Source organism: Molothrus aeneus, unplaced genomic scaffold, assembly GCF_037042795.1.
Source record: "Molothrus aeneus isolate 106 unplaced genomic scaffold, BPBGC_Maene_1.0 scaffold_60, whole genome shotgun sequence".
NCBI lineage: Eukaryota > Metazoa > Chordata > Aves > Passeriformes > Icteridae > Molothrus > Molothrus aeneus.
The window spans coordinates 210,527-471,669 of NW_027099212.1; the positions used below are offsets into that span (position 1 = coordinate 210,527).

The 261,143-nt window shown below is 57.0% G+C and overlaps 8 protein-coding genes, 1 long non-coding RNA gene and 2 pseudogenes across 9 annotated transcripts; 7 read left to right on the top strand and 4 right to left on the bottom strand.

The window, feature by feature from the left end:
- Nucleotides 1-40,433: 40,433 nt before the first annotated feature.
- On the bottom strand, nucleotides 40,434-43,807 carry LOC136571083 (Fc receptor-like protein 4). Its single transcript, XM_066571454.1, has 9 exons — nucleotides 43,681-43,807; nucleotides 43,094-43,114; nucleotides 42,775-43,005; nucleotides 42,308-42,513; nucleotides 41,913-42,147; nucleotides 41,358-41,669; nucleotides 41,194-41,273; nucleotides 40,629-40,707; nucleotides 40,434-40,543 (listed from the first exon to the last, which is right to left on the bottom strand). Exons 1-9 carry the CDS (start codon nucleotides 43,805-43,807, stop codon nucleotides 40,434-40,436), a joined length of 1,401 nt encoding a protein of 466 aa, XP_066427551.1.
- Nucleotides 43,808-66,971: 23,164 nt separating this feature from the next.
- LOC136571084 (low affinity immunoglobulin gamma Fc region receptor II-like) lies at nucleotides 66,972-69,544 on the top strand. Its single transcript, XM_066571455.1, is given in 6 exon segments — nucleotides 66,972-67,002; nucleotides 67,276-67,296; nucleotides 67,385-67,615; nucleotides 67,824-68,078; nucleotides 68,830-69,099; nucleotides 69,189-69,544. Coding segments are annotated over 6 exon segments (1,164 nt in total).
- Nucleotides 69,545-91,820: 22,276 nt separating this feature from the next.
- On the bottom strand, nucleotides 91,821-139,955 carry LOC136571085 (Fc receptor-like protein 4). The gene is given in 10 exon segments (XM_066571456.1): nucleotides 91,821-91,930; nucleotides 92,016-92,095; nucleotides 92,186-92,207; nucleotides 92,571-92,654; nucleotides 92,739-93,050; nucleotides 93,328-93,435; nucleotides 93,438-93,556; nucleotides 93,627-93,894; nucleotides 138,745-138,975; nucleotides 139,883-139,955. Coding segments are annotated over 10 exon segments (1,407 nt in total).
- On the top strand, nucleotides 97,851-101,602 carry LOC136571100 (low affinity immunoglobulin gamma Fc region receptor II-like; annotated as a pseudogene).
- LOC136571066 (Fc receptor-like protein 4) lies at nucleotides 109,545-120,893 on the top strand. Its single transcript, XM_066571446.1, is given in 11 exon segments — nucleotides 109,545-109,575; nucleotides 110,048-110,068; nucleotides 110,157-110,387; nucleotides 118,402-118,656; nucleotides 119,160-119,453; nucleotides 119,519-119,659; nucleotides 119,662-119,804; nucleotides 119,844-119,853; nucleotides 119,894-119,977; nucleotides 120,632-120,683; nucleotides 120,797-120,893. Coding segments are annotated over 11 exon segments (1,359 nt in total).
- Nucleotides 139,956-143,091: 3,136 nt separating the features above from the next.
- Nucleotides 143,092-146,360, top strand: LOC136571086 (Fc receptor-like protein 4). Its single transcript, XM_066571457.1, has 9 exons — nucleotides 143,092-143,122; nucleotides 143,396-143,416; nucleotides 143,505-143,735; nucleotides 143,944-144,198; nucleotides 144,945-145,214; nucleotides 145,304-145,606; nucleotides 145,691-145,774; nucleotides 146,134-146,155; nucleotides 146,243-146,360. The coding sequence occupies exons 1-9, from the start codon at nucleotides 143,092-143,094 to the stop codon at nucleotides 146,358-146,360; spliced, it is 1,335 nt and encodes a 444-aa protein (XP_066427554.1).
- Nucleotides 146,361-162,082: 15,722 nt separating this feature from the next.
- LOC136571101 (uncharacterized) lies at nucleotides 162,083-163,948 on the bottom strand. Its single transcript, XR_010785637.1, has 2 exons — nucleotides 163,871-163,948; nucleotides 162,083-162,752 (listed from the first exon to the last, which is right to left on the bottom strand). It is a non-coding gene; the product is annotated as an uncharacterized lncRNA (long non-coding RNA).
- A 3,997-nt stretch (nucleotides 163,949-167,945) lies between these two features.
- LOC136571087 (Fc receptor-like protein 5) lies at nucleotides 167,946-198,746 on the bottom strand. Its single transcript, XM_066571458.1, is given in 31 exon segments — nucleotides 167,946-168,055; nucleotides 168,141-168,220; nucleotides 168,311-168,332; nucleotides 168,696-168,779; nucleotides 168,863-169,174; nucleotides 182,898-183,167; nucleotides 183,669-183,923; nucleotides 184,162-184,392; nucleotides 184,481-184,501; nucleotides 184,937-184,990; nucleotides 188,144-188,238; nucleotides 188,284-188,305; nucleotides 188,863-188,949; nucleotides 189,047-189,331; nucleotides 189,421-189,534; nucleotides 189,537-189,689; nucleotides 190,262-190,358; nucleotides 190,360-190,541; nucleotides 190,642-190,896; nucleotides 191,119-191,349; nucleotides 191,438-191,458; nucleotides 191,955-192,036; nucleotides 195,654-195,754; nucleotides 195,840-195,919; nucleotides 196,009-196,030; nucleotides 196,417-196,500; nucleotides 196,584-196,661; nucleotides 197,268-197,525; nucleotides 197,785-198,015; nucleotides 198,104-198,124; nucleotides 198,716-198,746. Coding segments are annotated over 31 exon segments (3,969 nt in total).
- On the top strand, nucleotides 173,978-177,442 carry LOC136571067 (low affinity immunoglobulin gamma Fc region receptor II-like). The gene is made up of 8 exons (XM_066571447.1): nucleotides 173,978-174,008; nucleotides 174,282-174,302; nucleotides 174,391-174,621; nucleotides 174,830-175,084; nucleotides 175,836-176,105; nucleotides 176,195-176,497; nucleotides 176,577-176,663; nucleotides 177,303-177,442. The coding sequence occupies exons 1-8, from the start codon at nucleotides 173,978-173,980 to the stop codon at nucleotides 177,440-177,442; spliced, it is 1,338 nt and encodes a 445-aa protein (XP_066427544.1).
- A 3,832-nt stretch (nucleotides 198,747-202,578) lies between the features above and the next one.
- Nucleotides 202,579-212,955, top strand: LOC136571088 (Fc receptor-like protein 2; annotated as a pseudogene).
- A 22,228-nt stretch (nucleotides 212,956-235,183) lies between these two features.
- Nucleotides 235,184-238,452, top strand: LOC136571089 (Fc receptor-like protein 4). The gene is made up of 9 exons (XM_066571459.1): nucleotides 235,184-235,214; nucleotides 235,488-235,508; nucleotides 235,597-235,827; nucleotides 236,036-236,290; nucleotides 237,037-237,306; nucleotides 237,396-237,698; nucleotides 237,783-237,866; nucleotides 238,226-238,247; nucleotides 238,335-238,452. Exons 1-9 carry the CDS (start codon nucleotides 235,184-235,186, stop codon nucleotides 238,450-238,452), a joined length of 1,335 nt encoding a protein of 444 aa, XP_066427556.1.
- The last annotated feature ends 22,691 nt before the right edge of the window (nucleotides 238,453-261,143 follow it).

A 261,143-nucleotide genomic window follows, 5' to 3' on the forward strand; every position in this document is an offset into this window, starting at 1 on the left:
TTCCACAGCGCAGCTTCAGCCGCAGCCCCCTTCTCACCATCCAGGGCTCCCTGCTGAGCACCACCAGGCCTCTGAGCGCCAGGCGCCGCCGCTCCCTGCACTCCATTTGCAGGCAACTTGACATCATCTTCACAACAGTGCCAGCACATTTCCTCAAGTGCAGGCACTCGAGGACCTGAAAGGCACGGGGCAGTGACAGGGAAACCATCCAGCAGGAGCCCAGAACCGCACAGGGCCGGGCCCAGGCAGCAGCACAGGGCGTGGGCACTGGCCCAGGCAGCTGTGGCTCTGAGAGGCCAGAGAGCTGCGAGGCAGCTCAGCCAGGCACTGCTGGCCACCAGGCTCACCTCCACAAGGAATGCCAGCAAGGGCAGATCCCAGCTTGGCTTTTCACTGCTAAGCAGCAGGAGAAGGTGATATGCCACATGGGAACACAGAGGGCTCAAGTCATAACGCATCTCCCTGGCAGGGGGAAAAAAGGCACCGAGACCCTGAAGTGGGGGACAAACCTCTCCCAGAACTGACTCACAGAGGCCTGGTCTTTCCCCAGCATCCCTGCAGGGGATGTGGCTGCTCTGGGAGGCGGCCCCTTCTGGGCACTCTCCTCTCCCAGGCTTTTTCAGCCTCCTTGGCCGTCCCTCAGTGACGAGCCTCTGTGGCCCATGAGCACAGGGACTGCCTGGAGCACAGGGCACAAATGCCGGGGACAGCGGGGACAAGGGGGTCTCACCTGGCCAGCAGAGCCATGGCATAGTGCTGGGTGTCAGCACACAGCAGCGTCTCCCAGGCACACTTGCGCTCCATAGACATCACCACGTGCTCACACCGCAGTCGGCAGAGCAGAACCTTCATGGCCTGCACTGCAAACCTGTGTGCAGAGCAAAGCCCAGGTCACACTAGGAGTGCTGGCGCTGGCCACGAGGGCATGGCAAGGACAGGAGGACTGGCACCTGTTAAGCGTGATGGGAAGGCGCTGCTCCTCCTGGCACGCTCTCCAGAAGCTATCAACTTCCTCTGCTGGCGGCTGCTGCGTAGTGATGACAATATGGAAGAGCAGTGCCAGAAACAGTTGCTCAGAATAAGGGATCATGGCCTTGAGCAACCCGGGCACCTGCACAGTCACCAGAGCTGTCTGCAAAAGAAGCAGCCAGAGACAGCGCTCAGTGCCAAGGTGTCCATGGGGCAGGGCCCAAGGGCAGATGCAGGAGGAGCAGCGGGCCTGGTGCCCCCTGAGCCTGCCCCTAGCCCAGCTTTCAGCCCAGTGACTCCGGCACTGAGGGCACTGAGAGCTACTGGAGAGGCCACCTGGCGGCGAGCATGGGCCCAGAAACTCACAGCCAGGGCAAAAACGTCCCTGTCGTCCCCATCAGAGGCGCATGCGCTGTGCAGTGGCCAATCCTCCATTACACGGACCACGGAGTGTTGGCAGCACTTTCTCCATTGTTACTCCTGACGAGCCAATGCTCCTCCATATCCTCGCAGCAGCTCTGTAGGATCAGATCTCTGTGTCAGGGGCATCTCAGTCACAGTACCGTGCCCTGTGCAGCTGTGCGAGTGCAGGTGAAAGAGCCCCGGTGCCCTGGGGGGCAGGGGGAGCATTGGCAGCAGGCTCAGGAAACAGAGGGGCCCGAGGCTCCTGGACCTCTCTGCCTGTCCGGCAGACCCCATAGCACAGGCTGCGCAGGGCCATGGGCCCTAAAGGCTGCTGAGCCCTGAGCTCTCCAGGCACGTGGGCCCCGTACCTGTCACATGTTGGGGCACAGCGCAGGAGGGTCAGCACCACGTCGGCAGGGTGCTCTTCAGCCAGCCTCACAATGTGGCTTTGCAGCCTGGCATCCACAGTGCCATGGGACAGTAGAGTCTGGTGGATGTTTCTTACCATGGCCGGCACCTGGAGGAGGCATGGGGGAGATTTGGAGTGCTGTCCAAGGGAGCAACTTGCCCAGCTTCCCCCAAGAAGTGCTTCCCTTCCAGCCACACTCTGCTGGCCTCAATAGCTGAGGGGCCCAGGGACCATGGCTTGAGGGGACACACCATCCTGGCAGGCCTCCAGGCCCGGCCCCAGGCTGCTTACCTGCTCCTGAGAAGGAGCAGCACTGTCCTCCAAAAGATCCTTAGTGGGAGCATGAATCCCAGTGAGAGTGGGCCTGCTGCCAGTATTTGAGATGTCCTCAGTCTCGGCAGTGTTGGTGTTTGTCACGGCCACATCCTCACTTGCTGCCTTGTCTGCCTTTGCCCTGTCCTCGTTCATTGCAGCCTCAGAGTCTTCTGAGCGCTCAGGCCAATCTGGGTTGACATCAGGCTCTGCCTGGAGCTCGGTCAGCCCCGAGGCAGGCTGGGCTGTGTCCTCAGCTGCTGTGGGGCCCACCTTTCTATGTCGTCAAATGCGCAGCAATTTCCCAAACATCTGGAGGAGAATAAAGGGCAGGGAAGCCAGGCATGCTCCGTGGCATGCTCCAAGCGTGCTGCTGGGCTCAGCAGGGACAGCAGGCCCAGCCCAGCTGGGGGTAACTGCAGGTACCTTCAGGGTTTTGCGCAAGCGGCCACAGCTGGCTTCCTGCTCTTGTGTCTTCTCCAGGGCTGCACCTGGCAAAGAGCGAGCGCAGCCAGAGCTGAGGGGCTGCGGGAGAGGCCGGAGAACACAGCCCAGCCCTGCGCTCCCCAGGCAGGGAGAGCCCCGGCATGACCCAGGCGATGGAGCGCGGCCACTGTGGGCTGTCTGCTCTGCCCCTCGTCCATCCTGTCCATGGGCATGTCCCCAGGGCATGGGATGGGATGGCATGGGGCCAAGCTGGCTGTAGCCATCAGCCCTGTGGCCCAGCTCTGCTACTCACCATCCTGCAGCGTCTGGATCTGCTCCAGGTCTTCAGGCTGTTGTGCTGGGACGGCTCCAGGGCTTCTCTTTTTTTCCCCCCTGAACACTTTCAACAAGCTGGGGAATCTGGCTGCCATGCCAGAGTCTGTTCTTGAGGGCGCCTTCAAGAGAGATGCCTCAGGATATTGCCAAGTCAACAACTGCACTGGTGCCTTCAAGGCACCTGTGACAGACAAGCCTCAGGAAGGCTGCAGGACAGCAAGTCCTGCACTCTGGTCTTGAGGGCTCCTGCCACAATGACAGGAGACTCCTCCTAAGCCATTCGGGGGACCAAATCCCACCGTCTGGACTTGATGGCGCTGGCCGCAGGAATGGCAGATGCCTCAGAAAAGCTCCGAGTCACAGAGTCCCGCAGGCTGGCCTCGAGCTCAGCTGCGGGAATGACGCTGCGGAAAAGCTCCGGATGAGACGGGAACGAGCGAGCTGTGCGGGGGCTCCTCACGGCACCGCTCTGTCCCCTTCTGTCCCGTCGCCTGTTCCGAGCACCCGGGCAGGCTTCTGATTCCCATGTGTCACAAAGGGCCCTTGGTCACCGGCTTCCATTCCATGCAACGCTGACCCTGCTGCAGCGTGCCAGCCAGGGCCCTTGCACACACTGCCGCCTGCCCTGGGGCCGCCCCCAGCCCGGCCAAAGTGGCCCAGGCTGGAAGCAATCCCTGCACCCAGGTGTCTAAGGCAACCCCACAGGATCTCTTGCAACTGCTCCAAACATCAGCAAATGCTGCCCTGCTCTGGGGGCTCGGGCCATTTAAGAATCCTCACTTCAGGAAAGCTTTACTTCCCATTGCTCAACTCAAGTACTTCCAAAAGTTGCAAACTTCTCCAATGAATAGCCACAAGAATGGGAATGCTTTGGAAGTTTCTTCCCTTCTCAAAGCAGCAACTCCTTTGCCTTAACATCATCCACTGGAAGTCACTTGACCAAACATAACACTACACAGAGCCAAAAAGAAGGCCATTCTATGATTGGCAAGTGCTTTTCCAAGAAGGGATTATCATCTCCTCATTCTCTTAAAGGAATAAAAGCTCTCAAGAAATGAAAGACCACTCAGCGTTACAAGAGTAACCCAAACAAATGAGTAGATGGCAAAAGGGCTAATCCTCCCCCAGTACAGATATCTAAGTGGCCAAGAAAGTACAGCTCTCCCCTCTTGTTCCCTGCAGGAGAAACAGGACCAGGAAAAGAAATAGTCACGGATATTTTTTCTGCCCTCCAGAACCAAAGCTGTGCCAAAGCACAGATGCTGCCTTCAAAGGGACTCAAATTCAAGCCCAGACCTCTCACCTTCCAGAAAACTCCTTCCCCAAAACCCACCCCCCAAACACCCCCACAGAAGCCCTCAACACCCCGCCAGGACCCCCAGCTCTGCCCGTCCCTCCGCAGAGCTTTCCCAGCCTCCAGCAGGGCCCCTGCTTCCCTGCACCTGCCGTGGGATGGCACTCAGGAGGATCTGCTCCAAGGCCTTCCCTGGCTTGGAGCAAAGCCAGCCTGCCAGGCCTATGGTTCCTGGGTCATCCTTCCCAGCCAGCCTTCCTGTGCACGGCTCTTCCATGGGCACATCTGCGCTCAGCTCACACTCCTCCACTCTGGCAGGCCTGCTGGGAAAGGATCCAGAGCAGCCTGGCAAGCTCTTTCTCCAGCTCCTTCTTCACTCTTGGGGGAGCTAAAACATCCCACAGGAAAGACACTGCTGCCACAAGAAGTGGGTGGCATCAGGCAGCTCTGGGGAGACCCCTCAGCACTGCCGTATCCTGAGGGAACGCTGCTGGCCATCCCCTGTGCGTATCCGCAAAAGCTTCAAATCAGCTGCCTCAGCTTCCAGGGCCTCTCTTGGCCAGCATCCTGATGTGGATGCAGGGCTGCTGCCAGGCACCGCTGGCACCCAGCGGGACAGGACCGGCTGTCTCGTGTCCACGCAGCAGCCCTGACACACAGCCAGGGCCATGCCGAAAGCAGACAAACGCTCCCGGCTCAGCAGAGAGGAGCAAGGAGCACTGGGCTGCTCTCAGCCTATCTCAGCTGGGCTCACTCCACCACACACCCCCATTTTAAGGCTGGCTGATGCCCAGCTGCCAGAAATCCCTGCCTTGTTCTCTCCAAGATGCACAGGGTGAGCCAATGAGCAGGACACCTTGGGAGGCCTTTTCCTAGGCCAGGGACACACCAAGATCAGCCAAGACTCTCCGCGCTCCCTGGCCCACACATCCGAGCTCTGTGCTTGCCCTGGGTCACAGCAGCTCCCACCAAGCAGGAGGCAAATGCATATTGCCAAGAGTTGAAACACAGCAGACAGGAAAGATGTGAAAAGTGTGTGTGTAAAGGCCTTTGAATTCACAGCTCTCACAGAGGGCTTTGGGGCTCATGGCTGGACAGAGATGCTCCTGCTCACACCTTTGTCCAAAGGGGGTAACACACCCTGCTGCAGGTGCTTGGGTTGGTTTCCACAGGTCCAGGCAGATGCCAAACCTACACTTCACTGCCTTTTCCTTGCCCCTCTGCCAAGTTCAACAGGCCTCAAGGACTGAAAGGAGCACAGAAGAGAGCCAGAGGGGGACACTCACACTTGCCTCACTGGGAGCTCCCTGGGAAGCTCTTTCCTTGAGAAGCAAGCCCCTTTCCTCCAAAGGCATTTCCCCAAATGTGCAGCTTTCCTAGGGAACACCCTTAAGAAAAGCTGGCAAGGCTGAATGACTTCAGGTCCTTTCAGGACAAGCACTCCAGCTCTAGCTCCTATTCCTCCAAGTGAGTTTCCAGGTGCAGGTTCAGACGTGCAGCCCCAGGTCCTCTACAAACACAAGCTGCCCGCTGCCTCTTCACCTGCCTCAGCTCCTGCCTGCACTCACAGCACCAAAACCAGGCTGTTCCTGGCCAGGGACCAGAGCCCTGTTCCTGCAGGATGCTCTTGCCAGCACCTTCCAGGACTCTGTGCTGTGCACACAGCGCTTTTCATGCCCGCTCCCAACAGGCTTTGGAACACAGAGCACAACCTGGCTGGCTCTGCCACCTGCACAGCCCAAACACAGATGGAGGAAGAAGCAGCAGGGGCTGTTTTGCGGCCATGCCCAAGAGAGACTGGAAGGGTGCCCTCCCTCTGCTCTCCCTTGGTTGGCTTTCTGCCTGGGTCTGAGCCTGGGGCTGCCATTCCTCACTTGTGGGGACCAGAACCACAGCTGGGATCCCGGCACTGCCTGACAGCGCTCCGGGCACTGCCTGTCGCAGTGAGGGTGGCTGTGACAAACCTTTGGGTCCCCTGACTTCAGGGTGAACGTGGTGCAAAATAGGAGAGAAGGAGAGGGAACAATGGAGTGCCCAACAAGGAAATTACTTTTAATGAGAAATAAAAATGGGAACTAAGCTTAGGAACAGAACACAACATAGGGAGAAGCTCCAAGGGCCAGAAACAAGGAAGAGGTAAGAATATATAGTCTTGGGGGTGGAACATTCTAGAAACCATACTATATATGGAACACATGTAACCAATAGGGGAGTGGAACTTGGACTAATGAGCATAACTACTCCAAAGGCTCTTGGGAGGAGATCTGAGGCTTGCCCTGATTTAGATGAATGTTTCCCAGACCTTGAAGATCAGGCTTGGTTTGTTTGGTGTGAAGTCCAGCTGACCCTATGCCTTAGTTTGGTTGACTCCAACATCTTACTCTTTTCTTGTAAAGCTAGAAATAAAAGTAAGGGAACATTGTAGAATTCCGTAGACACTGCATTTCTTGCAGTGTTAGGAGAAAAAATGCAACTTTATGGTCTCATTTTTCAATGGAACACTTCTGAGAAAGATCCTTTGCTAATCACACAGTGGGTTTTTCTTCCTTATAGGTCTCCAAAAACAATTTTTACAACCATGGAGATGACAGCTGAAATCATAATTAGAGCCAGAACGAGATTGCTAACGATGGCAAGCCAAGATTTTTTATTTATTTATTTACCTGTGAAAAGGGTTGATTGGGCTTTGCAAAATTCAGACTTGCAAATTGCATTGCTAAATTATTCAGGTGTTTGTTCTATTCATTACCCAGGCCACAAATTGTTGCAAGCTAAATTAAGTTTTAGAGAAAAACCCATGCTAAGTGTTCGTGAACAGCGGAAGAATTGCCTCACACAATATGCGTGAACAGCAAATCCCCAAAGTTTATTGATAGCTCACACATATTTATATTGGTGTTAATGAAGCTTATACATATTGCAAAAGCTGAGCTCATTATTGGTTTAAGCACACTTAGATCAACCACACCTACTTCTATGCTCTAATGATTATTTTGCTTCTATGTTTACAATCTTATAGCTACTCTACCTAGGCTATCTTCATTTTCTGGCAAGCGATTTTCTCCCCCATCTTCCTGTTTCAGCGAAGGTCACCATGACCTTTGTCAGTGATTGGACACTGGTTGCATAATCCCCAGCTTGTTTCCCCTATCCTTATCCAACGGTATCACATCGAATTGGCCTTTCTCAGCTAGCCAATTATCCACAAAGCTCTCCACACCACAGCCTTAGGCCAAACATTCCATGAGGTTTCAGAAGGCCACAGGTTTTGTTCAAGAATGAAGGCCTATTACAGCTTGTTGAGCTGAGTGTTGTTGTCTTTGCATTAGTTCTGGGGCTCCCTCAGTCCCTTGCCAAGAGGGACAAAATGATCAATTGCTGCATTTCCAGACTGGTTCCCCCAAAGCTGCCCCTGTAGGGGGGGTTCCAGCCAGCCCTGCTCTGAAAACCATCAAAGGCCCACACAGAGCCACTGCTTGGGCTCCCTTTGGGTTTGTGCTTCTTGCAGGGCTGAGCAAACCACAGGCAGGGCCTTTTTCACCCACAGAATTCTCACCTCTGCAGCAGCTCTAAAGCTGCCAGAATCAAAGCCAAGGGGGCAGGGGGGACCCTCAGGTGCTGGCTGCCACCTGGGGCTGGGCAGAGCAGGGCTGGGCAATGGCCATCCCTGTGCAGTGGGGCTGGGCCATGGCTGGGCCCCAGCCTTGCATTGACAGGGGTCCCCAGGATGTGCCACCCCTGGGACAGGCACCCGGCCAGGAATGTGCAGGGACATTTCTGGAACTGCCATACGCAGGACAGGACCCCCCATGCCAGGATGTGTGTGCCAGGATCCCTGGAACAGGATCCTCTCATGAGAGGACCCCCCCTGGATTTGCTGCTCAGGACAGAACCCTCCCCCCCCATGATACTCAGCACAAACAGCCTCTTCCTTCTTCTGCAGGAGAGAGAAAGTGTTGGGGGGCACAGCTCGACACTCCCATCCCCCACAGCCTCCCCACCCTTCCCTGCACCCCCCACTTCCCCGTTGCCCCCCTCCTCTGGGTCATCCCAACTCATTCCCTGCTCAGGTGCTCTCCAGGATTGCTCAGCTGGGAACCGGGCGTGATGGGACGTGGCAGAAAAGTGAGGAAAATAAGAGAAAAGATAAATCAAAAAAGTCAAGGGCACAGAAGCAGAGCTACCCAGGACCCCTATGCCTAGGAAACCAGCACCCCAGGGGAGCAGCACTAGGCCCTGAGTCACCCCAAAATCTGAGGCATCCAGGGAAGGAGCTGTGACCCACCAGCCCACCCAAGCAACTGTCCATCCCTGGCACCCCCTTCCCCTGGCACCACAACCATATCATCCCCACTCCTTCCATCCCAACTTCCCTGGGCCACCATCCCAGGGCTGGCAGTCTCCAGGATCTTAATTCCCAAGGAACCCCAACTTGGTAATTCTGGCCTCTGGGATCCCCCTTCCCCTGGGGGCCTTGGTTCCACCAGGAATCTCATTCCCATGGCATGCCAATCCCTCGGCCCCATCCCATGATCACAAATCCCTGGAGGCCACGTTGTTCTGGGACCCTCACCCCAAGCCTGAGTCACCAAATCCTTGGGTCCCCCATTCCCCTGAGATGCCATCCCCGGGCCTCCCATTACCCTGAACACCCATGCCTGGCCCCCTATACCGCCTCAGGCTCAAAATTCTGGCAACACCATGTCCCCACCATGTCCCACCATCACAAACATGTGCCACCATCACCCCCATGTCCCATCAGGTCCCCACCCTACCCTCATCCTGTCCCCACCCTCCTCCCACCAAGGCCCAACTACACGTGGGGGCAGACGTGACCTCGCTCCTTTCCCTTCATCCAAAGAGCCACCAGCCAGGGGAGTGATGGCCACAGCAGCGAGTGACAGCCAGTGCACATGGCTGGCTGGGGTGTAACGATCCGTCCTTACGAACGAGTTTCGAGATGGTTCGTGGATTGATCTCAGAGTGGAAAAAAAAACCGGCACAGCACATGGGCTTTGCAGCAATAATCAAAAAAAATGCACCTTTATTGTATGACCATAGCAAAACGCGATAGATTAAGGGAGAGAAAAAGATAAAAAGAGAGAAAAAAAGAGAGAGAGAGAGAGAAAGAGGAGGATATATCCACCAAATGTAGGGACAAAGTCCTTTGGTGCAGTCCAGCTGAGGATCTGCCTGTAACATCAGGGAGATCTCAGAGGTGCAATTCATCTGGACTCCAATTCTACTCTCTTTCGATGGGGGAAGGGGGAATGGTATTTGCAAAGGGTACACACAGTCCATGTTCTCAGCAGTAGGTGAGAGCCATTGTGTTCATGGTCCAATGCTCACACCTGCAACATCCATCTTGCTTTGGTCAGCTTGCCTCCCCCCGCACATCTCCGCCGGGTTGGGGGTTTCAGTCCCAGGCCTTGGAAGGAGGAGAGGGGGCCTTCTCACATAGGGGTTTCATGTCTCTGTCTTTGAGGGAAAGGCTTCTTACATCTCAGTCTGTCTGTCACAGTGGTTGCAAATGAGTGAGAAGGGTCTTCTGCAGGGGACCACCCAGAACTCAGGAAAAGTGCAGCCAGGCCGAGAGGTGGGACAGCTTCCAAGGCTATTGTTGCAAAAAGGGCACGGTGCCCCCTTCTACTTCTCATTGGGCTCAGTGTAGCATACAGCAAACAACACCTGTGAAAACAAAAACTTAGCCATGCTCTCAGGTCTCAGGGGCTTGTTGGCATGTGACTTTCTCCTTCAGAGCCAGAGATTTTAGACAGGGGGGGTCTTCTCTTCAGTGCTTCCCCAATGACGATCGTGAGGCAGATGAGGGAAAATTCGGACTGACTCTCACAGGACTCCCAAAACTCCTCACCATTTAAGACTGTCCCAGGGGGGCTGAGCCCAGGTCTGGGTCTGTCACACATGAAGGTGTCACTCTCAGTGACCTTGAAGGGGTCGCATCACTCCTGCCTCCAGTGCCGCCCATCCTTGTACCAGGTGGTGGCACCGGCAGTCCCCAAGCCCTGGCAGGTCAGTGTCACCCGGTCCCACAGCACCGCCGGCCTCCAGGGGGGCTCCACCAGGAGCTGGGTGGTCTGGGCACCTGTGGGTGACAGGGGACACCAGCCTGCCAGGGCCAGTGTGGGGCTGGGGACAGCAGGGTGGGGCCATGGCATCCCCCGAGGACTCACAAGCGAGGCCAAGGGTCTGGGCTGGAAGGGAGAAGGGACAGGGCTGGGTGGGGGTGGCACCATGGGGACAGAGGCACGATGGCACCGGGTGTGGGGGCTGTCCCCAGAAGGTCTCAGTGGGGGCATTGGTGTGGCACAGAGGTCTCGAGGACAGGGACACAGCAGCCAACCCCTGCTCAGGCATGGGGACCCTGTGCTGGCACAGGTCACCCCTGCCAGCCCCACAGACACATCCCCACGGCCCTGTGCCCATGGTCCCATTCCAGTGGCACTTGTCCCCATGGCCCAAACACATGGTGCTTGTCCCCTTGTCCCTGTCCCTGCAGCCCTGTGTCCCTGTCCCCACAGCTGCCCAAGCCCCAAGGTTCCTTTTGCCACATCCTTGTCCCAACATCTCCATCCCATGCTCCTGTGCACTCATCACAGTTCCCCTGTTCCTGTCCCCCTGTTCCTGTCCCCACGGCCATCCCTCAACTCTGGTCACACTAGGCTCCATGCCCTGGTGGCCCTGGGGATCTCAAGGAACTGTGCAGCCCCCCTGTGCTCCCTACCCACTCATCTCTCCCTCACCAGGGCCCATCACCAGGGCGTCAGACGCCTGCCCAGGGCACTCACCCCACAGGAGCAGCGCCACCTTCCCGGCCATCCCGATGTCCCCAGCCATGTGCACTGGCTGTCACTCGCTGCCGGGGGTGGCTGTCCCCTGGGTGGTGGCTCTTTGGCCAAAGGGGAAGGAAGCGAGGTCAGGTCTCGTCCCCATGTGTAGGTGGCCCTTGGTGGGGGCAGGGTGGCCACAAGCTGGGCACAGGCTGTGGGCAGGGTGGGGACAGGGTGGGACAAGGCTTGGTGGGACCCAGTGGGACATGGGGTTCCCAGGAGTGGGGGGCTCAGGGGGTTTGGGAATAGGGAATGGGTGTCAAGGGGAATGGGAGGCCCCAGGGATGGGGTCCCTGGGAATGGGGGTGCTGAGGATGGGGGGTCACTGGCAATGGGGGTGCCATGGGAATGGGGGTGCCCAGGGCTGGGGGGACTCAGGGATGGGAGTCCCAGGGGAACGTGGGCCCCAGAGATTTGGGGTCATGGGATGGGGATGCTGGGGGAAAGGGGGGTCCCATGGGAGTGGGGGTCCTGGTAGAATCAAGGTCCTGGGGGAAGGAGGATTGCAGGGGATGGAATGAACAGGAGAGGGTTCTTTGGGAATGGGGTCCTGGGCCATGGGAATCTTGGGGAATGTCAGTATTAGGATGGAGGTCCCAGGGAGGGTGGGACACAAGGAAAGGGGGTCCCATGGGAATGGAGGTCCCAGGGATGGGCAATTGCTGGGTGGGTCTGTGGGTCAAAGCGCCTTCCCTGGGTGCCTTAGATTTTGGGGTGACCCAAGCCCAGCACAGGCCCCACAAGGTGCCGGTGGCCTGGGCGTCACCCCAGAGAGATTCTGAGGGGCTCTGAGTCTGTGGAGGTGCTGCAGAGGTGAGAATTCTGTGGGGGAAAAAGGTCCGCCTGTGGTTTGCTCAGCCCTGCAGGCGGCACAAAACCCAATGGGAGCCCAAGCAGTGGCTCTGCGAGGGCCTTTGGTGGTTTTCAGAGCAGGGCTGGCTGGAAACCACCACTGCAGGGGCAGCTCTGGAGGAAGCAGTCCGGAAATGCAGCAATTGATCACTTTGTCCCTAGCAGCAAGGGTCTGAAATAGCTCCCTAACTTTGGCAAACACAATAACGTTTGGCACAACAACCTGACTAGGTCCCTCCTCCTTCCTGTCTCAAACCTGAAGCCCTTTGGAATGTCCTGGGTAGAATATTTGTGTTCTTGCTTGGCTGCCAGACAAGAGGGAAAAGTGAGGGAATAGAGAGGAGTGTCTCTGCCTGCGGCCGTGGTGGGGCTGTGGGGAGTGACCCTGTCTGGATTCCAGGTGTCCCCAGAGCTGCTCCATCCCTGCCCTCCTCACCTGCACAGGGCACAGGGAATAGACAGGGCTCTGCCCCGCCCCTGCCCTGCCCCTTCCAGGGTACCCCTCCACTTCCCGGAGCTGTGGGGGCCTTACCCTGGCAACGCTCGGTCCCGACACATCGCAACAGTGGCTTCGGACACGCTGCCACAGTCGGTTCGGACACCCCGGGACCGTCCCGGCACTCGCAGCGCGATGGCAGCTGGGCCCCTTCCCGGTGCTCCGGGACCACCATTGCGGTCCCTCCTTTCCGCAGACCCCACCGCAGGGTCTCTGCTCCCCCCTGTCCTGGGGTCTCCCCTCCGCCGTTTCGCTCCCTCCACGCTCGGGGCTCCCCAGTGGGGTCCCGGTCCCTCCATCCCGGCCCCTCCCACCCGCTGCCCCCCGGCCCCTCCGGCCGCGCCCCCCGACAGCCCCGGGGCCGGCACCGGCAGAGGCTGCCGAGATCCTGCAGGATGAGACGTTCCTGGGGCAGCGCCGGCTGAGCGGGGCCCGGCTCCCTCATGCCGTCCTTGCCCACAGCACTCGGTCTCCAGCAGCCCCGTGCTGCTCCTTCGGGATGTGCCGACCGCTCCCAGAGTGCTGCCCTTTGTCGGGAACGAGCCCGAGAGTGCCCAAATCATCCCCAAAACCTGGACAGGACCTCCTGTTGAGGCTGTGCCCTAGCCCTGAGGTGTTTGGTAGCTCGATGGGTGTCACTGCTCCGTCCCAAAATCTGGGGGGAGCAGGAATGGCAAGCGGTGCCCTGTGGCCCTCGTCTGAGCACCCTGCAGAATTCCCGGCACTCCTGCTCCTCTCCATGGCCAGGTCCTGTTCCAGTGGCCCACTTGCTCCAGCTGCTGCTGCCTCAGCAACAGGATCCCAAAATCCCCAGGAGAGGCAACAGAACCCTGTGTTTGTGCACAGAGATGTTTTAGGAGCATGGCTGAACTTTAGGAACTCCAGAACTAATTATAACACCTCCTTAAGTGTCTGCTGGTCCCTGAGCAGAACAGGGGCATTAGCCCAACCAGATCCAATTTCTCCTCATTTTTCCCTCCCAAGGCACTGCTCCCGGCCAGGGCTGTCCCTGTGCTCCAGCGGCAGCTGCAGAGCCCTTGGAATTGTGGCTCTGCTCTCCATCTGCTCTTCCTTTCCCTGCAGATGCTGTGTTGGGACCAGCAGTGGCCCAGGAAGAGCAGGAACTCCAAATGTGCTCTGGAGCCCCCAGAGGATTCCAGGCAGAGCCAGGACTGAACATCAGCTTTCCTCAACATTTGGGAGCAATTCAACATTTCCAGATTGGCTGTGACAGGGCTGAAAGAGAAAAAGGGAGAGAAAGGCTGAGGATTTGCAGGAATTGTGGTGTAAAACCACCAGAGGTGCTGCTGTGGACCCAAGACCTGTCAAGGGTCAGGTGCCGCTTTCCTTCCATTCGGGATCATACAGAGTGGTTGCAGGTGTTGCACAGGGCGTGTGCCTGGCCCCAGGACACTGCTACGCTGCCAGGGGGCACTGGGATCCAACCTGCTGCCTTGGCGGCTTCTGCCCGCTGCCGGTGGTGGTGCCGGGACCGATTGGTGGCCGTGAGTTTGCAAAAGGAGCGATTTGCCCTCCTCCCTCCAGCCCGAGGCTGCCATGGCCCATGAGGGGATGGAGCTGGAGCGGGGCGCCCCCTGCTGGCCGGGAGTGCTCCCTGCAGCGCCCCCTGCTGGCCGCGGTTATAACTGCCACAAAAACAACAGCGCTGAGCGGGAGGGAAAGTTCTGCGTTTGTGTTGTTTGTTCTGTTCTGGTTTATAAATTTCCTAGAAAAGACCTGTTATTCCTTTTCCTACCTTTTGGTCTGAAAGCCAAATCAGTTTGAAATGAAAAAAGAGTTTTATATGTGGGTCTTCTTTCCATTCCAGGAATGTTCCCACTTTCCTTGGCAGATTTTTCTCATTTAAATGAGTTGCCGAATCCTGAGTTCCAGCCTGGATGGGACAGACACTCTAAAGAGAAGACACAGTCAGGGACATGGCCACCTCATGCTCTGCCTTTTAAGGCAGTTGGGCCACCAAGGACCCTCTTCCCAGCTGGCATTTCTGGTCACCCAGCCACTCAGGAGCTGGATTTGCAGAGCATCACACTGTCCCCAATGTGCCATGGCTGACAGACTGATGGACAGACGGGGCCCTGTCTCACCAAAGCAAGGCCTGACCCACCCCTGCCACACACAGCTGTTCCAAAATGTCTCCAGACATCAAACTTTTCCTGTCTCTGACACCCCACCCTGTGCCATGGTCTGATCCTGACTGCCCTGGAAAAGAGGGAGGCTCCGGAACCCCCACAGGGCCTTTGTGACATCCTGGTGTAGGGAACATGGCAGAGGAGGGCTTTGGGACAGGGAACAAGAGAATCCAGAGCCTCCTGAAAGTCTCTTTGGCCACCAGAGCAAGGAAGGTCCAGGGCCCTGCAAGATTCCTGTGGTGGGAAACGTGCTGAGGGAAACATCTGGGGTTTTTTCCTTGTTGTGACTTTTCCTGGAAATCGGTCCTTGAGTGACCATTTGGACTTTCAACCTTGTTGCGGTTGCTGTTGGTTTCATTCTCTGTGGTTGCTGTTTCAGGAAATTGTTCTTCTCTCAGCCCTTTGGAATCTTTGTGCCTTGATGGGGTGCAGGAGGGGCAGTTTTTAGTGGCAGCACAGACACGAGTGGGTGCCCATGGGTGGGGACCCCCACTGCCTCCCAGTTCCCCCCAGTGTCACAGCACATTCCCGTAGATGTCACCGGGTTCCCGCGGTCGCCCCTGGGGTCCCCGCAGCTCCGCGCTGGTCACCTGGGGATCCTGGAGGGTGGTGGCACGGGGGGACGCTGCGAGAGACACGGGCTGTGGGATCTGGGTGGGGTGACACTCGTGGGTGACGTGTCCCTCTGCGTGTGTCCCCCCTGTACTCACCCCCTGCCCTCTTGGTGACCACGACGTGGGTGTACAGCACCTCCCCCTCCTCTGGGTGGCCAGGGGATCTGGGGGGGCCCTGAGGGAATAAAGGGAATGTGGGGGAGGGGGGCGGCGGAATGGGAGGTCTTGGGGTTAGGGAAAAAGGAGAGCGGTTGGTTTGAGCCTCCCACTCACCTTTCCTGCTGCTTCCTGGCAGCTTCAAAGGAAGGAGGGGATGGGTGACTATGGGGTCCCAGGGCCCTGAACCTTATCAGGATTCCTAAAATCCCATGGTACCCCCAAGCATCCCCGAAGCCCCCCAGAATTCATTAACCTCTCCAAACTCCCTGACCAAGTCAGCCTCAAGAACCCAAAGCCTGCCAGGGACAGAAAAACCCATCACCCCCAGGGCCCCTGAAAGAACCCCCAACATCCATGCAGGACCTTCCAGAACCTCACCATACTCCACAGGACCCCCAGACAAGGTCACAATTTTGGGGCTGTGGGTGCTTCCCTATTGCTCCCCAACTCTGGGGGCCTCAGGAACTCCCTGGGACCCCCACCCACCCACACGGTGCCACCAGTGCTAGGCCACAATGACACCCATGAGCAGGAGCAGGAACAAAAGGGCCCCACTGACCCCTGCGGCCACTGCAAGAAACAGAGGGGGACACATCAGAGTCACCCATGACCCCAGGGGTCCTACACCCTACAGTGACCCTGTGTAAACCCACCTATGTCCCTGTGTGTCCCTTTGTCCCACAGTGTCACGTCCAGGGCCAGCTCAGGGCTGAGTGCCCAGAACACGCGATGCCCATCCTGTCCCAGCTGGTTAGTGGCCATGCACTGGTAGGTGCCCGAATGTCCCATATCGATGTCCCTGAGTAATAGCCTGTCTGATTTGGCCTTATCATAAAGCAGAGCAATAGGGCTCAGGAGCTCAGTCCCTGGGTAGGGACCGGGTGCCCAAGGCTAGCTCGCTCATGCTAATGCCGCGGGGCTACCATCTAGCAAGCATGGTGATTATCAGCTCTATAGTGATTGCAAGCTCTTAGGATTTCAGCTTTGCTTGCTAGGTAGTGGTGCCCTGGGCTTGATGGTGCAGCAGACGGAGAGAGAGGAGGAGAAGGAGAAGGCACAGGCTGTTCCACGGAGATGGCTTTATTTGGGGAGGTCTGTGAAGGGTCTCTGCTCTTCTTCTTTCCCCCCTAATGGGGTACAGTATGCTTCTTTTATAGGGTTGGAAAGGATCCAAGATTGACCAATGGGTGAGGGGTTAACATGACATTGCCTTATAGGGTTACAGAGATAGGTTAAGTGTGGAGGACAGGGAAACAGGAATTTTCTTTTGCTGTTTCAGCATTCCTATTGTTCAGATTCTCCATGGTGCTTTTCCTAAATCTATGGGGTTTACTACAACTCCACTTTCTGTTTTTACAAAAAAGGCATTCGCTATAGCTCTTTTGACAGTGAACAAGGCACAAGAACATAGCTAACTCAATAACAACTACAAGGAGAATCAACAACATTCCCTTAACCAAGGATGCAGCCCATCCTATTAATCCCCATTGCCCTAAAAATTAATTGACCCAGTCTGGGATTCTTTCTACTTTCAAGTCCTTCACGAGATCTTTCAGTTTCTGGATGTTCGCATGGATGGATTCTGAGCGTGAAGAGAGGTTGAAGCAGCACATCCCTTTCAAGTCTTCACAGCCGTGTCCAAGAGCAAGCAGCAGGAAGTCGATTGCTGCTCGATTTTGGAGCGAAGCATGTCTTGTGGTTTCTTCTTCCTTTAAGAGATCACTCAAGGCTGCAGATGTAGTGTTAGCTTGTTTACTGAGCCAGCACCCAAGGTGATTGATTTCACCGAGGGCTTTAGCTGCAGCTACCCAGGGTAAAAACAGGGAGACAGCAATCTTTTTTGGTTTGTTCCAATCGTATAATTTAGGATCACAATTTTCATCAAATTCAGTGTAGGACCTTTTTTGTCGTTTTGATTCGCTTTCTTTTTTCCAATTATTTAACAGGGTGATGTTTGGAGTAAGGGTGGAAAGTTTTCCAAGGGTACAGGGACCTCCCTGGAGTTGGGAGGGGATCCCAGCCCATACTCTGTCACCACAGATGAGAAACATTCCCTTGGGTAATACTTTGAGATGGAGAGAGGACACAGAAATCACACGAGCCGTGTAATTGCACCAATTGTGAGAGTTATAGGCTTTGTTAATTGGTGATATCTCTTTTTGATATGTGTTTTTGTTCTGGTCAATTTCTGGCCAATTGTTTTTTGGACCTTAAAAGTAAAATTTGACACAGTATGTGGCCTTGGAGGATCCCAACAGATCCAATTCTTGGGGTTCCTCTTGAGCATCTGGCAGAATTTTTGTCCACTCGTCCCAAGTATCAGCCACATTGGGTCTCTTACCTGTGGTGAGGAGGATCTCTGAGTTATAGACAGGCCAGTCATCTGCTACAAAGGGAATTCCTACTAGACGTGTGGAAAGTGGGTTATCAGTGCTTCCCATAGACAAGCACATGTTGTCCTGTTTTAATGTTTTTGCTAAGGTTACCCAAACATTATGGCTGGGCTGTGGGCTAATCCAGCCGAAGGCACGTGGTACGGAGAAGAACATCCAGGCAGCAGTGAGGATAGCAGCAACAGAGATATTTTTCATCTTTGGGCAGGAATAGGGCTTCTGATAGGGAATATAAGCAGAATTTGTTATCTTTATGATGAGAGGGTTTTCTGCCTTGTTCTTTTCTGTGTTCCCCTCCTCCCTCCCTTTTTCTTTTAATTTATAAGCTACACTAAGGGAGGAGGAGTGGGTAGAAGGTTAAGGGGTTTTAAAAGATTAGGGAGGGGGAATAACAGGGTTTTTTTTTTTTCTTTTTTCTTTCTTTAAATACCAAAAAAAACCAGTGTAACAACATATAGTTCAGAGAACACTTTTGTGTTAAGGCTATCTACGGTCTGATGCAGCAGACTGTTATTTAGCTTTTCAGTTTTGTCTGCTGTCTTGTAATGGGGTGGTCTGTTCTTGTGTTTGTGGGTATTTGGCAACGTCTTCGTCTCCAGGCAGAGCTGGTTTGGTTTTGACGTGGTCTTGTGCTTGCCTCAGGAGTGTTCTTGTCCCCGTTTGCAGGAGTAGTGTTCGCAGTGCCTAAGTATGGCTTTATGTTTTTTCCTGGGTACCACCTCGGACTGGATGGTAGTAGCACGCATGCATATCCTCTACCCCAGGTAATCAACTGATGAGGCCCAGAAATTTGGTGTGTTTCAGGGTTCTTTATGAGCACAGGTGGTTTCTCGGTGAGCTTTGCTTGGGTGGTATTTACAAAGTGGCGAAGTATTGGTGGGTCAGGCTCTGATGCTGTACAGTTCAGGAAGTTGATGACGTAGAGAGCCTTGAAAAGTCTTTCCACTGGAGATGTGATTCTCGTGTCTCTGTTCTGGTGATTGAGGACTCTTTTGAGGGTTTGATGTGTCCTTTCCACGATGGATTGTCCTGTGGGGTTTACAGGTATGCCGGTCTTGTGTGCTATTCCCCATTAATTGAAGAACTCCTTTAACTTGTGGGAAGTGTAGGCTGGTCCATTATCTGTTTTAATCTGTTTGGTACACCCAGGGTGGCAAAAGCGAGGAGAAAGTGTTTTATTGTGTGCATGGTATTTTCTCCTGCATGCGATGATGCAAATACTGCTCCTGAAAACGTGTCGACCGATACATGCACGTATTTTGATCTTCCAAAAGGTGCGAAGTGAGTTACATCTGTCTGCCACAGCTGGCAGCTATTCAGACCTCGGGGATTGACTCCCATCCCCATGGATGGTATCTGATAGTTCTGACAGTTCGGACACGTAGCCACAATAGCCTTTGCTTGATCCTTTGAGAGCTTAAACATTCTCATAAGGGCAGGTATATTTTGATGAAAAAACACGTGTGACAACTTTGCCTGGGCAAAGATGTTAGGAACATTAGCAGTTTCTGCTGCCATTGCTAATGCATCTGCTTTTCTGTTGCCTTCTGCAACAAAGCCTGGGAGGTCAGTGTGTGACCTCACATGCATTATATGGTAAGGTTGCTTTCTGTGGGAGATTAGGTATATTAATTTAGAGAGCAGTTGGTACAACTTTGGATTAGAGACCTCTTTGAGAAGAGCATGTTCTGCTCTCATCGCTATCCCAGCGACATAAGCTGAATCTGTAACCAGATTGAAAGGTTTGTTTTTAAACTTTTCAAAGGCTCTGACAACAGCTGCTAATTCTGCGTTCTGTGGAGATCCCTCCACTATTTGTATGTCAGAGTGCCAATCTTGTGTTTGGGGGTCTCTCCATGTAACCACCGACTTGTGGGAAGACCCTGAGCCATCTGTAAAGAGGGTTAGAGCCTTGAGAGGTTTTCTACTTTGGATTTGTTTTGGGATCAAATGGAAGGTTACATCAGGGTTAAAATTTTGTGGTTTGGGATCCTAACTGAAATTTGGCCCATGTAGCTATCCAGGGCAAACTGGAGGCTTTCATTGGTCTGGATCAAATCCTCGAAGTCTGTAAGAGTTATTGGTAAGTATATGCATTCGAACTCACAACCTGAAAGAGAGCGAAGGCAAGTCCTAGCCTTTTTTATTAAATGTGCTATGACCTCCTGGTAGGTTGTGAGTGTCTTTGTGGGCTGGCTATTTGTAAAGACCCATTCCAGTATCAACAAAGGGTCTCGAAGCTGTGAGTCCCATTGGAAAATCAGTCCATGGAATCGAGGTGCTTTTCCCAGGATGATGAACTGGAAAGGGAGGCTGGGCTCGAAGCTTTGCATGAAGACAGGGCTTCCTGGACTTTGGTGATGGCACCTCTGGCTTCTTCTGTGAGAGTGCAGGGAGAGTCCAGGTCCTTAGGTCCACGAAGAAGGTTGAACAAGGGAGCAAGGTCCTCTGTTGTAATTCCTAGCAGTGGACGTACCCAGTTGATGGATCCGCAAAGGCTGTGTAAGTCCCTCAGGGTTTTTGGGTCGTCATTTATGGTGAGCTGCTGAGGTACAATGGTTCTTTCCTGGATCTGGACTCCAAGGTAAGTCCATGGCTTGGTGTACTGGATTTTGTCCTCTCGAATCTCCATTCCTGCCTTTTCTATGGTTTCAATAGTCTTTTTAACTGTTTTGTCCAAGTAAGTTTTGTCTGAAGCACACACCAGGATGTCATCCATATAGTGATGGATGATAGCTTTGGGGAATGATTTCCTAATGGGAGACAGGATGTGAGCCACGTACCACTGGCAAATAGTGGGGCTGTTTTTCAGGCCTTGAGGAAGATAACGCCAATGATATCTTTTGAGCGGGGCCTCCTTGTTAAGAGAGGGAATGGAAAAAGCAAACCGTGGAGCATCCTCAGGGTGCAGAGGAATGCTGAAGAAATAGTCCTTAATGTCTATGATAGCAAGTGTCCAGTCTCTAGGCAGCATCGATGGGGAGGGCAGGCATGGCTGGAGGGGGCCCATGTCCTCGATGACCTCGTTGATTTTGTGAAGGTCGTGGAGGAGCCTCCACCTGTTTGTCCCAGGTTTTGGTAGAACAAAGACTGGAGAGTTCCAAGGGCTGTTGGATTCCACTATGTGGCCTTTTGCGAGCTGTTCTTCCACAAGGGTGTTTAGGGCGCGCAGTTTGGCTTTATTGAGGGGCTACTGTTCAATCCAGAGTGGCTTGTGACTTTTCCAGGTGAGACGAGCTGTTTCTGGCAGCGCGCTTAGCTCAGTGGCCCCAGTTAGAAATCCTGAGTGGGAATACGTAGGGAAGCTCCCCACTGGGATAGAACGTCCCTGCCCCAAAGGGTGATAGGGGCCCTTACCACAAATGGACGAATGGTTGCCAGCTTGCCTTCAGGCCCTTCCACGAGGATGTTGTTCTTGCTTCTCATGGACACTGTGGCTCCACCAACCCCTGAAATCATGCCTTCAACAGGTTGTAGATCCCAGTGTGCTGGCCATTCTTAGTGGGCGATGATGGTCACATCAGCACCGGTGTCCAGCATCCCTGGTAGGTGGGTCTTCTTGCCTTTGCAGGTGAGGCCGCACTCGATGGTAGGCTTGGATGGTCCCATAACTTGTGCCCACATACCTGTAGGGTTGAGAGGAATCTGTTCCCTGTGATCCTTTGGGAGTAAAAAGGCTTGTGCTATTGGAGTTCCCTTTGAAAGAAAAAATGGTGAGTCTATGCAGTATACCTGGACGAGAATCTCTTGTCCTGGCTGCACTGTCAGCACTTCTGGAACAACAAAGATCTCCTTTGGGCTATTAAGAGAGTCACCTATAATTAAAATGTGCAAAGGACCACCTTTTGGCGCATATTTGCCTGTGGGAACACGGTGAACATTCTCGTTATTACGGTCAATGGACAAAGCAGTTACCAGTTGATGGCGGGTTCCCATCTGGGTTGCCCCGTGGGTTGGATCCTCTTCTTGTGGTCCGGAACGTCCTGGGATGGTGCGGGGTTGGGTCTGGGTGGCCTTTGATTTGTTGTCAGCGCCCGGGGCTCGACCGGGCTGCGCAAGAAGTTTCCCAAATGCTGCTGGTAGCGCTGCTGATTCTGGGGTCTTTGGTAATTGGTACGGTGGTATCGGGGAGGTGACCTTTCTGGGCAGTCCTTTATATAATGTCCAAGATCCCCACAGTGATAGCATTTAGCTTGGTCTTTAGAAGCTATTACTGCATATGCACCAGAAACTCCTTCAGCAATACCTTTGGCAACTGCTTGGGCCACTGTATTTTCAGTGGACATGTGACGTGTACAGCATTCCAGCATTTGCTCTATGGTGGGGTCTGTATCCATGGGTAGAGACCTCAAAATGGCTTTGCATTTTTCATTTGAGTTACACAAGGCAAGTTTACATAAGAGTTCCTTTCTTGCCTCTGTGCTCTCTATCTGTTTCTCCAGAGCATCTCTAAGTCTGTCCACAAATTTGATAAAACTTTCATCTATCCCTTGTTTAATAGTAGAAAAATGCATTGTTGGCATTGACTCATCATGCACGAGAAGTAAAGAGATTTTTGCTGCAAGAGCGATGTCCTGCAGTGCCTCTTTATTCAAGGTTTCCAATTGGTCAGCTGGTTTCTGTAAGTCAACTTCACCAGCTAGTTGGACTACCGTAAAATTCGTCTTATTAGCATCCGCAGAATATGAATCTGATAATGTTTTTAAATGTCTTTTCCAATGCCTGTCCCATAACAAATATTCTGCTGGGGATAGGAGGCAGTGTGAAATATTTTTTATATTGTGGGGAAGTAAGACATGTGCTGAGAACATGGCTTCTAAGAAATTTCTAAAAATATGTGAGCTTCGCCCATTTTCTTTGGCTATATTTCTTAATTGCACTAGTTCCTTATTCGAGTTAGCCTTCCATGTCTTTATAGTGGATTCGCCACCATTCCGTCCTTGCTTATATTCTACTGGGAAAGCATTAATTTTCTGTGCCAGCTCCCAGTCTCCAGCCTTTGTCGCTTCTATTTTAATAAGAGCCCATGAATCCGTGTGGATCGTATCAGAATCAGATTCACTGCAAGAGCTCTGGTCCTCTGAGGAGGACTGAGGGGGGGTTGCTATCCGTGACTTACGCTTTTTTCGTTTAGAAGCGTTTTTCAAAGGTTTCAGTGGCTGGGGGGGGAGACATGGCATGACCCGGCTAGGGGGAGGTGCCACTGGAGCTGGGATGGCAGCACAGCACGCACAGGACCGGGTGGGGGGGGGAGCACCGTGGGGGGTGTTTGGGATTGGGCTTGTGTGAGGTCCCCCTGCTGTGGCAGGCAGGGAGCAGGGGGAGGGGGCGGGGATGGACACGGGCTCGGGAGCGGCGGGGGTGAGGCTCGGGGAGCCCTCGGGAGGGGCTGGGCCGGTCGGAGCCGGGGCGAGGGGAGCGGGGGGAGGGATGGTGGGGGACACCAGCACGGGGGTGGGGGGGTACGCAGTGGCGGGGTGCAGAGCCAACACAGGGGTGGAGGGGGCGGCAGAGGCAGGAAAAGAGACCCCCGGGACCGGAAGCAAGGAGGAAGCCGAGACGGGGGTAGGGGGGATGTGTGGAATTATAGATAAAACAGGATCCGCGGAGTTGGGCAGCGCAGGTCCCGCAGGGGTAGAGGATGTTGGGGGGGGAACCGTGGTGGGCAGCGTAACCTCTGCTTTAGGAGTAATGGAGGCAAGAGGGACTTTAGGACCTAAGAGGTGGTGTGACATATGCATGTGACATTCCTCTGAGTCCTTATCAATCTCATTAGTATTTGAAGAGGAAGTGTCTGTTAAGCCCTGCAAGATTTTTTCTCTGTTAAATCTTTCAAAGGTTTTAGTTATTATATGGAATAAAAGCAAATAGTTAGTTACAGAGAAATCCTGGTTTGTTTGGGAGATATATATTGTGTTCCCGATCATATCCCAAAATGAATTTTCATTGACTGCTTTCTTATCAGTATCAGGGTATTGCGAAATAATCCAAGTTACAAATATTTAAGGTTAGTTTTTGAGAGCTTGCCTTTAGAAAAGGAGAAGTTGTTAGCAGATAAGATTTCTAAAATAGTTAAATATATCTCTCTCTCGGTTTTACTTAGTTTTAATGTACTAAAAATTGTACCCATGTTAATGGTTAGCCCTTCCAGCAGAAAAAACGCAAAAAAAAAAAAGAAAAAAAACGAAAAAAAAAGTTTTAGAGCCCCAAAGTTATGCGCGCAATATTAGCTAATACTTACAGTTCCTGGGGTCCAAGATCTGTGGAAGGGGTCTGCTGTCGTCAGTTCTTCTTGGAACTTTCTCTCGTTCAGATGTAAGTTTTGAGTGTCGAACTGACCCTCCTGGGGAAAGGATTTTCTAAAACGAAAAGTCCCTTCACAGAAGGAGCGGCTTCCCAAACAGGCAATCACAGAAAACCCTGCGGGGACTTCGTTGCTCAACCAACAGATATTGCCTCTGGGGAAGTCCGAAGTAGTTGGGTGCCACTTTAATAAAGCCTCTTATTTGGCCTTATCATAATGCAGAGCACTAGGGCTCAGGAGCTCAGTCCCTGGGTAGGGACCGGGTGCCCGAAGCTCGCTCGCTCATGCCAAGGCCGCAGGGCTACCATCTAGCAAGCACGGTGATTATCAGCTCTATAGTGATTGCAAGCTCTCAGGATTTCAGCTCTGCTTGCAAGGTAGTGGTTCCCTGGGCTGGAGGCTGCAGCAGACGGAGAGAGAGGAGAAGGAGAAGGCACAGGCTGTTCCACGAAGATGGCTTTATTTGGGGAGGTCCGTGAAGGGTCTCTGCTCTTCTTCTTTCTCCCCTAATGGGGTACAGTATGCTTCTTTTATAGGGTTGGAAAGGATCCAAGCTTGACCAATGGGTAAGGGGTTAACATGACATTGCCTTATAGGGTTACATAGATAGGTTAAGGGGTGGAGGACAGGAAAACAGGAATTTTCTTTTGCTGTTTCAGCATTCCTATTGTTCATATCCTCCATGGTGCTTTTCCTAACTCTATGGGGTTTACTACAAATTCCCACATGGTTTCCCCAACACTAGGATAATCTGGAATGTCCCCATAGCAGGAGACAGGCTCTGGTTACAGCAGGAGGTGAACCATGGAGTGGAGCCCACTGAGAGCCCTCGGGGTCCCCTGGGTGCCACGCTGGGGACACCTAAACGCCTCTCAATGTCTGAGACAGTCAAAGGGGGACAGAGACAAATGCCAGGTCTGTCACACATGTAGGTGCCACTCTTGGTAACAGTGAGCTGTTCAGGTCCCTCCTGCCCCCAGTGCTGCCCATCCTTGTACCAGGTGGTGGCACCGGCGGTCCCTGAGCCCTGGCAGGTCAGTGTCACCCGGTCCCACAGCACCGCCGGCCTCCAGGGGGGCACCACGAGGAGCTGGGTGGTCTGAGCACCTGTGGGTGACAGGGGACACCAGCCTGCCAGGGCCAGTGAGGGGCTGGGGACAGCGGGGTGGGGCCATGGCATCCCCTGAGGACTCACCAGCGAGGCCGAGGGTCTGGGCTGGAAGGGAGAAGGGACAGGGCTGGGTGGGGGTCATGGGGACACTGTGGACACCCCATGTTTGCACACGTCACCTCCACCAGCCCTACAGCACCTGTCCCCACAGCCATAAATCCTGGCTGGTGGCTCTTCGGATGAAGGGGAAGGAAGCGAGTTCACGTCCGTCCCCATGTGTAGGTGGCCCTTGGTGGGGGCAGGGTGGGGACGCTGTGGGACATGGGAGGCAGGGTGGGACATGGTGGGGACATGGTGGGGACATGGTGTTGCCATAATCTGGGGTCTAAGGCTATGTAGGGAGCCAGGGATGGGGTCCCAGGGAAATGGGGTGCCCAGGGATGGGGTCCCAGGGAAATGGGGTGCCCAGGGATGGGGTCCCAGGGAAATGGGGGTCCCAAGGGTTGGGTGGACTCAGACTTGGGAATGAGGGTCCCAGAACAACGTGGTCTCCAGGGATTTGTGATCATGGGATGGGAGCCATGGCAAGGGGGTACCAGGGGCAAGGGGGTCCCTGTGAGAATGGGGGCCCTGGGGAAATCAAGGTCCCCAAGAGATGGGGGTCCCAGGGACTGGAATTACTGGGATGGGGTTCCTTGGAGTTGGAGATCCTGGGGAATTGCAGTCCAGGGATGGGGGTCTCAGGGAAGGGGGGACAGAAGGAAATTGGGTCCCAAGGTTGGGGTCGCAGGGAAATGGGGGTGCCAGGGATGGGCGGTGGCTGGGGGGGCCTGGGGGTCACAGCTCCTTCCCTGGATGCCTCAGAGTTTGGAGTGACCCAGGACCCTGCAAAATCAGCCCTGGGGTGCTCATTTCCTGGCCAGGCATTGCATGGGGGTCCTGGGTAGCTCAGCCTCTGGGTCCTCCCCTGCCCCTGACTTTTTCCTCTCTTTATTTCTCTTTCTTCCTTTTTCTCCTTACTTTTTGCCAAGTCCCCTCAGCCCCGGTTCCTGCCTGAGCAATCCTTGGAAAAAACCTGAGCAGTGAATGGGTTGGGGGGACCCAGGGGAGGGGGTAAATGGGGAGCACGGGGTGCAGGGAATGGTGGGGAGGCTGTGGGGGATGGAGGTGTTGGGCTGTGCCCCCTCAACACTTTCACTTTCCTTTTCCTGGACAAGAAGGAAGAGGCCGTTTGTCCTGAGAGTCAGATGGGAAAGGGGGGGGTTCTGTCCTGGGGTGGCACATCCAGAGGCTCCTGTCCTGGGGGGATCCTATCCCAGGGGGTGACACATCCTGGCATGGGGGGTCCTGTCCCAGGTGTGGTAGTTCCAGAAATGTCCCTGCACATTCCTGGCCGGGTGCCTGTCCCAGGGGTGGCACATCCTGGGGACCCCTGTCAATGCAAGGCTGGGGCCCAGCCATGGCCCAGCCCCACTGCACAGGGATGGCCATTGCCCAGCCCTGCTCTGCCCAGCCCCAGGCGGCAGCCAGCACCTGAGGGTCCCCCTGCCCCCTTGGCTTTGATTCTGGCAGCTTTAGAGCTGCTGCAGAGGTGAGAATTCTGTAGGGGGAAAAAGGCCCTGCCTGTGGTTTGCTCAGCCCTGCAAGAAGCACAAAACCCAAAGGGAGCCCAAGCAGTGGCTCTGGGAGGGCCTTTGATGGTTTTCAGAGCAGGGCTGGCTGGAAACCCCCACTGCAGGGGCAGCTGTGGGGGAACCAGTCCGGAAATGCAGCAACTGATCATTTTGTCCCTCTTGGCAAGGGACTGAGAGAGCCCCAGAACTGCTGCAAATCCCACACCGATTTTCTCAACAACCTGACCTGCACCATCCTTCTTGAACAAAACCTGCAGACCTTTGGAACCTCATGGAAAGAATGTTTGTGTTCTGGATGTGCACACCAGAAGAGAGGGAAAAGTGTCAAAATATTGAGCAGGGGCTGCACACGAGGGGCTGGGGAACAGGGGTGTCCCAGCAGGAGCAGGGAGTGCCCAGGCAGGGGAATTCAGGGCAGGCTGGAGTGGATTTACCAGGGAATCAGACCCTGAGGCACACAGGGGCATTTCCACAGATTCCTGTGCACTGTCCCAAGCATGGACAGAGCTTCTCCCCTTCCTCCAAAAGAAGTCAATCAAGTTTCAGGGTGGGAACGAGAAAAGTGGGGAGAGTTCCTAAATATGGCCCAAGAAAAGGCTTCCTTAGGGGCTGGGTTGCTGCCCAGCAGGCAGAGAACAATCCCACGGAGCTGTTGGACACTCAGGGAGATTCCACACTCCGTGTTATCCACAAGCAAATGTTGCTATGGGATGCAGCAGGGGGCTGCTAAAAGGAACCAAAAAGTCTCATTTCACTGTGATTTGTTTGTGGTTTTATTATGGTTTTTATATCCACTTATTTGTGTTTTAATTGTGTTTTGATTTCCTCTTGTTGGAAAGCAATGATTAAAAGGATTCTATAAACCAGAGCATTTTATACCTTGTCACTTTGATTTTTGAGGAGTTTGTTTTTTGTTGGAAAAAAATTGGTATAGGAAAAGATTTATGCCTTTTTTCTATGGATGTACAATTTTGTCACAGTCAATTGGGCATCAAGTGTTTCCTGAGATTGCTAAGACAGGAAATTTGGGTGACAGGAAAAAGCCCAGGGATTTGTGGGGCAGAGACCCAGAGCCTCCCAGGACAAGCCTGGGGTGCCCCAGGGTGGGGTCTGTGCCGGGCTCTGAGTCATCTCAAAATCTGAGACCAAAATATGTCCCCAAAATTGTCCAAAGCAATTGGGCATCAGGGAATTCAACCAGCTTGATCCTGGGATTTCCCATCATCAGGGCAAGGTCATAAAAGATGCCTCCTTAATTTGGGCACCCCAGAGGTCACAGGGCCCCACTGGGGACAGCGGGAATGCTCAAGGCCCACCCAGGACAGAGGACCCCAGGATGTGCCACCTCTGGGAAAGGAATCCCCAAGGATGTGGCACCGCCAGAACGAGGAGGAGCTCCCAGGGACAAGAGGCTGGGACAAGACCCGGGTGTCAGCACAGCAGAGCTGCCCTTTTCCCTAAAGGCTGGACCCCTCTGGATGTGCCCCTTGGACAGAATTCATGTCCTTGCCTCAGCACAAACCACTGCAGGAAAGAGAAAGAGTTGGGGGGTCACAGAGAGGGAGCCCCATCCCCCACAGCCCTGAAACCACTGCCTGCGCCCCCCAACCCCTTTTTTCCCTTCCTGGGATCCTCCCAGCTGTTCCCTGGGATGGTTCAGCCAGGAAATGTGGGGAGACAGGAAAATGCCCAGGAGTGTGTGGGGCAGAGACACAGAACCTCCCAGGAGAGCCATGGGGTGCCCCAGGGTGGGGACTGTGCTGGGCTCTGAGTCACCCCAAAATCTGAGGCACCCCAGGAAGGAGCTGTGACCCCCGTGCCCACCCAGCCACTGCCCATCCCTGGCACCCCCATTCCCCTGGGAACCCAACCATGGGACCCCCATTGCCTTGGTCTCTCCTCCCTGGGGACCCCCATCCCAGGGCTGACATTGCCCAGCACCACCATTGCCTTGATCCCATCCCATGGGCTGCTTCTTCCCCAGAACCCCTATTCCCGAGGGTCCCCTTTTTCCCCCTGCAGCCCCAGCCCTGGCACCCACACACCATGACCCCAAATCCCTGGGGACCATGTTCCCACAGCACCCCCATCCCTGAATCCCCCCAGGCATGGAAACCCCAATTCCAGTGGACTCACATTCTGCTGGACACCCATCCTTGGTTCCCCACATCCCCTGATCCCCCCACTCCTGGCAATAGCATCCCCCACCATGTCCCCAGGCTGTCCCCACCCTACCCACAGCCTCTCCCCAGCTTGTGGCCACCCTGCCCCCACCAAAGGCCACCTACGCATGGGGACAGACGTGACCTCGCTTCCTTCCCCTTCATCCGAAGAGCCGCCAGCCAAGGGAGCGGTGGCCACAGCAGGGAGTGACAGCCAGTGCACATGGCTGGGGACACCGGGATGGCCGGGAAGGTGGCGCTGCTCCTGTGGGGTGAGTGCCCCGTGCACGGGCCTGACACCCTGGGGATGGGGAGGGGAGGGGGCACAGGGGGGCTGTGGGGTCCCTCTCCTCGAGACATCTGTGCCTCACCAATGCAACCACTGAGACATTTTTCAGGGACAGCCCCCACTCCCCCTGCCCCCGTGCCACTGACCGCACTGTGCCCCCCCCATCCAGCCCTGTCCCTTCCTTCTTCTTTACAGCCCAGACCCTCGGCCTCGCTGGTGAGTCCTCAGGGGATGCCATGGCCCCAGCCCGCTCTCCCCAGCCCCACGCTGGCCCTGCCAGGCTGGTGTCCCCTGTCACCCGCAGGTGTCCAGACCACCGAGATCCTGGTGGAGCCCCCCTGGAGGCCAGCGGTGCTGTGGGACTGGGTGACACTGACCTGCCAGGGCTCGGGGACTGCTGGTGCCACCACCTGGTACAAGGACGGGCAGCACTGGGAGCAGCAGGGACCTGAACACCTCACTGTCACCATGAAAGGCACCTACACATGTGACAGACCTGGCATTGGGATCAGCCCCCCTGTGATTGTCTCAGAAGGTGAGGGGGGTTTGGCTGTCCCCAGCCTGGCACCCACGGGGACCCCAAGGGTTCTGCATGGGCTCCGGTCCATGGGTTACCTCCTGTGTGACCAGAGCCCATCCCCTGCTCTGGGGTCATCCCAGAGCATCCCCGAGCGAGAGGACCCTGTTTGTGGAATTGATGAGTTCTGGTGCACTGGGTGTGACTCAGTGAGGGTCCGATGTCAGCGGGACCCTAGAGATCCCTGTGATGTGATGAATCCCCTCTGTCCCCCAGATGATCTTGTGCTGCAGGTGCCGGCGCGGGTGCTGCTGGAGGGGGACATGGTGACACTGCGCTGCCGGGGCTATTGGAAGAGCACGGTCACCTCAGTATCCTTCTACCACGAGGGGAAGGAACTGGGGGTGTTCCCCGATGTCACTGAGCTGTCCCTGTCCCCTCTGCAGCTGAGCCACAGTGGCCACTACAGCTGCAGGGGCAAGGTGGGATCCCTGGGGTGGAGGGAGTCACCACCAGTGACAGTGACAGTGCATGGTGAGCACCACAAAGTCCCCACCCCGACACCCCCACAGCCCCTCCTCAGGGACTTGAAGCCAAAATTCCCTCTCCCCTCTCCTTCCCAGAGCTCTTCTTGGTGCTGGTGCTGGAGGGTCCCCCCGAGCCCACCCTGGGGTCCCCCCTGATTCTCAGCTGCCTCAGCACCCCCAGCCCCCTGCAGCCCCGAGCCCCCCTCCTGCACATGTCCTACCGGGACGGGGAGATGGTGGGAGACCCGCAGGGGTCCCCACAGCTGCTGCTGCCGCCCTGGGGGTCTCCCACTCGGGGAATTACAGCTGCCAGCTGCGCCCTGAGGTGGGGGTTGTGGGGAAAAGCAGCACCTGGCTCCATGTCATGGTGCACAGGGAGTGCGGGATGGGCACAGGGAGCCCCCACAGACACCTTGGGTCACCTGATTGGGCATCTCCAAGTCCCCAACAAAAATTCCCTTGGTCCTTCTATTATTCCCCTTGTGCCCACACCCTTCTGTGTTATGACCCCATTCCTGACATCCCCCATCACACCCATGCCCCATCCCTGTCCCCCCACACCGGCTGCCAGCCCCTCCCTGTGCCCTCAGTCTTGTCTCTGTCCCCGCAGTGCCCATGGCCAATGCCACCATCACCCCCTGTGCCCTGGACGTGACACCGCAGGACACAGGGACACACAGGGACACAGGTGGGGTCCCACAGGGTCACCAGGGAGTGCAGGACCCCTGGGGTGATGGGTGACCCTGACGTGTCCCCCTCTGTTTCTTGCAGTGGCCGCAGGGGTCGGTGGGGCCCTTTTGTTCCTGCTCCTGCTCGTGGGTGTCATTGTGGCCTGGAACTGGTGGCACCGTGTGGGTGGGTGACAATGGGGGGACAGGGGTCCAAGGGGACTGTAGAGGCCCCCATAAATGGGAACGAGAGTGTGGCATTCACAATCCCTGAGTTGTGACATTGGCTGGGGGTGCTGTAGAGCTTGGGGAGGTGCTGGAGGGTCCTGCAGGGATGTTGAGGGTTCTTTCAGGGGCCCTAGGGTGTCTGGGGGGGCCTCTGTCCCTCCTGGGCTTTTGGTACTTAAGGCTGAGTTGATTCGAGGCACTGAGGATGTTCATGAATTCTGGGGGGCTCCAGGGATGCATGAGGGTCCTGTAGAAGACTGAGGGTCCCATGGGAGTTCAGCAATCCTGAGAGTAATCAGGGCCCTGGGGACCCCACAGTCACCCCTCCCCTCTTTCCTCTGCAGCTGCCAGGAAGAACCAGGAAAGGTGAGTGGGAGGCTCAAACCACGCGCTCCCTATTTTCCCCAACCCTAAAGACCTCCCATTCCCTCCCCCACATCCCCTTTATTCCCTCAGGGCCCCCCCGGATCCCCCGCCCCCCCCAGAGGAGGGGGAGGTGCTGTACACCCACGTCGTGCTCACCAAGAGGGCAGGGGGTGAGTACGGGGGGGACATACGCAGAGGGACACATCACCCACCAGTGTCACCCCACCCAGATCCCACAGCCTGTGTCTCTCGCAGCGTCCCCCCGTGCCACCACCCTCCAGGATCCCCAGGTGACCTACGCGGAGCTGCGGGGACCCCAGGGGCGACCACGGGAACCCGGTGACATCCACGGGAATGTGCTGTGACACTGGGGGGAACTGGGGGCACTGGGGGTCCCCACACATGGGCACCCACTCATGTCTGTGCTGATACTAAAAACTGCCCTAATCCCTCTCTGTGGGGGCGCAAAGATGCCAAAGGGCTGAGAGAAGAACAATTTCCTGAAACAGCAATGAGAGAGAATAAAACCAACAGCAACACAACAAGGTTCAGTGTCCGAATTGTCACACAAGGAACAATTTCCAGGGAAAGCCCCCAAAAGGGAACAAACCCCAGACATTTCCCCCCAGCAGGTTTCCTCCACCAGAGGAACATGGCAGAGCCCTGGACCTTCCTTGCTCTGATGGCCACAGTGGCCTTCAGGAGGCTCTGGATTCTCTTGTGCCCTGTCCCAAACACCTCCTCTGCCCTGGTCCCCACACCAGGATGTCACCAAGGCCCTGTGGGGGTTCCGGAGCCGCCTCCTTTCCCAGGGCAGTCGGGATCAGGCCATGGCACAGGGTGGGGTGTCAGAGACAGGAAAAGTTTGATGTCTGGAGACATTTTGGAACAGCTGTGTGTGGCAGGGGTGGGTCAGGCCTTGCTTTTGGTGAGACAGGGCCCCATCTGTCCATCAGTCTGTCAGCCGTGGCACACTGGCTGTGGGACAGTGCGATGATCTGCCAAAGCCAGCTCCTGAGTGGCCGGGTGACCAGGAGTGCCAGCTGGGGAGAGGGCCCTTGGTGGCCCAACTGGCTCAAAGGAAAAAGCATGAGATGGCCATGTCCCTGACCGTGTCTTCTCTTGGGGTGTCTGTCCAATCCACGCTGGAACCCAGCAGCTGGCAACTCATTTAAATGAGAAATATCTACCAAGGAAAGTGAGAATTTTCCTGGAATGGAAGGAAGACCCATGTCTAAAAATCTTTTTAATTTCAAAAATGATAGGGCTTCCAGGCAAAAGTGTAGGAAAAGGAATACCAGCTCTTTACTGGGAAATTTATAAAGCAGAAGGGAACAAACAACACAAACCCAGAACTTTCCCTCCCGCTCAGCGCTGTTGGTTTTTGTGGCAGTTATAACCGCGGCCAGCAGGGGGCGCTGCAGGGAGCACTCCCGGCCAGCAGGGGCGCCCCGCTCCAGCTCCATCCCCTCAGGGGCCGTGGCGGCCTCGGCCGGGAGGGAGGAGGGCAAATCGCTCCTTTTGCAAACTCACGGCCACCAATTGGTCCCGGCACCACCACCGGCAGCGGGCAGAAGCCGCCAAGGCAGCAGGTTGGATCCCAGTATCCAGTGCCAGCGTAGCAGTGTCCCGGGGCCAGGCACACACCCTGCACAACACCCCTGACCGCTCTCCATGATCCCGAATGGAAGGAAGGCAGCGCCCGACCCCAGGCAGGTCTCAGGTCCACAACAGCACCTCTGGTGGCTTTACACCACAATTCCTGCAACCCCTCAGCCTTTCACTCAGGTGAGGAGGGCAGGGATGGAGCAGCTTTGGAGACACCTGGAATCCAGACAGGGTCACTCCCCACAGCCCCACCATGACTGTGGGTTAGAGCCCCTGCTCAGTATTCCCACACATTTCCCTGTTGTCTAGCAGCCGAAGCAGAACCCAATTATTCTTCCCCGGGCCATTCGAAAGGGCTGCAGGTTTGAGACAGGAAGGATGTGGGTCCAGGTCAGGTTTTTGAGCAGATTGTTGTCTTTGCAGGTTTCAGGGGCTCTCAGATCCTTGCTGCAAGGGACCTAATGATCAGTTGGTGCATTTCCAGACTGCTTGCCCCTTAGCTGCCCCTGCACAGGGCAGTTTCCAGCCAGCCCTGCTCTGAAAACCATCAAAGGCCCTCCCAGAGCCACTGCTTGGGCTCCCATTGGGTTCTGTGCTCCTTGCAGGGTTGAGCAAACCACAGGCAGGGCCTTTTTCCACCCACAGAATTCTCACCCCTGCAGCAGCTCGAAAGCTGCCAGAATCAAAGCCAAGGGGGCAGGGGGGACCCTCAGGGCCTGGCTGCCACCTGGGGCTGGGCAGAGCAGGGCTGGGCAATGGCCATCCCTGTGCAGTGGGGCTGGGCCATGGCTGGGCCCCACCCTTGCATTGACAGGGGTCCCCAGGATGTGCCACCCCTGGGACAGGCACCCGGCCAGGAATGTGCAGGGACATTTCTGGAACTGCCATACCCAAGACAGGCTAGGCTGTGTCACCCCCTGGGACAGGATCCTCTCATGAGAGGACCCCCCCTGGATTTGCTGCTCAGGACAGAACCCTCCCCCCCCATGATACTCAGCACAAACAGCCTCTTCCTTCTTCTGCAGGAGAGAGAAAGTGTTGGGGGGCACAGCTCGACACTCCCATCCCCCACAGCCTCCCCACCCTTCCCTGCACCCCCCACTTCCCCGTTGCCCCCCTCCTCTGGGTCATCCCAACTCATTCCCTGCTCAGGTGCTCTCCAGGATTGCTCAGCTGGGAACGGGGCATGATGGCACCTGGCAAAAAAATGAGGAAAATAAGAGAAAAGATAAATAAAGACTCAAAAAAGTCAAGGGCACAGAAGCAGAGCTACCCAGGACCCCTATGCCTAGGAAACCAGCACCCCAGGGGAGCAGCACTAGGCCCTGAGTCACCCCCAAATCTGAGGCACCCAGGGAAGGAGCTGTGACCCATTAGCCCACCCAAGCAACTGTCCATCCCTGGCACCCCCTTCCCCTGGCACCAGAACCATATCATCCCCACTCCTTCCATCCCAACTCCCCTGGGCCACCAACCCAGGACTGGCGGTCGCCAGGATCTGAATTCCCAAGGAACCCCAACTTGGTAATTCTGGCCTCTGGGATCCCCCTTCCCCTGGGGGCCTTGGTTCCACCAGGAATCTCATTCCCATGGCATGCCAATCCCTCGGCCCCATCCCATGATCACAAATCCCTGGAGGCCACGTTGTTCTGGGACCCTCACCCCAAGCCTGAGTCACCAAATCCTTGGGTCCCCCATTCCCCTGAGATGCCATCCCCGGGCCTCCCATTACCCTGAACACCCATCCCTGGCTCCCTATACCGCCTCAGCCTCAAAATTCTGGCAACACCATGTCCCCACCATGTCCCACCATCACAAACATGTGCCACCATCACCCCCATGTCCCATCAGGTCCCCACCCTACCCTCATCCTGTCCCCACCCTCCTCCCACCAAGGCCCAACTACACGTGGGGACAGACATGACCTCGCTTCTTTCACTTCATCCGAAGAGCCACCAGCCAGGGGAGTGATGGCCACAGCAGCGAGTGACAGCCAGTGCACATGGCTGGCTGGGGTGTCATGATCCGTCCTTATGAACGAGTTTCAAAATGGTTCATGGATTGATCTCAGAGTGGAAAAAAAACTGACACGGCACAGGGGATTTGCAGTAATAATCAAAAGAAATGCACCTTTATTGAATGACCATAGCAAAATGCGATAGAGAGATTAAGGGAGAGAAAAAGAGAAAGAGAGAGAAAAAAGAGAGAGAAAGAGGGGGAATATAGCTACCAAACGTAGAGACGAAGTCCTTTGGTGCAGTCCAGCTGAGGATCTGCCTGTAACATCGGGGAGATCTCAGAGGTGCAATTCATCAGGACAATGGTTCCCTAATGATGATAGTGAGGCAGATGAGGGAAAATTCGGACTGACTCTCACAGGACTCCCAAAACTCCTCACCATTTAAGACTGTCCCAGGGGGGCTGAGCCCAGGTCTGGGTCTGTCACACATGTAGGTGTCACTCTCAGTGACTTTGAAGGGGTTGCATCCCCCATGCCTCTAGTGCCGCCCGTCCTTGTACCAGGTGGTGGCACCGGCGGTCCCCGAGCCCTGGCAGGTCAGTGTCACCCGGTCCCACAGCACCGCTGGCCTCCAGGGGGCTCCACCAGGAGCTGGGTGGTCTGGGCACCTGTGGGTGACAGGGGACACCAGCCTGCCAGGGCCAGTGCGGGGCTGGGGACAGCGGGGTGGGGCCATGGCATCCCCCGAGGACTCACCAGCGAGGCCGAGGGTCTGGGCTGGAAGGGAGAAGGGACAGGGCTGGGTGGGGGTGGCATCATGGGGACAGAGGCACAATGGCACTGGGTGTGGGGGCTGTCCCCAGAAGGTCTCTGTGGGGGCACTGGTGTGGTACAGAGGTCTCGAGGACAGGGACACAGCAGCCAACCCCTGCTCAGGCATGGGGACCCTGTGCTGGCACAGGTCACCCCTGCCAGCCCCACAGACACATCCCCATGGCCCTGTGCCCATGATCCCATTTTGGTGGCACCTGTCCCCATGGCCCAAACACAGGGTGCTTGTCCCCTTGTCCCTGTCCTTGCATCTCTGTGTCCCTGTCCCCACAGCTGCCCTGGCCCCAAGGTTCCTTCTGCCACATCCTTGTCCCAACATCTCCATCCCATGCTCCTGTGCACTCATCCCAGTTCCCCTGTTCCTGTCCCCCTGTTCCTGTCCCCACGGCCATCCCTCAACTCTGGTCACACTAGGCTCCATGCCCTGGTGGCCCTGGGGATCTCAAGGAACTGTGCAGCCCCCCTGTGCCCCCTACCCACTCATCTCTCCCTCACCAGGGCCCATCACCAGGGCACTCACCCCACAGGAGCAGCGCCACCTTCCCGGCCATCCCGGTGTCCCCAGCCATGTGCACTGGCTGTCACTCGCTGCCGGGGGTGGCTGTCCCCTGGGTGGTGGCTCTTTGGCCAAAGGGGAAGGAAGCGAGGTCAGGTCTCGTCCCCATGTGTAGGTGGCACCTGGTGGGGGCAGGGTGGCCACAAGCTGGGGACAGGCTGTGGGCAGGGTGGGGACAGGATGGGGACAAGGCTTGGTGGGACCCAGTGGGACATGGGGCTCCCAGGAGTGGGGGGCTCAGGGGATTTGGGAATGGGGAATGGGTGTCAAGGGGAATGGGAGGCCCCAGGGATGGGGTCCCTGGGAATGGGGGTGCTGAGGAGGGAGAGTCACTGGCAATGGGGGTGCCATGGGAATGGGGGTGCCCAGGGCTGGGGGGACTCAGGGATGGGAGTCCCAGGGGAACGTGGGCTCCAGGGATTTGGGGTCATGGGATGGGGATGCTGGGGGAATGGGGCGTCCCATGGGAGTGGGGGTCCTGGTAGAATCAAGTTCCTGGAGGAAGGAGGATTGCAGGAGATGAAATGAACAGGAGAACGTTCCTTGGGAATGGGGTCCTGGGCCATGGGAATCTTGGGGAATGTCAGTATTAGGATGGAGGTCCCAGGGAGGGGGGGACACAAGAAAAGGGGGTCCCATGGTTGGTTCCCATGGGAATGGAGGTCCCAGGGATGGGCAATTGCTGGGTGGGCCTGTGGGTCAAAGCGCCTTCCCTGGGAGCCTTAGATTTTGGGGTGACCCAAGCCCAGCACAGGCCCCACAAGGTGCCGGTGGCCTGGGCGTCACCCCAGAGAGATTCTGAGGGGCTCTGAGTCTATGGAGGTGCTGCAGAGGTGAGAATTCTGTGGGGGAAAAAAGGCCTGCCTGTGGTTTGCTAAGCCCTGCAAGAAGCAAAAACCCAATGGGAGCCCAAGCAGTGGCTCTGGGAGGGCCTTTGGTGGTTTTCAGAGCAGGGCTGGCTGGAAACCACCCCTGCAAGGGCAGCTCTGGAGGAAGCAGTCCGGAAATGCAGCAATTGATCACTTTGTCCCTAGCAGCAAGGGTCTGAGATAGCTCCCTAACTTCGGCAAACACAATAATGTTTTGCACAACAACCTGACTAGGTCCCTCCTCCTTCCTGTCTCAAACCTGCAGCCCTTTGGAATGTCCTGAGAAGAATATTTGAGTTCTTGCTTGGCTGCCAGACAAGAGAGAAAAGTGAGGGAATAGAGAGGAGTGTCTCTGCCTGCGGCCGTGGTGGGGCTGTGGGGAGTGACCCTGTCTGGATTCCAGGTGTTCCCAGAGCTGCTCCATCCCTGCCCTCCTCACCTGCACAGGGCACAGGGAATAGACAGGGCTCTGCCCCGCCCCTGCCCCGCCCCTTCCAGGGTACCCCTCCACTTCCTGGAGCTGGGGGGGCCTTACCCTGGCAACGCTCGGTCCCGACACATCGCAACAGTGGCTTCGGACACGCTGCCACAGTCGGTTCGGACACCCCGGGACCGTCCCGGCACTCGCAGCGCGATGGCAGCTGGGCCCCTTCCCGGTGCTCCGGGACCACCATTGCGGTCCCTCCTTTCCACAGACCCCACCGCAGGGTCTCTGCTCCCCCCTGTCCTGGGGTCTCCCCTCCGCCGTTTCGCTCCCTCCACGCACGGGGCTCCCCAGTGGCGGCCATACTGGCCCCTCCGGCCGCGCCCCCCGACAGCCCCGGGGCCGGCACCGGCAGAGGCTGCCGAGATCCTGCAGGATGAGACGTTCCTGGGGCAGTGCTGGCTGAGTGGGGCCCGGCTCCCTCACTCCGTCCTTGCCCACAGCACTCGGTCTCCAGCAGCCCCGGGCTGCTCCTTCGGGATGTGCCGACCGCTCCCGGAGTGCTGCCCTTTGTTGGGAACGAGCCCGAGATTGCCCAAATCATCCCCAAGGCCTGGGCTGGGACCTCCTGTGAGGCTGTGCCCGAGCCCTGAGGGGTTTTGGAGCTCGATGTGTTTCACTGCTCCGTCCCAAAATCTGGGGGGAGCAGGAATGGCAAGCGGTGCCCTGTGGCCCTCGTCTGAGCACCCTGCAGAATTCCCGGCACTCCTGCTCCTCTCCGTGGCCAGGTGCTGTTCCAGTGGCCCACTTGCTCCAGCTGCTGCTGCCTCAGCAACAGGATCCCAAAATCCCCAGGAGAGGCAACAGAACCCTGTGTTTGTGCACAGGGATGTTTTAGGAGCATGGCTGAACTTTAGGAATTCCAGAACTAATTATAACACCTCCTTAAGTGTCTGCTGGTCCCTGAGCAGAACAGGGGCATTAGCCCAACCAGATCCAATTTCTCCCCATTTTTCCCTCCCAAGGCACTGCTCCCGGCCAGGGCTGTCCCTGTGCTCCAGCGGCAGCTGCAGAGCCCTTGGAATTGTGGCTCTGCTCTCCATCTGCTCTTCCTTTCCCTGCAGATGCTGTGTTGGGACCAGCAGTGGCCCAGGAAGAGCAGGAACTCCAAATGTGCTCTGGAGCCCCCAGAGGATTCCAGGCAGAGCCAGGACTGAACATCAGCTTTCCTCAACATTTGGGAGCAATTCAACATTTCCAGATTGGCTGTGACAGGGCTGAAAGAGAAAAAGGGAGAGAAAGGCTGAGGATTTGCAGGAATTGTGGTGTAAAACCACCAGAGGTGCTGCTGTGGACCCAAGACCTGTCAAGGGTCAGGTGCCGCTTTCCTTCCATTCGGGATCATACAGAGTGGTTGCAGGTGTTGCACAGGGCGTGTGCCTGGCCCCAGGACACTGCTACGCTGCCAGGGGGCACTGGGATCCAACCTGCTGCCTTGGCGGCTTCTGCCCGCTGCCGGTGGTGGTGCCGGGACCAATTGGTGGCCGTGAGTTTGCAAAAGGAGCGATTTGCCCTCCTCCCTCCCGGCCGAGGCCGCCACGGCCCCTGAGGGGATGGAGCTGGAGCGGGGCGCCCCCTGCTGGCCGGGAGTGCTCCCTGCAGCGCCCCCTGCTGGCCGCGGTTATAACTGCCACAAAAACCAACAGCGCTGAGCAGGAGGGAAAGTTCTGGGTTTGTGTTGTTGGTTCTGTTCTGCTTTATAAATTTCCCAGTAAAGAGCTGGTATTCCTTTTCCTACACTTTTGCCTGGAAGCCCTATCATTTTTGAAATTAAAAAGATTTTTAGACATGGGTCTTCCTTCCATTCCAGGAAAATTCTCACTTTCCTTGGTAGATATTTCTCATTTAAATGAGTTGCCAGCTGCTGGGTTCCAGCGTGGATTGGACAGACACCCCAAGAGAAGACACGGTCAGGGACATGGCCATCTCATGCTTTTTCCTTTGAGCCAGTTGGGCCACCAAGTGCCCGCTCCCCAGCTGGCACTCCTGGTCACCCGGCCACTCAGGAGCTGGCTTTGGCAGAGCATCGCACTGTCCCACAGCCAGTGTGCCACGGCTGACAGACTGATGGACAGATGGGGCCCTGTCTCACCAAAAGCAAGGCCTGACTCACCCCTGCCACACACAGCTGTTCCAAAATGTCTCCAGACATCAAACTTTTCCTGTCTCTGACACCCCGCCCTGTGCCATGGCCTGATCCCGACTGCCCTGGAAAAGGGGGAGGCTCCAGAACCCCCACAGGGCCTTTGTGACATCCTGGTGTAGGGAACATGGCAGAGGAATGGTTTGGGACAGGGGACAAGAGAATCCAGAGCCTCTTGAAGGCTGCTTTGGCCACCAAAGCAAAGAAGGTCCAGGGCCCTTCAAGATTCCTCTGGTGGAGGAAACGTGCTGGGGGGAAATGTCTGGGGTTTGTTCCCTTTTGGGGGCTTTCCCTGGAAATTGTTCCTTGTGTGACAATTCGGACACTGAACCTTGTTGCTGTTGCTGTTGGTTTTATTCTCTCTCGTTGCTGTTTCAGCAAATTGTTCTTCTCTCAGCCCTTTGGCATCTTTGTGCCTTGATGGGGTGCAGGAGGGGCAGTTTTTAGTATCAGCACAGACACGAGTGGGTACCCATGGGTGGGGACCCCCAGTGCCCCCAGTTCCCCCCAGTGTCACAGCACATTCCCGTAGATGTCACCGGGTTCCCGCGGTCGCCCGTGGGGTCCCCGCAGCTCCGCGTTGGTCACCTGGGGATCCTGGAGGGTGGTGGCACGGGGGGACGCTGCGAGAGACACGGGCTGTGGGATCTGGGTGGGGTGACACTGGTGGGTGACGTGTCCCTCTGCGTGTGTCCCCCCTGTACTCACCCCCTACCCTCTTGGTGACCACGACGTGGGTGTACAGCACCTCCCCCTCCTCTGGGGGGGCCGGGGGATCTGGGGGCCCCTGAGGGAATAAAGGGGATGTGGGGGGAGGGGGGGTAATGGGAGGTCTTGTGGGTTGGGGAAAAAGGAGAGCGGTTGGTTTGAGCCTCCCACTCACCTTTCCTGCTGCTTCCTGGCAGCTTCAAAGGAAGGAGGGGATGGGTGACTGTGGGGTCCCCGGGCCCTGAATATTATCAGGATTCCTAAACTCCCAAGGTACCCCCAAGAATCCCCGAAGCCCCCCAGAAATCATTAACCTCTCCCAACCCCCTGACCAAGTCAGCCTCAAGAACCCAAAGCCTGCCAGGGACAGAAAAACCCATCACCCCCAGGGCCCCTGAAAGAAACCCCAACATCCATGCAGGACCTTCCAGCACCTCACCATACTCCACAGGACCCCCAGACAAGGTCACAATTTTGGGGCTGTTGGTGCTTCCCTATTGCTCCCCAACTCTGGGGGCCTCAGGAGCTCCCTGGGACCCCCATCCACCCACTGTCACCCACCCACACGGTGCCACCAGTGCCAGGCCACAATGACACCCACGAGCAGGAGCAGGAACAAAAGGGCCCCACTGACCCCTGAGGCCACTGCAAGAAACAGAGGGGGACACATCAGGGTCACCCATCACCCCAGGGGTCCTGCACTCTACAGTGACCCCGTGTAAACCCCACCTATGTCTCTGTGTGTCCCTTTGTCCTGAGGTGTCACCTCCAGGGCCAGCTCAGGGCTGAATGCCCGGAACACGCGGTGCCTGTCCTGTCCCAGCTGGTTGGTGGCCACGCACTGGTAGGTGCCCGAATGTCCCACATCGATGTCCCTGAGCTCCAGGAGGGGACCCTGGGCCACCTCCTGCCCATTGTGCAGCCAGGTGAAGGTGACAGGGGCTGAGCCCACCTGCACTGAGCAGTGCAGGGTCACGTTGTCACCTGCATGCACCTGGTGTGACAGGGGACTGGGGGTGATGGTGGCATTGGCCACAGGCACTGTGGAGACAGAGACAGGGCTGAGGCCACAGGGAGGGGCTGGCAGCTGGTGTGGGGGGATAGGGACAGGGGGGATGGGTGTGGTGGGGGATTTTGGGATGGGGTCACACCACAGAGGGGCGAGGGGACAAGGGGAGTGATGGAAGAACCCAAGAAAGGTTTCAGGGGGACATGGAGGTACCCAACCAGAAGACATAAGGAGGCCATGGGGGCTCCCCATGCCCATCCCCACACTCACTGCACATCGTGACGTGGAGCCAGGTGCTGCTATTCCACATGGCCCCTCCTCAGAGTGCACCTGGCAGCTGTAATTCCCCGAGTGGGAGACCCCCACGGCGGGCACCAGCAGCTGTGGGGACCCCTGCGCATCCCCCACCACCTGCCTGTCCCGGTAGAACACGTGCAGGAGGGGGGCTCGGGGCCGCAGGGGACTGGGGGTGCTGAGGCAGCTGAGAGTCAGGGGGGACTCCAGGGTAGGCTTGGGGGGGACCCTCCAGCACAGGCACCAGAGGGGAGGGGGATTTATGAGCCTGAGTCCCTGGGGAGGGGCTGTGGAGTTGTCAGGGTGGCAGCAGTGGGTGCTCACCGTGCCCTGTCACTGTCACTGGCGCTGACTCCTTCCACCCCCAGGGTTTCACCCAGGCTTTGCAGCAATAGCTGCCACTGTGGTTCAGCTGCAGAGGGGACAGGGACAGCTCGGTCCAATTGGGGACCACCTGCAGCTCTTTCTCCTCATGGTAGAAGGACACCGACTTGACCGTTCTGTTCCGCCAGCCCCAGCAGCGCAGTGTCACCGTGTCCCCCTCCTGCAGTGCCCATGCTGGCACCTGCAGCACCAGCCAGTCTGGGGGACACAGGGGTCCTGCCACATCTCAGGCATCTGGAGGGTCCCCATGTCACAAGGATCCCCCCACTGGGTGACACCCAGCGCACCAGGTGTCCCCAGCACCCACATGGTTTTCCTCACACTGGATGCTCTGGGATGTCCTCAGAGGAGGGGACGGGCTCTGTTAACACAGGAGGTGACCCATGGTGCGGAGCCCACCCAGCGGCCTTGGGGTCTAGAGGGTGCCAGCCAGGCTGGAGACACCCAAACCCCCCTCACCATCTGAGATGTTCACAGGCAGGTTGAACCCACTGTCAGGTCTGCCACAGGTGCAGGTGCCTCTCAGGGTTACAGTGAGGAGGTCGAGTCCCTCTGGCCACCAGTGCTTCCCGTTCTTGTACCAGGTGGTGGCACCGGTGGTCCCCGAGCCCTGGCAGGTCAGTGTCACCCGGTCCCACAGCACCGCCGGCCTCCAGGGGGGCTCCACCAGGAGCAGGGTGGTCGGGGCACCTGTGGGTGACAGGGTACACCAGCCTGCCAGGGCCAGTGAGGGGCTGGGGACAACGGGGTGGGGCCATGGCATCCCCCGAGGACTCACCAGCGAGGCCGAGGGACTGGGCTGGAAGGGAGAAGGGACAGGGCTGGGTGGGGGTGGCACTGTGGGGACAGCAGCATGAGGGCACAGGGTGTGGTGTCTGTCCCCAAAAGGTCTCTGGGGGAGCATTGGGGTGGCAAATATGTCTCGAGGACAGGGACACAGCAGCCAAGCTGTGTCCCCGTGCTGGTACAGGTCACCCCTGCCAGCTCCACAGTGACATTCCCATGGCCCTGTGGCCATGGTTCCATTCCATTGGCACCAGTCCCCATGGCGCATCAACATGGTGCTTGCCCCCTTGTTCCTGTCCCTGCATCCCTGTGTCCCTGTTTCCACAGCTGCCCCAGCCCCAAGGTTCCTTCTGCCATATCCTTGTCCCCACATCTCCATCCTCCTATCCCTGTCTCCATATCCCAGTTCCCCTGTTCCTGTCCCCAAAGCCACCCCACAACTCTGGTCAGACTGGGCTCTTTGCCCTGTTGGCATTGGGGAGATCAGGGGACCCCGCAGCCCCCTGTGCCCCCTCCCCTCCCCATCCCCAGGGTTTCAGGCCCGTGCCCGGGGCACTCACCCCACAGGAGCAGCGCCACCTTCCCGGCCATCCCGGTGTCCCCAGCCATGTGCACTGGCTGTCACTTGCTGCTCTGGCCACCGCTCCCCTGCCTGGCAGCTCTTCAGATGAAGGGCAAGAAGTGAGGTCACATCTTGTCCCAACATGGAGGTGGCCCTTGGTGGGGGCAGGGTGGCCACAAGATGGGCACAGGCTGTGGGCAGGATGGGACAGCCTGGGGACATGGTGGGGGATGGTCTTGCCGGGACTGGGGGACTCAATGGATGTGGGGAACCAAGGATGTGTGTCCAGCAGAATGGGGGTCGAGTGGAGTTGGGGTCTCCATGCCTGGGGGGCATTCAGGGATGGGGGTGCTGTGGGAACATGGTCCCCAGGGATTTGGGGTCATGGTGTGTGGGTGCCAGAGCTGGGGATGCAGGGGGAAAAAGGGAACCCTCGGGAATAGGGGTTCTGGGGGAAGATGCAGCCCATGGGATGGGATCAAGGCACTGGTGGTGCTGGGCAATGTCAGTCCTGGGATGGGGGTCCCCAGGGAGGAGAGACCAAGGCAATGGGGGTCCCATGGTTGGGTTCCCAGGGGAATGGGGGTGCCAGGGATGGGCAGTGGCTGGGTGGGCACGGGGGTCACAGCTCCTTCATGGGGTGCCTCAGATTTTGGGGTGACTCAGAGCCCAGCACAGTCCCCACCCTGGGGCACACCAGGGCTGTCCTGGGAGTCTCTGTCTCCCTGCCCCACTCACCCCTGGGTCAGGTCCCCCCATTTCCTGGCTCAGCCATCCCAGGCAACACTTGATACCCAATTGGTTCAGACAAAATTACACATCCATAGAATAAAAGCAAAAATCTTTCCCACACCATTATTTTCCCAATAAAGAGCAAACTCAGCAAAAATCAATCTGGCAAGGTATAAAATAATCTGGTTTGTAGAATCCATTGCTTTCTCAACAAGACCCTCACAATAAAACACAAATCACAATGAAATGAGACTTTTTGGTCCCCTTTAGGAGCCCATTGGTGCATCCCACAGCAGCGTTTGCTTGTGGATAACACAGAGGGTGGAATGTCCCTGAGTGTCCAACAGCTCCATGGGATTGTTCCCTGCCTGCTGGGCAGCAACCCAGCCTCTAAGGAAGCCTTTTCTTGGGCCATATTTAGGAACTCTCCCCATTTTTCTCATTCCCACCCTGAAACTTGATTGACTTTCCTTGGAGGAAGGGGAGAAGCTCTGTCCATGCTTGGGACAGTGCACAGGAATCTGTGGAAATGCCCCTGTGTGCCTCAGGGTCTGATTCCCTGGTAAATCCACTCCAGCCTGCCCTGAATTCCCCTGCCTGGGCACTCCCTGCTCCTGCTGTGACACCCCTGTTCCCCAGCCCCTCGTGTGCAGCCCCTGCTCAATATTTCCACACTTTTCCCTCTTCTTTGGTGGCCAGAGCCCAAACCCAAATATTCATTCCATGATGTTCCAGAAGTCTGCAGGTTTTCTTCAAGAAGGAGCTTTCCAGTCAAGTTGTCGAGCAGATTGTTATTGTCTTTACAGTAGTTTTGTGGTTTTCTCAGTCCCTTGGGGACAGGGACAAAATGATCAATTGCTGCATTTCCGGACTCGTTCCCTCACAGCTGCCCCTGCAGGGGGGGTTTCCAGCCAGCCCTGCTCTGAAAACCATCAAAGGCCCACACAGAGCCACTGCTTGGGCTCCCTTTGGGCTTTGTGCTTCTTGCAGGGCTGAGCAAACCACAGGCAGGGCCTTTTTCCATGCACAGAATTCTCCCCTCTGCAGCAGCTCTAAAGCTGCCAGAATCAAAGCCAAGGGGGCAGGGGGGACCCTCATGTCCTGGCTGCCACCTGGGGCTGGGCAGAGCAGGGCTGGGCAATGGCCATCCCTGTGCAGTGGGGCTGGGCCATGGCTGGGCCCCACCCTTGGATGGCCTCTGGCTTCAAGGAGCAGGAGTTTGGGAGCTCCTTCCTGCCTGGGGCTCCATTCCCCAGCTGCTCTTGCCAGCTCAGATCCTGCAGGGGACGAGCAAGAATGGAGAAGTCTGGACCCCTCCAGAGCTGCCATGCCCCAGGACAGGAGCCCCTTGTCCAGCATGTGTCCCCCCTGGGACAGGATGCCCCCAGGACAGGAGCCCCCTGGATGTGCCCCCCAGGAGTGAACCTGCCCCCCCCCCATGTGTGACACTCAGCACAAACGGCCTCTTCCTTTTTCTGCAGCAGAGAGAAAGTGAAAGTGTTGGGGAGGGCACAGTTGGACACCCCCATCCCCCACAGCCTCCCCAGCCCTCCCTGCAGACCCCTCACCCCTGCTTCCCCCACCCTGGGCTTCCCCCAACCCCTTCCCTGCTCAGGTGCCCACCAGGATCATCAGGGCACAAACTGGGGACTTGTGAAATTGAGGGGTAAAATAATGGAAATGGAAAAAAAGAGAGGGAAAAGTCCCTGGGGGCTGGGGGGACACAGACCCAGAGCACCTCAGAGTCTGTCTGGAGTGACCCCCGGGCTGCCAGCACCTTGTGGGGGCAGGACTGGGCCCTGGGTCACCCCAAAATCTGAGGCACCCAGGGAAGGAGCTGTGAACCACAGGCTCACCAAGCCACTTCCCATCCCCATGACCTCCATTCACCTGGAAATCAAATCATGGGACCCCCATTTCTTGTGTCTCTCCCCTCTGCAACCCCCATCCCAGCACTGACATTCCCCAGGATCTCCATGGCCCAGCACCCTACTCCCAAGGAACCCTCTCCAGTTCATTCCATCCCCTGAAATCCTCCTTTCCCCAGGACCTTGATTCTTCCAGAACCTCCATTCCCACGGGATCCCCTATTCCCCCAGCAACCCCATCCCATGACCCAAAATCCCTGGACCCCACGTTCCCCTGTGACTCCCATCTCTGAGTCCCCCCAGCTCTGGGAACCCCCATTCCCATGGCACCCCCATTCCCAGGGACTCCTCCAGTTCAGGACCCCCATTCCCTGGCACCCCATCCCTGGCTCCCCAAACCCCTGAGCTCCCCACTCCTGGGAAACCCATGTCCCACTTTGTCCACCCAGCCTTGTCCTCAGACTGTTTGCACCCTTCCCACAGCTGTCCCCATGGCCACATCTCCATGATCCTGTGCTTGTGGCCACCCTGCCCCCACCAGAGGCCACCAACACGTGAGGACAAGACCTGACCTCACTTGCTTCCCCTTTGGCCAAAGAGCCACCACCCAGGGGACAGCCACCCCCGGCAGCGAGTGACAGCCAGTGCACATGGCTGGGGACACCGGGATGGCCGGGAAGGTGGCGCGGCTCCTGTGGGGTGAGTGCCCTGGGCACGGGCCTGACACCCCAGGGATGGGGAGGGGAGGGGGCACAGCGGGGCTGTGGTGTCCTCTGAGGTCCCCAAGGCCATCAGAGCCAGAGCATGAGGTGCCTGGGGTCGTGGGGTGGCTTTGGGGACAGGGGAAGGGGGACAGGAATGTGGGGACAATAACAGGGGGTCAGGGATTTGGGGAGGCAACATGGGGCAGGTGGGGGTGACCTGTGCCAGCACGGGCTGACTGTGGCATCCCCAGTTCAGGGGTGCCCACAGTGTCCCCATGTCCTGCCTGAGCAAGGGGTGGCCGCAGTGTCCCTGTCCCCGAGGGGTCCATGTCACACAAGGACACTTTGGGCACATCCCCCACACCCCCTATCCCTGTGCCTCTGTCCCCATGGTGCCACCCCCACCCAGCCCTGTCCCTTCTCCCTTCCAGCCCAGACCCTCGGCCTCGCTGGTGAGTCCTCAGGGGATGCCATGGCCCCACCCCGCTGTCCCCAGCCCCACACTGGCCCTGGCAGGCTGGTGTCCCCTGTCACCCACAGGTGCCCAGACCACCCAGCTCCTGGTGGAGCCCCCCTGGAGGCCGGAAGGGCTGTGGGAACGGGTGACATTGATCTGCCAGGGCTCGGGGACCGCCGATGCCACCACCTGGTACAAGGATGGGCAGCGCTGGGGGCAGCAGGGACGTGACCACCTCAGCGTCACCAAAGGTGGCACCTACAGGTGTGACAGACCTGGCACCGGGCACAGCCCTACGGTGACAGTCTTACATGGTGAGGGGGGTTTGGTTGTCCCCAGCCTGGCACCTGCAGGGACCCCAAGGGCTCTGGGTGGGCTCTGCTCCATGGGTCACCTCCTGGTGTGACCAGAGCCCATCCCCTCCTCTGGGGACATCCCAGAGCATCCCTGTGCAAGGAGACTTCTCTCTCACATTGGGTGGCTCCTGGTGCCTCCTGGTGCCATCATGACCCTCCTGATGGCCCTGGTGTGACAGGACCCCTCTGTCCCCCAGACTGGCTGGTGCTGCAGGTGCCAGCACGGGCACTGCTGGAGGGGGACACGGTGACACTGCGCTGCTGGAGCTGGCAGAACAAACCACTCACAGATGTGTACTTCTACCACGATGGGAAGAAACTGGAGGGGCTCCATGATGGGACTCTCTCCCTGTCCCCTCTGCAGCTGCACCACAGTGGCCGCTACCACTGCACGGGCCGGGTGGTGTCACAGTGGAGAGAGTCAGAGTGGGTGACAGTGACAGTGCACAGTGAGTGCAGGGATGGGGACAGGGAAGCCCGACATCCTCCAAGGGCTTCCCTAGCACTGCCTGAATCGTTCATCCCTCCCTTTCTCCTCCCTGGGTCACCCTAAATTTCCCAAGTCCCTCTTGGTTTCTCCCAGTACTGCCCAGTTCTCCCTGCACATCCCTCATCCCTCTCTTTGTCCTCCCCAGCCCTCCCTGGATTCCCCACCCCTTCCAAGGTCCCTGCTCCACCCTCTGGTCTCCCTCCCTTCCCTGGGTCCTCCTGCCCATCTCTAAACCCCAAATCATTCCCTGAGGCTCCTCAGTCTCTCATCTGGTTCCCCATCCCTGCCTGGGTCTCTCCCCCTTTCCACAGGGTCTTGCCATTGTCCCCAGGTCCCAACGTGCCTCCCAGGGTCCCCTTCTGCTCACTGAGATCCTCTCTGCTCTCCTCCAATCCCCTTCTTTCCCCTCCATGTCCTCCACCCCTCCGGGGTCCCCAATCCCTCCTGTGGCCCCCCGGAGGGGTCCCGCTCTCGGGCGTGTCCATGTCAGCACAGCCCCCTGGGGGACAGGTGGCACTCGGGGACAGCCTGGTGCTGAGCTGCATGGTGTACATGGGGACAGGTCCCCTGTCCTTCTCCTGGCACCGGGAGGGCTCGGGGGCACCGCTGGGCATTTCACCCCGCCTGGAGCTGTGCCACATTGGGGACAATGACAGCAGCCAGTACCGGTGCCGGCTCAGTGACGGGGACAGCGTGGCGAGAGTGACCCCATGAATGACACCATCCTGGGTGAGCGGGACCCTCGGGCTGGGGATGACCTCACCCACGACACCCTCCTCCCACCTTTCTTTGTGCCAGCCCTGTCTGTGTCCCCACAGTGCCCGTGGCAAATGCCACCATCACCCCTGGTCCCCTGTCACACCAGGTGCGTGCAGGTGACAACGTGACCCTGCGCTGCTCAGTGCAGGTGGGCTCAGTCCCTGTCACCTTCACCTGGCTGCACAACAGGCAGGAGGTGGCCCAAACCAGCTGGGACAGGATGGGCACCGTGTGTTCCGGGCACTCAGCCCTGAGCTGGCCCTGGAGGTGACACCTGGCTCACCCTGGGTCACAGGTGGGGTCCCACAGGGTCACCAGGGAGTGCAGGACCCCTGGGGTGATGGGTGACCCTGATGTGTCCCCCTCTGTTTATTGCAGTGGATGCAGGGGTCTGTGGGGCCCTTTTGTTCCTGCTCTTGCTCGTGGGTGTCATTGTGGCCTGGCACCACTGGCACCATGTGGGTGGGTGACAATGGGGGGACGGGGGTCATGGAGAGAGGTGGGAAGAGCCCCACAGAAGGGGGGCCATAGGGTGGCACCCACAGCCCCTGACTTGGGAGGGGCTGAGCCCCCAGTGTCCATGGCTCAGAGCCCTGGGGAGCTGTTGGAGGGTCCTGCAGGGATGTTGGGGGTTCTATCAGGGGTTCCCCTCCCTGCCAGGCTCGGGGTTCTGGGGTCTCAGTCCGTTGATGCAAGTGGGGTGGGTCAGGGATACTGGGGGGGGCCTGGGGAGGATTGTGTGTCTGGTGGTGGTTCAGCATTCCCAAGGGTGGATGGGGGCCCCTGGGCCTCCAAAGTCACCCCTCCAGTTTTCATTTGCAGATGCCAGGAAGCACCAGGAAAGGTGGGTGCCCCCTCCAGCCATGATACACCTTTTACCCAAACCCCCAGCACCTCCCATCCTCTTCCACACTCCCCCTTATTCCCACAGGGCCCCCCAAGACCCCCTGGCACCCCTGCTGGAGGATCCTCAGGTGACGTACATGGAGCTGCACAGGCAACCGTGGGAGCCCAGTGACATCTATGACAATCTACACCAAAAGTTGTGATGCTCTGGGAAGCAGGAGGCACTGGGTGACACTGGGGGTGCTCCCTCCATGGCTCCTGTGGTTGCCCATCCTTCCAAGGGAGGTGGTCATGGGTCAGGGGGAGGCTACGCAGGGCACCCTCTGCTCCCCATTTCCTCTCCCACTACCCACAAAGGGCTCCCCCATCCCTTTGCTCATACCTGCAGGGGCTCCCCAGCCCCATCCAAGTGCCCAAGTACCCTCAGGGACTGCCCCATTCTCTCCCCACAGTGCTTGCAGTACACCCAGGGCTTCCCCATTCCCCCTCCCACTACCCCTGTCCCATCCCACTGGAAAAGGGGGAGTCAGGGAGGATTCTTACTGAAAGGTTTCTCGGATGAAAATGAAGCACAAACACGGCAATATTACATCTGAGAACTGTTTATTGAAAAAGGAGGTTAAGGGTTCTTACCGAAGAGGGAGAGAAGGGAGTAGAAAGGGAAAAGGACAGAGAGAGAAACAGAAGACAGGGACAGCGTTACCGCAAGAAGCCCGGGCGCTCTGTGGGCATCAGCTCGGCAGATGGAGTGTGTGTGCTTCAAGCCAGGGCGAGCCCTCATGGCTTTTGTGAGTGGCTGGGCGTGATTTCCAAGGACGGCACCTGCGTGTCTCTGGCATTGCGAGCGATGGCTGCAGGGGCTGCTGCGGGCTGGCTGCGGGCTGGTGCTGGGCACTGGTGGCTCTGGGCTGGCTGCCGCGGGCTGGGGCTGCCGTGGGCAGGTGCAGCAGGCTCGGGGCTGGGGGCAGCGTGGGAAACGCGGCAGAGGCGGCGGGTGGGTGCAGGCAGCATCCGCTCCATCGGGGAAGCAATGAAGGAACGTCCAGGAGGGGCAGGAATGAGCTGCCTTGGGGAAGCAGAGGAGCACGGAAGAACAGGTGCGGACAGGGAAGAAGGTCCACCGGGAGGAAAAGGTGAGGAGGGGGAGTATCGGTGATAATTTTGCCTGACAACTGGGAGGAATGATGCATCTGACTCCATCTTTTCAGAAGGCTAATTATTTACTTTATTATACTATATTATTCTATATCATATTACATTACATCTAAACTGAATCTGCCAAGCATTCAACTGCACTCCACTGCACACAATCTCATGACTGTCAGCAAACAATCCCACCAAACACACAGCTGGATTCAATTGGTCAGTGAATCAAAACACTCACACCAGAATCCAATTACCAATTCCCTTCAGGTAAACAATCTTCCACAATGCATTCCACTTGTGAAAAACACAGGAGCAGTAAATGAGATAAGAATTGTTTGGATCATTCTTTGCTTCTCTCCCTGCTTCTCCCAGGTTCAGAGAATGTCAGTCCCACAGGGGAGGAGGGCCAAGCTGACCCTCTGAGCAAGCCTCTGATCCCTCCAAGAAACCCAAATCAAAACGCTTCTGTTGTGTCACAGTTTGCTGCTTTGATTTGCGAAGGCTCCTCCCACAGCCCGATTTCCTGGGCATTTTTTCCCAGACATTTTCCCGGGCATCTGTCCCACCAGCCTCTGGGGGTCCCTCACAGCCAGATCACTGAAGCTTTCTCTCCCCTGATTCTCTGTTGTGTGAAGATTTGCCAGGGACAGGGTTCCCAGCATGTGTTCATTTTTCGCCTCATGTGTAGCAAATCTTGAGACATAAATAAAATTCAGATTTGTTCCTCTTAACCCCAGTGTGCTTAGTGGCTCTGCAATCCCCCTCCCAGTGCTCCCACTAAGGTGGCTTACTGGTGCCCAGTTCCAAGGGGGTACAGGACCTGGTTCCCTGCTCCTGGGACAAAAATGCAGCTCTTTTGTTAAACGGGCAGAAATGGTGTTTCTTTGTTCTGCTCTGTCAAGAAAGCTGAATAAGGTGGGAACCTCCCCTGAATGGAAAATACAACCCCCATCTTTCTGACCTATTTTAACTGTGAAATTATGGGGCTTTTAGGTAAAAATGTGGGAACAGGAATAAGAGTTCTTTACTGGTATGTATTGTGAGAAACAAGTTAATGGAAGTTGACTTTTGCTGGATATTTGTTGTGTTCTGTCTGGCTTATTCCAGTTTTCCCCCCCATTTGTTTGTTGGTGGTTCGGTCGGGAAATCCCCTACTCCGGTCTGTTATATGTCAGTCTCCTAGCCCTTCCCCCGTTTCTATGGTTATGCGAATGTATCTAAGTTTTCTCCACCCCAAGCTCCCTGCCTATCACCCGACGACCCATCCCCTATCTCCAGAAACTTCTCTCCAGGGCGTTAGGTGGTTGGTCAGGGGACAGGCCCCCCCCCCCCCCCCCCCCCAAGCTCGTTTCATTTGTCAGATCTACTTGTCATCCAAAGCTGTACCCACCCCTGCTGCATCTCAGTTGGTTGTTGTATGTTGCCACCCCTACCCACCCCCTGTGTTTATAAGCTCATGTCTTCCACATTTTCCCTTGACTTCCGAGTGTCACCCCGCCCTTGCTCTTCCCCCCGGTTGAGTCCAATAAACTCAACTTTGTTTTTCCCTGGCCTCGGAGTCCTCCCTTCTCTTCGTGTGCTTCGTGATTGTGCTCGTGAGGCGTCCGTGGACCCACCAAAGCGCGGACCAGACCTCGAGTCTGGCAAGCGCTCCTCCACTGCGGGCTGGGCTGGTGAGCTCGCCAGGCACCCTTTCCATCTACAAGCCAGCGCAACCGCAGATATTATATGAATTGATGTTACATTATTGATGGTATTGTTGATTAAATATTGTGCTGTTGTTGGGACAGTGATGTGTATTGTGGAGAGGCTGATGTTGTTGGGGTGCCCATCCAAGGGTGGGGCCCAGCCATGGCCCAGCCCCACTGCACAGGGATGGCCATTGCCCAGCCCTGCTCTGCTCAGCCCCAGGTGGCAGCCAGCACCTGAGGGTCCCCCCTGCCCCCTTGGCTTTGATTCTGGCAGCTTTAGAGCTGCTGCAGAGGTGAGAATTCTGTGGGGGAGAAAGGACTGGCTGTGGTTTGCTCAGCTCTGCAAGAAGCACAAAACCCAAAGGGAGTCCAAGCATGGCTCTGAGAGGGCCTTTGATGGTTTTCAGAGCAGGGCTGGCTGGAAACTGCCCCTGCAGGGGCAGCTGTGGGGGAACCAGTCTGCAAATGCAGCAAGAGATAATTTTGTTCCTTGCAGAGAGGTTCTGAGAGAGCCTCAAAAAACTTGCAAATCCCACAGCACTCTCCTCAACAACCTACCTGGACCCTCCTTGTTGAACAAAACTTGCAGCCTTCTGGAAAACCTCAAGGAAAAAAATGTTTGGGTTCGACCTGTGTCCACCAGAAAAGAGGGAAAAGTGTGGAAATACCGAGCAGGGGCTCTGCCCGCAGCCGTGGTGGGGCTGTGGCGAGTGACCCTCTGTGGATTCCCGGTGGCCCCAAAGCTGCTCCATCCCTGCCCTCCTCACCTAAGTGAAAGGCTGAGGGTTTGCAGGAATTGTGGTGTAAAGCCACCAGAGGTGCTGATGTGGACCCGAGACCTACCTGGGGTCAGGCCCTGCCTTCCTTCCATTCGGGATCATGGAGAGCGGTCGCGGGTGTTGTGCAGGGCGTGTGCCTGGCCCCGGGACACTGCTACGCTGCCACTGGGCACTGGGATCCAACCTGCTGCCTTGGCGGCTTCTGCCCGCTGCCGGCGGTGGTGCCGGGACCGATTGGTGGCCGTGAGTTTGCAAAAGGAGCGATTTCCCCTCCTCCCTCCCGGCCGAGGCCGCCATGGCCCCTGAGGGGATGGAGCTGGAGCGGGGCGCCCCCTGCTGGCCGGGAGTGCTCCCTGCAGCGCCCCCTGCTGGCCGCGGTTATAACTGCCACAAAAACCAACAGTGCTGAGCGGGAGGGAAAGTTCTGCGTTTGTGTTGTTGGTTCTCTTCTGCTTTATAAATTTCCCAGTAAAGAGCTGTTATTCATTCTCCAACACTTTGGCCTGGTGTCCTCATAATCTTGGAAATTAAAAAACATTTTTGACAGGGGTCTTCTTTCCATTCCAGGAATGTTCCCATTTTCCTTGACAGATATTTCTCATTTAAACGAGTTGCCATCTCCTGGTTTCCAGCCTGGATGTGAAAGACAACCCAAGAGGAGACACGGTCATGGACTTGGCCACCTCATGCTCTTCTCCCTTTTAAGCCAATTGGGCCCCCAAGGGCCCTCTCCCCAGATGGCACTTCTGGTCACCCGGCCACTCCGGAGCTGGCTTTGCCTGAGCGTCACACTGTCTCCAGTGTGCCATGGCTGACAGACTGATGGACAGCCAGGGCCTTGTCTCACCAAAAGCAAGGCCTGACCCACCCCTGCCACACACAGATGTTCCAAAATGTCTCCAGACATCAAACTTTTCCTGTGTCTGACATCCCACCATATGCCATGGCCTGATCCCAACTGCCCTAGAAAAAAGGAAGCTCTGGAACCCCCACAGGGCATTTATGACATCCTCGTGTGGGGAACATGGCGGAGGAGGTGTTTAGGACAGGGGACACGAGAATCCAGAGCCTCCTGAAGGCCACTTTGGCCATCAGAGAAAGGAAGATCCAGGACTCTGCCAGTTTGGGGGAAATATCTGAGGTCTGTTCCTTTTTGGGGTGTTTCTCTAGAAATCTCTGTGTCACAGCCACCCATGCACCTCATCCCTGTGGCACATACACCTTGGGGACAGGGACACCGAGGCCACCCTGGGCTGAGGCAGAACATGGGGACACTGTGGACACCCTGGGCACGAGGACACCAAGGACACAGCCCATGCTGGCCCAGGTCACCCCCACCAGCTCATGATCCCATCCCCATGATCCCATCCTCATGGCCACATCCTCACGTTTCTTGTCCCCTTCTGTCCCTGCATCCCAGTTCCCTTGTCCTTATCCCCAGTGCTACCCAAGCCCAAAGGTGCCAGTCCCCACATTCCTGTGCCCACATCCCCATCCCCAAATTCCTGCCCCCTGTTCCTGTCCCCAAAGCCACCCTACATGCCAAGTCCCATCAAGGTCCACTGTGGGTACCATGGACTGCCACTGCTGGCCTTGGGGACCCCAGGGGACCCCGCAGCCCCCTGTGCCCCCTCCCCTCCCCATCTCCGGGGTGTCAGGCCCGTGCCCAGGGCACTCACCCCACAGGAGCAGCGCCACCTTCCCGGCCATCCCAGTGTCCCCAGCCATGTGCACTGGCTGTCACTCGCTGCTGTGGCCACCGCTCCCCTGGCTGGCGGCTCTTTGGATGAAGGGCAAGGAAGCAAGGTCACGTCTGTCCCCATGTGTAGGTGGCCCTTGGTGGGAGCAGGGTGGCCACAAGCTGGGCAGAGGCTGTGGGCAGGGTGGGGACAGGCTGGGGACAAGGCCGTCCCTGGGTCGGTGGGACATGGGCTTCCCAGGATCAGGGGGGCTCAGGGGTTTTGGGGAGCCAAGGATGGGTGTCGAGGGGAATGGGGGGTCCCAGGAATGGGGTCCCTGGAGAATGGGGGTCCTGAGGAGGGGGAGTCACAGGGTATGGAGGTGCCATGTGAATGGGGGTCCCCAGGGCTGGGGGGACTCAGGGATGGGAGTCCCTGAACAATGTGGGCTCCAGGGATTTGGTGTCATGGTTTTGGTTTGCTAATTTGAGATATGTCAGTTAATGTATTAAATAGTGTAGTGGGTTCAGTGTTGGTTAATTATTAGTGCATTTATGAGAATGTATTTATTTCTTTTTTGTTTTGAGATGAGACTAGGAGAAAGGTTAAGTAGATTTAAAACTTTAAAAGGGTATATAGAAAAAACTATTAATTGTAATAAATTTTAATAGTAATAAATCCCTCTTTAGGGGATTGGTGTGCCAGGGATGGGGTGTAGGGGAATGGGGGGTCTGGGAGAATTAAAGTCCTGGGGGAAAGGGGGATTTCAGGTGTTGGAATGAATGGCAGAGGGTTCCTTGGGAATGGGGTCCTGGGCCATGGAGATCCTGGGCAGTGGCGGCCCCGGGATGGGGGTCCCAGGGAAGGGGAGACAGAAGGAATGGGGGTCCCATGGTCAGCTACCCAGGGGAATGAGTTTGCCAGGGATGGACAATGATGGGATGTGCATGTGGGTCACAGCTCCTTCCCTGAGTGCCTCAGATTTTGGGATGACCCGGGGGCTAGCCCTGCCTGCTGGATTGCCCATGATCTGGGGGGGCAACAAGAGGGGATTCAGAGGTGCTCTGAGTCTGTGCCCCTCCAACCCCTAGGGGCATTTTCTGTTCTTCATTTCCATTTCCTTCCTTTTATCCCTCAAATTCCCAACCTCCCAGTTCATGCCTTGATGATCCTGGGGAGCTCCTGAGCAGGGAAGGGGTTGGGGGAAGCCCAGGGTGGGGGAAGCAGGGGTGAGGGGTCTGCAGGGGGGCTGGGGAGGCTGTGGGGGATGGGGGTGTCTGACAGTCTGAAACCCCCCTGCAGAGGCAGTTGAGAGGGAACCAGTCCGGAAATGCAGCAATTGATCACTTTGTCCCTCTCACCAAGTGTTATAGATACATATTATATTACTGGATTTTCAGAAATATTAAAATGGAATTTACATATGTAATGTTAAAGTAACTTTGTTACAAAGATATAGTTTTTATTTCTGTTGTTAATTAAGCTTTGTGAAATAGCTGATTAAAGTATCCTTGTGTTAAAATGCCTGCTTGGATGGTGTAACATCTGATGAACACAGGATGAGGACACCTGCTACAGATATGCCAACTATCAGCACCCTTCCTCTGAAGACAGTGTGGACCCAGGCACAGAAATGAAGGTGATGATAAGAAAGGACTAAAAGCACAACCAAGGAATAATGCTCTAAAAAGGCGGATCCAAGGAGGAGCCATGCTAAACAATTCTTGGAACGTAGTTTGGGGAAAAAGTTTTCTATGCATAAGAGTCTATGAATATGCAACAGGCTGATGTAAGGGAAAAGGTATCTATCTCTTAGGAGCTATCTCCTAAGAGAAGTGTGCTCTTGGTTGAGTGCCAAGATGCTCCCAGCCATAACAACCTTTGCTCTATGGTCCTTGTCTCCTATTGTCCTTTGTTAAACTTCTAAAATTTTCACAGGAGAGAGAATGTCCTTTTACATGCTGCCAAGATGAGAATTCTGTGGGGAAAAAGGCCTGCCTGTGGTTTGCTCAGCTCTGCAAGAAGCACAAAACCCAAAGGGAGCCCAAGCAGAGGCACTGAGAGGGCCTTTGATGGTTTTCAGAGCAGGGCTGACTGAAAACTCCCCCTACAAAGGCAGCTCTAGGGGAACGAGTCCAGAAATGCAGCAATTGATCATTTTGTCCTTCTAGGCAAGGGGCTGGGAGAGACCCAAAAATACTGCAAAGACAACAACAATCTGCTCAACAATCTGACCAGGACACTCCTCCATTTTCCTGTCTCAAACCTGAAGCCCTTTAGAACATCCTGGAAAGTATTTTTGGGTTCTGGCTTAGTTGTGAGACAAAAGAGAAAAGGATGGAAATGTCGAGCAGGGGCTCTACACCACGGCCGTGGTGGGGCTGTGGGGAGTGACCCTGTCTGGATTCCAGGTGTTCCCAGAGCTGCTCCATCCCTGCCCTCCTCACCTGCACAGGGCACAGGGAATAGACAGGGCTCTGCCCCGCCCCTGCCCCGCCCCTTCCAGGGTACCCCTCCACTTCCCGGAGCTGGGGGGTCCTTACCCTGGCAACGCTCGGTCCCGACACATCGCGACAGTGGCTTCGGACACGCTGCCACAGTCGGTTCGGACACCCCGGGACCGTCCCGGCACTTGCAGCGCGATGGCAGCTGGGCCCCTTCCCGGTGCTCCGGGACCACCATTGCGGTCCCTCCTTTCCACAGACTCCACCGCAGGGTCTCTGCTCCCCCCTGTCCTGGGGTCTCCCCTCCACCATATCGCTCCCTCCACGCTCGGGGCTCCCCAGTGGGGTCCCGGTCCCTCCATCCCGGCCCCTCCGGCCGCGCCCCCCGACAGCCCCGGGGCCGGCACCGGCAGAGGCTGCCGAGATCCTGCAGGATGAGACGTTCCTGGGGCAGCGCCGGCTGAGCGGGGCCCGGCTCCCTCACGCCGTCCTTGCCCGCAGCACTCGGGCTCCAGCAGCCCCGGGCTGCTCCTTCGGGATGTGCCGACCGCTCCCGGAGTGCTGCCTGTTGTCAGGAACGAGCCTGGGAGCACCCAAATCATCCCTGGGACCTCCTGTGAGGCTGTGCCTGAGCCCTGAGGGGTTTGGGAGCCCCATGGGTGTCACTGTTCTGCCCCAAAATCTGGGGGAAGCAGGAATGGCAAGTGGTGCCCCAACATGGCCCAGCCCCATGGGCCTCACCTGAGCACCCTGCAGAATTCCTGGCGCTCCTGCTCCACCTGCATGGCCAGGTGCTGTTCCCATGGGCCCCCTGCTCCAGCCTCTCCCACCTCAGCCACTGCTCCAGCTTGGCCTTCCTGGCCAGGAAGCAGCAGCCACATGGCACAGGCACTGAATCATCCCCAGCACCAGCAAAAACCTTCCCGGCAGTAAAGAAAGCTCCTTGTGGGCAGAGCTGGGTACATCTGATCCCCAAATGATATCAAATACTGCCTTGTGTAGCCCAAAAGCCCTGTGAGAGGCAGCGGAGCCCTGTGTTTGTGCACAGGAATGCTTTAGGAGCTCGGCTGAACTTCAGTAACTCCAGGTATAATTACAACACCTCCTTAAGAGTCTGAGCTCCCAGAGCGGAACAGGGGCATTGGCCCAACCAGCTGCAGTTTTGCCCCATTTCACCCTCCCAAGGCACTGCTTCCAGCCCAGGCTCTCCCTGTGCTCCAGGTGCAGCTGCAGAGCCCTTGGGGCTGTGGCTCTGCCCTCCTCCTCCTCCTCCTCCTCCTCCTCCCCCACCCCCGTGAATACTGTGTGGGGATCAGCAGTGGCCCAGGAAGAGCAGGAACTCCAAACGTGCTCTGGAGCCCCCGGACGAGCTCTGGCAGAGTCAGCACCGAGCACCAGCTTTCCTCAACATCGCAGGGCAATTCAACATTCCCAGAGCTGCTGTACGAGGGCTGGAAAAGGAAAAAGGAGTGAAAGGCTGAGGGTTTGCAGGAATTGTGGCACAAAGCTACCAGAGATGCTGCTGTGGACCTGAGACTTGCCTGGGGTCGGGCGCCGCCTTCCTCCCATTCGGGATCATGGAGAGCAGTCGCGGGTGTTGTGCAGGGCGTGTGCCTGGCCCCAGGACACTGCTACGCTGCCACTGGGCACTGGGATCCAACCTGCTGCCTTGGCGGCTCCTGCCCGCTGCCGGTGGTGGTGCCGGGACCGATTGGTGGCCGTGAGTTTGCAAAAGGAGCGATTTGCCCTCCTCCCTCCCGGCCGAGGCCGCCATGGCCCCTGAGGGGATGGAGCTGGAGCGGGGCGCCCCCTGCTGGCCGGGAGTGCTCCCTGCAGCGCCCCCTGCTGGCCGCGGTTATAACTGCCACAAAAACCAACAGCGCTGAGCGGGAGGGAAAGTTCTGCGTTTGTGTTGTTTGTTCTGTTCTGCTTTATAAATTTCCTAGGAAACAGCTGTTATTCCTTTTCCTACACTTTTGCCTTGAAGCCCCATCATTTTTGAAATTAAAATATTTTAGACATGGGTCTTCTTTCCCTTCTGGGAACATTCCCACTTTCCTTGGCAGAGATTTCTTATTTAAATGAGTTGCCAGCTCCTGAGTTCCAGTGTGGATGGGACAGACACCCCAAGAGCAGACATGATCAAGGACTTGGTCACCTCATGGTCTGCCTTTTAAGCCAATTGGGCCACCAAGGGCCCTGTCCCCAGCAGGCACTTCTGGTCACGTGGCCACTCAGGAGCTGGCATTGGCAGAGCGTCACACTGTCGCCAGTGTGCCAAGCCTGACAAACTGATGGACAGGCGGGGCCCTGTCTCACCAAAAGCAAGGCCTGACCCACCCCTGCTACACACAGGTGTTCCAAAATGTCTCCAGACATCAAATTGTCCTGTCTCTGACACCCCACCCTGTGCCATGGCCTGATCCCGACTGCCCTGGCAAAAGGGGAGACTCCAGAACCCCCACAGGGCCTTTGTGAGATCCTCGTGAGGGAAACAGGGCAGAGGAGGATTTGGGACAGGGAACAAGAGAATCCAGAGCCTCCTGAAGCCCTCTTTGGCCATCAGAGCAAGGAAGATCCAGGGCGCTGCCAGGTTCCTCTGATGTAGGAAACCTGCTGTGGGAAATGTCTGGCGTTTCTTCCCTTTTGGGGGCTTTCTCTGGAAATCGTTCCTTGTGTGACAATTTGGACTCTGAACCTTGCTGCTGTTTCTGTTGGTTTTATTCTCTCTCGTTGCTGTTTCAGCAAACTGTTCTTCTCTCAGCCCTTTGGCATCTTTGTGCCCCCTCGGGGAGCAAGAGGGGCAGTTTTTAGTGGCAGCACAGACACGAGTTGGTGCCCATGTGTGGGGACACCCAGTGCCCCCAGTTCCCCCCAGTGTCACAGCACATTCCCGTAGATGTCACCGGGTCCCCGCAGCTCCGTGTAGGTCACCTGGGGATGCTGGAGGGTGGTGGCACAGGGGGACGCTGCGAGAGACACGGGCTGTGGGATCTGGGTGGGGTGACACTGGTGGGTGACGTGTCCCTCTGCGTGTGTCCCCCCCGTACTCACCCCCTGCCCTCTCGGTGACCACGACGTGGGTGTACAGCACCTCCCCCTCCTCTGGGGGGCCGGGGGATCCGGGGGGGCCCTGGGGGAATAAAGGGGATGTGGGGGAGGGAATGGGAGGTCTTGGGGGTTGTGGTAAAAGGGGAGAGTGTGGTTTGAGCTCCCCACTCACCTTTCTTGCTGCTTCCTGGCTGCTTCAAAGGAAAGAGGGGAGGGATGACTGTGGGGCTTCCCCAGGGCGCTGACCGCTCTCAGGATTGCTGAACCCCCACAGGACCCTCAATTTCCTTCAGGACCCCCAAACATCTCTGGAGCTCCCAGAATCCATGAACCTCCCCAGTGCCCCCTACCAACTCAGCCTCAATATGCAAAGCCCAGCAGGGCGAGAGACTCCCCCAGATACCGCCAGGGCCCCTGAAAGAACCCCCAACATCCCCGCAGGACCATCCAGTACCTCCCCAAACCCCATCAGCACCCCCAGCCAAGGTCACAATTCTGGGGCTATGGGTGCTGCCCTATCGCTCCCCAACTCTGGGGGTCTCTACAGCTCCCTGGGACCCCTGTCCCCCCATTGTCACCCACCCAGGTGGTGCCACGGGTGCCAGGCTGGAATGACACCCACGAGCAGGAGCAGGAACAAAAGGGCCCCACCAACCCTTGTGGCCACTGCAAGTAACAGAAGGGGACACATCAGGGTTACCCTGAACCCTGGGTGTCCTGCACTCCCTGATGACCCCGTGTGGCCCCACCTTTGTTGCAGTGTCACAGCCACGACCAGCTCAGTGCTGGGTGCCTGGAACACGCAGTGCAGGTCCAGCTGGTTGGTGGCCACACACAGGTAGGTGCCCGAATGTCCCACATCGATGTCTCCAAGCTCCAGGAGGGGACCCCGGGCCACCTCCTGCCCATTGTGCAACCAGGTGAAGGTGAGAGGGGCTGAGCCCACCTGCACCGAGCAGCGCAGGGTCACCGTGTCCCCCTCCAGCAGCGCCTGTGCAGGCACCTGCAGCACCAGCCCGTCTGGGGGACAGAGGGATCCTGTCAAATCCCATGGCACCAAGACCTCCCCACTGGGTCACACCCAGTGCACCAGGGGTTCCTGATGCCAACACTGGGATCCCCCCGGTCTGGGATGATCTGGGATGTCCCCAGAGCAGGGGATGGGCTCTGGTCACACAGGAGGTGACCCATGGAGCAGAGCACACCCAGAGCCCTTGGGGTCCCCGTGGGTGCCAGGCTGGGGACACCCAAACCTCCCTCATAATTTAAGACAGTCACAGGTGGGCTGAACCTGGTGCCGGGTCTGTCACACTCACAGGTGCCACTCTCGGTGAAAGTGAAATGGTCAGGTCCCTGCTGCCCCCAGAGCTCCCCGTCCTTGTACCAGGTTGTGGCACCGGCGGTCCCTGAGCCCTGGCAGGTCAGTGTCACCCGGTCCCACAGCATCACAGGACTCTAAGGGGGCTCCACCAGGAGCTGGGTGGTCTGGGCACCTGTGGGTGACAGGGGACACCAGCCTGCCAGGGCCAGCGAGGGACTGGGGACAGTGGGGTGGGGCCATGGCATCCCCCGAGGACTCACCAGCGAGGCCGAGGGTCTGGGCTGGAAGGGAGAAGGGACAGGGCTGGGTGAGGGTGGCACCACAGAGACAGTGGCACATTAGGCCCAGTGTATGGGGGCTGTCCCCAAAGTGTCCCCATGGGGACAGCAGTTCTTGTTAGAAAGTGCGTGGGGGTGGCCTCCAAAAGATTTGGCAAAGCAGGGGGACATGTCTGTGTCACAGCCACCTGTGCACCACATCTGTGTGGCACAGATACCTTGGGAACAGGAACGTGTCCCCTTGTGTCCCTGCATCCCAGTTCCCTTGTCCCCCACCCTATCCCCACAGCTACCAGAGCCCAAAGGTGCCAGTCCCCACATTCCTGTCCCCACATCCCCATCCCCAAATTCCTGCCCCTGTTCCTGTTCCCAAAGTCACCCTACATCCCCAGTCACACCAATATCCACTGTGGGTAACACGGACTGGCACTGCTGACACTCGGGACCTCAGGGGACTCTGCAGCCCCCCTTTCCTCCCTCCCCTCCTCATCCCCAGGTTTTCAGGCCCATGCCCAGGGCACTCACCCCACAGGAGCAGCACCACCTTCCCGGCCATCCCGGTGTTGCCAGCCATGTGGACTGGTGTGAGAGTCTGTCTGAAATATCCCTGATCCGCCTCACGATCATCATTGGGGGACCACTGAAGAAAAGACCCCCCTGTCTAGCCCTGTAGGAGAAAGTCATATGCCAGCCTGGCCCCGAGACCTGAGAGCATTGCTAAATCTTTGTTTTCACAGGTGTATTTACTATATGCTACACTGAGCTCAACAAGAAGAAAGAAGGACATTCTGACCTTTTGCAACAATAGCTGTGGGATTTTTCTCTTGGCCTGGCTGAACTTCTCCTGAGTTCTGGCTGGTCCTCCTAAGAAGACCCCTCTGGCTCAATTGTAGTCACCGTGACAGACAAACTGAAATGTAAGAAGCCTCTTCACCAGAGAAAAACCCAGACATGAAACCCCTATGTGAGAAGGCCCCCTCTCATACTTTCCAAGGCCTGGGACTGAAACCCCCAACCCCGGGGAGGTGTGCGGGGGGAGGCAAGCTGACCAAAGCAAGATGGATGTTGCAGGTGGGAGCATTGGACCATGAAGACAATGGCTCTCGCCCACTGCAGAGAATATGGACTGTGTGTACCCTTTCCAAATACCATTCTTTTCCCCGAGGATACAATAGACTACCTTTGATTCGGTTTCAAGATCTATTCCCCTTCCCCCATCAAAAAAGGCTATTATTAGAGTGCAGATGGACTGCACCCCTGAGATCTCCCTGGACGTGACCTGGTGAACTCCATCGGCTGGACACCGAAGGACTCCGCAGTACTACGTTTGGTAGCTACATACCTTTTTCTTTTTCCTCCCTCTTTTCCCTTTTATTTTTCCCTTTCCCCCAATTCCTCCCCAAGGCATTTTCACTGTGGTTGTTTCAATAAAGGTGATTTGTTTTGATTATCACTGCAAACCCTGTTCGACCGTGTTGGTTCTTCTTGCACTCTGAGATCACGAACCATCACGAAACCCATCCGTGAGGACGGCTTGTGACAACGGGCTGTCACTCACTGCTGTGGCCACCGCTCCCCTGGCTGGCGGCTCTTCGGATGAAGGGCAAGGAAGCGAGGTCACATCTTGTCCCAACATGGAGGTGGCCCTTGGTAGGGGCAGGGTGGCCACAAGATGGGCACAGGCTGGGGACAAGGTGGGGACAGCCTGGGGACATGGTGGGGGATGGTCTTGCCAGGAGTGGGGGGCTCAGGGGATGTGGGGAACCAAGGATGGGTGTCCAGCAGAAGGGGGGTCCAGGGGAACTGGGGTCTCCATGCCTGGGGGCATTCAGGGATGGGGGTGCTGTGGGAACATGGTCCCCAGGGATTTGGGGTCATGGTGTGTGGGTGCCAGGGCTGGGGGTGCAGGGGGAAAAAGGGAATCCTCAGGAATAGGGGCTCTGGGGAAGATGCAGCCCATGGGATGGGATCAAGGCAATGGTGGTGCTGGGCAATGTCAGTCCTGGGATGGGGGTCCCCAGGGAGGAGAGACCAAGGCAATGGGGGTCCCATGGTTGGGTTCCCAGGGGAATGGGGGTGTCAGGGATGGGCAGTGGCTGGGTGGCCATGGGGGTCACAGCTCCTTCCTGGGGTGCCTCAGATTTTGGGGTGACTCAGAGCCCAGCACAGTCCCCACCCTGGGGCACCCCAGGGCTGTCCTGGGAGTCTCTGTCTCCCTGCCCCACACATCCCTGGGTCAGGTCCCCCCATTTCCTGGCTCAGACATCCCAGGCAACACTTGATGCACAATTGGTTCAGAAAAAATTACACATCCATAGAATAAAAGCAAAAATCTTTCCCACATTATTTTCCCAATAAAGAACAAACTCAGCAAAAATCAAACTGGCAAGGTATAAAATGCTCTGGTTTATAGAATCCTTATAACGCTTTCTCTCCCAACAAGTCCCTCACAATAAAAACACAAACAAATCACAAAGAAATGAGACTTTTTGGGTCCCATTAGGAGCCCCCTGCTGCATCCCACAGCAGCGTTTGCTTGTGGATAACACAGAGGGTGGAATGTCCCTGAGTGTCCAACAGCTCCATGGGATTGTTCCCTGCCTGCTGGGCAGCAACCCAGCCCCTAAGGAAGCCCTTTCTTGGCCCATATTTAGGAACTCTTCCCATTTTTCACATTCCCACCTTGAAAATTGATTGACTTCCCTTGGAGGAAGGGGAGAAGCTCTGTCCATGCTTGGGACAGTGCACAGGAATCTGTGGAAATGCCCCTGTGTGCCTCAGGGTCTGATTCCCTGGTAAATCCACTCCAGCCTGCCCTGAATTCCCCTGCCTGGGCACTCCCTGCTCCTGCTGGGACACCCCTGTTCCCCAGCCCCTCGTGTGCAGCCCCTGCTCAATATTTCCACACTTTTCCCTCTCTTCAGGTGTGCACATCCAGAACACAAACATTCTTTCCATGAGGTTCCAAAGGGCTGCAGGTTTTGTTCTAGAAGGAGGGTCAAGGTCAGCTTGTTGAGCAGATTGGTGTGGGATTTGCAGTTGTTTTGTGGTTTTCTCAGTCCCTTGGGAACAGGAACAAATAATCAGTTGCTTCATTTCTGGACTGGTTCCCTCTCAGCTGAACCTGCAGGGGCAGTTTCCAGCCAGCCCTGCTCTGAAAACCATCAAAGGCCCTCACAGAGCCACTGCTTGGGCTCCCTTTGGGTTTTGTGCTTCTTGCAGGGCTGAGCAAACCACAGGCAGGGCCTTTTTCCACCCACAGAATTCTCACCTCTGCAGCAGCTCTAAAGCTGCCAGAATCAAAGCCAAGGGGGCAGGGGGGACCCTCAGGGCCTGGCTGCCACCTGGGGCTGGGCAGAGCAGGGCTGGGCAATGGCCATCCCTGTGCAGTGGGGCTGGGCCATGGCTGGGCCCCAGCCTTGCATTGACAGGGGTCCCCAGGATGTGCCACCCCTGGGACAGGCACCCGGCCAGGAATGTGCAGGGACATTTCTGGAACTGCCACCCCTGGGACAGGACCCCCCATGCCAGGATGTGTCACCCCCTGGGACAGGATCCCCCCAGGACAGGAGCCTCTGGATGTGCCCCCCCAGGACAGAACCCCCCCTTTCCCATCTGACTCTCAGCACAAACGGCCTCTTCCTTCTTGTCCAGGAAAAGGAAAGTGAAAGTGTTGAGGGGGCACAGCCCAACACCTCCACCCCCCACAGCCTCCCCACCCTTCCCTGCACCCCCTGCTCCCCATTTTCCTCCTCCCCTGCCTCCCCCCAACCCATTCCCTGCTCAGGTGCTCCCCAGGATTGTTGAGCTAGGAACAGAGGGCAGGGGGGACCTGGCAGAAAAGTGAGGAAAATAAGCAAAAAAGAGAAATAAAGAGAGGAAAAAGTCAAGGGCAGGGCAGGGCACAGAGGCAGAGCTACCCAGGACCCCCATGTGATGCCTGCACAGGAAATGAGCACCCCAGGGGTGGCAGTGCTGGACCCTGGGTCACACCAGAATCTGAGGTACCCAGGGAAGGAGCTGAGATTCCTGTGTCCATCAAGCAACTGCCCATCCCTGGCACCTCTGTTCCCCTGGGACCCAACCATGGCACCCCCATTCCGTATGTCCCACCTTGCCTGGGAGCCCCATCCTTGTACTGACATTCCCCAGGATCTCCATGGCCCAGGAGCCCATTCCCAAGGAACCCTCTCCTGTTCATTCCAAGCCCTGAAATCCCATCCCCCAGGACCTTCATCCTCTCAGCTCCCCCATTCTCCCATCATCCACATCCAAAGAACCCCCATCCCACGACTCCAACTCCCTGGAGCCCACGTTCCATTAGGATTCCCATCCCTGAGTCTCCCCAGCCCTGGGATCCCCATTTCCATGCCTCCCACCCCAATCCTAGGTGACTCCCCCTCTTCAGGATCCCCATTGCTCAGGGACCCCATCCCTGACACCCCCCATTCTCCTGGACACCCATCCCTGGCTCCCCAAAACCATTGATCCCCCCCCTTCCTGGGAACTCCATGTCCCACCTTGTCCCACCCAGCCTTGTCCCCAGCCTGTCCCCAGTTTGTGGCCACCCTGCCCCCACCAAGGGCCACCTACACATGGGGACGGACGTGACCTCGCTTCCTTCCCCTTCATCCGAAGAGCTGACAGGCAGGGGAGCGGTGCCACAGCAGTGAGTGACAGCCAGTGCACATGGCTGGGGACACCGGGATGGCCGGGAAGGTGGCGCTGCTCCTGTGGGGTGAGTGCCCCGGGCACGGGCCTGAAACCCCGGGGATGGGGAGGGGAGGGGGCACAGGGGGGCTGTGGGCTCCCCTGAGGTCTCCAATGCCAGCAGAGTCAGAGCATGAGGTCACCAGAGACATGGGGTGGATGTGGGGATAGAGGAAGGGGGACAGGAATGTACTGCTGTCCCCTATGGGACAGTTTGGGGACATCTCCCACACCCTGTGCCCCCGGTGCCTCTGTCCCCATGGTGCCACCCCCACCCAGCCCTGTCCCTTCTCCCTTCCAGCCCAGACCCTCGGCCTCGCTGGTGAGTCCTCAGGGGATGCCATGGCCCCACCCCGCTGTCCCCAGCCCCGCACTGGCCCTGGCAGGCTGGTGTCCCCTGTCACCCACAGGTGCCCAGACCACCCAGCTCCTGGTGGAGCCCCCCTGGAGGCCGGCGGCGCTGTGGGACCGGGTGACCCTGACCTGCCAGGGCTCGGGGACCGCCAGTGCCACAACTTGGTACAAGGATGGGCAGCTCTGGGGGCAGCAGGGACTCGACCACCTGAGTGTCACTGAGAGTGGCACCTACACGTGTGACAGACCTGGCAGTGGGCACAGCCCCCCCGTTAGGGTCTTAGATGGTGAGTGGGGATCTTAAATCATCTGGGTGGCCGCTGATAGATCTGGGTGGGCTCCACTCTGTGGGTGGCCTCACACCCCTTGTGTGGTGCCCTGCACACAGGAACATCCCAGTTCATCCCAGTGCACCCACATGTCCCCAGTGCCATGGGGACCCTCCTTGCACCTGTCTCAAGCCCCTCACTGAGATGGGACCCTCCTGTCCCACAGATGAGCTGGTGCTGCAGGTGCCAGCACGGGCACTGCTGGAGGGGGACACAGTGACCCTGCGCTGCCGGGGCCGGCAGGACAACCCGGTCACCAGGGTGTGATTTTACCAGGAGGAGAAGAATCTGTGGGGGTCCCTCAGGGGAACCGAGCTGTCCCTGTCCCCTCTGCAGCTGCACCACAGCGGTCACTACAGCTGCAGTGGCTTGGTGAAGCCCTTTCTTTCACGGTCAGCAGCAGTGCCAGTGACAGTGCACGGTGAGCACGCCCACAGTTGGAATTCTGATCTCCTGACACCTCCAAAGCCCCTTCCCAGCAGACTCAGAGTCACAGTCCTCATCTCCCCTCTCCTTCCCTGAGCTCTTCTCGGTGCTGGTGCTGGAGGGTCCCCCCAAGCCCACCGAGGGATCCCCCCTGACTCTCAGCTGCCTCAGCACCCCCAGCGCCCTGCGGCCCTGAGCCCCCCTCCTGCACGTGTTCTACCGGGACGGGCAGGTGGTGGGGGGCCCGCAGGGGTCCCTGCAGCTGCTGGTGCCCACCCTGGGGGTCTCCCACTTGGGGAATTACAGCTGCCAGGTGCACTCCGAGGGGGGTCGTGCGGAAGAGCAGAGCCCGGCTCCATGTCACGGTGCACAGTGAGTGCGGGGATGGGCACGGGGAGCCCTCACAGTCTGCTTGGGTCCCCCATCACTGTCTGGGGACCTCCATCAGTGCCAGGAGACCCCATCCCTCACTGGGTCCCTTCACCCCTCCCTAGGTCCCCTCACCCCTCTCTCAAGTCCCATCACATTCCCCAGGTCTCACCATCCCCTCCCTTGGGTCCCTGTACCCTCCCTGGTTTCAGCCCCCTCCCTCACCAGGTGTCCCTTCCCTGAGCCCCCTCATCCTTCCTCGGAGTCCCTTTCAAGACCCCCCAGTCTCTTCGCCCCCTCTCCCTCACTGGGATCCCTCTTCCCCTCCCTTTTGCCCCAGGTCCCTCACTGTCCCCTTCTGTCACCCCCTCCCATAGGGGTCCCGCTCTCGGGGGTGTCCCTGTCAGCACAGCCCCCCAGGGGACAGGTGGCACTCGGGGACCGCCTGGTGCTGAGCTGCGTGGTGGCCACAGGGACATGTCCCCTGTCCTTCTCCTGGCACCGGGAGGGCTCGGGGGCACTGCTCGGCACCAGCCCCCACCTGGAGCTTCAACACGTTGGGGACAATGACAGCGGCCAGTACCGGTGCCGGGTCAGCAATGGGGACAGCGTGGCCGAGAGTGACCCCCTGAATGTCACCGTCCTGGGTGAGCAGGACCCTCGGGCTGGGATTGACCCCAGCCACAGCACCCCCATCCCACCTCACCCAGTGCCAGCCTTCTTTATGTCCCCACAGTGCCTGTGGCCAATGCCACCATCATCCCCAGTCCCCCATCACCCCAGGTGCATGCAGGTGACAACGTGACCCTGCGCTGCTCAGTGCAGGTGGGCTCAGCCCCTGTCACCTTCACCTGGCTGCACAACGGGAAGGAGGTGGCCCAGGGTCCCCTCCTGGAGCTCAGGGACATCGATGTGGGACATTCGGGCACCTCCCAGTGCATGGCCACCAACCAGCTGGGACAGGACGGGCACCGCGTGTTCCAGGCACTCAGCCCTGAGCTGGCCCTGGAGGTGACACCTGGCTCACCTGGGTCACAGGTGGGGTCACACGGGGTCACCAGGGAGTGCAGGACCCCTGGAGATGATGGGTGACCCTGATGTGTCCCCCTCTGTTTCTTGCAGTGGCCGCAGGTGTCAGTGAGACCCTTTTGTTCCTGCTCCTGCTCGTGGGTGTCATTGTTGCCTGGCACCGGTGGCACCGTGTGTGTGAGTGACAATGGGTGCACAGGGGTCATGGAGAGGGGTGGGAAGGCCCCAAGAGAAGTGGGGCCCTAGGGCAGCACCCACAGCCCCTGACTTGGGAGGGGCTGAGCCCCCAGTGTCCATGGCTGAGAGCCCTGGGAGCTGTTGGAGGGTCCTGCAGGGATGTTGGGGGTTCTATCAGGGGTTCCCCTCCCTGCCAGGCTCAGGGTTCTGGGGACTCAGGCTGCTGGTGCAAGTGGGGGGACCATCAGGGATACTGGGGGGCCTGGGGAGGATTGTGTGTCTGGTGGTGGTTCAGCATTCCCAGGGGTGGATGGGGGCCCCTGGGTCTCCAAAGTCACCCCTCCAGTTTTCCTTTGCAGATGCCAGGAAGCACCAGGAAAGGTGGGTGCAGGCTCCAGCCATGATACACCTTTTACCCAAACCCCCAGCACCTCCCATCCCCTTCCACACACCCCCTTATTCCCACAGGGCCCCCCAAGACCCCCTGGCACCCCCGCTGGAGGATCCTCAGGTGACGTACATGGAGCTGCAAAGGCAACCATGGGAGCCCAGTGACATCTATGACAATCTACACCAAAAGTTGTGATGCTCTGGGAAGCGAGAGGCACTGGGTGACACTGGGGGTGCCCCCTCCATGGCTCCTGTGGTTGCCCGTCCTTCCGAGGGAGGTGGTCATGGGTCAGGGGGAGGCTACACAGGGCACCCTCTGCTCCCCATTTCCTCTCCCAGTACCCCCAAGGGCTCCCCCATCCCTTTGCTCGTACCTGCAGGGGCTCCCCAGCCCCATCCAAGTGTCCATGTACCCTCAGGGACTGCCCCATTCTCTCCCCACAGTGCTTGCAGTACACCCAGGGCTTCCCCATTCCCCCTCCCACTACCCCTGTCCCATCCCACTGTAAAAGGGGGAGTCGGGGAGGATTCTTGCTGAAAGGTTTCTCAGATGAAAATGAAGCACAAACATGGCAATATTATATCTGAGAACTGTTTATTGATAAAGGAGGGTAAGGGTTCTTCCCAAAGGGGAAGAGAAGGGAGTAGAAAGGGAAAAGGACAGAGAGAGAAACAGAAGACAGGGACAGCGTTACCACAAGAAGCCCGGGCGCTCTGTGGGCAGCAGCTCTGCAGATGGAGTGTGTGTGCTGCAAGCCAGGGCGAGCCCACACGGCTTTTGTGAGTGGCTGGGCGTGATTTCCAAGGACGGCACCTGCGTGTCTCTGGCATTGCCAGCGATGGCTGCAGGGGCTGCTGTGGGTTGGCTGCGGGCTGGTGCTGGGCACTGGTGGCTCTGGGCTGGCTGCCGCGGGCTGGGGCTGCCGTGGGCAGGTGCAGCAGGCTCGGGGCTGGGGGCAGCGTGGGAAACGCGGCAGAGGCGGCGGGTGGGTGCAGGCAGCATCCGCTCCATCGGGGAAGCAATGAAGGAACGTCCAGGAGGAGCAGGAATGAGCTGCCTCGGGGAAGCAGCAAAGCAGGGAAGAACGGGTGCGGACAGGGAAGAAGGACCACCGGGAGGAAAAGGTGAGGAGGGGGAGTATCGGTGATATTTTTGCCTGACGACTGGGAGGAATGATGCATCTGAGTCCGTCTTTTCAGAAGGCTAATTATTTACTTTATTATACTATATTATTCTATGCCATATTACATTACATCTAAACTGAATCTGCCAAGCACTCAACTGCACTCCACTGCACACAATCTCATGACTGTCAGCAGTCCTGACATGCACACATCTGTATCCAATTGGTCAGTGAATCAAAACACTCACACCAGAATCCAATTACCAATTCCTTTCAGGTACACAATCTTACACAATGCATTCCACTTGTGAAAAACAGAGGAACAGTATCTGAGGTAAGAATTGTTTGGATCATTCTTTGCTTCTCTCACTGCTCCTCCCAGGTTCAGAGAATGTCAATCCCACAGGGGAGGAGGGCCAAGCTGACCCTCCCAGCAAGCCCCTGATCCCTCCAAGAAACCCAAAGCAAAACGCTCCTGTTCTGTCAGAATGTGTTGCTGTTATTTGCAAAGGCTCCTCCCACAGCCGGATTTCCTGGGCATTTTTTCCCAGACATTTTTCCCAGGCATCTGTCCCACCAGCCTGTGGGTCACTCACAGCCAGATCACTGAAGCTTTCTCTCCCCTGATTCTCTGTTGTGTGAAGCCTCACCAGGGACAGGGTTCCCAGCACATGGACAACCACAGAGTAATTATTCAGTCATGTGTAGCATAAGTTAAGACATAAATAAAATTCAGATTTGTTCCTCTTAACCCCAGTGTGCTTTGTGGCTCTGCAATCCCCCTCCCAGTGCTCCCACTAAGGTGGCTTACTGGTGCCCATCCCAGTTCCAAAGGGGTACAGGACCTGGTTCCCTGCTCCTGGGACAAAAATGCAGCTCTTTGGTTAAACGAGCAGAAATGGTGTTTCTTTGTTTAGCTCTGTCAAGGAAGCTGAACAAGGTGGGAACCTCCCTTGGAATGGAAAATACAACCCCCATCACTCTGAATTATTGTAACATTGAAATTACATGGCTTTTAGTCAAAGATGTGGGAACAGGAATAAGAGTTCTTTACTGGTATGTACTGTGAGAAACAAGTAAATGGAAGTTGACTTTTGCTGGATATTATATGAATTGATATTATTGATGATATTGTTGATTAAATATTGTGATGTTGTTAGTGTTGGGACAGTGATGTGTATTGTGGAGGGGCTGATGTTGTTGGGGTGTCCATTTAAGCCTGGGGCCCAGCCTGGGCCCAGCCATGGCCCAGCCCCACTGCACAGGGATGGCCATTGCCCAGCCCTGCTCTGCCCAGCCCCAGGTGGCAGCCAGGACATGAGGATCTCCCCTGCCCCCTTGGCTTTGATTCTGGCAGCTTTAGAGTTGCTGCAGAGGTGAGAATTCTATGGGGGAGAAGGCCTGGCTGTGGTTTGCTCAGCCCTGCAAGAAGCACAAAGCCCAAAGGGAGCCCAAGCAGTGGCTCTGTGAGGGCCTTTGATGGTTTTCAGAGCAGGGCTGGCTGGAAACTGCACCTGCAGGGGTAGCTAAGAGGGAACCAGTCCATAAATACAGCAATTGATCATTTTGTCCCTCTTGGCAAGGGACTGAGAGAGCCCCAGAACTACTGCAAAGACAACAACTCTCTGCTTAACAAGCTGAAGTGGGCCTTCATTCTTAAACAAAACCTGCGGCCTTCTGAAACCTCATGGAAGGAATGTTTGGCCTCTGGCTGTGGTCATTAGATAAGAGAGAAAAGTGTGGAAATATCGAGCAGGAGCTCTGGCCATTGTGGGGAGTGACCCTCTCTGGATTCCAGGTGGCCCCAAAGCTGCTCCATCCCTGCCCTCCTCACCTGAGTGAAAGGCTGAGGGTTTGCAGGAATTGTGGTGTAAAGCCACCAGAGGTGCTGTTGTGGACCTGAAAACTGCCTGGGGTCAAGCGCTGCCTTCCTTCCATTCGGGATCATGGAGAGCGGTCGCGGGTGTTGTGCAGGGCGTGTGCCTGGCTCCGGGACACTGCTACGCTGCCACTGGGCACTGGGATCCAACCTGCTGCCTTGGCGGCTTCTGCCCGCTGCCGGCGGTGGTGCCGGGACCGATTGGTGGCCGTGAGTTTGCAAAAGGAGCGATTTGCCCTCCTCCCTCCCGGCCGAGGCCGCCATGGCCCCTGAGGGGATGGAGCTGGAGCGGGGCGGCCCCTGCTGGCCGGGAGTGCTCCCTGCAGCGCCCCCTGCTGGCCGCGGTTATAACTGCCACAAAAACCAACAGCGCTGAGCGGGAGGGAAAGTTCTGCGTTTGTGTTGTTGGTTCTCTTCTGCTTTATAAATTTCCTGGTAAAGAGCTGTTATTCCTTTTCCCACATTTTGGCCTGCAAGCCTCATCATTTTTCAAATTTAAAAAATTTTTGACATGGGTCTTCTTTCCATTCCGAGAAAATTCCCACTTTCCTTTACTGAGATTTCTCATTTAAATGAAAGTCTTGACCCACCCCTGCCACACACAGGTGTTCCAAAATGTCTCCAGACATCAAATTTTCCTGCCTCTGACAACCTGCCCTGTACCATGGCTTGATCCCAACTGCCCTGGCAAAAGGGGAGACCCCAGAATGCCCACAGAGCCTTTGTGAGATCATCGTGAGGAGAACATGACAGAGGAGGGGTTTGGGACAGAGACACGAGAATCCAGAGCCTCCTGAAGGCTGCTTTGGCCACCAGAGGAACGAAGATCCACAGCTCTGCCAGGTTCCTCTGATGGAGGAAACATGCTGGGGGAAATGTCTGAGGTTTGTTCCCTTTTGGGGGCTTTCCCTGGAAATCGTTCCTTCTGTGATCCTTTGGACGCTGAACCTTGTTGCTGTTGCTCTTGGTTTTATTCACTCTCATTGCTGTTTCAGGAAATTTTTCTTCTCTCAGCCCTTTGGGATCTTTGTGCCCCCAAAGGAAGTAGGAGGAGCAGTTTTTAGTGTCAGCACACACACGAGTGGGTGCCCATGTGTGGGGACCCCCAGTGCCCCCAGTTCCCCCCAGTGTCACAGCACATTCGCGTAGATGTCACCGGGTTCCCGTGATCGCCCCTGGGGTCCCCGCAGCTCCGCGTTGGTCACCTGGGGATCCTGGAGGGTGGTGGCACGGAGGGACGCTGCGAGAGACACGGGCTGTGGGATCTGGGTGGGGTGACACTGGTGGGTGACGTGTCCCTCTGCGTGTGTCCCCCCCGTACTCACCCCCTGCCCTCTTGGTGACCATGACGTGGGTGTACAGCACCTCCCCCTCCTCTGGGGGGCCGAGGGATCTGGGGGCGCCCTGAGGGAATAAAGGGGATGTGAGGGAGGGAATGGGAGATCTTGGGGGTGGGGTAAAAGGGGAGAGTGTGGTTTGAGCCCCCCACTCACCTTTCTTGCTGCTTCCTGGCAGCTTCAAAGCAAAGAGGGGAGGGGTGACTGTGGGAGTTCCCCGGGGCCCTGACCCCTCTCAGGATTGCTCACCCCCCAGAGGACCCTCAATTTTCCTCAGGACCCCCAAACATCTCTGGAGCTCCCAGAATCCATGAACCTCCCCAGTGCCCCCTACCAACTCAGCCTCTATATCCAAAGCCCAGCAGGGAGAGAGACCCCCCCAGATACCCCCAGGGCCCCTGAAAGAACCCCCAACATCCCCACAGGACCCTCCAGTACCTCCCCAAACCCCATCAGCACCCCCAGCCAAGGTCACAATTCTGGGGCTATGGGTGCTGCCCTATTGCTCCCCAACTCTGGGGGTCTCTACAGCTCCCTGGAACCCCTGTCCCCCCATTGTCACCCACCCAGGTGGTGCCACGGGCACCAGGCTACAATGACACCCACGAGCAGGAGCAGGAACAAAAGGGCCCCACTGACCCTTGTGGCCACTGCAAGTAACAGAAGGGGACACATCAGGGTTACCCTGAACCCTGGGTGTCCTGCACTCCCTGGTGACCCGGTGGGGCCCCACCTTTGTTGCAGTGTCACAGCCACGACCAGCTCAGTGCTGGGTGCCTGGAACACGCAGTGCAGGTCCAGCTGGTTGGTGGCCACACACCGGTAGGTGCCCGAATGTCCCACTTCGATGTCTCCAAGATCCAGGAGGGGACCCCGGGCCACCTCCTGCCCATTGTGCAACCAGGTGAAGGTGACAGGGGCTGAGCCAACTGCACCTAGCAGCACAGGGTCACCGTGTCCCCCTCCAGAAGCGCCTGCGCAGGCACCTGCAGCACCAGCCCGTCTGGGGGACAGAGGGATCCTGTCACATCCCATGGAACCAAGACCTCCCCACTGGGTCACACACAGTGCATCGGGGGTTCCCGATGCCAACACTGGGATCCCCCCGGTCTGGGATGCTCTGGGATGTCCCCAGAGCAGGGGATGGGCTCTGGTCACACCAGGAGGTGACCCATGGAGCAGAGCACACCCAGAGCCCTTGGGGTCCCCGTGGGTGCCAGGCTGGGGACACCCAAACCTCCCTCACCATTTAAGACAGTCACAGGTGGGCTGAACCTGGTACCGGGTCTGTCACACTCACAGGTGCCACTCTTGGTGAAAGTGAAATGGTCAGGTCCCTGCTGCCCCCAGCGCTGCCTGTCCTTGTACCAGGTCGTGGCACCAGCGGTCCCCAAGTGTAGTAAACCCCATAGATTTAGGAAAAGCACCATGGAGGATATCAACAATAGGAATGCTGAAACAGCAAAAGAAAATCCCTATTTTCCTGTCCTCCGCCCTTAACCTACCTCTGTAACCCTATAAGGCAATGTCATGTTAACCCCTTACCCATTGGTCAAGCTTGGATCCATTACAACCCTATAAAAGAAGCATACTGTACCCCATTAGGGGAGAAAGAAGAAGAGCAGAGACCCAAATAAAGCCATCTTCGTGGAACAGCCTGTGCCTTCTCCTTCTCCTCTCTCTCTGTCTGCTGCAGCCTCCAGCCCAGGGCACCACTACCTAGCAAGCAGAGCTGAAATCCTAAGAGCTTGCAATCACTATAGAGCTGATAATCACCATGCTTGCTAGATGGTAGCCCCACGGCCTTGGCATGAGCGAGCTAGCTTCGGGCACCCGGTCCCTACTCAGGGACTGAGCTCCTGAGCCCTATTGCTCTGCTTTATAATAACGCCAATGAGTCTTTATTAAAGTGGCATCCCAACGACAACGGACTCCCCCAGAGGTGATATCCGTCGGTTGAGCAACGAAGCCCCCCGGGGGTTTTCTGTGATTGCCTGTTTGGGAAGCCGCTCCTTCTGTGAAGGGACTTTTTGTTTTAGAAAATCCTTTCCCCAGGAGGGTCAGTTCGACACTCAAAACTTACATCTGAACGAGAGAAAGTTCCGAGGAGAACTGACGACAGCAGACCCCTTCCACAGATCTTGGACCCCAGGAACTGTAAGTATTAGCTAATATTGCGCACATAACTTTGGGGCTCCAAAACTTTTTTTTCATTTTTTTTCCTTTTTTTTTTTTTTGCGTTTTTTCTGCTGGAAGGGCTAACCATTAACATGGGTACAATTTTTAGTACATTAAAACTAAGTAAAACCGAGAGAGAGATATATTTAACTATTTTAGAAATCTTATCTGCTAACAACTTCTCCTTTTCTAAAGGCAAGCTCTCAAAAACTAACCTTAAATATTTGTAACTTGGATTATTTCGCAACACCCTGATACTGATAAGAAAGCAGTCATTGAAAATTCGTTTTGGGATATGACCAGGAACACAATATATATCTCCCAAACAAACCAGGATTTCTCTGTAACTAACTGTCGTGATACGGCGGGAGAAATGCGACACACCATATGCGATGAATAGCAAATCCCGAAGTTTATTGAAACCCCACACATATTTATATTGGTGTTAATGAAGCTTATACATATTGCAAAAGCTGAGATCATTATTGGTTAAAGCACACTTAGATCAACCACACCTACTTCTATCTTCTAACAATTATTTTGCTTCTATGTTTGCATTCTTCTAACTTTTCTACCTAAGATAACTACATTTTCTGGCAAGCGATTTTCTCCCCCGTCTTCCCGTTTCAGGGAAGGTCACTGTGACCTTTGTCAGTGATTGGACACTGGTTGCTCAGTTCCCAGCTTGTTTCCCCTATCCTTATCCATTGGTATCACATCGAAATGTCCTTTCTCAGCTAACCAATTATCCAAAAAGCTCTCTACAACTAACTATTTGCCTTTATTCCATATAATAACTAAAACCGTTGAAAGATTTAACAGAGAAAAAATCTTGCAGGGCTTAACAGACATTCCTCTTCAAATACTAATGAGAATGATAAGAACTCAGAGGAATGTCACATGCATATGTCACACCACCTCTTAGGTCCTAAAGTCCCTCTTGCCTCCGTTACTCCTAAAGCAGAGGTTACGCTGCCCACCCCAGTTCCCCCTCCCACATCCTCCACCCCTGCGGGACCTGCGCTGCCCAACTCCGCGGATCCTGTTTTATCTATAATTCCACACATCCCCCCTACCCCCGGCTTGGCTTCCTCCTTGCTTCCGGTCCCGGGGGTCCCTTTTCCTGCCTCTGCTGCCCCCTCCACCCCTGCGTCGGCTCTGCCCCCCGCCGCTGCGAACCCCCCCACCCCCGCGCTGGTGTCCCCCACCATCCCTCCCGCCGCTGCGCCCGCCGCCCCCGCTCCCCCCGCCCCGGCTCCGACCGGCCCGGCCCCTCCCGAGGGCTCCCCGAGCCTCACCCCCGCCGCTCCCGAGCCCGTGTCCATCTCCACCGCCTCCCCCTGCTCCCTGCCCGCCACAGCAGGGGGACCTCGCACAAGCGCAGTGCCACCAACCCACCCCGTAACTGCAGCAGCCCAGACCGGTACCACCGCCTGCCTCCCCTCACTCCCCCCATGCCCACACCCCCACCCCGCCCAGCCCCCCTGCCCCCACCACGCGTGCCCCCAACCCCCCACCCAACCTTCAATGCCACCCGAACGGATCCCAGACACCCCCCACGGTGCTCCCCCCCCCACCCGGTCCTGTACGTGCTGTGCTGCCATCCCAGCTCCATTGGCGCCTCCCCCTAGCCGGGTCATGCCATGTCTCCCCCGCCAGCCACTGAAACCTTTGAAAAACGCTTCTAAACGAAAAAAGCGCAAGTCACGGATAGAAACCCCCCCCAGTCCTCCTCAGAGGACCAGAGCTCTTGCAGTGAATCTGGTTCTGATACGATCCACACGGATCCATGGGCTCTTATTAAAATAAAAGCGACAAAGGCTGGAGACTGGGAGCTGGCACAGAAAATTAATGCTTTCCCAGTAGAATATAAGCAAGGACGGAATGGTGGCGAGTCCATATAAAGACATGGAAGGCTAACTCGAATAAAGAACTAGTGCAATTAAGAAATATAGCCAAAGAAAATGGGCGAAGCTCACATATTTTTAGAAATTTCTTAGAAGCCATGTTCTCAGCACATGTCTTACTTCCCCATGATGTAAAAAATATTTCACACTGCCTCCTGTCCCCAGCAGAATATTTGTTATGGGACAGGCATTGGAAAAGACATTTAAAAACATTATCAGATTCATATTCTGCGGATGCTAATAAGAAGAATTTTACGGTAGTCCAACTAGCTGGTGAAGGTGACTTACAGAAACCAGCAGACCAATTGGAAACCTTGAATAAAGAGGCACTGCAGGACATCGCTCTCGCAGCAAAAACCTCTTTACTTCTCATGCATGATGAGTCAATGCCAACAATGCATTTTTCTACTATTAAACAAGGAATAGATGAAAGTTTTATCAAATTTGTGGACAGACTTAGAGATGCTCTGGAGAAACAGATAGAGAGCACAGAGGCAAAGAAGGAACTCTTATGTAAACTTGCCTTGTGTAACTCAAATGAAAAATGCAAAGCCATTTTGAGGTCTCTACCCATGGATACAGACCCCACCATAGAGCAAATGCTGGAATGCTGTACACGTCACATGTCCACTGAAAATACAGTGGCGCAAGCAGTTGCTAAGGGTATTGCTGAAGGAGTTTCTGGTGCATATGCAGTAATAGCTTCTAAAGACCAAGCTAAATGCTATCACTGTGGGGATCTTGGACATTACATAAAGGACTGCCCAGAAAGGTCACCTCCCCGATACCACCGTACCAATTACCAAAGACCCCAGAATCAGCAGCGCTACCAGCAGCGCCCGTTAAACTCCTTGCGCCGCCTGGTCGAGCCCCGGGTGCTGACAACAAATCAAAGGCCACCCAGACCCAACCACGCACCATCCCAGGACGTTCTGGACCACAAGAAGAGGATCCAACCCACGGGGCAACCCAGATGTGAACCCACCGTCAACTGGTAACTGCTTTGTCCATTGACTGTAATAACGAGAATGTTCACCGTGTTCCCACAGGCAAATGTGGGCCAAAAGGTGGTCCTTCGCACATTTTAATTATAGGCGACTCTCTTAATAGCCCAAAGGAGATCTTTGTTGTTCCAGAAGTGCTGACAGTGCAGCCAGGACAAGAGATTCTCGTCCAGGTATACTGCATAGACTCGCCATTTTTTCTTTCAAAGGGAACTCCAATAGCACAAGCCTTTTTACTCCCAAAGGATCACAGGGAACAGATTCCTCTCAACCCTACAGCTATGTGGGCACAAGTTGTGGGACCATCCAAGCCTACCATCGAGTGTGGCCTCACCTGCAAAGGCAAGAAGACCCACCTACCAGGGATGCTGGACACTGGTGCTGATGTGACCATCATCACCCGCTCAGAATGGCCAGCACACTGGGATCTACAACCTGTTGCAGGCATGATTTCAGGGATTGGTGGAGCCACAGTGTCCATGAGAAGCAAGAGCAACATCCTCATGGAAGGGCCTGAAGGCAAGCTGGCAACCATTCGTCCATTTGTGGTAAGGGCCCCTATCACCCTTTAGGTCAGAGACATTCTATCCCATTGGGGAGCTTCCCTACGTATTCCCACTCAGGATTTGTAATCGGGGCCACTGAACTAAGCGCGCTGCCAGAAACACCTCGTCTCACCTGGAAAAGTCACAAGCCATTCTGGATTGAACAGTAGCCCCTCAATAAAGCCAAACTGCGCGCCCTAAACACCCTTGTGGAAGATCAGCTCACAAAAGGCCACATAGTGGAATCCAACAGCCCTTGGAACTCTCCAGTCTTCGTTCTACCAAAGCCTGGGACAGACAGGTGGAGGCTTCTCCACAACCTTCACAGAATCAACGAGGTCATCGAGGACATGGTCCCCCCTCCAGCCATGCCTGCCCTCCCCATCGATGCTGCCTAGAGACTGGACACTTGCTATCATAGACATTAAGGACTGTTTCTTCAGCATTCCTCTGCACCCTGAGGATGCTCCACGGTTTGCTTTTTCCATTCCCTCTCTTAACAAGGAGGCCCCGCTCAAAAGATATCATTGGTGTTATCTTCCTCAAGGCCTGAAAAACAGCCCCACTATTTGCCAGTGGTACGTGGCTCACATCCTGTCTCCCATTCGGAAATCATTCCCCAAAGCTATCATCCATCACTATATGGATGACATCCTGGTGTGTGCTTCAGACAAAGCTTAATTGGACAAAACAGTTAAAAAGACTATTGAAACCATAGAAAAGGCAGGAATGGAGATTCGAGAGGACAAAATCCAGTACACCAAGCCATGAACTTACCTTGGAGTCCAGATCCAGGAAAGAACCATTGTACCTCAGCAGCTCACCATAAATGACGACCCAAAAACCCTCAGGGACTTACACGGCCTTTGCGGATCCATCAACTGGGTACATCCACTGCTAGGAATTACAACAGAGGACCTTGCTCCCTTGTTCGACCTTCTTTGCGGACCTAAGGACCTGGACTCTCCCTGCACTCTCACAGAAGAAGCCAGAGGTGCCATCACCAAAGTCCAGGAAGCCCTGTCTTCACGCAAAGCCCATTGCTTCGAGCCCAGCCTCCCTTTCCAGTTCATCATCCTGGGAAAAGCACCTCAATTCCATGGACTGATTTTCCAGAATGGGTCTTTACAAGTAGCCAGCCCACAAAGACACTCACCACCTACCAGGAGGTCATAGCACATTTAATAAAAAAGGCAAGGACTCACCTTCGATCTCTTTCAGGTTGTGAGTTCAAATGCATATACTTACCAATAACTCTTACAGACTTCGAGGATTTGATCCAGACCAATGAAAGCCTCCAGTTTGCCCTGGATAGCTACACGGACCAAACTTCAGTTAAGATCCCAAAACACAAACTTTTTAATCCTGATGTAACCTTCCATTTGATTCCAAAACGAATCCAAAGTAGAAAACCTCTCAAGGCTCTAACCCTCTTTACAGATGGCTCAGGGTCTTCCCACAAGTCGGTGGTTACATGGAGAGAGCCCCAAATACAAGATTGGCACTCTGACATACAAATAGTGGAGGGATCTTCACAGATCGCAGAATTAGCAGCTGTTGTCAGAGCCTTTGAAAAATTTAAAAACGAGCCTTTTAATCTGGTTACAGATTCAGCTTATGTTGCTGGAATAGCGATGAGGGCAGAACATGCTCTTCTCAAAGACGTCTCTAATCCAAAGTTGTACCAACTGCTCTCTAAATTAATATACCTAATCTCCCACAGAAAGCAACCTTACCATATAATGCATGTGAGGTCACACACAGACCTCCCAGGTTTTGTTGCAGAAGGCAACAGAAAAGCGGATGCATTCGCAATGGCAGCAGAAACTGCTAATGTTCCTAACATCTTTGCCCAGGCAAAGTTGTCACACGCGTTTTTTCATCAAAATATACCTGCCCTTATGAGAATGTTTAAGCTCTCAAAGGATCAGGCAAAGGCTATTGTGGCTACGTGTCCGAACTGTCAGAATTATCAGATACCATCTATGGGGATGGGAGTCAATCTCCGAGGTTTGAATAGCTGCCAGCTGTGGCAGACAGATGTAACTCACTTCGCACCTTTTGGAAGGTAAGAATACGTGCATGTATCGGTCGACACGTTTTCAGGAGCAGTATTTGCATCATCACATGCAGGAGAAAATACCATGCACACAATAAAACACTTTCTCCTCGCTTTTGCCATCCTGGGTGTACCAAAAGAGATTAAAACAGATAATGGACCAGCCTACACTTCCCACAAGTTAAAGGAGTTCTTCAATGAATGGGGAATAGCACACAAGACCGGCATACCTGTAAACCCCACAGGACAATCCATCGTGGAAAGGACACATCAAACCCTCAAAAGAGTCCTCGATCAACAGAACAGAGACACGAGAATCACATCTCCAGTGGAAAGACTTTGCAAGGCTCTCTACGTCATCAACTTCCTGAACTGTACAGCATCAGAGCCTGAGCCACCAATACCTCGCCACTTTGCAAATACCACCCAAGCAAAGCTCACTGAGAAACCACCTGTGCTCGTGAAGGACCCTGAAACACACCAAATTTCTGGGCCTCACCAGTTGATTACCTGGGGTAGAGGATATGTGTGCGTGCTACTACCATCCAGTCCGAGATGGTACCCAGGCAAAAACATAAAGCCATACTTAGGCACTGCGAACATGACCCCTGCAAACGGGGACAAGAACTCTCCAGAGGCAAACACAAGACCACCTCAAAACCAAACCAGCTCTGCCTGGAGATGAAGACGTCGCCGCATACCCACAAACACAAAAACAGACCACCCCATTACAAGACAGCAGACAAAACTGAAAAGCTAAACAACAGTCTGCTGCATCAGGCTATAGATGGCCTTAACACAAAAGTGTTCTCTGAACTATATGTTGTTACACTGTTTTTTTTGTATTTAAAGAAAGAAACAAAAAAACCAAAAAAACCAAAAAAACCCTGATATTCCCTCTCCCTCACCTTTTAAAACCCCTTAACCCTCTACCCACTCCTCCTCCCATAGTGTAGCTTAGAAATTAAAAGAAAAAGGGGGGGAGGAGGGGAACAAGAAAAGAACAAGGCAGAAAACCCTCTCATCATAAAGATAACAAATTCTGCTTATATTCCCTATCAGAAGCCCTATTTCTGCCCAAAGATGAATAATATCTCCGTTGCTGCTGTCCTCACTGCTGCCTGGAAGTTCTTCACCGTACCACGTGCCTTCGGCTGGATTAGCCCACAGCCCAGCCATAATGTTTGGGTAACCTTAGCAAAAACATTAAAACAGGACAACATGTGCTTGTCCATGCAAAGCATTGATAATCCACCTTCCACGTGTCTAGTAGGAATTCCCTTTGTAGCAGATGACTGGCCTGTCTATAACTCAGAGATCCTCAGCACCACAGGTAAGAGACCCAATGTGGCTGATACTTGGGATGAGTGGACAAAAATTCTGCCAGGTGCTCGAGAGGAACCCCAAGAATTAGATCTGTTGGGGTCCTCCAAGGCCACATACTGTGTCAAATTTTACTTTAGACGTCCAAAAAACAATTGGCCAGAAATTGACCAGAACAAAAACACATATCTGTGACTGTGGTCACAAGGGTTTTCAGGATGAAGAAGAGACGAGAATGTTGACTCCATGATCAGAAGGCTTGATTTATTATTTTATGATATATTACATTAAGACTATACTAAAAGGCAATAGAAAGGAAAAGGTTTCTTCAGCAGCTAGCTAAGCTAAGAATAGACAAGAATAAATAACAAAGATCTGTGTCTCAGACAGAGCAAGAGCCAGCTCTGCCATGAGTGGTCAGGAAATCCAAACACCCAAGGAGACCAATCACAGGTCTACCTGTTGCATTCCACAGCAGCAGATAACCATTGTTTATTTTAGTTGCTGAAACTGCAGCTTCTCACAAGGAAAAATCCTAAGAAAGGATTTTTCATGAAAGATGTCTGCGACACATATCGAAAAGAGATATCACCAATTAACAAAGCCTATAATTCTCACGATTGGTGCAATTACACGGCTCGTGTGATTTCTGTGTCCTCTCTCCATCCTAAAGTATTACCCAAGGGAATGTTTCTCATCTGTGGTGACAGAGTATGGGATGGGATCCCCTCCCAACTCCAGGGAGGTCCCTGTACCCTTGGAAAACTTTCTACCCTTACACCAAACATCACCCTGTTACATAATTGGAAAAAAGAAAGCGAATCAAAACTACAAAAAAGGTCCTACACTGAATTTGATGAAAATTGTGATCCTAAATTGTATGATTGGAACAAACCAAAAAAGATTGCTGTCTCCCTGTTCTTACCCTGGGTAGCTGCAGCTAAAGCCCTTGGTGAAATCAATCACCTTGGGTGCTGGCTCAGTAAACAAGCTAACACTACATCTGCAGCCTTGAGTGATCTCTTAAAGGAAGAAGAAACCACAAGACATGCTTCGCTCCAAAATCGAGCAGCAATTGACTTCCTGCTGCTTGCCCATGGACACGGCTGTGAAGACTTTGAAGGGATGTGCTGCTTCAACCTCTCTTCACGCTCAGAATCCATCCATGTGAACATCCAGAAACTGAAAGATCTCGTGAAGGACTTGAAAGTAGAAAGAATCCCAGACTGGGTCAATGAACTTTTCGGGCAATGGGGATTAACAGGATGGGCTGCATCCTTGGATAAGGGAATGTTGTTGATTCTCCTTGTAGTTGTTGTGTTAGCTATGTTCTCGTGCCTTGTTCACTCTTTCAAAAGAACTATAGTGAACGCCTTTTTTGTAAAAACAGAAAGTGGAGTTGTAGCAAACCCGATAAATTTAGGAAAAGCACCATAGAGGATATGAACAATAGGAATGCTGAAACAGCAAAAGAAAATTCCTGTTTTCCTGTCCTCCACCCTTAACCTATCTCTGTAACCCTATAAGGCAATGTCATGTTAACCCCTTACCCATTGGTCAAGCTTGGATCCTTTCCAACCCTATAAAAGAAGCATACTGTACCCCATTAGGGGGGAAAGAAGAAGAGCAGAGACCCTTCACGGACCTCCCCAAATAAAGCCATCTTTGTGGAACAGCCTGTGCCTTCTCCTTCTCCTCTCTCTCCGTCTGCTGCAGCCTCCAGCCCAGGGCACCACTACCTAGCAAGCAGAGCTGAAATCCTGAGAGCTTGCAATCACTATAGAGCTGATAATCACCGTGCTTGCTAGATGGTAGCCCCGCGGCCTTGGCATGAGCGAGCTAGCTTCGGGAACCCAGTCCCTACCCAGGGACTGAGCTCCTGAGCCCTATTGCTCTGCTTTATAATAACGCCGAATGAGGCTTTATTATCCCAGGGCTGGCAGTCCCCAGGATCTTAATTCCCAAGGAACCCCAACTTGGTAATTCTGGCCTCTGGGATCCCCCTTCCCCTGGGGGCCTTGGTTCCACCAGGAATCTCATTCCCATGGCATGCCAATCCCTCGGCCCCATCCCATGATCACAAATCCCTGGAGGCCACGTTGTTCTGGGACCCTCACCCCAAGCCTGAGTCCACCAAATCCTTGGGTCCCCCATTCCCCTGAGACACCATCCCCGGGCCTCCCATTACCCTGAACACCCATGCCTGGCCCCCTATACTGCCTCAGCCTCAAAATTCTGGCAACACCATGTCCCCACCATGTCCCACCATCACAAACATGTGCCACCATCACCCCCATGTCCCATCAGGTCCCCACCCTGCCCCCATCCTGTCCCCACCCTCCTCCCACCAAGGCCCAACTACACGTGGGGACAGACGTGACCTCGCTCCTTTCCCTTCATCCGAAGAGCCATCAGCCAGGGGAGTGATGCCCACAGCAGCAAGTGACAGCCAGTGCACATGGCTGGGGTGTCACGATCCGTCCTTACAAACAACTTTCGAAATGGTTCGTGGATTGATCTCAGAGTGGAAAAAAAAAACTGACAGGGCACAGGGGATTTGCAGTAATAATCAAAACAAATGCACTTTTATTGAATGACCATAGCAAAATGCGATAGAGAGATTAAGGGAGAGAAATGGAGAAAGAGAGAGAAAAAAGAGAGAGAAAGAGGGGGAATATAGCTACCAAACGTAGAGACGAAGTCCTTTGGTGCAGTCCAGCTGAGGATCTGCCTGTAACATCGGGGAGATCTCAGAAGTGCAGTTCATCTGGACTCCAATTCTACTCTCTTTCGATGGGGGAAGGGGGAATGGTATTTGCAAAGGGTACACACAGTCCATGTTCTCAGCAGTAGGTGAGAGCCATTGTGTTCATGGTCCAATGCTCACACCTGCAACATCCATCTTGCTTTGGTCAGCTTGCCTCCCCCCGCACATCTCCGCCGGATTGGGGGTTTCAGTCCCAGGCCTTGGAAGGAGGAGAGGGGGCCTTCTCACATAGGGGTTTCATGTCTCTGTCTTTGATGGAAAGGCTTCTTACATCTCAGTCTGTCTGTCACAGTGGTTGCAAATGAGTGAGAAGGGTCTTCTGCAGGGGACCACCCAGAAGTCAGGAAAAGTCCAGCCAAGCCGAGAGGTGGGACAGCTTCCAAGGCTATTGTTGCAAAAAGGGCACGGTGCCCCCTTCTTCTTCTCATTGGGCTCAGTGTAGCATGCAGCAAACAACACCTGTGAAAACAAAAACTTAGCAATGCTCTCAGGTCTCAGGGGCTTGTTGGCATGTGACTTTCTCCTTCAGAGCCAGATATTTTAGACAGGGGGGGTCTTCTCTTCAGTGGTTCCCCAATGACGATCGTGAGGCAGATGAGGGAAAATTCGGACTGACTCTCACAGGACTCCCAGAACTCCTCACTATTTAAGACTGTCCCAGGGGGGCTGAGCCCACGTCTGGGTCTGTCACACATGTAGGTGTCACTCTCAGTGACCTTGAAGGGGTCGCATCCCTCCTGCCTCTAGTGCCGCCCATCCTGGTACCAGGTGGTGGCACCGGCAGTCCCCGAGCCATGGCAGGTCAGGGTCACCCGGTCCCACAGCACCGCCGGCCTCCAGGGGGCTCCACCAGGAGCTGGGTGGTCTGGGCACCTGTGGGTGACAGGGGACACCAGCCTGCCAGGGCCAGTGTGGGGCTGGGGACAGCAGGGTGGGGCCATGGCATCCCCCGAGGACTCACCAGCGAGGCCGAGGGTCTGGGCTGGAAGGGAGAAGGGACAGGGCTGGGTGGGGGTGGCACCATGGGGACAGAGGCACGATGGCACTGGGTGTGGGGGCTGTCCCCAGAAGGTCTCTGTGGGGGCACTGGTGTGGTAAAGAGGTCTCGAGGACAGGGACACAGCAGCCAACCCCTTCTCAGGCATGGGGACCCTGTGCTGGCACAGGTCACCCCTGCCAGCCCCACAGCAACATCCCCATGGCCCTGTGCCCATGATCCCATTTTGGTGACACCTGTCCCCATGGCCCAAACACAGGGTGCTTGTCCCCTTGTCCCTGTCCCCGCATCTCTGTGTCCCTGTCCCCACAGCTGCCCTGGCCCCAAGGTTCCTTCTGCCACATCATTGTCCCAACATCTCCATCCCATGCTCCTGTGCACTCATCACAGTTCCCCTGTTCCTCTCCCCCTTTTCCTGTCCCCACGGCCATCCCACAGCTCTGGTCACACTAGGCTCTATGTCCTGGTGGCCCTGGGGATCTCAAGGAACTGCGCAGCCCCCATGTGCCCCCTACCCACTCATTTCTCCCTCACCAGAGCCCATCCCCAGGGCGTCAGACACCTGCCCAGGGCACTCACCCCACAGGAGCAGCGCCACCTTCCCGGCCATCCCGGTGTCCCCAGCCATGTGCACTGGCTGTCACTCGCTGCCAGGGGTGGCTGTCCCCTGCGTGGTGGCTCTTTGGCCAAAGGGGAAGGAAATGAGGTCAGGTCTCGTCCTCATGCATAGGTGGCAGCTGGTGGGGGCAGGGTGGCCACAAGCTGGGCACAGGCTGTGGGCAGGGTGGGGACAGGATGGGGACAAGGCTGGGTGGGACACAGTGGGACATGGGGCTCCCAGAAGTGTGGGGGGGTCAGGGGGTTTGGGGATGGGGAGTGGGTGTCCAGGGGAATGGGAGGTCCCAGGGATGGGGTCCCTGGGAATGGGGGTGCTGAGGAAGGAGAGTCACTGGGAATGGGGGTGCCATGGGAATGGCAGTGCCCAGGGCTGGGGGGACTCAGGGATAGGAGTCCCAGGGGAATGTGGGCTCCAGGGATTTGGGGTCATGGGATGGGGATGCTGGGGGAATGGGGGGTCCCATGGGAGTGGGGGTCCTGGTAGAATCAAGTTCCTGGAGGAAGGAGGATTGCAGGAGATGAAATGAACAGGAGAACGTTCCTTGGGAATGGGGTCCTGGGCCATGGAGATCTTGGGGAATGTCAGTATTAGGATGGGGGTCCCAGGGAGGGGGGGACACAAGGAAAGGGGGTCCCATGGTTGGTTCCCATGCGAATGGAGGTCCCAGGGATGGGCAATTGCTGGGTGGGCCTGTGGGTCAAAGCGCCTTCCCTGGGTGCCTTAGATTTTGGGGTGACCCAAGCCCAGCACAGGCCCCACAAGGTGCCGGCGGCCTGGGCGTCACCCCAGAGAGATTGTGAGGGGCTCTGAGTCTGTGGAGCTGCTGCAGAGGTGAGAATTCTGTGGGTGGAAAAAGGCCTGGCTGTGGTTTGCTCAGCCCTGCAAGAAGCACAAAACCCAAAGGGAGCCCAAGCAGTGGCTCTGCGAGGGCCTTTGATGGTTTTCAGAGCAGGGCTGGCTGGAAACCACCCTTGCAAGGGCAGCTCTGGAGGAAGCAGTCCGGAAATGCAGCAATTGATCGCTTTGTCCCTAGCAGCAAGGGTCTGAGATAGCTCCCTAACTTCTGCAAACACAATAATGTTTTGCGCAACAACCTGACTGGGTCCCTCCTCCTTCCTGTCTAAAACCTGCAGCCCTTTGGAATGTCCTGAGAAGAATATTTGAGTTCTTGCTTGGCTGCCAGACAAGAGAGAAAAGTGAGGGAATAGAGAGGAGTGTCTCTGCCTGCGGCTGTGGTGGGGCTGTGGGGAGTGACCCTGTCTGGATTCCAGGTGTTCCCAGAGCTGCTCCATCCCTGCCCTCCTCACCTGCACAGGGCACAGGGAATAGACAGGGCTCTGCCCCGCCCCTGCCCCGCCCCTTCCAGGGTACCCCTCCACTTCCCGGAGCTGTGGGGGCCTTACCCTGGCAATGCTTGGTCCCGACACATCGCGACAGTGGCTTTGGACACGCTGCCACAGTCGGTTCGGACACCCCGGGACCGTCCCGGCACTCGCAGCGCAATGGCAGCTGGGCCCCTTCCCGGTGCTCCAGGACCACCATTGCGGTCCCTCCTTTCCGCAGACCCCACCGCAGGGTCTCTGCTCCCCCCTGTCCCGGGGTCTCCCCTCCGCCGTTTCGCTCCCTCCACGCTCGGGGCTCCCCAGGGGTGTCCCGGTCCCTCCATCCCGGCCCCTCCCACCCGCTGCCCCCCGGCCTCTCCGGCGGCGCCCCCCGACAGCCCCGGGGCCGGCACCGGCAGAGGCTGCCGAGCTCCTGCAGGATGAGACGTTCCTGGGGCAGCACCGGCTGAGCGGGGCCCGGCTCCCTCACGCCGTCCTTGCCCGCAGCACTCGGGCTCCAGCAGCCCCGGGCTGCTCCTTCGGGATGTGCCGACTGCTTCTGGAGTGCTGCCCTTTGTCGGGAACGAGCCCGAGAGTGCCCAAATCATCCCCAAGGCCTGGGCCGGCACCTCCTGTGAGGCTGTGCCCGAGCCGTGAGGGGTTTGGGAACCCGATGGGTTTCACTGCTCCATCTCAAAATCTGGGGGGAGCAGGAATGGCAAGTGGTGCCCTGTGGCCCTCGTCTGAGCACCCTGCATAATTCCCGGCACTCCTGCTTATCTCCATGGCCAGGTGCTGTTCCAGTGGCCCACTTGCTCCAGCTGCTGCTGCCTCAGCTGCAGGATCCCAAAATCCCCAGGAGAGGCACCAGAACCCTGTGTTTGTGCACAGGGATGTGTTAGGAGCATGGCTGAACTTTAGGAGCTCCAGAACTAATTATAACACCTCCTTAAGGGTCTGCTGGTCCCTCAGCAGAACAGGGACATTAGCCCAACTAGATCCAATTTCTCCCCATTTTTCCGTCCCAAGGCACTGCTCCCGGCCAGGGCTGTCCCTGTGCTCCAGCGGCAGCTCCAGAGCCCTTGGAATTGTGGCTCTCCTCTCCATCTGCTCTTCCTTTCCCTGCAAATGCTGTGTTGGGACCAGCAGTGGCCCAGGAAGAGCAGGAACTCCAAATGTGCTCTGGAGCCCCCTGAGGAGCCCGGGCAGAGCCAGGACTGAACATCAGCTTTCCTCAACATTCCAGAGCAATTCAACATTTGCAGATTGGCTGTGACAGGGCTGAAAGAGGAAAAGGGAGAGAAAGGCTGAGGATTTGCAAGAATTGTGGTGTAAAACCACCAGAGGTGCTGCTGTGGACCGAAAACCTGTCAAGGTTCAGGTGCTGCCTTCCTTCCATTCAGGATCATGGAGAGCGGTCGCGGTGTTGTGCAGGGCGTGTGCCTGGCCCCGGGACACTGCTACACTGCCAGTGGGCACTGGGATCCAACCTGCTGCCTTGGCGGCTCCTGCCCGCTGCCGCTGGTGGTGCCGGGACCGATTGGTGGCCGTGAGTTTGCAAAAGGAGCGATTTGCCCTCCTCCCTCCCGGCCGAGGCCGCCATGGCCCCTGAGGGGATGGAGCTGGAGCGGGGCGCCCCTGCTGGCCGGGAGTGCTCCCTGCAGCGCCCCCTGCTGGCCGCGGTTATAACTGCCACAAAAACCAACAGCGCTGAGCGGGAGGGAAAGTTCTGCGTTTGTGTTGTTTGTTCTCTTCTGGTTTATAAATTTTCTAGGAAACAACTGTTATTCCTTGTCCTACCTTTTGGACTGAAAGCCATATAATTTTGAAATGAAATAAGAGTTTTAGATGTGGGTCTTCTTTCCATTCCAGGAATGTTCCCACATTCCATGCCAGACATATCTCATTTAAACGAGTTGCCGAATCCTGAGTTCCAGCCTGGATGGGACAGACACTCTCAAGAGGAGACACGGTCAGGGACTTGGTCACCTCATGCTCTGCCTTTTAAGCCCGTTGGGCCACCAAGGACCCTCTCCCCAGCTGGCACTTCTGGTCACCCAGCCACTCAGGAGCTGGCTTTGCCAGAGCATCACACTGTCCCCAGTGTGCCATGGCTGACAGACTGAGGGACAGACGGGGCCCTGTCTCACCAAAAGCAAGGCCTGACCCACCCCTGCCACATGGAGGTGTTCCAAAATGTCTCCAGACATCAAACTTTTCCTGTCTCTGACACCCGCCCTGTGCCATGGCCTGATCCCGACTGCTCTGGAAAAGGCGGAGGCTCCAGAAACCCCCCATGGCTTTTGTGACATCCTTGTGTGGGGAAAAGGGCAGAGGAATGGTTTGGGACAGGGGACACGAGAATCCAGAGCCTCCTGAAAGCTGCTTTGGCCATCAGAGCAAGGAAGGTCGAGGCCCTTCCAGGTTCCTCTGGTGGAGGAAATGTGCTGGGGGAAACGTCTGAGGTTTGTTCCCTTTTGGTGGCTTTCCAAGGAAATCGTTCATTTTTTGACCATTTACACACTGAACCTTGTTGCTGATGCTGTTGGTTTTATTCTCTCTCATTGCTGTTTCAGGAAATTGTTCTTCTTTCAGCCCTTTGGCATCTTTGTGCCTCGATGGGGTGCAAGAGGGACAGTTTTTAGTGGCAGCACAGAAACGAGTGGGTGCCCATGTGTGGGGACCCCCAGTGCCCCCAGTTCCCCCCAGTGTCACAGCACATCCCCGTAGATGTCACCAGGTTCCCGTGGTCGCCCCTGGGGTCCTGGCAGCTCCGCGTTAGTCACCTGGGGATGCTGGAGGGTGGTGGCACGGGGGGACACTGCGAGAGACACGGGCTGTGGGATCTGGGTGGGGTGACACTGGTGGGTGACGTGTCCCTCTGCGTGTGTCCCCCCCGTACTCACCCCCTGCCCTCTTGGTGACCACGACGTGGGTGTACAGCACCTCGCCCTCCTCTGGGGGGGCCGGGGGATCTGGGGGGGTCCTGAGGGAATAAAGGGGATGTGGGGGAGGGAATGGGAGGTCTTGGGGGTTGGGGAAAAAGGAGAGCGGTTGGTTTGAGCCTCCCACTCACCTTTCCTGCTGCTTCCTGGCAGCTTCAAAGGAAGGAGGGGATGGCTGACTGTGGGGTCCCAGGGCCCTGAATATTATCAGGATTCCTAAACTCCCTAGGTACTCCCAAGAATCCCCGAAGCCCCCAAGAAATCATTAACCTCTCCCAACCCCCTGACCAAGTCAGCCTCAAGAACCCAAAGCCTGCCAAGGACAGAAAACCCATCACCCTCAGGGCCCCTGAAAGAAACCCCTACATCCATGCAGGACCTTCCAGCACCTCACCATACTCCACAGGACCCCCAGACAAGGTCACAATTTTGGGGCTGTTGGTGCTTCCCTATTGCTCCCCAACTCTGGGGGCCTCAGGAGCTCCCTGGGACCCCCATCCACCCACTGTCACCCACCCACATAGTGCCACCAGTGCCAGGCCACAATGACACCCACGAGCAGGAGCAGGAACAAAAGGGCCCCACTGACCCCTGCGGGCACTGCAAGAAACAGAGGGGGACACATCAGGGTCACCCATCATCTCCAGGGGTCCTGCACCCTACAGTGACCCCGTGTAAACCCACCTATGTCCCTGTGTGTCTCTTTGTCCTGCGGTGTCACCTCCAGGGCCAGCTCAGGGCTGAGTGCCCGGAACACGCGGTGCCCGTCCTGTCCCAGCTGGTTGGTGGCCACGCACTGGTAGGTGCCCGAATGTCCCACATCGATGTCCCTGAGCTCCAGGAGGGGACGCCGGGCCACCTCCTGCCCATTGTGCAGCCAGGTGAAGGTGACAGGGGCTGAGGCCACCTGCACTGAGCAGTGCAGGGTCACGTTTTTACCTGCATGCACCTGGCGTGACAGGGGACTGGGGGTGATGGTGGCATTGGCCATGGGCACTGCGGGGACAGAGACAGGGCTGAGGACACAGGGAGGGGCTGGCAGCTGGTGTGGGGGGATAGGGACAGGGGGGATGGGTGTGGTGGGGGATTTTGGGTACGGGGTCACACCACAGAGGGGCGAGGGGACAAGGGGAGTGATGGAAGGACCCAAGAAAGGTGTCAGGGGGACATGGAGGTACCCAACCAGGAGACACAAGCAGGCCGTGGGGGCTCCCCATGCCCATCCCCACACTCACTGCGCACCGTGACCTGGAGCCAGGCGCTGCTATTCCACATGGCCCCTCCTCAGAGTGCACCTGGCAGCTGTAATTCCCCGAGTGGGAGACCCCCAGGGCGGGTACCAGCAGCTGCGGGGACCCCTGCGGGCCCCCCACCACCGCCTGTCCCAGTAGAACACGTGCAGGAGGGGGGCTCGGGGCCGCAGGGGGCTGGGGACGCTGAGGCAGCTGAGAGTCAGGGGGGACCCCAGGGTGGGCTCGGGGGGACCCTCCAGCACAGGCACCAGAGGGGAGGGGGATTTGTGAGCCTGAGTCCCTGGGGAGGGGCTGTGGAGATGTCAGGGTGGCAGCAGTGGGGTCCTCACCATGCACTGTCACTGTCACTGGCACTGACTCCTTCCACCCCCAGGGTTTCACCCAGGCTTTGCACCAATATCTGCCACTGTGGTTCAGCTGCAGAGGGGACAGGGACAGCTCGGTCCAATTGGGGACCACTTGCAGCTCTTTCTCCTCATGGTAGAAGGACACCGAGTTGACCGTTCTGTTCTGCCAGGCCCAGCAGCGCAGTGTCACCGTGTCCCCCTCCTGCAGTGCCCATGCTGGCACCTGCAGCACCAGCCAGTCTGGGGGACAGAGGGGTCCTGTCACATCTCAGGCATCTGGAGGGTCCCCATGTCACAAGGATCCCCCCACTGGGTGACACCCAGCGCACCAGGTGTCCCCAGCACCCACATGGTTTTCTGCACACTGGATGCTCTGGGATGTCCTCAGAGCAGGGGACGGGCTCTGGTAACACAGGAGGTGACCCATGGTGCAGAGCCCACCCAGAGCCCTCGGGGTCTAGAGGATGCCAGGCTGGGGACACCCAAACCCCCCTCACCATCTGAGATGTTCAAAGGCAGGTTCACCAAAAGGTCTCTGTGGGGGCACTGGGGTGGCCAATATGTCTCGAGGACAGGGACACAGCAGCCAAGCTGTATCCCCGTGCTGGTACAGGTCACCCCTGCCGACCCCACAGCGACATTCCCATGGCCCTGTGCCCATGGTCCCATTCCAGTGGCACCTGTTCCCATGGCGCATCAACATGGTGCTTGCCCCCTTGTTCCTGTCCCTGCATCCATGTGTCCCTGTCTCCACAGCTGCCCCAGCCCCAAGGTTCCTTCTACCACATCCTTGTCCCCACATCTCCATCCTCCTGTCCCTGTCTCCATATCCCAGTTCCCCTGTTCCTGTCGCCAAAGCCACCCCACAACTCTGGTCACACTGGGCTCTTTGCCCTGTTGGCCTTGAGGACCTCAGGGGACCCCGCAGCCCCCCTGTGCCCCCTCCCCTCCCCATCCCCGGGGTGTCAGGCCCGTGCCCGGGGCACTCACCCCACAGGAGCAGCGCCACCTTCCCGGCCATCCCGGTGTCCCCAGCCATGTGCACTGGCTGTCACTCGCTGCTGTGGCCACCACTCCCCTGGCTGGCGGCTCTTCGGATGAAGGGGAAGGAAGCGAGGTCACGTCCGTCCCCATGTGTAGGTGGCCCTTGGTGGGGGCAGGGTGGCCACAAGCTGGGCACAGGCTGTGGGCAGGGTGGGGACAGCCTGGGGACATGGTGGGGGATGCTGTTGCCAGGAGTGGGGGGCTCAGGGGATGTGGGGAACCAAGGATGGGTGTCCAGCAGAATGGGGGTCCAGTGGAGTTGGGGTCTCCATGCCTGGGGGCATTCAGGGATGGGGGTGCTGTGGGAACATGGTCCCCAGGGATTTGGGGTCATAGCATGTGGGTGCCAGGGCTGGGGATGCAGGGGGAAAAAGGGGACCCTCGGGAATAGGGGCTCTGGGGAAGATGCAGCCCATGGGATGGGATCAAGGCAATGGTGGTGCTGGGCAATGTCAGTCCTGGGATGGGGGTCCCCAGGGAGGAGAGACCGAGGCAATGGGGGTCCCATGGTTGGGTTCCCAGGGGAATGGGGGTGCCAGGGATGGGCAGTGACTGGGTGGGCACGGGGGTCACAGCTCCTTCATGGGGTGCCTCAGATTTTGGGGTGACTCAGAGCCCAGCACAGCCCCCACCCTGGGGCATCCCAGGGCTGTCCTGGGAGTCTCTGTGTCCCTGCCCCACTCACCCCTGGGTCAGGTCCCCCCATTTCCTGGCTCAGCCATCCCAGGCAACACTTGATACCCAATTGGTTCAGACAAAATTACACATCCATAGAATAAAACCAAAAATCTTCCCCACACCTTTTTTTTTTTTCCCAATAAAGAACAAACTCAGGAAAAATCAATCTGGCAAGGTATAAAATACTCTGGTTTATAGAATCCATTGCTTTCTCAACAAGACCCTCACAATAAAACACAAATCACAAAGAAATGAGACTTTTTGATTCCCTTTAGGAGCCCATTGGTGCATCCCACAGCAGCGTTTGCTTGTGGATAACACAGAGGGTGGAATCTCCCTGAGTGTCCAACAGTTCCATGGGATTGTTCCCTGCCTGCTGGGCAGCAACCCAGCCCCTAAGGAAGCCTTTTCTTGGCCCATATTTAGGAACTCTTCCCATTTTTCTCATTCCTAACCTGAAACTTGTTTGACTTCCCTTGGAGGAAGGGGAGAAGCTCTGTCCATGCTTGGGACAGTGCACAGGAATCTGTGGAAATGCCCCTGTGTGCCTCAGGGTCTGATTCCCTGGTAAATCCACTCCAGCCTGCCCTGAATTCCCCTGCCTGGGCACTCCCTGCTCCTGCTGTGACACCCCTGTTCCCCAGCCCCTCGTGTGCAGCCCCTGCTCAATATTTCCACACTTTTCCCTCTTCTTTGGTGGCCAGAGCCCAAATCCAAATATTCATTCCATGATGTTCCAGAAGTCTGCAGATTTTCTTCAAGAAGGAGCGTTCCAGTCAGGTTGTTGAGCAGATTGTTATTGTCTTTACAGTAGTTTTGTGGTTTTCTCAGTCCCTTGGGGCAAGGGACAAAATGATCAATTGCTGCATTTCCGGACTCGTTCCCTCACAGTAGCCTCTGCAGTGGGGGTTTCCAGCCAGCCCTGCTCTGAAAACCATCAAAGGCCCTCACAGAGCCACTGCTTGGGCTCCCTTTGGGCTTTGTGCTTCTTGCAGGGCTGAGCAAACCACAGGCAGGGCCTTTTTCCACCCACAGAATTCTCACCTCTGCAGCAGCTCGAAAGCTGCCAGAATCAAAGCCAAGGGGGCAGGGGGGACCCTCAGGGCCTGGCTGCCACCTGGGGCTGGGCAGAGCAGGGCTGGGCAATGGCCATCCCTGTGCAGTGGGGCTGGGCCATGGCTGGGCCCCACCCTTGCATTGACAGGGGTCCCCAGGATGTGCCACCCCTGGGACAGGCACCCGGCCAGGAATGTGCAGGGACATTTCTGGAACTGCCACACCTGGGACAGGACCCCCCATGCCAGGGTGTGTCACCCCTGGGACAGGATCCCCCCAGGACAGGAGCCTCTGGATGTGCCCCCCCAGGACAGAACCCCCCCTTTCCCATCTGACTCTCAGTACAAACGGCCTCTTCCTTCTTGTCCAGGAAAAGGAAAGTGAAAGTGTTGAGGGGGCACCGCCCAACACCTCCATTCCCCAACAGCCTCCCCACCCTTCCCTGCACCCCCTGCTCCCCATTTTCCTCCTCCCCTGGCTCCCCCCAATCCATTCCTTGCTCAGGTGCTCCCCGGGATTGCTGAGCCAGGAACGGGGGCAGAGGGGACCTGGCACAAAAGTGAGGAAAATAAGGAAAAAAGAGAAATAAAGAGAGGAAAAAGTCAAGCGCAGGGCAGGGCACAGAGGCAGAGCTACCCAGGACCCCCATGTGATGCCTGCACAGGAAATGAGCACCCCAGGGGGGGCAGTGCTGGGCCCTGGGTCACACCAAAATCTGAGGCACCCAGGGAAGGAGCTGAGATTCCTGTGTCCATCAAGCCACTGCCCATCCCTGGCACCTCCGTTCCCCTGGACCCCAACCATGGCACCCCCATTCCTTCTGTCCCACCTTGCCTGGGAGCCCCATCCCTGTACTGACATTCCCCAGGATCTCCATGGCCCAGGAACGCATTCCCAAGGAACCCTCTCCTGTTCATTCCAAGCCCTGAAATCTCCCATCCCCCAGGACCTTCATCCTCTCAGCTCCCCCATTCTCCCATCATCCACATCCAAAGAACCCCCATCCCACGACTCCAAATCCCTGGAGCCCACGTTCCATCACGAATCCTATTCCTGAGTCTCCCCAGACCTGGGATCCCCATTTCCATGCCCCCGACCCCAATCCTTGCTGACTCCACCTCTTCAGGACCCCCATTGTTCAGGGACCCCATCCCTGGGACCCCCCATTCTCCTGCACACCCATCCCTGGCTCCCCAAACCCATTGAGCCCCCCCTCCTGGGAACTCCCACCTTGTCCCACCCAGCCTTGTCCCCAGCCTGTCCCCAGTTTGTGGCCACCCTGCCCCCACCAAGGGCCACCTACACCTGGGGACGGACGTGACCTCGCTTCCTTCCCCTTCATCCGAAGAGCCGCCAGCCAGGGGAGCGGTGGCCACAGCAGCGAGTGACAGCCAGTGCACATGGCTGGGGACACCGGGATGGCCGGGAAGGTGGCGCTGCTCCTGTGGGGTGAGTGCCCTGGGCACGGGCCTGACACCCCAGGGATGGGGAGGGGAGGGGGCACAGGGGGGCTGCGGGGTCCCCTGAGGACTCCAATGCCAGCAGAGCCAGAGCATGAGGTCACCAGAGCCATGGGGTGGCTGTGGGGATAGAGGAAGGGGGACAGGAATGTACTGCTGTCCCCTATGGGACAGTTTGGGGACATCTCCCACACCCTGTGCCCCCGGTGCCTCTGTCCCCACAGTGCCACCCCCACCCAGCCCTGTCCCTTCTCCCTTCCAGCCCAGACCCTCGGCCTCACTGGTGAGTCCTCAGGGGATGCCATGGCCCCACCCCACTGTCCCCAGCCCCACACTGGCCCTGGCAGGCTGGTGTCCCCTGTCACCCACAGGTGCCCAGACCACCCAGCTCCTGGTGGAGCCCCCCTGGAGGCCGGCAGTGCTGTGGGACTGGGTGACACTGACCTGCCAGGGCTTGGGGACCACCGGTGCCACAACTTGGTACAAGGACGGGCAGCGCTGGGGGCAGCAGGGACTCGACCACCTGAGTGTCACTGAGAGTGGCACCTACACGTGTGACAGACCTGGCAGTGGGCACAGCCCCCCCATTAGAGTCTTAGATGGTGAGTGGGGATCTTAAATCATCTGGGTGGCCGCTGATAGATCTGGGTGGGCTCCACTCTGTGGGTGGCCTCACACCCCTTGTGTGGTGCCCTGCACACAGGAACATCCCAGTTCATCCCAGTGCACCCACATGTCCCCAGTGCCATGGGGACCCTCCTTGCACCTGTCTCAAGCCTCTCACTGAGATGGGACCCTCCTGTCCCACAGATGAGCTGGTGCTGCAGGTGCCAGCACGGGCACTGCTGGAGGGGGACACAGTGACCCTGCGCTGCCGGGGCCGGCAGGACAACCCGGTCACCAGGGTGCGATTTTACCGGGAGGAGAAGAATCTGTGGGAGTCCCTCAGGGGAACCGAGCTGTCCCTGTCCCCTCTGCAGCTGCACCACAGCGGTCACTACAGCTGCAGTGGCTTGGTGAAGCCCTTTCTTTCACGGTCAGCAGCAGTGCCAGTGACAGTGCACGGTGAGCACTCCCACAGTTGGAATTCTGATCTCCTGACACCTCCAAAGCCCCTTCCCAGCAGACTCAGAGTCACAGTCCTCACCTCCCCTCTCCTTCCCTGAGCTCTTCTCGGTGCTGGTGCTGGAGCGTCGCCCCAAGCCCACCGAGGGGTCCCCCCTGACTCTCAGCTGCCTCAGCACCCCCAGCCCCCTGCGGCCCAGAGCCCCCCTCCTGCACGTCTACCAGGACAGGCAGGTGGTGGGGGGCCCGCAGGGGTCCCTGCAGTTGCTGGTGCCCGCCCTGGGGGTCTCCCACTTGGGGAATTACAGCTGCCAGGTGCACTCCAAGGGGGGGTCGTGCGGAAGAGCAGAGCCCGGCTCCATGTCACGGTGCACAGTGAGTGCGGGGATGGGCACGGGGAGCCCTCACAGTCTGCTTGGGTCCCCCATCACTTTCTGGGGACCTCCATCAGTGCCAGGAGACCCCATCCCTCACTGGGTCCCTTCACCCCTCCCGAGGTCCCCTCACCCCTTTCTGAAGTCCCATCACATTTCCCAGGTCTCACCATCCCCTCCCTTGGGTCCCTGTACCCTCCCTGGATTCTGCCCCCTCCCTCACCAGGTGTCCCCTCCCTGACCCCCCAATTCTTCCTTGGAGTCCCTTTCAAGACCCCCCAGTCTCTTCGCCCCCTCTCCCTCACTGGGATCCCTCTTCCCCTCCCTTTTGCCCCAGGTCCCTCACTGTCCCCTTCTGTCACGCCCTCCCACAGGGGTCCCGCTCTCGGGGGTGTCCCTGTCAGCACAGCCCCCCAGGGGACAGGTGGCAGTCGGGGACCGCCTGGTACTGAGCTGCTCAGTGGCCGTGGGGACAGGTCCCCTGTCCTTCTCCTGGCACCGAGAGGGCTCAGGGGCACTGCTGGGCACCGGCCCCCACCTGGAGCTGCACCACGCTGGGGACAAAGACAACGGCCAGTATCGGTGCCGGGTCAGCAATGGGGACAGCGTGGCCGAGAGTGACCCCATGAATGTCACCGTCCTTGGTGAGCAGGAACTTCGGGCTGGAGGTGACCCCAACCGCAGCATCCCCATCCCACCTCACCCAGTGCCAGCCTTCTTTATGTCCCCGCAGTGCCCGTGGCCAATGCCACCATCACCCCCAGTCCCCTGTCACACCAGGTGCGTGCAGGTGACAACGTGACCCTGCGCTGCTCAGTGCAGGTGGGCTCAGCCCCTGTCACCTTCATCTGGCTGCACAACAGGAAGGAGGTGGTCCAGGGTCCCCTCCTGGAGCTCAGGGATGTTGAATTGGGACATTCGGGCACCTACCAGTGCGTGGCCACCAACCAGCTGGGACAGGACAGGCACCGCGTGTTCCGGGCACTCAGCCCAGAGCTGGCCCTGGAGGTGGCACCTGGCTCACCCTGGGTCACAGGTGGGGTCACATAGGGTCACCAGGATGTTCATGACCCCCTGGGTTCAGGGTGACCCCAATGTGTCCCCTCTGTCCCCAGCAGTGGCTGTGAATGTCAGCAGGACCCTCCTGTTCCTGCTCCTGCTCCTGGCTGTCATCGGGGGCTGTCACTGGTGGCACCACCGGGGTGGGTGACAATGGGGGGGATGGGGGTCCTGGAGTGAGGGGGAAACCCCAGAGTGGGGGCAGAGATTGGCAGCACCCAGGGCCCCTGAGCTGGGGCACACTGAGCCTGCAGTGACCTCGGCTGGGGGTCCTGGGGGATTTTGGGGGAATTTGGAGAGTCTTGGTTGGGCTCCAGGGTTATTCCTTGGCAGGCTTTGAGGAACATTGGGGTGGCACTGGAGCTCCTGGAGGGTTTGGGAAGCACCTGGCAGGCTGTACAGGAATGTTGGGGGATCTTTTGGGGTTCCTGTGGGAGTTTGGGGGTTCCCCTCCCTGCCAGGCTTGGGATTCTGGGGACTCAGAAGGTTAGGGGCACTGGGGGCGGGGGCGGGGGGGGGGTTGTGGCTCTGCATTGATGCAGAAGTTCTGGGGGGTTAAGGGATGTTCAGAGTGTCCGGGGGGAAATCAGGGGTCCATTGGGAATCAGGCCTGCAGTGGGGATTTGGGGGTCCCGTGGGTGGTTGAAACTGTTGAGGTTCCAGGAAGGTTCAGGGGTCCCAGTGTCCCCACGGTCACCCCCTCCCCTTTCCTTTGCAGCGGCGAGGAAGCTCCAGGACAGGTGAGGGGGGGGCTCGGGCCTGGACTCCCATTTCTGCCTCCCCAGACACCACCCAGACCACCTTTATCCCCACAAGACCCCCCGGAGGAGGGGGATGTGATGGACCCCAACATCAGGGGCACTGAGTGGGCAGTGGGAGAATTCCAGGGTAGGACAGGGACACATCACCCACAGGTGTCACCCCCCAACCAGGTCCCCACAACCGGTGTCACTCTCAGGGCCCCCACGGGTGTCCCCCAGCCCTGACCCACCTCAGGATCCACAAGTGACCAACACGGAGCTGTCGGGACCCCACGAGGGACAGTGGGACCCCTGTGACTACGATGATGTGCTGTGACACTGGGGGCACTGGGGGCATCGATTCCCCTCAGGGGTCTCTTCTTCCTCTTCACAGCACCCACAGGGCTCCTCATTCCCCCTCCCAGAGCCAGGGGGCACACAATGTTTTTCACTCTTACTGTACACAAAATGACACGTTTGATTAAACTGTGTGAGAAACAAGGCTCACTCTTTAAAATTGTAAATGTTTAATAAGGGATAAAAGAGACAGTAAACAGCATGCTGGGTGCTTGGCAACTGCCAGAGGCCTACAGTTAACTACAACAATGCTCCTTACATACCTTTTCATTGTATTGGTAAATACATACTCAGGAGGGTTATACATATTCAAACATTCTTTCCAGTTCACATGTTCCGGGAATTCTTTTGCTTGGTTTAACCCTTGATTCATTTTCATAAAGTACATGCCATACTGCAGATTAAGTTTATATATTTTATGTCCTTACAAGGTCCCCCTGTTCTGTGGTTTGACAGTTCTTGATAACTGAAGGGTGAGTGGTAAATTCCTCTTTGCATTCTCTTTTGTGATGTTTATTTACTCACTACTTTTCATTGTGTTCTTCTCATACAGATAAGATAATCCACTAGTACATTAAATTAACATTAGCTATATCACAAAATTATCTGACTTATTCTCACCATTGTCACTTAGTTACACAAATAAAGGCATTAGCTACTTCTGCAACTGTTAATGTTGTAATACACTGCACATTGTCTCTATCTTGGTCTTTTAGGAGAGCCTAAACTATATTTTTCACACTAAATATATATTCTACACAGGGATTAGGGTACAAGGCTGACAAATAGTAGTGTATCAAAAGCAGTTAAAAAATGATTACAAACTGTATTGTATCAAAATAATTTGCAAAAACCAATACAATAGTGAAAGCCAATGACTACATAGTTATTCATAACAGGGTGAAGGGGTATTGAAGGGTTTATTTGACTTCTCCTGATCCTACTCTGATTTTGTCAGCAATATATTCAATTCGTATCTCTAAATCCCAGGCAGCTTGGCCCGTTGTCACGATCCGGAGATCTCAGAGGCACCGTTCATCTGGACCCCAATTATCCTCTTTTTCATTGGGGCAAGGGGTAATAAATTTTGCAACTGAAACAAGGGTCTTCAGGGGGGAAAAATAGAAAGGGGGGTACACAGAGTCCAAGCTAGGCAGCAGGCGAGAACCGTTGTTTTGTTGGTCCTGTGGTCACAAGCTGCAGGCAAGCATCTCGCTTTGGTCAGCTTGCCTCCCCCCACACAGCTCCTCCGGGTTGGGGGTTTCAGTCCCAGGCCTTGGAAGGAGGAGAGGAGGACTTTTCACGTGGGGGTTTCATGTCTCAGTCCTTGATGGAAAGGCTTCTTGCATCTCAGTCTGTCTGTCACGGTGGTTGTAAAACAGGTGAGGGTCTTCTGCAGGGGACCACCCAGAACTCAGGAAAAGTCCAGCCAGGCCGAGAGGTGGGACAGCTCCCAAGGCTATTGTAGCAAAAAGGGCACAGTGTCCCTTTCTTAGCATACAGCAAACAGCACCCGTGAAAACAATAACTTAGCAATGCTCTCAGATCTCAGGGCCTTGTTGGCATGTGACTTTCTCCTTCAGAGCCAGAGATTCTAGACAGGGGGTGTCTTCTCTACAGTGGTCCCCAAATGATGATCGTGAGGCAGATGAGGGAAAATTCTGACTGACTCTCACACCCGTGACAGGATATGATGAGTGATCTCTCCCAGTCCTTGTCTCAACCCAGGAACCATTCATTAAATTCTCTCCCCCCATCCAGGTGTGGAGGGCAGTGAGAGAGCAGCTGTGGTGGGTGAGGGGCATCCGGGCACTGTCCATCCACGGCAAGGCAGGAAGGAGGAGGAGGGTCCAGGCCAGGTTGTTGAGCAGATTGGTGTGGGATTGGCAGCAGGGCAGGGGCTCTCTCAGTCCCTTGGGGACAGGGACAATGCGTTCAATTGCTGCATTTCCGGACTGGTTGCCCCAGAGCTGCCCCTGCAGGGGCAGTTTCCAGCCAGCCCTGCTCTGAAAACCATCAAAGGCCCTCCCAGAGCCACTGCTTGGGCTCTCTTTGGGTTTGTGCTTCTTGCAGGGCTGAGCAAACCACAGGCAGGGCCTTTTTCCACCCACAGAATTCTCACCTCTGCAGCAGCTCTAAAGCTGCCAGAATCAAAGCCAAGGGGGCAGGGGGGACCCTCAGGGCCTGGCTGCCACCTGGGGCTGGGCAGAGCAGGGCTGGGCAATGGCCATCCCTGTGCAGTGGGGCTGGGCCATGGCTGGGCCCCACCCTTGCATTGACAGGGGTCCCCAGGATGTGCCACCCCTGGGACAGGCACCCGGCCAGGAATGTGCAGGGACATTTCTGGAACTGCCACCCCTGGGACAGGACCCCCCATGCCAGGATGTGTCACCCCCTGGGACAGGATCCCCCCAGGACAGGAGCCCCTGGATGTGCCCCCCAGGACAGAACCCCCCCTTTCCCATCTGACTCAGCACAAACGGCCTCTTCCTTCTTGTCCAGGAAAAGAAAAGTGAAAGTGTTGAGGGGGCACAGCCCAACACCTCCATCCCCCACAGCCGCTCCACCCTTCCCTGCACACCCCACACCCCATTTTCCCCCTCCCCTGTCTCCCCCCAACCCATTCACTGCTCAGGTGCTCCCTGGGATTGCTGAGTCAGGAACAGGGACTGAGGGGACCTGGCACAAAAGTGAGGAAAATAAGGATAAATAGAAATAAAGAGAGGAAAAAATCAAGGGCAGGGGAGGGCACAGGAGCAGAGCTACCGAAGACAGCCATGTGATGCCTGCAGAGCAAACGAGCACCCTAGGATGGCTTTTCTGGGCCCTGGGTCACCCCAAAATCTGAGGAACCCCATGAAGGAGCTGAGAGCCCCGTGCCCACCCAGCCACTGTCCATCCCTGGAAGACACATTCCCCTGGCACCCCCATTCCCCTGGGACCCCCATTGATCTCTCCTCCCTGGGGACCCCCATCCCAGGACTGCTGTGGCCCAGCACGACCACTGCCTTGATCCCATCCCATGGGCTGCCTCTTCCCCCAGAACCCCTATTCCCGATGGGTCTCCTTTTCCTCCTGCATCCCCAACCCTGGCACCCACATGCTATGACCCCAAATCCCTGGGGACCATGTTCCCACAGCACCCCCATCCCTTAATCCCCCCAGGCATAGAGACCGCAATTCCCCTGGACCCCCATTCTCCTGGACACCCATTCTTGGTTCCCCACATCCCATGAGCCCCCCACACCTGGAAATACCATCCCCAACCATGTCCCCAGACTATCCCATAACGTCCCCAGCCTGTCCCCAGCTTGTGGTCACCCTGCCCCTCCCTAGGGCCACCTACACATGGGGACGGACGTGACCTCGCTTCCTTCCCCTTCATCCAACGAGCCGCCAGCCAGGGGAGCGGTGGCCACAGCAGCGAGTGACAGCCAGTGCACATGGCTGGGGACACCGGGATGGCCGGGAAGGTGGCGCTGCTCCTGTGGGGTGAGTGCCCTGGGCACGGGCCTGACACCCCAGGGATGGGGAGGGGAGGGGGCACAGAGGGGCTGTGGGGTCCCCTGAGGTCCCCAATGCCAGCAGTGCCAGTCCATGTTACCCACAGTGGACCTTGGTGTGACTGGGGATGTAGGGTGGCTTTGGCGACAGGAACAGGGGCAGGAATTTGGGGATGGGGATGTGGGCACAGGAATGTGGGGACTGGCACCTTTGGGCTCAGGTAGCTCTGGGCAAAGGGACAAGGGAACTGGGGTGCAGGGACAGAAGGGGACAAGAATGGTGAGGATGTGGCCATGGGGATGGGATCATGAGCTGGTGGGGGTGACCTGGGCCAGCATGGGCTGTGTCCGTGGTGTCCTTGTGCCTGGGGCATCCACAATGTTCTGGGTCCCCATGTTCTGCCTCAGCCCAGGGTGGCCTCGGTGTCCCTGTTCCCAAGGTATCCGTGCTGCAGGGATGTGGTGCATGGGTGGTTGTGACACAGACATGTCCCCCTGACTCTCCAAATCTTTTGGGGACCACCCAGACACACTTTCTCACAAGAACTGCTTCCGAGCATGCGGCCCAGAGCTGGACCTGGAGGTGACACCTCGCTCACCCTGGGTCACAGGTAGGGTCACATAGGTGGGGTCACCAGGGAGTACAGGACCCCTGGGGTTCAGGGTAACCCTGATGTGTCCCCCTCTGTTTCTTGCAGTGGCTGCAGGGGTCAGTGGGACCCTTTAGTTCCTGCTCCTGCTCGTGGGTGTCATTGTGGCCTGGCACCGGTGGCACTGTGTGGGTGGGTGACAACGGGGGCACAGGAATCCCAGGGAGCTGTAGAGGCCCCCAGAGTTGGGGAGCGATAGGACAGCACCCACAGCCCCAGAATTGTGACCTTGTCTGGGGATCCTGCAGGGTTTGGGGAGTGCTGGAGAGTCCTGCAGGGACGTTGAGGGTTTTTTCAGGGGCCCTTGTGTGTTTGCAGGGGTCTCTGACCCTGCCGGGCTTTGGGCTTTGGGTTGAGTTCGTAAGGGGCACTGGGGAGGTTCATGAATTCTGGGGGGCTCCAGAGAGTCTTGGGGGTCCTAAGGGGAATTGAGGGTCCCGTGGGAGCTCAGGATTCCTAAGAGGTTTCAGGGTCCTGGGACCCCATAGTCACCCCTCCCTTCTTTCCTTTGCAACTGCCAGGAAGCAGCAAGAAAGGTGAGTGGGGGGCTCAAACCACACTCTCCCCTTTTTACCCGAACCCCCCAAGATCTCCCATTTCCTCCCCCACATCCCCTTTATTCCCTCAGGGGCCCCCCGGATCCCTCGGCCCCCCCAGAGGAGGGGGAGGTGCTGTACACCCACGTCGTGCTCACCAAGAGGGCAGGGGGTGAGTACGGAGGGGACACAGGCAGAGGGACACGTCACTCACCAGTGTCACCCCACCCAGATCCCACAGCCCGTGTCTCTCGCAGTGTCCCCCCGTGCCACCACCCTCCAGGATCCCCAGGTGACCAACGCGGAGCTGCGGGGACCCCAGGGGCGACCGCGGGAACCCGGTGACATCTATGGGAATGTGCTGTGACACTGGGGGGAACTGGGGGCACTGGGGGTCCCCACCCATGGGCACCCAATCGTGTCTGTGCTGCCACTAAAAACTGCCCCTCCTGCTCCCCGTGGGGGCACAAAGATGCCAAAGAGCTGAGAGAAGAACAATTTCCTGAAACAGCAACGAGAGAGAATGAAACCAACAGCAACCGCAACAAGTTTGAGAGTCCAAATGGTCACGCAAGGACCAATTTCCAGGGAAAGCCACAATGAGGAACAAACCTCAGATGTTTCCCTCAGCACGTTTCTCCACCAGAGGAACTGGTAGGGCCCTGGACCTTGCTTGCTCTGGTGGCCAAAGCAGCCTTCAGGAGGCTCTGGATTCTCTTGTTCCCTGTCCCAAACTTCTCCTCTGCCGTGTTCCCCTCACGATGATCTCACAAAGGCCCAGTGTGCGTTCTGGAGTCTCCCCTATTGCCAGGGTAGTCAGGATCAAGCCATGGTACAGGGCGGGTTGTCAGAGACAGGAAAATTTGATGAATGGAGACACTTTGGAACAGCTGTGTTTGGCAGGGGTGGGTCAAGACTTTCATTTAAATGAGAAATCTCTGTCAAGGAAAGAGGGAATTTTCTCGGAATGGAAAGAAGACCCATGTCTAAAATTTTTTAAATTTGAAAAATGATGAGGCTTGCAGGCCAAAATGTAGGAAAAGGAATAGCAGCTCTTTACCGGGAAATTTATAAAGCAGAAGAGAACAAACAACACAAACCCAGAACTTTCCCTCCCGCTCAGCGCTGTTGGTTTTTGTGGCAGTTATAACCGCGGCCAGCAGGGGGCGCTGCAGGGAGCACTCCCGGCCAGCAGGGGGCGCCCCGCTCCAGCTCCATCCCCTCAGGGGCCATGGCGGCCTCGGCCGGGAGGGAGGGAGGAGGGGAAATCGCTCCTTTTGCAAACTCACGGCCACCAATCGGTCCCGGCACCACCACCGGCAGCGGGCAGAATCCGCCAAGGCAGCAGGTTGGATCCCAGTGCCCACTGGCAGCGTAGCAGTGTCCCGGGGCCAGGCACACACCCTGCACAACACCCGCGACCGCTCTCCATGATCCCGAATGGAAGGAAGGCAGCGCCTGACCCCAGGCAGGTCTCGGGTCCACAGCAGCCCCTCGGGTGGCTTTGTGCCACAATTCCTGCAAACCCTCAGCCTTTCACTCACGTGAGGAGGGCAGGGATGGAGCAGCTTTGGGGACACCTGGAATCCAGACAGGGTCACTCCCCACAATGGCCAGAGTTCCTGCTCGATATTTCCACACTTTTCTCTCTTATCTGATGACCACCGCCTGCGGCCAAACATTCGTTCCATCAGGTTTCAGAAGGGCGCAGATTTTGTTCAAGAATGAAGGCCCACTTCAGCTTGTTAAGCAGAGAGTTGTTGTCTTTGCAGTAGTTCTGGGGCTCCCTCAGTCCCTTGCCAAGAGGGACAAAATGATCAATTGCTGCATTTCTGGACTGGTTCCCTCTCAGCTGCCCCTGCAGGGGCAGTTTCCAGCCAGCCCTGCTCTGAAAACCATCAAAGGCCCTCTCAGAGCCACTGCTTGGGTTCCCTTTGGGCTTTGTGCTTCTTGCAGGGCTGAGCAAACCACAGCCAGGCCTTCTCCCCCACAGAATTCTCCCCTCTGCAGCAGCTCTAAAGCTGCCAGAATCAAAGCCAAGGGGGCAGGGGGGACCCTCATGTCCTGGCTGCCACCTGGGGCTGGGCAGAGCAGGGCTGGGCAATGGCCATCCCTGTGCAGTGGGGCTGGGCCATGGCTGGGCCCCAGCCTTGCATTGACAGGGGTCCCCAGGATGTGCCACCCCTGGGACAGGCACCCGGCCAGGAATGTGCAGGGACATTTCTGGAACTGCCACCCCTGGGACAGGACCCCCCATGCCAGGATGTGTCACCCCCTGGGACAGGATCCCCCCAGGACAGGAGCCTCTGGATGTGCCCCCCCAGGACAGAACCCCCCCTTTCCCATCTGACTCTCAGCACAAACGGCCTCTTCCTTCTTGTCCAGGAAAAAGAAAGTGAAAGTGTTGAGGAAGCACAGCCCAACACCTCCATCCCCCACAGCCTCCCCACCATTCCCTGCACCCCCTGTTCCCCATTTACCCCCTCCCCTGGGTCCCCCCAACCCCTTCCCATCTCAGGTGCTTCCCAGGATTGCTGAGCCAGGAACTAGGGGTGAGGGGACATGTCAAAAAGTAAGGACAATAAGGAAAAAAGAGAAATAAAGAGAGGAAAAAGTCAGGGGCAGGGGAGGACACAGAGGCTGAGCTACCCAGGACCCCCATGCAATGCCTGGCCAGGAAATGAGCACCCCAGGGGTGATTTTGCAGGGCCCTGCGTCACTCCAAAATCTGAGGCACCCAGGAAGGAGCTGTTACCCCCAGGCCCCCCCAGCCACCGCCCATCCCTGGCACCCCCATTCTCCTGGGACCCCAACCTTGGGACCCAATTTGCTTCCTTCCTCTCCTTCCCTGACACCCCCATCCCTGGACTGCAATTCCCCAGGATCTCCAACCCCAAGGAACCCCATCCCAGTAATTCCAGTCCCTGGGACACCCCTTCCCTTGGGGACCTTGATTTCCCCAGGGCCCCCATTCTCACAGGGACCCCCTTTCCCCTGGCACCCCCATGCCATGGCCCGCATCCCATGATCACAAATCCCAGGAGGCCACGTTGTTCTGGGACCCTCATTCCCAAGTCTGAGTCCTCCCAACCCTTGGGACCCCCATTTCTCTGGGACCCCATCCCTGGGCACCCCATTCCCCTGGACACCCATCCCTGGTTCCCTACACAGCCTTAGACTGAGATTCTGGCAACACCATGTCCCCACCATGTCCCACAGCATCCCCACCCTGCCCCCACCAAGGGCCACCTACACCTGGGGACAGACGTGACCTCGCTTCCTTCCCCTTCATCCCAAGAGCCGCCAGCCAGGGGAGCGGTGGCCACAGCAGCGAGTGACAGCCAGTGCACATGGCTGGGGACACCGGGATGGCCGGGAAGGTGGCGCTGCTCCTGTGGGGTTTGTGCCCCGGGCACGGGCCTGACACCCCAGGGATGGGGAGGGGGCACAGGGGGGCTGTGGGGTCCCCTGAGGTCCCCAATGCCAGCAGAGCCAGAGCAGGGCATGGAGCCCAGTGTGACCAGAGTTGGGGAGTGGCTTTGGGGACAGGAACAGGGGAACTGGGATGTGGGGACAGGAACAGGGGGATGGAATTGTGGGAACAAGGATGTGGCAGAAGGAGCCTTGGGGCTTGGGTAGGTGTGGGGACAGGGACAGGGGAACAGGGATGCAGGGACAGGGACAAGGGCCATGTTGCATGGGGATGGCCCGGGAGAAGAGGTGCCATTGGAATGGGATGATGGGCACAGGGCCATGGATTTATGGCTGTGGGGACAGGTGCTGTAGGGCTGGTGGAGCTGACGTGTGCAAACATGGGGTGTCCACAGTGTCCACATGACCCCCACCCAGACCTGTCCCTTCTCCCTTCCAGCCCAGACCCTCGGCCTCGCTGGTGAGTCCTCAGGGGATGCCATGGCCCCACCCCACTGTCCCCAGCCCCACACTGGCCCTGGCAGGCTGGTGTCCCCTGTCACCCACAGGTGCCCAGAACACCCAGCTCCTGGTGGAGCCCCCTTGGAGGCCGGCGGTGCTGTGGGACCGGGTGACACTGACCTGCCAGGGCTTGGGGACCCCCGGTGCCACCACCTGGTACAAGGACGGGCATCACTGGGGGCAGGAGGGACCTGAACACCTCATTGTCACCAAGAGTGGCACCAGCACGTGTGACAGACCTGGCATCGGTCTCAGTCCCCCTGTGAATGTCTCAGACAGTGAGGGGGTTTGAGTGTCCCCAGCCTGGCACCCAGGGGACCCCAAGGGCTCTCAGTGGGCTCCACTCCATGGGTCACCTCCTGGTGTAACCAGAGCCTGTCCCCTGCTATGGGGACATCCCAGAGCACCCTAGTGTTGGGGAAACCATGTGGGAATTGGGGACCCCTGGTGCACTGGGTGCAACTCAGATGGGGTCCCGGTGCCATCGGGTGTAACAGGACCCCTCTGTCCCCCAGGCCCGCTGGTGCTGCAGGTGCCGGCACAGGCGCTGCTGGAGGGGACACGGTGACACTGCGCTGTCAGGGCTGGTGGAACTGCACGGTCACCTCGGTGTCCTTCTACCGTGAGGAGAAGGGTCCGGGGGGGCTCCATGATGGCACCGAGCTGTCCCTGTCCCCTCTGCAGCTGAACCACAGCGGTCGCTACAGCTGCAGGGTCTGGTGAAATCCTGGTGGTCAGGGAGGTCATGAAATTCAGCACAAGTGACAGTGACAGGGCACGGTGAGCACCCCACAGCTGCCACCCTGACACCCCCACAGCCCTCCCCAGGGATTCAGGCTCACAAATACCCCTCCCCTCTCCTTCCCAGAGCCTGGGCGGGCTCCGTGATGGCACGGGGAAGGGCATGGGGAGCCCCCACAGCCTCCTCAGCTCTCCCGGGCCTTCAGGGGATGCCCAGTCCTTCCAGACACCTGCCCTGTGGCCCCAACCTTTCCCGGATCCTACCCTTGCTCCCCTGCTCCCTTCTCATGTCCCTCTCAGGGTCCCCCACCCCTAGAGGGCTACCCCATCCTACCCCTACACATTTTCCCTGTCCTGCCATCCCTGCCCCGGGTCCCTTCCCAGGTCCCCCCATTCCTGGCTTGCGTCTCCCCATCCCTCTCTGAGTCCCCTCACCCCTCCCAGCATCCCCCCCCTCCTCTCTGAGGTCCCCACACATTCCCCTGGTCCCCACACATTCCCCCCCACCCCTCTCTGAGGTCACATCATCCCTTCCCTCAGTCCCCATACCCACCCTGGTGTCATCGCCCCCTCCCTCTCCAGGTGTCCCTTGTGGTTCCTTTCCAAGCCCCACCAATCGCTTTGCCCCCTTCCCCTTCATTGGGGTCTCCCTGCCCCTCCCCTACCACCCCCCCGGGTCCCTCTCTGTCCCTTGCTATCCTCCCCTCCCGCAGGGGTCCTGCCCTCCGGGGTGTCCCTCTCAGCGCAGCCCCCCAGGGGACAGGTGGCACTCAGGGACAGCCTGGTGCTGAGCTGCACGGTGGCTGCGGGGACAGGTGCCCTGTCATTCTCCTGGCACCGGGAGGGCTCGGGGGCACCACTGGGCACCGGCCGCTGCCTGTAGTTGTGCCACGTTGGGGACAGTGACAGCGGCCAGTACCGGTGCCGGACCAGCGACGGGGACAGCGTGGCCAAGAGTGACCCCATGAATGTCACCGTCCTGGGTGTCATTGTGACCTGGCGCCGGTGGCACCATGTGGGTGGGTGACAATGGGGGCACAGGCGTCCAAGGGAGCTGTAGAGGCACCCAGTGTTGGACAATGATTGGGCAGCACCCACAGCCCCAAAATTGGAGCATTGTCTGGGGGTCCTTTAGGGTTTGGGGAGGTGCTAGAGGGTCCTGCAGGGATGCTGGGGGTTCTCTCAGAGGCCCTTGGGGCAGTTAGGAGGTCTCTGTCCCTGCCGGGCTTTGGGTTCTTGAGGCTGAGTTGGCTGGGGACACTGGGGAGGTTTCTGAATTCTGGGAGGCTTCAGGGATGCTTGAGGGTTCTGTTGTAATATGAGGGTCCCGTGAGGGGTCAGGAATCCTGGGAGGGTTCAGGGCCCTGCGATCCCACAGTCACATCTCCCCTCTTTCCTCTGCAGCTGCCAGGAAGCACCAGGAAAGGTTGGTGAAGGGCTCCCAACATGAGTCCCCTTTAACCCCTACCCCACAGGTCTCCATTCTCTGCCCCACATCCCCTTTATTCCCTCAGGGGCCCCCCAGATCCCCCGGCCCCCCAGAGGAGGGGGAGGTGCTGTACACCCACGTCGTGGTCACCAAGAGGGCAGGGGGTGAGTACGGGGGGGACACACGCAGAGGGACACGTCACCCACCAGTGTCACCCCACCCAGATCCCACAGCCCGTGTCTCTCGCAGCGTCCCCTCGTGCCACCACCCTCCAGCATCCCCAGGTGACCAACGCGGAGCTGCGGGGACCCCAGGGGCGACCGCGGGAACCCGGTGACATCTACGGGAATGTGCTGTGACACTGGGGGGAACTGGGGGCACTGGGGGTCCCCACCCATGGGCACCCACTCGTGTCTGTGCTGCCACTAAAAAACTGCCCCCATCCCTCCCTGCAGGGGCACAAAGATCCCAAAAGAGCTAAAAGATGAACAATTTCCGAAACAGCAATGAGAGAGAATAAAACCAACAGCAACAGCAACAAGGTTCAGAGTCCAAAGGATCACAGAAGGAACAATTTCCAGGGAAAGCCCCCAATAAGAAAGAGACCCAAGACATTTCCCCCAGCAGGTTTCCTTCACCAGAGGAATCTTGCAGGGGCCTGGACCTTCCTTGATCTGATGGCCAAAGTGGCCTTCAGGAGGCTCTGGATTCTCTTGTTCCCTGTCCCAAACACCTCCTCTGCCCTGTTCCCCAAACGAGGATGTCAGAAAGGCCCTGTGGGAGTTCTGGAGCCTCCCCCTTTTCCAGGGCAGTCGGGATCAGGCCATGGCACAGGGTGGGATGTCAGAGGCAGGAAAAGTTTGATGTCTGGAGACATTTTGGAACAGCTGTGTGTGGCAGGGGTGAGTCAGGCCTTGCTTTTGGTAAGACAGAGCCCCGTCTTTCCATCAGTCTGTCAGCCATGGCACACTGGGGACAATGTGATGCTTTGCCAAATCCAACTCTTGAGTGGCCGGGTGACCAGGAGTGCCAGCTGGGGAGATGGCCCTTGTTTGCCCAACTGGCTTTTAAAAGGCAGAGCATGAGGTGGCCAAGTTCCTGACCGTGTCTCCTCTTGGGGTGTCTTTCCCATCCAGGCTGGAACCCAGGAGTTGGCAACTTGTTTAAATGAGAAATATCCACCAAGGTAAATGGGAGCGTTCCTGGAATTGAAAGACACATGTCTAAAACTTTTTTTGATTTCAAAAATGATGGGGCTTCAAGGCAAAAGTGTAGGAAAAGGAATAACAGCTGTTTCCGAGGAAATTTATAAAGCAGAAGGGAACCAACAACACAAACGCAGAACTTTCCCTCCCGCTCAGCGCTGTTGGTTTTTGTGGCAGTTATAACCGCGGCCAGCAGGGGGCGCTGCAGGGAGCACTCCCGGCCAGCAGGGGGCGCCCCGCTCCAGCTCCATCCCCTCAGGGGCCATGGCGGCCTCGGCCAGGAGGGAGGAGGGGAAATCGCTCCTTTTGCAAACTCACGGCCACCAATCGGTCCCGGCACCACCACCGGCAGCGGGCAGAAGCCGCCAAGGCAGCAGGTTGGATCCCAGTGCCCACTGGCAGCGTAGCAGTGTCCCGGGGCCAGGCACACACCCTGTGCAATGCCCGCGACTGCTCTCCATAATTCCAAATGGAAGGAAGGCAGGGCCTGACCCCAGGCAGGTCTCAGGTCCACAGCAGCACCTCTGGTGGCTTTACACCACAATTCCTGCAAACCCTCAGCCTTTCACTCAGGTGAGGAGGGCAGGGATGGAGCAGCTTTGTGGACACCTGGAATCCAGACTGGGTCACTCCCCACTGCCCCACCAGGGCCGCGGGCAGAGCCCCTGCTCAGTATTTCCACACTTTTCCCTTTTACCTGGTGGCCCCAGCCTGAACCCAAACATTCAATCCATAAGGGTCTAGAAGGCCGCAGGTTTTGTTCAAGAAGGAGCGTCCCAGGTAGGTTGTTGAGCAGGGCATTGTGGGATTTGCAGTAGTTCCGGTGCTCTCTCATTCCCTTACCAAGAGGAACAAATGATAAATTGCTGCATTTCTGGACTGGTTCCCCCACAGCTGCCCCTGCAGGGGTGGTTTCCAGCCAGCCCTGCCCTGAAATACATCAAAGGCTCTTACAGAGCCACTGCTTGGGCTCATTTTGGGTTTGTGCTTCTTGCAGAGCTGAGCAAACCACCAAAAGCCAGGCTGTTTTCCCCCACAGAATTCTCACCTTTGCAGCAGCTCTAAAGCTGCCAAAATCAAAGCCAAGGGGTCGGGGTGGGGGGGGAGCCGTCAGGTCCTGGCTGCCACCTGGGGCTGGCCAGTGTCATGGTTTGATGCTGGCACAATGCCAGCGCCCCCATGAAAATACATTCTCCCTGGTGTCTGCTGTGAGATGTGACTAGGAATAGAGCAAAGCAGGCTCCAACTTAAGAATAAAGAAGAGAAAACTTTATTAACCTAAAATTATTTGCAAAAAGAAACACACAGAAAGAATGAAAACCTTCCAAAAACATTCCTCCTCCCCCCACCAAATTTCCAATACATCCATCCCTCAGATCACCAACTCTCAGTCCATCACCGCCCTTTAAATAATCAATTCTCAGTTCATCAAGGAGTGAGGAGTCCCTCTTGTGCCATAGGCTTCCCCTGCAAACACAGTGGAGACCTCTTGTGTTTCCGTGTCACACGTGGCACTGCCCATAGGTCATTTGCCATCGTGACATCTTCCTTCCAAGCCCTCCCCACTGCGCATGGACCAGAGCTGCTTCTAGGGTTTTCCTTTTAAGGGTGCTTTGTCCCGTTCCAAGAAGAGCACAGTCTCTCACTTTCAGGGCACCACTCCCCCCCAAATTTCACCCCCTGGGGCCGAGGGGTCTCAAGAACAGAGATCTTCTCCTCCACTGAAGATCGAAGGCACCAACCACCCTCCTCACCCATCGTCTCTGTTCACGCACTCCTTCACATAACATCACTGCACTCCCTTGGCTCTGAGCCATTGCCTCCCCCTAAATGCTGTCTCTGTGTCACAGGAAAAACGGTTCTGTCCATGGCTATACAAGAAAAGTCCAGCCAAAGGCCACTCCATCACCTCCTCCCTCCTAAGATTCTTCTCCGCTTCTCTTGTGGCCCATTTCCTCTTATCTCATCTCTATCGCTCTTCTCATTCACTTCCAGGAGGATCAGCATTTGTAAGGTTTCCATCATCCAAGAAAAGGGTTAAAAATCTCAGGCTCTGCCTGTCCAGAACTCCCACGGCTGCCTTGCCAGGCACCTTCTCTCCCCATGCCCCCCTTCTCCTTCCCAGCCGGCCGCTATCAAATTTCAAGGCGGCACAGGCACAGACACCGGCTCGCTCGCTCTCTCTCTCTCTCCTGGTGGGGTGTGGCTGCCCGATGCCTCTCCAATGTTCCTCCACCCTTCCATCCTGCAAGGGCCTCTTCACCTCCCCTCTCTGTCCAAGGCCCCGGCCTACCTCACCCGGCCGCATGGCTTCCCCTCCCGCACCCAGCCCGCAGCCGGGCAGGGGAGCTCTGAACCTTTCACTGACCGGAACCAAGAGAAAGTTTTCCTGGGCGTTCTCTGCTTTTAACCCCCTGTGTTCTCAAAGGCATATCCATGTCCTCAGTGGCCACACCAGGTGCCAGTATTCAAATCTGAGCACCTATTGGTCTGACCACAGCATCCCAAAAATTCACTTCCTCTCAAACCACGACACCAGAGCAGGGCTGGCCAATGGCCATCCCTGTGCAGTGGGGCTGGGCCATGGCTGGTCACAACCTTGGATGGCCACTGGCTTCAAGGAGCAGGAGTCTGGGAGCTCCTTCCTGCCTGGGGCTCCACTCCCCAGCTGCTCTTGCTGGCTCAGATCCTGCAGTCTGGACCCCTCTGGAGCTGCCATGCTCCAGGACAGGAGCCCCTTGTCCAGGATGTGTCCCCCCTGGGACAGGATCCCCCCAGGACAGGAGCCCCCTGGATGGGTCCCCCCAGGACAGAACCTGCCCCTCTTCCCCCCGCTCTCCCCTGTGACAAACGTGTCAAACGGCCTCTTCCTTCTTCTGCAGGAGGGAGAAACTGAAAATGTTGGGGGGTAAAAGCTGGACACCCCCATCCCCCACAGCCTCCCCAGCCCTCCCTGCAGACCCCTCACCCCTGCTTCCCCCACCCTGGGCTTCCCCCTGCCCATTCCCTGCTCAGGGCCTCCACAGGATCATCAAGGCACGAAATTGAGGGTTGTGAAATTGAGGGGGAAAATTATGGAAATGGAAATAAAGAGGGGAAGACTCCCTGAGGTCTATGGGGACACAGACCCGACCTTCTTTGAATCTACCTGGGGTGATGCTCCCAAACCACAAGCACCTTGAGGGGACTTTGCTGGAGCCAGCCAGGGAAGGAGCTTTGACCCAGAGGCTCACAAGGCCACTGCCCATCCCTGGCACCCTCATTCCCCTTGAAATCAAATCATGGGAGCACCATTCCTTATGTCCCACCTTGCCTGGGACCCCCATCCCAGTAATGCCATTCCCCAGGATCTCCATGGCCCAGGACCCCATTCCCAAGGAACCCTCTCCTGTTCATTCCTTCCCCTGAAACCCTCCTTCCCCCAGGACCTTGATTCTCCCAGGAGCCCCATTCCCACAGGGACCCCCATTCCCCCAGCATCCCCATCCCATGACCCCAAATCCCTGGAGCCCACGTTCCCCTGGGACTCCCATCCCTGATTCCCCCCCCATCCCTGGGACCCTCCCATTCCCTTGGACACCCATACCTGGGTCCCCAAACCCACCAAATCCCCCACTCGTGGGAATTCCATGTCCCATCATGTCCACCCAGCCTTGTCCCCATCCTGTTCCCAACCTGCCCACAGACTGTCCCCACAGCCACATCCCCATGATCCTGTGCTTGTGGCCACCCTGCCCCCACCAGGGGCCACCAACACGTGAGGACAAGACCTGACCTCGCTTCCTTCCCGTTCATCCAAAGAGCCACCACCCAGGGAACAGCCACCCCCGGCAGCGAGTGACAGCCAGTGCACATGGCTGGGGACACCGGGATGGCCGGGAAGGTGGCGCGGCTCCTGTGGGGTGAGTGCCCCGGGCACGGGCCTGACACCCCAGGGATAGGGAGGGGAGGGGGCACAGGGGGGCTGTGGGGTCCCCAGAGGTCCCCAAGGCCATCAGAACCAGTGCATGAGGTGACTGGGGTCAGGGGGTGGCTTTGGGGACAGGGGAAGGGGGACAGGAATGTGAGGACAATAACAGGGGGTCAGGGATTTGGGGAGGCAACATGGGGCTGGTGGGGGTGACCTGTGCCAGCACGGGGTGGCTGTGACATCCTCAGTTCAGGGGTGTCCACAGTGTCCCCATGTCCTGCCTGAGCAAGGGGTGGCCGCAGTGTCCCTGTCCCCAAGGGGTCCATGTCACACAAGGACACTTTGGGCACATCCCCCACACTCCATGCCCCATGTGCCTCTGTCCCCATGGTGCCATCCCCACCCAGCCCTGTCCCTCTCCCTTCCAGCCCAGACCCTCGGCCTCGCTGGTGAGTCCTCAGGGGATGCCATGGCCCCACCCCGCTGTCCCCAGCCCCTCACTGGCCCTGGCAGGCTGGTGTCCCCTGTCACCCACAGGTGCCCAGACCACCCAGCTCCTGGTGGAGCCCCCCTGGAGGCTGGCAGCGCTGTGGGACTGGGTGACACTGACCTGCCAGGGCTCGGGGACCGCTGGTGCCACCACCTGGTACAAAGACGGGCAGCGCTGGGGGCAGCAGGGACGTGACCACCTCATTGCCACCGAAGGTGGCACCTACACGTGTGACAGACCTGGCACCGGGCACAGCCCTACGGTGACAGTCTTACATGGTGAGGGGGGTTTGGATGTCCCCAGCCTGGCACCCACAGGGACCCCAAGGGCTCTGGGTGGCCTCCACTCCATGGGTCACCTCCTGGTGTGACCAGAGCCCGTCCCCTCCTCTGGGGACATCCCAGAGCATCCCTGTGCAAGGAGACTTCTCTCTCACAATGGGTGTCTCCTGGTGCCTCCTGGTGCCATCATGACCCTCCTGATGGCCCTGGTGTGACAGGTCCCCTCTGTCCCCCAGACTGGCTGGTGCTGCAGGTGCCAGCACGGGCGCTGCTGGAGGGGGACACGGTGACACTGCGCTGCCGGAGCTGGCAGAACAAACCACTCACAGATGTGTACTTCTACCACGATGGGAAGAAACTGCAGGGGCTCCATGGTGGGACTGAGCTCTCCCTGTCCCCTCTGCGGCTGCACCACAGCGGCCGCTACCTCTGCGGGGTCCGGGTGGTGTCACAGTGGAGAGAGTCAGAGCAGGTGATAGTGACAGTGCACAGTGAGTGCAGGGATGGGGACAGGGAAGCCCGACATCCTCAGAGGGTTTCCCCAGCACTGCCTGAATCCTTCATCCCTCCCTTTACTCCTCTCTGGGTCACCCCAAATTCCCAAGTCCCTCTTGGTTTCTCCCAGTACTGCCCAGTTCCCCCTGCACATCCCTCATCCCTCTCTTTGTCCTCCCCAGCCCTCCCTGGATTCCCCACCCCTTCCAAGGGCCCTGCTCCACCCTCTGGTCTCTGGGTCCTTCCCTGGGTCCTCCCGCCCATCTCTAAACCCCAAATCATTCCCTGAGGCTCCTCAGTCTCTCGTCTGGTTCCCCATCCCTGCCGGGGTCTCTCCACCTTTCCACGGGGTCTCGCCATTGTCCCCAGGTCCCAGCATTCCTCCTAGGGTCCCCTTCTGCTCACTGGGATCCTCTCTGCTCCCCTCCAATCCCCTTCTTTCCCCTCCCATGTTCCCCACCCACCCTGGGTCCCCAAACCCTCCTGTGTCCCCCCACAGGGGTCCCGCCCTCGGGGGTGTCCCTGTCAGCACAGCCCCCCGGGGGACAGGTGACACTTGGGGATAGCCTGGTGCTGAGCTGCACGGTGGCTGTGGGGACAGGTCCCCTGTCGTTCTCCTGGCACGAGCAGGACTCATGGGCACCTCTGGACTCCCGCCCCCTGCCTGGAGCTGCACCATGTTGGGACAATGACAGTGGCCAGTACCGGTGCCGGGTCGGTGATGGGGACAGAGAGGCCGAGAGTGACCCCATGAATGTCACTGTCCTGGCTGAGCAGGACCCTTGGGCTGGAGGTGACCCCACCCACGGCACCCCCATCCCACCTTTCTTTGTGCCAGCCCTGTCTGTGTCCCCACAGTGCCCGTGGCCAATGCCACCATCACCCCTGGTCCCCTGTCACACCAGGTGCGTGCAGGTGACCCCGTGACCCTGCGCTGCTCTCTGCAGGTGGGCTCAGCCCTTGTCACCTTCACCTGGCTGCACAACAGGCAGGAGGTGGCTGGGGTCCCTTCCTGGAGATCGGGGATGTCAATGTGGGACATTCGGGCACCTCCCAGTGCATGGCCACCAACCAGCTGGGACAGGACGGGCACCGCATGTTCCGTGCACTCAGCCCTGAGCTGGCCCTGGAGGTGACACCCTGGGTCTGAGGGCGGGTCACACGGGGTCACCAGGGAGAGCAGGACCCCCGGGGTTCCAGGTGACCCCAATGTGTCCCCTCTGTCCCCAGCAGTGGCTGTGAATGTCGGCAGGACCCTCCTGTTCCTGCTCCTGCTCCTGGCTGTCATCGGGGGCTGTCACTGGTGGCATAACCAGGGTGGGTGACAATGGGGGGGATGGGGGTCCTGGAGTGAGGGGAAGCCCCAGAGTGGTGGCAGAGTTTGGCAGCACCCAGGGCCCCTGAGCTGGGGGACACTGAGCCCACAGTGACCTCGGCTGGGGGTCCTGGAGGATGTGGGGGCAATTTGGAGGGTCTTGGTTGGGCCCCAGGGTCATTGCTGGGTGGGCTTTGTGGCACATTGGGGTGGCACTGGGAACTCCTGAAGGATTTGGGGAGCTCCTGGATGTCTGTGCAGGGATGTTGGGGGATCTTTCTGGCGTCCTGGGGGAATTTGGGGGTGCCCCTCCCTGCCAGGCTTTGGGTTCTTGGGGCTCAGAGCGTTGCGGACACTGGGGGGATTCGGGGCACTGCAGTGGTGCAGAAGTTCCAGAGGATTCAGGGGTGCTCAGAGTGTCTGGGGAGAATCAGGGATCTGGTGGGAATCAGGGCTGCAGTGGGGATTTGGGGGTCCCCTGGGTGGTTGGAGCTACAAGGTCCCAGGAAGGTTCAGGGGTCCCGGTGTCCCCTCAGTCACCCCCTCCCCTTTCCCTTGCAGAACCCAGGAAGCTCCAGGACAGGTGAGTCGGGGCTTGGGCTGGGACTCCCCTTTCCCCCTCCCCAGACTACTGAGACCCCCCCTTATCCCCACAGGACCCCCCGTGGAGGAGGGGGCTGTGCTCAACACCCACATCATGGGCACCGAGTGGGCAGTGGGAGAATTTTGGGGGGGACAGGGACACGTCACACATGGGTGTCACCCTCACCCAGGTCCCCACAACCAGAGTCACTCTCACAGCCCCCACGGGTGTCCCCCAGCCCTGCCTCACCTCGGGATCCACAAGTGACCAACACGGAGCTGTTGGGACCCCACGAGGGACAGTGGGACCCCTGTGACTACGAGAGCGTGCTGTGACACTGGGGGCACTGGGGGTCCCTGCCCCAGGGCACTCCCCGTGTGTTCCCCCCCTGGATCCTGTGCTCCCATACTCAGGGGTTGCCCACAAGTGGGGGGCTCCCATGTGGGGCTGCCCAGAGCTCCTCGTTCCAGTGCTCCCAGTGCTCCCAGTACCCCCAGGGGCTCCCCATTCCCTCCCCCAGTGCCAGGGGGCACAGGATCCTTGTCCCTCTTATTGGACCCAAAATGCAGCTTTGTGATTAAACTGGGAGAAATGGTTTTTGTTTGTTCAGCTCTGCCTGACGAGCTCGGGATTGAGGAGGGTCCCGGTCAGGTTGTTGAGCAGATCCTTGTGGGATTTGCAGGATTTTTGGGGCTCCCTCAGTCCATTGGGGACAGGAACAAAATGATCAATTGGGGCATTTCCGAACTGGTTCCCTCACCCCTGCCCCACAGCGGGGAAGGAGCTGCCGCTCCCTGTTTGTCCCCTCTTGGTGACACCGACCAAGGGCTCGGGCACCTGTGGCGGTGCTGCCCCGTTACCTCGGGCACCGATCCGGCATCTGCCGAGCCCCTCGGGCCCACCCCAGCTCAGCCCATCCCCGCCCGGTGCCCAAAGCCCGCACCCAGCGCTCCCCGAGCGGCGTCTGAGCCCCGGAGCTGCTGCGGAGCCCCGGCCGGGGGCAGCGGGAGAGCGGAGGGGACCGGGGACCCCGGGGAGGAGCCCCCGGCGCTGCGGGAGCGGAGTCCCGGCCTCGGGTCACTGTCGCCGGTCGCGGCTGCCATCGCACTGCGGGAGCCGGGACTGTCCCGGGCTGCGGGGACCGACGGTGTCGCTGTGTCCCGAGGGGGGATTTTGGGGTCTCACCCCGTCCTTTCCAGGACCCCCCAATCCCCCATCCCCCCGCGCCTCCGGGGCTGTTGGTGATGTTGGGGACAGCGCCGCTCACGCCGGGGGCCGTTGGGGACATCTCGCGACAGCCGCTGCTGCTGCCCACGGCCCGGCCTGGCGACAATCGCGACATCCGCATCCGCCAATGGCGACACGCGACAGCCGCCCCTGCCCGGGATCCGCCTCCCTCCATGCCGGGGACACCCCGGGGTCCCGGGTCCCCCAAAACCCTCCTGGGGACACCTCGGCCCCCCCTGACCCCCCCCGTCCCTCCCAGGCTCGGCGGAGGCTCCGCAGAAGCTCCGGGGCTCGGAGCCCGCCCGGGGAGCGCCGGGTGCGGGGTCGGGCACCGAGGGGGCACCGGGAGGGGAACCGGGCAGGGCTGGGGAGGGGGATCTGGGCACCGGAGGGATTTTGGGAGGATCTGGGGAGATTTTAGGGTGATTTGGGGGATATGGAGGGCATTTTGAGGTGATTTGGGATTATTTTGGGGGCCATTTGGGGGATTTTTGGAGGGTGGGGAAATTAGGAGGGGTTTTGGGGTGATTTTAAGGGATTTTGAGTGTGATTCAGAGCTGATTTTGGGGAAGTCTGGTGAGATTTGGGGTGATTTTGGGCAGATTTTGGAGAGTTTGGGGTGATTTGGGGGATTTAGAGGATATTTGGATATTTTGTGCAGAATTTGGAGGATGGGGTGATTTGGAGGAATTTGGAGGCTTTAGGGATGATTTGGGGGAATTTTGGGGCAATTTGGGTTGTAGGGATTTTGAGGAGTTTGGAGTTGATTTTGGGTTGATTTTGGTGGATTTTCAGGGGATTTTAATGGTATTTTGGGGGTGATTTTTATGGGAGTTTTTCATGAGAATTTGGGGGCGATTTTGGGGTCTCATTCCATCCTTTCCCACAGCCCGAGGGCCGCTCCAGCCCCATCGTGCTGCTCCACGATGTCACCAATGTCACCGCCACCCCTGGAGCACTGCCCTCGCTGTGGGACAAACCCAAAACCATCCAAGTCGTCATCATCAGGGACCTGATCTGGCAGCTCATGTGAGGTTCCCAAAATCCAACATTTTTCCCCCAACATCTACTATTTCCCCCCCGCCGCCCCCACCTCAAAATCTGGGATTTTTTGCCCCAAAATTCGTGATTCTTTCACTGAAAATTCAGGATTTTTTCACTGAAAATTCAGGATATTTTGCCCCAAAATTTAGGAATTTTTTACCCAAAATTCAGGATTTTTTCATTGAAAAGTCAGGGGTTTTTTCCTCCAAAATTCAGGATATTAAAAAAAAAAAAAACTGGATTTTTTGGCTGAAAATCTGGTGGTTTTTCCCCCCAAATTCTGGGGTATTTTTCCCCTGTCACTGATCCCGGTCCGTGTCCCCCAGAACTCCCAGGGATCGACCCCTGGTCTCGCTCATCATTGGCACCGATGAATTCCAGCGGATCCAGGAGGAGGCTCAGCCTCCGCGGCAGCTCACGGATCGGCTGCGGATCCTCAAATCCCACCAGGACGCGGCTTTTGAGGGCATCTCCTGATTCCCTGAGCCCCAATTTCCCAATCCCAAATTTTCTGATCCCCCTTTTCCTGATCCCAAATTTCCCAATCCCAAATTTCCCAATCCCACTTTTTCTGATCTTGATTTTCCCGATCCCGCTATTCCTCGTCCCAAATTTCCTGAGCCCAATTTTCCCTATCCCAAATTTCCCAATCTCGATCTTCCCAATCCCAAATTTTCTGATTCCGCTTTTCCTGATCCTGCTTTTCCTGACCCCACTCTCCCTGATCCCACCTTTCTGATCCCAATTTTCTCAATCCCGATTTTCCCAATCCCACTTTTCCTGATCCTGATTTTCTGGATCCCGTTGCTCCTGATCCTGATTTTAATGATCCAGGGAATGCCCCGGGATGTCCCTGGGAATGTCGCCAGGAATGGCTCTGGGAATGTCCCCAGGAATGCCTCGGGATGTTCCAGGGATGTCCCCAAAATGTCCAGGGGCTGTCCCGGGGACATCCCTGGGAATGACCCCCAGGAAGACACCGGGAATGCCCTGGGCTGTCCCTGCGATGTCCCCGGGCTGTATTAACATTGTTTGTGATTCTCTTTATGGTACAGGAATCATTGAGAGAATTCAGCACTCATTCCTGAAGGAAGTTTCTAGCAAAGTTCTTTTTCTGTTATTAACCTCTTCTGTACAACTTTTCACTTCCCAGGTCTCAGCAATACAACCTTCTGCACTTTGGATCACACACCCCTCTGCCTGGACCTGCACTGGAAGGTGATGTGAAGGCGGATGGCCTCGCCATGACAGTCACTATACCACAAAAGTTAGGGCAGGCCAAACTTTCTCATGATTTCTACCATCAAAATGCCCGAGCACTGGGAAAACAATTCCATCTGACTTTGCCACAAGCACGGGATGTAGGGAATCCTTGCTCACAGTGTCAGCAGACTCTTTCTTTGCCACAAATGTCAGGTACAAACTCACAAGGGTTGAAACCTAATGACATCTGGCAAACAGATGTAACACACTTTTCGAGCTTTGGGACTTTTAAATATGTCCATGCTCCTCCTGAGACCTTTTCTGGATTCATAGTAGCGACAGTACACAAGGGTGAGAAATCCATGGGAATTTGATGGGAATTTCCCATGCCATGGGAATTTGATAGGAATTGGGGAGGGGAACTGAAGGATTCTAAATGCCTGGAATGCTTTCATTCCTTGGGAATATTGGAGGGGAACTGCAGGATTCAAAATTCCCAATGTCCGGAATGCCAGTATTCCATGGGAGTTCCATGGGGAATTTGGGAAGGGAGCTGAAGCCTTCAAAATTCCTGATGCCCAGAATGCAATTATTCCATAGTTCTGGTGGGAATTTGGGAGGAGAACTGGAGCATTCTAAATTCCCGACACCCAGAATACCCTTATTCCTTGGGAATTTGGGAGGGGAACTGAAGGATTCCAAATTCCCTGTGCCCTGAATGCCATTATTTCATGGGAATTTGGGAAGGGAGCTGCAGGATTCAAAATTCCCAATGCCCAGAAGGCAATTTTTCCATAGTCTGGGGGGAATTTTGGATGGGAACTGGAGGATTTGAAATTCCCAATGCCTGGAATGTAGTTATTTCATGGGAATTTGGGAAGGGAACTGGACGATTCTCAATTTCTGATGCTCGGAATGCAATTATTCCATGGGAATTTGGGAAGGGAACTGAAGGATTCAAACTTCCTGATGCCCAGAATGCTGTTTTTCTATGGGAATTTGGGAGGGGAGCTGGAGGATTTGGGATCCCTGGTGCCCGGAATGCAGTCATTCCATTCTCCAGTTTTGGTAGGAATATGACATTGGAGCTGGAGGATTCAAACTTCCTGACACCCAGAATGCTGTTATTCCATGGGAATTTGGTGGGAATTTGGGAGAGGAGCTGGAGGATTTGAAATTCCCAACACTTTGAATGCCATTATTCCGTGAGCATTTGGGAGAGGAGCTGGAGCATTCAAAATTTCCAATGCCTGGAATGCCATTAGTCCATAGTTTTGGGGGGAATTTTGGAGGCGAACTGGAGGATTTGATGCCTGGAATGCCATTATTCCATGGGAATTTGGAGGGAGAGCTGGAGGATTCAAATTCCTCATGGCCGGAAAGCCATTATCTAATGGGGATTGGGGAGAGCAGCTGGAGCATTCAAAATTCCCGATGCCTGGAATGCCATTATTGCATGAGAAATTGGAAGGTAAATGGGGGGATTGAAAATTCCTGACATCTGTGCCTCTCATGTGCCTTTGCAGCTGCCAAAAGTGCAGTTTTGATCTGTGCTGATCATGCTTGTGCCAAACATTGGCACCAGTGCTTGTGCATTTTGATGGAAAAAAGCATGACTCAGTTTTGCTTGTTCAAAATGTTTGGCAAAGTGTTTGCAAAAACCATTGTCAGTTTGTCGGCTCTCGCATTTCCTTCTGCCATGAATCCTGGAAGTGAGGAATGAACCCTGATATGAGAGACAAAATATTGGTTAGTTCTGAGTGTCAAAATTGTAGAAAGACATGAAAGCCAACAATATCATTTGTAACATCCTTTAAAACTGATGCTTCTATTCTTTTAACAATACTAGCAATATAAGATAAATCTGTAATTAAATTCAAAAGTTCTGAAAAGAGCTGAAATGCTCTAAACTACTGCAGCCAGTTCAGCAATCTGAGAAGAGCCCTCTATTGTTTGAACATCTGACTCCCATGTTTTGGTTGTTTGATTTTGCCATACTATTACTGATTTGTGTGTTTTCCCTGCTCCATCAGTGAGGAGAGTTATAGCACTTAAAGGCTCCTCACTTAGCATGGGTTTTTCTCTAAAACTTAATTTAGCTTGCAACAATTTGTGGCCTGGGTAATGAATAGAACAAACACCTGAATAATTTAGCAATGCAATTTGCAAGTCTGAATTTTGCAAAGCCCAATCAACCCTTTTCACAGGTAAATAAATACAAAATCTTGGCTTGCCATCGTTAGCAATCTCGTTCTGGCTCTAATTATGATTTCAGCTGTCATCTCCATGGTTGTAAAAATTGTTTTTGGAGACCTATAAGGAAGAAAAACCCACTGTGTGATTAACAAAGGATCTTTCTCAGAGGTGTTCCATTGAAAAATGAGACCATAAAGTTGCATTTTTTCTCCTAACACTGCAAGAAATGCAGTGTCTACGGAATTTATTTCTAGCTTTACAAGAAAAGAGTAAGATGTTGGAGTCAACCAAACTAAGGCATAGGGTCAGCTGGACTTCACACCAAACAAACCAAGCCTGATCTTCAAGGTCTGGGAAACATTCATCTAAATCAGGGCAAGCCTCAGATCTCCTCCCAAGAGCCTTTGGAGTAGTTATGCTCATTAGTCCAAGTTCCACTCCCCTATTGGTTACATGTGTTCCATATATAGTATGGTTTCTAGAATGTTCCACCCCCAAGACTATATATTCTTACCTCTTCCTTGTTTCTGGCCCTTGGAGCTTCTCCCTATGTTGTGTTCTGTTCCTAAGCATAGTTCCCATTTTTATTTCTCATTAAAAGTAATTTCCTTGTTGGGCACTCCATTGTTCCCTCTCCTTCTCTCCTATTTTGCACCACGTTCACCCTGAAGTCAGGGGCCCCAAAGGTTTGTGACAGCCACCCTCACTGTGACAGGCAGTGCCCGGAGCGCTGTCAGGCAGTGCCGGGATCCCGGCTGTGGTTCTGGTCCCCACAAGTGAGGAATGGCAGCCCCAGGCTCAGACCCAGGCAGAAAGCCAACCAAGGGAGAGCAGAGGGAGGGTTTGGCATCTGCCTGGACCTGTGGAAACCAACCCAAGCACCTGCAGCAGGGTGTGTTACCCCCTTTGGACAAAGGTGTGAGCAGGAGCATCTCTGTCCAGCCATGAGCCCCAAAGCCCTCTGTGAGAGCTGTGAATTAAAAGGCCTTTACACACACACTTTTCACATCTTTCCTGTCTGCTGTGTTTCAACTCTTGGCAATATGCATTTGCCTCCTGCTTGGCGGGAGCTGCTGTGACCCAGGGCAAGCACAGAGCGCGGATGTGTGGGCCAGGGAGCGCGGAGAGCCTTGGCTGATCTTGGTGTGTCCCTGGCCTAGGAAAAGGCCTCCCCAAGGTGTCCTGCTCATTGGCTCACCCTGTGCATCTTGGAGAGAACAAGGCAGGGATTTCTGGCAGCTGGGCATCAGCCAGCCTTAAAATGGGGGTGTGTGGTGGAGTGAGCCCAGCTGAGACAGGCTGAGAGCAGCCCAGTGCTCCTTGCTCCTCTCTGCTGAGCCGGGAGCGTTTGTCTGCTTTCGGCATGGCCCTGGCTGTGTGTCAGGGCTGCTGCGTGGACACGAGACAGCCGGTCCTGTCCCGCTGGGTGCCAGCGGTGCCTGGCAGCAGCCCTGCATCCACATCAGGATGCTGGCCAAGAGAGGCCCTGGAAGCTGAGGCAGCTGATTTGAAGCTTTTGCGGATACGCACAGGGGATGGCCAGCAGCGTTCCCTCAGGATACAGCAGTGCTGAGGGGTCTCCCCAGAGCTGCCTGATGCCACCCACTTCTTGTGGCAGCAGTGTCTTTCCTGTGGGATGTTCTAGCTCCCCCAAGAGTGAAGAAGGAGCTGGAGAAAGAGCTTGCCAGGCTGCTCTGGATCCTTTCCCAGCAGGCCTGCCAGAGTGGAGAAGTGCGAGCTGAGCGCAGATGTGCCCATGGAAGAGCCGTGCACGGGAAGGCTGGCTGGGAAGGATGACCCAGGAACCATAGGCCTGGCAGGCTGGCTTTGCTCCAAGCCAGGGAAGGCCTTGGAGCAGATCCTCCTGCGTGCCATCCCACGGCAGGTGCAGGGAAGCAGGGGCCCTGCTGGAGGCTGGGAAAGCTCTGCGGAGGGACGGGCAGAGCTGGGGGTCCTGGCGGGCTGTTGAGGGCTTCTGTGGGGGGGTTTGGGGGGTGGGCTTTGAGGAAGGAGTTTTCTGGAAGGTGAGAGGTCTGGGCTTGAATTTGAGTCCCTTTGAAGGCAGCATCTGTGCTTTGGCACAGCTTTGGTTCTGGAGGGCAGAAAAAATCTCTGTGACTATTTCTTTTCCTGGTCCTGTTTCTCCTGCAGGGAACAAGAGGGGAGAGCTGTACTTTCTTGGCCACTTAGATATCTGTACTGGGGGAGGATTAGCCCTTTTGCCATCTACTCATTTGTTTGGGTTACTCTTGTAACACTGAGTGGTCTTTCATTTCTTGAGAGCTTTTATTCCTTTAAGAGAATGAGGAGATGATAATCCCTTCTTGGAAAGCACTTGCCAATCATAGAATGGCCTTCTTTTTGGCTCTGTGTAGTGTTATGTTTGGTCAAGTGACTTCCAGTAGATGATGTTAAGGCAAAGGAGTTGCTGCTTTGAGATGGGAAGAAACTTCCAAAGCATTCCCATTCTCGTGGCTATTCATTGGAGAAGTTTGCAACTTTTGGAAGTACTTGAGTTGAGCAATGGGAAGTAAAGCTTTCCTGAAGTGAGGATTCTTAACTGGCCCGAGCCCACAGAGCAGGGCAGCATTTGCTGATGTTTGGAGCAGTTGCAAGAGATCCTGTGGGGCTGCCTTAGACACCTGGGTGCAGGGATTGCTTCCAGCCTGGGCCACTTTGGCCGGGCTGGGGGCGGCCCCAGGGCAGGCGGCAGTGTGTGCAAGGGCCCTGGCTGGCACGCTGCAGCAGGGTCAGCGTTGCATGCAATGGAAGCCGGTGACCAAGGGCCCTTTGTGACACGTGGGAATCAGAAGCCTGCCCGGGTGCTCGGAACAGGCGACAGGACAGAAGGGGACAGAGCGGTGCCGTGAGGAGCCCCCGCACAGCTCGCTCGTTCCCGTCTCAGCCGGAGCTTTTCCGCAGCGTCATTCCCGCAGCTGAGCTCGAGGCCAGCCTGCGGGACTCTGTGACTCGGAGCTTTTCTGAGGCGTCTGCCATTCCTGCGGCCAGCGCCATCAAGTCCAGACGGTGGGATTTGGTCACCTGAATGGCTTAGGAGGAGTCTCCTGTCATTGTGGCAGGAGCCCTCAAGACCAGAGTGCAGGACTTGCTGTCCTGCAGCCTTCCTGAGGCTTGTCTGTCACAGGTGCCTTGAAGGCACAAGTGCAGTTGTTGACTTGGCGATATCCTGAGGCATCTCTCTTGAAGGCGCCCTCAAGAACAGACTCTGGCATGGCAGCCAGATTGCCCGGCTTGTTGAAAGTGTTCAGGGGGGAAAAAAAGAGAAGGCCTGGAGCCGCCCCAGCACAAGAGCCTGAAGACCCGGAGCAGATCCAGACGCTGCAGGATGGTGAGTAGCAGAGCTGGGCCACAGGGCTGATGGCTACAGCCAGCTTGGCCCCATGCCATCCCATCCCATGCCCTGGGGACATGCCCATGGACAGGATGGACGAGGGGCAGAGCAGACAGCCCACAATGGCCGCGCTCCATCGCCTGGGTCATGCCGGGGCTCTCCCTGCCTGGGGAGCGCAGGGCTGGGCTGTGTTCTCCGGCCTCTCCCGCAGCCCCTCAGCTCTGGCTGCGCTCGCTCTTTGCCAGGTGCAGCCCTGGAGAAGACACAAGAGCAGGAAGCCAGCCGTGGCCGCTTGCGCAAAACCCTGAAGGTACCTGCAGTTACCCCCGGCTGGGCTGGGCCTGCTGTCCCTGCTGAGCCCAGCAGCACGCTTGGAGCATGCCACGGAGCATGCCTGGCTTCCCTGCCCTTTATTCTCCTGCAGATGTTTGGGAAATTGCTGCGCATTCGACGACGTAGAAAGGTGGGCCCCACAGCAGCTGAGGGCACAGCCCAGCCTGCCTCGGGGCTGACCGAGCTCCAGGCAGAGCCTGATGTCAACCCAGATTGGGCTGAGCACTCAGAAGACTCTGAGGCTGCAATGAACGAGGACAGGGCAAAGGCAGACAAGGCAGCAAGTGAGGATGTGGCCGTGACAAACAGCAACACCGCCGAGACTGAGGACATCTCAAATACTGGCAGCAGGCCCACTCTCACTGGCATTCATGCTCCCACTAAGGATCTTTTGGAGGACAGTGCTGCTCCTTCTCAGGAGCAGGTAAGCAGCCTGGGGCCGGGCCTGGAGGCCTGCCAGGATGGTGTGTCCCCTCAAGCCATGGTCCCTGGGCCCCTCAGCCTTTGAGGCCAGCAGAGTGTGGCGGGAAGGGAAGCACTTCTTGGGGGAAGCTGGGCAAGTTGCTCCCTTGGACAGCACTCCAAATCTCCCCCATGCCTCCTCCAGGTGCCGGCCATGGTAAGAAACATCCACCAGACTCTACTGTCCCATGGCACTGTGGATGCCAGGCTGCACAGCCACATTGTGAGGCTGGCTGAAGAGCACCCTGCCGACGTGGTGCTGACCCTCCTGCGCTGTGCCCCAACATGTGACAGGTACGGGGCCCACGTGCCTGGAGAGCTCAGGGCTCAGCAGCCTTTAGGGCCCGTGGCCCTGCGCAGCCTGTGCTATGGGGTCTGCCGGACAGGCAGAGAGGTCCAGGAGCCTCGGGCCCCTCTGTTTCCCGAGCCTGCTGCCAATGCTCCCCCCCTGCCCCCCAGGGCACCGGGGCTCTTTCACCTGCACTCGCACAGCTGCACAGGGCACGGTACTGTGACTGAGATGCCCCTGACACAGAGATCTGATCCCACAGAGCTGCTGCGAGGATATGGAGAAGCATTGGCTCGTCAGGAGTGACAATGGAGAAAGTGCTGCCAACACTGGTCCGTGTAATGGAGGATTGGCCACTGCACAGCGCATGCGCCTCTGATGGGGACGACAGGGACGTTTTTGCCCTGGCTGTGAGTTTCTGGGCCCATGCTCGCCGCCAGGTGGCCTCTGCAATAGCTCTCAGTGCTCTCAGTGCTGGAGTCACTGGGCTGAAAGCTGGGCTAGGGGCAGGCTCAGGGGGCACCAGGCCCACTGCTCCTCCTGCATCTGCCCTTGGGCCCTGCCCCATGGACACCTTGGCACTGAGCGCTGTCTCTGGCTGCTTCTTTTGCAGGCAGCTCTGGTGACTGTGCAGGTGCCCGGGTTGCTCAAGGCCATGATCCCTTATTCTGAGCAACTGTTTCTGGCACTGCTCTTCCATATTGTCATCACTACGCAGCAGCCGCCAGCAGAGGAAGTTGATAGCTTCTGGAGAGCGTGCCAGGAGGAGCAGCGCCTTCCCATCACGCTTAACAGGTGCCAGTCCTCCTGTCCTTGCCATGCCCTTGTGGCCAGCGCCAGCGCTCCTAGTGTGACCTGGGCTTTGCTCTGCACACAGGTTTGCAGTGCAGGCCATGAAGGTTCTGCTCTGCCGACTGCGGTGTGAGCACGTGGTGATGTCTATGGAGCGCAAGTGTGCCTGGGAGACGCTGCTGTGTGCTGACACCCAGCACTATGCCATGGCTCTGCTGGCCAGGTGAGACCCCCTTGTCCCCGCTGTCCCCGGCATTTGTGCCCTGTGCTCCAGGCAGTCCCTGTGCTCATGGGCCACAGAGGCTCGTCACTGAGGGGCGGCCAAGGAGGCTGAAAAAGCCTGGGAGAGGAGAGTGCCCAGAAGGGGCCGCCTCCCAGAGCAGCCACATCCCCTGCAGGGATGCTGGGGAAAGACCAGGCCTCTGTGAGTCAGTTCTGGGAGAGGTTTGTCCCCCACCTCAGGGTCTCGGTGCCTTTTTTCCCCCTGCCAGGGAGATGCGTTATGACTTGAGCCCACTGTGTTCCCATGTGGCATATCGCCTTCTCCTGCTGCTCAGCAGTGAAAAGCCAAGCTGGGATCTGCCCTTGCTGGCATTCCTTGTGGAGGTGAGCCTGGTGGCCAGCAGTGCCTGGCTGAGCTGCCTCGCAGCTCTCTGGCCTCTCAGAGCCACAGCTGCCTGGGCCAGTGCCCACGCCCTGTGCTGCTGCCCGTGCCCGGCCCTGTGCGGTTCTGGGCTCCTGCTGGATGGTTCCCCTGTCACTGCCCCGTGCCTTTCAGGTCCTCGAGTGCCTGCACTTGAGGAAATGTGCTGGCACTGTTGTGAAGATGATGTCAAGTTGCCTGCAGATGGAGTGCAGGGAGCGGCGGCGCCTGGCGCTCAGAGGCCTGGTGGTGCTCAGCAGGGAGCCGTGGATGGTGAGAAGGGGGCTGCGGCTGAAGCTGCGCTGTGGAAAGCATCCCCTTGGGCGTGCAGGGCTTCAGGAGCTGAGGCAGCTGCTCCCAGCTCTCCTGCCTCAGCTGCCCCAGTGCTTTGGCTCAGGCCTTTGGCCTGTGGGCCCTGCAGCAGCAGCAGCAGCAGCAGCAGCAGCAGCAGCAGGGTGGGCTTGCAGTGCCAGGGCGGTGTTTGCGGTGCAGCCGTCCATGGCTTTGCAGCACAGCCTTGTGTTCCACCCAGGCCAGGAGAATGTGCAGCCTTTCTGAGAGCCTTCTGGAGCTGCTGGGTGAGGCCGATGGAAAGGTGGTCAGCATGTCCATGCATGTGTTGACAAATGTGCTCCAGGCAGACATGCTGGTATCCAGCAGCACTGCCCCCAAGCTGGCTGAGGCACTGCTGCTGCTCTTTGACCACGTAAGGCTCTGTGTCCCCAGCTGCGGGCACTGGCTGCTGCCCAGAAACTTTGGCCAGGTGAGCGTGGAGTATTTGGTGTAAAGGCCTGATCCTCTTGCATTCCTCCAGGACAACAGCCATGTGCAAGTGCTCTCCCTTGAGCTCTTCTTCAGGGTGATGGAGTCGGTAGTGGACAAGGGGAAAAAGCCCCTTGCGAAGGTTTTGAGCCAAAGCCTCCTTCCACTCTTCTTCCAGTGCCATGATGAGAAGCGGTGTGTGGCAAAGGTGAGGTTTTGTGTGATGCTGGTGGATCTTGGGGAGGGGGCTGGGCTGCCTCCTGCCCTGGCACCTCCAGGAGTGCAGCCTGGTGCAGGCCTTGGCACAGGGATGTGGGTCCTGTGCCTTGGCCCGTGGGGCCATCTGTGGGTGTCTGGTGCCCTGCAGGCCTCTCGGGAAACGCTGCTTGGTGTGGCCAAGTTGCTGAAGAGGAGGAAGCTGAAGCAGCTGGTGAAGAAGGGGCAGCTGTCAAAGTTCAGCGAGGTGCTGGTAAGGAGGGCCTGGAAGCCCCAGGCTGAGGCTGGAGAAGGCCCCTGAGGGCGGTGCTCAGGATGAGGGGCTGGCAGCTGAGCCCCTGGCCGCTGCTGCAGGCAGAGGCCGCGCGGGCTCTTCTCCAGGCTCCCGTGGGCCCGAGGCGGGTGCCCATGGAGCCCCGGCCCGGCGGGGCTGCGGGGCGGCACGGCGGCTCCCCGGGCAGCAGCCGTCCCTCTGGCCCCTCCCCTCGGGAGCCCTTGGCCAGCGGCTGCTGTGGCCGCGCCTCAGGGCTGTGCGGGCAGGGGAGGCCGGGGCTGGGCGCAGGCAGCGCCCGGCCCAGGGGCTGAGCCCGCGCCAACGCTTCCCTCCTGCCGCTCTCTGCAGCTGGCAGAGGACAGGAGCCGAGCGGCCGAGCACCTGCGCGGGGCCTTGCGCTACCTGCAGAGCCCACAGGAGCCCCTGCGAGAGGCGGCCGTCAAGATCATCGGTGAGTCCCGAGCCCGGGCTCCCTCCCCGGGCCGCCGCAGCTCGGCCCCGGCCCCGCCTGCTGCCCCGGCAGCGCCGGCCGGGCCCGGCGCCGTGGAGCCCCGGCCGGGCTGGGCGCTGCTGCCGCCCTCTGGCAGCCGCGCCCTGGGGCGGCAGCGTGCGGCAAGGGCCCGGGCTGAGCCCTGCCGGGCCAGCAGCCCGTGTGGCCACGGCGCCGGCAGCGGCGCTGGCAGGGAGCTGCGCCGCTGGGGCCGTGACAGGCTCTGTTTTGGCAGGGATGGCCGGGACGGTCATGAGGGGCCGCAAGGAAGAGCTTCAGCTCCTCAATGAGGGTGAGTGCGGGCAGCGGGCTGACAGCGGGGGCTGCCGCTGGGGGAACTGCAAATCCTGCCCTGGCTGCGGCAGGCTTCGCTGCCTGTGTGGACAAGCACAGAGAGATCTCAGGGAGACGCGCAGGGGAGATTGGTGGCCAGCACCTTCTAACCCATCCCCTTGTCTCCTGCTGCCTCCTGTCCATGGCCAGAGTTAGGAGCTATGGCCCTGGCAGGAAGGCCTCCTTGGCTACCTGCAGATCCAGGCTCTGACCGTGGCTCTGCTCATCTCTCTTGCAGCCCTTCAAGGCCTGAGAAGAGATGACAGCCCTTCCCAAATGAACATAGCGCTTCAGCAGAGAATCATGGAGAGATCTGCAGAACTCCGTTTATCTGGTGGCTCAGAAGAACCATTGCTGCTAAAAGGCCTAAAGACACCATGGAAGAGGAGATCACCTGGAGAGACCAGAAGAGACCAGGAGAGACCAGCTGGAGCTTCAGGCACAGCTGATGATTGGCACAGCTGAGCCTGTGGGAAGTTGCCATAGCTCCTGCCTTCTCCCTGCCTGTTGACAACTGCGTGCCTCCCCAGCCCTCAGACCCTGCCCGTCCCCTTTCTTCCCTCACCACTCCTCCCTTTGCTTGGCCTTCCGTCAATAAACAGTTTGGCTTCTTCCCTTTGCCCGCATGCCTGTGGAGGTGAAGCAAATCCGGGGCCCTGGGACACACAGGCCCCTGCTGCCGTTCTCTGCCACGCCGTGTTTTGTGCACAGAGCCAGAGGAACAAGGGCAGGCCAGGCTGGAAAGGTCCCTGTGCTGAAGGTGCAGTTGCAGAGCACTGTGCGGTTCCAGATCTTGCTGAGCACACTGGAGGCCAGCAGTGGCACAAGGAGCCTGTGTGTCAGGACCAAAGTGGTGTCTAAGGCCCTGCCATATTTGGTCCGCTGTTGTGCGTGTCAACAAGATAATGAAGAACAGACAATGAAGGAAACCTTATGGTTTAACTGGTGGGAATTTGACCCTTGAGGGAAACAATGGACTGGTCAATGGATGGGAAGCTGTGCCACAATGGAGCTGTGCTTGGCATGGAGGGAGTATCACAAGTCATTGCAGCCTCATCTCACGCACTGGCCAAGCGTGAAATGATGTTGTAACTGGAAAAGCTCCATTCCAGAGGAGGAGATGTCAGGCCTCGCCATGGCACAGGCACTGAATCATCCCCAGCACACGCAAAAACCTTCCCGGCAATAAAGGAAGCTCTTGTTGGGCAGAGCTGGGGGCATCTGACCCCCAAATGGTATCAAATACTGCCTTCTGTAGCCCAGAAGCCCTGTGAGAGCCAGCGGAGCCCTGTGTTTGTGCACAGGGATGCTTTAGGAGCACGGCTGAACTTCAGTAACTCCAGGTATAATTACAACACCTCCTTAAGAGTCTGAGCTCCCAGAGCGGAACAGGGGCATTGGCCCAACCAGCTGCAGTTTTGCCCCATTTTGCCCTCCCAAGGCACTGCTTCCAGCCCAGGCTCTCCCTGTGCTCCAGGTGCAGCTGCAGAGCCCTTGGGGCTGTGCCTCTGCCGTCCTCCTCCTCCTCCTCCTCCTCCCCCCCCACCCCCGTGAATACTGTGTGGGGATCAGCAGTGGCCCAGGAAGAGCAGGAAGTCCAAACGTGCTCTGGAGCCCCCCGACGAGCTCTGGCAGAGTCAGCACCGAGCACCAGCTTTCCTCAACATCGCAGGGCAATTCAACATTCCCAGAGCTGCTGTACGAGGGCTGGAAAAGGAAAGAGGAGTGAAAGGATGAGGGTTGGCAGGAATTGTGGCACAAAGCCACCAGAGATGCTGCTGTGGACCCAAGACCTGCCTGAGGTCGGGCGCCGCCTTCCTCCCATTCGGGATCATGGAGAGCGGCCACGGGTGTTGTGCAGGGCGTGTGCCTGGCCCCGGGACACTGCTACGCTGCCAGTGGGCACTGGGATCCAACCTGCTGCCTTGGCAGCTTCTGCCCGCTGCCGGCGGTGGTGCCGGGACCGATTGGTGGCCGTGAGTTTGCAAAAGGAGCGATTTGCCCTCCTCCCTCCCGCCCGAGGCCGCCATGGCCCCTGAGGGGATGGAGCTGGAGCGGGGCGGCCCCTGCTGGCCGGGAGTGCTCCCTGCAGCGCCCCCTGCTGGCCGCGGTTATAACTGCCACAAAAACCAACAGCGCTGAGCGGGAGGGAAAGTTCTGCGTTTGTGTTGTTGGTTCTGTTCTGCTTTATAAATTTCCTAGTAAAGAGCCCTATTACTTTTCTTACACTTTTGCCTGGAAGCATCATCATTTTTGAAATTAAAAAACATTTTAGACATGTGTCTTCTTTCGATTCCAGGAATGTTCCCACTTTCCATGGCAGATATTTCTCATTTAAATGAGTTGCCAGCTGCTGGCTTCCAGTGTGGATGAGACAGACAACCCAAGAGCAGACACGGTCAGGGAGTTGGCCACCTCATGGTCTGCCTTTTGAGCCATTAGGGCCACCAAGGGCCCTCTCCCCAGCGGGCACTTCTGGTCATGTGGACACTCAGGAGCTGGCTTTGGCAGAGTGTCATGCTGTCCCCAGTGTGCCAAGGCTGACAGACTGATTGACAGACGGGGCCTGTCTCACAAAAAGCAAGGCCTGACCCACCCCTGCCACACACAGCTGTTCCAAAATGTCTCCTGACATCAAACTTTTCCTGTCTCTGACACTCCACTTTGTGCCATGGCCTGATCCCGACTGCCCTGGGAGAGGGGGAGGCTCTGGAACCCCCCAGGGCCTTTGTGACATCCATGTGTGGGGAACACATCAGAGGAGGGGTTTTGGGACAGAGGACAAGAGAATCCAGAGCCTCCTGAAGGCCACTTCAGAACAAGGAAGGTCCAGGGCCCTGCAGGTTCCCCTAGTGGAGAAAACGTGCTAGGGCAATCATCTGGGATTTGCCTCTTTTTTGGCGGCTTTCCCAGGAAATCATTAGTTTTCTGATCCTTTGGACTCTGAACCTTGTTGCTGTTGCTGTTGGTTTCATTCTCTCTCGTTGCTGTTTCAGGAAATTGTTCTCCTCTCAGGTCTTTGGCATTTTTGTGCCCCCATGGGGAGCAAGAGGGGCAGTTTTTAGTGGCAGCACCGACACGAGTGGGTGCCCATGGGTGGGGACCCACGGTGCCCCCAGTTCCCCCCAGTGTCACAGCACATTCCCGTAGATGTCACCGGGTTCCCGCGGTCGCCCCTGGGGTCCCCGCAGCTCCGCGTTGGTCACCTGGGGATCCTGGAGGGTGGTGGCACGGGGGGACGCTGCGAGAGACACGGGCTGTGGGATCTGGGTGGGGTGACACTGGTGGGTGACGTGTCCCTCTGCGTGTGTCCCCCCCGTACTCACCCCCTGCCCTCTTGGTGACCACGACGTGGGTGTACAGCAGCTCCCCCTCCTCTGGGGGGGCCGGGGGATCCGGGGGGGCCCTGAGGGAATAAAGGGGATGTGGGGGGAGGGGGGGTGAATGGGAGGTCTTGTGGGTTGGGGAAAAAGGAGAGCGGTTGGTTTGAGCCTCCCACTCACCTTTCCTGCTGCTTCCTGGCAGCTTCAAAGGAAGAAGGGGATGGGTGACTGTGGGGTCCCAGGGCCCTGAATATTATCAGGATTCCTAAACTCCCAAGGTACCCCCAAGAATCCCCAAAGCCCCCCAGAAATCATTAACCTCTCCCAACCCCCTGACCAAGTCAGCCTCAAGAACCCAAAGCCTGCCAGGGACAGAAAAACCCATCACCCCCAGGGCCCCTGAAAGAAACCCCAACATCCATGCAGGACCTTCCAGCACCTCACCATACTCCACAGGACCCCCAAACAAGGTCACAATTTTGGGGCTGGGGTGCTTCCCTATTGCTTCCCAACTTTGGGGGCCTCAGGAGCTCCCTGGGACCCCCATCCACCCACTGTCACCCACCCACATGGTGCCACCAGTGCCAGGCCACAATGACACCCACGAGCAGGAGCAGGAACAAAAGGGCCCCACTGAACCCCTGCGGCCACTGCAAGAAACAGAGGGGGACACATCAGGGTTACCCTGAACCCTGGGTGTCCTGCACTCCCTGATGACCCCGTGTGGCCCCACCTTTGTTGCAGTGTCACAGCCACGACCAGCTCAGTGCTGGGTGCCTGGAACACGCAGTGCAGGTCCAGCTGGTTGGTGGCCACACACCGGTAGGTGCCCGAATGTCCCACTTCGATGTCTCCAAGCTCCAGGAGGGGACCCCAGGCCACCTCCTGCCTGTTGTGCAACCAGGTGAAGGTGACAGGGGCTGAGCCCACCTGCACCGAGCAGCGCAGGGTCACCGTGTCCCCCTCCAGCAGCGCCTGCGCAGGCACCTGCAGCACCAGCCTGTCTGGGGGACAGAGGGATCCTGTCACATCCCATGGCACCAAGACCTCCCCACTGGGTCACACTCAGTGCATCCAGGGTTCCCGATGCCAACACTGGGATCCCCCCAGTCTGGGATGATCTGGGATGTCCCCAGAGCAGGGGATGGGCTCTGGTCACACAGGAGGTGACCCATGGAGCAGAGCACACCCAGAGCCCTTAGGGGCCTCCGTGGGTGCCAGGCTGGGGACACCCAAACCTCCCTCACCATTTAAGACAGTCACAGGGGGGCTGAACCTGGTGCCGGGTCTGTCACACTCACAGGTGCCACTCTCAGTGAAAGTGAAATGGTCAGGTCCCTGCTGCCCCCATGGCTGCCTGTCCTTGTACCAGGTGGTGGCACCAGCGGTCCCCAAGCCCTGGCAGGTCAGTGTCACCCGGTCCCAATGCACCACAGGACTCCAAGGGGGCTCCACTAGGAGCTGGGTGGTCTGGGCACCTGGGGGACCAATGATGATTATGAAGAAGAATGATGATTCTTGAAGAAGACCCCCCTGTCTAGCCCTGTAGGAGAAAGTCATATACCAGCCAGGCCCCAAGACCTGAGATCATTGCTAAAATTTTGTTTTCACACGTGTATCATCTATATGCTACACTGAGCTCAACAAAAAGAAAGAAGGACATTCTGACCTTTTGCAACAATAGCTGTGGGATTTTTCTCTTGGCCTGGCTTAACTTCTCCTGAGTTCTGGCTGGTCCTCCTAAGAAGACCCCTCTGGCTCGTTTGCAATCACCGTGACAGACAAACTGAAATGTAAGAAGCCTCTTCACCAGAGAAAAACCCAGACATGGAACCCCTATGTGAGAAGGCCCCCTCTCATACTTTCCAAGGCCTGGGACTGAAACCCCCAACCCCGGGGAGGTGTGCGGGGGGAGGCAAGCTGACCAAAGCAAGATGGATGTTGCAGGTGGGAGCATTGGACCATGAAGACAAAAATGGCTCTTGCCCACTGCAGAGAATATGGACTGTGTGTACCCTTTCCAAATACCATTCTTTTCCCCAAGGATACAATAGACTACCTTTGATTCAGTTTCAAGATCTATTCCCCTTCCCCCATCAAAAAAGGGTATTATTAGAGTGCAGATGGACTGCACCCCTGAGATCTCCCTGGACGTGACCTGGTGAACTCCATCGGCTGGACACCGAAGGACTCTGCAGTACTACGTTTGGTAGCTACATACCTTTTTCTTTTTACTCCCTCTTTTCCCTTTTATTTTTCCCTTTCCCCCAATTCCTCCCCAAGGCATTTTCACTGTCGTTATTTCAATAAAGGTGATTTGTTTTGATTATCACTGCAAACCCTGTTCGACCGTGTTGGTTCTTCTTGCACTCTGAGATCACGAACCATCACGAAACCCATCCGTGAGGACGGCTTGTGACAACTGGCTGTCACTCGCTGCTGTGGCCACCGCTCCCATGGCTGGCGGCTCTTCGGATGAAGGGGAAGGAAGCGAGGTCACATCTTGTCCCAAAATGGAAGTGGCCCTTGGTGGGGGCAGGGTGGCCACAAGATGGCACAGGCTGGGGACATGGTGGGACAGCCTGGGGACATGGTGGGGGATGGTCTTGCCAGGAGTGGGGGGCTCAGGGGATGTGGGGAACCAAGGATGGGTGTCCAGCAGAATGGGGGTCCAGGGGAACTGGGGTCTCCATGCCTGGGGGCATTCAGGGATGGGGGTGCTGTGGGAACATGGTCCCCAGGGATTTGGGGTCATGGTGTGCCAGCCCTGGGTGCCAGGGCTGGGGGTGCAGGGGGAAAAAGGGGACCCTCGGGAATAGGGGTTCTGGGGAAGAAGCAGCCCATGGGATGGGATCAAGGCAATGGTGGTGCTGGGCAATGTCAGTCCTGGGATGGGGGTCCCCAGGGAGGAGAGACCAAGGCAATGGGGGTCCCATGGTTGGGTTCCCAGGGGAATGGGGGTGTCAGGGATGGGCAGTGGCTGGGTGGGCACGGGGGTCACAGCTCCTTCCTGGGGTGCCTCAGATTTTGGGGTGACTCAGAGCCCAGCACAGTCCCCACCCTGGGGCACACCAGGGCTGTCCTGGGAGTCTCTGTGTCCCTGCCCCACTCACCCCTGGGTCAGGTCCCCCCATTTCCTGGCTCAGCCATCCCAGGCAACACTTGATGCCCAATTGGTTCAGACAAAATTACACATCCATAGAATAAAAGCAAAAATCTTTCCCACATTATTTTCCCAATAAAGAACAAACTCAGCAAAAATCAATCTGGCAAGGTATAAAATGCTCTGGTTTGTAGAATCCTTATAACGCTTTCTGTCCCAACAAGTCCCTCACAATAAAGACACAAACAAATCACAAAGAAATGAGACTTTTTGGTTCCCTTTTGGAGCCCCTCTGGTGCATCCCACAGTAGCATTTTCTTGTGGATAACGCAGAGTGTGGAATCTCCCTGAGTGTCCAAAAGCTCCATGGGATTGTTCCCTGCCTGCTGGGCAGCAACCCAGCCCCTAAGGAAGCCCTTTCGTGGGCCATATTTAGGAACTCTCCCCATTTTTCTCATTCCTACCCTGAAACTTGATTGACTTTCCTTGGAGGAAGGGGAGAAGCTCTGTCCATGCTTGGGACAGTGCACAGGAATCTGTGGAAATGCCCCTGTGTGCCTCAGGGTCTGATTCCCTGGTAAATCCACTCCAGCCTGCCCTGAATTCCACTGCCTGGGCACTCCCTGCTCCTGCTGTGACACCCCTGTTCCCCAGCCCCTCGTGTGCAGCCCCTGCTCAATATTTTGACACTTTTCCCTCTCTTCTGGTGTGCACATCCAGAACCCAAATATTCTTTCTGGGAGGTACCAAAGGGCTGCAGGTTTTGTTCTAGAAGGAGGGTCCAGGTCAGCTTGTTGAGCAGATTGGTGTGGGATTTGCAGTTGTTTTGTGGTTTTCTCAGTCCCTTGGGGACAGGGACAAATAATCAGTTGCTGCATTTCCGGACTGGTTCCCTCACAGCTGAACCTGCAGGGGCAGTTTCCAGCCAGCCCTGCTCTGAAAACCATCAAAGGCCCTCCCAGAGCCACTGCTTGGGCTCCCTTTGGGGTTTTGTGCTTCTTGCAGGGCTGAGCAAACCACAGGCAGGGCCTTTTTCCACCCACAGAATTCTCACCTCTGCAGCAGCTCTAAAGCTGCCAGAATCAAAGCCAAGGGGGCAGGGGGGACCCTCAGGGCCTGGCTGCCACCTGGGGCTGGGCAGAGCAGGGCTGGGCAATGGCCATCCCTGTGCAGTGGGGCTGGGCCATGGCTGGGCCCCACCCTTGCATTGACAGGGCTCCCCAGGATGTGCCACCCCTGGGACAGGCACCCGGCCAGGAATGTGCAGGGACATTTCCAGAGCTGCCACACCTGGGACAGGACCCCCCATGCCAGGATGTGTCACCCCCTGGGACAGGATCCCCCCAGGACAGGAGCCTCTGGATGTGCCCCCCAAGGACAGAACCCCCCCTTTCCCATCTGACTCTCAGCACAAACGGCCTCATCCTTCTTGCCCAGGAAAAGGAAAGTGAAAGTGTTGAGGGGGCACAGCCCAACACCTCCATCCCCCCCAGCCTCCCCACCATTCCCTGCACCCCCTGCTCCCCATTTTCCTCCTCCCCTGGCTCCCCCCAATCCATTCCTTGCTCAGGTGCTCCCGGGGATTGCTGAGCCGGGAATGGGGGCAGAGGGGACCTGGCACAAAAATGAGGAGAATAAGGAAAAAAGAGAAATAAAGAGAGGAAAATGTCAAGGGCAGGGGAGGGCACAGAGGCAGAGCTACCCAGGACCCCCATGTGATGCCTGCACAGCTAATGAGCACCCCAGGGGGGGCAGTGCTGGACCCTGGGTCACACCAGAATCTGAGGTACCCAGGGAAGGAGCTGAGATCCCTGTGTCCATCAAGCAACTGCCCATCCCTGGCACCTCCGTTCCCCTGGACCCCAACCATGGCACCCCCATTCCTTCTGTCCCACCTTGCCTGGGAGCCCCATCCCTGTACTGACATTCCCCAGGATCTCCATGGCCCAGGAACCCATTCCCAAGGAACCCTCTCCTGTTCATTCCAAGCCCTGAAATCTCCCATCCCCCAGGACCTTCATCCTCTCAGCTCCCCCATTCTCCCATCATCCACATCCAAAGAACCCCCATCCCATGACTCCAAATCCCTGGAGCCCACGTTCCATTAGGATTCCCATCCCTGAGTCTCCCCAGCCCTGGGATCCGTATTTCCATGCCTCCCACCCCAATCCTAGGTGACTCCCCCTCTTCAGGATCCCCATTGCTCAGGGACCCCATCCCTGGGACCCCCCATTCTCCTGGACACCCATCCCTGGCTCCCCAAAACCATTGATCCCCCCCCTTCCTGGGAACTCCATGTCCCACCTTGTCCCACCCAGCCTTGTCCCCAGCCTGTCCCCAGTTTGTGGCCACCCTGCCCCCACCAAGGGCCACCTACACATGGGGATGGACGTGACCTCGCTTCCTTCCCCTTCATCCGAAGAGCTGCCAGCCAGGGGAGCGGTGCCACAGCAGCAAGTGACAGCCAGGGCACATGGCTGGGGACACCGGGATGGCCAGGAAGGTGGCGCTGCTCCTGTGGGGTGAGTGCCCTGGGCACGGGCCTGACACCCCGGGGATGGGGAGGGGAGGGGGCACAGGGGGGCTGCGGGGTCCCCTGAGGTCTCCAATGCCAGCAGAGCCAGAGCATGAGGTCGCCAGAGCCATGGGGTGACTGTGGGGATAGAGGAAGGGGGACAGGAATGTACTGCTGTCCCCTATGGGACAGTTTGGGGACATCTCCCACACCCTGTGCCCCCGGTGCCTCTGTCCCCATGGTGCCACCCCCACCTAGCCCTGTCCCTTCTCCCTTCCAGCCCAGACCCTCGGCCTCACTGGTGAGTCCTCAGGGGATGCCATGGCCCCACCCCGCTGTCCCCAGCCCCTCGCTGGCCCTGGCAGGCTGGTGTCCCCTGTCACCCACAGGTGCCCAGACCACCCAGCTCCTGGTGGAGCCCCCCTGGAGGCCGGCGGTGCTGTGGGACCGGGTGACCCTGACCTGCCAGGGCTTGGGGACTGCCGGTGCCACAACTTGGTACAAGGACGGGCAGCGCTGGGGGCAGCAGGGACTCGACCACCTGAGTGTCACTGAGAGTGGCACCTACACGTGTGACAGACCTGGCAGTGGGCACAGCCCCCCCGTTAGGGTCTTAGATGGTGAGTGGGGATCTTAAATCATCTGGGTGGCCGCTGATAGATCTGGGTGGGCTCCACTCTGTGGGTGGCCTCACACCCCTTGTGTGGTGCCCTGCACACAGGAACATCCCAGTTCATCCCAGTGCACCCACATGTCCCCAGTGCCATGGGGACCCTCCTTGCACCTGTCTCAAGCCTCTCACTGAGATGGGACCCTCCTGTCCCACAGATGAGCTGGTGCTGCAGGTGCCAGCACGGGCACTGCTGGAGGGGGACACAGTGACCCTGCGCTGCCGGGGCCGGCAGGACAACCCGGTCACCAGGGTGCGATTTTACCGGGAGGAGAAGGATCTGTGGGAGTCCCTCAGGGGAACCGAGCTGTCCCTGTCCCCTCTGCAGCTGCACCACAGCGGTCACTACAGCTGCAGTGGCTTGGTGAAGCCCTTTCTTTCACGGTCAGCAGCAGTGCCAGTGACAGTGCACGGTGAGCACTCCCACAGTTGGAATTCTGATCTCCTGACACCTCCAAAGCCCCTTCCCAGCAGACTCAGAGTCACAGTCCTCACCTCCCCTCTCCTTCCCTGAGCTCTTCTCGGTGCTGGTGCTGGAGGGTCCCCCCAAGCACACCGAGGGGTCCCCCTGACTCTCAGCTGCCTCAGCACCCCCAGTCCCCTGTGGCCCAGAGCCCCCCTCCTGCACGTGTTCTACCAGGACGGGCAGGTGGTGGGGGGCCCGCAGGGGTCCCTGCAGCTGCTGGTGCCCACCCTGGGGGTCTCCCACTCGGGGAATTACAGCTGCCAGGTGCACTCCGAGGGGCGTCGTGCGGAAGAGCAGAGCCCAGCTCCGCGTCACGGTGCACAGTGAGTGCGGGGATGGGCATGGGGAGCCCTCACAGTCTGCTTGGGTCCCCCATCACTTTCTGGGGACTTCCATCAGTGCCAGGAGACCCCATCCCTCACTGGGTCCCTTCACGCCTCCCTAGGTCCCCTCACCCCTCTCTCAAGTCCCATCACATTCCCCAGGTCTCACCATCCCCCCTTGGGTCCCTGTACCCTCCCTGGATTCAGCCCCCTCCCTCACCAGGTGTCCCTTCCCTGACCCCTCATCCTTCCTCGGAGTCCCTTTCAAGACCCCCCAGTCTCTTCGCCCCCTCTCCCTCACTGGGATCCCTCTTCCCCTCCCTTACCCCCCAGGTCCCTCACTGTCCCCTTCTGTCACCCCCTCCCACAGGGGCCCCGCTCTCGGGGGTGTCCCTCTCAGCACAGCCCCCCAGGGGACAGGTGGCACTCGGGGACCGCCTGGTGCTGAGCTGCGCAGTGGCCACAGGGACAGGTCCCCTGTCCTTCTCCTGGCACCGGGAGGGCTCGGGGGCACTGCTCGGCACCAGCCCCCACCTGGAGCTTCACCATGTTGGGGACAATGACAGCGGCCAGTACCGGTGCCGGGTCAGCAATGGGGACAGCGTGGCCGAGAGTGACCCCCTGAATGTCACCGTCCTGGGTGAGCAGGACCCTCGGGCTGGGATTGACCCCAGCCACAGCACCCCCATCCCACCTCACCCAGTGCCAGCCTTCTTTATGTCCCCACAGTGCCTGTGGCCAATGCCACCATCATCCCCAGTCCCCCATCACACCAGGTGCATGCAGGTGACAACGTGACCCTGCGCTGCTCAGTGCAGGTGGGCTCAGCCCCTGTCACCTTCACCTGGCTGCACAACGGGAAGGAGGTGGCCTGGGGTCCCCTCCTGGAGCTCAGGGCCTTCGATGTGGGACATTCGGGCACCTACCAGTGCATGGCCACCAACCAGCTGGGACAGGACGGGCACCGCGTGTTCCAGGCACTCAGCCCTGAGCTGGCCCTGGAGGTGACACCTGGCTCACCCTGGGTCACAGGTGGGTTCACACGGGGTCACCAGGGAGTGCAGGACCCCTGGAGATGATGGGTGACCCTGATGTGTCCCCCTCTGTTTCTTGCAGTGGCCGCAGGGGTCAGTGGGGCCCTTTCCTTCCTGCTCCTGCTCGTGGGTGTTATTGTGGCCTGGCACCGGTGGCACCGTGTGTGTGAGTGACAATGGGGGCACAGGGGTCATGGAGAGGGGTGGGAAGGCCCCAAGAGAAGTGGGGCCCTAGGGCAGCACCCACAGCCCCTGACTTGGGTGGGGCTGAGTCCCCAGTGTCCATGGCTCAGAGCCCTGGGAGCTGTTGGAGGGTCCTGCAGGGATGTTGGGGGTTCTATCAGGGGTTCCCCTCCCTGCCAGGCTCAGGGTTCTGGGGGCTCAGGCTGCTGGTGCAAGTGGGGGGACCATCAGGGATACTGGGGGGCCTGGGGAGGATTGTGTCTCTGGTGGTGGTTCAGCATTCCCAAGGGTGGATGGGGGCCCCTGGGTCTCCAAAGTCACCCCTCCAGTTTTCCTTTGCAGATGCCAGGAAGCACCAGGAAAGGTGGGTGCAGGCTCCAGCCATGATACACCTTTTACCCAAACCCCCAGCACCTCCCATCCCCTTCCACACTCCCCCTTATTCCTACAGGGCCCCCCAAGACCCCCTGGCACCCTCAGTGGAGGATCCTCAGGCGACGTACATGGAGCTGCAAAGGCAACCATGGGAGCCCAGTGACATCTATGACAATCTACACCAAAAGTTGTGATGCTCTGGGAAGCGAGAGGCACTGGGTGACACTGGGGGTGCTCCCTCCATGGCTCCTGTGGTTGCCCGTCCTTCCAAGGGAGGTGGTCATGGGTCAGGGGGAGGCTACACAGGGCACCCTCTGCTCCCCATTTCCTCTCCCAGTACCCCCAAGGGCTCCCCCATCCCTTTGCTCGTACCTGCAGGGGCTCCCCAGCCCCATCCAAGTGTCCATGTACCCTCAGGGACTGCCCCATTCTCTCCCCACAGTGCTTGCTGTACACCCAGGGCTTCCCCATTCCCCCTCCCACTACCCCTGTCCCATCCCACTGTAAAAGGGGGAGTCAGGGAGGATTCTTGCTGAACGATTTCTCAGATGAAAATGAAGCACAAACACGGCAATATTATATCTGAGAACTGTTTATTGAAAAAGGAGGTTAAGGGTTCTTACCGAAGAGGGAGAGAAGGGAGTAGAAAGGGAAAAGGACAGAGAGAGAAACAGAAGACAGGGACAGCGTTACCGCAAGAAGCCCGGGCGCTCTGTGGGCATCAGCTCGGCAGATGGAGTGTGTGTGCTGCAAGCCAGGGCGAGCCCACACGGCTTTTGTGAGTGGCTGGGCGTGATTTCCAAGGACGGCACCTGCGTGTCTCTGACATTGCCAGCGATGGCTGCAGGGGCTGCTGCGGGCTGGCTGCGGGCTGGTGCTGGGCACTGCTGGCTCTGGGCTGGCTGCCGCGGGCTGGGGCTGCCGTGGGCAGGTGCAGCAGGCTCGGGGCTGGGGGCAGCGTGGGAAACGCGGCAGAGGTGGCGGGTGGGTGCAGGCAGCATCCGCTCCATCGGGGAAGCAATGAAGGAACGTCCAGGAGGAGCAGGAATGAGCTGCCTCGGGGAAGCAGTGAAGCAGGGAAGAACGGGTGCGGACAGGGAAGAAGGACCACCGGGAGGAAAAGGTGAGGAGGGGGAGTGTCGGTGATATTTTTGCCTGACGACTGGGAGGAATGATGCATCTGAGTCCGTCTTTTCAGAAGGCTAATTATTTACTTTATTATACTATATTATTCTATGCCATATTACATTACATCTAAACTGAATCTGCCAAGCACTCCACTGCACTCCACTGCACACAATCTCATGACTGTCAGCCAACAGTCCCCACACACACACACCTGGATTCAATTGGTCAGTGAATCAAAACACTCACACCAGAATCCAATTACCAATTCCTTTCAGGTACACAATCTTCCACAATGCATTCCACTTGTGAAAAACAGAGGAACAGTATCTGAGGTAAGAATTGTTTGGATCATTCTTTGCTTCTCTCACTGCTCCTCCCAGGTTCAGAGAATGTGAATCCCACAGGGGAGGAGGAACAAGCTGACCCTCCCAGCAAGCCCCTGATCCCTCCAAGAAACCCAAAGCAAAACACTCCTGTTGTGTCACAGTTTGCTGCTTTGATTTGCAAAGGCTCCTCCCACAGCCGGATTTCCTGGGCATTTTTTTCCAGACATTTTTCCCAGGCATCTGTCCTACCAGCCTGTGGGTCACTCACAGCCAGATCACTGAAGCTTTCTCTCCCCTGATTCTCTGTTGTGTGAAGCCTCACCAGGGACAGGGTTCCCAGCACATGGACAACCACAGAGTAATTATTCAGTCATGTGTAGCATATGTTAAGACATAAATAAAATTCAGATTTGTTCCTCTTAACCCCAGTGTGCTTTGTGGCTCTGCAATCCCCCTCCCAGTGCTCCCACTAAAGTGGCTTACTGGTGCCCGTCCCAGTTCCAAAGGGGTACAGGACCTGGTTCCCTGCTCCTGGGACAAAAATGCAGCTCTTTGGTTAAACGAGCAGAAATGGTGTTTCTTTGTTCTGCTCTGTCAAGGAAGCTGAACAAGGTGGGAACCTCCCTTGGAATGGAAAATACAACCCCATCACTCTGAATTATTGTAACATTGAAATTACGTGGCTTTTAGTCAAAGATGTGGGAACAGGAATAAGAGTTCTTTACTGGTATGTACTGTGAGAAACAAGTAAATGGAAGTTGACTTTTGCTGGATATTATATTAATTGATATTATTGATGATATTGTTGATTAAATATTGTGATGTTTTTAGTGTTGGGACAGTGATGTGTATTGTGGAGTGGCTGATGTTGTTGGGATGTCCATTTAATACTGGGGCCCAGCCTGGGCCCAGCCATGGCCCAGCCCCACTGCACAGGGATGGCCATTGCCCAGCCCTGCTCTGCCCAGCCCCAGGTGGCAGCCAGGACATGAGGATCTCCCCTGCCCCCTTGGCTTTGATTCTGGCAGCTTTAGAGCTGCTGCAGAGGTGAGAATTCTATGGGGGAGAAGGCCTGGCTGTGGTTTGCTCAGCCCTGCAAGAAGCACAAAGCCCAAAGGGAGCCCAAGCAGTGGCTCTGTGAGGACCTTTGATGGTTTTCAGAGCAGGGCTGGCTGGAAACTGCCCCTGCAGGGGTAGCTGAGAGGGAACCAGTCGAGAAATGCAGCAATTGATCATTTTGTCCCTCTTGGCAAGGGACTGAGAGAGCCCCAGAACTACTGCAAAGACAACAACTCTCTGCTTAACAAGCTGAAGTGGGCCTTCATTCTTAAAGAAAACCTGCGGCCTTCTGAAACCTCATGGAAGGAATGTTTGGCCTCTGGCTGTGGTCATTAGATAAGAGAGAAAAGTGTGGAAATATTGAGCAGGAGCTCTGGCCATTGTGGGGAGTGACCCTCTCTGGATTCCAGGTGGCCCCAAAGCTGCTCCATCCCTGCCCTCCTCACCTGAGTGAAAGGCTGAGGGTTTGCAGGAATTGTGGTGTAAAGCCACCAGAGGTGCTGTTGTGGACCTGAAAACTGCCTGGGGTCAAGCGCTGCCTTCCTTCCTTTTGGGATCATGGAGAGCGGTCGCGGGTGTTGTGCAGGGCGTGTGCCTGGCCCTGGGACACTGCTACGCTGCCAGTGGGCACTGGGATCCAACCTGCTGCCTTGGCGGCTTCTGCCCGCTGCCGGTGGTGGTGCCGGGACCGATTGGTGGCCGTGAGTTTGCAAAAGGAGCGATTTGCCCTCCTCCCTCCCGGCCGAGGCCGCCATGGCCCCTGAGGGGATGGAGCTGGAGCGGGGCGCCCCCTGCTGGCCGGGAGTGCTCCCTGCAGCGCCCCCTGCTGGCCGCGGTTATAACTGCCACAAAAACCAACAGCGCTGAGCGGAAGGGAAAGTTCTGGGTTTGTGTTGTTTCTTCTCTTCTGCATTATAAATTTCCTGGTAAAGAGCTGTTATTCCTTTTCCCACATTTTGGCCTGCAAGCCTCATCATTTTTCAAATTTAAAAAATTTTTGACATGGGTCTTCTTTCCATTCCGAGAAAATTCCCACTTTCCTTTACTGAGATTTCTCATTTAAATGAAAGTCTTGACCCACCCCTGCCACACACAGGTGTTCCAAAATGTCTCCAGACATCAAATTTTCCTGCCTCTGACAACCTGCCCTGTACCATGGCTTGATCCCAACTGCCCTGGCAAAAGGGGAGACTCCAGAATGCCCACAGAGCCTTTGTGAGATCATCGTGAGGAGAACATGACAGAGGAGGGGTTTGGGACAGAGACACGAGAATCCAGAGCCTCCTGAAGGCCGCTTTGGCCACCAGAGGAACGAAGATCCACAGCTCTGCCAGGTTCCTCTGATGGAGGAAACATGCTGGGGGAAATGTCTGAGGTTTGTTCCCTTTTGGGGGCTTTCCCTGGAAATCGTTCCTTCTCTGATCCTTTGGACTCTGAACCTTGTTGCTGTTGCTCTTGGTTTTATTCTCTCTCATTGCTGTTTCAGGAAATTTTTCTTCTCTCAGCCCTTTGGGATCTTTGTGCCCCCAAAGGAAGTAGGAGGAGCAGTTTTTAGTGTCAGCACACACACGAGTGGGTGCCCATGGGTGGGGACCCCCAGTGCCCCCAGTTCCCCCCAGTGTCACAGCACATTCCCGTAGATGTCACCAGGTTCCCGCAATCGCCCCTGGGGTCCCCACAGCTCCGCGTAGGTCACCTGGGGATCCTGGAGGGTGGTGGCACGGGGGGACACTGCGAGAGACACAGGCTGTGGGATCTGGGTGGGGTGACACTGGTGGGTGACGTGTCCCTCTGCGTGTGTCCCCCCCGTACTCACCCCCTGCTCTCTTGGTGACCACGACGTGGGTGTACAGCACCTCCCCCTCATCTGGGGGGCCGGGGGATCTGGGGGCGCCCTGAGGGAATAAAGGGGATGTGGGGGAGGGAATGGGAGATCTTGAGGGTGGGGTAAAAGGGGAGAGTGTGGTTTGAGCCCCCCACTCACCTTTCTTGCTGCTTCCTGGCAGCTTCAAAGCAAAGAGGGGAGGGGTGACTGTGGGAGTTCCCCGGGGCCCTGACCCCTCTCAGGATTGCTCACCCCCCAGAGGACCCTCAATTTTCCTCAGGACCCCCAAACATCTCTGGAGCTCCGAGAATCCATGAACCTCCCCAGTGCCCCCTACCAACTCAGCCTCTATATCCAAAGCCCAGCAGGGAGAGAGACCCCCCCGAATACCCCCAGGGCCCCTGAAAGAACCCCCAACATCCCCACAGGACCCTCCAGTACCTCCCCAAACCCCATCAGCACCCCCAGCCAAGGTCACAATTCTGGGGCTATGGGTGCTGCCCTATTGCTCCCCAACTCTGGGGGTCTCTACAGCTCCCTGGAACCCCTGTCCCCCCATTGTCACCCACCCAGGTGGTGCCACGGGCACCAGGCTACAATGACACCCACGAGCAGGAGCAGGAACAAAAGGGCCCCACTGACCCTTGTGGCCACTGCAAGAAACAGAAGGGGACACATCAGGGTTACCCTGAACCCTGGGTGTCCTGCACTCCCTGATGACCCCGTGTGGCCCCACCTTTGTTGCAGTGTCACAGCCACGACCAGCTCAGTGCTGGGTGCCTGGAACACGCAGTGCAGGTCCAGCTGGTTGGTGGCCACACACCGGTAGGTGCCCAAATGTCCCACTTCGATGTCTCCAAGATCCAGGAGGGGACCCCGGGCCACCTCCTGCCCATTGTGCAACCAGGTGAAGGTGACAGGGGCTGAGCCAACTGCACCTAGCAGCACAGGGTCACCGTGTCCCCCTCCAGCAGCGCCTGTGCAGGCACCTGCAGCACCAGCCCGTCTGGGGGACAGAGGGATCCTGTCACATCCCATGGAACCAAGACCTCCCCACTGGGTCACACACAGTGCATCGGGGGTTCCCGATGCCAACACTGGGATCCCCCCGGTCTGGGATGATCTGGGATGTCCCCAGAGCAGGGGATGGGCTCTGGTCACACTAGGAGGTGACCCATGGAGCAGAGCGCACCCAGAGCCCTTGGTGTCCCCGTGGGTGCCAGGCTGGGGACACCCAAACCTCCCTCACCATTTAAGACAGTCACAGGTGGGCTGAACCTGGTGCCGGGTCTGTCACACTCACAGGTGCCACTCTTGGTGAAAGTGAAATGGTCAGGTGCCTGCTGCCCCCAGCGCTGCCTGTCCTTGTACCAGGTCGTGGCACCAGCGGTCCCCAAGTGTAGTAAACCCCATAGATTTAGGAAAAGCACCATGGAGGATATCAACAATAGGAATGCTGAAACAGCAAAAGAAAATTCCTGTTTTCCTGTCCTCCGCCCTTAACCTACCTCTGTAACCCTACAAGGCAATGTCATGTTAACCCCTTACCCATTGGTCAAGCTTGGATCCATTACAACCCTATAAAAGAAGCATACTGTACCCCATTAGGGGAGAAAGAAGAAGAGCAGAGACCCAAATAAAGCCATCTTCGTGGAACAGCCTGTGCCTTCTCCTTCTCCTCTCTCTCCGTCTGCTGCAGCCTCCAGCCCAGGGCACCACTACCTAGCAAGCAGAGCTGAAATCCTAAGAGCTTGCAATCACTATAGAGCTGATAATCACCATGCTTGCTAGATGGTAGCCCCGCGGCCTTGGCATGAGCGAGCTAGCTTCGGGCACCCGGTCCCTACTCAGGGACTGAGCTCCTGAGCCATATTGCTCTGCTTTATAATAGCGCCAATGAGGCTTTATTAAAGTGGCATCCCAACGACAACGGACTCCCCCAGAGGTGATATCCGTCGGTTGAGCAACGAAGCCCCCTGGGGTTTTCTGTGATTGCCTGTTTGGGTAGCCGCTCCTTCTGTGAAGGGACTTTTTGTTTTAGAAAATCCTTTCCCCAGGAGGGTCAGTTCGACACTCAAAACTTACATCTGAACGAGAGAAAGTTCCGAGGAGAACTGACGACAGCAGACCCCTTCCACAGATCTTTGACCCCAGGAACTGTAAGTATTAGCTAATATTGCGCACATAACTTTGGGGCTCCAAAATTTTTTTTCATTTTTTTTCCTTTTTTTTTTTTTTGCGTTTTTTCTGCTGGAAGGGCTAACCATTAACATGGGTACAATTTTTAGTACATTAAAACTAAGTAAAACCGAGAGAGATATATTTAACTATTTTAGAAATCTTATCTGCTAACAACTTCTCCTTTTCTAAAGGCAAGCTCTCAAAAACTAACCTTAAAAAATTTGTAACTTGGATTATTTCGCAACACCCTGATACTGATAAGAAAGCAGTCATTGAAAATTCGTTTTGGGATATGACCAGGAACACAATATATATCTCCCAAACAAACCAGGATTTCTCTGTAACTAACTGTCGTGATACGGCGGGAGAAATGCGACACACCATATGCGATGAATAGCAAATCCCGAAGTTTATTGAAACCCCACACATATTTATATTGGTGTTAATGAAGCTTATACATATTGCAAAAGCTGAGATCATTATTGGTTAAAGCACACTTAGATCAACCACACCTACTTCTATCTTCTAACAATTATTTTGCTTCTATGTTTGCATTCTTCTAACTTCTCTACCTAAGATAACTACATTTTCTGGCAAGCAATTTTCTCTCCCGTCTTCCCGTTTCAGGGAAGGTCACTGTGACCTTTGTCAGTGATTGGACACTGGTTGCTCAGTTCCCAGCTTGTTTCCCCTATCCTTATCCATTGGTATCACATCGAAATGTCCTTTCTCAGCTAACCAATTATCCAAAAAGCTCTCTACAACTAACTATTTGACTTTATTCCATATAATAACTAAAACCGTTGAAAGATTTAACAGAGAAAAAATCTTGCAGGGCTTAACAGACATTCCTCTTCAAATACTAATGAGATTGATAAGAACTCAGAGGAATGTCACATGCATATGTCACACCACCTCTTAGGTCCTAAAGTCCCTCTTGCCTCCATTACTCCTAAAGCAGAGGTTACGCTGCCCACCCCAGTTCCCCCTCCCACATCCTCCACCCCTGCGGGACCTGCGCTGCCCAACTCCGCGGATCCTGTTTTATCTATAATTCCACACATCCCCCCTACCCCCGGCTTGGCTTCCTCCTTGCTTCCGGTCCCGGGGGTCTCTTTTCCTGCCTCTGCTGCCCCCTCCACCCCTGCGTCGGCTCTGCCCCCCGCCGCTGCGTACCCCCCCCACCCCCGCGCTGGTGTCCCCCACCATCCCTCCCGCCGCCGCGCCCGCCGCCCCCGCTCCCCCCGCCCCGGCTCCGACCGGCCCGGCCCCTCCCGAGGGCTCCCCGAGCCTCACCCCCGCCGCTCCCGAGCCCGTGTCCATCTCCACCGCCTCCCCCTGCCCCCTGCCTGCCACAGCAGGGGGACCTCGCACAAGCGCAGTGCCACCAACCCACCCTGTAACCGCGGCACCCCAGACTGGTACCACCGCCTGCCTCCCCTCACTCCCCCCATGCCCACACCCCCACCCCGCCCAGCCCCCCTGCCCACACCACGCGTGCCCCCAATCCCCCACCCAACCTTCAATGCCACCCGAACGGATCCCAGACACCCCCCACGGTGCTCCCCCCCCCACCCGGTCCTGTGCGTGCTGTGCTGCCATCCCAGCTCCATTGGCGCCTCCCCCTAGCCGGGCCATGCCATGTCTCGCCCCCCAGCCACTGAAACCTTTGAAAAACGCTTCTAAACGAAAAAAGCGCAAGTCACGGATAGCAACCCCCCCCCAGTCCTCCTCAGAGGACCAGAGCTCTTGCAGTGAATCTGATTCTGATACGATCCACACGGATCCATGGGCTCTTATTAAAATAAAAGCGACAAAGGCTGGAGACTGGGAGCTGGCACAGAAAATTAATGCTTTCCCAGTAGAATATAAGCAAGGACGGAATGGTGGCGAGTCCATATAAAGACATGGAAGGCTAACTCGAATAAAGAACTAGTGCAATTAAGAAATATAGCCAAAGAAAATGGGCGAAGCTCACATATTTTTAGAAATTTCTTAGAAGCCATGTTCTCAGCACATGTCTTACTTCCCCATGATGTAAAAAATATTTCACACTGCCTCCTGTCCCCAGCAGAATATTTGTTATGGGACAGGCATTGGAAAAGACATTTAAAAACATTATCAGATTCATATTCTGCGGATGCTAATAAGACGAATTTTACGGTAGCCCAACTAGCTGGTGAAGGTGACTTACAGAAACCAGCAGACCAATTGGAAACCTTGAATAAAGAGGCACTGCAGGACATCGCTCTCGCAGCAAAAACCTCTTTACTTCTCGTGCATGATGAGTCAATGCCAACAATGCATTTTTCTACTATTAAACAAGGAATAGATGAAAGTTTTATCAAATTTGTGGACAGACTTAGAGATGCTCTGGAGAAACAGATAGAGAGCACAGAGGCAAAGAAGGAACTCTTATGTAAACTTGCCTTGTGTAACTCTAATGAAAAATGCAAAGCCATTTTGAGGTCTCTACCCATGGATACAGACCCCACCATAGAGCAAATGCTGGAATGCTATACACGTCACATGTCCACTGAAAATACAGTGGCGCAAGCAGTTGCTAAGGGTATTGCTGAAGGAGTTTCTGGTGCATATGCAGTAATAGCTTCTAAAGACCAAGCTAAATGCTATCACTGTGGGGATCTTGGACATTACATAAAGGACTGCCCAGAAAGGTCACCTCCCCGATACCACCGTACCAATTACCAAAGACCCCAGAATCAGCAGCGCTACCAGCAGCGCCCGTTAAACTCCTTGCGCCGCCTGGTCGAGCCCCGGGCGCTGACAACAAATCAAAGGCCACCCAGACCCAACCACGCACCATCCCAGGACGTTCTGGACCACAAGAAGAGGATCCAACCCACGGGGCAACCCAGATGTGAACCCACCGTCAACTGGTAACTGCTTTGTCCATCTACTTTAATAATGAGAATGTTCACCGTGTTCCCACAGGCAAATGTGGGCCAAAAGGTGGTCCTTCGCACATTTTAATTATAGGCGACTCTCTTAATAGCCCAAAGGAGATCTTTGTTGTTCCAGAAGTGCTGACAGTGCAGCCAGGACAAGAGATTCTCGTCCAGGTATACTGCATAGACTCGCCATTTTTTCTTTCAAAGGGAACTCCAATAGCACAAGCCTTTTTACTCCCAAAGGATCACAGGGAACAGATTCCTCTCAACCCTACAGCTATGTGGGCACAAGTTGTGGGACCATCCAAGCCTACCATCGAGTGTGGCCTCACCTGCAAAGGCAAGAAGACCCACCTACCAGGGATGCTGGACACCGGTGCTGATGTGACCATCATCGCCCACTAAGAATGGCCAGCACACTGGGATCTACAACCTGTTGCAGGCATGATTTCAGGGATTGGTGGAGCCACAGTGTCCATGAGAAGCAAGAACAACATCCTCATGGAAGGGCCTGAAGGCAAGCTGGCAACCATTCGTCCATTTGTGGTAAGGGCCCCTATCACCCTTTAGGTCAGAGACATTCTATCCCATTGGGGAGCTTCCCTACGTATTCCCACTCAGGATTTCTAATCGGGGCCACTGAGCTAAGCGCGCTGCCAGAAACACCTCGTCTCACCTGGAAAAGTCACAAGCCACTCTGGATTGAACAGTAGCCCCTCAATAAAGCCAAACTGCGCGCCCTAAACACCCTTGTGGAAGATCAGCTCACAAAAGGCCACATAGTGGAATCCAACAGCCCTTGGAACTCTCCAGTCTTCATTCTACCAAAGCCTGGGACAGACAGGTGGAGGCTTCTCCACGACCTTCACAGAATCAACGAGGTCATCGAGGACATGGTCCCCCCTCCAGCCATGCCTGCCCTCCCCATCGATGCTGCCTAGAGACTGGACACTTGCTATCATAGACATTAAGGACTGTTTCTTCAGCATTCCTCTGCACCCTGAGGATGCTCCACGGTTTGCTTTTTCCATTCCCTCTCTTAACAAGGAGGCCCCGCTCAAAAGATATCATTGGTGTTATCTTCCTCAAGGCCTGAAAAACAGCCCCACTATTTGCCAGTGGTACGTGGCTCACATCCTGTCTCCCATTCGGAAATCATTCCCCGATGCTATCATCCATCACTATATGGATGACATCCTGGTGTGTGCTTCAGACAAAGCTTAATTGGACAAAACAGTTAAAAAGACTATTGAAACCATAGAAAAGGCAGGAATGGAGATTCGAGAGGACAAAATCCAGTACACCAAGCCATGGACTTACCTTGGAGTCCAGATCCAGGAAAGAACCATTGTACCTCAGCAGCTCACCATAAATGACGACCCAAAAACCCTCAGGGACTTACACGGCCTTTGCGGATCCATCAACTGGGTACATCCACTGCTAGGAATTACAACAGAGGACCTTGCTCCCTTGTTCGACCTTCTTTGCGAACCTAAGGACCTGGACTCTCCCTGCACTCTCACAGAAGAAGCCAGAGGTGCCATCACCAAAGTCCAGGAAGCCCTGTCTTCACGCAAAGCCCATTGCTTCGAGCCCAGCCTCCCTTTCCAGTTCATCATCCTGGGAAAAGCACCTCAATTCCATGGACTGATTTTCCAGAATGGGTCTTTACAAGTAGCCAGCCCACAAAGACACTCACCACCTACCAGGAGGTCATAGCACATTTAATAAAAAAGGCAAGGACTCACCTTCGATCTCTTTCAGGTTGTGAGTTCAAATGCATATACTTACCAATAACTCTTACAGACTTCGAGGATTTGATCCAGACCAATGAAAGCCTCCAGTTTGCCCTGGATAGCTACACGGACCAAACTTCAGTTAAGATCCCAAAACACAAACTTTTTAATCCTGATGTAACCTTCCATTTGATTCCAAAACAAATCCAAAGTAGAAAACCTCTCAAGGCTCTAACCCTCTTTACAGATGGCTCAGGGTCTTCCCACAAGTCGGTGGTTACATGGAGAGAGCCCCAAATACAAGATTGGCACTCTGACATACAAATAGTGGAGGGATCTTCACAGATCGCAGAATTAGCAGCTGTTGTCAGAGCCTTTGAAAAATTTAAAAATGAGCCTTTTAATCTGGTTACAGATTCAGCTTATGTTGCTGGAATAGCGATGAGAGCAGAACATGCTCTTCTCAAAGAGGTCTCTAATCCAAAGTTGTACCAACTGCTCTCTAAATTAATATACCTAATCTCCCACAGAAAGCAACCTTACCATATAATGCATGTGAGGTCACACACAGACCTCCCAGGTTTTGTTGCAGAAGGCAACAGAAAAGCGGATGCATTCGCAATGGCAGCAGAAACTGCTAATGTTCCTAACATCTTTGCCCAGGCAAAGTTGTCACATGCGTTTTTTCATCAAAATATACCTGCCCTTATGAGAATGTTTAAGCTCTCAAAGGATCAGGCAAAGGCTATTGTGGCTACGTGTCCGAACTGTCAGAATTATCAGATACCATCTATGGGGATGGGAGTCAATCTCCGAGGTTTGAATAGCTGCCAGCTGTGGCAGACAGATGTAACTCACTTCGCACCTTTTGGAAGGTAAGAATACGTGCATGTATCGGTCGACACGTTTTCAGGAGCAGTATTTGCATCATCACATGCAGGAGAAAATACCATGCACACAATAAAACACTTTCTCCTCGCTTTTGCCATCCTGGGTGTACCAAAAGAGATTAAAACAGATAATGGACCAGCCTACACTTCCCACAAGTTAAAGGAGTTCTTCAATGAATGGGGAATAGCACACAAGACCGGCATACCTGTAAACCCCACAGGACAATCCATCGTGGAAAGGACACATCAAACCCTCAAAAGAGTCCTCGATCAACAGAACAGAGACACGAGAATCACATCTCCAGTGGAAAGACTTTGCAAGGCTCTCTACGTCATCAACTTCCTGAACTGTACAGCATCAGAGCCTGAGCCACCAATACTTCGCCACTTTGCAAATACCACCCAAGCAAAGCTCACTGAGAAACCACCTGTGCTCGTGAAGGACCCTGAAACACACCAAATTTCTGGGCCTCACCAGTTGATTACCTGGGGTAGAGGATATGTGTGCGTGCTACTACCATCCAGTCCGAGATGGTACCCAGGCAAAAACATAAAGCCATACCTAGGCACTGCAAACACTACTCCTGCAAACGGGGACAAGAACTCTCCAGAGGCCAACACAAGACCACCTCAAAACCAAACCAGCTCTGCCTGGAGATGAAGACGTCGCCGCATACCCACAAACACAAGAACAGACCACCCCATTACAAGACAGCAGACAAAACTGAAAAGCTAAACAACAGTCTGCTGCATCAGGCTATAGATGGCCTTAACACAAAAGTGTTCTCTGAACTATATGTTGTTACACTGTTTTTTTTGTATTTAAAGAAAGAAACAAAAAAACCAAAAAAACCAAAAAAACCCTGATATTCCCTCTCCCTCACCTTTTAAAACCCCTTAACCCTCTACCCACTCCTCCTCCCATAGTGTAGCTTAGAAATTAAAAGAAAAAGGGGGGGAGGAGGGGAACAAGAAAAGAACAAGGCAGAAAACCCTCTCATCATAAAGATAACAAATTCTGCTTATATTCCCTATCAGAAGCCCTATTCCTGCCCAAAGATGAATAATATCTCCGTTGCTGCTGTCCTCACTGCTGCCTGGAAGTTCTTCACCGTACCGCGTGCCTTCGGCTGGATTAGCCCACAGCCCAGCCATAATGTTTGGGTAACCTTAGCAAAAACATTAAAACAGGACAACATGTGCTTGTCCATGCAAAGCATTGATAATCCACCTTCCACGTGTCTAGTAGGAATTCCCTTTGTAGCAGATGACTGGCCTGTCTATAACTCAGAGATCCTCAGCACCACAGGTAAGAGACCCAATGTGGCTGATACTTGGGATGAGTGGACAAAAATTCTGCCAGGTGCTCGAGAGGAACCCCAAGAATTAGATCTGTTGGGGTCCTCCAAGGCCACATACTGTGTCAAATTTTACTTTAGACGTCCAAAAAACAATTGGCCAGAAATTGACCAGAACAAAAACACATATCTGTGACTGTGGTCACAAGGGTTTTCAGGATGAAGAAGAGACGAGAATGTTGACTCCATGATCAGAAGGCTTGATTTATTATTTTATGATATATTACATTAAGACTATACTAAAAGGCAATAGAAAGGAAAAGGTTTCTTCAGCAGCTAGCTAAGCTAAGAATAGACAAGAATAAATAACAAAGATCTGTGTCTCAGACAGAGCAAGAGCCAGCTCTGCCATGAGTGGTCAGGAAATCCAAACACCCACAGGAGACCAATCACAGGTCTACCTGTTGCATTCCACAGCAGCAGATAACCATTGTTTATTTTAGTTGCTGAAACTGCAGCTTCTCACAAGGAAAAATCCTAAGAAAGGATTTTTCATGAAAGATGTCTGCGACACATATCGAAAAGAGATATCACCAATTAACAAAGCCTATAATTCTCACGATTGGTGCAATTACACGGCTCATGTGATTTCTGTGTCCTCTCTCCATCCTAAAGTATTACCCAAGGGAATGTTTCTCATCTGTGGTGACAGAGTATGGGATGGGATCCCCTCCCAACTCCAGGGAGGTCCCTGTACCCTTGGAAAACTTTCTACCCTTACTCCAAACATCACCCTGTTACATAATTGGAAAAAAGAAAGCGAATCAAAACTACAAAAAAGGTCCTACACTGAATTTGATGAAAATTGCGATCCTAAATTGTATGATTGGAACAAACCAAAAAAGATTGCTGTCTCCCTGTTCTTACCCTGGGTAGCTGCAGCTAAAGCCCTTGGTGAAATCAATCACCTTGGGTGCTGGCTCAGTAAACAAGCTAACACTACATCTGCAGCCTTGAGTGATCTCTTAAAGGAAGAAGAAACCACAAGACATGCTTCGCTCCAAAATCGAGCAGCAATTGACTTCCTGCTGCTTGCCCATGGACACGGCTGTGAAGACTTTGAAGGGATGTGCTGCTTCAACCTCTCTTCACGCTCGGAATCCATCCATGCGAACATCCAGAAACTGAAAGATCTCGTGAAGGACTTGAAAGTAGAAAGAATCCCAGACTGGGTCAATGAACTTTTCGGGCAATGGGGATTAACAGGATGGGCTGCATCCTTGGATAAGGGAATGTTGTTGATTCTCCTTGTAGTTGTTGTGTTAGCTATGTTCTCGTGCCTTGTTCACTCTTTCAAAAGAACTATAGTGAACGCCTTTTTTGTAAAAACAGAAAGTGGAGTTGTAGCAAACCCCATAAATTTAGGAAAAGCACCATAGAGGATATGAACAATAGGAATGCTGAAACAGCAAAAGAAAATTCCTGTTTTCCTGTCCTCCACCCTTAACCTATCTCTGTAACCCTATAAGGCAATGTCATGTTAACCCCTTACCCATTGGTCAAGCTTGGATCCATTACAACCCTATAAAAGAAGCATACTGTACCCCATTAGGGGGGAAAGAAGAAGAGCAGAGACCCTTCACGGACCTCCCCAAATAAAGCCATCTTCGTGGAACAGCCTGTGCCTTCTCCTTCTCCTCTCTCTCCGTCTGCTGCAGCCTCCAGCCCAGGGCACCACTACCTAGCAAGCAGAGCTGAAATCCTAAGAGCTTGCAATCACTATAGAGCTGATAATCACCATGCTTGCTAGATGGTAGCCCCGCGGCCTTGGCATGAGCGAGCTAGCTTCGGGAACCCAGTCCCTACCCAGGGACTGAGCTCCTGAGCCCTATTGCTCTGCTTTATAATAACGCCGAATGAGGCTTTATTATCCCAGGGCTGGCAGTCCCCAGGATCTTAATTCCCAAGGAACCCCAACTTGGTAATTCTGGCCTCTGGGGGCCCCCCCCTTCCCCTGGGGGCCTTGGTTCCACCAGGAATCTCATTCCCATGGCATGCCAATCCCTCGGCCCCATCCCATGATCACAAATCCCTGGAGGCCACGTTGTTCTGGGACCCTCACCCCAAGCCTGAGTCCACCAAATCCTTGGGTCCCCCATTCCCCTGAGACACCATCCCCGGGCCTCCCATTACCCTGAACACCCATGCCTGGCCCCCTATACTGCCTCAGCCTCAAAATTCTGGCAACACCATGTCCCCACCATGTCCCACCATCACAAACATGTGCCACCATCACCCCCATGTCCCATCAGGTCCCCACCCTGCCCCCATCCTGTCCCCACCCTCCTCCCACCAAGGCCCAACTACACGTGGGGACAGACATGACCTCGCTCCTTTCCCTTCATCCAAAGAGCCATCAGCCAGGGGAGTGATGCCCACAGCAGCGAGTGACAGACAGTGCATATGGCTGGGGTGTCACGATCCGTCCTTACAAACGACTTTCGAAATGGTTCGTGGATTGATCTCAGAGTGGAAAAAAAAAACTGACAGGGCACAGGGGATTTGCAGTAATAATCAAAACAAATGCACTTTTATTGAATGACCATAGCAAAATGCGATAGAGAGATTAAGGGAGAGAAATGGAGAAAGAGAGAGAAAAAAGAGAGAGAAAGAGGGGGAATATAGCTACCAAACGTAGAGACGAAGTCCTTTGGTGCAGTCCAGCTGAGGATCTGCCTGTTACATCGGGGAGATCTCAGAGGTGCAGTTCATCTGGACTCCAATTCTACTCTCTTTCGATGGGGGAAGGGGGAATGGTATTTGCAAAGGGTACACACAGTCCATGTTCTCAGCAGTAGGTGAGAGCCATTGTGTTCATGGTCCAATGCTCACACCTGCAACATCCATCTTGCTTTGGTCAGCTTGCCTCCCCCCGCACATCTCCGCCGGGTTGGGGGTTTCAGTCCCAGGCCTTGGAAGGAGGAGAGGGGGCCTTCTCACATAGGGGTTTCATGTCTCGGTCTTTGATGGAAAGGCTTCTTACATCTCAGTCTGTCTGTCACAGTGGTTGCAAATGAGTGAGAAGGGTCTTCTGCAGGGGACCACCCAGAACTCAGGAAAAGTCCAGCCAGGCCGAGAGGTGGGACAGCTTCCAAGGCTATTGTTGCAAGAAGGGCACGGTGCCCCCTTCTTCTTCTCATTGGGCTCAGTGTAGCATGCAGCAAACAACACCTGTGAAAACAAAAACTTAGCAATGCTCTCAGGTCTCAGGGGCTTGTTGGCATGTGACTTTCTCCTTCAGAGCCAGATATTTTAGACAGGGGGGGTCTTCTCTTCAGTGGTTCCCCAATGACGATCGTGAGGCAGATGAGGGAAAATTCGGACTGACTCTCACAGGACTCCCAGAACTCCTCACTATTTAAGACTGTCCCAGGGGGGCTGAGCCCACGTCTGGGTCTGTCACACATGTAGGTGTCACTCTCAGTGACCTTGAAGGGGTCGCATCCCTCCTGCCTCTACTGCCGCCCATCCTGGTACCAGGTGGTGGCACCGGCAGTCCCCGAGCCCTGGCAGGTCAGGGTCACCCGGTCCCACAGCACCGCCGGCCTCCAGGGGGGCTCCACCAGGAGCTGGGTGGTCTGGGCACCTGTGGGTGACAGGGGACACCAGCCTGCCAGGGCCAGTGTGGGGCTGGGGACAGCGGGGTGGGGCCATGGCATCCCCCGAGGACTCACCAGCGAGGCCGAGGGTCTGGGCTGGAAGGGAGAAGGGACAGGGCTGGGTGGGGGTGGCACCATGGGGACAGAGGCACGATGGCACTGGGTGTGGGGGCTGTCCCCAGAAGGTCTCTGTGGGGGCACTGGTGTGGCACAGAGGTCTCGAGGACAGGGACACAGCAGCCAACCCCTTCTCAGGCATGGGGACCCTGTGCTGGCACAGGTCACCCCTGCCAGCCCCACAGACACATCCCCATGGCCCTGTGCCCATGATCCCATTTTGGTGACACCTGTCCCCATGGCCCAAACACAGGGTGCTTGTCCCCTTGTCCCTGTCCCCGCATCTCTGTGTCCCTGTCCCCACAGCTGCCCTGGCCCCAAGGTTCCTTCTGCCACATCATTGTCCCAACATCTCCATCCCATGCTCCTGTGCACTCATCACAGTTCCCCTGTTCCTCTCCCCCTTTTCCTGTCCCCACGGCCATCCCACAGCTCTGGTCACACTAGGCTCTATGTCCTGGTGGCCCTGGGGATCTCAAGGAACTGCGCAGCCCCCATGTGCCCCCTACCCACTCATTTCTCCCTCACCAGAGCCCATCCCCAGGGCGTCAGACACCTGCCCAGGGCACTCACCCCACAGGAGCAGCGCCACCTTCCCGGCCATCCCGGTGTCCCCAGCCATGTGCACTGGCTGTCACTCGCTGCCAGGGGTGGCTGTCCCCTGCCTGGTGGCTCTTTGGCCAAAGGGGAAGGAAATGAGGTCAGGTCTCGTCCTCATGCATAGGTGGCAGCTGGTGGGGGCAGGGTGGCCACAAGCTGGGCACAGGCTGTGGGCAGGGTGGGGACAGGATGGGGACAAGGCTGGGAGGGACACAGTGGGACATGGGGCTCCCAGAAGTGTGGGGGGGTCAGGGGGTTTGGGGATGGGGAGTGGGTGTCCAGGGGAATGGGAGGTCCCAGGGATGGGGTCCCTGGGAATGGGGGTGCTGAGGAAGGAGAGTCACTGGGAATGGGGGTGCCATGGGAATGGCAGTGCCCAGGGCTGGGGGGACTCAGGGATAGGAGTCCCAGGGGAATGTGGGCTCCAGGGATTTGGGGTCATGGGATGGGGATGCTGGGGGAATGGGGGGTCCCATGGGAGTGGGGGTCCTGGTAGAATCAAGTTCCTGGAGGAAGGAGGATTGCAGGAGATGAAATGAACAGGAGAACGTTCCTTGGGAATGGGGTCCTGGGCCATGGAGATCTTGGGGAATGTCAGTATTAGGATGGGGGTCCCAGGGAGGGGGGGACACAAGGAAAGGGGGTCCCATGGTTGGTTCCCATGCGAATGGAGGTCCCAGGGATGGGCAATTGCTGGGTGGGCCTGTGGGTCAAAGCGCCTTCCCTGGGTGCCTTAGATTTTGGGGTGACCCAAGCCCAGCACAGGCCCCACAAGGTGCCGGCGGCCTGGGCGTCACCCCAGAGAGATTCTGAGGGGCTCTGAGTCTGTGGAGCTGCTGCAGAGGTGAGAATTCTGTGGGTGGAAAAAGGCCTGGCTGTGGTTTGCTCAGCCCTGCAAGAAGCACAAAACCCAAAGGGAGCCCAAGCAGTGGTTCTGCGAGGGCCTTTGGTGGTTTTCAGAGCAGGGCTGGCTGGAAACCACCCTTGCAAGGGCAGCTCTGGAGGAAGCAGTCCGGAAATGCAGCAATTGATCACTTTGTCCCTAGCAGCAAGGGTCTGAGATAGCTCCCTAACTTCTGCAAACACAATAATGTTTTGCGCAACAACCTGACTGGGTCCCTCCTCCTTCCTGTCTAAAACCTGCAGCCCTTTGGAATGTCCTGAGAAGAATATTTGAGTTCTTGCTTGGCTGCCAGACAAGAGAGAAAAGTGAGGGAATAGAGAGGAGTGTCTCTGCCTGCGGCTGTGGTGGGGCTGTGGGGAGTGACCCTGTCTGGATTCCAGGTGTTCCCAGAGCTGCTCCATCCCTGCCCTCCTCACCTGCACAGGGCACAGGGAATAGACAGGGCTCTGCCCCGCCCCTGCCCCGCCCCTTCCAGGGTACCCCTCCACTTCCCGGAGCTGTGGGGGCCTTACCCTGGCAACGCTTGGTCCCGACACATCGCGACAGTGGCTTTGGACACGCTGCCACAGTCGGTTCGGACACCCCGGGACCGTCCCGGCACTCGCAGCGCGATGGCAGCTGGGCCCCTTCCCGGTGCTCCAGGACCACCATTGCGGTCCCTCCTTTCCGCAGACCCCACCGCAGGGTCTCTGCTCCCCCCTGTCCTGGGGTCTCCCCTCCGCCGTTTCGCTCCCTCCACGCTCGGGGCTCCCCAGTGGGGTCCCGGTCCCTCCATCCCGGCCCCTCCCACCCGCTGCCCCCCGGCCTCTCCGGCGGCGCCCCCCGACAGCCCCGGGGCCGGCACCGGCAGAGGCTGCCGAGCTCCTGCAGGATGAGACGTTCCTGGGGCAGCGCCGGCTGAGCAGGGCCCGGCTTCCTCACGCCGTCCTTGCCCACAGCACTCAGGCTCCAGCAGCCCCGGGCTGCTCCTTCGGGATGTGCCGACTGCTTCTGGAGTGCTGCCCTTTGTCGGGAACGAGCCCGAGAGTGCCCAAATCATCCCCAAGGCCTGGGCCGGCACCTCCTGTGAGGCTGTGCCCGAGCCGTGAGGGGTTTGGGAACCCGATGGGTTTCACTGCTCCATCTCAAAATCTGGGGGGAGCAGGAATGGCAAGTGGTGCCCTGTGGCCCTCGTCTGAGCACCCTGCATAATTCCCGGCACTCCTGCTTATCTCCATGGCCAGGTGCTGTTCCAGTGGCCCACTTGCTCCAGCTGCTGCTGCCTCAGCTGCAGGATCCCAAAATCCCCAGGAGAGGCACCAGAACCCTGTGTTTGTGCACAGGGATGTGTTAGGAGCATGGCTGAACTTTAGGAGCTCCAGAACTAATTATAACACCTCCTTAAGGGTCTGCTGGTCCCTCAGCAGAACAGGGACATTAGCCCAACTAGATCCAATTTCTCCCCATTTTTCCGTCCCAAGGCACTGCTCCCGGCCAGGGCTGTCCCTGTGCTCCAGCGGCAGCTCCAGAGCCCTTGGAATTGTGGCTCTCCTCTCCATCTGCTCTTCCTTTCCCTGCAAATGCTGTGTTGGGACCAGCAGTGGCCCAGGAAGAGCAGGAACTCCAAATGTGCTCTGGAGCCCCCTGAGGAGCCCGGGCAGAGCCAGGACTGAACATCAGCTTTCCTCAACATTCCAGAGCAATTCAACATTTGCAGATTGGCTGTGACAGGGCTGAAAGAGGAAAAGGGAGAGAAAGGCTGAGGATTTGCAAGAATTGTGGTGTAAAACCACCAGAGGTGCTGCTGTGGACCGAAAACCTGTCAAGGTTCAGGTGCTGCCTTCCTTCCATTCAGGATCATGGAGAGCGGTCGCGGGTGTTGTGCAGGGCGTGTGCCTGGCCCCGGGACACTGCTACACTGCCACTGGGCACTGGGATCCAACCTGCTGCCTTGGCGGCTCCTGCCCGCTGCCGCTGGTGGTGCCGGGACCGATTGGTGGCCGTGAGTTTGCAAAAGGAGCGATTTCCCCTCCTCCCTCCCGCCCGAGGCCGCCATGGCCCCTGAGGGGATGGAGCTGGAGCGGGGCGGCCCCTGCTGGCCGGGAGTGCTCCCTGCAGCGCCCCCTGCTGGCCGCGGTTATAACTGCCACAAAAACCAACAGCGCTGAGCGGGAGGGAAAGTTCTGGGTTTGTGTTGTTTGTTCTCTTCTGGTTTATAAATTTTCTAGGAAACAGCTGTTATTCCTTGTCCTACCTTTTGGACTGAAAGCCATATCATTTTGAAATGAAAAAAGAGTTTTAGATGTGGGTCTTCTTTCCATTCCAGGAATGTTCCCACATTCCATGGCAGACATATCTCATTTAAACGAGTTGCCGAATCCTGAGTTCCAGCCTGGATGGGACAGACACTCTCAAGAGGAGACACGGTCAGGGACTTGGTCACCTCATGCTCTGCCTTTTAAGCCAGTTGGGCCACCAAGGACCCTCTCCCCAGCTGGCACTTCTGGTCACCCAGCCACTCAGGAGCTGGCTTTGCCAGAGCATCACACTGTCCCCAGTGTGCCATGGCTGACAGACTGAGGGACAGACGGGGCCCTGTCTCACCAAAAGCAAGGCCTGACCCACCCCTGCCACATGGAGGTGTTCCAAAATGTCTCCAGACATCAAACTTTTCCTGTCTCTGACACCCGCCCTGTGCCATGGCCTGATCCCGACTGCTCTGGAAAAGGCGGAGGCTCCAGAAACCCCCCATGGCTTTTGTGACATCCTTGTGTGGGGAAAAGGGCAGAGGAATGGTTTGGGACAGGGGACACGAGAATCCAGAGCCTCCTGAAAGCTGCTTTGGCCATCAGAGCAAGGAAGGTCGAGGCCCTTCCAGGTTCCTCTGGTGGAGGAAATGTGCTGGGGGAAACGTCTGAGGTTTGTTCCCTTTTGGTGGCTTTCCAAGGAAATCGTTCATTTTTTGACCATTTACACACTGAACCTTGTTGCTGATGCTGTTGGTTTTATTCTCTCTCATTGCTGTTTCAGGAAATTGTTCTTCTTTCAGCCCTTTGGCATCTTTGTGCCTCGATGGGGTGCAAGAGGGACAGTTTTTAGTGGCAGCACAGAAACGAGTGGGTACCCATGTGTGGGGACCCCCAGTGCCCCCAGTTCCCCCCAGTGTCACAGCACATCCCCGTAGATGTCACCAGGTTCCCGTGGTCGCCCCTGGGGTCCTGGCAGCTCCGCGTTAGTCACCTGGGGATGCTGGAGGGTGGTGGCACGGGGGGACACTGCGAGAGACACGGGCTGTGGGATCTGGGTGGGGTGACACTCATGGGTGACGTGTCCCTCTGCGTGTGTCCCCCCCGTACTCACCCCCTGCCCTCTTGGTGACCACGACGTGGGTGTACAGCACCTCCCCCTCCTCTGGGGGGGCCGGGGGATCTGGGGGGGCCCTGAGGGAATAAAGGGGATGTGGGGGAGGGAATGGGAGATCTTGGGGGTTGGGGAAAAAGGAGAGCGGTTGGTTTGAGCCTCCCACTCACCTTTCCTGGTGCTTCCTGGCAGCTTCAAAGGAAGGAGGGGATGGCTGACTGTGGGGTCCCAGGGCCCTGAATATTATCAGGATTCCTAAACTCCCTAGGTACTCCCAAGAATCCCCGAAGCCCCCAAGAAATCATTAACCTCTCCCAACCCCCTGACCAAGTCAGCCTCAAGAACCCAAAGCCTGCCAAGGACAGAAAACCCATCACCCTCAGGGCCCCTGAAAGAAACCCCTACATCCATGCAGGACCTTCCAGCACCTCACCATACTCCACAGGACCCCCAGACAAGGTCACAATTTTGGGGCTGTTGGTGCTTCCCTATTGCTCCCCAACTCTGGGGGCCTCAGGAGCTCCCTGGGACCCCCATCCACCCACTGTCACCCACCCACATAGTGCCACCAGTGCCAGGCCACAATGACACCCACGAGCAGGAGCAGGAACAAAAGGGCCCCACTGACCCCTGCGGGCACTGCAAGAAACAGAGGGGGACATATCAGGGTCGCCCATCACCCCAGGGATGCTGCACCCTACAGTGACCCCGTGTAAACCCACCTATGTCCCTGTGTGTCTCTTTGTCCTGCGGTGTCACCTCCAGGGCCAGCTCAGGGCTGAGTGCCCGGAACACGCGGTGCCCGTCCTGTCCCAGCTGGTTGGTGGCCACGCACTGGTAGGTGCCCGAATGTCCCACATCGATGTCCCTGAGCTCCAGGAGGGGACGCCGGGCCACCTCCTGCCCATTGTGCAGCCAGGTGAAGGTGACAGGGGCTGAGGCCACCTGCACTGAGCAGTGCAGGGTCACGTTTTTACCTGCATGCACCTGGCGTGACAGGGGACTGGGGGTGATGGTGGCATTGGCCACGGGCACTGCGGGGACAGAGACAGGGCTGAGGCCACAGGGAGGGGCTGGCAGCCGGTATGGGGGGATAGGGACAGGGGGGATGGGTGTGGTGGGGGATTTTGGGTATGGGGTCACACCACAGAGGGGCGAGGGGACAAGGGGAGTGATGGAAGGACCCAAGAAAGGTGTCAGGGGGACATGGAGGTACCCAACCAGGAGACACAAGCAGGCCGTGGGGGCTCCCCATGCCCATCCCCACACTCACTGCGCACCATGACCTGGAGCCAGGCGCTGCTATTCCACACGGCCCCTCCTCAGAGTGCACCTGGCAGCTGTAATTCCCCGAGTGGGAGACCCCCAGGGCGGGCACCAGCAGCTGCGGGGACCCCTGCGGGCCCCCCACCACCGCCTGTCCCAGTAGAACACGTGCAGGAGGGGGGCTCGGGGCCGCAGGGGGCTGGGGGTGCTGAGGCAGCTGAGAGTCAGGGGGGGGGACCCCAGGGTGGGCTTGGGGGGACCCTCCAGCACAGGCACCAGAGGGGAGGGGGATTTGTGAGCCTGAGTCCCTGGGGAGGGGCTGTGGAGATGTCAGGGTGGCAGCAGTGGGGTCCTCACCATGCACTGTCACTGTCACTGGCACTGACTCCTTCCACCCCCAGGGTTTCACCCAGGCTTTGCACCAATATCTGCCACTGTGGTTCAGCTGCAGAGGGGACAGGGACAGCTCGGTCCAATTGGGGACTACCTGCAGCTCTTTCTCCTCATGGTAGAAGGACACCGAGTTGACCGTTCTGTTCTGCCAGGCCCAGCAGCGCAGTGTCACCGTGTCCCCCTCCTGCAGTGCCCATGCTGGCACCTGCAGCACCAGGCAGTCTGGGGGACAGAGGGGTCCTGTCACATCTCAGGCATCTGGAGGGTCCCCATGTCACAAGGATCCCCCCACTGGGTGACACCCAGCGCACCAGGTGTCCCCAGCACCCACATGGTTTTCCTCACACTGGATGCTCTGGGATGTCCTCAGAGCAGGGGACGGGCTCTGGTAACACAGGAGGTGACCCATGGTGCAGAGCCCACCCAGAGCCCTCGGGGTCTAGAGGATGCCAGGCTGGGGACACCCAAACCCCCCTCACCATCTGAGATGTTCAAAGGCAGGTTCACCAAAAGGTCTCTGTGGGGGCACTGGGGTGGCCAATATGTCTCGAGGACAGGGACACAGCAGCCAAGCTGTGTCCCCGTGCTGGTACAGGTCACCCCTGCCGACCCCACAGCGACATTCCCATGGCCCTGTGCCCATGGTCCCATTCCAGTGGCACCTGTTCCCATGGCGCATCAACATGGTGCTTGCCCCCTTGTTCCTGTCCCTGCATCCATGTGTCCCTGTCTCCACAGCTGCCCCAGCCCCAAGGTTCCTTCTGCCACATCCTTGTCCCCACATCTCCATCCTCCTGTCCCTGTCTCCATATCCCAGTTCCCCTGTTCCTGTCCCCAAAGCCACCCCACAACTCTGGTCACACTGGGCTCTTTGCCCTGTTGGCCTTGAGGACCTCAGGGGACCCCGCAGCCCCCCTGTGCCCCCTCCCCTCCCCATCCCCGGGGTGTCAGGCCCGTGCCCAGGGCACTCACCCCACAGGAGCAGCGCCACCTTCCCGGCCATCCCGGTGTCCCCAGCCATGTGCACTGGCTGTCACTCGCTGCTGTGGCCACCACTCCCCTGGCTGGCGGCTCTTCGGATGAAGGGGAAGGAAGCGAGGTCACGTCCGTCCCCATGTGTAGGTGGCCCTTGGTGGGGGCAGGGTGGCCACAAGCTGGGCACAGGCTGTGGGCAGGGTGGGGACAGCCTGGGGACATGGTGGGGGATGCTGTTGCCAGGAGTGGGGGGCTCAGGGGATGTGGGGAACCAAGGATGGGTGTCCAGCAGAATGGGGGTCCAGTGGAGTTGGGGTCTCCATGCCTGGGGGCATTCAGGGATGGGGGTGCTGTGGGAACATGGTCCCCAGGGATTTGGGGTCATAGCATGTGGGTGCCAGGGCTGGGGATGCAGGGGGAAAAAGGGGACCCTCGGGAATAGGGGCTCTGGGGAAGATGCAGCCCATGGGATGGGATCAAGGCAATGGTGGTGCTGGGCAATGTCAGTCCTGGGATGGGGTCCCCAGGGAGGAGAGACCAAGGCAATGGGGGTCCCATGGTTGGGTTCCCAGGGGAATGGGGGTGCCAGGGATGGGCAGTGACTGGGTGGGCACGGGGGTCACAGCTCCTTCATGGGGTGCCTCAGATTTTGGGGTGACTCAGAGCCCAGCACAGTCCCCACCCTGGGGCACACCAGGGCTGTCCTGGGAGTCTCTGTGTCCCTGCCCCACTCACCCCTGGGTCAGGTCCCCCCATTTCCTGGCTCAGCCATCCCAGGCAACACTTGATACCCAATTGGTTCAGACAAAATTACACATCCATAGAATAAAACCAAAAATCTTCCCCACACCTTTTTTTTTTTCCCAATAAAGAACAAACTCAGGAAAAATCAATCTGGCAAGGTATAAAATACTCTGGTTTATAGAATCCATTGCTTTCTCAACAAGACCCTCACAATAAAACACAAATCACAATGAAATGAGACTTTTTGATTCCCTTTAGGAGCCCATTGGTGCATCCCACAGCAGCGTTTGCTTGTGGATAACACAGAGGGTGGAATCTCCCTGAGTGTCCAACAGCTCCATGGGATTGTTCCCTGCCTGCTGGGCAGCAACCCAGCCCCTAAGGAAGCCTTTTCTTGGCCCATATTTAGGAACTCTTCCCATTTTTCTCATTCCTAACCTGAAACTTGTTTGACTTCCCTTGGAGGAAGGGGAGAAGCTCTGTCCATGCTTGGGAAAGTGCACAGGAATCTGTGGAAATGCCCCTGTGTGCCTCAGGGTCTGATTCCCTGGTAAATCCACTCCAGCCTGCCCTGAATTCCCCTGCCTGGGCACTCCCTGCTCCTGCTGTGACACCCCTGTTCCCCAGCCCCTCGTGTGCAGCCCCTGCTCAATATTTCCACACTTTTCCCTCTTCTTTGGTGGCCAGAGCCCAAATCCAAATATTCATTCCATGATGTTCCAGAAGTCTGCATATTTTCTTCAAGAAGGAGCGTTCCAGTCAGGTTGTTGAGCAGATTGTTATTGTCTTTACAGTAGTTTTGTGGTTTTCTCAGTCCCTTGGGGCAAGGGACAAAATGATCAATTGCTGCATTTCCGGACTCGTTCCCTCACAGTAGCCTCTGCAGTGGCAGTTTCCAGCCAGCCCTGCTCTGAAAACCATCAAAGGCCCTCACAGAACCACTGCTTGGGCTCCCTTTGGGCTTTGTGCTTCTTGCAGGGCTGAGCAAACCACAGGCAGGGCCTTTTTCCCCCCACAGAATTCTCACCTCTGCAGCAGCTCGAAAGCTGCCAGAATCAAAGCCAAGGGGGCAGGGGGGACCCTCAGGGCCTGGCTGCCACCTGGGGCTGGGCAGAGCAGGGCTGGGCAATGGCCATCCCTGTGCAGTGGGGCTGGGCCATGGCTGGGCCCCACCCTTGCATTGACAGGGGTCCCCAGGATGTGCCACCCCTGGGACAGGCGCCCGGCCAGGAATGTGCAGGGACATTTCCGGAACTGCCACCACCCGGGACAGGACCCTGCATGCCAGGATGTGTCACCCCTGGGACAGGATCCCCCCAGGACAGGAGCCTCTGGATGTGCCCCCCCAGGACAGAACTCCCCCTTTCCCATCTGACTCTCAGCACAAACGGCCTCTTCCTTCTTGTCCAGGAAAAGGAAAGTGAAAGTGTTGAGGGGGCACAGCCCAACACCTCCATTCCCCAACAGCCTCCCCACCCTTCCCTGCACCCCCTGCTCCCCATTTTCCTCCTCCCCTGGCTCCCCCCAATCCATTCCTTGCTCAGGTGCTCCCCGGGATTGCTGAGCCAGGAACGGGGGCAGAGGGCACCTGGCAAAAAAGTGAGGAAAATAAGGAAAAAAGAGAAATAAAGAGAGGAAAATGTCAAGGGCAGGGGAGGGCACAGAGGCAGAGCTACCCAGGACCCCCATGTGATGCCTGCACAGGAAATGAGCACCCCAGGGGGGGCAGTGCTGGGCCCTGGGTCACACCAAAATCTGAGGCACCCAGGGAAGGAGCTGAGATTCCTGTGTCCATCAAGCCACTGCCCATCCCTGGCACCTCCGTTCCCCTGGACCCCAACCATGGCACCCCCATTCCGTATGTCCCACCTTGCCTGGGAGCCCCATCCCTGTACTGACATTCCCCAGGATCTCCATGGCCCAGGAACGCATTCCCAAGGAACCCTCTCCTGTTCATTCCAAGCCCTGAAATCTCCCATCCCCCAGGACCTTCATCCTCTCAGCTCCCCCATTCTCCCATCATCCACATCCAAAGAACCCCCATCCCATGACTCCAAATCCCTGGAGCCCACGTTCCATCACGAATCCTATTCCTGAGTCTCCCCAGACCTGGGATCCCCATTTCCATGCCCCCGACCCCAATCCTTTCTGACTCCACCTCTTCAGGACCCCCATTGTTCAGGGACCCCATCCCTGGGACCCCCCATTCTCCTGCACACCCATCCCTGGCTCCCCAAACCTATTGAGCCCCCCCCTCCTGGGAACTCCCACCTTGTCCCACCCAGCCTTGTCCCCAGCCTGTCCCCAGTTTGTGGCCACCCTGCCCCCACCAAGGGCCACCTACACATGGGGACGGACGTGACCTCGCTTCCTTCCCCATCATCCAAAGAGCCGCCAGCCAGGGGAGCGGTGGCCACAGCAGCGAGTGACAGCCAGTGCACATGGCTGGGGACACCGGGATGGCCGGGAAGGTGGCGCTGCTCCTGTGGGGTGAGTGCCCCGGGCACGGGCCTGACACCCCGGGGATGGGGAGGGGAGGGGGCACAGGGGGGCTGCGGGGTCCCCTGAGGTCTCCAATGCCAGCAGAGCCAGAGCATGAGGTCACCAGAGCCATGGGGTGGCTGTGGGGATAGAGGAAGGGGGACAGGAATGTACTGCTGTCCCCTATGGGACAGTTTGGGGACATCTCCCACACCCTGTGCCCCCAGTGCCTCTGTCCCTGCAATGCCACCCCCACCCAGCCCTGTCCCTTCTCCCTTCCAGCCCAGACCCTCGGCCTCACTGGTGAGTCCTCGGGGGATGCCATGGCCCCACCCCACTGTCCCCAGCCCCACACTGGCCCTGGCAGGCTGGTGTCCCCTGTCACCCACAGGTGCCCAGACCACCCAGCTCCTGGTGGAGCCCCCCTGGAGGCCGGCGGTGCTGTGGGACTGGGTGACCCTGACCTGCCAGGGCTCGGGGACCGCCGGTGCCACAACTTGGTACAAGGACGGGCAGCGCTGGGGGCAGCAGGGACTCGACCACCTGAGTGTCACTGAGAGTGGCACCTACACGTGTGACAGACCTGGCAGTGGGCACAGCCCCCCCATTAGAGTCTTAGATGGTGAGTGGGGATCTTAAATCATCTGGGTGGCCGCTGATAGATCTGGGTGGGCTCCACTCTGTGGGTGGCCTCACACCCCTTGTGTGGTGCCCTGCACACAGGAACATCCCAGTTCATCCCAGTGCACCCACATGTCCCCAGTGCCATGGGGACCCTCCTTGCACCTGTCTCAAGCCTCTCACTGAGATGGGACCCTCCTGTCCCACAGATGAGCTGGTGCTGCAGGTGCCAGCACGGGCACTGCTGGAGGGGGACACAGTGACCCTGCGCTGCCGGGGCCGGCAGGACAACCCGGTCACCAGGGTGCGATTTTACCGGGAGGAGAAGAATCTGTGGGAGTCCCTCAGGGGAACCGAGCTGTCCCTGTCCCCTCTGCAGCTGCACCACAGCGGTCACTACAGCTGCAGTGGCTTTGTGAGGCCCTTTCTTTCACGGTCAGCAGCAGTGACAGTGACAGTGCACGGTGAGCACCCCCACAGTTGGAATTCTGATCTCCTGACACCTCCAAAGCCCCTTCCCAGCAGACTCAGAGTCACAGTCCTCACCTCCCCTCTCCTTCCCTGAGCTCTTCTCGGTGCTGGTGCTGGAGCGTCGCCCCAAGCCCACCGAGGGGTCCCCCCTGACTCTCAGCTGCTTCAGCACCCCCAGCCCCCTGCGGCCCTGAGCCCCCCTCCTGCATGTGTTCTACCAGGACAGGCAGGTGGTGGGGGGCCCGCAGGGGTCCCTGCAGTTGCTGGTGCCCGCCCTGGGGGTCTCCCACTCGGGGAATTACAGCTGCCAGGTGCACTCCGAGGGGGGGTCGTGCGGAAGAGCAGAGCCCGGCTCCATGTCACGGTGCACAGTGAGTGCGGGGATGGGCATGGGGAGCCCTCACAGTCTGCTTGGGTCCCCCATCACTGTCTGGGGACCTCCATCAGTGCCAGGAGACCCCATCCCTCACTGGGTCACTTCACCCCTCCCGAGGTCCCCTCACCCCTCTCTCAAGTCCCATCACATTCCCCAGGTCTCACCATCCCCTCCCTTGGGTCCCTGTACCCTCCCTGGATTCTGCCCCCTCCCTCACCAGGTGTCCCTTCCCTGACCCCCCAATTCTTCCTTGGAGTCCCTTTCAAGACCCCCCAGTCTCTTCGCCCCCTCTCCCTCACTGGGATCCCTCTTCCCCTCCCTTTTGCCCCAGGTCCCTCACTGTCCCCTTCTGTCACCCCCTCCCACAGGGGTCCCGCTCTCGGGGGTGTCCCTGTCAGCACAGCCCCCCAGGGGACAGGTGGCACTCAGGGACCGCCTGGTGCTGAGCTGCGTGGTGGCCACAGGGACAGGTCCCCTGTCCTTCTCCTGGCACCGAGAGGGCTCAGGGGCACTGCTGGGCACCAGCCCCCACCTGGAGCTGCACCACGTTGGGGACAAAGACAACGGCCAGTACCGGTGCCGGGTCAGCAATGGGGACAGCGTGGCCGAGAGTGACCCCATGAATGTCACCGTCCTTGGTGAGCAGGAACTTCGGGCTGGAGGTGACCCCAACCGCAGCATCCCCATCCCACCTCACCCAGTGCCAGCCTTCTTTATGTCCCCACAGTGCCCGTGGCCAATGCCACCATCACCCCTGGTCCCCTGTCACACCAGGTGCATGCAGGTGACAACTTGACCCTGCACTGCTCGGTGCAGGTGGGCTCAGCCCCTGTCAACTTCATCTGGCTGCACAACAGGAAGGAGGTGGTCCAGGGTCCCCTCCTGGAGCTCAGGGATGTTGAATTGGGACATTCGGGCACCTACCAGTGCGTGGCCACCAACCAGCTGGGACAGGACAGGCACCGCGTGTTCCGGGCACTCAGCCCAGAGCTGGCCCTGGAGGTGGCACCTGGCTCACCCTGGGTCACAGGTGGGGTCACATAGGGTCACCAGGATGTTCATGACCCCCTGGGTTCAGGGTGACCCCAATGTGTCCCCTCTGTCCCCAGCAGTGGCTGTGAATGTCAGCAGGACCCTCCTGTTCCTGCTCCTGCTCCTGGCTGTCATCAGGGGCTGTCACTGGTGGCACCACCGGGGTGGGTGACAATGGGGGGGATGGGGGTCCTGGAGTGAGGGGGAAACCCCAGAGTGGGGGCAGAGATTGGCAGCACCCAGGGCCCCTGAGCTGGGGGACACTGAGCCTGCAGTGACCTCAGCTGGGGGTCCTGGGGGATTTTGGGGGAATTTGGAGAGTCTTGGTTGGGCTCCAGGGTTATTCCTTGGCAGGCTTTGAGGAACATTGGGGTGGCACTGGAGCTCCTGGAGGGTTTGGGAAGCACCTGGCAGGCTGTACAGGAATGTTGGGGGATCTTTTGGGGGTCCTGTGGGAGTTTGGAGGTTCCCCTCCCTGCCAGGCTTGGGGTTCTGGGGACTCAGAAGGTTAGGGGCACTGGGGGCCGGGGGGGGGGGGTTGTGGCTCTGCATTGATGCAGAAGTTCTGGGGGGTTCAGGGATGTTCAGAGTGTCCGGGGGGAAATCAGGGGTCCATTGGGAATCAGGCCTGCAGTGGGGAGTTGGGGGTCCCGTGGGTGGTTGAAACTGTTGAGGTTCCAGGAAAGTTCAGGGGTCCCAGTGTCCCCACAGTCACCCCCTCCCCTTTCCTTTGCAGCGGCCAGGAAGCTCCAGGACAGGTGAGGGGGGGGCTCGGGCCTGGACTCCCATTTCTGCCTCCCCAGACACCACCCAGACCACCTTTATCCCCACAAGACCCCCCGGAGGAGGGGGATGTGATGGACCCCAACAAATGACCAACACGGAGCTGTCGGGACCCCACGAGGGACAGTGGGAGCCCTGTGACTACGATGATGTGCTGTGACACTGGGGAAACTGGGGGCATCGATTCCCCTCAGGGGTCTCTTCTTCCTCTTCACAGCACCCACAGGGCTCCTCATTCCCCCTCCCAGAGCCAGGGGGGCACACAATGTTTTTCCCTCTTACTGTACACAAAATGACACGTTTGATTAAACTGTGTGAGAAACAAGGCTCACTCTTTAAAATTTGTAAATGTTTAATAAGGGATAAAAGGGACAGTAAACAGTGGGCTGGGTGCTTGGCAACTGCCAGAGGCCTACAGTTAACTACAACAATGCTCCTTACATACCTTTCCATTGTATTGGTAAATACATACTCAGGAGGGTTATACATATTCAAACATCCTTCCAGTTCACATGTTCTGGGAATTCTTTTGCTTGATTTAACCCTTTATTCATTTTCATAAAGTACATGCCATACTGCAGATTAAGTTTATATATTTTATGTCCTTACAAGGTCCCCCTGTTCTGTGGTTTGACAGTTCTTGATAACTGAAGGGTGAGTGGTAAATTCCTCTTTGCATTCTCTTTTGTGATGTTTATTGACTCACTACTTTTCATTGTGTTCTTCTCATACAGATAAGATAATCCACTAGTACATTAAATTAACATTAGCTATATCACAAAATTATCTGAGTTATTCTCACCATTGTCACTTAGTTACACAAATAAAGGCATTAGCTACTTCTGCAACTGTTAATGTTGTAATACACTGCACATTGTCTCTATCTTGGTCTTTTAGGAGAGCCTAAACTATATTTTTCACACTAAATATATATTCTACACAGGGATTAGGGTACAAGGCTGACAAATAGTAGTGTATCAAAAGCAGTTAAAAAATGATTACAAACTGTATTGTATCAAAATAATTTGCAAAAACCAATACAATAGTGAAAGCCAATGACTACATAGTTATTCAAAACAGGGTGAAGGGGTATTGAAGGGTTTATTTGACTTCTCCTGATCCTACTCTGATTTTGTCAGCAATATATTCAATTCGTATCTCTAAATCCCAGGCAGCTTGGCCCGTTGTCACGATCCGGAGATCTCAGAGGCACCGTTCATCTGGACCCCAATTATCCTCTTTTTCATTGGGGCAAGGGGTAATAAATTTTGCAACTGAAACAAAGGTCTTCAGGGGGGGAAAAATAGAAAGGGGGGTACACAGAGTCCAAGCTAGGCAGCAGGTGAGAACCATTGTTTTGTTGGTCCTGTGGTCACAAGCTGCAGGCAAGCATCTCGCTTTGGTCAGCTTGCCTCCCCCCACACAGCTCCTCCGGGTTGGGGGTTTCAGTCCCAGGCCTTGGAAGGAGGAGAGGAGGACTTTTCACGTGGGGGTTTCATGTCTCAGTCCTTGATGGAAAGGCTTCTTGCATCTCAGTCTGTCTGTCACGGTGGTTGTAAAACAGGTGAGGGTCTTCTGCAGGGGACCACCCAGAACTCAGGAAAAGTCCAGCCAGGCCGAGAGGTGGGACAGCTCCCAAGGCTATTGTAGCAAAAAGGGCACAGTGTCCCTTTCTTAGCATACAGCAAACAGCACCCGTGAAAACAATAACTTAGCAATGCTCTCAGATCTCAGGGCCTTGTTGGCATGTGACTTTCTCCTTCAGAGCCAGAGATTCTAGACAGGGGGGTCTTCTCTACAGTGGTCCCCAAATGATGATCGTGAGGCAGATGAGGGAAAATTCTGACTGACTCTCACACCCGTGACAGGATATGATGAGTGATCTCTCCCAGTCCTTGTCTCAACCCAGGAACCATTCATTAAATTCTCTCCCCCCATCCAAGTGTGGAGGGCAGTGAGAGAGCGGCTGTGGTGGGTGAGGGGCATCCGGGCACTGTCCATCCACGGCAAGGCAGGAAGAAGGAGGAGGGTCCAGGTCAGGTTGTTGAGCAGCTTGGTGTGGGATTGGCAGCAGGGCAGGGGCTCTCTCAGTCCCTTGGGGACAGAGACAATGCATTCAATTGCTGCATTTCTGGACTGGTTGCCCCAGAGCTGCCCCTGCAGGGGCAGTTTCCAGCCAGCCCTGCTCTGAAAACCATCAAAGGCCCTCACAGAGCCACTGCTTGGGCTTTCTTTGGGTTTGTGCTTCTTGCAGGGCTGAGCAAACCACAGGCAGGGCCTTTTTCCACCCAGAGAATTCTCACCTCTGCAGCAGCTCTAAAGCTGCCAGAATCAAAGCCAAGGGGGCAGGGGGGACCCTCAGGTCCTGGCTGCCACCTGGGGCTGGGCAGAGCAGGGCTGGGCAATGGCCATCCCTGTGCAGTGGGGCTGGGCCATGGCTGGGCCCAGGCTCGGCCCCAGTATTAAATGGACACCCCAACAACATCAGCCACTCCACAATACACATCACTGTCCCAACACTAACAACATCACAATATTTAATCAACAATATCATCAATAATGTAATATCAATTAATATAATATCCAGCAAAAGTCAACTTCCATTAACTTGTTTCTCACAGTACATACCAGTAAAGAACTGTATTCCTGTTCCTACATCTTTGCCTAAAAGCCCCGTAATTTCAATGTTACAATAATTCAGAGTGATGGGGGTTGTATTTTCCATTCCAAGGGAGGTTCCCACCTTGTTCAGCTTCCTTGACAGAGCTAAACAAAGAAACACCATTTCTGCCTGTTTAACAAAAGAGTTGCATTTTTGTCCCAGGAGCAGGGAACCAGGTCCTGTAGCCCTTTGGAACTGGGATGGGCACCAGTAAGCCACCTTAGTGGGAGCACTGGGAGGGGGATTGCAGAGCCACTAAGCACACTGGGGTTAAGAGGAACAAATCTGAATTTGATTTATGTCTTAACATATGCTACACATGACTGAATAATTACTCTGTGGTTGTCCATGTGCTGGGAACCCTGTCCCTGGTGAGGCTTCACGCAACAGAGAATCAGGGGAGAGAAAGCTTCAGTGATCTGGCTGTGAGTGACCCCCACAGGCTGGTGGGACAGATGCCCGGGAAAAATGTCTGGGAAAAAATGCCCAGGAAATCCGGCTGTGGGAGGAGCCTTTGCAAATAACAGCAACACATTCTGACAGAACAGGAGCGTTTTGCTTTGGGTTTCTTGGAGGGATCAGGGGCTTGCTCAGAGGGTCAGCTTGGCCCTCCTCCCCTGTGGGATTGACAATCTCTGAACCTGGGAGAAGCAGTGAGAGAAGCAAAGAATGATCCAAAGAGTTCTTATCTCATTTACTGCTCCTGTGTTTTTCACAAGTGGAATGCATTGTGGAAGATTGTTTACCTGAAGGGAATTGGTAATTGGATTCTGGTGTGAGTGTTTTGATTCACTGACCAATTGAATCCAGGTGTGTGTATGTGAGGACTGTTGGCTGACAGTCATGAGATTGTGTGCAGTGGAGGGCAGTTGAGTGCTTGGCAGATTCAGTTTAGATGTAATGTAATATGGCATAGAATAATAGAGTATAATAAAGTAATTAATTAGCCTTCTGAAAAGATGGAGTCAGATGCATCATTCCTCCCAGTTGTCAGGCAAAAATATCACCGATACTCCCCCTCCTCACCTTTTCCTCCCGGTGGTCCTTCTTCCCTGTCCGCACCCGTTCTTCCCTGCTTCACTGCTTCCCCGAGGCAGCTCATTCCTGCTCCTCCTGGACGTTCCTTCATTGCTTCCCCGATGGAGCGGATGCTGCCTGCACCCACCCGCCGCCTCTGCCGCGTTTCCCCAGCTGCCCCCAGCCCCGAGCCTGCTGCACCTGCCCACGGCAGCCCCAGCCCGCGGCAGCCAGCCCAGAGCCACCAGTGCCCAGCACCAGCCCGCAGCCAGCCCGCAGCAGCCCCTGCAGCCATCGCTCGCAATGCCAGAGACACGCAGGTGCCGTCCTTGGAAATCACGCCCAGCCACTCACAAAAGCCATGTGGGCTCGCCCTGGCTTGCAGCACACACACTCCATCTGCCGAGCTGATGCCCACAGAGCGCCCGGGCTTCTTGTGGTAACGCTGTCCCTGTCTTCTTTTTCTCTCTCTGTCCTTTCCCCTTTCTACTCCCTTCTCTTCCCCTTTGGGAAGAACCCTTACCCTCCTTTATCAATAAACAGTTCTCAGATATAATATTGCCATGTTTGTGCTTCATTTTCATCCGAGAAACCTTTCAGCAAGAATCCTCTCCAAATCCCCCTTTTACAGTGGGATGGGACAGGGGTAGTGGGAGGGGGAATGGGGAGCACAGGGTGCCCTGTGTAGCCTCCCCCTGACCATGACCACCTCCCTTGGAAGGATGGGCATCCACAGGAGCCATGGAGGGAGCACCCCCAGTGTCACCCAGTGCCTCCTGCTTCCCAGAGCATCACAACTTTTGGTGTAGATTGTCATAGATGTCGCTGGGCTCTCACGGTTGCCTTTGCAGCTCCATGTACGTCGCCTGAGGATCCTCCACTGAGGGTGCCAGGGGGTCTTGTGGGGCCCTGTAGGAATAAGGGGGAGTGTGGAAGGGGATGGGAGGTGCTGGGGGTTTGGGTAAAAGGTGTATCATGGCTGGAGCCTGCACCCACCTTTCCTGGTGCTTCCTGGCATCTGCAAAGGAAAACTGGAGGGGTGACTTTGGAGACCCAGGGGCCCCCATCCACCCCTGGGAATGCTGAACCACCACCAGACACACAATCCTCCCCAGGCCCCCCAGTATCCCTGATGGTCCCCCCACTTGCACCAGCAGCCTGAGCCCCCAGAACCCTGAGCCTGGCAGGGAGGGGAACCCCTAACAGAACCCCCAACATCCCTGCAGGACCCTCCAACAGCTCCCAGGGCTCTCAGCCATGGACACTGGGGGCTCAGCCCCACCCAAGTCAGGGGCTGTGGGTGTCGCCCTATGGCCCCCCTTCTGTGGGGTCCTTCCCACCTCTCTCCATGACCCCCGTCCCCCCATTGTCACCCACCCACACGGTGCCACCGGTGCCAGGCCACAATAACACCCACGAGCAGGAGCAGGAACAAAAGGGCCCCGCTGACGCCTGCAGCCACTGCAAGAAACAGAGGGGGATACATCAGGATCACCCATCCCCCCAGGGGTCCTGCACTCCCTGGTGACCCTGCGGGACCCCACCTGTGACCCAGGGTGAGCCAGGTGTCACCTCCAGGTCCAGCTCTGGGCTGAGTGCCCAGAACACGCGGTGCCCGTCCTGTCCCAGCTGGTTGGTGGCCATGCACTGGTAGGTGCCCGAATGTCCCACACTGATATCCCTGAGCTCCAGGAGGGGACCCAGGGCCACCTCCTGCCCATTGTGCAGCCAGATGAAGGTGACAGGGCCTGAGCCCAACTGCACTGAGCAGTGCAGGGTCACGGGGTCACCTGCATGCTCCTGGTGTGACACGGGACCAGGGGTGATGGTGGCATTGGCCACGGGCACTGTGGGGACAGAGACAGGGCTGGCATGAAGAAAGGTGGGATGAGGGTGCCATGGGTGCGGTCATCCCCAGCCCGAGGGTCCCGCTCACCAAGGACGGTGACATTCATGGGGTCACTCTCAGCCATGCTGTCCCCGTCGCTGACCCGGCACCGGTACTGGCCGCTGTCATTTTCCGCAATGTGGTTCAGCTCCAGGCGGGGTGAAATGCCCAGCGGTGCCCCCGAGCCCTCCCGGTGCCAGGAGAAGGACAGGGGACCTGTCCCCACGGCCACCATGCAGCTCAGCACCAGGCTGTCCCCAAGTGCCACCTGTCCCCCAGGGGGCTGTGCTGAGAGGGACACCCCTGAGAGCGGGACCCCTGCAGGGGGACACAGGAGGGACTGGGGACCCCAGAGGGGTGGAGGACATGGAGGGGAAAGAAGGGGTTTGGAGGGGAGCAGAGAGGATCCCAGTGAGCAGAAGGGGACCCTGGGAGGATGTTGGGACCTGGGGACAATGGCGAGACCCTGTAGAAAGGGGGAGAGACCCAGGCAGGGATGGGGAACCAGACGAGAGACTGAGGAGCCTCAGGGATTGATTTGGGGTTCAGAGATGGGCGGGAGGACCAAGGGAAGGGAGGGAGACCAGAGGGTGGAGCAGGGCCCTTGGAAGGGGTGGGGAATCCAGGGAGGGCTGGGGAGGACAAAGAGAGGAATGAGGGATCTGCACGGGGAACTGGGCAGTCATGGGAGAAACCAAGATGGACTTGGGAAATTTGGGGTGACCCAGGGAGGAGTAAAGGGAGGGATGAAGGATTCAGGCAGTGCTGGGGAAACCCTCGGAGGATGTCGGGCTTCCCTGTCCCCATCCCTGCACTCACTGTGCACTGTCACTGTCACCTGCTCTGACTCTCTCCACTGTGACACCACCCGGCCCGTGCAGTGGTAGCGGCCACTGTGGTGCAGCCGCAGAGGGGACAGGGAGAGCTCAGTCCCATCATGGAGCCCCTGCAGTTTCTTCTCATCGTGGTAGAAGTACACATCCGTGAGTGGTTTGTTCTGCCAGCTCCGGCAGCGCAGTGTCACCGTGTCCCCCTCCAGCAGCGCCCGTGCTGGCACCTGCAGCACCAGCCAGTCTGAGGGACAGAGGGGACCTGTCACACCAGGGCCATCAGGAGGGTCATGATGGCACCAGGAGGCACCAGGAGCCACCCAATGTGACAGAGTAGTCTCCTTGCACAGGGATGGTCTGGGATGTCCCCAGAGGAGGGGACGGGCTCTGGTCACACAGGAGGTGACCCATGGAGCGGAGCCCACCCAGAGCCCTTGGGGTCCCTGTGGGTGCCAGGCTGGGGACATCCGAACCCCCCTCACCATGTAAGACTGTCACCGTAGGGCTGTGCCCGGTGCCAGGTCTGTCACACGTGTAGGTGCCACCTTCGGTGACAATGAGGTGGTCACGTCCCTGCTGCCCCCAGCGCTGCCCGTCCTTGTACCAGATGGTGGCACCAGCGGTCCCCGAGCCCTGGCAGGTCAGTGTCACCCGGTCCCACAGCAATGCTGGTCTCCAGGGTGGCACCACCAGGAGCTGGGTGGTCTGGGCACCTGTGGGTGACAGGGGACACCAGCCTGGCAGGGCCAGCATGGGGCTGGGGACAGTGGGGTGGGTCCATGGCATCCCCTGAGGACTCACCAGCGAGGCCGAGGGTCTGGGCTGGAAGGGAGAGGGACAGGGCTGGGTGGGGGTGGAACTGTGGGGACAGAGGCAGAGGGGCATGGGGTGTGGGGGATGTGCCCAAAGTGTCCTTGTGTGACATGGACCCCTCGGGGACAGGGACACTGCGGCCACCCCTTGCTCAGGCAGGACATGGGGACACTGTGGGCACCCCTGAACTGGGGATGTCACAGCCACCCCGTGCTGGCACAGGTCACCCCCACCTGCCCCATGTTGCCTCCCCAAATCCCTGACCCCCTGTTATTGTTCCCACATTCCTGTCCCCCTTCCCCTGCCCCCAAAGCCACCCCATGGCTCCAGTGACCTCATGCACTGGTTCTGATGGCCTTGGGGACCTCAGAGGACACCACAGCCCCCCTGTGCCCCCTCCCCTCCCCATCCCTGGGGTGTCAGGCCCATGCCCGGGGCACTCACCCCACAGGAGCAGCGCCACCTTCCCGGCCATCCCGGTGTCCCCAGCCATGTGCACTGGCTGTCACTCACTGCCGGGGGTGGCTGTCCCCTGGGTGGTGGCTCTGTGGCCAAAGGGGAAGGAAGCGAGGTCAGATCTTGTCCTCACGTGTTGGTGGCCTCTGGTGGGGGCTGGGTGGCCACAAGCACAGGATCATGGGGATGTGGCCATGGGGACAGCTGTGGGAAGGGTGCAAACAGTCTGGGGACAAGGCTGGGTGGACAAAGTGGGACATGGGTTTCCCAGGAGTGGGGGCCTCAGGGGTTTGGGGAGCCAGGGATGGGGTGCCAGGGAATGGGGGTCCTGAACTGGGGGAGTCCCTGGGAATGGGGGTGCCATGGGAATGGGGGTTCCCAGAGCTGGGGGGACTCAGGGATGGGAGTCCCAGGGGGACGTGGGGTCCAGGGATTTTGGGTCATGGGATGGGGATGCTGGGGGAATAGGGGACCCCGTGGGAATGGAGGTCCTGGAAGAATCAAGGTCCTGGGGAAAGGAGGATTTCAGGGGATGGAATGAACTGGAGAGGGTTCCTTGGGAGTAGGGTGCTGGGCCATGGAGATCCTGGGGAATGTCAGTGCTGGGATGGGGGTTGCAGAGGGGAGAGACACAAGAAATGGGGGTCCCATGATTTGATTTCCAGGTGAATGGAGGTCATGGGCATGAGAAGTGGCTTGGTGAGCCTGTGGTTCACAGCTCCTTCCCTGGGTGCCTCAGATTTTGGGGTGACCCAGGGCCCAGTCCTGCCCCCACAAGGTGCTGGCAGCCCGGGGGTCAGTCCAGACAGACTCTGAGGTGCTCTGGGTCTGTGTCCCCCCAGCCCCCAGGGACTTTTCCCTCTCTTATTTTCCATTTCCATCATTTTACCCCTCAATTTCACAAGTCCCCAGTTTGTGTCCTGATGATCCCGGTGGGCATCTGAGCAGGGAAGGGGTCGGGGGAAGCCCAGGGTGGGGGAAGCAGGGGTGAGGGGTCTGCAGGGAGGGCTGGGGAGGCTGTGGGGGATGGGGGTGTCCAACTGTGCCCTCCCCAACACTTTCACTTTCTCTCTGCTGCAGAAAAAGGAAGAGGCCGTTTGTGCTGAGTGTCACATGGGGTGGGGTGGGGGCAGGTTCTGTCCTGGGGGGCACATCCAGGGGGCTCCTGTCCTGGGGGGATCCTGTCCCAGGGGGGACACATGCTGGACAAGGGGCTCCTGTCCTGGGGCATGGCAGCTCTGGAGGGGTCCAGACTTCTCCATTCTTGCTCGTCCCCTGCTGAATCTGAGCCAGGAAGAGCAGCTGGGGAATGGAGCCCCAGGCAGGAAGGAGCTCCCAGACTCCTGCTCCTTGAAGCCAGAGGCCATCTAAGACTGGGGCCCAGCCATGGCCCAGCCCCACTGCACAGGGATGGCCATTGCCCAGCCCTGCTCTGCCCAGCCCCAGGTGGCAGCCAGGCCCTGAGGGTCCCCCCTGCCCCCTTGGCTTTGATTCTGGCAGCTTTAGAGCTGCTGCAAAGGTGAGAATTCTGTGAGTGGAAAAAGGCCCTGCCTGTGGTTTGCTCAGCCCTGCAAGAAGCACAAAGCCCAAAGGGAGCCCAAGTAGTGGCTCTGGGAGAGCCTTTGATGGTTTCCAGAGCAGGGCTGGCTGGAAACCGCCCCTGCAGGCACAGCTGTGGGGGAACCAGTCTGGAAATGCAGCAATTGATCACTTTGTCCCTGTCCCCAAGGGTCTGGGAGAGCCCCAGAACTGCTGCCAATCCCACACCAAGCTGCTCAACAACCTGACCTGGACCCTCCTCCTCCTCCCTGCCTTGCCATGGATGGACAGTGCCCGGATGCCCCGTGCCCACCACAGCCGCTCTCTCACTGCCCTCCACACCTGGATGGGGAGAGAAAATTGAATGAAAGGTTCCTGGGTTGAGACAAGGACCAGGAGAGATCACTCATCAAATCCTGTCACGGGCAAAACTGCCTCGGAATTAGAGATATGAATTGAATTTATTGCTGACAAAATCAGAACAGGGTAAGGAGAAATCAAATAAACCCTTCCATACACCTTCTCCCTGTTATGAATAACTATGTAGTCTTTACTTTCTCTATTATATTGGTTTTTCCAAATTATTTTGGTATAATACAGTTTGCAATCACTTTTTAACAGCTTTTGATACACTACAATTTTTGTCAGCCTTTTACCCTAATCCCTGTGTAAAATATATATTTATAGTGTAATAAATATATTCTAGTTTAGGCAGTCACAAAGTATCAAGATAAAGACAATGTGCTGTGTATTACAACATTAACTGTTGCAGAAGTAGCTAATACCTTTCTTTGTGTAACTAAGTGACAATGGTGAGAATAACTCAGATAATTTTGTGAAATAGCTAATGTTAATTTAATGTACTAGTGGATTATCTTATCTGTATGAGAAGAACACAATGAAAAGTAGTGAGTAAATAAACATCAAAAAAGAGAATGCAAAGAGGAATTTACCACTGACCCTTCATTTATCAAGAACTGTCAAACCACAGAACAGGGCGGACTTGTGAGAATATAAAATATTTAAATTTAATCTACAGTATGGTGTGTACTTTATGAAAATTAATCAAGGGTCAAACTAAGCAAAAGAATTCCCGGAACATGTAAACTCAAAAGAGTGTTTGAATATGTATAACCCTCCTGAGTATGTATTTATCCAATACAATGGAAAGGTATGTAAGGAGAATTGTTGTAGTTAACTGTAGGCCTCTGGCAGTTGCCAAGCACCCAGCCCACTGTTTACTGTCTCTTTTATCCCTTATTAAACATTTACAAATTTTAAAGAGTGAGCCTTGTTTCTCACGCAGTTTAATCAATCGTGTCATTTTGTGTACAATAAGAGGGAAAAACATTGTGTGCCCCCCTGGCTCTGGGAGGGGGAATGAGGAGCCCTGTGGGTGCTGTGAAGAGGAAGAAGAGACCCCTGAGGGGAATCGATGCCCCCAGTGCCCCCAGTGTCACAGCACATCATCGCAGTCTCAGGGGTCCCACTGTCCCTCGTGGGGTCCCGACAGCTCCGTGTTGGTCACTTGTGCATCCCGAGGTGGGGCAGGGCTGGGGGACACCCGTGGGGGCCCTGAGAGAGACACCGGTTGTGGGGATCTGGTTGGGGGGTGACACCTGTGGGTGATGTGTCCCTGTTCCCCCCTGTACTCACCCTCTGCCCACTTGGTGCCCCTGATGTGGGTGTTGAGCACAGCCCCCTCCTCCACGGGGGCGTCCTGTGGGGATAAGGGGGGGTCTGGGTGGTGTCTGGGGAGGGGGAAAGGGGAGTCCCAGCCTGAGCCCCCCACTCACCTGTCCTGGAGCTTCCTGGCAGCTGCAAGCGAAAGAGGAGGGGGTGACCGGGATGGGGTGGGGACACCGGGAGCCCTGAACTTTCCTGGGACCTTGCAGCTCCAACCACCCACGGGACCCCCAAATCCCCACTGCAGCCCCAATTCCTGATGGATCCCTGACTCCCCCCGGAGACTCTGAGCACCAATGAACCCCCCGGAACTTCTGCATCACTGCACTGCCTCCAGTCCTCCAACCCTCTGAGCCCCCAGAACCCCAAGCCTGGCAGGGATGGGCACCCCCAAACTCCCATAGGACCCCAGAAAGATCCCCCAACATCCCTGCACATCCCTCCAGGACCTCCACAAATGCTCCACGAGCCCCCTGTGCCACACCAATGTTCCTCAAAGCTCACCCAGGGAAGGCCCTGGAGCCCAAGCAAGACCCTCCAAATTGCCCCCAAATCACTCAGGACCCCCAGCTGAGGTCACTGTGGGCTCAGTGTCCCCCAGCACAGGGGCCCTGGGTGCTGCCAATCTCTGCCTCAACTCTGGGGGCTCCCCTCACTCCAGGACCCCCATCCCCCCCATTGTCACCCACCCCGGCGGCGCCACCAGTGACAGCCCCCGATGACAGCCAGGAGCAGGAGCAGGAACAGGAGGGTCCTGCCGACATTCACAGCCACTGCTGGGGACAGAGGGGACACATTGGGGTCACCCTGAACCCAGGGGGTCATGAACATCCTGGTGACCCTATGTGACCCCAGCTGTGACCCAGGGTGAGCCAGGTGTCACCTACAGGGCCAGCTCTGGGCTGAGTGCCCGGAACACGCGGTGCTCGTCCTGTCCCAGCTGGTTGGTGGCCACGCACTGGTAGGTGCCCACATGTCCCACATTGATGTCCCTGAGCTCCAGGAGGGGACCTTGGGCCACCTCCTGCCCATTGTGCAGCCAGATGAAGGTGACAGGGGCTGAGCCCACTTGCACCGAGCAGTGCAGGGTCACGGGGTCACCTGCATGCACCTGGTGTGACAGGGGACCAGGGGTGATGGTGGCATTGGCCACAGGCACTGTGGGGACACAGACAGGGCTGACAAATGGCAGGGTGGGATGGGAGTGCTCTGGGTGCGGTCATCCCAAGCCCGAGGGTCCCGCTCACCCAGGACGGTGACATTCAGGGGGTCACGCTCAGCCACGCTGTCCCTGTCACTGACCCGGCACCAGTACTGGCCACTGTCATTGTCCCCAATGTGGCGCAGCTCCAGGCGGGGGCTGTGCCCAGCAGTGCCTCCGAGCCCTCCCGGTGCCAGGAGAAGGACAGGGGACCTGTTCCCATGGTCACTGAGCAGTTCAGCACCAGGCTGTCCCCAAGTGCCACCTGTTCCCCAGGGGGCTGCACTGACAGGGACACCCCCGAGGGCAGGACCCCTTCAGGAGAGGGGGACCCCAGGGGACGGTGAGGGACCCAGGAGGTTCAGGGAGGGGCAGGGGAACTCCAGTGATGGAGAGCGGGCCCAGAGATGGAGCGGGGCAGGGGGGGCAGTGCTTCAAAAGGAACCCTGAGGGATGCTGGGGGGGTCAGGGAGGGAACACCTGGAGAGGGAGATGGGCAACACCAGGGCAGGTAGGGGGACCCAGGGAGCGGATGGTGTGATCTGGGAAATGTGCAGAGAACTCAGAGAGGGGTGATGGGACCCATGGAGGGGTGAGGGGACCCAATGTGGGATGGAGGGAAACACGAGCCAGGAATGGGGGGACCGGGGGAGGGACCCGGGGCAGCAATGGCAGGACACAGAAACGGTGCCAGGGAAGGATGGGGGTACCCATGTAGGGGCTGGGGGACCTGGTGAGGGACCCAAGAAAGGATGGTGGGAGCCAGGGAGGGATCCGGGAAAGGTTGAGTACCACAGAGCAGGCATCAGGGAGGGCTGGGCGATGCCAGGCAGTGTGGGGGACCCAAGGAGGCTGTGGGGGCTCCCCGTGCCCATCCCCGCACTCACTGTGCACCGTGACGCGGAGCCGGGCGCTGCTCTTCCGCACGGCCCCACCCTGGGAGTGCACCTCACAGCCATAATTCCCCGAGTGGGAGACCCCCATGGGCGGGCACCAGCAGCTGTGGGGACCCCTGCGGGCCCCCCACCACCTGCCCGTCCCGGTAGAACACGTGCAGGAGGGGGGCTCGGGGCCGCAGGGGGCTGGGGGTGCTGAGGCAGCTGAGAGTCAGAGGGGACCCCTCGGTGGGTGTGGGGGGACCCTCCAGCACCGGCACCGAGAACAGCTCTGGGAAGGAGAGGGGAGGTGAGGACTGTGGCTCTGAATCTGCTGGGAAGTGGCTTTGGGGTTGTCAAGATATTGGAGTTCCAGCCATGGGGGTGCTCACCATGCACTGTCACTGGCACTGCTGCTGACCGTGACATAGAGGACCCCACCAAGCCTGCACAGCTGTAGCAGCCGCTGTGGTGCAGCTGCAGGGGGGACAGGGACAGCTCGGTTCCCCTGAGGGACCCCCCGAGATCCTTCTCCTCCCGGTAAAATCGCACCCTGCTGAGATGGATTTCCTGCCGGCCCCGGCAGCGCAGGGTCACTGTGTCCCCCTCCAGCAGTGCCCGCGCTGGCACCTGCAGCACCAGTGGGTCTGTGGGACAGGAAGGTCACATTTGACTGATGAGACCATTCTGAGGTGGGTGCCCATAGCACCAGGGACATCTGGGTGCTCTGGAGTGCACTGGGCTGCACTGGGATGTCCCTGTGTGCAGGGCACAGGCTCTCGCCACACGACAGATGTGAGGCCATCCATGGAGTGGAGCCCACCCTGACCTCTCAGGGGCCACCCTGATCATTAAAGATCCCCCCTCACCATCTAAGACCCTAACGGGGGGGCTGCGCCTGGTGCCGGGTCTGTCACATCTGTAGGTGCGACTCTCGGTGACACTGAGGTGGTCACGTCCCTGCTGCCACCAGCGCTGCCCGTCCTTGTACCAGGTGGTGGCACCGGGGGTCCCCGAGCCCTGGCAGGTCAGTGTCACCCGGTCCCACAGCACCGCTGGCCTCCAGGGGGGCTCCACCAGGAGCTGGGTGGTCTGGGCACCTGTGAGTGACAGGGGACACCAGCCTGCCAGGGCCAGTGTGGGGCTGGGGACAGTGGGGTGGGGCCATGGCATCCCCTGAGGACTCACCAGCGAGGCCGAGGGTCTGGGCTGGAAGGGAGAAGGGACAGGGCTGGGTGGGGGTCATGGGGACACTGTGGACACCCCATGTTTGCACACGTCAGCTCCACCAGCCCTACAGGACCTGTCCCCACAGCCATAAATCCATGGCCCTGTGCCCATCATCCCATTCCAATGGCACCTGTTCTCCCGGCCCATCCCCATGCAACGTGGCCCTTGTCCCTGTCCCTGCATCCCTGTTCCCCTGTCCCTGTCACCACACCTACCCAAGCCCCAAGGCTCCTTCTGCCACATCCTTGTTCCCACATCTCTACCCCCCTGTTCCTGTCCCCACATCCCAGTTCCCCTGTTTCTGTCCCTAAAGCCACTCCCCAACTCTGGTCACACTGGGCTCCATGCCCTGCTCTGGCTCTGCTGGCATTGGGGACCTCAGGGGACCCCACAGCCCCCCTGTGCCCCCTCCCCTCCCCATCCCCGGGGTGTCAGGCCCGTGCCCGGGGCACTCACCCCACAGGAGCAGCACCACCTTCCCGGCCATCCCGGTGTCCCCAGCCATGTGCACTGGCTGTCACTCGCTGCTGTGGCCACCACTCCCCTGGCTGGCGGCTCTTTGGATGAAGGGGAAGGAAGCGAGGTCACGTCTGTCCCCATGTGTAGGTGGCCCTTGGTGGGGGCAGGGTGGGGACGCTGTGGGACATGGGGGGGATGCTGGGACATGGTGGGGACATGGTGTTGCCATAATCTGGGGTCTAAGGCGGTCTAGGGAACCAGGGATGGGTGTCCAGGGGAATGGGGTGCCCAGGGATGGGGTCCCAGGGAAATGGGGGTCCCAAGGGTTGGGTGGACTCAGACTTGGGAATGAGGGTCCCAGAACAACGTGGCCTCCAGGGATTTGTGATCACGGGATGCGGGCCATGGCATGGGGGTGTCGTGAACGGCGGGAGAAATGCGACACACCATATGCGATGAATAGCAAATCCCGAAGTTTATTGAAAACCCACACATATTTATATTGGTGTTAATGAAGCTTATACATATTGCAAAAGCTGAGATCATCATTGGTTAAAGCACACTTAGATCAACCACACCTACTTCTATCTTCTAACAATTATTTTGCTTCTATTTTTGCATTCTTCTAACTTCTCTACCTAAGATATCTACATTTTCTGGCAAGCGATTTTCTCCCCCGTCTTCCCTATTCAGAGAAGGTCACTGTGACCTTTGTCAGTGATTGGACACTGGTTGCTTAGTTCCCAGCTTGTTTCCCCTATCCTTATCCATCGGTATCACATCGAAATGTCCTTTCTCAGCTAACCAATTATCCAAAAAGCTCTCTACATGGGGGTGCCAGGGAAAGGGGGTCCTTGTGACAATGGGTGCCCTGGGGAAATCAAGGTCCCCAAGGGAAGGGGTGTCCCAGGGACTGGAATTACTGGGATGGGGTTCCTTGGGGTTAGAGATCCTGGGGAATTGCAGTCCAGGGATGGGGGTCTCAGGGAAGGGGGGACAGAAGGAAATTGGGTCCCAAGGTTGGGGTCCCAGGAGGAATGGGGGTGCCAGGGATGGGTGGTGGCTGGGGGGGCCTGGGGGTCATAGCTCCTACCCTGGGTGCCTCAGATTTTGGGGAGACCCAGGGCCCTGCAAAATCAGCCCTGGGGTACTCATTTCCTGGCCAGGCATTGCATGGGGGTCCTGGGTAGCTCAGCCTCTGGGTCCTCCCCTGCCCCTGACTTTTTCCTCTCTTTATTTCTCTTTTTTCCTTATTCTCCTTACTTTTTGCCATGTCCCCTCACCCCCGGTTCCTGCCTCAGCAATCCTGGGAAGCACCTGAGCAGGGAATGGGTTGGGGGGAGCCAGGGGAGGGGGAAATGGGGAGAAGGAGGTGCAGGGAAGGGTGGGGAGGCTGTGGGGGATGGAGGTGTTGGGCTGTGCCCCCTCAACACTTTCACTTTCTTTTTCCTGGACAAGAAGGATGAGGCCGTTTGTGCTGAGAGTCAGATGGGAAAGGGGGGGTTCTGTCCTGGGGGGGCACATCCAGAGGCTCCTGTCCTGGGGGGATCCTGTCCCAGGGGGTGACACATCCTGGCATGGGGGGTCCTGTCCCAGGGGTGGCAGTTCCAGAAATGTCCCTGCACATTCCTGGCCGGGTGCCTGTCCCAGGGGTGGCACATCCTGGGGACCCCTGTCAATGCAAGGGTGGGGCCCAGCCATGGCCCAGCCCCACTGCACAGGGATGGCCATTGCCCAGCCCTGCTCTGCCCAGCCCCAGGTGGCAGCCAGGACATGAGGGTCCCCCCTGCCCCCTTGGCTTTGATTCTGGCAGCTTTAGAGCTGCTGCAGAGGTGAGAATTCTGTGGGTGGAAAAGCCCCTGCCTGTGGTTTGCTCAGCCCTGCAAGAAGCACAAACCCCAATGGGAGCCCAAGCAGTGGCTCTGGGAGGGCCTTTGATGGTTTTCAGAGCAGGGCTGGCTGGAAACTCCCCCTGCATGGGCAGCTGTGAGGGAACCAGTCCGGAAATGCAGCAATTGATCATTTTGTCCCTCTTGGCAAGGGACTGAGGGAGCCCCAGAACTACTGCAAAGACAACGACACTCTGCTCAACAAGCTGTAATAGACCTTCATTCTTGAACAAAACCAGCGGCCTTCTGAAACCTCATGGAAAGAATGTTTGGCCCCAGGCGGTGGTCATCAGATAAGACAGAAAAGTGTGGAAATATCGAGCAGGAGCTCTGGCCATTGTGGGGAGTGACCCTGTCTGGATTCCAGGTGTCTCCAAAGCTGCTCCATCCCTGCCCTCCTCACCTGTGTGAAAGGCTGAGGGTTTGCAGGAATTATGGTGAAAAGCCACGAGAGGTGCTGCTGTAGGCCCGAGACCTGCCTGGGGTCGGGCGCTGCCTTCCTTCCATTCGGGATCATGGAGAGCGGTCACGGGTGTTGCACAGGGTGTGCCTGTCCCCGGGACACTGCTACGCTGCCACTGGGCACTGGGATCCAACCTGCTGCCTTGGCGGCTCCTGCCCGCTGCCGCTGGTGGTGCTGGGACCGATTGGTGGCCGTGAGTTTGCAAAAGGAGCGATTTGCCCTCCTCCCTCCCGGCCGAGGCCGCCATGGCCCCTGAGGGGATGGAGCTGGAGCGGGGCGCCCCCTGCTGGCCGGGAGTGCTCCCTGCAGCGCCCCCTGCTGGCCGCGGTTATAACTGCCACAAAAACCAACAGCGCTGAGCGGGAGGGAAAGTTCTGCGTTTGTGTTGTTTGTTCCCTTCTGCTTTATAAATTTCCTAGGAAACAGCTGTTATTCCTTTTCCTACACTTTTGCCTGGAAGCCCCATCATTTTTGAAATTAAAAAGATTTTTACACATGGGTCTTCCATTCCAGGAACATTCTCACTTTCCTTGGTAGATATTTCTCATTTAAATGAGTTGCCAGCTGCTGGCTCCCAGCGTGGATGGGACAGACACCCCAAGAGCAGACACGGTCAGGGACTTGGCCACCTCATGCTTTGTCCTTTAAGCCAGTTGGGCCAGCAAGGGCCCTCGCCCAAGTTGGCACTCCTGGTCACCCGGCCACTCAGGAGCTGGCTTTGCCAGAGCATCCCACTGTCCCCAGTGTGCCATGGCTGACAGACTGATGGACAGGCGGGGCCCTGTCTCACCATAAGCAAGGCCTGACCCACCCCTACCACACACAGCTGTTCCAAAATATCTCCAGACATCAAACTTTTCCTGTCTCTGACACCCCACCCGGAGCCATGGCCTGATCCCGACTGCCCGGGGAAAGGAGGCGGCCCCAGAACCCCCACAGGGCCTTTGTGACATCCTCGTGTGGGGAACAGGGAAGAGGAGGTGTTTGGGACAGGGGAGAAGAGAATCCAGAGCCTCCTGAAGGCCACTTTGGCCATCAGAGCAAGGAAGGTCCAGGGCCCTGCAAGATTCCTCTGGTGGAAGAAACCTGTTGGGGGAAATGTCTGGGGTTTGTTCCTTATTGGGGGCTTTCCCTGGAAATTGTTCCTTCTGTGATCCTTTGGACTCTGAACCTTGTTGCTGTTGCTGTTGGTTTTATTCTCTCTCATTGCTGTTTCAGGAAATTGTTCATCTTTTGGCTCTTTTGGGATCTTTGTGACCCCACGGGGAGGGATTGGGGCAGTTTTTAGTGGCAGCACAGACATGAGTGGGTGCCCATGGGTGGGGACCCCCAGTGCCCCCAGTTCCCCCCAGTGTCACAGCACATTCCCGTAGATGTCACCGGGTTCCCGCGGTCGCCCCTGGGGTCCCCGCAGCTCGGCGTAGGTCACCTGGGGATCCTGGAGGGTGGTGGCTCGGGGGGACGCTGCGAGAGACATGGGCTGTGGGATCTGGGTGGGGTGACACTGGTGGGTGACGTGTCCCTCTGCGTGTGTCCCCCCCGTACTCACCCCCTGCCCTCTTGGTGACCACGACGTGGGTGTACAGCACCTCCCCCTCCTCTGGGGGGGCCGGGGGATCCGGGGGGGCCCTGAGGGAATAAAGGGGATGTGGGGGGGGAATGGGAGATCTTGAGGGTTGGGGCAAATAGGGAGCGTGTGGTTTGAGCCTCCCACTCACCTTTCTTGCTGCTTCCTGGCAGCTGCAGAGGAAACAGGGGAGGGGTGACTGTGGGGTTCCCAGGGCCCTGACTGCTCTCAGGATTGCTCAACTCCCATGGGACCCTCAATCTTCAACAGGACCCCCATGCATCCCTGGAGCCCCCCAGAATTCATGAACAACCTCAGTGCCCCGAATCAACTCAGCCTTAAGTACCCAAAGCCCAGGAGGGACAGAGACCCCCCCAAACACCCCCAGGGCCCCTGAAAGAACCCCCAGCATCCCTGAACAACTTTCCAGCACCTCCCCAAGCTCTACAGCACCCCCAGCCAATGTCACAACTCAGGGATTGTGAATGCCACACTATCGTTCCCATTTATGGGGGCCTCTACAGTCCCCTTGGACCCCTGTCCCCCCATTGTCACCCACCCACACGGTGCCACCAGTTCCAGGCCACAATGACACCCACGAGCAGGAGCAGGAACAAAAGGGCCCCACCGACCCCTGCGGCCACTGCAAGAAACAGAGGGGAATCATTCAGGGTCACCCATCACCCCAGGGCTCCTGCACTCCCTGGTTACCCTGTAGGACCCCACCTGTGTCCCTGTGTGTCCCTGTGTCCTGCGGTGTCACGTCCAGGGCACAGGGGGTGATAGTGGCATTGGCCACGGGCACTGTGGGGACAGAGACAGGGCTGAGGGCACAGGGAGGGGCTGGCAGCCGGTGTGGGGGGACAGGGATGGGGCATGGGTGTGATGGGGGATGTCAGGGATGGGGTCATAACACAGAAGGGTGTGGGCACAAGGGGAATAATAGAAGGAGCAAGGAAATTTTTGTTTGGGGACTTGGAGATGCCCAATCAGGGGACCCGAGGTGTCTGTGGGGGCTCCCTGTGCCCATCCCGCACTCCCTGTGCACCATGACATGGAGCCAGGTGCTGCTTTTCCCCAACCCCACCCCCCCTCAGGGCGCAGCTGGCAGCTGTAATTCCCTGAGTGGGAGACCCCCAGGGCGGGCAACAGCAGCTGTGGGGACCCCTGCGGGTCTCCCACCATCTTCCCATCCCGGTAGAACACGGGCAGGAGGGGGGCTCGGGGCCGCAGGGGGCTGGGGGTGCTGAGGCAGCTGAGAGTCAGGGGGGACCCCTGGGTGGGCTGGGGGGACCCTCCAGCACCGGCACCAAGAAGAGCTCTGGGAAGGAGAGGGGAGAGGGAATTTTGGCCCCGATTCCCTGGGGAGGGGCTGTGGGGGGGTCGGGGAGGGGACTTTGTGGTGCTCACCGTGCACTGTCACTGTCACTGGTGGTGACTCCCTCCACCCCCAGGATCCCACCTTGCCCCTGCAGCTGTAGTGGCCACTGTGGTTCAGCTGCAGAGGGGACAGGGACAGCTCAGTGACATCGGGGAACACCCCCAGTTCCTTGCCCTCGTGGTAGAAGGACACCGAGGTGACCGTGCTGTTCCACCAGCCCCGGCAGCGCAGTGTCACCGTGTCCCCCTCCAGCAGCGCCCGCGCCGGCACCTGCAGCACCAGATCATCTGGGGGACAGAGGGGATTCATCACATCACAGGGATCTCAAGGGTCCCGCTGACATCGGGACCCTCACGGAGTCACACCCAGTGCACCAGAGGTCATCAATTCCACAAACAGGGTCCTCTTGCTCTGGGATGCTCTGGGATGTCCCCAGAGCAGGGGATGGGCTCTGGTCACACAGGAGGTGACCCATGGAGCGGAGCCCACCCAGACCCTTTGGGGTCCCCGTGGGTGCCAGGCTGGGGACAGCCAAACCCCCCTCACCTTCTGAGACAATCACAGGGGGGCTGAGCCCAGTGCCGGGTCTGTCACACCGGTAAATGCCTTTCATGGTGACAGTGACATTGGTGCGTCCCTGCTGCTCCCAGTGCTGCCCATTTCTGTACCAGGTGGTGGCACCGGCAGTCCCCAAGCCCTGGCAGGTCAGTGTTACCCGGTCCCACAGCACCGCCGGCCTCCAGCGGGGCTCCACCAGGAGCTGGGTGGTCTGGGCACCTGTGGGTGACAGGGGACACCAGCCTGCCAGGGCCAGCGTGGGGCTGGGGACAGCGGGGTGGGGCCATGGCATCCCCTGAGGACTCACCAGCGACGCTGAGGGTCTGGGCTGGAAGAGAGAAGGGACAGGGCTGGGTGGGGGAGGCACGGTAGTGACAGAGGCACATGGGGCAGGGGTGGTGGGGGCTTTCCCTGAAAAAGGTCTCAGTGGGGGCACTGGTGTGGCACAGAGGTCTCACGGACAGGGACACAGCAGCCAACCCATGCTCAGGCATGGGGACCCTGTGCTGGCAAAGGTCATCCCTGCCAGCCCCATAGCCACATTCCCATGACCCTGTGCCCATGGTCCCATTCCGGTGGCACCTGTCCCCATGGTTCAAGCACATGGTGCTTGTCCCCTTGTTCCTGTGCCTGCATCCCTGTGTCCCTGTTCCCCTGTCTCTGTACCCACAGCTGCCCAAGCCCCAAGTTTTCTTCTGGAGCACCCTTGTCCCAACAACTCCATCCTCCTGTCTCTGTCCCCACATCCCAGTTCCCCTGTGTGTGTCCCATGTTCCTGTCCCCATGGCCACCCCACAACTCTGGTCACACTGGGCTCCATGCCCTGCTGGCCTTGAGGACCCCAGGGGACCCCACAGCCCCCCTGTGCCCCCTCCCTTCCCCATCCCTGGGGTGTCAGGCCCGTGCCCGGGGCACTCACCCCACAGGAGCAGCGCCACCTTCCCGGCCATCCCGGTGTCCCCAGCCATGTGCACTGGCTGTCACTCGCTGCTGTGGCCACCGCTCCCCTGGCTGGCGGCTCGTTGGATGAAGGGGAAGGAAGCGAGGTCACGTCCGTCCCCATGTGTAGGTGGCCCTTGGTGGGGGCTGGGTGGCCACAAGCTGGGCACAGGCTGTGGGCAGGGTGGGGACAGCCTGGGGACGTGGTGGGGGATGCTGTCGCCAGGAGTGGGGGGCTCAGGGGATGTGGGGAACCAAGGATGGGTGTCCAGCAGAATGGGGGTCCAGTGGAGTTGGGGTCTCCATGCCTGGGGGGATTCAGGGATGGGGGTGCTGTGGGAACATGGTCCCCAGGGATTTGGGGTCATGGTGTGTGGGTGCCAGGGCTGGGGGGGCTGGGGGAAAAAGGGGACCCTCGGGAATAGGGGTTCTGGGGAAGAAGCAGCCCATGGGATGGGATCAAGGCAATGGTGGTGCTGGGCAATGTCAGTCCTGGGATGGGGGTCCCCAGGGAGGAGAGACCAAGGCAATGGGGGTCCCATGGTTGGGTTCCCAGGGGAATGGGGGTGCCAGGGATGGGCAGTGGCTGGGTGGGCACGGGGGTCACAGCTCCTTCCTGGGGTGCCTCAGATTTTGGGGTGACTCAGAGCCCAGCACAGTCCCCACCCTGGGGCACCCCATGGCTCTCCTGGGAGGTTCTGTGTCTCTGCCCCACTCACTCCTGGGCTTTTTCCTGTCTCCCCGCATTTCCTGGCTGAACCATCCCAGGGAACAGCTGGGACAATCCCAGGATGGGAAAAAAAAGTTTGGGGGTGCAGGCAGTGGTTTCAGGGCTGTGGGGGATGGGGCTCCCTGTCTGTGACCCCCCAACTCTTTCTCTTTCCTGCAGTGGTTTGTGCAGAGGCAAGGACATGAATTCTGTCCAGGGGGGCACATCCAGAGGGGTCCAGCCTTTAGGGAAAAGGGCAGCTCTGCTGTGCTGACACCCGGGTCTTGTCCCAGCCTCTTGTCCCTGGGAGCTCCTCCTCGTTCTGGGGGTGCCACAGCCTTGGGGATTCCTTTCCCAGAGGTGGCACATCCTGGGGTCCTCTGTCCTGGGTGGGCCTTGAGCATTCCCGCTGTCCCCAGTGGGGCCCTGTGACCTCTGGGGTGCCCAAACTTAAGGAGGCATCTTTTATGACCTTGCCCTGATGATGGGAAATCCCAGGATCAAGCTGGTTGAATTCCCTGATGCCCAATTGCTTTGGACAATTTTGGGGTCATATTTTGGTCTCAGATTTTGAGATGACTCAGAGCCCAGCACAGACCCCACCCTGGGGCACCCCAGGCTTGTCCTGGGAGGCTCTGGGTCTCTGCCCCACAAATCCCTGGGCTTTTTCCTGTCACCCAAATTTCCTGTCTTAGCAATCGCAGGAAACACTTGATGCCCAATTGACTGTGACAAAATTATACATCCATAGAAAAAAGGCATAAATCTTTTCCTATACCATTATTTTCCCAATAAAAAACAAACTCCTCAAAAATCAAACTGACAAGGTATAAAATGCTCTGGTTTATAGAATCCTTTAAATCATTGCTTTCCCAACAAGAGAAAATCAAAACACAATAAAACCAGAAATAAGTGGATATAAAAACCACAATAAAACCACAAACAAATCACAGTGAAATGAGACTTTTTGGTTCCCTTTAGCAGCCCCCTGCTGCATCCCACAGCAGCGTTTGCTTGTGGATAACACAGAGGGTGGAATCTCCCTGAGTGTCCAACAGCTCCATGGGATTGTTCCCTGCCTGCTGGGCAGCAACCCAGCCCCTAAGGAAGCCCTTTCTTGGGCCATATTGAGGAACTCTTCCCATTTTCACATTCCCACCATGAAACTTGATTGACTCCCCCTGGAGGAAGGGGAGAAGCTCTGTCCATGCCTGGGACAGTGCACAGGAATCTGTGGAAATGCCCCTGTGTGCCTCAGGGTCTGATTCCCTGGTAAATCCACTCCAGCCTGCCCTGAATTCCCCTGCTTGGGCACTCCCTGCTCCTGCTGTGACACCCCTGTTCCCCAGCCCCTCGTGTGCAGCCCCTGCTCAATATTTAGACACTTTCCCCTCTCTTCTGGTGTGCACATCCAGAACACAAACATTCTTTCCATGAGGTTCCAAAGGTCTGCAGGTTTTGTTCAAGAAGGACGGTGCAGGTCAGCTTGTTGAGAAAATCGGTGTGGGATTTGCAGCAGTTCTGGGGCTCTCTCAGTCCCTTGCTGAGACTGACAAAATGATCAATTGCTGCATTTACAGACTGGTTCCCCTAAAGCTGCCCCTGCAGGGGCAGTTTCCAGCCAGCCCTGCTCTGAAAACCATCAAAGGCCCTCCCAGAGCCACTGCTTGGTCTCCCTTTGGTTTGAGCTTCTTGCAGGGCTGAGCAAACCACAGGGAGGGCCTTTTTCCACCCACAGAATTCTCACCTCTGCAGCAGCTCTAAAGCTGCCAGAATCAAAGCCAAGGGGGCAGGGGGGACCCTCAGGGCCTGGCTGCCACCTGGGGCTGGGCAGAGCAGGGCTGGGCAATGGCCATCCCTGTGCAGTGGGGCTGGGCCATGGCTGGGCCCCAGCCTTGCATTGACAGGGGTCCCCAGGATGTGCCACCCCTGGGACAGGCACCCGGCCAGGAATGTGCAGGGACATTTCTGGAACTGCCACCCCTGGGACAGGACCCCCCATGCCAGGATGTGTCACCCCCTGGGACAGGATCCCCCCAGGACAGGAGCCTCTGGATGTGCCCCCCCAGGACAGAACCTCCCACCTTTCCCATCTGACTCTCAGCACAAACGGCCTCTTCCTTCTTGTCCAGGAAAAAGAAAGTGAAAGTGTTGAGGGGGCACAGCCCAACACCTCCATCCCCCACAGCCTCCCCACCATACCCTGCACCCCCTGTTCCCCATTTACCCCCTCCCCTGGGTCCCCCCAACCCCTTCCCATCTCAGGTGCTTCCCAGGGTTGCTGAGCCAGGAACTAGGGGTGAGGGGACATGGCAAAAAGTAAGGACAATAAGGAAAAAAGAGAAATAAAGAGAGGAAAAAGTCAGGGGCAGGGGAGGACACAGAGGCTGAGCTACCCAGGACCCCCATGCAATGCCTGGCCAGGAAATGAGCACCCCAGGGCTGATTTTGCAGGGCCCTGGGTCACTCCAAAATCTGAAGCATCCAGGAAGGAGCTGTGACCCCCAGGCCCCCCCAGCCACCGCCCATCCCTGGCACCCCCATTCTCCTGGGACCCCAACCCTGGGACCCAATTTGCTTCCTTCCTCTCCTTCCCTGACACCCCCATCCCTGGACTGCAATTCCCCAGGATCTCCAACCCCAAGGAACCCCATCCCAGTAATTCCAGTCCCTGGGACACCCCTTCCCTTGGGGACCTTGATTTCCCCAGGGCTCCCATTGTCACAGGGACCCCCTTTCCCCTGGCACTCGCATGCCATGGCCCCCATCCCATGATCACAAATCCCTGGAGCCCACGTTGTTCTGGGACCCTCATTCCCAAGTCTGAGTCCACCCAACCCTTGGGACCCCCATTTCCCCGGGACCCCATCCCTGGGCACCCCATTCCCCTGGACACCCATCCCTGGCTCCCTACACAGCCTTAGACTGAGATTCTGGCAACACCATGTCCCCACCATGTCCCAGCATCCCCCCCATGCCCCACAGCGTCCCCACCCTGCCCCCACCAAGGGCCACCTACACCTGGGGACGGACGTGACCTCGCTTCCTTCCCCTTCATCCAAAGAGCCGCCAGCCAGGGGAGCGGTGGCCACAGCAGCGAGTGACAGCCAGTGCACATGGCTGGGGACACCGGGATGGCCGGGAAGGTGGCGCTGCTCCTGTGGGGTGAGTGCCCCGGGCACGGGCCTGACACCCCGGGGATGGGGAGGGGAGGGGGCACAGGGGGGCTGCGGGGTCCCCTGAGGTCCCCAATGCCAGCAGAGCCAGAGCAGGGCATGGAGCCCAGTGTGACCAGAGTTGTGGGGTGGCTTTGGGGACAGGAACAGGGGAACTGGGATGTGGGGACAGGAACAGGGGGTTAGAGATGTGGGAACAAGGATGTGGCAGAAGGAGCCTTGGGGCTTGGGTAGGTGTGGGGACAGGGACAGGGGAACAGGGATGCAGGGACAGGGACAAGGGCCACGTTGCATGGGGATGGCCCGGGAGAACAGGTGCCATTGGAATGGGATGATGGGCACAGGGCCATGGATTTATGGCTGTGGGGACAGGTGCTGTAGGGCTGGTGGAGCTGACGTGTGCAAACATGGGGTGTCCACAGTGTCCCCATGACCCCCACTCAGCCCTGTCCCTTCTCCCAGCCCAGACCCTCGGCCTCGCTGGTGAGTCCTCGGGGGATGCCATGGCCCCACCCCGCTGTCCCCAGCCCCACACTGGCCCTGGCAGGCTGGTGTCCCCTGTCACCCACAGGTGCCCAGACCACCCAGCTCCTGGTGGAGCCCCCCTGGAGGCCGGCGGTGCTGTGGGACCGGGTGACACTGACCTGCCAGGGCTCGGGGACCCCCGGTGCCACCACCTGGTACAAGGACGGGCAGGGCTGGGGGCAGGAGTGACCTGAACACCTCACTGTCACCGAGAGTGGCACCTACACGTGTGACAGACCTGGCATCAGTCTCGGTCCCCCTGTGAGTGTCTCAGACAGGGAGGGGGGTTTGGGTGTCCCCAGCCTGGCACCCAGGGGACCCCCAGGGCTCTCAGTGGGCTCCACTCCATGGTTCACCTCCTGGTGTAACCAGAGCCTGTCCCCTGCTATGGGGACATCCCAGAGCACCCTAGTGTTGGGGAAACCATGTGGGAATTGGGGACCCCTGGTGCACTGGGTGTAACCCAGATGGGGTCCCGGTGCCATCGGGTGTAACAGGACCCCTCTGTCCCCCAGGCCCGCTGGTGCTGCAGGTGCTGGCACTGGCGCTGCTGGAGGGGGACACGGTGACACTGCGCTGCCAGCGCTGGTGGAACTGCAACGGTCACCTCGGTGTCCTTCTACCGTGAGGAGAAGGGTCCGGGGGGGCTCCATGATGGCACCGAGCTGTCCCTGTCCCACGGGGACAGCGTGGCCAAGAGTGACCCCATGAATGTCACCGTCCTGGGTGTCATTGTGACCTGGCGCCGGTGGCACCGTGTGGGTGGGTGACAATGGGGGCACAGGCGTCCAAGGGAGCTGTAGAGGCCCCCAGTGTTGGACAATGATTGGGCAGCACCCACAGCCCCAAAATTGGGGCATTGTCTGGGGTTCCTTTAGGGTTTGGGGAGGTGCTGGAGGGTCTTGCAGGGATGCTGGGGGTTCTCTCAGAGGCCCTTGGGGCAGTTAGGAGGTCTCTGTCCCTGCTGGGCTTTGGGTTCCTGAGGCTGAGTTGGCTGGGGACACTGGGGAGGTTCCCGAATTCTGGGAGGCTTCAGGGATGCTTGAGGGTTCTGTTGTAATATGAGGGTCCCGTGGGGGGTCAGGAATCCTGGGAGGGTTCAGGGCCCTGCGATCCCACAGTCACATCTCCCCTCTTTCCACTGCAGCTGCCAGGAAGCACCAGGAAAGGTTGGTGAAGGGCTCCCAACATGAGTCCCCTTTTACCCCCGCCCCACAGCTCTCCATTCTCTCCCCCACATCCCCTTTATTCCCTCAGGACCCCCCCGGATCCCCCGGCCCCCCAGAGGAGGGGGAGGTGCTGTACACCCACGTCGTGGTCACCAAGAGGGCAGGGGGTGAGTACGGGGGGGACACACGCAGAGGGACACGTCACCCACCAGTGTCACCCCACCCAGATCCCACAGCCCGTGTCTCTCGCAGCGTCCCCCCGTGCCACCACCCTCCAGGATCCCCAGGTGACCAACGCGGAGCTGCGGGGACCCCAGGGGCGACCGCGGGAACCCGGTGACATCTACGGGAATGTGCTGTGACACTGGGGGGAACTGGGGGCACTGGGGGTCCCCACCCATGGGCACCCACTCGTGTCGGTGCTGCCACTAAAAACTGCCCCCATCCCTCCCTGCAGGGGCACAAAGATCCCAAAAGAGCTAAAAGATGAACAATTTCCGAAACAGCAATGAGAGAGAATAAAACCAACAGCAACAGCAACAAGGTTCAGAGTCCAAAGGATCACAGAAGGAACAATTTCCAGGGAAAGCCCCCAATAAGGAACAAACCCCAGACATTTCCCCCAGCAGGTTTCCTTCACCAGAGGAATCTTGCAGGGGCCTGGACCTTCCTTGATCTGATGGCCAAAGTGGCCTTCAGGAGGCTCTGGATTCTCTTGTTCCCTGTCCCAAACACCTCCTCTTCCCTGTTCCCCAAACGAGGATGTCAGAAAGGCCCTGTGGGGGTACTGGAGCCTCCCCCTTTTCCAGGGCAGTCGGGATCAGGCCATGGCACAGGGTGGGGTGTCAGAGGCAGGAAAAGTTTGATGTCTGGAGACATTTTGGAACACCTGTGTGTGGCAGGGGTGAGTCAGGCCTTCCTTTTGGTAAGACAGGGCCCCGTCTTTCCATCAGTCTGTCAGCCATGGCACACTGGGGACAGTGTGATGCTTTGCCAAATCCAACTCTTGAGTGGCCGGGTGACCAGAAGTGCCAGCTGGGGAGATGGCCCTTGTTTGCCTAACTGGCTTTTAAAAGGCAGAGCATGAGGTGGCCAAGTTCCTGACCGTGTCTCCTCTTGGGTTGTCTTTCCCATCCAGGCTGGAACCCAGGAGTTGGCAACTTGTTTAAATGAGAAATATCCACCAAGGTAAATGGGAGCGTTCCTGGAATTGAAAGACACATGTCTAAAACTTTTTTTGATTTCAAAAATGACGGGGCTTCAAGGCAAAAGTGTAGGAAAAGGAATAACAGCTGTTTCCTAGGAAATTTATAAAGCAGAAGGGAACAAACAACACAAACCCAGAACTTTCCCTCCCGCTCAGCGCTGTTGGTTTTTGTGGCAGTTATAACCGCGGCCAGCAGGGGGCGCTGCAGGGAGCACTCCCGGCCAGCAGGGGGCGCCCCGCTCCAGCTCCATCCCCTCAGGGGCCATGGCGGCCTCGGGCGGGAGGGAGGAGGGCAAATCGCTCCTTTTGCAAACTCACGGCCACCAATCGGTCCCGGCACCACCACCGGCAGCGGGCAGGAGCCGCCAAGGCAGCAGGTTGGATCCCAGTGCCCACTGGCAGCGTAGCAGTGTCCCGGGGACAGGCACACACCCTGCACAACACCCACGACCGCTCTCCATGTTCCCAAATGGAAGGAAGGCAGGGCCTGACCCCAGGCAGGTCTCAGGTCCACATCAGCACCTCTGGTGGCTTTACACCACAATTCCTGCAAACCCTCAGCCTTTCACACAGGTGAGGAGGGCAGGGATGGAGCAGCTTTGGGGACACCTGGAATCCAGACTGGGTCACTCCCCACTGCCCCACCAGGGCCGCGGGCAGAGCCCCTGCTCAGTATTTCCACACTTTTCCCTTTTACCTGGTGGCCCCAGCCTGAACCCAAACATTCAATCCATAAGGGTCTAGAAGGCCGCAGGTTTTGTTCAAGAAGGAGCGTCCCAGGTAGGTTGTTGAGCAGGGCATTGTGGGATTTGCAGTAGTTCCAGTGCTCTCTCATTCCCTTACCAAGAGGAACAAATGATAAACTGCTGCATTTCTGGACTGGTTCCCCCACAGCTGCCCCTGCAGGGGTGGTTTCCAGCCAGCCCTGCCCTGAAATACATCAAAGGCTCTTACAGAACCACTGCTTGGGCTCATTTTGGGTTTGTGCTTCTTGCAGAGCTGAGCAAACCACCAAAAGCCAGGCTGTTTTCCCCCACAGAATTCTCACCTTTGCAGCAGCTCTAAAGCTGCCAAAATCAACGCCAAGGGGTCGGGGTGGGGGGGGAGCCGTCAGGTCCTGGCTGCCACCTGGGGCTGGCCAGTGTCATGGTTTGACGCTGGCACAATGCCAGTGCCCCCATGAAAATACATTCTCCCTGGTGTCTGCTGTGAGATGTGACTAGGAATAGAGCAAAGCAGGCTCCAACTTAGGAATAAAGAAGAGAAAACTTTATTAACCTAAAATTATTTGCAAAAAGAAACACACAGAAAGAATGAAAACCTTCCAAAAACATTCCTCCTCCCCCCACCAAATTTCCAATACATCCATCCCTCAGATCACCAACTCTCAGTCCATCACCCCTCTTTAAATAATCAATTCTCAGTTCATCAAGGAGTGAGGAGTCCCTCTTGTGCCATAGGCTTCCCCTGGAAACACAGTGGAGACCTCTTGTGTTTCCGTGTCACACGTGGCACTGCCCATAGTCATTTGCCATCGTGACATCTTCCTTCCAAGCCCTCCCCACTGCGCATGGACCAGAGCTGCTTCTAGGGTTTTCCTTTTAAGGGTGCTTTGTCCCGTTCCAAGAAGAGCACAGTCTCTCACTTTCAGGGCACCAGTCCCCCCCACATTTCACCCCCTGGGGCCGAGGGGTCTCAAGAACAGAGATCTTCTCCTCCACTGAAGATCGAGGGCACCAACCACCCTCCTCACCCATCGTCTCTGTTCACACACTCCTTCACATAACATCACTGCACTCCCTTGGCTCTGAGCCATTGCCTCCCCCTAAATGCTGTCTCTGTGTCACAGGAAAAACGGTTCTGTCCATGGCTATACAAGAAAAGTCCAGCCAAAGGCCACTCCATCACCTCCTCCCTCCTAAGATTCTTCTCCGCTTCTCTTGTGGCCCATTTCCTCTTATCTCTATCGCTCTTCTCATTCACTTCCAGGAGGATCAGCATTTGTAAGGTTTCCATCATCCAAGAAAAGGGTTAAAAATCTCAGGCTCTGCCTGTCCAGAACTCCCACGGCTGCCTTGCCAGGCACCTTCTCTCCCCATGCCCCCCTTCTCCTTCCCAGCCGGCCGCTATCAAATTTCAAGGCGGCACAGGCACAGACACCGGCTCGCTCTCTCTCTCTCTCTCTCTCTCTCTCCTGGTGGGGGGTGGCTGCCCGATGCCTCTCCAATGTTCCTCCACCCTTCCATCCTGCAAGGGCCTCTTCACCTCCCCTCTCTGTCCAAGGCCCCGGCCTACCTCACCCGGCCGCATGGCTTCCCCTCCCGCACCCAGCCCGCAGCCGGGCAGGGGAGCTCTGAACCTTTCACTGACCGGAACCAAGAGAAAGTTTTCCTGGGTGTTCTCTGCTTTTAACCCCCTGTGTTCTCAGAGGCATATCCATGTCCTCAGTGGTCACACCAGGTGCCAGTATTCAAATCTGAGCACCTATTGGTCTGACCACAGCATCCCAAAAAATTCACTTCCTCTCAAACCACGACACCAGAGCAGGGCTGGCCAATGGCCATCCCTGTGCAGTGGGGCTGGGCCATGGCTGGTCACAACCTTGGATGGCCACTGGCTTCAAGGAGCAGGAGTCTGGGAGCTCCTTCCTGCCTGGGGCTCCACTCCCCAGCTGCTCTTGCTGGCTCAAATCCTGCAGGGGACGAGCAAGAATGGAAAAGTCTGGACCCCTCTGGAGCTGCCATGCTCCAGGACAGGTGCCCCTTGTCCAGCATGTGTCCCCCTGGGACAGGATCCCCCCAGGACAGGAGCCCCCTGGATGGGTCCCCCCAGGACAGAACCTGCCCCTCTTCCCCCCGCTCTCCCCTGTGACAAACGTGTCAAACGGCCTCTTCCTTCTTCTGCAGGAGGGAGAAACTGAAAATGTTGGGGGGTAAAAGCTGGACACCCCCATCCCCCACAGCCGCCCCAGCGCTCCCTGCACACCCCTCACCCCTGCTTCCCCCACCCTGGGCTTCCCCCTGCCCATTCCCTGCTCAGGGCCTCCACAGGATCATCAAGGCACGAAATTGAGGGTTGTGAAATTGAGGGGGAAAATTATGGAAGTGGAAATAAAGAGGGGAAGACTCCCTGAGGTCTATGAGGACACAGACCCAGACCTTCTTTGAATCTACCTGGGGTGATGCTCCCAAACCACAAGCACCTTGAGGGGAATTTGCTGGAGCCAGCCAGGGAAGAAGCTTTGACCCAGAGGCTCACAAGGCCACTGCCCATCCCTGGCACCCTCATTCCCCTTGAAATCAAATCATGGGAGCACCATTCCTTATGTCCCACCTTGCCTGGGACCCCCATCCCAGTAATGCCATTCCCCAGGATCTCCATGGCCCAGGACCCCATTCCCAAGGAACCCTCTCCTGTTCATTCCTTCCCCTGAAACCCTCCTTCCCCCAGGACCTTGATTCTCCCAGGACCCCCATTCCCACAGGGACCCCCATTCCCCCAGCATCCCCATCCCATGACCCCAAATCCCTGGAGCCCACGTTCCCCTGGGACTCCCATCCCTGATTCCCCCCCCATCCCTGGGACCCTCCCATTCCCTTGGACACCCATACCTGGGTCCCCAAACCCACCAAATCCCCCACTCATGGGAATTCCATGTCCCATAATGTCCACCCAGCCTTGTCCCCATCCTGTTCCCAACCTGCCCACAGCCTGTCCCCACAGCCACATCCCCATGATCCTGTGCTTGTGGCCACCCTGCCCCCACCAGGGGCCACCAACACGTGAGGACAAGACCTGACCTCGCTTCCTTCCCCTTCATCCAAAGAGCCACCACCCAGGGAACAGCCACCCCCGGCAGCGAGTGACAGCCAGTGCACATGGCTGGGGACACGGGGATGGCCGGGAAGGTGGCGCTGCTCCTGTGGGGTGAGTGCCCCGGGCACGGGCCTGACACCCCAGGGATAGGGAGGGGAGGGGGCACAGGGGGGCTGTGGGGTCCCCAGAGGTCCCCAAGGCCATCAGAACCAGTGCATGAGGTGACTTGGGTCAGGGGGTGGCTTTGGGGACAGGGGAAGGGGGACAGGAATGTGAGGACAATAACAGGGGGTCAGGGATTTGGGGAGGCAACATGGGGCAGGTGGGGGTGACCTGTGCCAGCACGGGGTGGCTGTGACATCCCCAGTTCAGGGGTGCCCACAGTGTCCCCATGTCCTGCCTGAGCAAGGGGTGGCCGCAGTGTCCCTGTCCCCAAGGGGTCCATGTCACACAAGGACACTTTGGGCACATCCCCCACACCCCATGCCCCTGTGCCTCTGTCCCCACGGTGCCACCCCCACCCAGCCCTGTCCCTCTCCCTTCCAGCCCAGACCCTCGGCCTCGCTGGTGAGTCCTCAGGGGATGCCATGGCCCCACCCCGCTGTCCCCAGCCCCGCACTGGCCCTGGCAGGCTGGTGTCCCCTGTCACCCACAGGTGCCCAGACCACCCAGCTCCTGGTGGAGCCCCCTGGAGGCCGGCGGTGCTGTGGGACTGGGTGACACTGACCTGCCAGGGCTCGGGGACCGCTGGTGCCACCACCTGGTACAAGGACGGGCAGCACTGGGGACAGCAGGGACGTGACCACCTCATTGTCACCGAAGGTGGCACCTACACGTGTGACAGACCTGGCGCCGGGCACAGCCCTACGGTGACAGTCTTACATGGTGAGGGGGGTTTGGTTGTCCCCAGCCTGGCTCCTATGGGGACCCCAAGGGCTCTGGGTGGGCTCCGCTCCATGGGTCACCTCCTGGTGTGACCAGAGCCCATCCCCTCCTCTGGGGACATCCCAGAGCATCCCTGTGCAAGGAGACTTCTCTCTCACATTGGGCGGCTCCTGGTGCCTCCTGGTGCCATCATGACCCTCCTGATGGCCCTGGTGTGACAGGTCCCCTCTGTCCCCCAGACTGGCTGGTGCTGCAGGTGCCAGCACGGGCGCTGCTGGAGGGGGACACGGTGACACTGCGCTGCCGGAGCTGGCAGAACAAACCACTCACGGATGTGTACTTCTACCACGATGAGAAGAAACTGGAGGGGCTCCATGATGGGACTGAGCTCTCCCTGTCCCCCCTGCGGCTGCACCACAGCGGCCGCTACCACTGCACGGGCCGGGTGGTGTCACAGAGGAGAGATTCAGAGCAGGTGATAGTGACAGTGCACAGTGAGTGCAGGGATGGGGACAGGGAAGCCCGACATCCACCGAGATTTTCCCCAGCACTGCCTGAATCCTTCATCCCTCCCTTTACTCCTCTCTGGGTCACCCCAAATTCCCAAGTCCCTCTTGGTTTCCCCCATGACTGCCCAGTTCCCCCTGCAGATCCCTCATCCCTCTCTTTGTCCTCCCCAGCCCTCCCTGGATTCCCCACCCCTTCCAAGGGCCCTGCTCCACCCTCTGGTCTCCCTCCCTTCCCTGGGTCCTCCCGCCCATCTCTGAACCCCAAATCAATCCCTGAGGCTCCTCAGTCTCTCGTCTGGTTCCCCATCCCTGCCGGGGTCCCTCCATATTTCCACGGGGTCTCGCCATTGTCCCCAGGTCCCAGCATGCCTCCCAGGGTCCCCTTCTGCTCACTGGGATCCTCTCTGCTCCCCTCCAATCCCCTTCTTTCCCCTCCCGTGTTCCCCACCCACCCTGGGTCCCCAATCCCTCCTGTGTCCCCCCAAAGGGGTCCCGCTCTTGTAGGTTTCCCTGTCAGTGCAGGCCCCCGGGGGACAGGTGGCACTGGGGGACAGCCTGGTGCTGAGCTGCACGGTGGCTGTGGAGACAGGTCCCCTGTCCTTCTCCTGGCATGAGCAGGACTCATGGGCACCTCTGGGCTCCTGCCCCCTGCCTGGAGCTGCACCATGTTGGGGACAATGACAGCGGCCAGTACCGGTGCCGGGTCAGTGATGGGGACAGAGAGGCCGTGAGTGACCCCATGAATGTCACTGTCCTGGCTGAGCAGGACCCTTGGGCTGGAGGTGACCCCACCCACGGCACCCCCATCCCACCTTTCTTTGTGCCAGCCCTGTCTGTGTCCCCACAGTGCCCGTGGCCAATGCCACCATCACCCCTGGTCCCCTGTCACACCAGGTGCATGCAGGTGACCCCGTGACCCTGCGCTGTTCAGTGCAGGTGGGCTCAGCCCCTGTCACCTTCACCTGGCTGCACAACAGGCAGGAGGTGGCTGGGGTCCCTTCCTGGAGATCGGGGATGTCAATGTGGGACATTCGGGCACCTCCCAGTGCATGGCCACCAACCAGCTGGGACAGGACGGGCACCGTGTGTTCCGGGCACTCAGCCCAGAGCTGGCCCTCGAGGTGACACCCTGGGTCTCAGGGCAGGTCACACGGGGTCACCAGGGAGAGCAGGACCCCCGGGGTTCCAGGTGACCCCAATGTGTCCCCTCTGTCCCCAGCAGTGGCTGTGAATGTCGGCAGGACCCTCCTGTTCCTGCTCCTGCTCCTGGCTGTCATCGGGGGCTGTCACTGGTGGCATCACCAGGGTGGGTGACAATGGGGGGGATGGGGGTCCTGGAGTGAGGGGAAGCCCCAGAGTGGTGGCAGAGATCGGCAGCACCCAGGGCCCCTGAGCTGGGGGACACTGAGCCTGCAGTGACCTCGGCTGGGGGTTCTGGAGGATGTGGGGGCAATTTGGAGGGTCTTGGTTGGGCTCCAGGGTCATTGCTGGGTGGGCTTTGTGGCACATTGGGGTGGCACTGGGAACTCCTGAAGGATTTGGGGAGCTCCTGGATGTCTGTGCAGGGATGTTGGGGGATCTTTCTGGCGTCCTGGGGGAATTTGGGGGTGCCCCTCCCTGCCAGGCTTGGGGTTCTTGGGGCTCAGAGCGTTGCGGACACTGGGGGGATTCGGGGCATTGCAGTGGTGCAGAAGTTCCAGAGGGTGCAGGGGTGCTCAGAGTGTCTGGGGAGAATCAGGGATCTGGTGGGAATCAGGGCTGCAGTGGGGATTTGGGGGACCCCTGGGTGGTTGGAGCTGCAAGGTCCCAGGAAGGTTCAGTGGTCCCGGGGTCCCCTCGGTCACCCCCTCCCCTTTCCCTTGCAGAACCCAGGAAGCTCCAGGACAGGTGAGTCGGGGCTTGGGCTGGGACTCCCCTTTTCCCTTCCCCAGACTACTGAGACCCCCCCTTATCCCCACAAGACCCCCCGTGGAGGAGGGGGCTGTGCTCAACACCCACATCATGGGCACCGAGTGGGCAGTGGGAGAATTTTGGGGGGGACAGGGACACGTCACCCACAGGTGTGTCACCCTCACCCAGGTCCCTACAACCGGAGTCACTCTCACAGCCCCCACGGGTGTCCCCCAGCCCTGCCTCACCTCGGGATCCACAAGTGACCAATGCGGAGCTGTCGGGACCCCACGAGGGACAGTGGGACCCCTGTGACTACGAGAGCGTGCTGTGACACTGGGCGCACTGGGGGCACTGGGGGCACTGGGGGCACTGGGGGTCCCTGCCCCAGGGCACTCCCCGTGTGTTCCCCGCCCTGGATCCTGTGCTCCCATACTCAGGGGTTGCCCACAAGTGGGGGGCTCCCATGTGGGGCTGCCCAGAGCTCCTCGTTCCAGTGCTCCCAGTGCTCCCAGTACCCCCAGGGGCTCCCCATTCCCTCCCCCAGTGCCAGGGGGCACAGGATCCTTGTCCCTCTTATTGGACCCAAAATGCAGCTTTGTGATTAAACTGGGAGAAATGGTTTTTGTTTGTTCAGCTCTGCCTGACGAGCTCAGGATTGAGGAGGGTTCCGGTCAGGTTGTTGAGCAGATCCTTGTGGGATTTGCAGGATTTTTGGGGCTCCCTCAGTCCGTTGGGGACAGGAACAAAATGATCAATTGGGGCATTTCCGATCTGGTTCCCTCACCCCTGCCCCACAGCGGGGAAGGAGCTGCCGCTCCCTGTTTGTCCCCTCTTGGTGACACCGACCAAGGGCTCGGGCACCTGTGGCGGTGCTGCCCCGTTACCTCGGGCACCGATCCGGCATCTGCCGAGCCCCTCGGGCCCACCCCAGCTCAGCCCATCCCCGCCCGGTGCCCAAAGCCCGCACCCGGCGCTCCCCGAGCGGCGTCTGAGCCCCGGAGCTGCTGCGGAGCCCTGGCCGGGGGCACCGGGAGGGCGGAGGGGACCGGGGACCCCGGGGAGGAGCCCCCGGCGCTGCGGGAGCGGAGTCCCGGCCTCGGGTCACTGTCGCCGGTCGCGGCTGCCATCGCACTGCGGGAGCCGGGACTGTCCCGGGCTGCGGGGACCGACGGTGTCGCTGTGTCCCGCGGGGGGATTTTGGGGTCTCACCCCGTCCTTTCCGGGACCCCCCAATCCCCCATCCCCCCGCGCCTCCGGGGCTGTTGGGGACGTTGGGGACAGCACCGCTCACGCCGGGGGCCGTTGGGGACATCTCGCGACAGCCGCTGCCGCTGGCAAGGCCGGGCCTGGCGACAATCGCGACATCCGCATCCACCAATGGCGACACGCGACAGCCGCCCCTGCCCGGGATCCGCCTCCCTCCATGCCGGGGACACCCCGGGGTCCCGGGTCCCCCAAAACCCTCCTGGGGACAACTCGGGCCCCCCTGACCCCCTCGGTCCCTCCCGGACCCGGCGGAGGCTCCGCAGAAGCTCCGGGGCTCGGAGCCCGCCCGGGGAGCGCCGGGTGCGGGGTCGGGCACCGAGGGGGCACCGGGAGGGGAACCGGGCAGGGCTGGGGAGGGGGGATCTGGGCACCGGAGGGATTTTGGGAGGATTTGGGAAGAATTTAGGGTGATTTGGGGGATTTGGAAGGCATTTTGAAGTGATTTGGGATTATTTTGGGGGCCATTTGGGGGATTTTTGGAGGGTGGGGAAATTAGGAGGGGTCTTGGGGTGATTTTAAGGGATTTTGAGGGTGATTCAGAGGTGATTTTGGGGAAGTCTGGTGAGATTTGGGGTGATTTTGGGCAGATTTTGGAGAGTTTGGGGTGATTTGGGGGATTTAGAGGATATTTGGATATTTTGTGCAGAATTTGGAGGATGGGGTGATTTGGAGGATTTTGGAGGCTTTAGGGATGATTTGGGGGAATTTTGGGGCAATTTGGGTTGTAGGGATTTTGAGGAGTTTGGGGTTGATTTTCGGTTGATTTTGGTGGATTTTCAGGGGATTTTAATGGTATTTTGGGGGTGATTTTTATGGGAGTTTTTCATGGGATTTTGGGAGAATTTGGGGGCGATTTTGGGGTCTCATTCCATCCTTTCCCACAGCCCGAGGGCCGCTCCAGCCCCATCGTGCTGCTCCACGATGTCACCAATGTCACCGCCACCCCTGGAGCACTGCTCTCGCTGTGGGACAAACCCAAAACTATCCAAGTCATCATCATCAGGGACCTGATCTGGCAGCTCATGTGAGGTTCCCAAAATCCAACATTTTTCCCCCAACATCTACTATTTCCCCCCGCCGCCCCCACCTCAAAATCTGGGATTTTTTGCCCCAAAATTCGTGATTCTTTCACTGAAAATTCAGGATTTTTTCACTGAAAATTCAGGATATTTTGCCCCAAAATTTAGGAATTTTTTACCCAAAATTCAGGATTTTTTCATTGAAAAGTCAGGGGTTTTTTCCTCCAAAATTCAGGATATTAAAAAAAAAAAAAACTGGATTTTTTGGCTGAAAATCTGGTGGCTTTTCCCCCCAAATTCTGGGGTATTTTTCCCCTGTCACTGATCCCGGTCCGTGTCCCCCAGAACTCCCAGGGATCGACCCCTGGCCTCGCTCATCGTTGGCACCGATGAATTCCAGCGGATCCAGGAGGAGGCTCAGCCTCCGCGGCAGCTCGCGGATCGGCTGCGGATCCTCAAATCCCACCAGGACGCGGCTTTTGAGGGCATCTCCTGATTCCCTGAGCCCCAATTTCCCAATCCCAAATTTTCTGATCCCCCTTTTCCTGATCCCAAATTTCCCAATCCCAAATTTCCCAATCCCACTTTTTCTGATCTTGATTTTCCCGATCCCGCTATTCCTCGTCCCAAATTTCCTGAGCCCAATTTTCCCTATCCCAAATTTCCCAATCTCGATCTTCCCAATCCCAAATTTTCTGATTCCGCTTTTCCTGATCCTGCTTTTCCTGACCCCACTCTCCCTGATCCCACCTTTCTGATCCCAATTTTCTCAATCCCGATTTTCCCAATCCCACTTTTCCTGATCCTGATTTTCTGGATCCCGTTGCTCCTGATCCTGATTTTAATGATCCAGGGAATGCCCCGGGATGTCCCTGGGAATGTCGCCAGGAATGGCTCTGGGAATGTCCCCAGGAATGCCTCGGGATATCCCAGGGATGTCCCCAAAATGTCCAGGGGCTGTCCCGGGGACATCCCTGGGAATGACCCCCAGGAAGACACCGGGAATGCCCTGGGCTGTCCCTGCGATGTCCCCGGGCTGTATTAACATTGTTTGTGATTCTCTTTATGGTACAGGAATCATTGAGAGAATTCAGCACTCATTCCTGAAGGAAGTTTCTAGCAAAGTTCTTTTTCTGTTATTAACCTCTTCTGTACAACTTTTCACTTCCCAGGTCTCAGCAATACAACCTTCTGCACTTTGGATCACACACCCCTCTGCCTGGACCTGCACTGGAAGGTGATGTGAAGGCGGATGGCCTTGCCATGACAGTCACTATACCACAAAAGTTAGGGCAGGCCAAACTTTCTCATGATTTCTACCATCAAAATGCCCGAGCACTGGGAAAACAATTCCATCTGACTTTGCCACAAGCACGGGATGTAGGGAATCCTTGCTCACAGTGTCAGCAGACTCTTTCTTTGCCACAAATGTCAGGTACAAACTCACAAGGGTTGAAACCTAATGACATCTGGCAAACAGATGTAACACACTTCTCGAGCTTTGGGACTTTTAAATATGTCCATGTTTCTCCTGAGACCTTTTCTGGATTCATAGTAGCGACAGTACACAAGGGTGAGAAATCCATGGGAATTTGATGGGAATTTCCCATGCCATGGGAATTTGATAGGAATTGGGGAGGGGAACTGAAGGATTCTAAATGCCTGGAATGCTTTCATTCCTTGGGAATATTGGAGGGGAACTGCAGGATTCAAAATTCCCAATGTCCGGAATGCCAGTATTCCATGGGAGTTCCATGGGGAATTTGGGAAGGGAGCTGAAGCCTTCAAAATTCCTGATGCCCAGAATGCAATTATTCCATAGTTCTGGTGGGAATTTGGGAGGAGAACTGGAGCATTCTAAATTCCCGACACCCAGAATACCCTTATTCCTTGGGAATTTGGGAGGGGAACTGAAGGATTCCAAATTCCCTGTGCCCTGAATGCCATTATTTCATGGGAATTTGGGAAGGGAGCTGCAGGATTCAAAATTCCCAATGCCCAGAAGGCAATTTTTCCATAGTCTGGGGGGAATTTTGGATGGGAACTGGAGGATTTGAAATTCCCAATGCCTGGAATGTAGTTATTTCATGGGAATTTGGGAAGGGAACTGGACGATTCTCAATTTCTGATGCTCGGAATGCAATTATTCCATGGGAATTTGGGAAGGGAACTGAAGGATTCAAACTTCCTGATGCCCAGAATGCTGTTTTTCTATGGGAATTTGGGAGGGGAGCTGGAGGATTTGGGATCCCTGGTGCCCGGAATGCAGTCATTCCATTCTCCAGTTTTGGTAGGAATATGACATTGGAGCTGGAGGATTCAAACTTCCTGACACCCAGAATGCTGTTATTCCATGGGAATTTGGTGGGAATTTGGGAGAGGAGCTGGAGGATTTGAAATTCCCAACACTTTGAATGCCATTATTCCGTGAGCATTTGGGAGAGGAGCTGGAGCATTCAAAATTTCCAATGCCTGGAATGCCATTAGTCCATAGTTTTGGGGGGAATTTTGGAGGCGAACTGGAGGATTTGATGCCTGGAATGCCATTATTCCATGGGAATTTGGAGGGAGAGCTGGAGGATTCAAATTCCTCATGGCCGGAAAGCCATTATCTAATGGGGATTGGGGAGAGCAGCTGGAGCATTCAAAATTCCCGATGCCTGGAATGCCGTTATTCCATGAGAAATTGGAAGGTAAATGGGGGGATTGAAAATTCCTGACATCTGTGCCTCTCATGTGCCTTTGCAGCTGCCAAAAGTGCAGTTTTGATCTGTGCTGATCATGCTTGTGCCAAACATTGGCACCAGTGCTTGTGCATTTTGATGGAAAAAAGCATGACTCAGTTTTGCTTGTTCAAAATGTTTGGCAAAGTGTTTGCAAAAACCATTGTCAGTTTGTCGGCTCTCGCATTTCCTTCTGCCATGAATCCTGGAAGTGAGGAATGAACCCTGATATGAGAGACAAAATATTGGTTAGTTCTGAGTGTCAAAATTGTAGAAAGACATGAAAGCCAACAATATCATTTGTAACATCCTTTAAAACTGATGCTTCTATTCTTTTAACAATACTAGCAATATAAGATAAATCTGTAATTAAATTCAAAAGTTCTGAAAAGAGCTGAAATGCTCTAAACTACTGCAGCCAGTTCAGCAATCTGAGAAGAGCCCTCTATTGTTTGAACATCTGACTCCCATGTTTTGGTTGTTTGATTTTGCCATACTATTACTGATTTGTGTGTTTTCCCTGCTCCATCAGTGAGGAGAGTTATAGCACTTAAAGGCTCCTCACTTAGCATGGGTTTTTCTCTAAAACTTAATTTAGCTTGCAACAATTTGTGGCCTGGGTAATGAATAGAACAAACACCTGAATAATTTAGCAATGCAATTTGCAAGTCTGAATTTTGCAAAGCCCAATCAACCCTTTTCACAGGTAAATAAATACAAAATCTTGGCTTGCCATCGTTATCAATCTCGTTCTGGCTCTAATTATGATTTCAGCTGTCATCTCCATGGTTGTAAAAATTGTTTTTGGAGACCTATAAGGAAGAAAAACCCACTGTGTGATTAACAAAGGATCTTTCTCAGAGGTGTTCCATTGAAAAATGAGACCATAAAGTTGCATTTTTTCTCCTAACACTGCAAGAAATGCAGTGTCTACGGAATTTATTTCTAGCTTTACAAGAAAAGAGTAAGATGTTGGAGTCAACCAAACTAAGGCATAGGGTCAGCTGGACTTCACACCAAACAAACCAAGCCTGATCTTCAAGGTCTGGGAAACATTCATCTAAATCAGGGCAAGCCTCAGATCTCCTCCCAAGAGCCTTTGGAGTAGTTATGCTCATTAGTCCAAGTTCCACTCCCCTATTGGTTACATGTGTTCCATATATAGTATGGTTTCTAGAATGTTCCACCCCCAAGACTATATATTCTTACCTCTTCCTTGTTTCTGGCCCTTGGAGCTTCTCCCTATGTTGTGTTCTGTTCCTAAGCATAGTTCCCATTTTTATTTCTCATTAAAAGTAATTTCCTTGTTGGGCACTCCATTGTTCCCTCTCCTTCTCTCCTATTTTGCACCACGTTCACCCTGAAGTCAGGGGCCCCAAAGGTTTGTCACAGCCACCCTCACTGTGACAGGCAGTGCCCGGAGCGCTGTCAGGCAGTGCCGGGATCCCGGCTGTGGTTCTGGTCCCCACAAGTGAGGAATGGCAGCCCCAGGCTCAGACCCAGGCAGAAAGCCAACCAAGGGAGAGCAGAGGGAGGGTTTGGCATCTGCCTGGACCTGTGGAAACCAACCCAAGCACCTGCAGCAGGGTGTGTTACCCCCTTTGGACAAAGGTGTGAGCAGGAGCATCTCTGTCCAGCCATGAGCCCCAAAGCCCTCTGTGAGAGCTGTGAATTAAAAGGCCTTTACACACACACTTTTCACATCTTTCCTGTCTGCTGTGTTTCAACTCTTGGCAATATGCATTTGCCTCCTGCTTGGCGGGAGCTGCTGTGACCCAGGGCAAGCACAGAGCGCGGATGTGTGGGCCAGGGAGCGCGGAGAGCCTTGGCTGATCTTGGTGTGTCCCTGGCCTAGGAAAAGGCCTCCCCAAGGTGTCCTGCTCATTGGCTCACCCTGTGCATCTTGGAGAGAACAAGGCAGGGATTTCTGGCAGCTGGGCATCAGCCAGCCTTAAAATGGGGGTGTGTGGTGGAGTGAGCCCAGCTGAGACAGGCTGAGAGCAGCCCAGTGCTCCTTGCTCCTCTCTGCTGAGCCGGGAGCGTTTGTCTGCTTTCGGCATGGCCCTGGCTGTGTGTCAGGGCTGCTGCGTGGACACGAGACAGCCGGTCCTGTCCCGCTGGGTGCCAGCGGTGCCTGGCAGCAGCCCTGCATCCACATCAGGATGCTGGCCAAGAGAGGCCCTGGAAGCTGAGGCAGCTGATTTGAAGCTTTTGCGGATACGCACAGGGGATGGCCAGCAGCGTTCCCTCAGGATACAGCAGTGCTGAGGGGTCTCCCCAGAGCTGCCTGATGCCACCCACTTCTTGTGGCAGCAGTGTCTTTCCTGTGGGATGTTCTAGCTCCCCCAAGAGTGAAGAAGGAGCTGGAGAAAGAGCTTGCCAGGCTGCTCTGGATCCTTTCCCAGCAGGCCTGCCAGAGTGGAGAAGTGCGAGCTGAGCGCAGATGTGCCCATGGAAGAGCCGTGCACGGGAAGGCTGGCTGGGAAGGATGACCCAGGAACCATAGGCCTGGCAGGCTGGCTTTGCTCCAAGCCAGGGAAGGCCTTGGAGCAGATCCTCCTGCGTGCCATCCCACGGCAGGTGCAGGGAAGCAGGGGCCCTGCTGGAGGCTGGGAAAGCTCTGCGGAGGGACGGGCAGAGCTGGGGGTCCTGGCGGGCTGTTGAGGGCTTCTGTGGGGGGGTTTGGGGGGTGGGCTTTGAGGAAGGAGTTTTCTGGAAGGTGAGAGGTCTGGGCTTGAATTTGAGTCCCTTTGAAGGCAGCATCTGTGCTTTGGCACAGCTTTGGTTCTGGAGGGCAGAAAAAATCTCTGTGACTATTTCTTTTCCTGGTCCTGTTTCTCCTGCAGGGAACAAGAGGGGAGAGCTGTACTTTCTTGGCCACTTAGATATCTGTACTGGGGGAGGATTAGCCCTTTTGCCATCTACTCATTTGTTTGGGTTACTCTTGTAACACTGAGTGGTCTTTCATTTCTTGAGAGCTTTTATTCCTTTAAGAGAATGAGGAGATGATAATCCCTTCTTGGAAAGCACTTGCCAATCATAGAATGGCCTTCTTTTTGGCTCTGTGTAGTGTTATGTTTGGTCAAGTGACTTCCAGTGGATGATGTTAAGGCAAAGGAGTTGCTGCTTTGAGATGGGAAGAAACTTCCAAAGCATTCCCATTCTCGTGGCTATTCATTGGAGAAGTTTGCAACTTTTGGAAGTACTTGAGTTGAGCAATGGGAAGTAAAGCTTTCCTGAAGTGAGGATTCTTAACTGGCCCGAGCCCACAGAGCAGGGCAGCATTTGCTGATGTTTGGAGCAGTTGCAAGAGATCCTGTGGGGCTGCCTTAGACACCTGGGTGCAGGGATTGCTTCCAGCCTGGGCCACTTTGGCCGGGCTGGGGGCGGCCCCAGGGCAGGCGGCAGTGTGTGCAAGGGCCCTGGCTGGCACGCTGCAGCAGGGTCAGCGTTGCATGCAATGGAAGCCGGTGACCAAGGGCCCTTTGTGACACGTGGGAATCAGAAGCCTGCCCGGGTGCTCGGAACAGGCGACAGGACAGAAGGGGACAGAGCGGTGCCGTGAGGAGCCCCCGCACAGCTCGCTCGTTCCCGTCTCAGCCGGAGCTTTTCCGCAGCGTCATTCCCGCAGCTGAGCTCGAGGCCAGCCTGCGGGACTCTGTGACTCGGAGCTTTTCTGAGGCGTCTGCCATTCCTGCGGCCAGCGCCATCAAGTCCAGACGGTGGGATTTGGTCACCTGAATGGCTTAGGAGGAGTCTCCTGTCATTGTGGCAGGAGCCCTCAAGACCAGAGTGCAGGACTTGCTGTCCTGCAGCCTTCCTGAGGCTTGTCTGTCACAGGTGCCTTGAAGGCACAAGTGCAGTTGTTGACTTGGCGATATCCTGAGGCATCTCTCTTGAAGGCGCCCTCAAGAACAGACTCTGGCATGGCAGCCAGATTGCCCGGCTTGTTGAAAGTGTTCAGGGGGGAAAAAAAGAGAAGGCCTGGAGCCGCCCCAGCACAAGAGCCTGAAGACCCGGAGCAGATCCAGACGCTGCAGGATGGTGAGTAGCAGAGCTGGGCCACAGGGCTGATGGCTACAGCCAGCTTGGCCCCATGCCATCCCATCCCATGCCCTGGGGACATGCCCATGGACAGGATGGACGAGGGGCAGAGCAGACAGCCCACAATGGCCGCGCTCCATCGCCTGGGTCATGCCGGGGCTCTCCCTGCCTGGGGAGCGCAGGGCTGGGCTGTGTTCTCCGGCCTCTCCCGCAGCCCCTCAGCTCTGGCTGCGCTCGCTCTTTGCCAGGTGCAGCCCTGGAGAAGACACAAGAGCAGGAAGCCAGCCGTGGCCGCTTGCGCAAAACCCTGAAGGTACCTGCAGTTACCCCCGGCTGGGCTGGGCCTGCTGTCCCTGCTGAGCCCAGCAGCACGCTTGGAGCATGCCACGGAGCATGCCTGGCTTCCCTGCCCTTTATTCTCCTGCAGATGTTTGGGAAATTGCTGCGCATTCGACGACGTAGAAAGGTGGGCCCCACAGCAGCTGAGGGCACAGCCCAGCCTGCCTCGGGGCTGACCGAGCTCCAGGCAGAGCCTGATGTCAACCCAGATTGGGCTGAGCACTCAGAAGACTCTGAGGCTGCAATGAACGAGGACAGGGCAAAGGCAGACAAGGCAGCAAGTGAGGATGTGGCCGTGACAAACAGCAACACCGCCGAGACTGAGGACATCTCAAATACTGGCAGCAGGCCCACTCTCACTGGCATTCATGCTCCCACTAAGGATCTTTTGGAGGACAGTGCTGCTCCTTCTCAGGAGCAGGTAAGCAGCCTGGGGCCGGGCCTGGAGGCCTGCCAGGATGGTGTGTCCCCTCAAGCCATGGTCCCTGGGCCCCTCAGCCTTTGAGGCCAGCAGAGTGTGGCGGGAAGGGAAGCACTTCTTGGGGGAAGCTGGGCAAGTTGCTCCCTTGGACAGCACTCCAAATCTCCCCCATGCCTCCTCCAGGTGCCGGCCATGGTAAGAAACATCCACCAGACTCTACTGTCCCATGGCACTGTGGATGCCAGGCTGCACAGCCACATTGTGAGGCTGGCTGAAGAGCACCCTGCCGACGTGGTGCTGACCCTCCTGCGCTGTGCCCCAACATGTGACAGGTACGGGGCCCACGTGCCTGGAGAGCTCAGGGCTCAGCAGCCTTTAGGGCCCGTGGCCCTGCGCAGCCTGTGCTATGGGGTCTGCCGGACAGGCAGAGAGGTCCAGGAGCCTCGGGCCCCTCTGTTTCCCGAGCCTGCTGCCAATGCTCCCCCCCTGCCCCCCAGGGCACCGGGGCTCTTTCACCTGCACTCGCACAGCTGCACAGGGCACGGTACTGTGACTGAGATGCCCCTGACACAGAGATCTGATCCCACAGAGCTGCTGCGAGGATATGGAGAAGCATTGGCTCGTCAGGAGTGACAATGGAGAAAGTGCTGCCAACACTGGTCCGTGTAATGGAGGATTGGCCACTGCACAGCGCATGCGCCTCTGATGGGGACGACAGGGACGTTTTTGCCCTGGCTGTGAGTTTCTGGGCCCATGCTCGCCGCCAGGTGGCCTCTGCAATAGCTCTCAGTGCTCTCAGTGCTGGAGTCACTGGGCTGAAAGCTGGGCTAGGGGCAGGCTCAGGGGGCACCAGGCCCACTGCTCCTCCTGCATCTGCCCTTGGGCCCTGCCCCATGGACACCTTGGCACTGAGCGCTGTCTCTGGCTGCTTCTTTTGCAGGCAGCTCTGGTGACTGTGCAGGTGCCCGGGTTGCTCAAGGCCATGATCCCTTATTCTGAGCAACTGTTTCTGGCACTGCTCTTCCATATTGTCATCACTACGCAGCAGCCGCCAGCAGAGGAAGTTGATAGCTTCTGGAGAGCGTGCCAGGAGGAGCAGCGCCTTCCCATCACGCTTAACAGGTGCCAGTCCTCCTGTCCTTGCCATGCCCTTGTGGCCAGCGCCAGCGCTCCTAGTGTGACCTGGGCTTTGCTCTGCACACAGGTTTGCAGTGCAGGCCATGAAGGTTCTGCTCTGCCGACTGCGGTGTGAGCACGTGGTGATGTCTATGGAGCGCAAGTGTGCCTGGGAGACGCTGCTGTGTGCTGACACCCAGCACTATGCCATGGCTCTGCTGGCCAGGTGAGACCCCCTTGTCCCCGCTGTCCCCGGCATTTGTGCCCTGTGCTCCAGGCAGTCCCTGTGCTCATGGGCCACAGAGGCTCGTCACTGAGGGACGGCCAAGGAGGCTGAAAAAGCCTGGGAGAGGAGAGTGCCCAGAAGGGGCCGCCTCCCAGAGCAGCCACATCCCCTGCAGGGATGCTGGGGAAAGACCAGGCCTCTGTGAGTCAGTTCTGGGAGAGGTTTGTCCCCCACCTCAGGCTCTCGGTGCCTTTTTTCCCCCTGCCAGGGAGATGCGTTATGACTTGAGCCCACTGTGTTCCCATGTGGCATATCGCCTTCTCCTGCTGCTCAGCAGTGAAAAGCCAAGCTGGGATCTGCCCTTGCTGGCATTCCTTGTGGAGGTGAGCCTGGTGGCCAGCAGTGCCTGGCTGAGCTGCCTCGCAGCTCTCTGGCCTCTCAGAGCCACAGCTGCCTGGGCCAGTGCCCACGCCCTGTGCTGCTGCCCGTGCCCGGCCCTGTGCGGTTCTGGGCTCCTGCTGGATGGTTCCCCTGTCACTGCCCCGTGCCTTTCAGGTCCTCGAGTGCCTGCACTTGAGGAAATGTGCTGGCACTGTTGTGAAGATGATGTCAAGTTGCCTGCAGATGGAGTGCAGGGAGCGGCGGCGCCTGGCGCTCAGAGGCCTGGTGGTGCTCAGCAGGGAGCCGTGGATGGTGAGAAGGGGGCTGCGGCTGAAGCTGCGCTGTGGAAAGCAGCCCCTTGGGCGTGCAGGGCTTCAGGAGCTGAGGCAGCTGCTCCCAGCTCTCCTGCCTCAGCTGCCCCAGTGCTTTGGCTCAGGCCTTTGGCCTGTGGGCCCTGCAGCAGCAGCAGCAGCAGCAGCAGCAGCAGCAGCAGGGTGGGCTTGCAGTGCCAGGGCGGTGTTTGCGGTGCAGCCGTCCATGGCTTTGCAGCACAGCCTTGTGTTCCACCCAGGCCAGGAGAATGTGCAGCCTTTCTGAGAGCCTTCTGGAGCTGCTGGGTGAGGCCGATGGAAAGGTGGTCAGCATGTCCATGCATGTGTTGACAAATGTGCTCCAGGCAGACATGCTGGTATCCAGCACCACTGCCCCCAAGCTGGCTGAGGCACTGCTGCTGCTCTTTGACCACGTAAGGCTCTGTGTCCCCAGCTGCGGGCACTGCCTGCTGCCCAGAAACTTTGGCCAGGTGAGCGTGGAGTATTTGGTGTAAAGGCCTGATCCTCTTGCATTCCTCCAGGACAACAGCCATGTGCAAGTGCTCTCCCTTGAGCTCTTCTTCAGGGTGATGGAGTCGGTAGTGGACAAGGGGAAAAAGGCCCTTGCGAAGGTTTTGAGCCAAAGCCTCCTTCCACTCTTCTTCCAGTGCCATGATGAGAAGCGGTGTGTGGCAAAGGTGAGGTTTTGTGTGATGCTGGTGGATCTTGGGGAGGGGGCTGGGCTGCCTCCTGCCCTGGCACCTCCAGGAGTGCAGCCTGGTGCAGGCCTTGGCACAGGGATGTGGGTCCTGTGCCTTGGCCCGTGGGGCCATCTGTGGGTGTCTGGTGCCCTGCAGGCCTCTCGGGAAACGCTGCTTGGTGTGGCCAAGTTGCTGAAGAGGAGGAAGCTGAAGCAGCTGGTGAAGAAGGGGCAGCTGTCAAAGTTCAGCGAGGTGCTGGTAAGGAGGGCCTGGAAGCCCCAGGCTGAGGCTGGAGAAGGCCCCTGAGGGCGGTGCTCAGGATGAGGGGCTGGCAGCTGAGCCCCTGGCCGCTGCTGCAGGCAGAGGCCGCGCGGGCTCTTCTCCAGGCTCCCGTGGGCCCGAGGCGGGTGCCCATGGAGCCCCGGCCCGGCGGGGCTGCGGGGCGGCACGGCGGCTCCCCGGGCAGCAGCCGTCCCTCTGGCCCCTCCCCTCGGGAGCCCTTGGCCAGCGGCTGCTGTGGCCGCGCCTCAGGGCTGTGCGGGCAGGGGAGGCCGGGGCTGGGCGCAGGCAGCGCCCGGCCCAGGGGCTGAGCCCGCGCCAACGCTTCCCTCCTGCCGCTCTCTGCAGCTGGCAGAGGACAGGAGCCGAGCGGCCGAGCACCTGCGCGGGGCCTTGCGCTACCTGCAGAGCCCACAGGAGCCCCTGCGAGAGGCGGCCGTCAAGATCATCGGTGAGTCCCGAGCCCGGGCTCCCTCCCCGGGCCGCCGCAGCTCGGCCCCGGCCCCGCCTGCTGCCCCGGCAGCGCCGGCCGGGCCCGGCGCCGTGGAGCCCCGGCCGGGCTGGGCGCTGCTGCCGCCCTCTGGCAGCCGCGCCCTGGGGCGGCAGCGTGCGGCAAGGGCGCGGGCTGAGCCCTGCCGGGCCAGCAGCCCGTGTGGCCACGGCGCCGGCAGCGGCGCTGGCAGGGAGCTGCGCCGCTGGGGCCGTGACAGGCTCTGTTTTGGCAGGGATGGCCGGGACGGTCATGAGGGGCCGCAAGGAAGAGCTTCAGCTCCTCAATGAGGGTGAGTGCGGGCAGCGGGCTGACAGCGGGGGCTGCCGCTGGGGGAACTGCAAATCCTGCCCTGGCTGCGGCAGGCTTCGCTGCCTGTGTGGACAAGCACAGAGAGATCTCAGGGAGACGCGCAGGGGAGATTGGTGGCCAGCACCTTCTAACCCATCCCCTTGTCTCCTGCTGCCTCCTGTCCATGGCCAGAGTTAGGAGCTATGGCCCTGGCAGGAAGGCCTCCTTGGCTACCTGCAGATCCAGGCTCTGACCGTGGCTCTGCTCATCTCTCTTGCAGCCCTTCAAGGCCTGAGAAGAGATGACAGCCCTTCCCAAATGAACATAGCGCTTCAGCAGAGAATCATGGAGAGATCTGCAGAACTCCGTTTATCTGGTGGCTCAGAAGAACCATTGCTGCTAAAAGGCCTAAAGACACCATGGAAGAGGAGATCACCTGGAGAGACCAGAAGAGACCAGGAGAGACCAGCTGGAGCTTCAGGCACAGCTGATGATTGGCACAGCTGAGCCTGTGGGAAGTTGCCATAGCTCCTGCCTTCTCCCTGCCTGTTGACAACTGCGTGCCTCCCCAGCCCTCAGACCCTGCCCGTCCCCTTTCTTCCCTCACCACTCCTCCCTTTGCTTGGCCTTCCGTCAATAAACAGTTTGGCTTCTTCCCTTTGCCCGCATGCCTGTGGAGGTGAAGCAAATCCGGGGCCCTGGGACACACAGGCCCCTGCTGCCGTTCTCTGCCACGCCGTGTTTTGTGCACAGAGCCAGAGGAACAAGGGCAGGCCAGGCTGGAAAGGTCCCTGTGCTGAAGGTGCAGTTGCAGAGCACTGTGTGGTTCCAGATCTTGCTGAGCACACTGGAGGCCAGCAGTGGCACAAGGAGCCTGTGTGTCAGGACCAAAGTGGTGTCTAAGGCCCTGCCATATTTGGTCCGCTGTTGTGCGTGTCAACAAGATAATGAAGAACAGACAATGAAGGAAACCTTATGGTTTAACTGGTGGGAATTTGACCCTTGAGGGAAACAATGGACTGGTCAATGGATGGGAAGCTGTGCCACAATGGAGCTGTGCTTGGCATGGAGGGAGTATCACAAGTCATTGCAGCCTCATCTCACGCACTGGCCAAGCGTGAAATGATGTTGTAACTGGAAAAGCTCCATTCCAGAGGAGGAGATGTCAGGCCTCGCCATGGCACAGGCACTGAATCATCCCCAGCACACGCAAAAACCTTCCCGGCAATAAAGGAAGCTCTTGTTGGGCAGAGCTGGGGGCATCTGACCCCCAAATGGTATCAAATACTGCCTTCTGTAGCCCAGAAGCCCTGTGAGAGCCAGCGGAGCCCTGTGTTTGTGCACAGGGATGCTTTAGGAGCACGGCTGAACTTCAGTAACTCCAGGTATAATTACAACACCTCCTTAAGAGTCTGAGCTCCCAGAGCGGAACAGGGGCATTGGCCCAACCAGCTGCAGTTTTGCCCCATTTTGCCCTCCCAAGGCACTGCTTCCAGCCCAGGCTCTCCCTGTGCTCCAGGTGCAGCTGCAGAGCCCTTGGGGCTGTGCCTCTGCCGTCCTCCTCCTCCTCCTCCTCCTCCCCCCCCACCCCCGTGAATACTGTGTGGGGATCAGCAGTGGCCCAGGAAGAGCAGGAAGTCCAAACGTGCTCTGGAGCCCCCCGACGAGCTCTGGCAGAGTCAGCACCGAGCACCAGCTTTCCTCAACATCGCAGGGCAATTCAACATTCCCAGAGCTGCTGTACGAGGGCTGGAAAAGGAAAGAGGAGTGAAAGGATGAGGGTTGGCAGGAATTGTGGCACAAAGCCACCAGAGATGCTGCTGTGGACCCAAGACCTGCCTGAGGTCGGGCGCCGCCTTCCTCCCATTCGGGATCATGGAGAGCGGCCACGGGTGTTGTGCAGGGCGTGTGCCTGGCCCCGGGACACTGCTACGCTGCCACTGGGCACTGGGATCCAACCTGCTGCCTTGGCAGCTTCTGCCCGCTGCCGGCGGTGGTGCCGGGACCGATTGGTGGCCGTGAGTTTGCAAAAGGAGTGATTTGCCCTCCTCCCTCCCGCCCGAGGCCGCCATGGCCCCTGAGGGGATGGAGCTGGAGCGGGGCGGCCCCTGCTGGCCGGGAGTGCTCCCTGCAGCGCCCCCTGCTGGCCGCGGTTATAACTGCCACAAAAACCAACAGCGCTGAGCGGGAGGGAAAGTTCTGCGTTTGTGTTGTTGGTTCTGTTCTGCTTTATAAATTTCCTAGTAAAGAGCCCTATTACTTTTCTTACACTTTTGCCTGGAAGCATCATCATTTTTGAAATTAAAAAACATTTTAGACATGTGTCTTCTTTCGATTCCAGGAATGTTCCCACTTTCCATGGCAGATATTTCTCATTTAAATGAGTTGCCAGCTGCTGGCTTCCAGTGTGGATGAGACAGACAACCCAAGAGCAGACACGGTCAGGGAGTTGGCCACCTCATGGTCTGCCTTTTGAGCCATTAGGGCCACCAAGGGCCCTCTCCCCAGCGGGCACTTCTGGTCATGTGGACACTCAGGAGCTGGCTTTGGCAGAGTGTCATGCTGTCCCCAGTGTGCCAAGGCTGACAGACTGATTGACAGACGGGGCCTGTCTCACAAAAAGCAAGGCCTGACCCACCCCTGCCACACACAGCTGTTCCAAAATGTCTCCTGACATCAAACTTTTCCTGTCTCTGACACTCCACTTTGTGCCATGGCCTGATCCCGACTGCCCTGGGAGAGGGGGAGGCTCTGGAACCCCCCAGGGCCTTTGTGACATCCATGTGTGGGGAACACATCAGAGGAGGGGTTTTGGGACAGAGGACAAGAGAATCCAGAGCCTCCTGAAGGCCACTTCAGAACAAGGAAGGTCCAGGGCCCTGCAGGTTCCCCTAGTGGAGAAAACGTGCTGGGGCAATCATCTGGGATTTGCCTCTTTTTTGGCGGCTTTCCCAGGAAATCATTAGTTTTCTGATCCTTTGGACTCTGAACCTTGTTGCTGTTGCTGTTGGTTTCATTCTCTCTCGTTGCTGTTTCAGGAAATTGTTCTCCTCTCAGGTCTTTGGCATTTTTGTGCCCCCATGGGGAGCAAGAGGGGCAGTTTTTAGTGGCAGCACCGACACGAGTGGGTGCCCATGGGTGGGGACCCACGGTGCCCCCAGTTCCCCCCAGTGTCACAGCACATTCCCGTAGATGTCACCGGGTTCCCGCGGTCGCCCCTGGGGTCCCCGCAGCTCCGCGTTGGTCACCTGGGGATCCTGGAGGGTGGTGGCACGGGGGGACGCTGCGAGAGACACGGGCTGTGGGATCTGGGTGGGGTGACACTGGTGGGTGACGTGTCCCTCTGCGTGTGTCCCCCCCGTACTCACCCCCTGCCCTCTTGGTGACCACGACGTGGGTGTACAGCAGCTCCCCCTCCTCTGGGGGGGCCGGGGGATCCGGGGGGGCCCTGAGGGAATAAAGGGGATGTGGGGGGAGGGGGGGTGAATGGGAGGTCTTGTGGGTTGGGGAAAAAGGAGAGCGGTTGGTTTGAGCCTCCCACTCACCTTTCCTGCTGCTTCCTGGCAGCTTCAAAGGAAGAAGGGGATGGGTGACTGTGGGGTCCCAGGGCCCTGAATATTATCAGGATTCCTAAACTCCCAAGGTACCCCCAAGAATCCCCAAAGCCCCCCAGAAATCATTAACCTCTCCCAACCCCCTGACCAAGTCAGCCTCAAGAACCCAAAGCCTGCCAGGGACAGAAAAACCCATCACCCCCAGGGCCCCTGAAAGAAACCCCAACATCCATGCAGGACCTTCCAGCACCTCACCATACTCCACAGGACCCCCAAACAAGGTCACAATTGTGGGGCTGGGGTGCTTCCCTATTGCTTCCCAACTTTGGGGGCCTCAGGAGCTCCCTGGGACCCCCATCCACCCACTGTCACCCACCCACATGGTGCCACCAGTGCCAGGCCACAATGACACCCACGAGCAGGAGCAGGAACAAAAGGGCCCCACTGAACCCCTGCGGCCACTGCAAGAAACAGAGGGGGACACATCAGGGTTACCCTGAACCCTGGGTGTCCTGCACTCCCTGATGACCCCGTGTGGCCCCACCTTTGTTGCAGTGTCACAGCCACGACCAGCTCAGTGCTGGGTGCCTGGAACACGCAGTGCAGGTCCAGCTGGTTGGTGGCCACACACCGGTAGGTGCCCGAATGTCCCACTTCGATGTCTCCAAGCTCCAGGAGGGGACCCCAGGCCACCTCCTGCCTGTTGTGCAACCAGGTGAAGGTGACAGGGGCTGAGCCCACCTGCACCGAGCAGCGCAGGGTCACCGTGTCCCCCTCCAGCAGCGCCTGCGCAGGCACCTGCAGCACCAGCCTGTCTGGGGGACAGAGGGATCCTGTCACATCCCATGGCACCAAGACCTCCCCACTGGGTCACACTCAGTGCATCCAGGGTTCCCGATGCCAACACTGGGATCCCCCCAGTCTGGGATGATCTGGGATGTCCCCAGAGCAGGGGATGGGCTCTGGTCACACAGGAGGTGACCCATGGAGCAGAGCACACCCAGAGCCCTTAGGGGCCTCCGTGGGTGCCAGGCTGGGGACACCCAAACCTCCCTCACCATTTAAGACAGTCACAGGGGGGCTGAACCTGGTGCCGGGTCTGTCACACTCACAGGTGCCACTCTCAGTGAAAGTGAAATGGTCAGGTCCCTGCTGCCCCCATGGCTGCCTGTCCTTGTACCAGGTGGTGGCACCAGCGGTCCCCAAGCCCTGGCAGGTCAGTGTCACCCGGTCCCAATGCACCACAGGACTCCAAGGGGGCTCCACTAGGAGCTGGGTGGTCTGGGCACCTGGGGGACCAATGATGATTATGAAGAAGAATGATGATTCTTGAAGAAGACCCCCCTGTCTAGCCCTGTAGGACAAAGTCATATACCAGCCAGGCCCCAAGACCTGAGATCATTGCTAAAATTTTGTTTTCACACGTGTATCATCTATATGCTACACTGAGCTCAACAAAAAGAAAGAAGGACATTCTGACCTTTTGCAACAATAGCTGTGGGATTTTTCTCTTGGCCTGGCTGAACTTCTCCTGAGTTCTGGCTGGTCCTCCTAAGAAGACCCCTCTGGCTCGTTTGCAATCACCGTGACAGACAAACTGAAATGTAAGAAGCCTCTTCACCAGAGAAAAACCCAGACATGGAACCCCTATGTGAGAAGGCCCCCTCTCATACTTTCCAAGGCCTGGGACTGAAACCCCCAACCCCGGGGAGGTGTGCGGGGGGAGGCAAGCTGACCAAAGCAAGATGGATGTTGCAGGTGGGAGCATTGGACCATGAAGACAAAAATGGCTCTTGCCCACTGCAGAGAATATGGACTGTGTGTACCCTTTCCAAATACCATTCTTTTCCCCAAGGATACAATAGACTACCTTTGATTCAGTTTCAAGATCTATTCCCCTTCCCCCATCAAAAAAGGGTATTATTAGAGTGCAGATGGACTGCACCCCTGAGATCTCCCTGGACGTGACCTGGTGAACTCCATCGGCTGGACACCAAAGGACTCTGCAGTACTACGTTTGGTAGCTACATACCTTTTTCTTTTTACTCCCTCTTTTCCCTTTTATTTTTCCCTTTCCCCCAATTCCTCCCCAAGGCATTTTCACTGTCGTTATTTCAATAAAGGTGATTTGTTTTGATTATCACTGCAAACCCTGTTCGACCGTGTTGGTTCTTCTTGCACTCTGAGATCACGAACCATCACGAAACCCATCCGTGAGGACGGCTTGTGACAACTGGCTGTCACTCACTGCTGTGGCCACCGCTCCCATGGCTGGCGGCTCTTCGGATGAAGGGCAAGGAAGCGAGGTCACATCTTGTCCCAAAATGGAAGTGGCCCTTGGTGGGGGCAGGGTGGCCACAAGATGGCACAGGCTGGGGACATGGTGGGACAGCCTGGGGACATGGTGGGGGATGGTCTTGCCAGGAGTGGGGGGCTCAGGGGATGTGGGGAACCAAGGATGGGTGTCCAGCAGAATGGGGGTCCAGGGGAACTGGGGTCTCCATGCCTGGGGGGATTCAGGGATGGGGGTGCTGTGGGAACATGGTCCCCAGGGATTTGGGGTCATGGTGTGTGGGTGCCAGGGCTGGGGGTGCAGGGGGAAAAAGGGGACCCTCGGGAATAGGGGTTCTGGGGAAGAAGCAGCCCATGGGATGGGATCAAGGCAATGGTGGTGCTGGGCAATGTCAGTCCTGGGATGGGGGTCCCCAGGGAGGAGAGACCAAGGCAATGGGGGTCCCATGGTTGGGTTCCCAGGGGAATGGGGGTGCCAGGGATGGGCAGTGGCTGGGTGGGCACAGGGGTCACAGCTCCTTCCTGGGGTGCCTCAGATTTTGGGGTGACTCAGAGCCCAGCACAGTCCCCACCCTGGGGCACACCAGGGCTGTCCTGGGAGTCTCTGTGTCCCTGCCCCACTCACCCCTGGGTCAGGTCCCCCCATTTCCTGGCTCAGCCATCCCAGGCAACACTTGATGCCCAATTGGTTCAGACAAAATTACACATCCATAGAATAAAACCAAAAATCTTTCCCACATTATTTTCCCAATAAAGAACAAACTCAGCAAAAATCAATCTGGCAAGGTATAAAATGCTCTGGTTTGTAGAATCCTTATAACGCTTTCTCTCCCAACAAGTCCCTCACAATAAAGACACAAACAAATCACAAAGAAATGAGACTTTTTGGTTCCCTTTTGGAGCCCCTCTGGTGCATCCCACAGTAGCATTTTCTTGTGGATAACGCAGAGTGTGGAATCTCCCTGAGTGTCCAAAAGCTCCATGGGATTGTTCCCTGCCTGCTGGGCAGCAACCCAGCCCCTAAGGAAGCCCTTTCGTGGGCCATATTTAGGAACTCTCCCCATTTTTCTCATTCCTACCCTGAAACTTGATTGACTTTCCTTGGAGGAAGGGGAGAAGCTCTGTCCATGCTTGGGACAGTGCACAGGAATCTGTGGAAATGCCCCTGTGTGCCTCAGGGTCTGATTCCCTGGTAAATCCACTCCAGCCTGCCCTGAATTCCACTGCCTGGGCACTCCCTGCTCCTGCTGTGACACCCCTGTTCCCCAGCCCCTCGTGTGCAGCCCCTGCTCAATATTTTGACACTTTTCCCTCTCTTCTGGTGTGCACATCCAGAACCCAAATATTCTTTCTGGGAGGTACCAAAGGGCTGCAGGTTTTGTTCTAGAAGGAGGGTCCAGGTCAGCTTGTTGAGCAGATTGGTGTGGGATTTGCAGTTGTTTTGTGGTTTTCTCAGTCCCTTGGGGACAGGGACAAATAATCAGTTGCTGCATTTCCGGACTGGTTCCCTCACAGCTGAACCTGCAGGGGCAGTTTCCAGCCAGCCCTGCTCTGAAAACCATCAAAGGCCCTCCCAGAGCCACTGCTTGGGCTCCCTTTGGGGTTTTGTGCTTCTTGCAGGGCTGAGCAAACCACAGGCAGGGCCTTTTTCCACCCACAGAATTCTCACCTCTGCAGCAGCTCTAAAGCTGCCAGAATCAAAGCCAAGGGGGCAGGGGGGACCCTCAGGTCCTGGCTGCCACCTGGGGCTGGGCAGAGCAGGGCTGGGCAATGGCCATCCCTGTGCAGTGGGGCTGGGCCATGGCTGGGCCCCACCCTTGCATTGACAGGGGTCCCCAGGATGTGCCACCCCTGGGACAGGCACCCGGCCAGGAATGTGCAGGGACATTTCCAGAGCTGCCACACCTGGGACAGGACCCCCCATGCCAGGATGTGTCACCCCCTGGGACAGGATCCCCCCAGGACAGGAGCCTCTGGATGTGCCCCCCCAGGACAGAACCCCCCCTTTCCCATCTGACTCTCAGCACAAACGGCCTCATCCTTCTTGCCCAGGAAAAGGAAAGTGAAAGTGTTGAGGGGGCACAGCCCAACACCTCCATCCCCCCCAGCCTCCCCACCATTCCCTGCACCCCCTGCTCCCCATTTTCCTCCTCCCCTGGCTCCCCCCAATCCATTCCTTGCTCAGGTGCTCCCGGGGATTGCTGAGCCGGGAATGGGGGCAGAGGGGACCTGGCACAAAAATGAGGAGAATAAGGAAAAAAGAGAAATAAAGAGAGGAAAATGTCAAGGGCAGGGGAGGGCACAGAGGCAGAGCTACCCAGGACCCCCATGTGATGCCTGCACAGCTAATGAGCACCCCAGGGGGGGCAGTGCTGGACCCTGGGTCACACCAGAATCTGAGGTACCCAGGGAAGGAGCTGAGATCCCTGTGTCCATCAAGCAACTGCCCATCCCTGGCACCTCCGTTCCCCTGGACCCCAACCATGGCACCCCCATTCCTTCTGTCCCACCTTGCCTGGGAGCCCCATCCCTGTACTGACATTCCCCAGGATCTCCATGGCCCAGGAACCCATTCCCAAGGAACCCTCTCCTGTTCATTCCAAGCCCTGAAATCTCCCATCCCCCAGGACCTTCATCCTCTCAGCTCCCCCATTCTCCCATCATCCACATCCAAAGAACCCCCATCCCATGACTCCAAATCCCTGGAGCCCACGTTCCATTAGGATTCCCATCCCTGAGTCTCCCCAGCCCTGGGATCCGTATTTCCATGCCTCCCACCCCAATCCTAGGTGACTCCCCCTCTTCAGGATCCCCATTGCTCAGGGACCCCATCCCTGGGACCCCCCATTCTCCTGGACACCCATCCCTGGCTCCCCAAAACCATTGATCCCCCCCCTTCCTGGGAACTCCATGTCCCACCTTGTCCCACCCAGCCTTGTCCCCAGCCTGTCCCCAGTTTGTGGCCACCCTGCCCCCACCAAGGGCCACCTACACATGGGGATGGACGTGACCTCGCTTCCTTCCCCTTCATCCGAAGAGCTGCCAGCCAGGGGAGCGGTGCCACAGCAGCAAGTGACAGCCAGGGCACATGGCTGGGGACACCGGGATGGCCGGGAAGGTGGCGCTGCTCCTGTGGGGTGAGTGCCCCGGGCACGGGCCTGACACCCCGGGGATGGGGAGGGGAGGGGGCACAGGGGGGCTGCGGGGTCCCCTGAGGTCTCCAATGCCAGCAGAGCCAGAGCATGAGGTCGCCAGAGCCATGGGGTGACTGTGGGGATAGAGGAAGGGGGACAGGAATGTACTGCTGTCCCCTATGGGACAGTTTGGGGACATCTCCCACACCCTGTGCCCCCGGTGCCTCTGTCCCCATGGTGCCACCCCCACCTAGCCCTGTCCCTTCTCCCTTCCAGCCCAGACCCTCGGCCTCACTGGTGAGTCCTCAGGGGATGCCATGGCCCCACCCCGCTGTCCCCAGCCCCTCGCTGGCCCTGGCAGGCTGGTGTCCCCTGTCACCCACAGGTGCCCAGACCACCCAGCTCCTGGTGGAGCCCCCCTGGAGGCCGGCGGTGCTGTGGGACCGGGTGACCCTGACCTGCCAGGGCTTGGGGACTGCCGGTGCCACAACTTGGTACAAGGACGGGCAGCGCTGGGGGCAGCAGGGACTCGACCACCTGAGTGTCACTGAGAGTGGCACCTACACGTGTGACAGACCTGGCAGTGGGCACAGCCCCCCCGTTAGGGTCTTAGATGGTGAGTGGGGATCTTAAATCATCTGGGTGGCCGCTGATAGATCTGGGTGGGCTCCACTCTGTGGGTGGCCTCACACCCCTTGTGTGGTGCCCTGCACACAGGAACATCCCAGTTCATCCCAGTGCACCCACATGTCCCCAGTGCCATGGGGACCCTCCTTGCACCTGTCTCAAGCCTCTCACTGAGATGGGACCCTCCTGTCCCACAGATGAGCTGGTGCTGCAGGTGCCAGCACGGGCACTGCTGGAGGGGGACACAGTGACCCTGCGCTGCCGGGGCCGGCAGGACAACCCGGTCACCAGGGTGCGATTTTACCAGGACAAGAAGGATCTGACAGAGTCCCTCAGGGGAACCGAGCTGTCCCTGTCCCCTCTGCAGCTGCACCACAGCGGTCACTACAGCTGCAGTGGCTTGGTGAGGCCCTTTCTTTCACTGTCAGCAGCAGTGCCAGTGACAGTGCACGGTGAGCACTCCCACAGTTGGAATTCTGATCTCCTGACACCTCCAAAGCCCCTTCCCAGCAGACTCAGAGTCACAGTCCTCACCTCCCCTCTCCTTCCCTGAGCTCTTCTCGGTGCTGGTGCTGGAGGGTCCCCCCAAGCACACCGAGGGGTCCCCCTGACTCTCAGCTGCCTCAGCACCCCCAGTCCCCTGTGGCCCAGAGCCCCCCTCCTGCACGTTTTCTACCAGGACGGGCAGGTGGTGGGGGGCCCGCAGGGGTCCCTGCAGCTGCTGGTGCCCACCCTGGGGGTCTCCCACTCGGGGAATTACAGCTGCCAGGTGCACTCCGAGGGGGGTCGTGCGGAAGAGCAGAGCCCAGCTCCGCGTCACGGTGCACAGTGAGTGCGGGGATGGGCATGGGGAGCCCTCACAGTCTGCTTGGGTCCCCCATCACTTTCTGGGGACTTCCATCAGTGCCAGGAGACCCCATCCCTCACTGGGTCCCTTCACGCCTCCCTAGGTCCCCTCACCCCTCTCTCAAGTCCCATCACATTCCCCAGGTCTCACCATCCCCCCTTGGGTCCCTGTACCCTCCCTGGATTCAGCCCCCTCCCTCACCAGGTGTCCCTTCCCTGACCCCTCATCCTTCCTCGGAGTCCCTTTCAAGACCCCCCAGTCTCTTCGCCCCCTCTCCCTCACTGGGATCCCTCTTCCCCTCCCTTACCCCCCAGGTCCCTCACTGTCCCCTTCTGTCACCCCCTCCCACAGGGGCCCCGCTCTCGGGGGTGTCCCTCTCAGCACAGCCCCCCAGGGGACAGGTGGCACTCGGGGACCGCCTGGTGCTGAGCTGCGCAGTGGCCACAGGGACAGGTCCCCTGTCCTTCTCCTGGCACCGGGAGGGCTCGGGGGCACTGCTCGGCACCAGCCCCCACCTGGAGCTTCACCACGTTGGGGACAATGACAGCGGCCAGTACCGGTGCCGGGTCAGCAATGGGGACAGCGTGGCCGAGAGTGACCCCCTGAATGTCACCGTCCTGGGTGAGCAGGACCCTCGGGCTGGGATTGACCCCAGCCACAGCACCCCCATCCCACCTCACCCAGTGCCAGCCTTCTTTATGTCCCCACAGTGCCTGTGGCCAATGCCACCATCATCCCCAGTCCCCCATCACACCAGGTGCATGCAGGTGACAACGTGACCCTGCGCTGCTCAGTGCAGGTGGGCTCAGCCCCTGTCACCTTCACCTGGCTGCACAACGGGAAGGAGGTGGCCTGGGGTCCCCTCCTGGAGCTCAGGGCCTTCGATGTGGGACATTCGGGCACCTACCAGTGCATGGCCACCAACCAGCTGGGACAGGACGGGCACCGCGTGTTCCAGGCACTCAGCCCTGAGCTGGCCCTGGAGGTGACACCTGGCTCACCCTGGGTCACAGGTGGGTTCACACGGGGTCACCAGGGAGTGCAGGACCCCTGGAGATGATGGGTGACCCTGATGTGTCCCCCTCTGTTTCTTGCAGTGGCCGCAGGGGTCAGTGGGGCCCTTTCCTTCCTGCTCCTGCTCGTGGGTGTTATTGTGGCCTGGCACCGGTGGCACCGTGTGTGTGAGTGACAATGGGGGCACAGGGGTCATGGAGAGGGGTGGGAAGGCCCCAAGAGAAGTGGGGCCCTAGGGCAGCACCCACAGCCCCTGACTTGGGTGGGGCTGAGCCCCCAGTGTCCATGGCTCAGAGCCCTGGGAGCTGTTGGAGGGTCCTGCAGGGATGTTGGGGGTTCTATCAGGGGTTCCCCTCCCTGCCAGGCTCAGGGTTCTGGGGGCTCAGGCTGCTGGTGCAAGTGGGGGGACCATCAGGGATACTGGGGGGCCTGGGGAGGATTGTGTCTCTGGTGGTGGTTCAGCATTCCCAAGGGTGGATGGGGGCCCCTGGGTCTCCAAAGTCACCCCTCCAGTTTTCCTTTGCAGATGCCAGGAAGCACCAGGAAAGGTGGGTGCAGGCTCCAGCCATGATACACCTTTTACCCAAACCCCCAGCACCTCCCATCCCCTTCCACACTCCCCCTTATTCCTACAGGGCCCCCCAAGACCCCCTGGCACCCTCAGTGGAGGATCCTCAGGCGACGTACATGGAGCTGCAAAGGCAACCATGGGAGCCCAGTGACATCTATGACAATCTACACCAAAAGTTGTGATGCTCTGGGAAGCGAGAGGCACTGGGTGACACTGGGGGTGCTCCCTCCATGGCTCCTGTGGTTGCCCGTCCTTCCAAGGGAGGTGGTCATGGGTCAGGGGGAGGCTACACAGGGCACCCTGTGCTCCCCATTTCCTCTCCCAGTACCCCCAAGGGCTCCCCCATCCCTTTGCTCGTACCTGCAGGGGCTCCCCAGCCCCATCCAAGTGTCCATGTACCCTCAGGGACTGCCCCATTCTCTCCCCACAGTGCTTGCAGTACACCCAGGGCTTCCCCATTCCCCCTCCCACTACCCCTGTCCCATCCCACTGTAAAAGGGGGAGTCAGGGAGGATTCTTGCTGAACGATTTCTCAGATGAAAATGAAGCACAAACACGGCAATATTATATCTGAGAACTGTTTATTGAAAAAGGAGGTTAAGGGTTCTTACCGAAGAGGGAGAGAAGGGAGTAGAAAGGGAAAAGGACAGAGAGAGAAACAGAAGACAGGGACAGCGTTACCGCAAGAAGCCCGGGCGCTCTGTGGGCATCAGCTCGGCAGATGGAGTGTGTGTGCTGCAAGCCAGGGCGAGCCCACACGGCTTTTGTGAGTGGCTGGGCGTGATTTCCAAGGACGGCACCTGCGTGTCTCTGACATTGCCAGCGATGGCTGCAGGGGCTGCTGCGGGCTGGCTGCGGGCTGGTGCTGGGCACTGCTGGCTCTGGGCTGGCTGCCGCGGGCTGGGGCTGCCGTGGGCAGGTGCAGCAGGCTCGGGGCTGGGGGCAGCGTGGGAAACGCGGCAGAGGTGGCGGGTGGGTGCAGGCAGCATCCGCTCCATCGGGGAAGCAATGAAGGAACGTCCAGGAGGAGCAGGAATGAGCTGCCTCGGGGAAGCAGTGAAGCAGGGAAGAACGGGTGCGGACAGGGAAGAAGGACCACCGGGAGGAAAAGGTGAGGAGGGGGAGTGTCGGTGATATTTTTGCCTGACGACTGGGAGGAATGATGCATCTGAGTCCGTCTTTTCAGAAGGCTAATTATTTACTTTATTATACTATATTATTCTATGCCATATTACATTACATCTAAACTGAATCTGCCAAGCACTCCACTGCACTCCACTGCACACAATCTCATGACTGTCAGCCAACAGTCCCCACACACACACACCTGGATTCAATTGGTCAGTGAATCAAAACACTCACACCAGAATCCAATTACCAATTCCTTTCAGGTACACAATCTTCCACAATGCATTCCACTTGTGAAAAACAGAGGAACAGTATCTGAGGTAAGAATTGTTTGGATCATTCTTTGCTTCTCTCACTGCTCCTCCCAGGTTCAGAGAATGTGAATCCCACAGGGGAGGAGGAACAAGCTGACCCTCCCAGCAAGCCCCTGATCCCTCCAAGAAACCCAAAGCAAAACACTCCTGTTGTGTCACAGTTTGCTGCTTTGATTTGCAAAGGCTCCTCCCACAGCCGGATTTCCTGGGCATTTTTTTCCAGACATTTTTCCCAGGCATCTGTCCTACCAGCCTGTGGGTCACTCACAGCCAGATCACTGAAGCTTTCTCTCCCCTGATTCTCTGTTGTGTGAAGCCTCACCAGGGACAGGGTTCCCAGCACATGGACAACCACAGAGTAATTATTCAGTCATGTGTAGCATATGTTAAGACATAAATAAAATTCAGATTTGTTCCTCTTAACCCCAGTGTGCTTTGTGGCTCTGCAATCCCCCTCCCAGTGCTCCCACTAAAGTGGCTTACTGGTGCCCGTCCCAGTTCCAAAGGGGTACAGGACCTGGTTCCCTGCTCCTGGGACAAAAATGCAGCTCTTTGGTTAAACGAGCAGAAATGGTGTTTCTTTGTTCTGCTCTGTCAAGGAAGCTGAACAAGGTGGGAACCTCCCTTGGAATGGAAAATACAACCCCATCACTCTGAATTATTGTAACATTGAAATTACGTGGCTTTTAGTCAAAGATGTGGGAACAGGAATAAGAGTTCTTTACTGGTATGTACTGTGAGAAACAAGTAAATGGAAGTTGACTTTTGCTGGATATTATATTAATTGATATTATTGATGATATTGTTGATTAAATATTGTGATGTTTTTAGTGTTGGGACAGTGATGTGTATTGTGGAGTGGCTGATGTTGTTGGGATGTCCATTTAATACTGGGGCCCAGCCTGGGCCCAGCCATGGCCCAGCCCCACTGCACAGGGATGGCCATTGCCCAGCCCTGCTCTGCCCAGCCCCAGGTGGCAGCCAGGACATGAGGATCTCCCCTGCCCCCTTGGCTTTGATTCTGGCAGCTTTAGAGCTGCTGCAGAGGTGAGAATTCTATGGGGGAGAAGGCCTGGCTGTGGTTTGCTCAGCCCTGCAAGAAGCACAAAGCCCAAAGGGAGCCCAAGCAGTGGCTCTGTGAGGACCTTTGATGGTTTTCAGAGCAGGGCTGGCTGGAAACTGCCCCTGCAGGGGTAGCTGAGAGGGAACCAGTCGAGAAATGCAGCAATTGATCATTTTGTCCCTCTTGGCAAGGGACTGAGAGAGCCCCAGAACTACTGCAAAGACAACAACTCTCTGCTTAACAAGCTGAAGTGGGCCTTCATTCTTAAAGAAAACCTGCGGCCTTCTGAAACCTCATGGAAGGAATGTTTGGCCTCTGGCTGTGGTCATTAGATAAGAGAGAAAAGTGTGGAAATATTGAGCAGGAGCTCTGGCCATTGTGGGGAGTGACCCTCTCTGGATTCCAGGTGGCCCCAAAGCTGCTCCATCCCTGCCCTCCTCACCTGAGTGAAAGGCTGAGGGTTTGCAGGAATTGTGGTGTAAAGCCACCAGAGGTGCTGCTGTGGACCTGAAAACTGCCTGGGGTCAAGCGCTGCCTTCCTTCCATTCGGGATCATGGAGAGCGGTCGCGGGTGTTGTGCAGGGCGTGCAGGGCCTGGCCCCGGGACACTGCTACGCTGCCAGTGGGCACTGGGATCCAACCTGCTGCCTTGGCGGCTTCTGCCCGCTGCCGGTGGTGGTGCCGGGACCGATTGGTGGCCGTGAGTTTGCAAAAGGAGCGATTTGCCCTCCTCCCTCCCGGCCGAGGCCGCCATGGCCCCTGAGGGGATGGAGCTGGAGCGGGGCGGCCCCTGCTGGCCGGGAGTGCTCCCTGCAGCGCCCCCTGCTGGCCGCGGTTATAACTGCCACAAAAACCAACAGCGCTGAGCGGAAGGGAAAGTTCTGGGTTTGTGTTGTTTCTTCTCTTCTGCATTATAAATTTCCTGGTAAAGAGCTGTTATTCCTTTTCCCACATTTTGGCCTGCAAGCCTCATCATTTTTCAAATTTAAAAAATTTTTTACATGGGTCTTCTTTCCATTCCGAGAAAATTCCCACTTTCCTTTACTGAGATTTCTCATTTAAATGAAAGTCTTGACCCACCCCTGCCACACACAGGTGTTCCAAAATGTCTCCAGACATCAAATTTTCCTGCCTCTGACAACCTGCCCTGTACCATGGCTTGATCCCAACTGCCCTGGCAAAAGGGGAGACTCCAGAATGCCCACAGAGCCTTTGTGAGATCATCGTGAGGAGAACATGACAGAGGAGGGGTTTGGGACAGAGACACGAGAATCCAGAGCCTCCTGAAGGCCGCTTTGGCCACCAGAGGAACGAAGATCCACAGCTCTGCCAGGTTCCTCTGATGGAGGAAACATGCTGGGGGAAATGTCTGAGGTTTGTTCCCTTTTGGGGGCTTTCCCTGGAAATCGTTCCTTCTCTGATCCTTTGGACTCTGAACCTTGTTGCTGTTGCTCTTGGTTTTATTCTCTCTCATTGCTGTTTCAGGAAATTTTTCTTCTCTCAGCCCTTTGGGATCTTTGTGCCCCCAAAGGAAGTAGGAGGAGCAGTTTTTAGTGTCAGCACACACACGAGTGGGTGCCCATGGGTGGGGACCCCCAGTGCCCCCAGTTCCCCCCAGTGTCACAGCACATTCCCGTAGATGTCACCAGGTTCCCGCAATCGCCCCTGGGGTCCCCGCAGCTCCGCGTAGGTCACCTGGGGATCCTGGAGGGTGGTGGCACGGGGGGACGCTGCGAGAGACACAGGCTGTGGGATCTGGGTGGGGTGACACTCATGGGTGACGTGTCCCTCTGCGTGTGTCCCCCCCGTACTCACCCCCTGCTCTCTTGGTGACCACGACGTGGGTGTACAGCACCTCCCCCTCATCTGGGGGGCCGGGGGATCTGGGGGCGCCCTGAGGGAATAAAGGGGATGTGGGGGAGGGAATGGGAGATCTTGGGGGTGGGGTAAAAGGGGAGAGTGTGGTTTGAGCCCCCCACTCACCTTTCCTGCTGCTTCCTGGCAGCTTCAAAGCAAAGAGGGGAGGGGTGACTGTGGGAGTTCCCCGGGGCCCTGACCCCTCTCAGGATTGCTCACCCCCCAGAGGACCCTCAATTTTCCTCAGGACCCCCAAACATCTCTGGAGCTCCGAGAATCCATGAACCTCCCCAGTGCCCCCTACCAACTCAGCCTCTATATCCAAAGCCCAGCAGGGAGAGAGACCCCCCCGAATACCCCCAGGGCCCCTGAAAGAACCCCCAACATCCCCACAGGACCCTCCAGTACCTCCCCAAACCCCATCAGCACCCCCAGCCAAGGTCACAATTCTGGGGCTATGGGTGCTGCCCTATTGCTCCCCAACTCTGGGGGTCTCTACAGCTCCCTGGAACCCCTGTCCCCCCATTGTCACCCACCCAGGTGGTGCCACGGGCACCAGGCTACAATGACACCCACGAGCAGGAGCAGGAACAAAAGGGCCCCACTGACCCTTGTGGCCACTGCAAGAAACAGAAGGGGACACATCAGGGTTACCCTGAACCCTGGGTGTCCTGCACTCCCTGATGACCCCGTGTGGCCCCACCTTTGTTGCAGTGTCACAGCCACGACCAGCTCAGTGCTGGGTGCCTGGAACACGCAGTGCAGGTCCAGCTGGTTGGTGGCCACACACCGGTAGGTGCCCAAATGTCCCACATCGATGTCTCCAAGATCCAGGAGGGGACCCCGGGCCACCTCCTGCCCATTGTGCAACCAGGTGAAGGTGACAGGGGCTGAGCCAACTGCACCTAGCAGCGCAGGGTCACCGTGTCCCCCTCCAGCAGCGCCTGTGCAGGCACCTGCAGCACCAGCCCGTCTGGGGGACAGAGGGATCCTGTCACATCCCATGGAACCAAGACCTCCCCACTGGGTCACACACAGTGCATCGGGGGTTCCCGATGCCAACACTGGGATCCCCCCGGTCTGGGATGATCTGGGATGTCCCCAGAGCAGGGGATGGGCTCTGGTCACACTAGGAGGTGACCCATGGAGCAGAGCACACCCAGAGCCCTTGGTGTCCCCGTGGGTGCCAGGCTGGGGACACCCAAACCTCCCTCACCATTTAAGACAGTCACAGGTGGGCTGAACCTGGTGCCGGGTCTGTCACACTCACAGGTGCCACTCTTGGTGAAAGTGAAATGGTCAGGTGCCTGCTGCCCCCAGCGCTGCCTGTCCTTGTACCAGGTCGTGGCACCAGCGGTCCCCAAGTGTAGTAAACCCCATAGATTTAGGAAAAGCACCATGGAGGATATCAACAATAGGAATGCTGAAACAGCAAAAGAAAATTCCTGTTTTCCTGTCCTCCGCCCTTAACCTACCTCTGTAACCCTATAAGGCAATGTCATGTTAACCCCTTACCCATTGGTCAAGCTTGGATCCATTACAACCCTATAAAAGAAGCATACTGTACCCCATTAGGGGAGAAAGAAGAAGAGCAGAGACCCAAATAAAGCCATCTTCGTGGAACAGCCTGTGCCTTCTCCTTCTCCTCTCTCTCCGTCTGCTGCAGCCTCCAGCCCAGGGCACCACTACCTAGCAAGCAGAGCTGAAATCCTAAGAGCTTGCAATCACTATAGAGCTGATAATCACCATGCTTGCTAGATGGTAGCCCCGCGGCCTTGGCATGAGCGAGCTAGCTTCGGGCACCCGGTCCCTACTCAGGGACTGAGCTCCTGAGCCATATTGCTCTGCTTTATAATAGCGCCAATGAGGCTTTATTAAAGTGGCATCCCAACGACAACGGACTCCCCCAGAGGTGATATCCGTCGGTTGAGCAACGAAGCCCCCTGGGGTTTTCTGTGATTGCCTGTTTGGGTAGCCGCTCCTTCTGTGAAGGGACTTTTTGTTTTAGAAAATCCTTTCCCCAGGAGGGTCAGTTCGACACTCAAAACTTACATCTGAACGAGAGAAAGTTCCGAGGAGAACTGACGACAGCAGACCCCTTCCACAGATCTTTGACCCCAGGAACTGTAAGTATTAGCTAATATTGCGCACATAACTTTGGGGCTCCAAAATTTTTTTTCATTTTTTTTCCTTTTTTTTTTTTTTGCGTTTTTTCTGCTGGAAGGGCTAACCATTAACATGGGTACAATTTTTAGTACATTAAAACTAAGTAAAACCGAGAGAGATATATTTAACTATTTTAGAAATCTTATCTGCTAACAACTTCTCCTTTTCTAAAGGCAAGCTCTCAAAAACTAACCTTAAAAAATTTGTAACTTGGATTATTTCGCAACACCCTGATACTGATAAGAAAGCAGTCATTGAAAATTCGTTTTGGGATATGACCAGGAACACAATATATATCTCCCAAACAAACCAGGATTTCTCTGTAACTAACTGTCGTGATACGGCGGGAGAAATGCGACACACCATATGCGATGAATAGCAAATCCCGAAGTTTATTGAAACCCCACACATATTTATATTGGTGTTAATGAAGCTTATACATATTGCAAAAGCTGAGATCATTATTGGTTAAAGCACACTTAGATCAACCACACCTACTTCTATCTTCTAACAATTATTTTGCTTCTATGTTTGCATTCTTCTAACTTTTCTACCTAAGATAACTACATTTTCTGGCAAGCAATTTTCTCTCCCGTCTTCCCGTTTCAGGGAAGGTCACTGTGACCTTTGTCAGTGATTGGACACTGGTTGCTCAGTTCCCAGCTTGTTTCCCCTATCCTTATCCATTGGTATCACATCGAAATGTCCTTTCTCAGCTAACCAATTATCCAAAAAGCTCTCTACAACTAACTATTTGACTTTATTCCATATAATAACTAAAACCGTTGAAAGATTTAACAGAGAAAAAATCTTGCAGGGCTTAACAGACATTCCTCTTCAAATACTAATGAGATTGATAAGAACTCAGAGGAATGTCACATGCATATGTCACACCACCTCTTAGGTCCTAAAGTCCCTCTTGCCTCCATTACTCCTAAAGCAGAGGTTACGCTGCCCACCCCAGTTCCCCCTCCCACATCCTCCACCCCTGCGGGACCTGCGCTGCCCAACTCCGCGGATCCTGTCTTATCTATAATTCCACACATCCCCCCTACCCCCGGCTTGGCTTCCTCCTTGCTTCCGGTCCCGGGGGTCTCTTTTCCTGCCTCTGCTGCCCCCTCCACCCCTGCGTCGGCTCTGCCCCCCGCCGCTGCGTACCCCCCCACCCCCGCGCTGGTGTCCCCCACCATCCCTCCCACCGCCGCGCCCGCCGCCCCCGCTCCCCCCACCCCGGCTCTGACCGGCCCGGCCCCTCCCGAGGGCTCCCCGGGCCTCACCCCCGCCGCTCCCGAGCCCGTGTCCATCTCCACCGCCTCCCTCTGCTCCCTGCCCGCCACAGCAGGGGGACCTCGCACAAGCGCAGTGCCACCAACCCACCCCGTAACTGCAGCAGCCCAGACTGGTACCACCGCCTGCCTCCCCTCACTCGCCCCATGCCCACACCCCCACCCCGCCCAGCCCCCCTGCCCACACCACGCGTGCCCCCAATCCCCCACCCACCCTCAATGCCACCCGAACGGATCCCAGACACCCCCCACGGTGCTCCCCCCCCCACCCGGTCCTGTACGTGCTGTGCTGCCATCCCAGCTCCATTGGCGCCTCCCCCTAGCCGGGCCATGCCATGTCTCGCCCCCCAGCCACTGAAACCTTTGAAAAACGCTTCTAAACGAAAAAAGCGCAAGTCACGGATAGCAACCCCCCCCCAGTCCTCCTCAGAGGACCAGAGCTCTTGCAGTGAATCTGATTCTGATACGATCCACACGGATCCATGGGGTCTTATTAAAATAAAAGCGACAAAGGCTGGAGACTGGGAGCTGGCACAGAAAATTAATGCTTTCCCAGTAGAATATAAGCAAGGACGGAATGGTGGCGAGTCCATATAAAGACATGGAAGGCTAACTCGAATAAAGAACTAGTGCAATTAAGAAATATAGCCAAAGAAAATGGGCGAAGCTCACATATTTTTAGAAATTTCTTAGAAGCCATGTTCTCAGCACATGTCTTACTTCCCCATGATGTAAAAAATATTTCACACTGCCTCCTGTCCCCAGCAGAATATTTGTTATGGGACAGGCATTGGAAAAGACATTTAAAAACATTATCAGATTCATATTCTGCGGATGCTAATAAGACGAATTTTACGGTAGCCCAACTAGCTGGTGAAGGTGACTTACAGAAACCAGCAGACCAATTGGAAACCTTGAATAAAGAGGCACTGCAGGACATCGCTCTCGCAGCAAAAACCTCTTTACTTCTCGTGCATGATGAGTCAATGCCAACAATGCATTTTTCTACTATTAAACAAGGAATAGATGAAAGTTTTATCAAATTTGTGGACAGACTTAGAGATGCTCTGGAGAAACAGATAGAGAGCACAGAGGCAAAGAAGGAACTCTTATGTAAACTTGCCTTGTGTAACTCAAATGAAAAATGCAAAGCCATTTTGAGGTCTCTACCCATGGATACAGACCCCACCATAGAGCAAATGCTGGAATGCTGTACACGTCACATGTCCACTGAAAATACAGTGGCGCAAGCAGTTGCTAAGGGTATTGCTGAAGGAGTTTCTGGTGCATATGCAGTAATAGCTTCTAAAGACCAAGCTAAATGCTATCACTGTGGGGATCTTGGACATTACATAAAGGACTGCCCAGAAAGGTCACCTCCCCGATACCACCGTACCAATTACCAAAGACCCCAGAATCAGCAGCGCTACCAGCAGCGCCCGTTAAACTCCTTGCGCCGCCTGGTCGAGCCCCGGGCACTGACAACAAATCAAAGGCCACCCAGACCCAACCACGCACCATCCCAGGACGTTCTGGACCACAAGAAGAGGATCCAACCCACGGGGCAACCCAGATGTGAACCCACCGTCAACTGGTAACTGCTTTGTCCATTGACTGTAATAACGAGAATGTTCACCGTGTTCCCACAGGCAAATGTGGGCCAAAAGGTGGTCCTTCGCACATTTTAATTATAGGCGACTCTCTTAATAGCCCAAAGGAGATCTTTGTTGTTCCAGAAGTGCTGACAGTGCAGCCAGGACAAGAGATTCTCGTCCAGGTATACTGCATAGACTCGCCATTTTTTCTTTCAAAGGGAACTCCAATAGCACAAGCCTTTTTACTCCCAAAGGATCACAGGGAACAGATTCCTCTCAACCCTACAGCTATGTGGGCACAAGTTGTGGGACCATCCAAGCCTACCATCGAGTGTGGCCTCACCTGCAAAGGCAAGAAGACCCACCTACCAGGGATGCTGGACACCGGTGCTGATGTGACCATCATCGCCCACTAAGAATGGCCAGCACACTGGGATCTACAACCTGTTGCAGGCATGATTTCAGGGATTGGTGGAGCCACAGTGTCCATGAGAAGCAAGAACAACATCCTCATGGAAGGGCCTGAAGGCAAGCTGGCAACCATTCGTCCATTTGTGGTAAGGGCCCCTATCACCCTTTAGGTCAGAGACATTCTATCCCATTGGGGAGCTTCCCTATGTATTCCCACTCAGGATTTCTAATCGGGGCCACTGAGCTAAGCGCGCTGCCAGAAACACCTCGTCTCACCTGGAAAAGTCACAAGCCACTCTGGATTGAACAGTAGCCCCTCAATAAAGCCAAACTGCGCGCCCTAAACACCCTTGTGGAAGATCAGCTCACAAAAGGCCACATAGTGGAATCCAACAGCCCTTGGAACTCTCCAGTCTTCGTTCTACCAAAGCCTGGGACAGACAGGTGGAGGCTTCTCCACGACCTTCACAGAATCAACGAGGTCATCGAGGACATGGTCCCCCCTCCAGCCATGCCTGCCCTCCCCATCGATGCTGCCTAGAGACTGGACACTTGCTATCATAGACATTAAGGACTGTTTCTTCAGCATTCCTCTGCACCCTGAGGATGCTCCACGGTTTGCTTTTTCCATTCCCTCTCTTAACAAGGAGGCCCCGCTCAAAAGATATCATTGGTGTTATCTTCCTCAAGGCCTGAAAAACAGCCCCACTATTTGCCAGTGGTACGTGGCTCACATCCTGTCTCCCATTCGGAAATCATTCCCCGATGCTATCATCCATCACTATATGGATGACATCCTGGTGTGTGCTTCAGACAAAGCTTAATTGGACAAAACAGTTAAAAAGACTATTGAAACCATAGAAAAGGCAGGAATGGAGATTCGAGAGGACAAAATCCAGTACACCAAGCCATGGACTTACCTTGGAGTCCAGATCCAGGAAAGAACCATTGTACCTCAGCAGCTCACCATAAATGACGACCCAAAAACCCTCAGGGACTTACACGGCCTTTGCGGATCCATCAACTGGGTACATCCACTGCTAGGAATTACAACAGAGGACCTTGCTCCCTTGTTCGACCTTCTTTGCGGACCTAAGGACCTGGACTCTCCCTGCACTCTCACAGAAGAAGCCAGAGGTGCCATCACCAAAGTCCAGGAAGCCCTGTCTTCACGCAAAGCCCATTGCTTCGAGCCCAGCCTCCCTTTCCAGTTCATCATCCTGGGAAAAGCACCTCAATTCCATGGACTGATTTTCCAGAATGGGTCTTTACAAGTAGCCAGCCCACAAAGACACTCACCACCTACCAGGAGGTCATAGCACATTTAATAAAAAAGGCAAGGACTCACCTTCGATCTCTTTCAGGTTGTGAGTTCAAATGCATATACTTACCAATAACTCTTACAGACTTCGAGGATTTGATCCAGACCAATGAAAGCCTCCAGTTTGCCCTGGATAGCTACACGGACCAAACTTCAGTTAAGATCCCAAAACACAAACTTTTTAATCCTGATGTAACCTTCCATTTGATTCCAAAACAAATCCAAAGTAGAAAACCTCTCAAGGCTCTAACCCTCTTTACAGATGGCTCAGGGTCTTCCCACAAGTCGGTGGTTACATGGAGAGAGCCCCAAATACAAGATTGGCACTCTGACATACAAATAGTGGAGGGATCTTCACAGATCGCAGAATTAGCAGCTGTTGTCAGAGCCTTTGAAAAATTTAAAAATGAGCCTTTTAATCTGGTTACAGATTCAGCTTATGTTGCTGGAATAGCGATGAGAGCAGAACATGCTCTTCTCAAAGAGGTCTCTAATCCAAAGTTGTACCAACTGCTCTCTAAATTAATATACCTAATCTCCCACAGAAAGCAACCTTACCATATAATGCATGTGAGGTCACACACAGACCTCCCAGGTTTTGTTGCAGAAGGCAACAGAAAAGCGGATGCATTCGCAATGGCAGCAGAAACTGCTAATGTTCCTAACATCTTTGCCCAGGCAAAGTTGTCACATGCGTTTTTTCATCAAAATATACCTGCCCTTATGAGAATGTTTAAGCTCTCAAAGGATCAGGCAAAGGCTATTGTGGCTACGTGTCCGAACTGTCAGAATTATCAGATACCATCTATGGGGATGGGAGTCAATCTCCGAGGTTTGAATAGCTGCCAGCTGTGGCAGACAGATGTAACTCACTTCGCACCTTTTGGAAGGTAAGAATACGTGCATGTATCGGTCGACACGTTTTCAGGAGCAGTATTTGCATCATCACATGCAGGAGAAAATACCATGCACACAATAAAACACTTTCTCCTCGCTTTTGCCATCCTGGGTGTACCAAAAGAGATTAAAACAGATAATGGACCAGCCTACACTTCCCACAAGTTAAAGGAGTTCTTCAATGAATGGGGAATAGCACACAAGACCGGCATACCTGTAAACCCCACAGGACAATCCATTGTGGAAAGGACACATCAAACCCTCAAAAGAGTCCTCGATCAACAGAACAGAGACACGAGAATCACATCTCCAGTGGAAAGACTTTGCAAGGCTCTCTACGTCATCAACTTCCTGAACTGTACAGCATCAGAGCCTGAGCCACCAATACTTCGCCACTTTGCAAATACCACCCAAGCAAAGCTCACTGAGAAACCACCTGTGCTCGTGAAGGACCCTGAAACACACCAAATTTCTGGGCCTCACCAGTTGATTACCTGGGGTAGAGGATATGTGTGCGTGCTACTACCATCCAGTCCGAGATGGTACCCAGGCAAAAACATAAAGCCATACCTAGGCACTGCAAACACTACTCCTGCAAACGGGGACAAGAACTCTCCAGAGGCAAACACAAGACCACCTCAAAACCAAACCAGCTCTGCCTGGAGATGAAGACGTCGCCGCATACCCACAAACACAAGAACAGACCACCCCATTACAAGACAGCAGACAAAACTGAAAAGCTAAACAACAGTCTGCTGCATCAGGCTATAGATGGCCTTAACACAAAAGTGTTCTCTGAACTATATGTTGTTACACTGTTTTTTTTGTATTTAAAGAAAGAAACAAAAAAACCAAAAAAACCAAAAAAACCCTGATATTCCCTCTCCCTCACCTTTTAAAACCCCTTAACCCTCTACCCACTCCTCCTCCCATAGTGTAGCTTAGAAATTAAAAGAAAAAGGGGGGGAGGAGGGGAACAAGAAAAGAACAAGGCAGAAAACCCTCTCATCATAAAGATAACAAATTCTGCTTATATTCCCTATCAGAAGCCCTATTCCTGCCCAAAGATGAATAATATCTCCGTTGCTGCTGTCCTCACTGCTGCCTGGAAGTTCTTCACCGTACCGCGTGCCTTCGGCTGGATTAGCCCACAGCCCAGCCATAATGTTTGGGTAACCTTAGCAAAAACATTAAAACAGGACAACATGTGCTTGTCCATGCAAAGCATTGATAATCCACCTTCCACGTGTCTAGTAGGAATTCCCTTTGTAGCAGATGACTGGCCTGTCTATAACTCAGAGATCCTCAGCACCACAGGTAAGAGACCCAATGTGGCTGATACTTGGGATGAGTGGACAAAAATTCTGCCAGGTGCTCGAGAGGAACCCCAAGAATTAGATCTGTTGGGGTCCTCCAAGGCCACATACTGTGTCAAATTTTACTTTAGACGTCCAAAAAACAATTGGCCAGAAATTGACCAGAACAAAAACACATATCTGTGACTGTGGTCACAAGGGTTTTCAGGATGAAGAAGAGACGAGAATGTTGACTCCATGATCAGAAGGCTTGATTTATTATTTTATGATATATTACATTAAGACTATACTAAAAGGCAATAGAAAGGAAAAGGTTTCTTCAGCAGCTAGCTAAGCTAAGAATAGACAAGAATAAATAACAAAGATCTGTGTCTCAGACAGAGCAAGAGCCAGCTCTGCCATGAGTGGTCAGGAAATCCAAACACCCACAGGAGACCAATCACAGGTCTACCTGTTGCATTCCACAGCAGCAGATAACCATTGTTTATTTTAGTTGCTGAAACTGCAGCTTCTCACAAGGAAAAATCCTAAGAAAGGATTTTTCATGAAAGATGTCTGCGACACATATCGAAAAGAGATATCACCAATTAACAAAGCCTATAATTCTCACGATTGGTGCAATTACACGGCTCATGTGATTTCTGTGTCCTCTCTCCATCCTAAAGTATTACCCAAGGGAATGTTTCTCATCTGTGGTGACAGAGTATGGGATGGGATCCCCTCCCAACTCCAGGGAGGTCCCTGTACCCTTGGAAAACTTTCTACCCTTACTCCAAACATCACCCTGTTACATAATTGGAAAAAAGAAAGCGAATCAAAACTACAAAAAAGGTCCTACACTGAATTTGATGAAAATTGCGATCCTAAATTGTATGATTGGAACAAACCAAAAAAGATTGCTGTCTCCCTGTTCTTACCCTGGGTAGCTGCAGCTAAAGCCCTTGGTGAAATCAATCACCTTGGGTGCTGGCTCAGTAAACAAGCTAACACTACATCTGCAGCCTTGAGTGATCTCTTAAAGGAAGAAGAAACCACAAGACATGCTTCGCTCCAAAATCGAGCAGCAATTGACTTCCTGCTGCTTGCCCATGGACACGGCTGTGAAGACTTTGAAGGGATGTGCTGCTTCAACCTCTCTTCACGCTCGGAATCCATCCATGCGAACATCCAGAAACTGAAAGATCTCGTGAAGGACTTGAAAGTAGAAAGAATCCCAGACTGGGTCAATGAACTTTTCGGGCAATGGGGATTAACAGGATGGGCTGCATCCTTGGATAAGGGAATGTTGTTGATTCTCCTTGTAGTTGTTGTGTTAGCTATGTTCTCGTGCCTTGTTCACTCTTTCAAAAGAACTATAGTGAACGCCTTTTTTGTAAAAACAGAAAGTGGAGTTGTAGCAAACCCCATAAATTTAGGAAAAGCACCATAGAGGATATGAACAATAGGAATGCTGAAACAGCAAAAGAAAATTCCTGTTTTCCTGTCCTCCACCCTTAACCTATCTCTGTAACCCTATAAGGCAATGTCATGTTAACCCCTTACCCATTGGTCAAGCTTGGATCCATTACAACCCTATAAAAGAAGCATACTGTACCCCATTAGGGGGGAAAGAAGAAGAGCAGAGACCCTTCACGGACCTCCCCAAATAAAGCCATCTTCGTGGAACAGCCTGTGCCTTCTCCTTCTCCTCTCTCTCCGTCTGCTGCAGCCTCCAGCCCAGGGCACCACTACCTAGCAAGCAGAGCTGAAATCCTAAGAGCTTGCAATCACTATAGAGCTGATAATCACCATGCTTGCTAGATGGTAGCCCTGCGGCCTTGGCATGAGCGAGCTAGCTTCGGGAACCCAGTCCCTACCCAGGGACTGAGCTCCTGAGCCCTATTGCTCTGCTTTATAATAACGCCGAATGAGGCTTTATTATCCCAGGGCTGGCAGTCCCCAGGATCTTAATTCCCAAGGAACCCCAACTTGGTAATTCTGGCCTCTGGGGGCCCCCCCCTTCCCCTGGGGGCCTTGGTTCCACCAGGAATCTCATTCCCATGGCATGCCAATCCCTCAGCCCCATCCCATGATCACAAATCCCTGGAGGCCACGTTGTTCTGGGACCCTCACCCCAAGCCTGAGTCCACCAAATCCTTGGGTCCCCCATTCCCCTGAGACACCATCCCCGGGCCTCCCATTACCCTGAACACCCATGCCTGGCCCCCTATACTGCCTCAGCCTCAAAATTCTGGCAACACCATGTCCCCACCATGTCCCACCATCACAAACATGTGCCACCATCACCCCCATGTCCCATCAGGTCCCCACCCTGCCCCCATCCTGTCCCCACCCTCCTCCCACCAAGGCCCAACTACACGTGGGGACAGACATGACCTCGCTCCTTTCCCTTCATCCAAAGAGCCATCAGCCAGGGGAGTGATGCCCACAGCAGCGAGTGACAGACAGTGCATATGGCTGGGGTGTCACGATCCGTCCTTACAAACGACTTTCGAAATGGTTCGTGGATTGATCTCAGAGTGGAAAAAAAAAACTGACAGGGCACAGGGGATTTGCAGTAATAATCAAAACAAATGCACTTTTATTGAATGACCATAGCAAAATGCGATAGAGAGATTAAGGGAGAGAAATGGAGAAAGAGAGAGAAAAAAGAGAGAGAAAGAGGGGGAATATAGCTACCAAACGTAGAGACGAAGTCCTTTGGTGCAGTCCAGCTGAGGATCTGCCTGTAACATCGGGGAGATCTCAGAGGTGCAGTTCATCTGGACTCCAATTCTACTCTCTTTCGATGGGGGAAGGCGGAATGGTATTTGCAAAGGGTACACACAGTCCATGTTCTCAGCAGTAGGTGAGAGCCATTGTGTTCATGGTCCAATGCTCACACCTGCAACATCCATCTTGCTTTGGTCAGCTTGCCTCCCCCCGCACATCTCCGCCGGGTTGGGGGTTTCAGTCCCAGGCCTTGGAAGGAGGAGAGGGGGCCTTCTCACATAGGGGTTTCATGTCTCGGTCTTTGATGGAAAGGCTTCTTACATCTCAGTCTGTCTGTCACAGTGGTTGCAAATGAGTGAGAAGGGTCTTCTGCAGGGGACCACCCAGAACTCAGGAAAAGTCCAGCCAGGCCGAGAGGTGGGACAGCTTCCAAGGCTATTGTTGCAAGAAGGGCACGGTGCCCCCTTCTTCTTCTCATTGGGCTCAGTGTAGCATGCAGCAAACAACACCTGTGAAAACAAAAACTTAGCAATGCTCTCAGGTCTCAGGGGCTTGTTGGCATGTGACTTTCTCCTTCAGAGCCAGATATTTTAGACAGGGGGGGTCTTCTCTTCAGTGGTTCCCCAATGACGATCGTGAGGCAGATGAGGGAAAATTCGGACTGACTCTCACAGGACTCCCAGAACTCCTCACTATTTAAGACTGTCCCAGGGGGGCTGAGCCCACGTCTGGGTCTGTCACACATGTAGGTGTCACTCTCAGTGACCTTGAAGGGGTCGCATCCCTCCTGCCTCTAGTGCCGCCCATCCTGGTACCAGGTGGTGGCACCGGCAGTCCCCGAGCCCTGGCAGGTCAGGGTCACCCGGTCCCACAGCACCGCCGGCCTCCAGGGGGGCTCCACCAGGAGCTGGGTGGCCTGGGCAGCTGTGGGTGACAGGGGACACCAGCCTGCCAGGGCCAGTGTGGGGCTGGGGACAGCGGGGTGGGGCCATGGCATCCCCCGAGGACTCACCAGCGAGGCCGAGGGTCTGGGCTGGAAGGGAGAAGGGACAGGGCTGGGTGGGGGTGGCACCATGGGGACAGAGGCACGATGGCACTGGGTGTGGGGGCTGTCCCCAGAAGGTCTCTGTGGGGGCACTGGTGTGGCACAGAGGTCTCGAGGACAGGGACACAGCAGCCAACCCCTTCTCAGGCATGGGGACCCTGTGCTGGCACAGGTCACCCCTGCCAGCCCCACAGCAACATCCCCATGGCCCTGTGCCCATGATCCCATTTTGGTGACACCTGTCCCCATGGCCCAAACACAGGGTGCTTGTCCCCTTGTCCCTGTCCCCGCATCTCTGTGTCCCTGTCCCCACAGCTGCCCTGGCCCCAAGGTTCCTTCTGCCACATCATTGTCCCAACATCTCCATCCCATGCTCCTGTGCACTCATCACAGTTCCCCTGTTCCTCTCCCCCTTTTCCTGTCCCCACGGCCATCCCACAGCTCTGGTCACACTAGGCTCTATGTCCTGGTGGCCCTGGGGATCTCAAGGAACTGCGCAGCCCCCATGTGCCCCCTACCCACTCATTTCTCCCTCACCAGAGCCCATCCCCAGGGCGTCAGACACCTGCCCAGGGCACTCACCCCACAGGAGCAGCGCCACCTTCCCGGCCATCCCGGTGTCCCCAGCCATGTGCACTGGCTGTCACTCGCTGCCAGGGGTGGCTGTCCCCTGCCTGGTGGCTCTTTGGCCAAAGGGGAAGGAAATGAGGTCAGGTCTCGTCCTCATGCATAGGTGGCAGCTGGTGGGGGCAGGGTGGCCACAAGCTGGGCACAGGCTGTGGGCAGGGTGGGGACAGGATGGGGACAAGGCTGGGTGGGACACAGTGGGACATGGGGCTCCCAGAAGTGTGGGGGGGTCAGGGGGTTTGGGGATGGGGAGTGGGTGTCCAGGGGAATGGGAGGTCCCAGGGATGGGGTCCCTGGGAATGGGGGTGCTGAGGAAGGAGAGTCACTGGGAATGGGGGTGCCATGGGAATGGCAGTGCCCAGGGCTGGGGGGACTCAGGGATAGGAGTCCCAGGGGAATGTGGGCTCCAGGGATTTGGGGTCATGGGATGGGGATGCTGGGGGAATGGGGGGTCCCATGGGAGTGGGGGTCCTGGTAGAATCAAGTTCCTGGAGGAAGGAGGATTGCAGGAGATGAAATGAACAGGAGAACGTTCCTTGGGAATGGGGTCCTGGGCCATGGAGATCTTGGGGAATGTCAGTATTAGGATGGGGGTCCCAGGGAGGGGGGGACACAAGGAAAGGGGGTCCCATGGTTGGTTCCCATGCGAATGGAGGTCCCAGGGATGGGCAATTGCTGGGTGGGCCTGTGGGTCAAAGCGCCTTCCCTGGGTGCCTTAGATTTTGGGGTGACCCAAGCCCAGCACAGGCCCCACAAGGTGCCGGCGGCCTGGGCGTCACCCCAGAGAGATTCTGAGGGGCTCTGAGTCTGTGGAGCTGCTGCAGAGGTGAGAATTCTGTGGGTGGAAAAAGGCCTGGCTGTGGTTTGCTCAGCCCTGCAAGAAGCACAAAACCCAAAGGGAGCCCAAGCAGTGGTTCTGCGAGGGCCTTTGGTGGTTTTCAGAGCAGGGCTGGCTGGAAACCACCCTTGCAAGGGCAGCTCTGGAGGAAGCAGTCCGGAAATGCAGCAATTGATCACTTTGTCCCTAGCAGCAAGGGTCTGAGATAGCTCCCTAACTTCTGCAAACACAATAATGTTTTGCGCAACAACCTGACTGGGTCCCTCCTCCTTCCTGTCTAAAACCTGCAGCCCTTTGGAATGTCCTGAGAAGAATATTTGAGTTCTTGCTTGGCTGCCAGACAAGAGAGAAAAGTGAGGGAATAGAGAGGAGTGTCTCTGCCTGCGGCTGTGGTGGGGCTGTGGGGAGTGACCCTGTCTGGATTCCAGGTGTTCCCAGAGCTGCTCCATCCCTGCCCTCCTCACCTGCACAGGGCACAGGGAATAGACAGGGCTCTGCCCCGCCCCTGCCCCGCCCCTTCCAGGGTACCCCTCCACTTCCCGGAGCTGTGGGGGCCTTACCCTGGCAATGCTTGGTCCCGACACATCGCGACAGTGGCTTTGGACACGCTGCCACAGTCGGTTCGGACACCCCGGGACCGTCCCGGCACTCGCAGCGCGATGGCAGCTGGGCCCCTTCCCGGTGCTCCGGGATCACCATTGCGGTCCCTCCTTTCCGCAGACCCCACCGCAGGGTCTCTGCTCCCCCCTGTCCTGGGGTCTCCCCTCCGCCGTTTCGCTCCCTCCACGCTCGGGGCTCCCCAGTGGGGTCCCGGTCCCTCCATCCCGGCCTCTCCGGCGGCGCCCCCCGACAGCCCCGGGGCCGGCACCGGCAGAGGCTGCCGAGCTCCTGCAGGATGAGACGTTCCTGGGGCAGCGCCGGCTGAGCGGGGCCCGGCTCCCTCACGCCGTCCTTGCCCGCAGCACTCGGGCTCCAGCAGCCCCGGGCTGCTCCTTCGGGATGTGCCGACTGCTTCTGGAGTGCTGCCCTTTGTCGGGAACGAGCCCGAGAGTGCCCAAATCATCCCCAAGGCCTGGGCCGGCACCTCCTGTGAGGCTGTGCCCGAGCCGTGAGGGGTTTGGGAACCCGATGGGTTTCACTGCTCCATCTCAAAATCTGGGGGGAGCAGGAATGGCAAGTGGTGCCCTGTGGCCCTCGTCTGAGCACCCTGCATAATTCCCGGCACTCCTGCTTATCTCCATGGCCAGGTGCTGTTCCAGTGGCCCACTTGCTCCAGCTGCTGCTGCCTCAGCTGCAGGATCCCAAAATCCCCAGGAGAGGCACCAGAACCCTGTGTTTGTGCACAGGGATGTGTTAGGAGCATGGCTGAACTTTAGGAGCTCCAGAACTAATTATAACACCTCCTTAAGGGTCTGCTGGTCCCTCAGCAGAACAGGGACATTAGCCCAACTAGATCCAATTTCTCCCCATTTTTCCGTCCCAAGGCACTGCTCCCGGCCAGGGCTGTCCCTGTGCTCCAGCGGCAGCTCCAGAGCCCTTGGAATTGTGGCTCTCCTCTCCATCTGCTCTTCCTTTCCCTGCAAATGCTGTGTTGGGACCAGCAGTGGCCCAGGAAGAGCAGGAACTCCAAATGTGCTCTGGAGCCCCCTGAGGAGCCCGGGCAGAGCCAGGACTGAACATCAGCTTTCCTCAACATTCCAGAGCAATTCAACATTTGCAGATTGGCTGTGACAGGGCTGAAAGAGGAAAAGGGAGAGAAAGGCTGAGGATTTGCAAGAATTGTGGTGTAAAACCACCAGAGGTGCTGCTGTGGACTGAAAACCTGTCAAGGTTCAGGTGCTGCCTTCCTTCCATTCAGGATCATGGAGAGCGGTCGCGGGTGTTGTGCAGGGCGTGTGCCTGGCCCCGGGACACTGCTACGCTGCCAGTGGGCACTGGGATCCAACCTGCTGCCTTGGCGGCTTCTGCCCGCTGCCGGTGGTGGTGCCGGGACCGATTGGTGGCCGTGAGTTTGCAAAAGGAGCGATTTGCCCTCCTCCCTCCCGGCCGAGGCCGCCATGGCCCCTGAGGGGATGGAGCTGGAGCGGGGCGCCCCCTGCTGGCCGGGAGTGCTCCCTGCAGCGCCCCCTGCTGGCCGCGGTTATAACTGCCACAAAAACCAACAGCGCTGAGCGGGAGGGAAAGTTCTGGGTTTGTGTTGTTTGTTCTCTTCTGGTTTATAAATTTTCTAGGAAACAGCTGTTATTCCTTGTCCTACCTTTTGGACTGAAAGCCATATCATTTTGAAATGAAAAAAGAGTTTTAGATGTGGGTCTTCTTTCCATTCCAGGAATGTTCCCACATTCCATGGCAGACATATCTCATTTAAACGAGTTGCCGAATCCTGAGTTCCAGCCTGGATGGGACAGACACTCTCAAGAGGAGACACGGTCAGGGACTTGGTCACCTCATGCTCTGCCTTTTAAGCCAGTTGGGCCACCAAGGACCCTCTCCCCAGCTGGCACTTCTGGTCACCCGGCCACTCAGGAGCTGGCTTTGCCAGAGCATCACACTGTCCCCAAAGTGCCATGGCTGACAGACTGAGGGACAGACGGGGCCCTGTCTCACCAAAAGCAAGGCCTGACCCACCCCTGCCACACACAGCTGTTCCAAAATGTCTCCAGACATCAAACTTTTCCTGTCTCTGACACCCGCCCTGTGCCATGGCCTGATCCCGACTGCTCTGGAAAAGGCGGAGGCTCCAGAAACCCCCCATGGCTTTTGTGACATCCTTGTGTGGGGAAAAGGGCAGAGGAATGGTTTGGGACAGGGGACACGAGAATCCAGAGCCTCCTGAAAGCTGCTTTGGCCATCAGAGCAAGGAAGGTCGAGGCCCTTCCAGGTTCCTCTGGTGGAGGAAATGTGCTGGGGGAAACGTCTGAGGTTTGTTCCCTTTTGGTGGCTTTCCCTGGAAATCGTTCATTTTTTGACCATTTACACACTGAACCTTGTTGCTGATGCTGTTGGTTTTATTCTCTCTCATTGCTGTTTCAGGAAATTGTTCTTCTTTCAGCCCTTTGGCATCTTTGTGCCTCGATGGGGTGCAAGAGGGACAGTTTTTAGTGGCAGCACAGAAACGAGTGGGTACCCATGTGTGGGGACCCCCAGTGCCCCCAGTTCCCCCCAGTGTCACAGCACATCCCCGTAGATGTCACCAGGTTCCCGTGGTCGCCCCTGGGGTCCTGGCAGCTCCGCGTTGGTCACCTGGGGATCCTGGAGGGTGGTGGCACGGGGGGACGCTGCGAGAGACACGGGCTGTGGGATCTGGGTGGGGTGACACTGGTGGGTGACGTGTCCCTCTGCGTGTGTCCCCCCCGTACTCACCCCCTGCCCTCTTGGTGACCACGACGTGGGTGTACAGCACCTCCCCCTCCTCTGGGGGGGCCGGGGGATCTGGGGGGGCCCTGAGGGAATAAAGGGGATGTGGGGGAGGGAATGGGAGATCTTGGGGGTTGGGGAAAAAGGAGAGCGGTTGGTTTGAGCCTCCCACTCACCTTTCCTGGTGCTTCCTGGCAGCTTCAAAGGAAGGAGGGGATGGCTGACTGTGGGGTCCCAGGGCCCTGAATATTATCAGGATTCCTAAACTCCCTAGGTACTCCCAAGAATCCCCGAAGCCCCCAAGAAATCATTAACCTCTCCCAACCCCCTGACCAAGTCAGCCTCAAGAACCCAAAGCCTGCCAAGGACAGAAAACCCATCACCCTCAGGGCCCCTGAAAGAAACCCCAACATCCATGCAGGACCTTCCAGCACCTCACCATACTCCACAGGACCCCCAGACAAGGTCACAATTGTGGGGATGTTGGTGCTTCCCTATTGCTCCCCAACTCTGGGGGCCTCAGGAGCTCCCTGGGACCCCCATCCACCCACTGTCACCCACCCACACAGTGCCACCAGTGCCAGGCCACAATGACACCCACGAGCAGGAGCAGGAACAAAAGGGCCCCACTGACCCCTGCGGGCACTGCAAGAAACAGAGGGGGACATATCAGGGGCGCCCATGACCCCAGGGGTCCTGCACCCTACAGTGACCCCGTGTAAACCCACCTATGTCCCTGTGTGTCTCTTTGTCCTGCGGTGTCACCTCCAGGGCCAGCTCTGGGCTGAGTGCCCGGAACACGCGGTGCCCGTCCTGTCCCAGCTGGTTGGTGGCCACGCACTGGTAGGTGCCCGAATGTGCCACATCGATGTCCCTGAGCTCCAGGAGGGGACGCCGGGCCACCTCCTGCCCATTGTGCAGCCAGGTGAAGGTGACAGGG

What these genes read in the sequence shown, in the direction of transcription:
- LOC136571067 (XM_066571447.1), top strand. Translation starts at nt 173,978, where the DNA reads ATGGCCGGGAAGGTGGCGCTGCTCCTGTGGG. An exon ending in CATGAATGTCACCGTCCTTG is followed by an intron (nt 176,106 to 176,194) that starts GTGAGCAGGAAC and finishes ATGTCCCCACAG; the next exon opens with TGCCCGTGGCCAATGCCACC. An exon ending in TCACTGGTGGCACCACCGGG is followed by an intron (nt 176,664 to 177,302) that starts GTGGGTGACAAT and finishes CTGCCTCCCCAG; the next exon opens with ACACCACCCAGACCACCTTT.
- LOC136571089 (XM_066571459.1), top strand. Translation starts at nt 235,184, where the DNA reads ATGGCCGGGAAGGTGGCGCTGCTCCTGTGGG. An exon ending in TGGCTCACCCTGGGTCACAG is followed by an intron (nt 237,699 to 237,782) that starts GTGGGTTCACAC and finishes TGTTTCTTGCAG; the next exon opens with TGGCCGCAGGGGTCAGTGGG. An exon ending in GCCAGGAAGCACCAGGAAAG is followed by an intron (nt 238,248 to 238,334) that starts GTGGGTGCAGGC and finishes TTATTCCTACAG; the next exon opens with GGCCCCCCAAGACCCCCTGG.
- LOC136571083 (XM_066571454.1), bottom strand. Translation starts at nt 43,807, where the DNA reads ATGTTGGGACAAGATGTGACCTCACTTCTTGCCCTTCATCTGAAGAGC. An exon ending in ACACCGGGATGGCCGGGAAG is followed by an intron (nt 43,115 to 43,680) that starts GTGGCGCTGCTC and finishes TCTCCCTTCCAG; the next exon opens with CCCAGTCCCTCGGCCTCGCT. An exon ending in GCCTGTGAACATCTCAGATG is followed by an intron (nt 42,514 to 42,774) that starts GTGAGGGGGGTT and finishes TGTGTCCCCCAG; the next exon opens with ACTGGCTGGTGCTGCAGGTG.
- LOC136571086 (XM_066571457.1), top strand. Translation starts at nt 143,092, where the DNA reads ATGGCCAGGAAGGTGGCGCTGCTCCTGTGGG. An exon ending in CCCCGTTAGGGTCTTAGATG is followed by an intron (nt 143,736 to 143,943) that starts GTGAGTGGGGAT and finishes CCTGTCCCACAG; the next exon opens with ATGAGCTGGTGCTGCAGGTG. An exon ending in GCCAGGAAGCACCAGGAAAG is followed by an intron (nt 146,156 to 146,242) that starts GTGGGTGCAGGC and finishes TTATTCCTACAG; the next exon opens with GGCCCCCCAAGACCCCCTGG.